The sequence below is a fragment of the Harpegnathos saltator genome, unplaced genomic scaffold (genome assembly GCF_003227715.2).
Source record: "Harpegnathos saltator strain DR-91 unplaced genomic scaffold, Hsal_v8.6 scaffold82, whole genome shotgun sequence".
Lineage (NCBI taxonomy): Eukaryota > Metazoa > Arthropoda > Insecta > Hymenoptera > Formicidae > Harpegnathos > Harpegnathos saltator.
In genome coordinates, this window is record NW_020230671.1 from 168,951 (window position 1) to 394,620 (window position 225,670).

The 225,670-nt window shown below is 41.8% G+C and overlaps 22 protein-coding genes across 39 annotated transcripts; 13 read left to right on the forward strand and 9 right to left on the reverse strand.

Moving 5' to 3' along the window:
- Positions 1-32,172: 32,172 nt before the first annotated feature.
- Positions 32,173-33,940, reverse strand: Ppa (F-box and leucine rich repeat protein partner of paired). Its single transcript, XM_011137650.3, has one exon. The coding sequence runs from the start codon at positions 33,811-33,813 to the stop codon at positions 32,293-32,295; it is 1,521 nt and encodes a 506-aa protein (XP_011135952.3). The 5' UTR covers positions 33,814-33,940; the 3' UTR covers positions 32,173-32,292.
- A 4,638-nt stretch (positions 33,941-38,578) lies between these two features.
- Rab35 (RAS oncogene family member Rab35) lies at positions 38,579-42,508 on the reverse strand. Its single transcript, XM_011137445.3, has 3 exons — positions 42,238-42,508; positions 40,901-41,325; positions 38,579-40,789 (listed from the first exon to the last, which is right to left on the reverse strand). The coding sequence occupies exons 1-3, from the start codon at positions 42,287-42,289 to the stop codon at positions 40,661-40,663; spliced, it is 606 nt and encodes a 201-aa protein (XP_011135747.1). The 5' UTR covers positions 42,290-42,508; the 3' UTR covers positions 38,579-40,660.
- A 152-nt stretch (positions 42,509-42,660) lies between these two features.
- On the forward strand, positions 42,661-46,336 carry sotv (exostosin glycosyltransferase sotv). 4 transcript variants are annotated; one of them, XM_011137467.3, is made up of 12 exons: positions 42,661-42,848; positions 43,002-43,260; positions 43,410-43,710; positions 43,790-43,996; positions 44,068-44,251; positions 44,345-44,484; positions 44,577-44,802; positions 44,876-45,056; positions 45,157-45,323; positions 45,439-45,582; positions 45,843-45,971; positions 46,040-46,261. In XM_011137467.3, the coding sequence occupies exons 2-12, from the start codon at positions 43,047-43,049 to the stop codon at positions 46,259-46,261; spliced, it is 2,115 nt and encodes a 704-aa protein (XP_011135769.1). In that variant the 5' UTR covers positions 42,661-42,848; positions 43,002-43,046. The 4 variants fall into 4 exon arrangements, with proteins under 4 accessions (XP_011135769.1, XP_011135760.1, XP_011135785.1 ...); XM_011137458.3 differs by having other exon boundaries at positions 42,686-42,875; XM_011137483.3 differs by having other exon boundaries at positions 42,686-42,875; positions 43,002-43,080.
- Positions 46,337-46,532: 196 nt separating this feature from the next.
- Positions 46,533-49,102, reverse strand: Tasp1 (Taspase 1). Of its 2 annotated transcripts, XM_011137424.3 has the most exons (9): positions 48,785-49,102; positions 48,640-48,707; positions 48,270-48,541; positions 47,975-48,054; positions 47,780-47,847; positions 47,584-47,700; positions 47,236-47,419; positions 46,978-47,129; positions 46,533-46,859 (listed from the first exon to the last, which is right to left on the reverse strand). In XM_011137424.3, the coding sequence occupies exons 1-9, from the start codon at positions 48,822-48,824 to the stop codon at positions 46,773-46,775; spliced, it is 1,068 nt and encodes a 355-aa protein (XP_011135726.1). In that variant the 5' UTR covers positions 48,825-49,102; the 3' UTR covers positions 46,533-46,772. The 2 variants fall into 2 exon arrangements, with proteins under 2 accessions (XP_011135726.1, XP_011135736.1); XM_011137434.3 differs by lacking the exon at positions 46,533-46,859 and having other exon boundaries at positions 47,029-47,129; positions 47,226-47,419.
- A 1,563-nt stretch (positions 49,103-50,665) lies between these two features.
- On the forward strand, positions 50,666-53,279 carry LOC105180984 (sentrin-specific protease 1). Of its 2 annotated transcripts, none has more exons than XM_011137404.2 (3): positions 50,666-50,865; positions 51,017-51,128; positions 51,415-53,279. In XM_011137404.2, exon 3 carries the CDS (start codon positions 51,523-51,525, stop codon positions 53,236-53,238), a length of 1,716 nt encoding a protein of 571 aa, XP_011135706.1. In that variant the 5' UTR covers positions 50,666-50,865; positions 51,017-51,128; positions 51,415-51,522; the 3' UTR covers positions 53,239-53,279. The 2 variants fall into 2 exon arrangements, with proteins under 2 accessions (XP_011135706.1, XP_011135714.1); XM_011137412.2 differs by having other exon boundaries at positions 50,666-50,849.
- Positions 53,280-54,098: 819 nt separating this feature from the next.
- Positions 54,099-55,732, forward strand: TBCB (tubulin-binding cofactor B). Its single transcript, XM_011137395.3, has 6 exons — positions 54,099-54,472; positions 54,544-54,687; positions 54,816-54,903; positions 54,985-55,176; positions 55,301-55,373; positions 55,458-55,732. Exons 1-6 carry the CDS (start codon positions 54,353-54,355, stop codon positions 55,573-55,575), a joined length of 735 nt encoding a protein of 244 aa, XP_011135697.1. The 5' UTR covers positions 54,099-54,352; the 3' UTR covers positions 55,576-55,732.
- Positions 55,733-55,907: 175 nt separating this feature from the next.
- Positions 55,908-58,599, reverse strand: Tango4 (transport and golgi organization 4). The gene is made up of 10 exons (XM_011137382.3): positions 58,478-58,599; positions 58,261-58,367; positions 58,027-58,151; positions 57,677-57,948; positions 57,426-57,575; positions 57,155-57,349; positions 56,897-57,015; positions 56,641-56,820; positions 56,393-56,546; positions 55,908-56,246 (listed from the first exon to the last, which is right to left on the reverse strand). Exons 1-10 carry the CDS (start codon positions 58,478-58,480, stop codon positions 56,187-56,189), a joined length of 1,365 nt encoding a protein of 454 aa, XP_011135684.1. The 5' UTR covers positions 58,481-58,599; the 3' UTR covers positions 55,908-56,186.
- Positions 58,600-58,703: 104 nt separating this feature from the next.
- Positions 58,704-61,640, forward strand: IntS11 (integrator complex subunit 11). Of its 3 annotated transcripts, none has more exons than XM_011137368.3 (5): positions 58,704-58,981; positions 59,193-59,447; positions 59,523-59,945; positions 60,024-60,848; positions 61,100-61,640. In XM_011137368.3, the coding sequence occupies exons 2-5, from the start codon at positions 59,202-59,204 to the stop codon at positions 61,388-61,390; spliced, it is 1,785 nt and encodes a 594-aa protein (XP_011135670.1). In that variant the 5' UTR covers positions 58,704-58,981; positions 59,193-59,201; the 3' UTR covers positions 61,391-61,640. The 3 variants fall into 3 exon arrangements, with proteins under 3 accessions (XP_011135670.1, XP_019695965.1, XP_025162744.1); XM_019840406.2 differs by having other exon boundaries at positions 59,200-59,447; XM_025306959.1 differs by lacking the exon at positions 58,704-58,981 and having other exon boundaries at positions 59,298-59,447; positions 59,527-59,945.
- Positions 61,641-64,591: 2,951 nt separating this feature from the next.
- On the reverse strand, positions 64,592-79,600 carry LOC105180938 (kinectin). 8 transcript variants are annotated; one of them, XM_011137319.3, is made up of 17 exons: positions 78,974-79,227; positions 78,096-78,258; positions 77,716-77,882; positions 75,506-75,688; positions 74,646-74,970; positions 72,909-73,684; positions 72,146-72,817; positions 71,893-72,056; positions 71,561-71,732; positions 71,197-71,283; positions 70,595-70,843; positions 70,368-70,511; positions 70,103-70,264; positions 69,777-69,941; positions 69,588-69,668; positions 68,608-68,853; positions 64,592-64,667 (listed from the first exon to the last, which is right to left on the reverse strand). In XM_011137319.3, the coding sequence occupies exons 2-17, from the start codon at positions 78,241-78,243 to the stop codon at positions 64,647-64,649; spliced, it is 3,762 nt and encodes a 1,253-aa protein (XP_011135621.1). In that variant the 5' UTR covers positions 78,244-78,258; positions 78,974-79,227; the 3' UTR covers positions 64,592-64,646. The 8 variants fall into 8 exon arrangements, with proteins under 8 accessions (XP_011135621.1, XP_011135649.1, XP_011135659.1 ...); XM_011137347.3 differs by lacking the exon at positions 68,608-68,853 and adding an exon at positions 66,891-66,930 and having other exon boundaries at positions 78,974-79,226; XM_011137357.3 differs by lacking the exon at positions 68,608-68,853 and having other exon boundaries at positions 78,974-79,225.
- Positions 79,601-80,299: 699 nt separating this feature from the next.
- Ac13E (Adenylyl cyclase 13E) lies at positions 80,300-88,360 on the forward strand. Its single transcript, XM_025306972.1, has 8 exons — positions 80,300-80,624; positions 81,383-81,681; positions 81,785-83,187; positions 83,273-83,527; positions 83,657-84,105; positions 84,181-84,336; positions 84,469-84,668; positions 84,745-88,360. Exons 2-8 carry the CDS (start codon positions 81,401-81,403, stop codon positions 86,465-86,467), a joined length of 4,467 nt encoding a protein of 1,488 aa, XP_025162757.1. The 5' UTR covers positions 80,300-80,624; positions 81,383-81,400; the 3' UTR covers positions 86,468-88,360.
- Positions 88,361-91,523: 3,163 nt separating this feature from the next.
- Positions 91,524-97,947, reverse strand: Ranbp21 (exportin-5-like protein Ranbp21). Its single transcript, XM_011137290.3, has 9 exons — positions 97,765-97,947; positions 96,360-97,060; positions 95,970-96,281; positions 94,446-95,849; positions 94,002-94,256; positions 93,760-93,883; positions 93,292-93,628; positions 92,827-93,196; positions 91,524-92,728 (listed from the first exon to the last, which is right to left on the reverse strand). Exons 2-9 carry the CDS (start codon positions 97,044-97,046, stop codon positions 92,567-92,569), a joined length of 3,651 nt encoding a protein of 1,216 aa, XP_011135592.1. The 5' UTR covers positions 97,047-97,060; positions 97,765-97,947; the 3' UTR covers positions 91,524-92,566.
- A 119-nt stretch (positions 97,948-98,066) lies between these two features.
- Positions 98,067-99,779, forward strand: Nup37 (nuclear pore complex protein Nup37). The gene is made up of 4 exons (XM_011137278.3): positions 98,067-98,449; positions 98,618-98,815; positions 98,895-99,262; positions 99,353-99,779. The coding sequence occupies exons 1-4, from the start codon at positions 98,300-98,302 to the stop codon at positions 99,603-99,605; spliced, it is 969 nt and encodes a 322-aa protein (XP_011135580.1). The 5' UTR covers positions 98,067-98,299; the 3' UTR covers positions 99,606-99,779.
- A 120-nt stretch (positions 99,780-99,899) lies between these two features.
- Positions 99,900-106,468, reverse strand: rig (gem nuclear organelle associated protein rigor mortis). 2 transcript variants are annotated; one of them, XM_025306973.1, is made up of 16 exons: positions 106,292-106,468; positions 105,753-106,105; positions 105,257-105,615; positions 104,784-105,119; positions 104,456-104,714; positions 103,519-103,744; positions 103,376-103,460; positions 102,941-103,313; positions 102,532-102,862; positions 102,213-102,452; positions 101,940-102,087; positions 101,594-101,851; positions 101,179-101,389; positions 100,891-101,100; positions 100,346-100,784; positions 99,900-100,198 (listed from the first exon to the last, which is right to left on the reverse strand). In XM_025306973.1, the coding sequence occupies exons 2-16, from the start codon at positions 106,059-106,061 to the stop codon at positions 99,915-99,917; spliced, it is 4,068 nt and encodes a 1,355-aa protein (XP_025162758.1). In that variant the 5' UTR covers positions 106,062-106,105; positions 106,292-106,468; the 3' UTR covers positions 99,900-99,914. The 2 variants fall into 2 exon arrangements, with proteins under 2 accessions (XP_025162758.1, XP_025162759.1); XM_025306974.1 differs by having other exon boundaries at positions 105,753-106,068; positions 106,292-106,368.
- Positions 106,469-107,942: 1,474 nt separating this feature from the next.
- On the forward strand, positions 107,943-111,895 carry LOC105180914 (lipase 3). Its single transcript, XM_011137266.3, has 9 exons — positions 107,943-108,040; positions 108,366-108,537; positions 108,893-109,097; positions 109,407-109,587; positions 109,822-109,936; positions 110,097-110,340; positions 110,813-110,971; positions 111,093-111,320; positions 111,405-111,895. The coding sequence occupies exons 3-9, from the start codon at positions 108,930-108,932 to the stop codon at positions 111,564-111,566; spliced, it is 1,257 nt and encodes a 418-aa protein (XP_011135568.1). The 5' UTR covers positions 107,943-108,040; positions 108,366-108,537; positions 108,893-108,929; the 3' UTR covers positions 111,567-111,895.
- A 240-nt stretch (positions 111,896-112,135) lies between these two features.
- On the forward strand, positions 112,136-115,511 carry PpD3 (protein phosphatase D3). 2 transcript variants are annotated; one of them, XM_011137232.3, is made up of 9 exons: positions 112,136-112,449; positions 112,869-113,255; positions 113,639-113,925; positions 114,071-114,176; positions 114,254-114,396; positions 114,520-114,827; positions 114,908-114,989; positions 115,090-115,164; positions 115,313-115,511. In XM_011137232.3, exons 1-8 carry the CDS (start codon positions 112,353-112,355, stop codon positions 115,147-115,149), a joined length of 1,470 nt encoding a protein of 489 aa, XP_011135534.1. In that variant the 5' UTR covers positions 112,136-112,352; the 3' UTR covers positions 115,150-115,164; positions 115,313-115,511. The 2 variants fall into 2 exon arrangements, with proteins under 2 accessions (XP_011135534.1, XP_011135524.1); XM_011137222.3 differs by having other exon boundaries at positions 115,090-115,511.
- A 289-nt stretch (positions 115,512-115,800) lies between these two features.
- On the reverse strand, positions 115,801-117,575 carry LOC105180904 (cancer-related nucleoside-triphosphatase homolog). Its single transcript, XM_011137244.3, has 4 exons — positions 117,165-117,575; positions 116,693-116,864; positions 116,500-116,605; positions 115,801-116,427 (listed from the first exon to the last, which is right to left on the reverse strand). The coding sequence occupies exons 1-4, from the start codon at positions 117,217-117,219 to the stop codon at positions 116,173-116,175; spliced, it is 588 nt and encodes a 195-aa protein (XP_011135546.1). The 5' UTR covers positions 117,220-117,575; the 3' UTR covers positions 115,801-116,172.
- Positions 117,576-119,073: 1,498 nt separating this feature from the next.
- On the forward strand, positions 119,074-124,740 carry LOC105180884 (DDB1- and CUL4-associated factor 5). The gene is made up of 7 exons (XM_025306960.1): positions 119,074-119,672; positions 120,469-120,649; positions 120,726-120,995; positions 121,103-121,329; positions 121,439-121,653; positions 121,754-122,027; positions 122,748-124,740. Exons 1-7 carry the CDS (start codon positions 119,477-119,479, stop codon positions 123,911-123,913), a joined length of 2,529 nt encoding a protein of 842 aa, XP_025162745.1. The 5' UTR covers positions 119,074-119,476; the 3' UTR covers positions 123,914-124,740.
- Positions 124,741-125,093: 353 nt separating this feature from the next.
- LOC105180869 (integrin alpha-8) lies at positions 125,094-131,846 on the forward strand. Its single transcript, XM_011137195.3, has 10 exons — positions 125,094-125,559; positions 126,743-127,112; positions 127,864-128,162; positions 128,659-129,124; positions 129,376-129,518; positions 129,603-130,055; positions 130,129-130,292; positions 130,390-130,913; positions 131,044-131,333; positions 131,429-131,846. The coding sequence occupies exons 1-10, from the start codon at positions 125,128-125,130 to the stop codon at positions 131,486-131,488; spliced, it is 3,201 nt and encodes a 1,066-aa protein (XP_011135497.1). The 5' UTR covers positions 125,094-125,127; the 3' UTR covers positions 131,489-131,846.
- Positions 131,782-134,930, reverse strand: LOC105180858 (uncharacterized PE-PGRS family protein PE_PGRS54). Its single transcript, XM_011137183.3, has 6 exons — positions 134,725-134,930; positions 133,833-134,313; positions 133,474-133,727; positions 133,159-133,381; positions 132,458-132,771; positions 131,782-132,361 (listed from the first exon to the last, which is right to left on the reverse strand). Exons 1-6 carry the CDS (start codon positions 134,749-134,751, stop codon positions 132,164-132,166), a joined length of 1,497 nt encoding a protein of 498 aa, XP_011135485.1. The 5' UTR covers positions 134,752-134,930; the 3' UTR covers positions 131,782-132,163.
- Positions 134,931-135,082: 152 nt separating this feature from the next.
- Positions 135,083-155,896, forward strand: LOC105180837 (uncharacterized). The gene is made up of 8 exons (XM_025306971.1): positions 135,083-135,098; positions 135,670-135,859; positions 146,242-146,489; positions 147,290-147,373; positions 147,701-147,718; positions 149,130-149,231; positions 152,200-152,325; positions 154,098-155,896. Exons 1-8 carry the CDS (start codon positions 135,083-135,085, stop codon positions 154,187-154,189), a joined length of 876 nt encoding a protein of 291 aa, XP_025162756.1. The 3' UTR covers positions 154,190-155,896.
- LOC105180832 (uncharacterized) lies at positions 155,263-173,731 on the forward strand. 2 transcript variants are annotated; one of them, XM_011137132.3, is made up of 4 exons: positions 155,263-155,436; positions 156,069-156,216; positions 156,440-156,662; positions 173,589-173,731. In XM_011137132.3, exons 1-3 carry the CDS (start codon positions 155,367-155,369, stop codon positions 156,660-156,662), a joined length of 441 nt encoding a protein of 146 aa, XP_011135434.1. In that variant the 5' UTR covers positions 155,263-155,366; the 3' UTR covers positions 173,589-173,731. The 2 variants fall into 2 exon arrangements, with proteins under 2 accessions (XP_011135434.1, XP_019695854.1); XM_019840295.2 differs by lacking the exon at positions 173,589-173,731 and adding an exon at positions 160,083-161,524.
- A 10,805-nt stretch (positions 173,732-184,536) lies between these two features.
- On the forward strand, positions 184,537-208,790 carry LOC105180825 (cytochrome P450 4c3). The gene is made up of 9 exons (XM_011137119.2): positions 184,537-184,986; positions 186,000-186,334; positions 191,053-191,250; positions 203,829-204,014; positions 206,289-206,358; positions 206,901-207,027; positions 207,259-207,495; positions 207,672-207,834; positions 208,328-208,790. Exons 1-9 carry the CDS (start codon positions 184,829-184,831, stop codon positions 208,678-208,680), a joined length of 1,827 nt encoding a protein of 608 aa, XP_011135421.2. The 5' UTR covers positions 184,537-184,828; the 3' UTR covers positions 208,681-208,790.
- The last annotated feature ends 16,880 nt before the right edge of the window (positions 208,791-225,670 follow it).

A 225,670-nucleotide genomic window follows, 5' to 3' on the forward strand; every position in this document is an offset into this window, starting at 1 on the left:
TTCTCACTCGCTCACTCATTCTCTCCCTCCCTCCATCCCTCCCTCTCTCTCTCTCTCTCTCTCTCTCTCTCTCTCTCTCTCTCTCTCTCTCTCTCTCGGTATCGATCGCGTTTCCTCTTTCGCACGGAGCCGCCACGTACGATTCGCTCGGGACGCGGGGCAGAGCAGCAGGAGGAGGAACGGTGCGAACGAGGGTTGAAGTCTGCTTGCTTGCTCGCTTGCTCGTTCGCAGCGCGAGTTCCGGCTCGCTCGGATCGAACCGGATTAAAGTGAAAAGAATTTCCGCGCGAAACAGACGGCTCTCTCGATCGATCGCGGGACACACGTAACGCAAACACGCATGCGATCCGCTCCCCTCCCCCCTCCCGCCCCTCGTGCCGCGGGGGCCATTGTCGATCGATCGCGCGCGCGCGCGCGCGGCCGCTGGCGCCGCTTCGATCGCGATTCCATTAGCGACGCGACGACTCGCGATCGCGGGGCGGCAGGAGTTGCCGGATAATCGGAACGTATTTCCGGTGCGCTCGATTACGCGACGACGTGACCGACGGGAAAGCGCGCCTCGCCGGCGTTTCCCGCGCTCGCGCGTCTTCTCGCGTACAGAGGCGCGGAGGCGCGAGAAGGAGCGGAAGAAAATCGCGGCCGACACAGTCGAGCGGACACGGCCTGAGGAACCGCCAAACTCCCTGCCTACTCTCCGTTGGAGACCTCAAAGGGAAACAAAGATCTGGCCGTTCCTTTCACAACCAGTTTTTCGGCCCACGATTTTCTTCCTCGCCCGATTCCACCCCGCTACCTGCGCGCATCGCCCCGCCGCGCCGCTCGTTCTCGGGCTCTGCCGTCGTCACTTCCTCGCGCGGCCGAAAGATAGCGGCGTTCGGCGGCATCAGCAGTATGGACTCGCTGCTACGGACGTTAACGATACACGCGACGCTGATAAGAGGAGAGAGCCCTACCATGGTAGCCTCCCCGGGGAGGCTCGTCGTCGTGCGGTCGGTTGGCGGAAGGAAAAGCGACGGGGAAAGTCAGAGACGGCAGAAAATGAAAGGAGAGACCGCGGGAAAGGAAAGATCGCTGCTGGAGGAGGACGAGAGGAGAGGAGGGAAGGGGATGGTAACGAGAACCCTTCAACCTTTGAGACGTGCGTGCACATATCGTCGGAACGACGGCGCGACTGAAACGAGGTATTTTCATCGCGGCCTATCGCGCGTAAGCCTCTTACAGCATTCAAACATTCCGAGTATTTTCGACGCGACCCATCTCTCCTCCTCCCCCTCGCCGCTCTCTCCCACTCTCCCACTCTCTCTCTCTCTCTCTCTCTCTCTCTCTCTCTGAGTACACGCGTATGTAAGCTACTTACAACTTCATCGGCAAACGACACAATCGCAGGAACGGCAGCGGAGGAGTGCTTCCGATTATCGTCCTCCGGCGGATCCTGGGGTCCTTTTTCGGCCCGGCGAGTCCTGACGAGCGACCGCTCGTCGCCTCGATCGGCCGTTTTCTCGGCCTTCCGCGGCACCCGCGATTCCGGGGATCACCTCCGAGGAGTCGCCGGGGGCGGAAGGGGATCGGGGCGATCGCGGGCGACATCGCATGTACGGAACGGCCGGACTCATGTCGCGGTTGTCGATTCCGCCGTGCGCGACTCGCATTTACGGAAGTACTCGATCACACGAATCCGCCGCGAGAGGGTCGTGTCGTCTCGTCGGCGATCGGATCGGGGCCGCTTCGCCGAGCCGAGCCGAGCCGACGCACGTCGGCTGATCGTGGAAGTAACGAGAGCGGCACTGCGCGTTATGTCGGATGACTAGTGTTCGGAGAACAGGCCAACGTGGGGCTTCCTCTCTCGGGCGGGCGTGTTGAATCGCGCGACGGGGATCATCCGCCACGGTCGCGCGACCGTCCGCCGCCGTCTCGACGCCGCGTCACGTTACCGGTTTCTTGTAATTAACAAAACCAACGAGGCTTTTCTCGAGCGAATTATCGGAAGTGACGTGTATTCCTTTTCTCCCTCTCCTCTCCTCTCCCCTCCTCCTCTCGTCGCTTTTTCCCTCCCTCGCCTTGAAGGCGCCTCCTCCAGCGGCCGTTCTGGAATTTATTTCGATTCTGATGCTCGACCCTCGCTCGCGCGACGAATGGCCTCGGCGAAGCGCAAAGGAACGAAATCGTAGAGCTCTTTTTTTTTCTATCTCCGATAATTCAGGTATACGCAAGCGCCGGCGAATACAGATAACCGCGTTATATGACAAACACGCGGTATAAATATTTTTCCGCGCGCGAGCGCGAGCGCGATCGTTTCGGTCGCATTTAGATAATCCTGCACGGGATCTGTTTGCGGAACGTTACAGACAGCGCAAAGCTTCCGAGCAACAATTTGAGCGCCGCGTATGAAAACTCTTCGGTCGTCCATGTGATCTCTCTCTCTCTCTCTCTCTCTCACATACACACACACATACACACACACACACGCACGCACGCACACACACGCGCGCGCGCACACACTCTTTCTCTCTCGCATGTCATCTCGTACTCTCGTCGTGTATTTCCAACACGTCGCGCCACGGCGAAACTTCAAAAAAAAATTCACAATTCATTCGCATCGTATTTCAACATAATTATATCGCGCATCGCGAATACAATGATTTCCGCCTAAACAGATTTAACCGACACCATGGGAATTATTATCGAGACCGTATACGGAAATCGAATATTATCGGGAATAACACACGCTTTACTATAAAATTCGCGTTTGGTAATAATAATAGTAATAATAATAATAATAATAATAATAATAATATAATAGTAATAATGATGATAATAGTAATAGTAATAATAATAATAATAATAATAATAATAATGATAACAACAACGGATTTCGAGCAAAGTTAGTAATTTCGAATATTGGCGGGCGCTACGTTGTGTAGCCTCGTGTTTCACTAATCACTCGTCGGCTTTCATTGTAATGACGAAAATACCGACCAAGGAAGAATTATTTCAGCCCGCGCTTTCGGGTTTGCAGTAGCCGGAACAGAGAGATCTTCGCCGGAAGTGCTTCGGAGAGAAGGCGAGCGCGTATGTAACTCTAGTCGTAAACACAAACGTAATTCAAAACAAAGCTCTTGCGTTCGTATTGCACAATTTGAAGAGAGGGGGGGAGAAAAACAAGAAGAGATCGCAAGAGACGAGAAAAGGACCAACGTCGTGGCGTGGGACGTTCAGTTGCTGCGGAAAAAGAAAATGCCGGCTCGGGTTCATACGCACGCGTTTCCGCGGAGGGTTCCCATTTTGTTTTTCACAGCGACGATTCTCGATTTCATTCGTCTCAACCGCTGACAAGACGAGGATCGACCTCTAATTCCGACTGTCCCTTGAGGAAGCGCGTGCTCCTCGCGCGCTTTTTATTATCTCCTCCCGAAGTTCCTCGGACTCGCGTTCGCATGGCGCCGCGTCGCGCCGCGCAGCGCGGATATCGTCGTGTTCGCATACACCGATGAGAGAGATACATTATCCTCGATATACGAATTGCTCTTTTTCCGCGTCTTCGTGGCTCCTCGCGAACGGCCCGTCGCGACCCCTCTCGCGCCCCCCGTCCCTCGTGGATACGGAAATTGGACGTTTAGTCCGCGATGCGAGGGCGGTGCGAGTGCAGTCCGCGAGAGGCCTCGTGGAAGCGGCTACTTCGCTACGCGACTACTTAGAACTAACATTTGGCATTTGGCATCCTGTCAATTAAACTATTTGACGGTGGCGCGCGCGCCACCTCGCGAACAGCAGGTGCGACGTTTTTATTAACGTTATGTCGAGCTTGCTGCTGCTGCTGTTGCTGCCGCTGTCTCCGACTGCGAGCGACGTGACTGACCGCATGCGTGTCTGTTTCGGCGGAAAAATTGGAGGCGTGTAATGATAAGATGACGAAGAGGAAGCCACGCGGAGCGACGGGAAAGGAAGGAAGGAGAAACGACGGGAAACCTTCCCAGCGGAATCCGAGCGAGAGGAGCCGGATGATTTTTAAATATATTCTCTGCGGATGAGATTTCTCTCTCTCTCTCTCTCTCTCTCTCTCTCTCTCTCTCTCTCGCTCTCGCTCTCTCTCTTTTTCTCGCCAGAGTACAAAAGCGAGAAGCCGTCCGAGCGGGACTGCCTCGTATAATTTTTTAATTTCGATACCGAATTAAGTATTTTTGCGCGAGTAAACAGCAACGAAGCTTTGCGTGTGTGTGAAGCTACAATTGGTGTTGTTACGTACAATGGCGGCACCGTTAGTGATATAAAAAAAAAATATACATGGAAGATTAAAATGCTTTAAATAAATTGTAACACTCACACACGGTCAACACGTGTGTGCGTGCGTGTGTGTGAAGAAATTAATTCCTCACAATAATTCTCTACGTCCAAAGTCCTGCACTTTTCGCGCGTCGCTGTTGATCAATCCGAGCGTGGCTTCCTGCTTGAAATTCATACAGCTAAGTGTGACCTCTCGAGAAAGTCCTTAAATATCATCCTTTTCGTCGCTTATCACCGGCATAACAGCGACAGACCTTCGCTGAAGAAAAAAGAGACAGAACGCAAGGAAAGACGACAGATAACAGATATCTGACCTCTCTTGATCGGGCGCACAGACAGCAGGGGCAGCATCGATCAACGAAGAAGGGGAAAACACTGTTCAACATGCAAACGTAACTGTATTAACAAAAAAAAGAAAAAAAAAGAAAGAGAAACCGCAGATCATTGCGTGCGCAATCAGGCGGCGCGCGCTTGCACGCCGCGCTGCGATCGCGACAATCGATCGCAGCTGTAATTGATTACAATTACGCAAAGTATCACACACATTGGTACATCTCTCTTTTTCCCTCTCACACGACACACACACACACACACACACACACACATACACATTCTCTCTCTCTCTCTTTCATCCACGCACGCTTGTTCCTCCTGCACTCCGTCGCTCTCCGACACTCGTAACACGCAATCACATCTCGAATTCGGCGCGCTAAAGCACAACACTCCCGTCCGTGGAGAAATTCGTTCTTTAATATAAAAGCTTATAACAATGAACAACGAAAATAGCTTAAGCCGCTAGAGTATTTCGCTTTCGGGTTTTCCTCCTCCTCCTCCCTTGCCTCCTTCCGCTCCGTTCGTTTCGCTCTTGCATTATACGCGCGCGCGCGCGCGCGCGTGATATCACCCTGCCGCCCCCCTCCCTCTCCCCCTCCTCGCCCGTTCGTGTACGATCATCGGTTGCGAATTCGTTCGTTCGTCTCGGTTGACGGATGTTGGACGTTTCGTACGACACGCGCCGAGTTTTGCGTCCTGCGTCGTCCTTTGCGAGAACGACGAGCGTGTTGCGTGTTCCGCTCGCTTCCTCGTCTTCTCCTCTCCTCCTCCGATTCATTGACGCGGTTATCGTGTCGCGACGATGACTCCACCTGCCATCGCGAAGTGCGAAAGACACGTTGGCGCTGACGATGTGACTCGACTTCTGATCCGAAAGACGCGCGTTAAGGAAATTCGCGAGCTTTCACACGCTCGCGACGACGCAAGGACCCGCTCTGCTCCTTTTTTCTTTCATAGATGCATCTTGCTTTCGGCGTTTGTTCGTCGCGAGGGACAATACTTTTTAATTGCAAATTATCCGACCCGTCAGGGTTAGAGGTCGCACGAACTTTGTGAAATATTAATGGTGGTACGCGAAACAGATTGTTGTGCGTTGTCGCTCCTGTTTGAAAGCACATTAATCCAAGTGGTTTGTATCGAACGGGATAAAGGATAATGCTGTTTTTGCAAGAGAACAGGTATTTATATCGCCAACAGAGCCGCAGGAGCCGCGCAACTTGCGAGGCTCCTTGCGCGATGTTGAAGCGCGGTGTGTCGCTAGATGGCGCATTTAGGACCGTTTGTTCCAACTTCTTGAGTAAGTTAACTGATAGTTAAGTCATATATGTCTGTCTTTGTCTAACCTGAAGGAAAAACAAAGACAAACATATGATTTAACCATCGGTTAAATCTCAAGAACAAGAAGTTGCAAGAACAACCGTTGCCCTTAATCGTGTTATCAGGCTTGATAAGCCTTCGGGAGACAAGCTCGAGTGGAGAACAACGCTCATTCGTGCGAGACTGACGAATCGACGAACGTGGAACTCGGGGACGTAGAAGGCGAAGTGTCCTATCTGTCTCAGAAGTGCCCCGCTCAGAAATCTACGCGGTTGAGAAGTTACAAGAAGCTGCGTCAAGATGCGACTTGCGAGATCAAGCGGCTAATTGTCTCGATTTCTGTCCGTCCTCCTTCGTCGCGGGCGACGAGTATGACTCAACGGTAAGTCGACGGCGGTCCGGGCAGGTGCTGGGACGTCGGTAAAAATCGTTGCAACGAGCGGCGCGGCGCCGCGCCGCGGCCGGTCCGTTGCAAGGCGCGGCGACAAATCCGACAGGTGCTCGTCACTGGCCGCCGCGGAGAATAGACCGGCTGCATTGTCGAATTGCAGGATTCGAATGAGAAAATCGAGGACACGATCCAAATCGCGCGTCGGCTGTGTGTGTCGGAAACGCGAAACGTCGGAGACGAGAAACAGCATCCACCCACTCGCCAGGCACGCGCACGCATGCTCTCGACGTCCCAATTTCAAGCAACGGTAATATTTTGCTCCTTCGCCTACTTGTATCCGATGGAAAGAGACGATCCCTTTCGTTCGGTCCTCGTCGAGCCAAGGAGGCTCGCATGCGATCGAGTTTCATTCGCGCGCGCGCGCGCGCGCGAGACTTGAGAACGAACTCGCCGGCGGGGAACTCGAGGGAACATGGGCCACCCTTCATCGAGAGAGGGAAAGAGAGAGAGAGAGAGAGAGAGAGAGAGAGAGAGAGAGAGAGAGAGAGAGTGAGAGAGAGAGAGAGAGAGAGAGAGAGAGAGAGAGAGAGAGAGAGAGAGAGAGAGAGAGAGAGAGAGAGAGAGAGAGAGAGAGAGAGAGAGAGAGAGAGGAGCGAGCAGCAGCGATGCCTTGCCGGGCGCGACACCCCACATGGGACGGGCAAACAGTCCCACGCAGGGAAACGTCGCAGGCACACACGAGGTGTCTCGCTTCTAACCCCACGGCGAGCGCCGCAACAAACCGAGCTGTACGAGCGCGCACCGTCCGTCTGTTCGTGGGTCTGTACGCACGTGTGCGTGCGTTCGTCTGCTCGTGTCTGTGTGCGCCGTGTGTAGCCGTGTGTGTCATGTGGATCATGCGCTCGTGTTGGTGTGTCGGTGCACATGCCTTCGTACCCGGCGCACAGGGGTTGCCAGACAATGAGTAACGAGTTTCTATAGCAGGCAAGGGTCGAAGAGAGCCAGTGAGTGAGTTAGAGAGAGGGGAGAGAGAGAGAGAGAGAGAGAGAGAGAGAGAGAGAGAGAGAGAGAGGAAGGGAGGGAGAGTGAGAAAGAGAAAGAAGGGAGGAGGAGTGAGATAGAGAGGAGAGTCAGGGGAAGTCCCGCATCTCCAATCGATTACAATAGCACCTAACCTAGGGTAGCGAGAGAAGAGAAGACTCATGCGAAGGTCCTTGCTTTTCTTCTTCTTTTTCTCTCTTTTTCCTTCCCGTCTCTCTCCCTGCGCGTCCCTCTTTCTCTCTTTTTCTTTCTCCATATATGTGCATGCATAAAAAAGCTAGAACTTTGTTGCGAGCGTCGCAATAGTATTCTCTCGTTCACATGAAAACAATTTCGCGTTTAACTAGGTTAGAAAGACACACAGTGAGAAATGTTTCAGACGAAGAGAGGTAGTGAAAAAATATTACACATTCCTTATTTTCGGTCCCTTCTTCTTTCTTGGCGCTACGACTACAGGCATGCTCTTGTTTCCCTCTTTTTCTGTTGTTTCCTCTCTCTCTCTCTCTCTCTCTCTCTCTCTCTCTCTCTCTCTCTCTCTCTCTCTCTCTCTCTCTCTCTCTCTCTCTCTCTCTCTCTCTCGTAGTGAATAAACGTGTTAAATATTGCTCTGCAAAACTGATCAAGTTTTGGTTCAGTAGGGTGCAAGAATAGCCAAAATTGTTCATAGCTTCATAGGTTGATATCAATCATGAGTATTAAAGCCCATACACAATGACAGAAATAAAGAATAAGGAATTAAACATGAAGAATTAGGAATAAAATATTATAAATTTCAATTTTGTTGAAGGCGATGGGAAAGATTGAATCACATCCGTTGAGAATAAAGATAATGATTGTTTTAAAATACTTGAGGTTATATTTGAATTTAGTAATAATGAATCCTGTAAAAATTACATGTGAATTAAGTTATTGTAAAAACTTACTGATTCGTTAAAATTGAAAACAATGCTTTCTTCATCTTTTTCCTGTATAGTGTCAATTGAATAAAAAAATCATTGCGTCATGTAATTTCTATTCTGTTATACTCTTTTGCTTCCATTTGTAGTCTCAAAATCCTGTTTTGTCGTTCTTTGAAAAAATATTATCGCAAGCGTTTCCATCATTTTTTACAGTTTTGCATTGTAAAGATTAAATTAGGCCGGGTTATTTTTTCATAATTATAAAAAAAAACTATGATGAAATTCTGATTAAGCATGACTGATATTTCTTCTCATAAAATGTATCCTTTTCAATAGAATCTTTAAAATCTTTGTCTTGTTCCACAAAAGAGGATTCGTACAAGATCTATCAATAATTCATCACCGCTTTTATAATTTTCTAGTAAGTCTTTAATATTATTATGATCAACGCTGTTATTATTTTCTCCATTGCAATTAAGAGATTGACTTTTATTTAAATACTGATGATTTTAAATGTTATCTTGATAGATTGACTATTAAACACACAAGTTGCAAGGAGTAGAATTTCAACGGTATTCCATATCCCAATTGCTTCTTCCCTTATTGTGAACGCGTGTGAAAATATAGCTTTCCAAGTCTAAATTTCATTCTCTATTGCTAATTCTTTATGTTCTTTCCTTGTTCCTTATTCTTTTCATCGTGCATGAGTCCGCGTCTAGCCAGGACATAGTGATTTATGGACATAAAGACCGGATTTTTCTTCTGTCGGGCATATCGAGGTAGCGAGAGACAGGTAGACAGAAAAGTGTCGACGTGTGAAACGTGACTCAAGTGAAGGCCCAACTAATTGTCCGACATAGAATATCGACGCAATACGTGTAAAAAGGAAATAGAAAGTATTGTTGCAAGATCCAAGATAAAAGGGAATCAAGTTGATAATCAACGGAGACGTTCGAGAAGAATTGAGAGATATCAGGCAAGAACTAAAAGATTCGAGACAAAAATGCAAAGAGCGACAGAAGGTCCTAGGGTGTACAATGAAGTTATTGCGAAGTAAAAGAGAGGAAGAAAGCAAATCGTTATAATCGTCAAAATCATACAAAGTGTAACAAAGAAGTGAACTAGTACAACTAAGAAATTGGTTAAAGAAGTAAGCATGAAGAATATGGCGATAAGCTTAGCTGGGAGTAACCCAGCTAAGAAAAAGAAGTAATGCGATGATTATACTGGGGTATGGGACTGGAGAAGAAATGAGAAAGTTAAAGGCAACGGTGCACAGGCCAAGTTTGGGGTGAAAACTTCAAAGTTATTGAGCCGCAGCAGAGAAGTCCACCCAAAAAATAATAAGCGTCAGTAAAGAAGATACGAAATTGGACGATGACAATCTAATGGATGCAATCAGGGAATAAAATAAAATTGACGAAGAAGAGGAAGGTTTTTGCATGCGAAGAGAAAGAGAGAAGAAAGCACACGATAAGATGCGATCTAAAGGAGAAAGAGAAGCAATAGATAAATGTGAATACAATAAAAATGAACGTAAGCAAAGCGAAATATATGACAGTCAGGAGTGTAAGGGAATACTTGAAGGCAAATGTATGAATAAAATATTTGGGCGGAACCCCAAACATGAGTGATAAAACAACTGGCGAGAAAAATGAAACACCTGGATGTAATTGTTACTAGTAAACGTCGTTTGGAAGACCATTCTGGTTATGTGCTGGAGGAAATGGGGCAAAAGACGAGCTTTTTTTTTTCTTTTTAACAGAACAGGCAATGATATATATATATATATATATATATATCAACGTATACGGAATGCATTGTATATAAGTCAATCCTAGCGTATCACTTTGAATATTGTGCAACGTTATTAATTGGCATGGCTGGGCAACACCAGCTGCGCAAGTAGTGCAGAGTCGGGCCATGAGGGTCGTATTGCAATGCAAACGACATACCAAAGTAGGATGTATGCTGTAAACGTCTGCAATTTACGGCTGTACGACAGAGGTTACATTATAATACATGTGTTTTTATTTTCCAGATAACAAAGGGCATTTTTTTCCGGGACGTTTAAGAAGCAGAGCAGAAATAGTGGATGAAGTAGGAGGAGCGGGGGAGGGAACAAAAACACACGGCAGGTCGAAAATATAGCGGTACAATTCCGCAGGACAACTAGTCCTGCGCAAGAAAGATATGTTTTTTACGAAGGGGGGCGAAAACGCCTCGCCGACAGGTGTAAAAACGCATGGCAAAAAACTGAACAGTCCAAGGAACATATCTCGGGCGCAAGTGGAGGACAAGATATTTTCGTCTAACGCAAAAGTAGCCAATAAGAACCGTTCATTCATTCATTCATTTTCTTCCTTCCCAAGCGTACTTCTGTCTCCGTCGTTCGCCGACGACAGGCTTCGGGCGAGCTCGGTTTTCGTCGACGCGACTCGCGCTCCGAATTCCCCCACCTGCCCCCGGGAATGTATGCAATGTACGTGCGTGTTCCCCCTACCGCCCTCCTCACTCCCCCTCGGCCCACCGCCGCCGCCGCCGCCGCCGCCGCCGATCGGTCCACTGTCTCGTTGCTCCGTATACAAGTGGATACACCACCCTTGTGTGTCATGCGGCACGTTTTTAAACCGGACGCATAGCGATCCGTTGTAAACCCCGCGCGAGCTTCTCGTACGCAATACGGCGGCGGCGGCGACGCGGTGGCGCGCGGGAGTAAAATGCGACGGGAATAATTTCGTTGCTTCGTCGTTTATAAGCTGCTCGAATACGCGGTCGGTAATGGGACGCTCGTTTGTTTCATTATTTCTTCCGGCGCTTCTACGTTTTTTACGGCCGCGAACACAGACGCGCGCGTGTGCGCACGACACGAGAGCACGATGTACGAAGTAACGAGGCACGTAGCGCGCGCGCGCGTGCGAATCAGGAACTAACAAATGAAGAGACTATCGCCCACTTTGCCGTGTCGAAGCGGTTGTTAATTGTCGATATAAAATTTCTCATTAGCCGGGGTGAAGTCTCAGGGGCGGAAACAAAGGCGAATGGAAAACTTGTATACGAACAGCCGCGATTCTGGCGCGCACTCATTAGCTCCACACCGCCGTGTCATGATGAAATAAATGAAAGCCGCGTGCGTTGCTTGTTAAATCGTGAGACTCGAGCGGTCACGAGGCGATCGGTGTTCCAAAAATTGATTTTGAGTCGCATCAGAGAGACTGGGCGGAGTAAGAGTCAGAGTCATACGTATAATCCGAAGAGAAAAGTAAAATTGAGTTCTGGGAGAGAGATAAAATAGGGACAGGCATCTCTACTAGAAGGGAGAAATAATTGATCTTTGTTTCAAAAATCATTCAGAACTGCGATAAATATTAATTTTCTGAGCGACAAATTAAAAAAAAACAAATGTTTCAGATATTCGCGGCATAAAAATAATTAGAAACTGACGGATTTTGACAGACAAATAGACTTCTCCTTCAAAATTTTCATTTGAAACCAATATGGTGTTATTTATAGCAGAATGCGGCGCAAAATAAATACTTTGTATGAAAAAACTTCTTTGACGATCGTCATTTTTCGACAATAATCAAAAAAGCTCTTTTCCGCGAAAATATATACGCGTAAAACGTAAGAGAAAATAAGAACAGAGACAAAAAGTATGTGCAAATTTGAATACAAATATTATGCTTCATACTCATTTCTCGTAACTCTTTAGAAAAAAATAATTATAATTACAGCTTACTAATTTCAATTTGGAAAAAATCCTAATTCGCCACGGCACTGATACGCTCGACGGATTTATCGGACACGGGAAAACGGAATGCACCAAGAGTCGCAGTCTCAGATAAGAGATATCAGCGAAGTTTGTCGCAAAGAAAGAGCGGAGTGAGAGAGCGGAAAAGTGAGCTTTGAAACAAGATGCAATACATTTGTCGGAAACGTTAAATATCATATTACGGAGCAGGAAATGTCTGCGATACGAGTCGAAGTGGGCTACTGCCGTCGTTACGTGGGATAATCGTTTCGCTCTTTGGATCTCTTCCTCGTGAAAGAAAAGGCACAGCGAGCTCGTGAAGCGAGCTCATCCTCGCGCAGTCGATGTATCGTCCGCTCGATTTCCCTCGGCCGGGCTCGCGAATCCTTCTTACCGCCCCTGCTCGTTGGAAACTGGACGAAAGTATCGCGCGTTCGCAGGACGACAACCCGAGGGTACACGGAGCGAACGTAGCAGGAGACGCGCGAAATGCGAAACGCACCCGGTGTAGCGTCGACAAAGAAGAATCGGCCCGGCCTCGGAAACCTTACCGCAACTTCCCTCGGGAAGGCTCACCTGACGACAGAGAGCCTTCCTACCGCGGCCGATCGCCAGCTGATGCACGCAGCAACTGCCTCGCGCGTCGCTGTCTTTTTATATCTTCGACATCCACTTTCGCGACGTGTCGGTGAAATCTTCGGACCATGCATGGGAGCATCAGCGGCGGTCGGTGTCATTTGCACTGCGATTCCCGACGTCGAGACATCGTATACTATATGTGCGTTATGAGCGATTTGGTCTCGCTCATGTGAATCGTGCCTGTACCCTATCGACGTTTTCGAGATTCCTTTTAAGTCCTGATTCAAAGACAGTTTAACCCTTTGCTGCATAGTGCTCCTCCTCCACCTCCTAGAGTGCCACCTATCCATCCGAGCTTGTTTTTCCTGTCGTTTAAATTTTGCACACATTTCCTTAGCACATTTGGTATTGTTGGACTACTGAAATGTTTCTCTGACTTCAGTACATCAGCTTTTAGAGTCATTTCAATAAGTAATTTGTTCAATAAATAATCGACAAGCATACATACACTGAACAAAACTGTCGTTTTTAGAGAATAAATTCGTTTACATGAAATTGTAAGTAACAACGTATACTTCGAAATCATTATCTGAGGCTCGCTGAATGCAAATCCGGTGTGAAAAATACAAAATTCAAAATGTCGGGCCCAATATGGCGGAATTTTCAAAATCATGCGAATTCGCTTGAAACTTGTTACTCGGGGGGGTTTTGAAGTCGCTGAATACGGGAATCCGGCGTGGAAAATAAAAAATTCAAAATGACGGATCTCGTATGGCGAACATAATTATTGAAATGAAATAAGCTGACTGCGCTTGAGAACCGGGCAACCTGACCAGAGTCAAGCGAACCTTGCCGTATATATCCGTCATAGCTCCGGCATTTCGAATTTTCGACAATGAATTTGCAATTAGCAACCTCGAAAACCTTTCAACAACAAATTTTACGCGTATTCTGCTGATTTTGAACATTTCGTCCGCCATGTTGGATCCGCCATTTCTGAACTTCATATTTTTCACACCGTGTTTGTATTCAGCGACCCTAAAAACCCCCGAGTAACAAGTTTCACAAATTATATTCATTAGAAAAAAAACGTGCAACAAAGGGTTAAAGCCTCGAAATTTTCCGCGCGTTGAGGAATCAAACCTAACCAAACAAGAAATTGTTGAAATTATAGGGACATATTGTTCAGTCGAAAACTGTGGTCGCAAACCCGGCTTTACCCTGTGCTCGTAGCACGAAGATACTAAAAGTCTTCCTTTTTTTTTTACATTTCGATCGCGTTCGATCAATGTGTGTGTATTCGGGAAGGGGAAAGAAATGTGTCTCATGAGACAATAGAAATAATCGATGATTACGGCGCTTCAAGTAGTTCTAGTGTGTCGGCTGTCGTGCTCGCTTACGACATGCCAAATGTAAGGCATTATCGATTGATTAGAGAGAAAGAGTTACGCCGCGACGTAAGAAGCGGACGACAACACTTCGTGTTGCACTTTGCGCTACGAAAGTCGCCGAAAGCGCTCAGACGCGAACACGGTCACGGTAGCGAGCGATTAGAGAGCGACTTGGTTCTCACGCGTTGTTCATGCGTGCCCGATGGAACGTGGTGTGCCTTCGCTTGCTGATAGCAAACACATCTCCGAAGATAACCCCTTAACCGGACAGCGCGATAATAGAGCCGGGCTATAGAGCGACGTAAATAGGGACGTTACCGGGATAATAGGTGGGTTTTGTAGTATCGTTGTCTCATGCACGGTAAACACTAGCAACATTCCATCCTCGGCGCAGGACAATAATTACAAGCGTCCGAGCAGGAGCGCGCCTTGCTTCGAAAAATTTCGGCCGCTCGCGTCGCCCTCTTACGGAGAGTCGCCGCATCGCCGCTTCGCCGAGAGGAGGCGAATAATAATTGAGATAAGGGAAATAATGGCTCGCCGGGAACCGGAACGAAACCGGAGCTCTCGCTCGCGAGAGCAAGACTGCGCAGACGGATGTTCCGACGACGACGACGACGAGCGAGCGAGCGAGCGAGCGATCGAGCAGCAAAACGTTAAAACGCGCAACGAACAATTCGCTCGGCCGGACGAGAAACTGCCGCTCCGTAATCGGCGCGGACCGCGTCGGCAGTCGGACGCATTGTGTCCGAAACTCTTTTCGGACGTATTCGGACTCTGCCGACCGATATCTCCCGTTCAAGAGAGAGAGAGAGAGAGAGAGAGCGGAGAAGAGCCTTCCTCCTGCTCTCCTCTCCTCACGTCCTTCGTACACGATCGCACCGACATTCGTATTGTGTATCGTATCGGCGTCCTCCGCGCGCGCGCGCGCGCGCGGCGGCCAGGCCGGCTCTAATTCACGCGCGACCAGGCGCATTTTCGGCGGTTCCGGAGGCCGCCGGGTCTAGGTAGGCAGTTGAAATTCAGGTTTTCGAGCCGGCCAGTCGGCCGGCTCGCACGGACGGACGAGCGCGCCCGCCGTTGTTGGCCCTTCGATCCCACTGCTCCTGGTTCTCCTGAATACCACCGCCGCCTGTACATTCCGGTACAGGCCCCTCCAAAAATTCCCGCAAGTGTCACGAATACCGGCCGAGCGGCCGGCGAGAGAGCTCGCCGAGCTCTCTCGCCTCGCGGAGCACGCGAGAGAGCCGGCCGGAGAGAACTTATCGGGACGGAAAAGTCGCTGCGCGTGAATCTAGGTTGCGGCGGCAGGTCCTTTACCGCTGCTGCCCAGCGCCGCCGATGTGCTTTTCGGTATTAAATATTTCAGCGGGGCGGGAGGGAGGGAGGAAAGGAGGGAAGGAAGGAAGGACGCGGAGATTAACGAGCAGGGAAATCGGACTCTTGCGCCGCACCGCGCCGCGAGGAGAGGAGAGGAGAGTCGGTGAAGCGCGTTTTCTTTGGATTGTTCAGCTCCGTTGTATTGTACGTTACAATGAGGCGTCGGAGACGTGAGAAACAAAGAAACGGAGGAAACGGACTGTGGACCGAGAAAGATAACGATAGGATAGTTTGACTGGATGACTTGGATCGGCAGGACTCTTCGGCGAGTTCGTCGTAAGGTTCGAACGTTTTCCCATCCCACGCCTGCTTGTCCTTTTTCAGCTACTTTCCCGTGTTACCTGCTGCCCGCTTAAAGGCAACAGAAGGGATAACGTTGCAAAAAATGGAGCTACCTTGCAAACAGATAATAGCAACTTTAAATATATTGCAGAGAGGGGGGAGGAATTACAGGAGATTTATTACGAAACCGAGTGACGAATAGGATAGCAAGAGACAACGTGGTGTGAAGACCGTACGTCGTCCAAAGATCGCACGAGGTCGATAACGGGGTGACATCGATCGACGCATAAAGATACCAAGACAATGAGCTGGCCACAGCGATCAAGAAAAGTCAGGCACAGACATATGTCTTCTCTTATCGAGCGAATCGAACGAGAGCGTATTTGTGAGTGATTCACAGAATTCTTAATTGCGGAATCGCGATTCGATCGGTCCGTCGGAACGCCATGATGGAATACAATGCATGGTCGCAGAATGAAAACTTGAAGAAGGATATGATCTCGGATCTGATCTCGTAAGGGGTTGTATCGATGCAAAGACACTTCACACATCAGGAAACGGAACGCAGCCCCTCCCCTCCCCCCCCCCGAAAAAAGAAATATAATTCTCCGTTCCGCGTGATCGTTTAACTATATGAAGAAGCAGTTATACTGAAAATATCATTCGACAGTATCATCGACAGTATTTTTTTAGAAGACGCTTTTCGCGTGGAGAATACATGGAATCTAATTAAAAGATGGCCCACCTCTGAATTTGCGGAGCAGCCTCAATCGTGCAATCGAGGCTCACCTGCACAACACATAATCGCCCTGGATGTCGTTCAAACTGACATTTCGAGTGTCTCTTTTCGCGGCTTTTGCGACACGATTCGCCGTTCTGCGCTATTAACTCCGTAATAGCTGTTATTTGATTTCCAAGTCTCGGTAAGCAACAGCTGACGCTTTTCACGGCGCGTTTCCTCATAAATGCCGGCGCAAGGTGACGCGTCAATTATCCCGGATCCCGACTAAAAATGTATCCTATAATTCCGATCAGGTTAACCTCATTTGAACATCAGGCCCCGATAAGGTGATACCATCGGGTTCTAGTTCTAAGTCATGTAACGCAGCGTGGATATTAGAATCTTATTAAGGATGCATAGAGTCAGGTTCTCATTGAATTACCTTATTGAATCTTTATTACATCTTTTTTCCATATTCATATTGCAATTCATATTATATGCGTATAAAATTAACTACAAATGGTTTTCGTTAAAACTTGTTAATGCAAATCATATTAGGTACAATAAATAAGAATCCCGACACAGATCCGATCAACTGAACCTTATTATATTGTACACTAGGTTGGTACATTAAGGTCTACTAATATGGACCCAATCATTATAACCTTATAAAGGTCTTCCTTATTCAATTGTCATCAGGACCTTGTAAGGTCTGACTTAATTAGGGATTCACCCTATTCATTCACCCTATTAGGTCCTTATCAAACAGGTGTACCTGATCAACATTTCTAGTCGAGATAATGAAGAGTGTCCCGAGAAACTGTCTCGTACGGTGGAACCTAATTAAATATACGAATCCCGCTGCATTTCCATGATTCGACTTTGACTCGCGCGGCAGTTGACTCTGCCGACTCTGGACGAAGTTATGAATATAGAATGTATAGTTGGGTGCTCAGCGCGAGATGAAGGATCATTTTGACCGCTGGCGAATGAGAGCTCTCCTCACGCCGTTTCACCTCGCGCCGGAGAGCGATTTTCAATTAGTCCGCGTCGATTTTTCGCGAAGCTCCGACATCGTTTACTTCCTTCTCTCCCGGCCAAACTTCGTCACTCCGCCGTCTCTTCGCGCGAGCCGGGCTGGCCGAGGACTTGGAGTATATTCGTCTCTTCGCCGAGAAGTCACGACCGCGTGGAACAGCTCTTGTCCTTCCTCTTTTGCTCTCCCCCTCCCCCCCTCTCTCTCTCCTCTCCTCTCATTTACGTATACTTATCTCCGGCGTCATCCTCCTACTGATACTCGTCAAGCGCAATGAAATAAACGAGTCGGCGAGCACAACGTGCGCTCGTTAAGCGTTGCGGAACAATTTGAGAAGATCGAAAAGGAATTTTTTGTACGGACGGGCAACTTCCACGGCTGCTCCTCCGGCGGAATGTTCAGGTTCCACGAAAGGAACGAACGGGAGAGAGGAGGCAAGCGGACGCGGAGGGGGAGCGCGCACGCACGCCGTACGGTTTGATCCTCCTCCCGCTTCCCCTCTCTCTCTCTCTCTCTCTCTCTCTCCCCCTCCTGCCGCTTCTTCTCCTCGTGAAACGAACGCTCGATCTCCACGTACGGGGCTACAAAGACCCCGAAGTACATAACTTTCGCGTCGCCTCGAATAAATAAGCGTGGGAATCAAGCGGGACGCACTAATGCCGCGCGTTATCCCCGCCGCGACGCGACGCGACGACGAGAAGAGACGCGGCAAACGTTCTCGTCGCTGTTTACCGTAATGTCGCCAACCGAAAACGTGAAAAAAGTTGTCAAAGAGTAAACGCCAGCTGGAACTGGAGGAATAATCGGCCGCGCGAGATCGCCACCGCGCCGCTCACCGCGACCCACTTTCTCGAGCATTTCGAAAAAGTTCGCGCGGCTCGAACTCGAAAATTCATTCCGACCAGTTGGAAATTCGGGACTTTCGACTTTACCGCGTCCAAGTGATCGGCCCGATCGCCTCGGGAACGCGTCACCGCCGGCAATAACGAGCGACCTATTTCTCTCGAAAGCACTCGAGAAACGTCCGTTTCCACGTGACCGTCTCCACGAAGACGATCGCCAGAAGAGGGTCGAGCGGGCAAGGATGACGGAGGCTGGATTCTTGGGACCGCGCCAGAGGATTTGAAGGCCAGCTGGCTGCATCCGTCGAGGAAGAGGCGACGGACTGTGCCGGGTGCTCGTCGGTGCCGGTTTCACCGGCGCCTCGTCCCTCGTCTTCCTGGTACGACCTGGCCCCGGTGCCAGGAGAGCGCACCTCGCGCACGGACGCTCACTGCCGCCCGCCTTCGCTCCGCACATCGCGGTGCATCCGTCTCTCCTCCCGGCTCCCTCCTGCGCGCCGTCTCCTACTCCCGACTTTCGCGAACACGCTCTATATAATAAACGTCGCGCGAGAGAGAAAAGCGCGCGCGCGCGCGCGCGCACGCCGAACGGGACTGTCGGCGGATGTCTCCTCGATCGAGCCGCACCTGGAGACTACTATTCGGCAGCGTTCGTGTTCCTCGTCGGCACGAGTTTGTGCGTGCCATGCGGGGAAACAGGATCTATCTAGGATAAGCGAGGGAATTTTTCATGCGTGATGGGATTAAGGAGCAGCGTTGCAGCGATATTGAAATCGTGTCGAATCGCGGATCTCGTTCGCGAGCAGAGAGAGAGAGAGAGAGAGAGAGACTGATTAACAGATGAATCGAAGGCGCCAGGACGGCGAGAATTCGGAGGAGGGGAGAGATATCATCCGCGACAAAAACTCGTCGCACATTCGCGAGCGCGACGCTTGAGCTAATCGCGAGAGAATGAAACGCGCTTCGTTATACTTCGCTCCGCGACGGCAGCGTGGAATGGCGGTAATGCCAAGATTGCACGTGATACTTCTCGGCTATTCAGGCACTATAATCATCTCTTCGCTCGTTCACTCGGCGCGTGAATTGTTCAGCCACCGAGAGACGCTGCATCGCGCTAAGATTAAATCCGAGTTAGCTAGATGTCCTAATTAGATTTCGAATAAAGTCGCGCCGCCGTCAAAGCGCATGCGGCACGGGAAAGAAGATATCGGAAAATATTCCTCAGGAAGGTAGGTCAGTTTAACAACGAGCAGCGAGATCCGCTCGAAGAAGGAAGGGTATTACCGTGCGAAGGTAGAGAGCTCGCAGCGCTAGAGATTTTTTTCAACATGAAGAAAGCGCGACAGAGAAGTGACGACGGATGCACGCGCACGATGGTGGAGATTAAAAAGAAAATGTTTTAAATAAAAGCTTCGCCGTTTCGAACGTATTTTACATGTAATTAAAAAATTTTCAAAAAAATGTTATATTTTTCAACGCGTGCCCCCGCCACTCGGAATTTCGTTTCAGATTTGCGAATCTTTTACGACCAAATTAAAGATTATTTTATGCCGAATTAAGTCATGCGCGACATTGTATTCGGGAAAATGATTTCCCCAAGATTTTACATTTTTACGGATTGGACTGTATTTCTCTCGAAATTGTATATAAGTTATAAATTTTATATATATATATATATACATGTACATACGTTTGAAATGTAATTAATAATTTTGCCCGAATTAGCTATCTGCGAAAACAGTTTGAATAGAAAAGCATCGTAAATGTTAACGCGCAACGATGAAACGTTATACATCAAATCACATGTTGAATTATTAATTTGTCACGACGTCTAAAAAGCTCTTGCTTGTGTAACGACGCATGTCAAACAATGTTATGTTAATGTATCGTTATCTAATAACGTTAACGCGTCATGTAATTCTAACAAACAAGATGTTTTGCTGAACTCGAAACTTTCTGCGTAATATCTATTTTATATCTCAAGGATATCTGTTTGCTTCTTTTCCTGTTTTCTCAATTCCTTCACAGATTTCAGTTTTAACTCGCGAAACACAGTACGGTTACATTCTGCAATATTTCACGGTGCTAAAGCCATTTATTGAATGCTAAAAGTAAACATAGTAAATGAAGTGCAATATATGAGCCTACTTAGACGCTTCTTGTAAATTATCTGCCAAGTACGAAGAGAGTGCATAAATATGTTTTACAAATAATCTGTTATCTTTAGAAAACCTTTACAGTATATATATATATATATATATATATATATATATATATATATATATATATATATATATATATATATATATATATACAGAGTGTTTCATTCTAAATGAACCAAGCAAAAATCTCAAGAAATATGAAAGATACTAAGAAACGTTTTGGAAAAAAAAAAGTTGTATGGTTTCAAAGAGGACATAAAACAACTATTTTGTTTACAGATGGCGCCACTTTCGAGATATTTATTGATTATTACTTTTCTTAAATGGAAATCCAAATTTTTCATCATATCATCTTTTTCTACTAATTAATTTGAGCAATTTTTATCTGAAACGTTTCTTAGTCTTTCATATTTTTCGAGATTTTTGTCTGGTTCATTTAAAATGGGACATTCTGTATATACGCAGTTTTGATAACCAAAGATTGAGCGAATAAGTCATTATTGTAACGAGCAGCAATAATTTACGGTTAGATATACTGTTCTCGTCATTACGTCTTGTAGAACAAGAAATTGCAAAGCTTTTTAAAATCTTCAAAGAAATTATAAGAAAAAAAAAGAAAAAAATGAATGATGGAAATACGTTGAGAAATATAAAAACGTCAGAAATACAACGACTTTTCAGTAACATGGATACAATTTTTCTCAGGGGAATATATATCAGTTCTTCTATAAACGTAAGCATTCATAAACAAATTAAAACGAGAGAAAAATATATATGACGTATAAGGAAACTCGTGTGTCGCGCCAGGAAAGAAACGTGCAAAAATCAACGAAGAGCGTAAGCGAAAGCAACGCTATCGGATGCCAAACGAAACGAACTTAACGAACAGTACTTAATCTTGCAAAAATATATTAAACGGCGCTGCGCATTGTCGTTCTACTGTACGAAAACAAAAGGTATAATTTGCACCCCGCGACTCATGGGCCGAAATGTAATATCGCTTAATCTCTGTGCGTTTAAAAGTGCTTTTAACGATTTTTACAGGCATTAGGTTATTATTCACCGATGATACAGCGCGGCGTATCCCACGATACATAATTGCTACGTTTTTTCAACATATCCCGATGCGTTTGCGCGAGACCGATAATTTTAATTTCTACCTTATTTATTCCCTTGCAAATTTCTCTCGATAAATTACCGCGACAGCTGCCACGTCACGTCGTCGTAATAAACAGTAGAAACAGAACTTTTAGAACCTGCTTGACGAGCGGCCACGCCTGTCAAGTCTTGACATGTCTTATCCATCCTCTTTGGTGCGCATTGGTTACACACAGCGCATACCAGATATTAGATTTAAATACTCTCTCCGATACTCGTTAACGACGAATTTAGTTGCAAGAATCCCATATCGAACGCGCGGCTCATTACTGTTTCCGATTCATCCTTTGCCACGCGCGATCTCTGCTTATTATTTTACTACCCGAAACCTGAATCTTCTATCCGTCCTTACCTTAGAAGTCGAATATGCTGTTAATTGAGGATCAAGGGACGGCATGTGGGAAAAACGTCAAAAGAAGCGACGAAAACTCGAAGCACAACGGGCGCGCGCCTGCGAGTCGCAGGAATAGATCCTTGACGAGAACGAGCCTAGGGTTATTATAGCGAAGAACGAGGCCACAAGAGAGCTCACTTCTGTATTTCATATTAAATTTTTGAAGAATAATTATTTCATATCTATAATATCAATCTTTCATTATAAGCCGCGACGAGAAATTCTCCTGCTCTACCGACCGCTAGCGATACTCTGCTTGCACGACGCGAAGATTTTCCATCAACAGCAGACGAACGATAACATTGCGAAATATTTTTTTGCTCGGATCTTTCAAAAAGTGTCCTCCGTTCGAGACCGACTTTAGACGGACTTGTGATTCGCGACAGATCCTGAACAAGATTTTCTAATCGCAACTTCGCGATGTTGCATGACATGAAAAACACTGAACGATTTATAGATTTGTACATATATATATATATACATATATAGTACATACGAACATCTACAAATTACATATGTGTGCAGATCTTTAAGACGCAGTATTCATACGATCGCTCGCGTAGATCAAAGTGGGATTGCAACTTCTCACACCCGGTAGAGTCGTTGTTGCGTCAAATATGCAGATCAAGACCGCGGAACAGACCAAGGACGTCGTGATGCAAAAAAACTCTCGCACACCCGATACCCGACTCTTGAATCTTTAATTCCCCGTTGCCGATCGGCTCGATCGAGAAGTGTGCGACACGAAGGTCGAATCCTTCGAATTTAATCTCGACGTTTTCGTTACGAGAAGCGCACTGTGACATTTAGGGACACATTTTTTTCCTCCGCTTTTTTCTCTCTCGTACAACTCCGTCCGGCAAATGTTTCCCAACCGGTCTTCGTATTTCCTACATCGACCGACACAAAGTCCGGCGTGTATATTCTTCGCAAGAAACACCACAAATCCGAACTTTCCGACTTGGATTACGAACCTTTGTGGACATATAGAATGACTCGGGACATGTACAATTGATGAATAATAATTGATGAATGAATACTTCATTCGTGCGCCCTATCGCCCTGTAAAGGTGTGATCTTCAGCCTCGAGGTCAAAAGGGCGCTTCCACAGTTTTCGTGTGGAACTCCTAAACTACGGGAGACGGAGAAAGCGTTTAGAATGAAGATTTAATGATAAGAGCTAACAGAAGCGACGCTACAAAACTACTTCAGGGTATACATGGGAAAAAGAGAAATTAAACAATTCCATTTGCCACAGCTAATCACGGTTCGCTGAAACTGCATTTGTTGCTATACCAAAATGCCAGCATGGGTTCGCTGCTGCTGTTGCAAATACGTCGACGTGGTTGCAAGATGTGCACGCCTGTTACAGTCATTTCACTTAGCAACACAAAGTTGGCTGTCCCAGCCATCTGATGTGTCCGCGAAAAAGAGAATTATTTCTATCACAGCTAATTGTATTCTGCTGACACTTATCTGCCACCAAATTTGCTACTACGCAAAGAAGATTTGCCGCTGTATTGGCACAGTAGCAAACTATCTATCTCTCACAATCAATTTTGTTTAGCAATACAAAGTTCTCTCCTGTGATTACCTATGTGATATACTTCAGTCAATAAAAACATATAAACACCTATTCGAAAACGAAAAAGATTGATGTGCAAACTACATACGTTTGGAATACATCTCGATATTCATCGGCAGTACTGAAGATTTGTAATTTACGTTAAATGTGCTAGCAGTGAATATCGGAAGGCACTGCCAGAGACACCAAATTTGCCAACCAATTCCAAATGTGTCCGCTTTCTAAAGAGAGGAACATCAACGACATGGGGTGTGGTAATATCGCATTGATACTCAGGGCTACGTCGACGGATGGCATTACGTTTTTCTCTGTTCGTCGAGAATATGTCGCGTGCAACTGACAGTAGTTTGTTAACTAACAAGGGACACTCAGCGACGCGTAAATCCAAAAAATTTGAAACTACGCAGTATTATAGAACAGACAAAGCTAATAACGCAACATTTTTTTGTTGGTGCTCGAAATCAATTTTAACAGTCCATCGAAAAAAAAAAACCAATACTTATATTTACCGATATTATCTAAACTGCCAGATATATAAAAAAAATATTTAAACAAAAATTTTATGGTTTCGGTTAGCATTTTCAAATTTTTCAGAAACTTTATATTTTTGAAAATACCCCCACCACTCACATGTTTTTTAATATTTTTTTCTGACATTTGTTTTGCAACGATATTAAAACTTATTGTCAAATTCAACCATATATAATAAAATTATGTTTCAAAAACGCATTTTTTTAAGTAAATTAAAAACATCTTTATTCGCCTGGTATCTGCCTCAGTTTTATGCTCTTGTTGCTTAATATGACGATGATCTCTCTTTTTCTCTCTCCTTCTTTCTGCTTCATAATTTCTTATAATAAATAGCAATACAAATAGATGTTCACGAGTTCAGTCGCATAAATAATTTTTAAATCGCATATTTTATATATGTCATAATAGTAGAAGCGGTAAGAAAAAAAATCTAATGTGTCTCTGATAGATTAAAGAAATAATCATATAATGAAATAAAGTAGAATATATTGTTGCGCTAATATATTATGAGCAACTGACAACTTATGAAAATAGATACATACATTAGTGGGTGCATAATAAAGTATACCCACGAAATATTTTAACGATACTAAAAAAAATTATTTCGATATAATCTTTAGACGTATTTAGTCATAAAATTTAGAAAAATGTTATTCAAAGCTTTTCCAATAATGTGATATGATTTTTGATACATTCTAAATAACTGATATAAATTTACATTTACGTAATAATACAATAAAACTGTAACCTTTGGTACGCGATCAATTTTTTTCTCCAAAATTTCGAAATGTTTTTGAATACAGTTGGTATAAAAGTAATTTTTTATTAACACGGCTTGAAAATATTGAGATTCCAATCAATTATTATTATTTTAAGGAAGAGGAACATGTATTATATTGTAGTATTTGTGATAAAATGTTTTTCCTTTTACATTGATGCAGAAAGTATCTTTGTTCGAAACACTTGTTCGAACAATACTATTATTATGATAATTATATAGACTAAATATCTTGATAAATTTAATAATATATTTTTATAAATTTACATATTGTGCTACATGTATACTAAGCAGACGTATTTACTGATTATTGAATTTGCGTAAAATTGAAGCAGTTACCAGAGATTTAGCAGATGAGAGGATAGATGGAAATAATAAAGAGGAAAGGAGATCAAAATAATTTGATGATGTTGAGAAGGTATACTTGAGTTTACTTGACTGCTGATTCAATATACATTCGGAGATAAGTCGTGGCGGCAAAAGTGTTTGCAATACGCCGATAAATCTAGGGAAACACGTGACACGGGAAAAGGGAGGATGATATTTAAGCTGGATGGTGCCGGCTCGTTGTCTCTACTGTGCTCGCCTGGACAATGCGAGTACGGGCGCGGAGAGTGATCAAGTCAAGAAGTGTAAGAGCGGCGGAAAAGTGAGAAGAAAAAGAAAAAGAAACGAAAAACACAGGAAGAAACGAGAGCTGAAGTGGAAAGAGACGGGGGCACAGCACAAAGTGAACAAAAGGCAAGGGGGGGGGATATTTATATATATGCAACTAGTGTAAGTAGTGCACTGGGATGCGGGGGAAGTGTGTGTATGTGAAAGTGAAAATCGGTTTTTAGAAAGTGCACTGGGAGGAGAAACAGAGAAAAATAGAGAAAAAGAGGGGGGAGAGAGCCTGTAGTATGCGGTCCACCGGGTGGAGAGCAGCGAACAGTGGAGCTCCCCGATGAGGGGGTGCCCGCTTGGGACATACGGGAGTGTCGGACAAACTCAGCGATAAGTAAAGGAGGGAACTAGAGGAGGGGGATAGAATCTTACTTATTTTACTGATAACTTATAGGTAAGAGAGGTACTTGTGACGCTCCGGCGAAGAGAAACGAATTGTGAGGGAGGAGAGAGAAAAGAAGGCAAAAATGGAACAAAGGGGGAAAGAAAGCTGTGTAGTGTAAGAGAAAAAGAGAGTAAATAAAGAGAAGGGCAAGAAAAAGTGCTTGTGAGTGTGTGCATTATTTATCTACGCGATTTTTCGGTGGCGCGAGGGGGGCTTGAGGCACGTAATAAAATATATAAACTTTTACTTCGTGAATTTATGAAATATACAAATCTTTCGTGGTGTAACCTTGGGTGGTCAAGAAATAATGAAAATATATTGTTCTACTCGTCGATAATAAGCAAAACTTGCTTGATTCGGACCAGCCAAGTGTTTCGAATTATTTTCGCAATATATAATGATGAGTTATTTTCGTAATATATAATATATAATGACGAAAGTACCGTATATATTATATAATACATTAGTGTATCCGTTTACTCCACTGCACTGCGTCAGTTTAGTCGATAACCTTCCTTATCTCTCACTAGATGTTGGACTCTCGAATAATCTCGCAAAAATATCGAACATTTTTATACAAAGATCTTTCTACCTGAAATCGATAAGCTCTGGTACGCCAGAAACGCATTAGATTTTCCTTCTTCTCTTCCGCTTGTACTATTATAATATACATAAAATATATGATTAATAAAAATTACCTATAGGATTGTAATCTTATGAATATCTATATTCCTATCTATTATAAGAAATGGAGAAAAAAGAAGGAAAAAGAGACAAAGATTTCTTGAATTTCAGATTTTTTGAATTTACGCGTTGTCAAGCATAAATGCTTCAATGCTTCTTGCAAATGATTCTTGCCAAATGATATACTTTGCAGTCTACACTCTGTTGTTGTTAACTGAGTTAATAATAAAGGTACTCGATATCAATCCAAAGTGGTATTGGTTTGTGGTATTGGAACGGACGAGAGCCCTTGCACTATTTTTACACAGAAATTCGGCATATTATTCTTCATCAAGATAGCCCAATTCTTTATATTTGTGCCCCACCTCCAAATATAAGTCTTAATTGTGATACTGGTAGTTTTGAAGTAGAACAAAGTACAAACTGGTCTGTTATTAAACATGAAAGCTTTCCGGAGACTCTCTTTTCTTTATTTATACTGTGGCAAATGGTGAGCGATACGTTATTTTATATCATTCTGTGTGATGTTATTCTTTTACAAAGCTCCTGCAGCTACTGCAAATAGATCTCACAGCCACAACTTTAGGCGCCCATATAACACAACTGTAGTTCAGCTACCAGACTTGGTTTTTAACTGTGGGAACTAATCTTTTTTTCGTGCACGAAACAAACTCGCTACAGAGGGACCGCGACTCCGAGTAGCAAAGGAACATTTCCGAAAACAGATTGTACTACATCCAACGATAGTGTTATAGACAGTATTTTAGATAAAAACTACACTATGGTAAGTACGGAGCAGTAAAGATCGACAAACGATAAGACCTGAGGAAGATTTTTTTCTCAGACCTTTCGACGTGAGAACGTGATTCATTCTCAGATCTTTCGACGTGATTCGAGAACCAAAAACGGAACGATCGAGAATAGTGTGCTTACCAACGCGTGAGTATCCAAAGGAAATGGACAGCAAAAAAAAAATTTCTTCAGGCCTACGAATATTTATAGTTAAAATTCAAAAAATGTGCAAGTCAGTGTTTCGAAGTGCCTGCAAAATATCGAAGGAAAAATCCTGTTATACTGTTCGCTTCATGGACAAAACGTTGTCCGGAAAGCTGTTTTCTTCTTCCGTACAACATCGTGTTTGGTTTTGATATTTAGGAAAATTTTCGTTCGGAGCTCTTTTCTGATACTGTTAAATAATTACAGTAATTACTAATTTAACGTAATAAGTAGGTAAAAAGTTCATACCTAGGGGAGGAGGAGTCAAGTCTGGATTCTCGAAACGGTTATTCTTACATGCAAATCGGAAGGAGATGAGTCGGAGGAATACAAGAAGATCGCATGGCGATACGAGAACATAGCCTGTGTAATTTCCATTCTTGTTTCAAGTTATAACTAGAATATTGGTGTAATCAATTGGTGTAATTTGCCATCTAAATCAAAGACGAGAGCGTAAGGGTGCAACCGTGCAAAAGAGGATCTCACTTTAGACGTACGCGAAAATACGCGAGGTATGTACCTTTTTCCTTTTTTTTACCGGAATCTCCATAATCTCTCTACCATTATACTAACTGTACCGGCTGGAACAACGGGAAAAAAATACGATTATTAGATGTATTTGTGTATGTGGTTTCCGTTTATGAAAAAATTTTATCAACATGTTACGTGCCGCGTGAGTCACCGTGGATGACCAAGGGCTGCCTGAATGGGAAGTTATGCCAAATTGGCGCGGCGCGGATCGAGTTAAACATTCAACCATTTTTTCGGACACCGTTATGCTTCTAGATTTCGGAATAAAGTCCGACTCGCGAGGAATGCTATTTTAAAGTTACCATTATTAATACATGATGAATTTTTTTCCGTCTCCGCGTATCACGGAGATTTAAAGATTGATTCGAATACGCACGGTATAAAAATAGACGTACAGGCTATGAAAATTTAAAACACCTGTCGATTTTTACGTAACTTGAAAACTATTTAAAATCAACGATATTCGAAATGGCAAATTACCACGTTCAGATGTATTGCACGAATTGGCGAAATATAACGTTATCACACGCTTTAGCTTAATTGAAAAAAAATTTCAAAATTTTTCAAAACAATAGCGAACGGTGGAGGTATCTTGAAAAACATGACGTTTTTAAAAAGTCTGAAATACCATTATGACATTCTTCTGTGAGCGTAACAATTTTATTTAAAACATTTTTTCCACATCTCTCGTAGTTTCGACGATATTAAAAACGTAAAAACCAATTTTTTCCAACAAGGTGTCCGCATCTTTACGACCGTTTACTGACGTTAACAAAAAAAAACTGCTTCTTCAAAGTTCCATCTAAATTTATGAAAAAAATTCTAATATATTTTTCAATCCTTATTGCCGAACTTTCTTTGCTAGTCGCCAAGACTTTTAGTCATCTGCCCTCTCAGTTAAAAGTCATATTATCTTATCTCACATATCTCAAGGCGATAAGCGCTGAGGTATGTGTGTGCCTTATGTTGCATTTTTCCGCGCACGACGTGTCACTCTCGAAAGATACGAATGAGCACGCAGATTCCCCGCACGAGAAACGAGCGGCGGAATGCAGCGAAACTCGCGATCGAACGGTCGCGAGACACGTGGAGGAACGTGGTGCACACGCAGACGAAGCCTCGAAAAATCGAGGTCCGTTCTGAATATTTACCTTTCGAGCGCGCCCAGAGCCGAAGAGAGCAGGCTCGCGCGATCGCGCTCGCGTATCTCGTCGAAAAAGAGAGAAAGGGAAAAGGAGACGTAGGCTCGTCGAGTGTCGTCCTACGCTCGATTGTCGCGACCCGAGGTCTGCCCAAGGTGGTCAAGAACAACGAGAATTCACTCCGTGGTGCGGTTTCACAACGACGATGCGTCGCGTCGACGAGACGCGCAAGATGGAGAGAGAGAGAGAGAGAGAGAGAGAGAGAGAGAGAGAGAGAGAGAGAGAGAGAGAGAGAGAGAGAGAGAGAGCCTCTCGACTGTCTCGCGCTTCGACGCCGACGAAGCTTCTGCTGCTTTCTCTTTCTCTCTCTCTCTCTCTCTCTCTCTCTCTCTCTCTCTCTCTCTTCCTCTCCTTCGTCGGCTTCAACGATGCAACCGAATTAACCCCATCGTCCGCGTGTGCCTCGTTAAAAGAAAAAAGAAAAGAAAAGAAAAAGGACGTAAAGTACGCCGTACGTATTGTGTACGTATGCGCGCTTTACGTTCTCTTCTTTCTTCTTCTTCTTCTTCTTTTAACGTGTCTCTGTACCGTCTCGTTGGCAGCGAGATCGCGTCGCGCACGGACAGATCGAGGGAAGAATGCAGACGCGTGCGGGCGAGGGAGCGTCGCGCTTCTTTTTCGCTCGTGATTTTCCCCTCGTCTACTTTCGGACATTCTCTCGCGGCTGCTTCGCACGCGTCTCGAGAAAAGAGAAGAAGAAGAAGAAGAAGAAGAAGAAGAACCGCGCCGCGCGACGGTATTTCGGAAGCGAGCCTCGCGGAGCCTCCGAAGCATCCTGAACGTACGACGCTGATCGCAGCGAGCTCGCATTTTCTCGATCGTAATCACCTCGCATACATTTCCCTGCTGTTTTTCGACGAGGAGACGGGGAGAGGAATTTCGAGCGTTGATCGCATTCACGTAAGATGGCACATTCTGCGCGATGCATCTGGTGTGTAAACGCGAAGATATTTTGCGAGATAGTCTGCGAAGCTAAACCGACTAGCTGCCACAATCTCCCAGCGTGGGTCATCGTCGAGTCGTGCTCGATCTCATATGCTGCTTCATGGCGCAACATTGCTCTCCGTTTTTCAGGGCGACTTGTGGCGAATCGCGCCAACAGGCCGTGCGTTATCGAGGTCAGCCGCGAGGGTCGCGAGATCCGCTATCGGGGATCATTTGACTTGGTTATTTACTCGCGGCGACGCGTCGCGGAGCGGCCGATACGTCGAGAAAAAAGTCTTACGGCGCGCTGACGTTCGTCGCAATAATTAATACGTACGCGCAAACGACGCGAACGGACACATAATGAACGTGATATAATTAATTTCGCGAGACGAGGAGGGGGCGCCGCGCCCCCTCTTCTTGTACGGCGCAACAATGCGCACGTAAAAGCAGACGATGATATTCGGCCGCGAAAAATCGGGCAAAAGGAACGACATGGAGAGAGAAGAGAGGGGAAAAGGAGAGGAAAAGAAAAGAAGAAGAAAGAGAGAGAGAGAGAGAGAGAGAGAAAACGAGAACATCGCGGGCAGAGCAGAGTTTCGCAGCGGGTGCAAAACTTATTCGCGAGAGACAAGGTTCCCTCTTTCAGCAGCGCTCGCGTATCTCGCGTCGATCTTTTTGTTTTTTATTTGTTTATCTATTTTTGCGAAGCACCACGACGAAGATACGCGGGAGTCGCGGGAATCGTGAGTCAACCCGCCGTTGCTCCATATATTGCACGCGTCACGATTATTAATATACAGATAAGAACGGCTGTTGCCGATCTATCGTTATCGAGAGCGGCGTCTTTTCCGCGAAGCGTCGAAGACGAAGAAGAGGCGTGATCGCGTCGATCGTCAACTCGCGACAACAATGCATAAACAAAAAGAGCATTCTTCGCCGTATAAACGCCGTCCGATTTACGGCGCGTCTCCGAACGTCGCGGACGCGATCGATCGATCGATCGATCGCGATCGCGCGTCCTGCTTCGAAGCCGAAGCGGAAAGAGGAGGAAGCGAAACGCCGCGACGGAAAAACGCGCGATTGCGTAATCCATCCATCCACCTATCCACCCATCTATCCATCCACCCATCAATCAATCAATCAATCCATCGTCGACGAGTCCGCGTTGGCGCGTCTCCGACACCGATGATCGTACACGACAATCGTAGCACCGAGGCGAGGCGAGGCGAGGCGAGGCGAGGCGAAACCCGAGACGCGATATTCGTTTTCTTTTTCCCTAAATTCGCCGGGTCGATCGAGTCGCCGTAATCGAAGGCGAGAGACTCGGGCCCGTTGTTGAATTAACCTAGCGATCGTCTCCGACGCGCGACGACCAAGTACGACCGGAAGTATGTGTGCGCGCGCCCGAGACGGCATACGTCCTCCTCCTCCTCCTCCTCCTGGCGCTCTTCTCCTTCGCTCCTTCTGCGAAAAGGAAAGCCTTCTCGCTCGATCATCGACGAGTACTCGCAGGAGAAGAGAACGGCTTGTACTCGCGTACGCGTTTTTCGGCATTTCCGTCTCGGGCGAATAAGCGAGTCAGCATTATTCATGACCGTCGCCGGCAAAGTTGTTGACGACGACGTCGACGTCGTCGTCGTCGTCGTCATTATCATCGTCATCGTCGTCGTTGTCGTTGTCGTCGTCAACGACGACGTTAATGACGGTCGCGCCCGGGAGATCTCGCATCCCGAGCGGTAGTGGACTTACCGCCTGCGGTGCAAACATGCGAGCGAAGATGAGGTCAGCTGGTCGCGAAGAGTCGTCCTTGTCGTCGTCGTCGTCGTCGTCGTCGTCGTCGGCCGCGCGGCGATAACGGTGACGATGATGATGATGATGATGATGATGATGGTGGTGGTGGTGGTGGTGGTGATGATGATGGTGGTGGTAGTGGTGGTGGTGATGGTGTTGGTGGTGGTGGTGACGATGCTGGTGATGGTGACGATGACGGTGACGATGACGATGATGGCGTTCGTCCCGACGAGCGCTCTGCTCCGACGGAAAAAGCCATCACCGCACGTGCCACAGGCCAAGATTCAACGTACTCAGCTGCGGCAGCTTCATGATCCGCTCGAGGCCGCTGGTGGTGATCTTGGTGCAGCCGTACAGGTCGATGCACTTGAGATGCTTCATGTTCTCGGCCATGGTGTGCAGACTCCGGTCGGTGAGTCGGCTGCACTGGCCGATGTTGAGGGTCTCGAGGTCGTGCAGGGTCTTGGCGATCTTGCAGATGCCCTCGTCGCTGATCTGGCAGGCGGACAGTGACAGGGACTTGAGGTTGAACAGACCCTGGGAGATGTGGACGAGCGCCTGATCGCCGATTTTGTCGCAGAACGACACGTCGAGCGAGGTGATGCGGCTGCCGCCCTCGGCGAGGTACGCCATGCCGATGTCGGAGATGTTGTCGCAGGAGCGTAGGTTGAGCTCGCGCAGACTCGACATCCGCGCCAGATGCTTGACGCCGGAGTCGGTGATGCAGACGCAAAACGACAGGTTAATGGACTTGAGGGTGGTGAGGCCAAGCGACACGTTCCTGAGCGCCTCGTCGCTCAGTCGCTGGCAGTCCTGTAGACTCAGGTGCTCCAGAGCGAGGTTACCGTCGGCCTCGCGGTTCAGCCCGGCCAGGTAAGCGATACCCTGGTCGGACACGTGCCAGCAGCTCCTCAGGTCCAGCCGCTTGAGTTTCTTCAGTCCCCACGCGATCACCATGAGGCCGGTGTTGGTGATGTTGCAGCATCCGCCTAGCTCGAGATGTTCGAGGTTCTTCAAGTACTGCGCTATCCGGCCGAGCGACGTGTCCGTCACCTGCTTGCACAGCGACAGGTTGAGCACGGTGAGGGTCGGCAGTTCCTGGCAGAAGCCGCTCATGATGCCGGTGTCGGTGATGTTGTAGCAGCCGGACAAGTTGAGCGCCTCGAGATTCGGCACGCCCCTCAGCACGGCGCTGAGGCCGTGCCTGAGCGACAGTACCTGCACCTTCTTCACGCCGCGTCGCACCAGGCTGGCGAACAACGCCGGCGCCTGTTTCCTCAGGTGCAGCCGCGCCTCGACCCCTCGCCAGACCGAGCGGTAATACGCGGCGTCGCGCCACGCGGTGCACACCTGCGCCGCTCGTCCTTTATCGCGCACCTCCAAGTAGCTGAAGATCAACGCGAGGATCTCCGGGTAGAGGCAGGACACGTGGGTGCTGGCGACGGCGTGTCCGGCCGCGGCGGCGGTGCCGCGCGGCACCTGCGGCATCTGCCGCGACGAGATGCCGCCCTGCACGTAAGCCGGCAAGCCGCCGGCATTCGCGGGGCCGCCTCCGCCGCCGGCACCGCCGACGCCGCCGCCGGCGGCGTCGTTGCTCGCGTTGTAGTGCGGCGCCGTGCTGGAGTTGTGCATCGAGATCGCCTGGCTCTGCGGCGTCGGGATCGCCAAGTGCGGTTGGTGCAGGTGGTAATAGTGCCCGGGCCTGTGCAGCAGCGTCGTGCCGCCACGGCTCGGCGTTAGCGCCGGAAGTTCCGTCATCAACAGCTGACTCTCCTCCATGTCTGCCTCCGTGTATGCCGTAACCGCGCCGCCGTAACAGGCGCGCGCCACCGAAGCCGTACGCGCCGCTTCGCCAGCGGAGGCAGCGGCAGCGGCAGCGGCGGCGGCGGCGGCGGCAGCAGCAGCAGCGGCAGCAGCAGCGGCAGCGGCAGCGGCAGCAGCAGCGGCAGCAGCAGCGGCAGCAGCAGCAGCGGCGACGACGACGACGAGCGAACAGCCGCCAGTCCCGGTGCGCTCGTCCCCGTGTCCTTGTTGTCCGTCGCGACGATTATTATGTCTGTCTATCTTCAACTCACACTTTATCCTCCTCCGCACTCTTATCGCGCGTCCGCCCAGCCGCTCGAGCCAGTACGCGTCGCGCTCGCGGCTCAGGACGCGCCGCCACTCGGTGCTCGCGTAACAAGCGTTTATCCGCGCGCGCCCGCGCGCCAACGTACAATGCACACACGCGCAGCACGGTATGGTACAACACGGGCCCGTACACACGCGCGCACCAACGCAGCAGCGGAACAACTCCGCCGATAGCCGTTGCCGCCGCCGCCGCCGCCGCTATCGATCGCGGTTATCGATCGCGGCGCTGCGCGCGAGACCGCCGCCGCCGCCGCCGTCGCGCTGCTATCAGCGCGCGCGCGCGATCCACCGACGTGGTCGAGCCGCGTACAACGCGGACTGCGGCTCCGCGGGAGGGGGGTACCGCGACGACCGGGTGGGCCGTTGAGCGGGGCCGGGGGGGAGGGGGGCCAGCGGGATTTATCTCGCGATCGACGACGACGGTGCTGCGACCATCGACCGATATCGGCAGGAAAAGTAAGAGAGAGAGAGACAGAGAGAGAGAGAGAAATAATACGACGACGATGATGATGACACGCGACTCCTCGCGCTTTTACGTCCCTACGTGCGGCGGACGCACAACTCTCTCACTTGTCCGTGAGAGTTACGGTTTCACGAAAGCACCATTCTCTCGCATGGCACATGTAGAAACACCATCGCGCGCGCGTATACCCTGGCCTCTCTCGCTTCTCTCCGCTTCCTCGTCCCTCCGTCCGTCCCTCTCCGCAGCTACTCTGTCCCTCTCACTCGCGCGCCGCGTCGTGGAGTTCTACTCTTTCACTCTATCTTTCTTTCGCGTTCGCTTACTCACTCACTCACTCACTCTTTCTCCTCCCCTCCCTCCCTCCCTCTCTCTCTCGCGCGCGCGCGCGCGCGCGCACGTCCTCTCTCTCACCCTCCGTTGCTCCTTCTCACTCCGTCGCTCTTTCTCTCCTTAGTCCCGTCTGCCCCACCTCGCCTCTTAACAGTCACTCGCGCTCTCGATCTTCGTCGCACATACCGCGGTCACTTCCTCTACTCTCTTGCTCTGTCCCGTAGCCGCGACGACTGGCTGGCTCTTTTTGCACGCGAGACGACTACTACGGCACGAGTATGTATACATACGCATGCATACACATATACATGTACATATATATATATATATATATAATTGATATATAATATTATATATGTACCGAGAGGGGAAAGATGCTCACGCGCACACTGCGCGTTTCTTCCGGCGAATGCGAGACAGGTTAGCAGCCAGCGACGGCGAACGCACGCACGGTGCGTGAGTAACACATAGAATGTCGTAAGAGGCGAAAGACGGTACCAAGCGACGTCGGCGACTCCGCTCTCCGTACACGTGCTAACGTCGTGACGTTCTTGTCGTTCTTCTTCTCCTCGTCGTCGTCGTCGTCCTCCTCGTCTTCGTCGCGATCGCGATCGTCGTCGTCGTCGTCGTCGTCGTCGTCGTCGTCGCCGCCGCTGCTGTCACCGTCCTCGTTCTCGTCGTCGTCGTCGTCGTCGTCGTCCTTGTTAAACGCCCGTCGACGTCGATGTGTGTCGTGTCGGGGTCACTCGTACGTCGGCCGCCGTACGTGGAGCGGCACATCGCCAAACTGTGAACCGGTGCGCTGCCAGCCGCGGACTGTTGTTCCGCCTACACGAACGCAGATGTCGTGCAGTCACTCCGTGGGCACAGGCGGAGCGAGCCTCGCTCGCTCCGACCGCCGATTGGCCCGCGCCGCTGGATACCGTGCCACGTGACCGCACCGGCGAATATCGATTCGGGTTGCGCTGCGGCGGCATTTTTAAGTTTTCGTTGCGTGGTGGGAGGGTGGGAGGGGCCAGGGGAGAGGGCGAGACACACACGGTGCGGGCGTACCGTATACCCTGGACCACCACGTTGCACGAGGGCTGTACTCTGACGCCCGCACGTCGGGGAATACCGAGAATTCCGCTGTCGATCCCCGACCGCTCGATCGCCGATGCTCTTTTCTTCCGTCTCTCTCTCTCTCTCTCTCTCTCTCTCTCTCTCTCTCTCTCTCTCTCTTTCTCTCTCTCTCTCTCTCTCTCTCTCTCTCTCTCGAATTTTCGTCCTCGCCTAGCCGATCGCCGTCGTCGCCGTCGCCTTCGCGCTGCGACAGCCGCCAGGGCCGAGACGCGCATCGCACGACGACGAAATCGCGTCGAATTTCGAAGCGATAGAGGTAGAAGAGAGGGACGGGGCGGGGGGAGGGAAGAGAAAGAGCTTTCGAAAGTTCAGGGGTCGAGGGGCGCGATAGCTTTTATCTGACGTCGCTTTTGCCTCGCGCTCGGCGAATCTTCGATCGACCTCGCCGTCGACCTCGGATCTATCTCCGGTGAGCTTGACAATTTACGACGATTACGCTTACGATCGCTCTCTCCGTCTGCCTCTCTCGCGTAAATATGGAAACGTAAACACGGATAAAAATGCGTGTTCCTTTGCGGCTGGTCAGTCGAGACGTCGCCGATCGCGCGGGCGCTTTTCGTCAAGATAGCCGGAGAAATCAGGCGGACAGGTGTGGCGCAATAGCGTCCGCCACTCTGATACAGCGGCACCCTCGATTCGATGCGATGACCTTTCGCGCGTCATCTTTTTCGGTCTCAGCTCGTGATAAATGACTGCGGCTCGCGCGAGCTGCGCTCGCCGAATTCACTCCGCCGCCGTACGGCGTACTCGTGTCGTTTGTACATCAATTTTTATAATGAGCTTCGGTTTCCGAAGGGGCACGTTATTATAAATAGATTCTCTCTCTCTTCCCACCCCCACCCCAACCCCCAACCCCCTCCCTCACTCTCTTTCTCTTCCGGATATCTCGATGTCCGAGAGTTAACTTATTTTTAGATCGTGAGCGAATCTCAGACGAGACATTTAAGATCGAGGGAGACAGGCGGTGGCATGACGACTTACGAGACAATTCGTGCGCTAATTAATGGAATTGCAGGATCGTGCTGCACATTCGAGATGTGTCTCGCGGTGCGTTTGGCATTTCGATCGATCCGCGGTACACAAACGGGAAGAAATTGCGAGGGTGGCATCGTGTAATCGTAAATTTCTCAATGCGGGATGAATTAGCATCCGCCGTATTGGCGGAGACATTAATTCGCTCTCTCTCTCTCTCTCTCTCTCTCTCTCTCTCTCTCTCTCTCTCTCTCTCTCTCTCTCTCTCTCTCTCTCTCTCTCTCTCTCTCTCTCTCTCTCTCGTCGACTTGCGCATCTTCGTGAACGAGTCAAGCGGAACGAAGCGTCCTCGTCGGTGAGTTTTCTCGAGAAAAACTCCGCCGCGATACCTGTCCTCCGGCGGCGAAAAACGAACGTGTCACTGTCGATTCGACTCGCACCGTCGACGTCGTGACGATCGTTCGCGAGGGTCCAAAAATCACGGAGAAATCCTTCATCGCCATCTCTCGCGATGTCTCTCCTTTATCCCGCCGTCATCTTACATAACATTTCTCGATTAGACTCGCGCGCGCGCGTTCCTCCCGCCCCCCCTCCCCCTCCACGAAATTTCGCTATTAATGAGTTATTTTAATTCATCGCGGATGCTCGTTGGATCGATGCGCCGGCGGAGCGGCTTGCACGCGCTCATTATGCAGAACAATTGCGAACGCGCGAGGCGAGGTCATTTCGTTATTCCGGCGGAATCGGATAGTTTTTGATTAATCTATCCGGAATTACGCCGCTTGTGTATTATCCATTCGACACGGGGGAAGCGCGGGGAGAGACACACACGCTCGTGAAAATGTATATCAATCGCGAAAGTCGATAACTTTCCCGCGTCCCGATGAACAAGCGAGTAACGTGAGTAACGTCAACGGATTCGTGCGTTCGATACATCGCAGCTCTCTTTTAACTGCGTTATTTCTACTCGATTAACGAAGAAAATAAAAGGCAAGGCTCGTAATTGATACTCTACATATCGATAGGAACGGCTCTCCGGAACGAGATACTTCATCATGTCCGTTTCGAAATGCAAATATACGCCGTGTACGTATGCATTTGTACAATCCCTCTTTTCCCCATTTTTCATTCGGAGCGTGATTTTCCTTCATCATAAAATACGAGGCGAGAGCACCGCTGTTCATTTGGAATTTTATCGTGCAGTCCCTGCATTGTTGCTCTCTTCTCTTCGCGCTCTTCGGCTACCCGTCGGTGTCTAACCAGTCTCTGGCACTTTATCGCCATAGAGAGAAACATGCAATTTCGAAATTGTACTCTCGCGAACAACGACTGGCGATAATTACAAATCGAAACGACGCGCGCGCGCGCGCGCGTCACACTCAAGGAGTCGCGTCTCGCACTCGCACAATTAAAAGAACTGCGCGGTCTCTCGCGGGTCAAGGCGGAGGAAGGAGAGGAGGACACGGGAGAATCGTTCTACTTATCGAGCCGATGAACCAACCACGGTCCAGTGAAAAGCGGCACGCACGTTTTGACACATATATGTAGATCTCTATTTATTTATCTCGGTCGTACGTATGTATAATAATATTACAACGTTATAACTGTATAACAGTAAACAAGATTGAATATGCTTGATTGAAATACTCGTGAATATGCCACTAAAACTGGCAAGTAGAATATGTACACATTGTAGGATGTCGCTTTATTGCCTCTAAAAGAGATATGTGATTGATACTAAAGAAAAAAGGGAGAGAGAGAAAGAGAAAGAGAAAGAGAGAGAGAGAAAGAGGGGGAGGGGGAGAGAGAGCAAAAAAATGAGCGAGAGACAGAGAGAGAAAGAGAAGAGTAGTGAAAGAGAGGCAAAAGGTTGAGGAAACGGAAAAAGAGGAAAGAGAGGAAGATAAATGAAAAACAATGATAATGATAATTACAATAGGACCAGGAGGATGAGTAGATAGGTACACGCAGCGGTATTACAGTGGCAGCCGGCGACATATCTTAACTATTATCACAGATTAATACAGACAGCTTCTGTCATAGTTGGACATGACCGATCGTTACAATTTCGTCGTGCTATCTACCCTTCTGCAATAAATGTTCAAGTCTTGTATGTGTGTGTGTGTGTGTGTGTGTGTGTATGGTGTGTGTGTGTGTGTGTGTGTGTGTGTACGCATGCATGTGTTGTGTCGTTCGTCGCGGATGCATGGACAATTTAAGATACTTGCGTATATATGAGTATATATATAAAAATTCGGACGCACAAAGAATACAAAGCTTCTTCGCTTTCGTTCCTCGTCGCAGAGCCGCACTAATGTACAGAGATATGTTAGACCGTGTACAAAATTAAACAGTGTGATAATACTGTATGTCTTATATTTTATTAATGCGGGACTAAATACTGTGTGTATACCCTCCGAAACCTCGGAATGAATGTACAAGCGGTTGTTTCTCGTTGGGAAGTTCGTCGTTCGTGAGATTCTCGGAGAGAATACTATTCGACAATCAGTACTTGTCGGTACTTATCAGTACTTAAAATTCCTTTTAAATACATCGTTTTCAAATATATTGTTTCGCGTACGCCCAACGCACGCTTAAAATCCATAGCAGATTTTAAAACGTTACAAAGGACGTTACAACTTTCAAATGTGTACACTGTAAATTTTACAAATCATACAACAAGTCGCTTATATACTCGTGTTACAGTCTTCTGAATGCTGGCAATAAGTGTGCGTATCAAACTCGAGAAGCAGCTTTTGCTTGTAATTTTCGAACAGTATGCACAGACATACAACAGACACAGTGTCTCGCTTGTACACCAGTTGTAGTGCACTGCATAACGTTGATACTTTCCACCGTTTATGTCCGATTGAATGTCTTTCAGATGGACCGAAAGCGCCATCAAGCCGCAGCAATCTTAATTTTAATCAAATGTTTTAAGAATTATTTAGACCAGTTAACATAGTATTTGTCGCTTCTTTGTTCAAAAAACTCTCTAATCCTACGCTTTAAACACAATTTATTTAAAGTATGGTAACTCATCATTAAACGCAGCACAAGTTTACACCATGATCAAAATGACACCTGTACATCTTAGAAACAATCAGCGGAAGATATTTGCAGCAGTGTTTGTTCATGAAAACATTGTCGTTAAAATGTTTTATCTACACTCCAATTATACGTGATACATGTGTGTGTATGTGTGTGTGTATGTGTGTTAAGCAAAATTTTAATATTTTGCGTGTGTGCGAGTTACCCTGCCGTAAATGATTACAAATGAATAATAGGCCTTTTGTTCTTGACTGTAGCATGCGAAAATATTTTTTGGACATCAAAGGAATGTCGTATAATCGTTTTCGGTAAATAAGCTCTACGCGTGCACGCGCGCTATCTTGATTCTACACGTTAAATACAATACTAGCGTCGAAAGTATACCTCTGAGTTAGGATACGTTCTTAGGTATCATATTTCGAATACAAAACTTATTCAAATTAGAAAATATCCGGCGTCTCATGTCCACTCTGGTACTAACACATGCTCTCTGTTTTATTCTGTCCTATCATCGTATCAAATAATATTGTGAGTAGGTGGCATGCTTATACAACATCGCTAACAACATTTTTTCCTATGCTGTCTTGTGCTTTTCCTCAGGTTGACGGTATCATTGGGCTGTATGGCTTGCCGCTCTTTACTCTCCTTTTTGGTCCGTAATACTTGCCGCGTTATCGCCATAAACATCTGCAAGTGGCATATTACTATTATTCGCAATATATGATAGCGTGATAAAACATGTGACTTGAAACTCGATCTGTCAATAATCATCGATAACGAGAAAGTGGTGCAACATACCTCTTCGACATTAATGTTGTCTTTAGCAGAAGTCTCAAACAACTGAATCCCCATCTGATTGGCGAATCTTTGTGCATCTTCCGTTAACACTACCTTCTGATTAGGCGCATCGTTCTTATTTCCTACAAGTACCCTGTTAACCACATCACAATTCTGTTCAATTTCGTGCAACCATCGTTTAACGTTCGCAAACGTGTCACCGCTGGTCACATCGTACACAACTATGACGCCGTGTGTTCCCCTATAGTAAGTTGAAGTTATTGTCCGAAAACGTTCCTGCCCAGCTGTATCCCAAATTTGCAGCTTCACTCTCTCACCATCTACCTCCACAGTTTGTATTTTAAAGTCCACCCCTATCGTTGTGATATAACTGCCGTTGAAAGTATTGTCGGCGAATCTCAGAAGTAATGAGCTTTTACCTACACCTTGAGGACAAAGAAAAATATATCGTTTTATATATATTAAAATAATTTGTGCGTACAAATTTTGCTCTCTCCCATACAAAAAATTACAGATGGACAGAATCAATTATTTCTCTACGATCGATAGAGTTAATTAAAATTCTTTCCAACTTTCTATCAACTCTGGCGAATAAAAATAGGCATGAGCCATGAATCTCCTAGTCGTCGTAGTAAGAAAATCGCTTAACTATGGAAAATACGATTAATCGTCACACGAGCATGATAAACAGGCTAAAATATGTTTATCGTCTCATTATGTGTTCGCAGTTTCCCTTTATTAAAATGAAACATTATCTTGTACAACTGCTCTCAATCTATCTATACAGGAAGAACAATTTTCACGTCATGAAGTTTAAGCTGGACCGACGGAGCAACGGACCAGCCAACGTGTCTCATCATTTAATAAATCGCCAGTGAAACTGCGTAATGACAGACGATCACAGCTCGCAATCGTCGAATGTCGCGATATGCGACGCCCGAGATGACGTTTGCGAGCTCCGTTCTTCTCGCCGCGTTTCTTCGCGCTCGGCGCATCTGGAGCACAACGAACGTGCGCTCATTAGCGGAGAGATGGAAAATAAGAAACGCAGCAGTATATGAGGCGCGAAACGCGGAAAAGCGCGACTGATGAGAACGGAGAAAAAGAGGGAGAGAGAAAAAAAGAAAAAGAGAGAAAAAAGGGAGAGAGAGGGGGAGAGAGAGAGAGAGAGAAAGGGAGAGAAAGAGAAAGAGAGAGAGATAAAGAGAGAGAGAGAGAGAGAGAGAGAGAGAGAGAGAGAGAAAGAGAGAGGAAGAGAAAAAAAAGAGAAAGCTCCGTGCATTTACACGAACAGATCCCGCAACAGTATGATGGTGGTTGCATGCATGCGTATTTACCGCTGTCGCCAATGATGAGCAGCTTGAATAAGTGGTCATATTCCCGGGCCATCTTGACACACGTGAGGTGCCTTCAGGATATTTCCTCCAAAGTCGTTTGTAACGTTGGCCGACACGCTCGGCGCGGCGCGCTACGTATTCTCGTCGATGCGCGTTCGTTCGGGCGTATACGCGAGAGAGAAACGGTATACTAGCCCTGCGCGATTGTCAGCAGCAGAAACGGCAACAGCAGCAGCAGCAGCGACAGCGGCAGCGGCAGCGAGACTCGCGGTTCGCCTAGACCGGAGGACGACTCTAGTATCAAATGATCGCCATGTTTATACGCCGCGGTATCACCATTCATTATCATTACTACGGGAGAAAAAAGTGCTACGCTCGTTCAACGCGACGCCCATCCCATATCAAATTGTCACCAACTTGTCACTGCCGCCATGTTCCTTCCCGACGTCCGGCGGCGTTCACAACGCAGCGGAGCGTGAATCTATTTTCACGCGCACGTTCTCCATTTCATCGAAATTGTCTCGAAGACCAAAAGTCCGGCTGATCCATCGTTTAGCCGTATTACTAACTTCAGTTTCAGCTGTAGGTAGAAGCGGTTGCGGCTTCCGATGGTATGAATGCTGCGATTTGTTTGACAAGTATATAATCCCAGTTTCCTTAATAATAATAATAATAAGATATAACTGAAGTACTTAATTGAAGTTCTCAAATAAAAAGTATAAAAAGTGTAATTTTTTTAACAACGAACATTGCTTTCGTTGCAGGCTGATAAATACTCGTAACCTTGTGTATGCCAAATACACAATCGGATGGTGCAAGTTATTAGCTGCGACGATGATTTGCGTAATTTATGGTGTATAAGGGAGTGTGCACAATTTGTGCAGCACGATACGTATCGCGCGGTGGATCATTTAAAAAGTGGAAGATGGTGTACACCATGCCAACGCGTCTACTGCATAAAAACAGCAGGATGCCTTACCATTATCGGAATATCGCAGTCATATGTTTATTATCGTTTACAATGTTTGTCGTATTGTTATACGGTGTACTATTCACAGTATTATATGTTTTTAAATTCGGCAGTACGCAGAAACATTCCGATTATATTCCCATAACATTGAACGACATAAATGCTCTGCCTGTTCAAACATTATCTGCAAATCTGGTTACAGCAGAAGCCACCAATTCTTCATGCACATATTTTGGTTGTTTCAATGTATACCGATGTGGCAGCCAAGGAAATAAACTTTTAGTGTATGTCTATCCGCTTAAGATATACTTGGACTCAATGGGTAGACCTATAACAAGCCAGATGACAAAGGAGTTTTACCAAATTTTGAATACCATAATCAACAGCAAGTTTTATACGCCCAATCCGTATGAGGCCTGCATCTTTGTGCCTTCCATTGACACTCTCAATCAAAACAGGTTGAGATTGCAGGAAGTATCTCAAGCTTTAGGATCCTTACCCTTGTAAGTCTCATTTCTTTAATCAATCTACTTTAGTAATATCACTCACCAATTATAATGAATATGTCACATGCGAGTATAGCTGGAACAAAGGGGAAAATCATGTGATCTTTAATATGGTGCCTGGGAGTGTGCCAGACTATAACACAGTCATAGATGTGCCAATAGGAAGATCGATTATTGCAGGTGCTGGGATGTCGTCATTGACACATAGACCTGGTTTTGACATTAGTCTACCGGTCTATAGTCCGTTAGTGAATAATATAAAGACAAATCTGAGCAATACAAGGTAATAAAAGGATAATTGAATAACTTTATATTAAACTTATTATATCTAATTTCTATTATTTTCTATTTCAGAACATGGCTAGTCATATCTTCACAAATCAATATTAACACTGCCTTTGAACAAGACCTGTTGGAAGTAAAAACCACATATCCAAAGGATATTCTGGTATTAGGTCCGTGTTTGCAATATAATCCAATGAATAATACAATACGCTGCATAGGGGAGGATTTGTACAAATATCCTGATATCCTACATGTAATATGATTGTAACAATATGATTGGCAGAAAAAAAGCCTTTCTGTCTGTTAACATGATGCATAACAAAGTTGTTTCATGCTTTTTCCACAGTCGGCAACATTTTGTTTGATAATCCGTGGCGCTAGACTCGCTCAAAGTGTACTTTTGGATGCAATGGCAGCTGGTTGCATACCTGTTATCATAGCAGATTCTCTAATAATGCCATTTCACGATGTAATTGATTGGACCAAGTAAGACCAGTTGCTTGAAAATTAAGATATGCGATATACTGTTTCTCGTATGTAAAAATTTATTATCTATGATGCTATTTGTTACTCACCAGGGCTGCTATTCTTGTACGCGAAGTTGATATCTTATTGATAATACAATTGTTAAAGAAGATATCGCACCAACGTATCGTGGAGATGCAAGAACAGAACGCATGGCTGTATGACCGTTACTTCAGTTCAATGGAGAAAATTACAGAGACTACGTTGGAGATACTCGCGGATCGTGTGTTTCCACATTTAACACGGGACTACACACATTGGAACATACCGTCCTATAAGGTAAAAGTGAAAAGTCATCAGAGATGGAGAGTTAAAATTTCCATATATTGCAAGAGGATCATCATGTACGCAGGGCAAAACCTCGCCGCTCTTTCTACCAGTAACTGCGCCTAAAACACGTGGTTTCACTGCTGTAATATTGACGTATGACCGACTAGAATTGTTGTTCCTGTTAATCAATAAACTTGTGAAGGTGCCGAGTTTATCTAAAGTTTTGGTGATTTGGAACAATCAGCAGAAAGATCCGCCGCATTGTGAGAAGCTCCGAAATACTTATTACGCCATGTATTATAAATGAGTCCCAATCGTTTGACACGTAAACTTTGTCCGTTTTATAACTTGTACTCCTTGCAGCGTCGCGATGGCCAAAAGTCAATAAACCGTTGAAGGTCATCCAAACGAAAGAGAATAAATTATCTAACCGATTTTATCCGTATGATGAAATCGAAACCGAAGCAGTATTGTCGATAGATGACGATATCATTATGTTAACTGCCGATGAAGTGGAATTTGCATATGAGGTGCGCTTTAATATAAAATAAAAATGTTTTATAGGTCATTTTTCAATAATTATAGCCGTTCGCATCGCCTTTTGCATTATCATTAAGTACTTCAAATATTTCTTCGTGCTTTCAGGTGTGGAGAGAATTTCCAGACAGGATCGTTGGCTTTCCATCTCGTATACATATGTGGGATAACGGAACCAACTGCTGGAAATATGAGAGTGAGTGGACAAATAGTATCTCCATGGTTTTAACGGGGGCAGCTTTCCACCATAAGGTAAACGCTTTTGTTGCTTCTTGATCACCGAATTATGACCAAATTTTCTCACTTTTCTTTTTCGCCTAACATGTTTCAGACCGAAATCCTTGGATCTCATTTTATTTAGCGTAAAAACGAAACGCACCCTTTTCCCCGTTATCCTTCTATCATGAGCGCGCAAGATAACCCAGCAAAGTAACTTATATCTCTTCTCGCAGGCGCATTATTATATTATGTGTTATCGCGTATGAAACGATACTCAGCGTGATTTCTTTCAGTATTGGAACTACATGTATACAACAGCTATGCCCGGCGACATTAAAGAATGGGTTGATGAGCACATGAATTGCGAGGACATCGCAATGAACTTTCTCGTGGCGAATATTACCGGGAAAGCTCCGATAAAGGTGAGCGAAACTTTACGATCAAGTTACGCAACGAACGTGATACACAAACTCAAAAACTCGTATCGTAGGTGACACCGAAGAAAAAATTCCGATGTCCCGAGTGTACCAATACCGAGATGTTATCCGCGGATTTGACGCATATGGTAGAACGTACACAATGTATCAATAAATTTTCTTCTATTTATGGGACTATGCCATTAAAATCGGTCGAATTCCGTGCGGATCCGGTACTCTTCAAAGATGTGTTCCCCGAAAAATTAAAGCGATTCAACGATATCGGTAGTTTATAAATTGTATATAGATCAGTTTTCGAAAAGTCAATTTGCAATGACTTTCTAAAGAACATGTACAATCTTACATATATATAGTTTTATATAAAAATATATCTGAAATATATTCCTATATTTCACATATACGATCATATATATTATATATTATATGTATATTATATATGTATATTATATATTATATGTATATAGTTTTATATGTATTATATATTTATTCTAATGCTTAAAAACTAGAGCTTATTTATGGTATAATTAACAGATCATGTTTTAAATCATTGTCAAGTTTATTATTGCATTTACACGAGTTAACAATAGACAAATATAGGAAAATGTCTGCAAAATTGTATATTATAAAATGGTTATGTAAAATAATTTATTACCGCAATACTATTATTGATGAATTTGATAAAATAAAATATTGCAATCTTGTATAAAAATTGTGTATACAAAGTGTTTACAATATTATATATTTATAAAAAAAAGAATTATCTATACCTTATATATATAGTTTTAATCAGGCTTCAAGTCTTATTTTAAAACAGACGCCTTCAACGACAGCTTTCTTACCTACTTCAGACGATGGTAAGACCGACATATAACTCTACAAATAGAGGAATTAATAATTTTAGTAATAAAAATACATTACACTCCTTTGTGAATATTTATGCAGAAAAATAGATCAAAGCAACTTTAGGTAAGAGGAATGAAACGAAGTATACCACTGGTGCGTTTTCACACGTGTTCATATATCCTATTATCATGGAATTTGTAGAGTGACTCCAAAGAAAATCACCTAATCCTTCTTGCGGCGAATATCGTATAGCGATTACACCACCGAGCTTCTGTTCAAGTCCATCAAGAAATTTTGAATCTGATACAAGGAGATACAAGATGGTTATTGCATTTGTTAATCATCAGTGTAACTGTTAGTGATAAATCTACGAGAAGATAGTAACAAAGTAGTTACGGGTTTTCACCGATAAAATCTGCATTCATCGACCGGTGTAAACTTGTAGTTGGACAAGACGTGTCGGAAATGGCTTCCGCGATTGTGCGCGCTAACGAGGTACGTACAAGATGTTCCCCGCAACCCGATGTACTAGCGCCTATCGAGTAAGACGTATCTTTACAAGCCCAAGCACCACAACCCCATACTCCTGCCTAAAAAGAAAAAATTCGACATTAAAATTGAAAATAGAATTTAATAGGAGTAATAAAAATTTATACGGAAACACTAGAATTATAAGACAATATCAGCATTTTAGAAAGTCTTTTTTATAATCATTGTTCCGCAAGAAAAGTTACAACATGAATTAATTACATACTTGTCCGACTCTTCCAGGATATTTTAATATTATACCACCACTTGAACAAGCTGCAGCAATATTTCCACTAGCATCGACACATATGGCACCTACTGTATCCATTCTTTTCTTAGCACACTGCAACAGTAAAATAATTTCTATATATGATAATAAAAAATTGTATTGAATTAGAAGAATATCAAGTTATTTTTCATACTTTTTGGATTTCCACACTATTGTCTTCTACTTTTCTCTTGTAATGTTTATAAATCTTCTGGGCTCTCACTGAAATGCATCATAAAAAGTTTAACAAATAAACATTCCTCTATGTTTGTTAAAAATTTTAAAAAGAAGCTGACTTATATTGTGACTATACTATGTTATAACTATATTATATTATAATTATACATACTTGATATTAATTGTTCTGGTGGTAAGGTTTGTATGCCCATTTCATGTGCCCAAATATGTGCACCATTCCCAACTAGGAAGCTAGTGGAATAAATATTATAGTTTAAGTATTATTATTAATAAAAGAAATTATAAGATAGGCTCTGTAAGATGCAATCAAATAATCTATTAAACAACAAAGAGTGCGCCAGCGGCGTACGGTGCCTAGAAAAATCAAACTCTTAAATTAGCTCTTACAATCCTATTGTTTAATATACTATTATTAACACAAGATTAAATTAACATTGACTATATACCTAGGTGGAATTCTGCCATATGGAAATTTAATAGATTGTTGCTCACACAAACGCTTTGCCAGTAAGACAGGATTTTTTATTCCGCTTACTGCTCCTACTGCACCAAACTGTAAGCTGCTACCATCCATCACACTTGCATCACATTCCACTGTTCCATTTAAGGTAAGATTTGACCCAAACCCAGCATTTGTCATAGGAGAATCTTCCAGTGCAACTGTAGCTTTGACAACTGCATCTAATGCGCTATCACCAGATTTCAGACTTTCAGTTCCCTAATGGAATATATGATTATAAGGGAAATGAAATATGATGATAAACATTTATAAAATTTGAATATATTGCATATAAATATTTTAATTAAAAATTTTACCACTTTGCATGCTTCACGGCACAACTTTTGATATTTTTCTTTGAGTGATGCCGAGTGCTGACCAGCACCTAATAATAAAGAATAATGTGATAATTTAAAAAATGTAAAAAATAAACAATACTTACACATTTGATCCAATACATACCTACATGCACAGCAATAAATCCTTGTTTAATATTACTCATGAGACTAAATCTTATTTCTTTTATTTTATTAGTTATTGAATATGTACGTTATTTTTTATTAAATAACGAATAACATTAATCACTTGTAAATATAAGCAAAGACGAGAATAGGAAAAATAAAATAACCTAATAAATCAAACACTGAGTATCTGCAAAAGTTAGTTTTGAAACTTCTGTTACGAGCCGCCACCATACCGAAGAATCGAGAACGTAGTGCAACTCAATAACTACGTTTACACGGCAACGTTAATCCGGATTAGTAACAACCGCAGTTAGTGAATTCTTTGATCTGATTGGTATATTCTTTTAGATCTAAAAATATACTTTAATTGGATTCGAGATTGCAGTAATTACGATAGTTATTAATCGGGATTAACGTTACCGTGTCGCAAATCCCAATGGGTGCCATTCAACAGTTGCGCAACTGTTGAGTAAAGCCAGCGGCACACGGTGCTTGTTTTCGTGCTTTCGTGGATTGCTTGCTGGATGAAAATACTGCGTTCTGATTAGTGCATTTCCATCCATCTTCGGAAATGTACCAATCAGAACGCAGCATTTTCATCCAGCAAGCAATCCAGCACGAAAACAAGCACCGTGTGCCGCTGGCTTAACAATAAAGACCAATAGTCATTAATCGCTCATTGAGAGGTTTTCTCCGTTGAACGCACCCAATGGTAAGTCTGATACATTTTTATTCTATCCTGAAGATACGTAAAATTCATTTGTTTGTAACTTTTGTAAAAATAACGATAATGAACTGATTAAAAAAAAAAAATTTCACGACTTGAAGTTTCTAGTTTTCAAGTATTTTAAAATTATAATCATAAATGTTACTGTTATTTTTCACCAAGATATAACGCATGAAAAATGACATTTCAACTTTAAATTTTGTTTTAATTTATATTTATATACCATTATAAAATATGTTAAAAAATTTCATATTTGAAAATATATTTAAAAATTTGAGATTTCAGGCTAATCCTTTTAGAATTATCTTTATTATCATCATTTTTACAACAATTATACTTTGAATTTGTTAACTTTTTCTTCCGAAGATGGATGGAAATGCACCAATCAGAACGCAGTATTTTCATCCAGCAAACAATCCAGCACGAAAACAAGCACCGTGTGCCGCTGGCTTTAAATCTGTTTTTTATTGCTAAACTAGTGCTAAACTTTTTGAACTTAAAGAGAAACAAATATATAATTGAGACGCGGTGGAAAAGAAAGATAATATGAACTAGTGCAGACTGATGTGAGAAGTGCAGCGATAAAGAACAGATCAAATGCAATTGAGAAGTAATCCTTAAATAGTGCATATAACAAGATATATGTAATAAAATGTATATACGTAAAATATGACAGAAGGAGAAGAGATGGAAAAATGTAGGTAAATATAAGGAGTGTAATTAAAAATAACGGATCCTATCTGCAGCTCTACACAGAGGCTGCGTTCCGAAATTCACTGCCAGTACTGAAGAAACATATGGGCCCTATGGGCCGTATTCATAGTCGGATCTTATATTTAAGACCGTCTTGAGTTCACGTTCAGATATTCTGTAGCCAATGAAATGATCTATGTAGCATCTGAAGATGAACTTAAGACGATCTTAAATATAAGACCGGACTATGAATACCAGCCATAGTTTGTCTCACGTATACTATAGAATTTCAGTGCTGGCAGTGAATATCGGAACGTAGCCAGAGGATGCTTGAGGCTGCGTTCCGAAATTCACTGCCAGTACTGAAAATATATAGTTTGTGTCACGTATACTATAAATTTTCAGTGCTGGCAATGAATATCGGAACGCAGCCTGTCGTACTTGAGAAAATACGCGGCAGTTGCTAACTCGTTTTATTCATAACCTATGTCGAGCGCGATATGTGTGCAGTACGATTTGCCGCTACTGGTCATGTCAAGATAGTTGTCTATAAAGTTAAATGAACCATAAACAACAAATTGTACGCCTCGGATGTCGTGTGAGACGATACGCCTGTCTTTGATTCGGCAGAATTTAATATCGAGTAAGCATCAACCGAAGTAAGCATTAGTCGGAACGAATATACGCCGTTCGTCACACAATGAGATGAACTTTACGTATATCGACGCATATATCCATTTACATTAACAAAATTTATTTTCATCGATGATGATCTAGCGTGGAATATAACAATAACAATTATCTTTGTAGGTTAAATCTTTAATAGTATTTGCAAAAGACTATTTCGAGACAGTGGACAAAATACTGTGGTTGCGATTCATTTTACTGATACCTACGTTACTTGCCTAATTTCAAGCACTATGTAAATATCCTTACTTAAAGATAAACATATATATGTTATTTTAGATATATAAAAGTCTGTATTCATATCTTGTATTTAATAGTAACTCTAAGGCCTTTATTCTTAGCTTGAGGTTATGTTGTACATAATTCTTGCATGAGAGCATATTTAATTATATATATGAGGTATAAGTATAGATTTTAATGTTTGTCTTGTATCAAAGTTTCATTTTATATTTTTGGTACAAATGGTATTTGTATCGTGGTTGGATCATACTATGTAAATTTACTTTTTTTTTTATTTCTAGACTGAACTAAAGTAACAAAATCCTTACAAGCATATATATTGAATGGACAATAACATAATTTATTTAAAGAATATATGGGTCATATACCTCATAATCTAATATCCAACAATGATATTTGACTTCTTGAAAAAGATCTTTGGATGGGCAGATGAAGGATCTAGAAAGCGGAAAGCTTCTGAGTCTTGCAGTTTCGAAAGAGGACATATAACACAGAAAAAACTTAAAACTGATTGCAATACACTACATTGGATGGAGGAGTATTCCGATATTGATGATAGTGAGAACGATGATGTTGTATATCTGGGAGAGCAAAAGTTTTCACCGGTAAATTCATGCACCAAGTTGAATGGCACCCATACGAAAAAGCTCCAACCTTATCAATTTCATTCAACAAACTCGTCTCTTGCATATAAACCTGTCTGTTCGTCATTACATTGCAATAAGTCCACCATGTCGCCATGTTTTGCCAGTCAAAAACACACAATGCAAGGTGCTGGCAGCAAATGTCTCACCCTAGTCAGAACCAATCAGCTGAAGGAGAGATATCAGTATGAAGAGTTGCTGCAAAACTTTCTTCCCAATAAAATACAAATATTGAAGGATAAACGTATTGAGCATATTCCAGTGCAAAATGTCGAAGTTATTGACTTGGACGACAATACAGAGGATCTGTCGGCCGAAAAGATGCGGCAGATCACCACGAAGACAGTTGAGACGGCATCACGTTGGCGTGGTAAGAATTTGTTAAACAACACTAGAACAGACAAAGGGAAGGTTCCTACTTTAGACCATAAGGAGAAGAAAGATGCATTGTATCAGCAATCTGACATAATCAGAAATGAGAGAATCGATACAAGCAGGGTGAAGTCGGTGTCTTCACCACCAATCGAGCCTGTTGCGACGAACTCGCTGCGCGACAAACTGGCGGCCAAAACAGTCATGAGGCAGGATTTTATTCCTGAGGTCGTCAAGAGGTATAATGAACGGGTCGAGCAGCGGTATAGAGAAGCCGAGGAGTTGAAAAGAATGACATGCGTTCTCTCGAAGCACAATCGGTATGCGAGGGAAGCGGCTCTGGAGGAACAATTGGCGCGCTCCATGAAACAGTGTATGGCAGTCCTAGACGAGAGAGAGGACCTGGAAGAAACGTTGTTACCTAAGCTGACCGATGAAATACTGCACGAAGTTAAGAACGCTCTCGTGCCGTGTCCACAGGACGAGGTACTCGCGGAGGGTTTCGGTTTGAGGATCACGCGGAAGGACATTCACACTTTGTCCGGCCTCAACTGGTTGAATGACGAAGTGATCAACTTCTATATGAATCTGCTGATCAATCGTGGTACAACTGGCAAGTTTCCAAAGGTGTACGCGATGAACACCTTCTTTTATCCGAAATTGCTGTCGGGTGGTCACTCGTCCTTGAAACGATGGACACGAAAGGTGGACATATTCGCGCAGGATCTCATGGTCGTGCCTATACATTTGGATGTTCACTGGTGTATGTCAATAATAGATTTCAGGGACAAATCTATCGTTTATTACGACAGCATGGGCGGCAATAACCCGAAGTGTCTCGCGGCATTGAAGCAATATCTGCAGGACGAAAGTCTGGACAAGAAGAAGCAGACGTACAATATGAACGATTGGAAGTTGCAGGTTGCGAAAGACATTCCACAACAGATGAACGGCAGCGATTGCGGTGTATTCTCTTGCATGTTCGCGGAGTATATCTGCGCAAACAAGAAGATAACGTTTACGCAGCAGGACATGCCGTACTTTAGGAACAAAATGGTTTACGAGATATTGAAAAGTAAACTGTTGTAAACGAATAACAGACATTATGGCTTCTGCGAATTAGGTAATAACGAACAATGGTGCGAAAACACAAATTAATAATAAACATCAAACCAATGCAGAAGGTCCTATGCGAGATGTAGAATATTCGTCTGCTGCAAAAATATTAAATAACAATATATTACTGTTTATAAACAGAAGAAAACAGGAAAGAAATTAGAGGAAATTACATATAACAAACTTTCTCCAATTAATATGCTTCATTGGATATTAGAGAACTGTACTCTCATCTTAAAACATAGAGAAAAGATGTTCTTTGTCTTGTGTAACGATTAATTCTGCTGTTTCTAAATAAAATTTAACAAAATAATAATGTAGATGTGTGTGTATGCTATATATAAATGTGAAATATTTTCCAATTGTACAGAAAGGACAATTATCTATATAATGCGTTACTTGTTTAGTAAGTGTACAATTGTCAGTTTCAATTCAACTTATATATTTTTACAAGATATATTGTTTACAAGATTAATTTATGTACGTGCTAAAGTTATGACGATCATTATGTTGATATTTTGTTTATAATTGCGCCTTTTAAGACAATTGAGCAATTCAGAATAAACAAAGCTAACAGAAGCAATTGAATATGTCTTTTTTTTACTGAAGTTGCACTTTTTATTGTTGAGAGTGAAACAAGTATATACCCTAACACTAAAAGGAAAGGAAAAAAATTTCAGTGAATAAAATACTAGTTTATTTAGAAAGAAAAAGCCTATCATAGGTTATTTTAAATTTTTTGAACCAATTCTCGATTATATAATCCATAAATATTTAAAAAACTAGAGAGGTATGCATTAATGGGTGCAACACCTGTACACTATTTAAAATGGCGACGTGACATTACAGTTCGAGTGTCTTGTCAAAACGTTTAAATATACATTATATATATTCTACAGTCAAAACGAAAATACGTAATAAATTTGGATTTGTTTTATAGAATTGTACTATACAAACAATATAAGAAGAGTCGTACGGATTTATATTAATATTTATTCATTGCAATCGCAGTTGTAAATTATAAATCATTTAACCTATCTTAGTGCTCGTGCTAAGAAGCCGGTTTCAGTACGTCAAATTGGATGAAATGAGTTCGTATAGTGTGATTACGTCCGACTTCGTGAATTTATCAATTACGAACTCTGGTCAACAGTCATGTTGTGTCGAACGTCGATTTCAAAAGGGCATAACTATCGACGAGTTCAAAGTAAAATTCCTTTTTCCTTTTCTTTAAAGTATTTACTTACAAGGTACAAAAATTAAAAATACATATTACAGGGAAAATTGGAGCTTCTCACGGGAGGCAATCCAACTACAATGTCTGTTGAAGTCTATGATAAGAATGATAAACTTATTTGCAAATTGGAAGAAGGACAACGTCTTCTGGGATCATATCCAGTCGATGATGGCATGAGGATACATGTAAATTTGTACTTACCAACAAACAGATATACATGTTTATATATGAAGCAAAATCTGTGTATTAAAACTACTTCAAACCATGTAAAATAGTAGAAAACTGTAATAATAATACAATCTCACAATTATAGGTTATTGATAATTTTTCAAGTACTGCAGAAGATTTAGATCGTGTAAAAAAGTTTGAAATATCTGAGGAGGAATATGCTAAAAAGACAGGTAACATTTTTGTACCTATTGTGTATTAAAATACTATAAAATATATATAATAAAAGTCAATTCTTATATTACATATTGCAGATACTGTGAAAGCGTTCCTAGAGAAGAACAAATTAGGGAAATACAATGAAGAGGATATGAAAAGAAAAGCAGAAGAGAAAAAACATGAGGAGGAGGCGGAAGAACATTTAGCCAGTCTATGTAAAGTTGGGGATCGCTGTGAAGTATCTGTCCCAAATCAACCAAAACGAAGAGCCACCATTTTATATGTTGGTCAGTAGAAAAAATCACATTATGCTAATAATAAATTTTACCTTTAATCATACATATTCTATAATTTTATATAAATAAATAATATTAAATAGATTTTATATAAATATTATTTTATTGCTATTAGGTAAAACTGAATTTAAAGAAGGCTGGTGGATTGGTGTTAAATATGATGAACCCCTTGGCAAGAATGATGGAAGGTATAAGCATACATTTAATACTTCCATTGTACTATATTAATATATACATGTCTTGATTAAACTATATGCATTTTCATACAATAGTGTTGGTGGAAAAAAATATTTCGAATGCGCACCGAAGTATGGTGGTTTTGTGAAGCCAATGCACATAAAAGTTGGAGATTTTCCTGAAGAAGACTTCGATTTGAATGAAGAACTGTAAAACACAATTGACTTAATGGACATTCTCTGTTTTATTATAATTTTGTAGTATATACAAAGTTATTTAATATAAAATAGGTATTCAATGCAGTTCAGTTCATTTTTTACATTAAATGTGTACTCATCAAGTATTAATATATCGGTATCATCTAGTATTATTTCTGAGCCTAATCTAATTTTTCTTTCTGCTGCAACAAAAATTATAATCCAGTATATGATTACACAGTTGATCTAGGTTAAATAATTGATTTCTTTAAATAAATAATATAAACGTCATATTATATAAAAGTGACGTATTTTTATTTTATTTTAGGAGTTAAATTATTTTTCAAGTATTCAAAAGAAAATATATTTACATCATTTACATTTTTTCCTGCTGATATTTACATTCCGTACATTACATAACGTAGAATGGCAAACTTCAATTACTATTTTACATTTTAGTCAAGATATAATATTAAGTTACATACGTATTTGTCTCAGCCTTGTACTTCTTTTCCATTTTTTATGTGCGACATAATACAATTACATTTTTCAATATATGAATGTAATATTTATGTTTTGTATAGATATACAGAAATTCCAAATATAAAAATTATATCATAAAGTTGTTTAGTACTTTCTTCGTTTTATTATGTCGGGTCTCCAGTTAACAGGATGTGTTTCTTCAGTCTAAAAATATGGATAATGAGATAACATAAAATTTAGATCAGAGAGTCTCTAAATAATGCTATCATTAATATATGGCTATCAAACTAATCAATATATCATATCGATACAATTATTTAAATTCCACTTATTATTTAAAATTCACTTACCGCGGTATCGTCTTCTTTGTATACTTTTATCGTTTTGTCAGCTTCTGTCGTAATCATACGAGTGCCTGACATATCAAAAGTGATACTAAAAACTCCAGCCTCACTGTCCATAGAACCAGGTTGTACTGGTGCTTGGAGTCGTTGGAAATTGTATCTTAAATTAACAATTGTTATATATATATGATCGTTAGTATATATCAATTGTTTAAAGGTGTAGAGGTTATTCATTTTTAGAAAATATACATTACCCAGTTCTCCAATCCCAAAGATGCATAGTACCATTGTCGGCGCCGGAAACCAAAACGCCATCGGGATTTACAGCTAAACAATTTACTATAGCATTGTGGCCAGATAAATTTTGAATAAATTTCCCTTCTGGACACTTCCATTGTTTAATATTATCTGGTGATGCAGATGCAAACATATACCTATTAAGATAAAATTTAAAAGGCACAATTGGTAAAATGTTACAATATATTACAATAAGCATTTAAATATACTAACAGCGACGGATGGAACGTTACAGCTCTCACACTTTTCTTGTGGTTTGTTAAAGTGGCTCTAGATTTTCCAGCGGCTAAGTCCCATAAACGAATTGTGCAATCATGGCTGCCGGTAACAATCTAAAATTTAATTGAATTTTATATCAAGCAATTAGGCTATTATTTTACAAATTATTTTACAAATTAAGTATACAGTTTCATTGTTCGAAAATAATGTCTTATCTTTTTTTAATTAAACATATGTGTATAGTAAAATTACTTGTGGTTCAACAGATTGACAAATCACACTAGCAACTGTATTGGTATGTCCGACAAGCGTGTGAACATTGGCTTTGGTACGCATATCCCACACTCTTCCAGTGGAATCTCGTCCCGCTGTTACTAAAACATCTATGGAAGGATGCAATGCCATGGAATATACTGCTGATAAATGCCCATGATAATGTCTTATTACCTAAAAAATATACATTTAAAAAATATCAAAATTACCAGCACATTGTTAATACATTTATGTATGTCCCATTAATAACCTTGTTATATTCAAGATCCCAACATTTCACTTGACGATCTTCACCGCAAGAAAACAGATAAGGATGTCTTTGAGAAAATGCAAGTCCACGAACACTGCTTATGTGACCAGTCAGAGAAACTTTCAATTTACCACTCGCTAGATCCCATATCTGAAATTTTTGGAATAAAAAGTTATTAAAAGTCACATAAAAAAGTTGTTTGTTTCTTCTTTTATTTAGATGTTTCTTTTCTTTTAAAATTAAATACTTACTTTAATTACTCTATCAGCTGATCCAGTAGCAAACCATTCATTACCAGGTTCTACAGCGCAACACCGAACCCATCCAAGATGACCACTGATGACTCTATACAATTTCCAGGGTGCATGCCACTTTGGTTTTGCCATCGAAGGTGTTTTCTTTGGTGGTATTGTTAAAGTACCACTGTTACCTCCTCCTGCTGGTAATGCAACTACTGCTGTGCTTCCCTGTGTTGTATTGTAAGGGACAACTGCAGAACCAGTATTATTGCCAAAAGATTCATCTGGAAAAATACATTCAAACATACATATATAAAAATATTTAATTTCATTTTCTTACTGCATACATTGCAAAATATTACCTCCTGGTGGTGGAGGATCTGCATTGTCATTTTCTTGTTGTATTTTTGCTATGTTATTCTGTTTAACAAGTTCTAATACCGGACCGTAACAATCTTTTGCTTTTATAGACTTTTTTATTTTTTGCCTGAAAATAAATAATGCTTTTGTATTGATTTAAAGAAAAATTATGAGAATGTCAGAAGCATAAAAGTTAAAAAGTGATCAGTGCCCAATTGCAGTTATAAAAGACTTACAAATGTGGATCCACCGGTGGCAATGTTCCTTGATTCAATAGAAACATGTCATGAGTTCTTTTTAAGGAACGAAATACTAACGTATGCACCGAGTGTCTCTGAACATCCTGAAATAAGTTGATGGAACGCACAGGTAGTATCAGTTTAAAATGTAAGTTATATAAAAATATATAGTATATATATAATTTGTAATAAAACAAAAATAACTGAAATATACCATTTTTTTAATGTATACAAATCAAGAAGATTAGGTTATGGTTAACCAAGAATACTATCTTATATAGACAGAACGCGGTAAATGGTTTCTGTCAGTGGCTAGCAGAGACGCTTCTTCTTGCGCATGTGCGTAGCAAGCGGCAATGACTGTAGACAATAAGAAGAAACGAATTCTTCTGGTAGAAATCTTTCGTCAAAATTCGTTGTGTGTTCTATAACTCATCAAAAAAGTGTTGGAATCGTTTTATTATGATTCAGTGCTCGGATATATGCTTGTCAGTTGCCGGTACGTCAATGTCTGTAATAAGTATTATCTTTAATTACAGTAAACGACGTATCAAATTAGGATCAGTGAGATCTCTCGGCGGCGAATAAAAGAAGAAAAAGAAGCTGTCTTTAATTGAATCTAACCTAATTTCCTCCTATGTAATATAGCCTTAGCAGTACAATACAGTATTGTAGTTATAAGAGTTATAATCTAAAAAATAACAGATTGTTGATTCAGGTAAGCGAACTGATCGATATCTGCATTTAAATAAATAATGTGAAAATATATATATATTATATACAAATAAACGTACCTCCAACTTATTTTAAGATATTTTCCAAATATTCCAAGAATGATATATCTATGGTTCTTTCGTTACTTTTAATCAAACTGTGATATTCATTACAGCTATATAGAATAAGTGAAAATAATATATGTTTCATATAAGTTTACAGAGATGCCAGACATAAAAGTTACACCTCTGGGTGCTGGGCAAGATGTTGGACGTAGTTGTATTCTTGTCTCAATGGGTGGTAAAAATATCATGTTGGATTGTGGGATGCATATGGGATTTAATGATGAGAGACGGTTTCCAGACTTTTCATATATCTCAGAAGGAGCAGCAACTGATCATATTGACTGTGTCATTATTTCTCACTTTCATTTAGATCATTGTGGTGCTTTACCATACTTCACAGAGATGGTAGTATATAATAAGTATAAAAAAACATTTGCTTTGCAAGTAATTTTTTTTTCTATAGTATGTATCTCTCTGTAGGTAGGCTATACTGGACCAATTTATATGACACATCCAACCAAAGCTATTGCGCCAATTTTGCTCGAGGACATGAGAAAAGTTGCAGTGGAACGCAAAGGCGAGAGCAATTTCTTCACCTCACAAATGATAAAAGATTGTATAAAAAAAGTTATTGCAGTCACACTCCACCAGTCTGTTATGGTCGATCCAGATTTGGAAATAAAAGCATATTATGCGGGACATGTGCTTGGAGCAGCTATGTTTTGGGTCCGTGTTGGATCACAATCCATTGTTTATACCGGAGACTATAATATGACACCAGATCGACATTTAGGTGCTGCATGGATAGACAAATGCAGACCTGACTTGTTAATATCAGAGTCGACATACGCGACTACAATCAGAGACTCCAAAAGATGTAGGGAGAGAGATTTTCTCAAGAAAGTATGTTACTTGCAATTTATTTTTACCAATAATGACTTACTAACTTAGTTTCCTCTCAAGCAGATATGTCTATTTTAGGTACATGAATGTATCGACCGTGGTGGAAAAGTTTTGATCCCCGTATTCGCTCTCGGTCGTGCCCAAGAATTGTGTATACTTCTGGAAACGTACTGGGAAAGAATGAATCTAAAAGTACCAGTTTATTTTGCTCTTGGTTTGACTGAGAAGGCCAACAATTACTATAAAATGTTTATTACCTGGACTAATCAAAAGATTAAGAAAACGTTTGTACAACGGAATATGTTTGACTTTAAGCACATAAAGCCGTTTGATAAAGCGTACATCGATAATCCAGGTGCGATGGTGGTGTTCGCTACACCGGGAATGTTACACGCCGGCCTGTCCCTCCAGATCTTTAAGAAATGGGCACCCAATGAATCCAACATGGTCATTATGCCAGGTTTCTGCGTGCAAGGCACTGTGGGACATAAAGTCTTGAACGGCACGCGAAGAATAGAATTCGAAAATCGGCAGATCGTCGAGGTGAAGATGGCTGTGGAGTATATGTCCTTTTCTGCTCACGCTGACGCAAAGGGAATAATGCAATTGATACAATACTGTGAGCCGAAAAACATTATATTGGTGCATGGGGAATTCGCTAAGATGGAATATTTAAAGGAGAAGATTAAGCAAGAATTCGGTACTAACTGTTATAATCCCGCGAACGGCGAGACCTGCATTATCACGACTACATCCAAGGTGCCTGTGGATGCTTCTCTAGCACTGTTGAAAGCCGAGGCTAAAAGATATTCAGCTCTACCGCCAGACCCGAAGAGACGAAGACTGCTTCACAGTGTTTTAATGTTGAGAGAAGACGGTGTATGTCTTGTAGATGCCGATGAGGTAATTTTTCTTCAGATTAATGGTCTGTTCTTTTTAGCTACACTACTGAACTGGTGCAATAAGTTGAAGTGAGAAAAAATATAGTTGTCTCATTCTAACTTATTGCACTAGTTCTGCAGTGCAACTAAAAAGACCAGACCAAATAACTGTGCTAATTCGCCTCTCTCTCTCTCTCTTCTATATTTACTTTGAATAATATGTAACTATTGCTGAGTTAGTGATACAAATAAATCGACTGTTTCTCCTGTCAGGTTGCAAAAGCTGCTGGTATCACAAAACACGTGGTACGATTCACATCTACTGTGCAAGTGAGAGATCCTGGTCCAGCGCATGCTACCACTTTAAAATTATTACAGCCGTTGAAAGAAAGACTGTCAGGTTGGACGGTCCAACTAACGGACGGCTCCATATCAGTTGAGTCTGTTTTGGTGAAGGTCGAAGGAGACGAAGATGATCAAAAAAGTGTCTACGTTTCGTGGACTAATCAGGATGAGGATCTGGGTAGCTATATCCTTGGATTTCTGCAAACAATGCTGAATTAGGATTAGTAATGCAAAGAATCGACCGCGAAAAACACTTCTTTGACCTCTGATACTGTACGAATAAACGAACAATTGTAAATCTACTTTGCATAGAGATATTGCATCTGTATATAAGACAAAAATATATTTTCGAGTAAAGCACTATCGCAAATACTACTGCATGGAAATACGATGTTATTTTCTATAGTTCAAACGTTTGTATATACTCAACCAAGATAAGACAGAAGAAATATATAACTGTGAAATAAAACATCAAAGGTAATGCACTTATTTTTTCTCTTCTACGATTCTGTCAGTTATTAGGTACTAAGTATATTATTTACTTTGTAAGTTGTATAAAAACATCCTACTACTATCCAATATTATACATCCAAAACTATACTACTTTTACTATACGGGGTGTCCCATTTAACCTGACAAATCGTAATATCTGGAAAACTACATGTCGGATCAAAAAAAGTGGGTAATGAAATTTGTTCGTCTCGAAGGGGGACATCCAATGATATCAAACTTGACCTCCCACCCCACTCCCGGGGGGTGGGGGTGGGGGGCAACTTTGAAATCTTAAATGGGAACCTCCATTTTTTATTGCAGATTCGGATTCTACGCCACAAAATACGTAAGTTTCGTCCGAAACTTTTTTTTTTATTCGTGATAGATGGCGCTGTAATCGCAAAAAATTAGATTTTCTGCAATTCTCCAGAAATGATCATTGGATTGAAAAATAAAAAAATACTTGTTCAATATTTTTAAAAATATTTTTAAAAAACATAATAGTTATTCCCCCCCATCCCCTCGGAGTAGGGGGGGGTGATAACGTTCAAATCTCAAATGAGAACCCACATTTTTCATTGCAGAATTAGATTTTACGTGAAGTTTTTATGGAAACAATTTTCCATAAAACATGTTTCCATAAAAACTTCACGTAAAATCTAATTCTGCAATGAAAAATGTGGGTTCTCATTTGAGATTTGAACGTTATCACTCACCCTACCCCGAGGGGATGGGGGGGAATAACTGTTATTATGTTTTTTAAAAATATTTTTAAAAATATTGAATAGGTATTTTTTTATTTTTCAATCCAATGATAATTTCTGGAGAATTGCAGAAAATCTAATTTTTTGCGATTACAGCGCCATCTATCACGAATAAAAAAAAATTTTCGGACGAAACTTACGTATTTTGTGGCGTAGAATCCGAATCTGCAATAAAAAATAGGGGATCTCATTTAAGATTTCAAAGTTGCCCCCCACCCCCACCCCCCGGGAGGGGGTGGGAGGTCGAGTTTGATATCATTAGATATCCCCCTTCGAGACGAACAAATTTCACTACTCACTTTTTTTGATCCGACATGAATTTTTCCAGATATTACAATTTGTCAGGTTAAATGGGACACCCTGTATATGTAGAAAAAATAATTGCATATTAACGTTATAATATTAATCTGAAAGTACAAATTTTAGATTAAATTGCTTAAGATTAGACTACTCTTATATGACTAAACAAAACATGTTTTTGTATATATGTATATATGTGTGTATGTGTATGTGTATATATATATGTATATATATATATATATATATATATATATATATATATATATATATCACTATATATATATATATATATAGTGATGTGTGGCCAATAAAAGTTCTGATATTTATTTAAGAATGTTCACTTACTTATTGTACTATTAATAGATAAGTGTGATGAGTAATTTTTCAAAAAATTGTAAGTCAGCATCAAGTAAAACAGTAAACTTTTATTATATATAACTGAATATGTGTTCTAGGTACAAAATGGTAAATAAGTACGAGGTGTACTACTAAACACGTACATGCTTCTTACAAAAATCAGTATTTCGGTACGCAATCTCAATCGATTACATAGAATGAACAAAGAATTTTTTTTAAATGTACAATTGATTTTCAACTATGTTTCTGAACGGTCATGCTTTAAGTGTTTAAAAAACCATCTCCTGAGCAGTTCTAGTATCGCTATTTTATAACAACAATATAGAATACTTTGTTCATTTATATAAACAGAGTATAACTAAATGTAAACGTAATAGTGTTGCAAGCATGATGTTTTTTTAAATGCCCCTAAAATCGTCCATTCACTTGAACGTTAAACATTCTGAAACTAGGCAAAATGTATCCGTAAATCATTTTTATAATACGCATCTATACAAATGCATACCTGTTATTCACGAACGCACTTTTTCCAACATTAAAACGTTTATCAATTTCACGTTGATAAAGGCCTATGTAAATTATGAAAATTCGTCATGTATGCATTACTTGTCTCAATATAATCATTGGATGTTATTAATTTTTACTAATTTTCTCACGTAAGACTGGCCTTCGATTTCAAAACTCCTGTTTTGACCGTTAATTATTGCACGTAAATTAAACAACAAACGAACTCACATTAGTAGAATTAACAACATGATTATTTAAAAAATCTAATGTATCGTGTTCACTATTGGTAACAAAATGTAGTGCATATCTTATGTATGATATTATTGCGCACACATGTGCAAATATGTATTCATATATTAAATCTGGTCCATACTTTCTTCTAATCATAAAAAGAAAGAACGGAAAACGAAAGAAAGAAAAATATGATATATTAATTCAAATACGAAGTAAAATATTGATGTTATAATAAAAGTAATGCAGAACATTGAGTCATGGAATACATTATGCGTAGAGAACGTTAATCATAAATTACTCGAGTTACAAGGATATTCGTGAATATCGTTCTTATCTATGCATTCATTTAACAGAAATAAAATTTAATCTATAAACAATCAATGTCGGTGATTTATAATGTACGATTTTGATAACTTTTACAATTGCGTACAGCTATATATTATACCTATAAGTTATATATATATATATATATACACATATATATACATATATGTACATATATGTATATATGTATATATAACCATCACATATACCAGTATTTCAAGATATCCATTTAGTCACTACGAGTTTAATTATTTATATTTTCTCCACATAATAAAATATGTATTTTTTACAATAAACATTATTCATAGTATTTTCACTTTGTATTAGTCTTTTGAATAGCAAAGTATGCTATTTATATTTATAGCAGTGCTGCATTTGTGTTGCAATTTCACATTTGCATACATCCCATTTCTTTCTTATTTATTTCTTTTTGTTTTTTACCTTTTTTTTTTTACCATCAATACACGCATTGTACTAGCGTAGCTTATTTTTCGAAGTTATTTTTTTCCTGAACCACCCTGAAAGAAACACAGTAGCAGAATGAATAAAGTGGATTAGAGATCATAATTGAAAACATATATAAGTGCATAAAACAATGTTCTATACTTATTCTTCCATGATATACAATAGACAAATAAATTAATAATTTGATGATAATGAGCAAAATAATGCATATTCGTTGAACTTTGCAAATTTTGAGCATTTGTCCGATGAACTAATCAGGAAGAATAATTAGGAGATTGTGAAAGATTACGCAGAACAATATTTATTGCTAATAGATATATCATTAATTAATACCCTATTTCTTTTATAAATGGAATAATACCTTTTGCGTTATCTTCCACAATGAAATCTAATATTTAATATTAAAAAAATGCGTCTATAAGCCATGCAAAAAACAAGTACACATATAAAAAATTTATCATGTTAACAAGAAATTTGCAAGCAACATATAATACTTAGTATGTGTACTACGTTAAAAAATAATAAGGGTAGTAGGAAATAAAAAAAAGAGAAGCCAAAAACAAAATTATAGAATATTGAACTTATAATACCTATATTATTACACTTAATAATATATGCATAATAAAATATGGTTATCATCGTTTGTTAGTATCATTCCATACGTGTTTCTCTTTATCATTTTGTAAGCAGTATATTAACATAATGCAAAGTTTTTAAATTAAAGGCCATATTAACAGTCGTAATTGCGCACATTAATTATAATGCAAAGCGAACATTTATTAATCCCTCAAAGTCCACATTAATTCATTATATTAATATCTTTAAGACGAATGAAATTAAAAAAATAAAAATAATGGGCGATGTATAGAAACCATAAAAATATGTTAAATATTAGTATCAAAAGTAACCGTTGATATTGTTATAATTAATTAGTTCGGTAAATATACATCGTTCCTTTCGCAGTGCACCCTTTACCCCAGTGTTTGTGCCGATAAAAAATTTCATTGTGTAACTATGTACATTTTTTAACATCTGATCTATTTAGTTATATTTGTCTCTGCTTCTAAATTTACATTTACACTCTATTATTTATTGATCAGTACAGTGTTATAATTTTTGTACTTTTTTTTGCAAAAAAGCGTAGCAAAATGTACAAACCATTTACCTTGGTCTTAATGTAATGTACACATACAACTATGCGAATTACCAATTTAACAGCCAGTTTCGTAAGTTGTAAATCATAATCGACAAGAATTAAAGATGGGAATAGAAATAATTTGTTCTAGCCGTATGTGCTGAGAATATACAAGATGCAGGACATTCATTATATTATAGTCACAAAATAAAATATAAAGCCAACAATAGGCACTGTGCAATATGTTTTTGGAACATATACGAATATAAGTGAAGCCATAGATATTTTACAATTAATTATAAATAACTAATAATACTAAATGATTTGTACATATTTCAAGGATATAAATTCTAAATAATTTTATACACACACATATATATATATATATATATATTTGTGTAGATTTATATTTATATATTGCTTATAGTATAAATACTGTAAAACACAGAATCAAATGAGAAAATTGATTAAACTTAATCCTAATTGACTGGACATGATATTTATTATTTTTCATATTAACGATAACGCACCAAAGCTTGTTCAAGATATATGTTCCAAATAATAAATAGACTAACAGTACTATTAATATGGCTCACATTTACTATGTGACATATCAAAATCATATACATATATGTATTTCTTTTTTTGTAATATTAATTATATCATATAAATTGGTTCTGTTGTTCTTTTTCTTTGTTGAGTAAAAAAGTACATTTGTATTTAAGTATACTTTAATTTGATTTATACTACTTCTACAGAATACTTGAATGTAATATCACTTTTTCACTAGCAATAGCTAATACGCATATCTAAACTTTACCTAAAATAATCGTAATTAATGGTGTTAATAATAATGTATGTTAATGGTTTTACTTCAAACTATTGGAAACATTTTTTGTGTCGCTCTTTGGGGAATAAATAAAATGATCATATGAAAATATGAAAATTGAAGATAGTGCATTTACGGATACGAATATAAAAATTTAATGCTTAACAACAGAACAATGTGTGTGGGATGAGAAACTAATATTCGTAAAATAACTTATAAAACCTGATATGAATGACTAGCGGTAATCTACTATTAAATTTTTCGAAAGGCTAGGAGGAAACATTTCAGTATCTCATCTTTAGATTTGCATACCTGCGAATCTGCGCCGTTTTGCCATGGTTTTCTTAGTGGACTGTCGAAACAATCAAAACAGTTAAATTGTTATTGATCACAGAGCAAGCATTCGAACAACAAGGCTATTTTTTTTTTCTTATGAATCGTACGACTGTGGAAACCTGTGGTCGTTGAGCATTAATAATATTACGTTATTGTACAACTAAACTTTACAATAAACAAACACTGGGACAAAGACTACCGTTGAAATTAAAACCTTCCAATTTGGTTTACTAGTAAATTTAAGAAAGATACGAATGTAGCCGGCTGATCGATAAAAATCGATCTTTTATATATACATATATTAGACATCTCCTGACTTAAACCAAGTCGCTATTACTACATCAATTACAAATCGTGATTTCGTTGCTTTGAACATGACAAAATTAAACGTTTCTCTCCTCCAATAAGTAACATATTATATAATATACTATATAATATAATATACTATATAAATATACAAAATGAAATTTATATATAATGATGTAGGAATTATGTTACAAATATATAATACGATATATTTACGTGTCTTGTAATTTTTTATATGTACATGTGTATCTTTTGTGTTTTGATGAGTTTATATTATCATTTTTTAAGTTCGCAGTTTTATCTGCGAATTAAATCGATTGCTGAATACAGATTATATAGGGACGACGCGAAGGAATGATAATAATACTTTCCCATAAAGTCAATAATTTAATTCTTAGACATCTGTACAAAACGATACTAATGCGACACTAGTATTTACATGTAAATATGAATCTCGCGGAAAGTACTGTTTCAAATATGATTATATCAAAATGTACTATGTAAGTTACAATGCGTATTACTCTAACACGTTGTCTATATGAAAAAAAATTTAGCTATACAAGTGCAAAGTTTATAAGATAATCTTTATCTACATCACTTGATGATTATTGTACTAAATCACATGCCATTTGAATGCATGGACGCATTTTGCTTTCTTATTGATAGCCACAATAAAGTAATATGTACGTTGGAGTACACAAAATCAATCTACTATAAAGTACTGCTTCCAAATACAAGCTACTGAAATAATACTGTTTTTACACAGTAGCAAATAAATAATAATACAGGACTCAATATTACCACAAAGAATATTTATATTGAAAATAATAAGAAATATATATATGTGTATATACATTATATATATATATATACACACACACACACACACATCACACGTAAATTATTTCCGTAGTAAGAAATACGTTTCTTAAAATTTCACATGTTTAACACTTTATTTTGATGTATCTATTTAGTTAATTCTTCTAACACTTTATTGCATGTTTCTTTTTACTTTTCATTAAACGTGTCAAATAAAAGAAAAAAAAATACGTAATTATATTACGTAATATATTTTGTTACATTAATATGTGTATTAATATATTAAATATAGAGATTATGTATATAATACATAAAATATATAATTTTTCTTTCAAGATTATAAGATAAAAATATTACAATGTAACACAAATGCTGAAATAAAATGTATATTACTTTTACATCTTTAGAGGATATTGCAAAGAGACATATACCCTTCGTGATGAGATTAATATTCTGCATAATATTGAGCCCATCAAATGTGTCTGACATTTCAATAATAAACTGAAGTGCACCTATACAATAATCGAGCCAGGAAAATTTTTCTCCGTCTCAGATTTAAAAGTTTTACCTTCCTCTTTTTCTTGTGCTTTTTATGTTGCTGACCAAAGAATGGCTTCTGACTAGCCTGTGTGTTGTGATCTGTCATATGACAAGATTTGGAGGAGTATTTTGTAGTAAGGGGGTTGTTCTCAATTTCTTGTTCAGACTGAACCAAATTGACAGGCTTGGTTATGGAATTGTTTGCAAACTCTGTATTCTTGAAGTATTCTCTGTATTCTAATGTAGTTATCAGAGTTTGAGACGCTAGAGGAAGCTGCATTCCAGATATATTATTATCTAACTGTTGATAGGTCGCATATAGAAACGGCAATTTATCAAATAACAATGAATATAACATTGACACAAATTTGTAAAATTGCCGTTCTAATAATCGTCTACAAAATTTCGTGATTGGAACACAGTGTACGAAATATACTTTTAAATTACTTTCCAAATAAGACAAACACGATCTCACTATCTCAACGAAGCAATTCTCCAATCACGATTTTATAGATAAAAGATTTTTTACCTGTACCATTGTGTACATATACAAATAATGATAGCATTAGTTTCTTTACTGCGATATATAGATGATATTATAAAAATCAAAATAACTCAATATTTATTCATTACCGATATTTACTTATGCATTACACTGCAAACTAGTACAATCTATATATAACTTAACAAAATTGAATATTTTATCAATTTTTTTTCAACATCTATATATGCAGTTACTTAATTGCTCAGTTATCACACACATAAAAGAACAACAAATCACAATCGTATGACTGTTCGTTAGTAATTATCGAGATTTTTCACACGTGATTAGTGAAGTATCATATCAGTAGTATCTTGCAGCATCGCATGATATCTCATGCTTTTAATACAGGACAGAACTCTTTGTTATATGAATATAGCAGAAGCTGTATAGTATTTTCAGTAAAAGAGAGAAGGCACTCTGTATAAGTAAGAATTAAATCAATCTTTATACTAATAGATACTAACCTCGGATTGCAGAGAATCTGATGTAGGTGGGCCATTCAGCATAGACTGTTCTGAGCTGCTACAACCACCGCAAATTTCATTCTGTAATCGGCAAAGCAATATTTTCTATACCTTCTTGCGCAATTGTTTATTTGTGTATGTGTAATGGTGGTAAGAAAAACACTAAGTGATACAGAAAAATGCAAATACCTTGAGTTGGGACACTTCCTGTTGAAGTTGTGTAACAAGACTCTTCTCTTGTGTTAAACTCGCTTCACTGGTTTCAACGAGAGAGCGCAATTTCGTAACTTCAGCATCCAATGTTGCTCTTTTATTGCACTCTGTTTGCAACTCTTGCGATAAACGAGCCTTTTCCTGAAATAACAATAGAGATAGATGAGAAAAAGATGAAGATAAAATAGTTACTAAATATTTGCACAACTAATACCTAAATATTTGTTTTATATCATATTTTAACATACAGATAGCATAACTAAAATCCATGATAAAGTATCATACAGTGTAAAAGCCTTTACCTCTTGTAGTTTTTCTAAAACAGCAAGTTGATGACCGTCAGTCTCCCCTCTAGAAACAGTTTTCTGCGCGGATCTAAGTGCTAATAATTCAGCACTAGTCTGTTCTGTAAGAGATTCAGCATTGGCTAATCTGGTTTCTAATTCAATTGCCTTCTGCTGAAGCTAGAAAGAAAACGAAAATCGTAAGAAGAAAGAAAAGCAGCATTCTTATGTTGGTTAAGGAGTAACTTTCACTTTTCCAAAATAAAGATTATCGTAATTTTACCTTTTCGTTCGCATTCAGTTTGGTTTGAATATCTTTAAGTTCTGCTCTAAGATTTGTCACTTCGTTCTCTTTTTGTCGGAATTGAACTTGCCACCTTATCTCCTCGGATTCTATATGACTTTGTAGTTTATTAAGCATACCTTCCTATAAAATAAAAAACAGCATCTTGGATTATTTATTTTTTACACTAGAATTGCAGAAAACCCAGAGAAAATAAGGAAACTCACCGTTTCTTTGATAATCTGCTGGTAACATGAAACCGCACTTTGCAAATTCTTGTTCTGTTTTTCTAAATCAGAAATCTCCTGATTTGTGCTTTTTTGCTTTAATTCATTTAAAACAGTGCATATTTTATGTTCAAAAGTTTTGAGCCACTGCTCATGAGTATTTTCAGATACTTTAATCTCTGGAAATATCCTTTGTAGAAGAGCCTTGGTTATTTCCTCCTGTTCCACTTTCACCTTCTGTATAATTTCCTAGTTGAATAAAGTAGACAAAATTCTTAAAAAATATTGTTTCAAACATATTAAGGATTATTTATTGAAGAGTAAATTTGTTGTGTGATAGAATTGCCGCCATGGTTATCGTCAATTTAATCAAAGAGGAATCAATAAATTTTTTTTTAATACATCTGTAAACAATAAAACATAAGGTACACTTAAGTTAATATAAAAATTTTAGACTGGTTACAAAAAGAAAGTAATAATATAAACCTGACTAAATATTAAGTATAAAAACTATATGTTATGTATCAAATGTAGCAATATTTTGTATACTCCTAATTTTCTCACAATAATACTACTCCCAATAGTGTAAAACAAAGACTTACTTCGCTACTCTTTCCACCACTAGATCTGGCACGCAACTCAGCAGCAGAAAGAGCTTCCATCACTTTCCAGTTCTTTGTGCGTAACTCCTATTGCACAGAATGTGGAGAAATGATAGCAAATAAGAATAAATTTCTTTTTGTTTTTATAACAAAATGTAACATATATGGAACAACATGACAATAAACGAGAATATAGTTTTGTATAAAAGGAGAAATTGGTAAAGTGATGGAAGCGATAAGAACGTATTAAAGTTATATCGAGATGCAGGTAAATTCAGACATCAAACACACACATATATATATACAAAGGTGAGATAAAATATAACAACATAATATAAAACATTCAGACAAACGAAAAGCTTACATTATTTTTGGATTTCTGGATCTCCAAATCATCTCGTAGTTGCCTGGTAAGGTTGTTATGTTCAATTATATCACTTTGTAACATATTTAACTGTTCATTTAACCTATTAAGCTCTTCTTCTTTATGTACTAACTGGATCTTCAATTCATCTAATAAAACTTTCTCCTTTGATCTGCACACAATGAATTTTTTACAGAAATTAATAAGCCAGGTTCAATACAACAGATTTATGGTAACTTGTAAAATACTACATGTAATCTATCGATGTCTATCGATGATATGTACGAGTATTACAAATTAAGAATTATAGCAAATTGGAAATTTTTACGTACGCATCCAAATTAGCATAATCCGAAGTATTTCTTTGAATCTCGCCTTCCACATTCTCACGTCCTTCCGCTGCCGGACGTTCGAGTCTAGTTACAGCTAACACATTTGTAGATATATTATCTTGTCCACGTTGTTGTTCCTTCTGCTGCTCCACAATATTCGTAAGCTGTACAAATATAATACATATGTAATATACTTTTACTGTATAATATAAAATTGTTAAAAAATGTCAAACTATAAATTAAATATAAATACCTCGGCACGCAGTCTATCGTTTTCTTCTTGAAGTTTCGTAATTTGCAATTGGGCTTCTTCCACTTGTTTCTCATTGACCCGTAGTCTATTATTTTCAGTCTGTAAAGCTTTAAATTCACTCATAGTTTCGTTAGATTCCTTAATCTGAGCCTGAGCCTTAGCCAAATCCGTCTGTACGATCGTTAATACATCTTGCATTCTTTGTACTTCGTTTTGATATTTGTTTGCCTCGTTTATCACTTCTTTCAAGTTACGTTCTGTCTTGTCATATTCGATTTTTACAGTGTCCAGTTCTTTTTGGACAGAATTCAACTTAGACTCCATGTGCTTGACTTGTGCATTAGACTGCTGAAAATCCTTCTGTATTATGCCGAGCTCGTTTTGAGATTTTTTTAACTCATCCTCTTTGTTACTCAATGCGGTTTTCAGAGCTGTAACTTCGGCTGCTTCCGACTTGGCTTCGTTCATTGTGGCTGATAGTTCAGTCTTTAGTTTTATCAATTCAGATTGAACCTTGCTAAGTTCAGCTTTTAAAGTCGGAATCTCACTGGCTTCGTTTTTTGCGAGGTTTAATTCAGCCTGCAATGAATTCACTTGTTTTTGCAATTCCTGCTCATGACGATGCGCGCTTTTTAATCTATGATCCAAGTCCGCCTGTGTACGATGAGATTCCTGAAAATTATACGAAGGATTTAACGTTAATGCAAATAATTGATTTTAAAAACATTTATTGACAGTAGCAACGGAAAGTCGTGCTTTTTACCTCGAGTTGCCTAGCAACATCTTGCAATGTACCGCTCGCTTCTTTAAAGTGCTGCAACTGTCCTTCCGAGTGCATTAATTGGCCTTGCATGAGACCCAATTGTTGGCGCAACATCTCCATCTCAGCGCTGCTACTCTCACAAGTTGCTTGTAGCTCATTTTGCAATTCTTGCACTTCTACATTTCTCTGAGCGAGTTGTGATTTCAATGTGTTTTCAGTGTCACGCATTTGAGCAAACTGTACCTCCATCTGTTTCCGTTGGGCGATCAATTCCTGCTGCAGGTGGCCCTGAGTCTGTCCTTGATCCTCTTGCATCTTGTGAATAATAGCGGCATCCTCATTTACCTTAGTCTGCAATTGTTCGATTTGTCTGGCGAAACCTTGCTTCTCAGCAGCGTGACTCTCCAAAATATGTTGCATTCGTGTGTGTAAAGTCTGGGTTTCTGTCATTTTAGCGCTTAACGTTTCTTCAAGTTGCCTGATGTTTGCCGAAAATCTGGATCGATCCCCATTCAGTTCAGCTCGTAACTCCTTCAATTTATTTTGGAAAGCTAAGCTAGCCTCATGTTCATCAGTTAGTGCTTTTTCCTTCTCCGCCAATTGCTTTTTTAGCTTAATGACGGGATCGGCGCGACCTTCTGTCCACTCGGAATGCTCTAACGGATTGTCCATTTGTTTGTTTAAGAGATGATCAATAAGGATTTGTATCTCAGATCGACTGAGTTCTGCTTTCTGAATAAACAGCATCAAAAGTTGAACATTGACAGCATCTCCCTCTAAAAAGAGGAAATGAATTATATTAATATTATATATCGAAATCAGATAATTCTGTTTAATTCGTACATATATTGTTATTAAACATACTGTATATTGTAAATTTAAAATGTGAACAAAAATTTAAAAAAAGAACAAGATGTATATTAATGGAAACATATTTCTACGTGTATAAAAATATAATTTATATATTTATTGTAGCATATAAAGTAAAAATTAATATATCGTTTATAAATTATTTTGATTTTTCAGAAATGCACCATAAAAGTTAGGTTATTGATCATACTGTAAGATTTCTGGTATCAAATGCACGGACATTGACCTCTTTTATATGTGGAAGGGGGAAATGATCCTACCTCAACTACATTCCAAAGCACTTGGAAAGAATCTACCCAGCTTTACTGTGAGCGGATTATTCATATAGCTTAAGTGAGCTTTAACGGACTTCCTAATTTATATATTGCAATATATATTAAAAAAATGCTTTACAAAAAAGAAAAAAAAGAAAAAAAAATGAGAAAACTCGTACATTATCGAGCAACTTTCTAACATTAAAAATAAATAATTGTGATTTCTCTATTAATTTCTTTTGCGTAATGTATTAACTATTAACTTAAATATATATTAATACCATATCAAATTAATGTATTAAAAATTTGTAACACATTACAACAAACATATACATGTGAATTATCATTATCAAATATTTTAATTTAAACTATGAAAATAAGAATACAAAGAATACAATACAAAAGGTCATATTTTTAATCAATTAAATGGCAGGCTATAGCATGTAATACTAGGTTAAATATCATTCTATGAGAAATATATCAAATCGAGATTATCTTCAATATGCATGCTTGTCATTTATTAACAAGGTAAATTGTTGATAATTATAAAATTAACTGTACAAATAGTTATGAATTTAAGACAGTAGAAATTTGAAAAAGAGAAACATCTTACCAATCTGAGCTAAGATATCGTTCTTTTTCTTCGTTTTCTTGGGCTCCTTGTTTGCAGATTGCACAATAGATGCAGTTTCTTTAACAATTTCTTTTATCTCTTTAACAGGTGTCTCCTTCTGCTGTTCCTTTATTTCCTTCACAATTTCCTTATTATTAGTAACGAATAATGCATTAGCTTGAGTATTAACCTCTTGCTTCTCATCTTTAACGTTTTCATCTTTCTTCTTTATGTCCTTGTTGTTCCTTTTCGATCTAGTTGGTGTATCTTTTGGCGACTTATTTGCTGCTGTTTCTGACTGACTAAGCTGCTGAAGATTTTCTTTCTGTTGTACAACAGACATATTTGTTACAATGTATTATCTTTAAAATACAATTAAATAAATTTTAGAAAAAAAAAAGAAAATCAATTAATTTTAATGTTGAATCACTAACCATATAAAGATATATATACCACCTAAAGCAATTAATATTCCCAATGCTATGTTTAATGTTTCATGAATTAATATAATTCTTTTGTTAGTTGTGTGTGTGTATATATAAAGATAATAAAAGTAAATATTAATAAATTAATAACTATGTACAATTGTCATGTGTTAATAATTTTGCCAAGTGACAGATGTAGAAAAAAGTTGTGTTAGTAGTAAGGAACAAATATAATGATAACTGGAAAATTTAATGATAGCAGTTTTGAAATATATTAATCAACATAGCTCAAAAAGTAAATTTATACTTTTTACATATGAATCACACTTATATATCCACAAAATTATAAAATAAAGTGAAATGATGAAGAGAGAAGAAAAGAAATATAAAGTATGTGAGATATTCTGCAAATAGCACACACTACAAATCACTCACACTATGACTCCGTACGAGTTCAAGGTCATCTTTTGGATGAATGATGTCAAAATGATTAGCTTCTGCCAAGGGAGGTTGCGAAGGACTTAATTCAGTCACAATGGCTAATGGCTCGTCTTTATTTACGAGAATTGGTTTGATCTTTTCAAGCTTTCCTTTCTTTTTATTGCCTTTGTTACTCTCCTAAGAGTTTAATGCACATGTAAATGTTTCTACATTATTCGTCTAAGTAATACCATGAAATATTAATATGCTTAAAATTTTGGATTACATCATACAACAATGGGCATAATTTAATAGATTGTATCCTTATATTTTATACAATTTAATGCAATTTATATATATATATGTATGTGTAGTTATCTTAGTATATTTGTGTATGTATGTATGTATGTATATATATTAGTTTAAAAATGCAAAAATTGTTGATATTAATTATTAACCAACAATTAATGTTTTATTAATTCGGTTTTCACCTTATCATGTTTACTTTGTCCTTTTGTTGAACACATAAACCTGGAATTTATAAATTTTTATTTCTGTTTTAGCAATATTTTTCCTTTAAGTAAATTCAAATAATTTATATATATCGTAATAATTAAAAATTTATTATCTGTGACAATTAAATTTGACTTTTTTGAGTATTTACAGCAAGTGCTCAAATATCATAATATTGAGGAAATCTTTTGTTTGGCTCTCTTATAATCTATGTGATAAGATGATTGAGTGTAAAGCAGTATCATTGAAATGCTGGATGAAGCAGTTATTTTTAGAAAATAATCTTATGAACTTCCAATTTATCAATGGTACATGTATGCAAGAAATAATTTATTAGCAGTTTGAGAATCAATTTATAATGTTATAACAAGTTATTTCTTTCTAAATGTAACATATTTATATAGAAATTTTTCACTTATATACATATTTTGATATAACCTCTCTCTTACTATATATATATATATATATACATACGCATGTATATATGTATATATATATATATATACACACATACATATACACATATGTATAATGTGAGAGAGAGATATATATACACATAATAATATATCTTTAGATAACTTACCAGGGCATAATTTACACATATACACACACATATATATATATGTCACATTAAATTATTAAATATCAAAATAATAAATTATGACTTTTGTAATAAAGATATTAATTTCTTGAATTAAAGTGAAATAAATACTAAAAATATATACATATTTCATATACATAACATATATATATATATATATAATAAAAAGTTGAAGATCATAATAAAAGAAAGTGAACAATTGAAAGTAGTAGCTAAAGAAATGGCATTAATATATAATATGTCAGAATCCATATTAAGTTAATAAAAAGGAAGAATAAAATTCAATTAGGATTTATAAAAATCTTGAAAGAAAAATATGAAACTTGCTGTTAATATAAAAATATATCTTCTTCCAAGGATTCTTTTGTTGTAAGTTGTATAGTATAATACCCATTATCATATGATGCATATTGTGTATGAAAACCATTATTGTATAATATAAACTATATGTGAAAATTTATAATTAATGGATAAAACTAATTTAAATATTTTTACATGCAATAATTCCTACAAGAACATATGAGAATGTTTTATTATATAAATTATGGAAAAAACTATGACTAAATGAGAAAGTTAGGGACTAATATAAAATAATAATAGCTATGATATTTCTAAGCAGACATGCTTTGTGGATTGTACAACATGAAAAGAAAAATATGATGCTCTCTGTGCATAAATCTCTTTCAACGCTATGCAATGATATACCATATTATGTATCACCTAGGTTACTGTATTTCATGCATGTAAAAAAAATTCTCACATCTTGCATATTTCAAGGTTAACCTTATATATATATATGTTACTATTTGTATGCAAATAATAATTCTTATATTTGTATCAACAGTAGAGAATATTAAAATAATGAAATAATACATCAAAATAATAAAAATTGTTATATCTATATCAGTGATACAGAAATTTCACAGTGTTAAAAAATATACATACTTTTCCAGAACATTTTAGAAACAAAAGATAAAGAAAGTTCCTTACTATATTTCAATTAATTTTTTTTTTAAATTGTATCAATTATAAATAAGAGTTCATTCTTGCAAATTAAATTCATATTATAAGCTTTTTGGTAAATAAAAGAATGGATAAAATATAAATTCACCTGGACTGGTGGTTCTGGAGGCAATATTTGAGGAGTTTCTTCAAACTGTACATGCTCTGCCTTTTCTGCATCTTTATCATCCTTATCATCCTTCTCTTCTTTCTTCTCTTTCACTTTTTTTCCAGCTTTATTCTTATGTTTCTTTTCTTTATTTTTATCTTTTTTACCTATAAATAAAATACGTTGTATTAAATTAATATATAAGAATTTTTGCAGAAAGAAAATTTAATATTAGCTTTTTTCACTTATACTGTTTATTCCTATTTACATTAATATTTTCCAATTTATATATCATAAAATAATTTTATATACTAATATAAAAAGTTTGTATAATTTAATTTTATAATGTTATAAAATTACATGCAAAATAATTTACATACTTAACAACAGGTCATCAGGAAACTTTCTCTGCTCAGCTATAGCTTCTTCAAAAGATTTCTCTTTTGTTGCTAAATTCAATATAAATACAATAAACACAGCGGAAAAAACTACTATCCCAATATACACAAACACTGTTTGAACATCCATCTTCAACTGCCTTATCTGGAAAACAATTGAATATCAAAACATGTTACTTAAAATAAAAAAGTTGAAGTTTATCATATTATTAATCCTCACATACGTATCAGAATCGTTTTTATTTCGAACTTTTGTAGAGTATTTACTTTTTCATATTAGTTTGAAATAATTTGGAAATATTTACATTATATTAGCGAAAATTTGCCAATCTTTAGAATTTTATCTTTATACTATCTAGAAAATGAAATGCATTGTTCGTTATTACGAAAAAGAAAAAAGAAAAATAAAAGTTCTAAATAATTTTCAGGTAGAATATAGACACACCCGACTGTTCGAATTCTACGAAATTGCCGCCGAAGAACGAAATTCTTGAAATTTTGACGGCGAATCTGCGCGGACGAAACACGTCCCGGTGGCGACACGTTGCGACATCGTGTATACGTGTACAAGTCGAGTGCGAGGGAGAGAGAGCAGGACATATTAACGACGAGGAATCGCGGGTGCTCGTGCAAAATATCGCAAGCCCATGGAACGGGACAATGACATATGGATGACAGTACAGGTCAACGACACGTATCGCGATGCGACCAGCGACGTGTACGTCAGATCGGTCGGCAGAAATCGCTGAATCCGCATGCCGACACATTTAACGGTACGTACGGTCTTAAACGCGGCGACCGGCACGCCGTTCGCCTTTTTTTCCCCGGCGTAAGTTTTGTCCGCGCGCGACATCACTTACCGAGAATGTCCGCTATCGTAGATTTCGTCGAAAAACACGGCTACCTTCGATACGCAAGATAAACGCAAGATTCTACGGCGTATCTGCGACGTACTAACGCGACTCGCCTTGAACGCTCGCACGACTGTATCACGCAGAGAGAGAGAGAGAGAGAGAGACTGCCCGAGCCAGATAGGGAGAGCGCGACAAGATTGTGAATCCCGCAAACACACGCGACGATCTCCCGAAGCACTATGGCTGCCGGACGTGGAACGAGCTATACGAACACTTCAAGCCACGCCTATCGGCGAGCGAGCACTTTTGATTGGAGAGTAATCTCTGCCACGTATGCAAGACGTCGGCACAACGACGGCGCTTATCCGCGACGATCGTGCCCGGCTTTTGGTCGAGGTCGCGCACCAAACGGCCGCAACAACGAACCCTGACGATCGACAAACCCCCTAAATTGATTCAGTGAACGCTGAAATCGTCATATTTGGCTCGCGGGCGCGATACCTACGTGCCGCTTGAATGCTAGTCGATGCCACACATTTGCGTGCGTGCGTGTCACTCGTTTTCACACGTTGCTAAGCCGAAAAGACAAGATACCGACGGCGACTGACTTCGCTGTCCCCTCGCCGTTGATTGGCTATTTTACGCCGTTGGCTAGACGAACTTACAGATGGCTATCTTACAAACTACGAAGTAAGATGGATTTTCGCGTAAAACTTGAAGCCAATCGGAAGAGTACGTTAGAGTGATTGGCCATGTCGTGCTGTCATCGAGATCGCTCAGTGAGCGCTCAGTAACTATTGGTCCTTACTGTTAGATCCTTACATTCAGACCAATAACGTTGACGAATTACTCAACCGTTGTGTAACCGTTGTGTTTTCTGAACGCAGCCATTGTTCGATAACAAGATGGCGTGCATTTCAGGTCTCATGCGGATTTACGATCTCTCTCGCTTCGGCTTTCCTTGTACGCACAAGTTACTTCATTTCGTTCTCTCCAGTTTTAACCTGTCGATCCATTCCGCGATCGCACAAAATCGCGCGTTGCATCTCATATCGATAATTTATCGATCGCATTATGTCCGATGTTTCGGTGAGATTTCGAATATTCCTTGGCGCGCGTTTCAGTGACAGTTCTCTATTTTACATTTAAGGCCTGGTCTACAATATGTGTTGTAAGCTGCAAGCCGTGTAAGAACTGACCAATTATAGCCGATTATTTTTGTAATAATCGACTGTGATTCGCCAATTCTTATGGCTTACAATTTACGACACGTATTGTAGACCAGGCCTAAATCCCTGGAGAACGTCTTATATATCAGGCGCTGTCATCGGACGTCATCTCCGTTGATGGATTCAAGATGGCCGCGGAGCGCCGCAGCGGAGAACGTTTTAACAATCTCGACAGGAACGCGTGATTGGTTTTTTTTTTATACAGCCGCGACATACGCGCAACGCCGTCGTCCGTGTGTTCTGGCGTCGACGTTACCGAGGTCGCCCCCCTTTCGCAGACCTGCGACGGCGCTGCGCGAGAAGAGCCGCGAAGAAATGGCGTCCGGTGAGATTAGCTGATTCCCGCGGAGACCTCCGATGCCAATGAGGAGGATGATTTCTCGAATTTCCCGGCGTTCTCGCCCTTGACCGAAGTGAATCAACTGGCGGTGAGTATTGTCCGAGTGTCGGTCTCGTGTTTCACGCTCGACTCGCGGCCACGACGTAGCAATTTGTCGGCCGTCACTGACGACAATTTATATACTTGCGTGTAATCGCGCTCGTAAGATGAAATTTATGGAAATATTGGACTCCAGACATTTAAAATAATCGTTGACACGCGTGACAGATTGGGTTTTATAAAACAGAGAAGACTTTTCATTATCGAGTCATTTTAATAATAATGCAGCTGCTTCAAGTTACATGTCATCTGGAATATGGTTTTTTAAATTATATAAATTTTCTATGCTTATCGTGTGTATTTGCAATTATTCTTTTCATTGTGGCGATGTAAAATAAGACGGGAGAAGTATGTGCGGAGCAAAAAAGATGAGTCCTTGTGGATAGCATATTAAGTAACATTGCGCATATGATATTATTAGAAGCAGCTGCTCATTGTAGTTGCAGTAGAATGGCAACACGTATGTCAATAGCTCACCGTGCACAACACTTACAAATGACGTTCGATGATTGTCTCATGAAGATATAGGATATGTATTCTAAGTAAAAACAAAACTGTTTAATTATGTATTACAGCATGAAAATATTTTATTGTATAAAGAAAGGACATATTTTACTAGTTAATATATTCTGAATTACATAAATTATTTTAATTAAGTTAAAGAAAATCCTGTTTCTAAGATTTATTTGCTCTGCTGATCTGCTGTTCCACTGATATATCTTATAATGCTGTTGTTTCTCTTTACAGCCGTACTAGATCATCAATATGACTCCGCCGCTGAATCGGAAACGTGGCTCATCTGTCAGCTTTACAAGAGCAAAGGACAATGGCGAAGACGCCGAAGATGAGATTCACATATCTCTGGCACCATATATACAGACGTACCTGGCACATAGTAGTCAGGGCTTGGGATGCTGCGGTATTAATTTGCCCGTGCCGTTCGAACGGGCAGCGCCAAGGTCCTGGTGGAATCCGAGATTCGACTCGGAAATCCTTGAAGAGCAGTACAGGAGAAGTGCCTTTCCTCAAATTAGATTAAGATTTCGGTTAGTATCAGTAGTATATACAATTTATATATGCATGTGTATCCTGCTGTAAAAGCCGATTATCACTTCAGGATTTCCAATCGTTCATTTTTTCTTCACACAGGTACGCTCTCACATATATCTTGCTGGTGTCCTTATCATGGTTGACATATTTTGTGATAATCGGAATAAAGAACGATACATCGACATGGCCTGCGATAGCAGCCGTTCTCAGTATCGTTAGCGCCATGGTGGCGGCGGTGCTCTATTTAACATATACGGATTACTACAATTCCTACGTACTATCGACCTCTCTGGGAGTCGCGTCCACGCTCTGTTTCCTCTCCTTACTCTTCCTTGCCATGGTGCCGCCTTACGTGGATGGATTAACTCTGGTCGGACACTTCGCCCTGTGCTCAGAGATCTTATTAGTTATTTATACGGTGCTGCCGATGCCGCTCTATGTTTGCGTGGCGATATCTACGGTTTACTCATTCATGTTTGAGTTATTGACTGCCTATCTGTATGGCTCGAAAGACGCGAGAGAAAGATTCTACAGTGGACGAGTTGTACAGAGTAACTCCTTAGAAACGAACGCGATGGCAGGGCGCGAGGAAACGATGGTACCTATGCACTCGTCTCAAAAGGATTCTCTAACTATTGCTGGTCTACAGAATGTGATACGTAATATTAGTGATTTTACTACAGTTAGCACAGAGACAATATCGACGCTGCGCGAAGCGAGAAGCACGATGGGCATGGGACCGAGATCCGCGGAGCAGGGAACACTGGCTCAACAATTATATGGGCTTTTAGGCGACTCAAATATCTTGACGAGATTGAATTCCAGCATCTCATCGACAATTACAACGGTTAATTCCACCATAAACACGTCACCTGAAAATGTTATCAGCGGTACCGTCGGCTCGGTTAACTACATTAGCGATAACTTATTCTCCGATGATATTGATTTCTCGTCGAATCTCACCATACGGATTCTGATGCAAATCTGTATTCATTTGATAGGCGTACATATCTTGATAATGACTTTCGTGAGAATGCGTGGTACCTTTATGAAGGTCGGCCAGTCTCTGCTGGTCCGTCGGCAGTTGGAAATGGAGAAGCAGCTGAAGGAAAAGATGATACACTCTGTGATGCCGCCAAAAGTCGCGGACTGGCTGATGGAAGAGAGCGAGCGTGAGAGAGAGCGGGAGGACTCTTTGAAGAAGGGCTCGATACCGTCCAATAATACGGACATCCGCTCGTTATTTCGCCCGTTCAACATGCACTCGATGGAGGATGTTAGTATCTTGTTCGCCGATATCGTCGGTTTCACCAGGATGAGCTCGAACAAGACCGCGGAGGAACTGGTGGGCATCCTGAATGATCTCTTCGAACGTTTCGATGATCTGTGCGAGCATCACGGATGTGAGAAGATATCTACATTGGGCGACTGCTACTATTGCGTGAGCGGATGTCCCGAGCCGAGGTCTGATCACGCAAAGTGCTGCATAGAAATGGGTCTAGGTGAGTGGAATGTCATTGACACGTGGTTGGCAGATATCTTCAAATCTGGTGCTAAATTAATGCTGTGCACTTCTCATCTTAACAGCTATGATCGAAGCGATCAAACAATTTGACATCGAAAGAAGGGAAGGTGTGAACATGAGAGTAGGTGTGCACACGGGCACCGTGCTCTGCGGGATCGTGGGTACGAAAAGATTCAAGTTCGATGTCTGGTCGAACGATGTGACATTGGCGAATAAACTCGAGAGCACGGGGAAACCCGGTCGTGTACACTTGAGTGAGAATACCCTGAGATTTCTGGACGACCAGTACATCATGGAGGAGGGAGAACTAGTCAATGGTGAGTAAATTAATTCGGAAGAAAAGCAAGCAGACCAAAATTGGGATTTTACGTGTCGTGCGTTGTTGAAAATATCGCATAAACAGCCTGGCAATGAACAAAATATTGGAACTTGTTTATTCGTTTCAGGCGTTAAAACTTATTTCATCCGAGCCCGCAAGTCGGACTTCATGAATCAATTTATCACGAACGTTACGTCACCGAAAAGTATCTCACCGTTGATGCAGTCACGTAGCCGTCTGGCGTCGTGCAACACTCAGGTTAAGCCACGCCATCATTACCTCCACATGGTCACCAACACGACCAATTACCGGATGAAAGCCAATTCCTTGCCGAGTATCTTGGATTCCGAGAATGGCGGTGATACTATAGACGAGAAAGAGGATTCGAACAAGAGCCCGACGTCCACCGCTAGTTACGGCAAGAAGAAAGTACGAAACAAACCGTGGAAGTACTTGCAGAGGCAACGGACAACCGAGGAGATGACACCGCTGGAGATAGAGGAGGGGAGAAACATCGCCATGGGACGAGCGAAACCTGAAGTCCAGGCGTATGAGGAGTGCAATGGGTTTAGACGAGTATGTGACTCTCTTCATTTCGCTACTTGGCATATTTCGTAGTCTCTCGACAGTTACGATTGACTTCGTCCGCAGATTCCTCTTACCAATGGCGTCGAGATGGATCCGAATCCTGTACCTTCTAGTCCTTTATTATCTGGTCAGGAACCGATTAGTCACGCTTCTTCCATATGCAGCAGGAAGGATTCCGGCATCAAGAGCAACAGCAGGCGAAGTAGTATACAACAGCAGGTACCGAAAATTGTGTATTTATTTGGTATATATATATATATATATATATATTTGGTACAGCTTCAATCGCAGAGTGAATTACTTGTCATAGAACGTGTTTATGATTTGTATTATTATACAATCCTGTTGCAGTTATTCCTAATGAACGGCATGGCCCAAGGCGATCTTTTAGGACACAGGGTCAGTGGCTATTATACTTCTAGTTCGACGTTAAATTCCACTCACGAGCCTTCGTCGTCGATACCTCCTTACCCGTTTCCACCGATAGTGACTGATACATTCGGCGCATGCTTTCATAAACTGCGAAAGCAATCCGATCTCCAATTGATTAGGTAAGCGAGGAAGCTGGCAGAAGTGTTGCACAAGTGACGGCAAAATCCGTTAAGCCGGTCTTTCGTTTCTCTAAAGATGTGTCCAAGACAACGTGAGCTCTCAACGTTCGTACTTCGTTAAGCCACCGCTGTCCAACGTTACTCTCTTTTTCAAGAACAAGGAGATGGAGAAGGAGTACCGAGAGAATGCGCACAAAGCTAGCGAAGGTATTGGCGGCAATCCGCCCACCCTGGCTACTTCGAGGTTCAACACGTATTTTGATATTCTGATATCCGCTCTGGTCTACACAGCCATCACGATCTCGCTTTTCCTGCTCTGCAAGCCGACGATTCACTACACGGTGTTCTCGGTGATCGCCATCGCCGTTCAGATAATAGCGGTATCGCTCTGTATCAGACAACTTCTCTATCCGAACACCACTCACGCCACGCTCACGCAGAAGATCTTCAAGTTCTTCTCCCGTTGGTACCCGTGGCATGTGTGCGGCGCGGTCCTGGTCGGTCTACCGATCATCTCCATCTTGCTCAACTTCACATGCAACAGTTTCAAGAGTCTCAGCAACTTTGAGTACTACTACAGCTACCTCATCTTTGTCGGGTTGGTTCACTTCTGCAATTTTACGCAGCTCAATTGTTGGATGAAGAATCTACTGGTCACGCTTACCGGCGTATTATTCATATGTCTCGTGGTAAGTCACATATCGTACCATCAGGGGAATCTCGGCAGCAACGGTAGTAACAGCTCATTGGCGCAGCTGAGCGCGCTGCATCCAAATCTCTTGAAATCGCTTGCGAGCGAACAGAACAGTCCGAACGGTGGCATATTTTCGAACACCATGAAAGATTCCCTCGACAGCACGGTCTCCACGAGAACTCCTTCGTCGACTGCGAAGGAACGTAGTCAGCGTGAGAAATTGCTCGCGACTTCAGGGGACTTCGCGTACACCCGATACAACGAAAGATTGTACAACTCCGAGATATATCTGGACATGATGCTGCTGCTGTTCCTGGTCTGGTTTCTGAATCGTGAGTTTGAGATCAGCTACCGGCTGTGTTTTCACGGCAACGCGGTCGCGGCGCGCGACAAGACGCGCGTGCAGTCGATGAAGAACCAGGCCGACTGGTTGCTGCACAACATCATTCCCAAGTACGTGGCCGACCAGCTGAAGACCACCGCCAAGTACTCACAGAACCACAAATCCGTGGGCATTATCTTCGCCAGCATCGTCAACTTCAACGAGCTGTACGACGAGTCGTATCTGGGCGGTAAGGAGTACCTGCGTGTGCTCAACGAGCTCATAGGCGACTTCGACGAGTTGCTGGAGAAATCGGAATTCGCGAATGTCGAGAAGATCAAGACTATCGGCAGCACCTTCATGGCGGCGAGCGGCCTGAATCCGCAGGTGAGGGAACAGAGCGAGCACGAGTATACGCACCTGTTTCAGCTGCTGGACTTTGCCGTGGCGATGCACAAGGTGATCTATGATTTCAATCGGGACCTGCTGGGTTTCAAACTGATCCTACGAGTGGGCTACAATTACGGTGACGTCACGGCCGGCGTGATCGGCGCCACGAAGCTGTATTACGATATCTGGGGCGACGCGGTCAACATAGCTTCGCGGATGGACTCCACCGGGGTTGCCGGCAGGATACAGATAGCCAGTAATTGCCTGGATGTCCTGTCGGAGCGCTACGAATTCGAGCCGCGCGGACAGGTGTACGTGAAGGGGAAGGATAACATGGATGTTTTCCTGTTGACGGGTAAGAAGGAGAATGCTAGTACGAACGCCAGCACCTGAAGACTCAGCGTACGTGCCAATTGATGAGTACACGTGTCAAAGATCTGACACCGCTGCGCAGCGCGCGCGCGCGCGATCGTAGCACTTAGATTATTATCGAGTCGACTCGTGCCGCAACACGAACTGATGTTGAAGGGAAGCGTGCGTGTGAAACCGGTGAGTCAGAGGGGTGCTGTGTGTTTCTTGCGGGTCAGTAGAATCGTCGTAGGCGCTACCGGAAAAAGCGTACTCGCCTTATTCGTTGACTGCTCAAATTCTGCTAAAACGAGAGATATTTATTGACGAGAGATGTTTATTGTATTTTTGTAAATACGTCGCGAATGATTTTCGACGAGAGGGAACAACGTGACGGAGTCACGTTTTGCTCGGTACGAACGACCCTGCTCGGAGATGGGAGGAGCTCGCATGATAACTTTGGGGAAGGGTAGTTATCGCGCGGCGGATTCTATTGTTGATATTCTAAGGGCGAGAGATGAGAGCATCGCGCGTGATAAAAGTCAACGAAACTCGAATACCCCGCGTTATTATATGTGTTAAATAAATCTTAGAGAGTATATAATATAAAAAGTGGATTTTACACGGTCTCGTCTTCCTGTCTGATATTGCGACACGTTGTATTAAATACGTAGAACCGAGGTAAAACGACGAAGCGTGTCGCGATGAAGATTTTTAATCTTACGAACGAAAGCGAGTAATATGTGAAATTATAAATACGGAACTGACGATGAAATGAAGCTAACGTAGATACGAAATTATACAGCGTACGTGCGTCACAAAGTGTTTAGAAACGACGAATGATAATTTTACCAAAGAACAATAAGCTTAACGATTCAGGCCACGAACGTGTGAGAAATGTGTACATAGATTATGTGTACATAGATGCAGATTATGCTTAGGATTTGTCGTTGTATGAACGACGCACGTGGATGAGAATAATTGCGTATACATACATATATACATGGGAAACAATCGCGTACATACACATTCCAAGAGCAGCTCGCGACGAGCAGACGACACGCTCATCGCGGAATACACTCTCGAATCGGCGTTGCCGTTGATTAACGTCCGCAAAGTGCCGCTAAGTTCGTCGTCGTTAAATTAAGCATCTCCGTTATCCGGACAAACCTGCTATGTCGGATTCCAAAGAGTATCTTACTGCATTTTCTCCTTTCTTTCGTTTTTTAACTTAACGATAAGCGATAACTATGCGCGCGCGCGTGCCGATGGGATTCATACGCTGATAGGCGATAGTATTTATATGTTGTATGTATTATATAGTGATTTCGAGGATTTATTCGAAGGACTACACAAAGGGAGTTATATATGCTTTGCGGTTATATACGCGATATATCGGTGCAATAAATCGGGGTATGGATTCTATACGACGACGTTGTTGTACGCCTTGCGTCGACGCATCTGCGCGATGGACAAGCTCTGAGATCGTGGTTGTAATTTTAAATAGCGTTAATTCAACGAAATACCGTTAGGCTTGAAAGTAAATAATGTCACGTACAATAAAGAAACGAGCGCGGTCGGGCATCTCGCGGTGTGTCCCGAGCGCTGTAGATACGCTGAAATATATTTATGGCTTTTGTTGTTGAAGCGAATATATATTTCTGGAGAACGAGGGAGAATATATATGGAGTGCGATGGTGCACAGAAAAGTTTCTTAAGTGTATTACTTCGACACTTCGTCACGTTATGAAATTATACATGAAATATCTCTACGAAGATCACGGGTCAATTATGAGTTTTTGCGTTAGAGAGTAACAAGGCAACGCAATTCGCACCAAGGAAATGCTCTCGCAAACATAAATACGACGATCTGTGTACAATTATATATTACAGATTATATATTCGCCGATTATATATATATATATATATATATATTATATATATATAGAGGGGGTACGTATACGTGTGTTACGAGATATCAAATAAATATATTATAAACTGTATATTTATATATCGAACGTATATACACAAATCTTATGGACAACGAGAGAGACGCTAGGCTATATTGACGTACATGTCATTATTGTCAATGCAATTTCTTTATTACAATATAATATATACAAGATCGTAGCTGATTACTTCGAGCTGATGTACAAAAACACGGGCGAGACCTAACAACCTGAAAAGAAGAAAAAATGCGAACGAATCGTCGCGCATCTCGCCTGCTGGCATAAATCGATGGTCGTCGGAACATTAACATTACAACAAGGTGTAATGGGTACTTTGTTGATAAATATATATTAACAATCATTATAAAAAAAGCCATCCGGGTAATACTTGGTGTTTTCGTTAGATCTAACGGCTAATTAAACGTAGATATGCGCAATGTGATGTCAAATATGTTGAATTACGTCGATAACAACCGGATATAATTGAGACGGGGATTTATTACCGCGAAGAGAGGTTGCTGCTGCAAATTCAACGATTTGCGTAATTTTCTTCAAGTGATGAACGAGAGTATTATATTTTGTGACTCTCGGATATTCGATCAATAAGAGATATACAAATAGCCAATGAGAGCCACGCAGGATGACGCCTGAATGAATAATTACTTTTATTGCGTGAGGATAATAGCATCGACGAAATATCGCTCGCATTGAGATATTCTTTGCCTTTTTCCAACATCGAGTCGACCCTGTATTCCGATAATATTTGTTTGTTACTTTATACTATGTGATTCATTGTATCTTCATTAGCATGACGTAATAGCTAAAGAATTATTAATAAAATTTGTTTTTACAATATCAAAAAGGAAGCGAACAAACTACTGTTATTTAACAACGATTATTCGTCGAGTCTCAATGTAAGTTTTAAAGACAGTCGTTTTTTACAAGTTTAGAAGTATTGTTCTAAAAATTCATTCGGTGAAAAGCCACTATGATGGCATATAGCATCCAAAGAGTTAAAATATCTAAAACTTCCACTTATTCTAAATTATCCGGCTTTGTTGATATTATCCTTCCGCAGTAAAAATAATTATTCGCAACGATCAACTTGCCCGGCTCTAATTGCCGCTCAATCTGTATCTCTTACTGACTGGTTCTCAAGTCATCAACAAAGATACGAGAGTCGTTTGTGAGATGAGCAACTTCGTAGTACCGGAATGACTTCGAATAATTATCCTAATTGATTTTTGTGCCATACGTAGACTTCGCCGATGATATTAAATGTATCGCTACTCACACTAATGGCATTCATTTTCTTTTCATGAGAGACAACGGAAAAGAGCGGTAAAGTAAAAGATAAGTGTAAAACACATCGGTCCGTATTCTAACTGCGCGCTTAGCGATAAGTGTACGATTAAGATGCGGACTTTTGCATATGACACGCTACGAAAGATTGTGTGGCAATGTGATGTGGCGCAATTTTGACCTCGATATATACATATATAAAATTTACGTATATTGGATTTCCGTTATACAAGTGAGCAAGCTTGTTCCTCCTACGAACGAATGGAACCGATGCGCAAATGTATTGTCTCATCATCGTCTACGTTCCAATGAGAAGTTAAATGCTTCTTTTTAAGAGGTCTTATAAACAATGGAATTGTTTCCTTGCTGTGTTAATTGTATAAGCTGATGACTACTTTTCTCACACTATGTACCGCACATGTGGTGGATACTAGGCGCAGTGGAATGCTCGAGAAAGTAGTGTACAATGCAAAAACCTACGAATTTAAATTAACATAAATTTAAATTGAACTAAAACAGACTTTCTCTCTCTCTCTCTCTCTCTCTCTCTCTCTCTCTCTCTCTCTCTCTCTCTCTCTCTCTCCCTCTCTCTCTCTCGTATAAAATAGAGGGAGAAGAAACGGATGGACGAGAAATGCGTATATAACTAGAGTAAAACGTAATAATAACAATCGTTTAAAAGAGAATTTGTCCGTGCGCGTGAAATATTCGATTAGAAGACAGACGATAAAGAAGACGAGAATAAAAGAGAGTTTACGAAGAAAAAGAGAGCCGATTAAAATGTTTTCGATATGTGATATTGCAACGATGATAATGGCAACCCGCGTGGTTATTTTCTCTCCATCTTTAAAAAAGATATTTTATATTTAATATTCTAAATATACATGCGACCTTTCACTTTTTTGAAGAGCGATATTTTACTTCGCAGCGATGCGTTTCGGACTGAAATTCCGTCTCGGTTGCCTATTTCTTATAACGCATTACGCATGAATCATTGTGCGCCGTTGGCGCGTTATCGCGTTATTCGCATTCACACCGGAGAGAGTTACGAAAGTTGTATAATGTACAAGTGTTTGTGTGCTCTCGCGTAGATCGTATCCTCTTGATTAAAACTGCCGTTTCGATTCGTATATGTGTAAATATATCGTGTAAATTTAATTGATTCGTCGTAAGTTATACCGCGGTTCAGTTACTTGGCGAGAAAACTCTTGGCTGTAAGGAAGACGTTGATCGACTTGTTGCGCGTAATTTGTCGATCTACCTATGCCTTGGAAAAATCAACGAATCGTACAATATGAACATTCGAAAAACGAGTGTATATATGTATATATATGTGTATATATATGTACACATATATACATATATATGTATGTATACGTGCGTGCGCGCGCGCGCGCGCGTGTGTGTATGTGTGTGTGTGTAGAGACGAGTGATTATACAATTCATTCTCTTCTACTCTGGCATATAAGATCAATCGCTATAATATTTTAATGTACAATATATGTATATACTTATATAAATATATGACACCGATGTGTAATAAACTATACTTCGAAATCCTTAGCGATATAAATACAATAGATTTGCTCTTTTTAGCCGCGCTTTCCGAATATCCTACTTTCTTTTCTCTTTATTTAAAGTGCACGTGTCTGTTTTATTTTCACCAATAGCCGAAATAATGGAAAAAAAAAAGGCGTACCTGAGAAAAAGAAATACATCTAACGTATTATTGAACACACTACGGATTTCGGAGTAATAACTGTGACAAAATAGTAAAGAGTAAAAACAGAAAAAAAGAAGAAATGAAGAATATTCTACAATATTTGCGTTTGCACACATTAGTCACAGCTTGGAGCGCATAATCTACCTTAAATTTTTTGTTTATACAAACAAAGCAACAAGGTACGACGCAACGTGTTCAAATTTTAGTCACTACGAGTCCTTATCACAACAATTCGCTGCGCCCCATTGTACATATCTCTCATAATCTTGAGTTTTTATGTATAGCTGTCGCACGAGACAACGTTATGTGATGTGCATGAATATCTCGGGGACTTTTAACCCGGATGATGTTAAAAGGGATGATAATACATTGAAGAAAACATCTGCTACGTAAAGCAAAGATTTTATGAGAGATCGAATGGGTCTCTCTCAAATTAACCAATAAAACTGCACGATATTTTCTGTTTCATGTGCAATCTTTCATTTTTCGTAACATATAATGATGTACAAAACGTAATTAAAATAAATAAAAGAGAAACAGATAATATCTACAGCCTTGTATTGAAATCACGTGCTGCATCTTCGTCAGTTTGAAATTTACCATCGATTTCAGAATGAGGAAAGTGCAGAAGAATATTCCACAAGTTTTTTTTGTTACAAATGCTTTGTTACAGATATTTTGTTGCAGATTTTTCGCCGTAAAAAAAAAACGTCACTTAACTTCAAGCACCTAATGATTGAGTGAGGACACGTCAAATGTCCTAGAATCGCCGAAGTATCGCCTCGATTTTCCACGCTGTCGAGATCCTGCCAGCTTACGCCGCTAATCTACTTTTCCATTTTGTCATAGTGAATATTTTTCGTAACATTTACGAAGTGTGAGAAACAATATGAAGAATCTGCAGTTGCGCGTATCAATGCAAAACTTCGACACTTCGAGTGCTTTTAAGTATAATTCATTATTTTTATAATTCGGGCTGAAAACACGTAGGATTTCTCGTACAAAAGAAACGTGTTTCAGTGATTTTGCGATCTCAAAAGTCCTTTCTCTCATTCACTCTGTTACCCTGCACATAACCACTTCTGAGAGAAGAGATTTTTTTTACAATAATTTATAATTATTTATTGAATTGGACCAGCTACGCAGAATGTAACCCTCTAAAACGTTTTGCTACGTTGACCCCGCGAATAAAGCTGATATGCCCGTATCAGCAGCATTCTTAGAGATTTCATCCACGCGAACTGGTTGAGTCTTGCCGAGCACTTCGATTCGCGGCAAATTGTCTATTTTGACTTCTTTGCGGAACAATTGACCTACACTTCTGCCGATAAGCTGCAAAAAGAAATACACATTAAAAAATCAATTATTATTACGCGATAAAAACTGCAATAGGCACGATAAATTTCGAATTCTTAGAAACCAGAAATTACCTGATTTGTAATTTTCTTAAAGAGATCCTTCTTTCCTTTTTCGACTTTGTTGCCCTTCGTGCTGACCACCGACATTTTCTCGTCGAATCGTTGCAAATCGGCGGGATTGGCTCCCGGAATCTGCTGCATCACCTCGATGATGTTTGGGAACTTAGGTCTGAGACACTCGTAGACTTGTGCGCCCAGTGTGATGAGCGAGCCCTGATTGGCCTCATGCTGGCCGTGCAATTGCAGACCTTGGAGAACAGCTACCATGATATGCGACGCCATGGAGGGAGTGAGGCTACCATCGGCTGCCAAAGCTCGAACAACGGGACCGACTAACATTGTGGCCTTCAAACTCGCGGTCGAATCGTTCCATGCGAGCATACTGCAAATATAAGGTATCAAGGTATATCAGATATACGGTGTAGAGTATAAGGTTTCAAGATGCTTCTTTGTTACGATAGACAAATGTATATTTACCCCAATGCGCATAGAACAACGCTATGACACGTGGACGGGTGACGCAAAACGAAGGCTCCTAACTCGCTAACGACCTCAGCAACGATACTGTTTCCTCGCGAAAGCGGAGGATCCACCGCCATTCCTTCACTATCCTGATCCATGGTATCCGGAGGGGTAGCGTCGCTAGCCGCACCACCGACCAGAACCACTTTCAGCAGGTCTACAAAATCTCTGGTCAAATTCCGATTGAGCATATCGTCAATTACTTCCTGCGTATCGGTGTTCTCCTCGTCAAGACTGCCGGATTCGTAGAGACGTGCGATATATTGCCACTTTGCGCTTAATCTCTGACACACTGAAGGAAAATGCAGCAGATGTAATAATAGAATAGTCGATCTTAATATGGGGAGACATTAGAGGCGGACAGCACGTTGTATAGACAAAACGGAAAAAAAAAACAAAAAAAAAACCAGATTTGTCACTTACTGTGTGTAGATACGTGGGCCAGTATAGGTACTAATACGCTCTCATAGAAAGCTGGCGGGCACGAGTATATGAACGGCTTCATGAACACACGTATGATCGGCCGTAGTCTGTAGTCTGGAATAGCCTGAAGTGCGAAAGAGAAACGGGGGGAGGGGGGGTGTTATTGTGAAAAAAATTTACTATGCTAGATATTAATTCGCAATCGATTATCGATGCAACGGGATACGGAATTCCGAGATTACCTCCAGGTTAGAGAAAACCGAGTTCAACAATGCTGGTGCAAGTCCAGGTAACTGATAAAAATCTCGGCCGATCATGTGACAGCCGCTACCTAGCATATGATAGCACTGATCATGAATCGTGCTCAGGAATGATTGCATTCGAATCAGAGCAGTGCTTGAAGATTGCTCGGTTTCACTGGTGTTGTCGTTGGCCACGTTCAGACCCAGTAGATGTGCCTTCTCAGATTCTAGAAGGCCATAGGCGTTCTTATAGCCCTAGAATAGAGACAGTCAATATAGACATTTAGCGGATGAATGTGTTTAAAGTTAAGGAGGGAAGAAATCGACTATGAATACATTAATATTGCTAATGTTATTACTAGCATTAATATATTAATTGAATATTAATATGCTAGATATAATTATTAACATCAATATATAATATTAGTAATGTTAATGTGTTACCTCCGACAAAACAGCTAAAGCGGCAGGACTGAAGAGAGCGTTCATCGTTCGTAGCAGCGCAAAGAGCGTCGGCAACACAGGGATCACGTGGGGCGTGACTGGATTTCTGTATACCGGATTGCCGCTTTCGCTGAGTGCGGCCACGAAGCCGCCTCTGGCAGCGCGATCAGGATCCTCCGGAATGGAACATCTCTTGACGACGCTCAGCACAGTGCAGATATAGATCATGAGATCGGTACGGTTGCGCCCGGCTGGGTCCTCCAACATGTTTTCCACCGGCGGTCTGTCTAGACCGACAAATCGCATCAGCTCCAATGGCCCCTTGAACCATTCTGCACCTAGTGCGATGAACTTGTTGAAACCTTCGCCAATGATCTCCGCCACGAACCGAGTTTGCCTCTCATAATCGCAGAAATGATTGGTAATTAGCAGCAGCGCCTCGTAAAGCATAATGCTCTCCATCTTGGACAGCGGGCTGGGCTCCCTGGTGAGACCGCGCACCATCGTGTGCATTTGCTCGAATATCGGCAACAACAGCAACGGATATTTCAGGCTGATCTTTACTAGAAGACTACCCGCGTGACGTCTGACGCTTTTAGCCGCCTTTGAACGATTGCCTTTGCTCTCGCCGGGCGCCTCGAACACAAGAGCGGCGAAGATCTTTTCCAGCACGCGCGGTAGAATAGCAATACCCGGCATGGCCATTGAACCGGTAGACATTGACAGGAACACGAAGAGAGCGCTTATGCAAGACAACAGGGTGGACAGGAGGCAAGGATCTTGTGGCGAATAGCCGAGACAAAGCTCCAACAGCTGCAGCCCAGTTTGTACGCTCGGTCTTTCGTTGATCAGCAAGATTCTCGACACGACGGAGTCCAAAACCTGCGAGAGGGCTTCCCATTCGAGGTACTCGCGATCGTTCTGATCGCTCTTGTACTGCAGGTTTGCCATACCCTTGGTTATCTTCGAGGTAAGCCATTGTTGCACATATGTAAATGTTACTAACGGCGCCACCATGGTCGCGTGTCTAAGTCCTTCCAGTAGATCCGTTCTGAAGCGATAGAGGAACACGTTGAACTCCTCTTCGGAGTCGTAATCGGCGAGGCAGTACGCTGTCATCCCATTGCTCTGTCTGTTGTGCGGATACGCTACTTTGATCAGTTTGGGCGCGGTGTTTTCCACGTACTTTGGTACATATGTTAAGAGCAGCGAGTCAGTCTTAATCTGCTCGTGTTTGAACAGTATTATCCAGATCGCATTTGCTAAATGCGTGAGCGTGAGACTCGAGTACATAGTGAATGTTAAAACGGTGTCTAAGAAAAGGTTAAAGTGTGTTGGCCGTATACTAGAGGCATCATCTTTCCCCCATAAAGCGCAAAGTTGCGTCGCCATGCCAGTCAGTACCTAAAGTAACACATGAATAAACTTACGTTTCAAGTTGTTACAAAGCACTTAAACTTAATTTACATCAATGGCACCAACATAGCGATACAATTAATTACAAATACTTATTGCAGAAATCACCTGTGTAAGTTTCTTCAGGAACAAGTAATGATTTTCGTGGAAATTCGTTGTTGGTGCGGTGAGAGGCGGTGGACTAGTAGCTGCTGTGTAAATACACCTCAAAGCCTCCTCCGAGAAAAGGATCATCAGTTGTTTCCGTTCTTCGGCTTTACCCCTACGGTTTACAATTTGTAACAAACATTCGGCGGCGGAACACTGAAATATCGGATTTCCCAACAGGAGGCACAATATCTGCAGCAGTCTCCCATCTTCAGCCATTACATGATTTATAGAGACCCATTCAACGAATCCAGTTAGTGTGGACAGTACTACCTGTTAGAATAATACAAATATTTTTATTTGACGATAATGAGATTTAATTTGAAATTTTTCTTTTGAACATATACTTACCTGTACAACTTTACTATGTGCCGCAGCATCGGACATTTGTCCTAAGGCACTTTTCTTCTGAAATTCTGAAAAATGTTGCTCCATTAGTCTCAAAAAGAAGCTAAAGATCTCTGCCATGTTTGTAGTTAATGCCTGATATATGTCTTTTCTCCTTTGATTGGATTCGAGTGTCTGTAGAAGTGCCACATCTTCCACTAGTCTAAGGAACACTAATAAAACTAGCTCAGTTTGGCTTTCTCCTCGTGTACAAGCTTGACTAAGCTCAGCCAATAGTGTGGGCCATTGCTGAGGCCATTCCCGTTTTATCATCTCCACTACTACACGCGACAAGGCGTCTTTTATGTGTGCTTCTTCTTGTAATAGTGGCTCAGTGCCTTCCTGAAGCAATTTCATGGCATTTTCTTTGATAAAAATCTTTTCTGATTGTGAAATCTGTGTCCATCTGTATTTTACACAATGCTCCATCAGCTGCAATCCAAAATGACGAACTACCGAGCTCCTGTTGGGGGACTTTTGTGCCAGATACAAACCACACTGAGCACATAGAGGTGAGGATTCTTTAAATCTTTCACAGGCATTGTATACTTCCAAACGCTGTTCTTGAGGTATATTAGGTGACATCATTACTTCAACCACGCCTGCAAGTTCTGCCGATATCTGGGCAACATCGCCTGCTCCAAATTCCATTTCTACCTAGTGCACTAAAACGTAAGACAAGAATGTTCATTCAGCATTGGTCAAATATAATCAACAATTTATATTATACATAAAATATTTTAAATACTATTTTATCAAAAACATTCTTCTTTTCCAAATAAAGAATAGAAGATATAGAAACATTACAAAACATCTATTATCCTATCAATCAATAGCATATGTATATGTTTAGCACATAAAAGATATGGTCCATACTAAAAATTTTTGGTTAAGAATAATTTGCAATTAGGAGCCTGTGATATTCTTATATTAGATATTATTAATACGACAATTCAAACGTAGACTCTACCAAACTGATCATGTTAATTAAAGCTATTGTGGATAAAATTATTTCCTCACAAAGTGACTGAACTGAAATTTGCAACATATAAATCGTGTTTCACGTAATTTTGCAAAGCTGACGCAAGATACTTCGAGATAGTCTCAATCCTCGAACGTAAAGTGAAACGAGGAACCGGTGTAAATATTCGAGCCTTCTCGAGCAACAAGCAAGCTGCATGCGTTCGCAAAATCGCTCGCGACCGGTAAGAAAATTCACACGAATCTCGCCGCGCGAGATTGTATCATTTGCGGGAAATTATTCACGAGCCACGAGGACATTCGCACAACGGAGCAGACGCGAGCACGAAGCAGCTTGTTGCGGCGGTGTGCGCGCCGACCATGCCTTGACAAAATCGCACATACTTACCTCGCTGATGCGAGAACGCAGGTCGAAATCGCGGCGTAATCGAGCCGCGTACGGTGAGAATTTTACCAGCGTCGCACGACGCGTCAATTCATACCTAATTCGCCGATAAAATTGAGGAAGCGACGCGTATGATACGACGATCGTGTCAGACGTTCTTCACCGGGCTTCGCACTTTAGTGAAATGCAGCACGCTGGACGAATTACATACGCTCGCTAGTCGTGTGGAATATCGTGCTGCCCTCTCAGCAGTATCGTGTTACGCCGACTAACATAACCTAGTTGAAACCTAACCTAACCCGATCGAGCGTGTGTGTACATATGTATTTTTACACACGTTGCGGAAAGTCACGGCGATTTGTCGTTTCGACATTTTGATTTTTTAAGCATTTACATACATTGCGCGATTATATATATCCTGCTGATAATTGATCGACTCGTTTGTAGAAAAGTTACAAGCGGCTTACCTCGTAGCACGTTCTACAGGTTATGCCGGTACTGTTCCAGCACGCATGCATGTACGTATTGACGTGAAATAATGGACGAAGCAATCACCATGCCGCCTACGTTTAAACGGAATTTCTTTGAACGGATTTATTGTGTTGAATTTTCGCCGTACGAATGGTCGCAGCATTTAATTTGCATCGCCCTCGCCAAGGAAATCGTCGTCGGTACTGTTAGATTTCAGGTGTGTTTGTACAAAGAACAGGGTATACTTCAATTAAAAGATAATTATGATCGCTTAGTTGATTTATTAGAAAAATTGTTAAGATCACTTGTTGAAAATATTCTTACATCTTAAAAGAAAATATGCACTTGCTAGTAAGACTCATATAGTTAATTGTTTTTGTAACAGGATGAAGATGATGCTGTGGAGGATATGGTATACAATCCTATCAGAACATTTCACCATGATACTAGACCTCATGCGATTGCTTGGAGTCCAGAAACTTCCTTGAGTGTTGTTCCTAAGATCCTAGCATTCTGCATTGCTGGTGCAGATTTTAAAATAAGATTGTACAATAGTAATTTAAATGATATGAATGTGTACGAGGTAAGAATTCTTATAATATCATGGATTTCTCTATTTGCAAAATATTGAATGCGATATTAAAGATTGAAATCTTTGAAAGGTATTAAAAGGACATAAGGATTATACAAATGCAATATCCTATGAACCAGAGGGTGAATTATTAGCATCTGTTTCTGATGATCATACATGTAAATTGTGGGCTATTAAAGAAGATCAGAAATGTGTGTCTACGTTTTATTTGACATCACCTGGTGTCAGTGTATGCTGGCACAGTGAAGAATCCGGCAAACTCTTAGTAGCCGAAAAGAATGGTTTAATACGTATGTACAATGTCAGAAGCCAGCAAGCCATTATGTCACTTGATTCCGGTGTTATTCCCCTGACTACAGCAGATTGGGGACCCAATCCTTTAAAAGTTGTATCAATAGCTGCTGGAGAATTACTTCTGTGGGATGTATCTAGACCCAGGTAACAGAGAATATAATTTTACATTTTCCTAAGTTAAGAATATATAAATTTTTACTAAATTTGTTTTTTCTCCCACTTCTATCTTTTCAGCCGCCCTCTTGAATCACGAACACTTCATCTGGAAGGAGGTTTGATGGTAAAATTCTCACTCTCAAATGAACATCTGGTTGCAAGTATCGGATGGCCAGATAATTTATTGAAGGTTTCTAGTTTAAAAACCAAACAAGTGATATTATGTGGGAAAGTTAAGTTAGTGGGTGGAATGACATGGCACCATAAATTACCCTATATATGTGCAGGGAGTGACAGAGAACTATGTTTCTGGAGAGTAAATATAAATTGAGATATATTGAGTAACATTAGATTTGTCTAAAAAAAAACACAATTCTTAAAATTTTTACAATTTTTCGTACTGCATAAAAAAATAATATATTTTTTTACCATATTTCAATTTGATATTTCAATTAAGAATTAGTTATAATATACTAATAATAGATTAGTACTCTTCACAAGAGAAAAAAACTGCAAATATACAATATAAAATTATATAAAAAGTGTACTTTTATACCATATTTCATATGTAGTCATTGACTTCTAGACTTAAATGATATAATAAAAATAACTTGTGATATTTCATCGTTTATAAAAAATATCACACATACAGATTTATTTTTTCTTCTTCTGTTTCACTAGATGTATCGCTATGTGTTTCATTATATGTATATTCTCTATATTTATGCAAAACTTCAAAAAATTGAGTTTGGTATTCACAATCACGCAATATTTTATGCAAATTATGAACAAGTTTGTGAGCGATATTAAGATTCGGCACGCAAATTCTTTTTTCTATAAAATTTTTCACGTCAAGTTTCATAAGTTCATACGACTTGCAAAGTTTATCCTCTTCTATGGTGGAAGTACCGTTCACCTTGTTAACTGCAAAATATACATTTGAGTTGAAATAAAGAAGCACGTATAAATATAAGTATAGTTTTGATGAGAGATTATTAGCACCGTATGTATATAACTGTACGTCAGTTACAATCAACAAACTATTTCAGAGAACGAAACAAGATAACTTACACAAGAGAGCCTGAACTTCGTGCTTCATATGCTCAATTTTAAAAATACGTTCCATATGATCTCTTGTTTCTAAATTGAAGACGTCCTCTAGTAATGTTTCTATTATCTTCATAAATTGAATTTCTTCGTCAATTGACAACTGCGACAAAATATTTATTGCCCAATTCATGAGGCCGACACACAAGTAAGCGCGTATACTTGTTGATACGAAATAATTGCTTTTCGCATAAATGCTATCTTCACCCGTTGGCTTCTTTATATCTAATGTTATGAGAATATAGCTGAAGGGGTCTAAATCCGTATTCTTGATTTTATCTGCTTTTTTCATCTGATATTGGTACACATAATCTAATGCTGTTGTGATGTGTTTCAACTGAGTTTCTTTTACGTCGGATGTGGCCGCTAAAGCGATTTGATAACTAGCATGTAAAAATAGCTCCTGGAAATATATATTAATAATAGAAATTTTTGTATTATTCATAAAGGACATTTGTTCTCATTCTGTTATCGAGATACTTATCGAGATACTGCTTCATAATTATTACCATTTCAGAATTATTTGTAATAGTACGGGTGAGAAAAGCATTGCTGCGCTGTAAAGCATTGTAATGAGAGGCATTGTGTCTCTCTTTAAGATCTTGCAACACCCCGTGGTCCGATTTTCCTGCTATCCATCTTTGCACTGAATCGCACTGATTTTCTTGTTTGTACGTGGACATTAGTGACTCGTAAGCGTCTATATATATCTTCAGATGCTATATATGGAAAGATTTAAGTTGTTTACACGTATAATTGACCTATTTTAAACCGAAATATGTAGAACGTATTTATACCTGTAACTCCTGAATATTCTCAATAACGAAACGTGCTTTCGAATAATCCAACTTCACAAGAGCACGCATCATCGCATCTTCAGCTATGGAAATACTGAATTCTACGTCACCGGACATTAACGCTAATTGAGATGCAATTTCTAAACATTCTGGGTCATATCGTCGGCTGAGAAGCTTGGCTGCTTTGATGAGTTCACCTAATTTTATATAACTAATGTATTTAACAAATGTTAATTTAATGGAAAGATTATACAATCTTATGAATTATTTACATGTCCATTTAAGTTATCGGTCGAATCATAATTATAATATCGTGATACGAGTCATACGAGCAGAGACATGCTTTTGATTGTACCACGCATGTATTATAATATAATCACTAAATTACTACTAAATAATAAATTAATTAACTTACCAGTGTGCTGCTTGCTCTAACTGACCGGCAGTAGTAGCGTAATGTGCCCAAGATTGCAACACCACCGCCAGAGTCGGATCATCATCAGCAAGTTTAAATCTAGCAAGTACGTACGCTTCTTTATACATTCGAGCGTCTACGAATGCCTTTATGGCTTCGTAAATTTTGTGTACACAAAGCAAATATGATACAGCCTTCTCCACATTGCCTTCCATTATTAATTGATGCGCATATGCCTCGCATGTTTCTCTCCACGTCCTGCGAAGTTACTATTTTAATTATAACGTGTCCAATAACATATTATTTTTCTTTTCCTATACATTTTTACATGAAAAGTATAACGTACTTTACAGAAAGACTAGTTGAGAGCGATACTAAAAAATCATTCAGTCGCTTCTCCTTGATCGCGCATTCTATGTTTTGTTGTAAATTGTTGCACCACATATCCATCTCGATTATGGTATCATTTTTATATTTCAAAGTATGTCCGAGCTCTGTACGAACAGATAATGAATAACTAAATGATACGTAATACTCGTGACTGATAATATATTTATATGCACCTAAATGAAACTTATTAAAGCAAATTATTTTCTAAGATTACATATTATAAACTTACTTTCTTTAGCGACAATTATCTGAAGAGCTTCCTTTCCAGAAAACAATGATGATGTAACACTATCATAATCGCTTTCTTTGTTCTCCAATTCGGAGTCTTGCTTTTCATTTTTCCTAATGTCATTTTTTATGCAATTCAGAACCGCATGTTTCTCATTCATCATTTTATTATATATTGGGAAGTATGATTGCTTTTTCTCTTTTTTCTTTCCCATATCCTTAACCAATTCTGATTGAGATTCTGCAATTAAGATTCTCGGTCATTACGATATCTATATATAACTACCTGGTTGTATTTAAAAATATTAATGCTTAATTACTTGTTTCGACTATTTCAGTTATAGAAACAGAAGAGTGGTTAACTGAACCCTTCGAACTATTTGTGAGCGTTTCATTATGCGCCTCTGAGGTGATTGTTTGAACATTTTGTATTCTGTATTTTTGCGCCTTATATTTAGGTTTCTTCTTTTTATCCTCCGAAAATGGTTTCGGCGATTGCTCGGATAATGTATAATCCCATATACTTAGCGTAAAGTCCGACGAGCCAGTGATGATTAATTGCGGTTTAAGGGGACTCCACATGCAGCATAGTACAGGTCCACTATGTCCCACATACGTACCCATCAACTCTTGTTTTTCAACATCCCACACCTATTTGCATAAGATACGGATCTTAAAAGATTGACTGTATATTTGAACAATACCGTACAAGCCATGGCAATATCTTACTTGTGCAGTACAATCGTAACTGCCAGACACTAAGTATCCTGTGACATGTGGGCTCCAAGCTAAACACACTACTCTGTCAGAGTGTCCGTTTAAAGTTGCTACCAGCTTATGCATATTGCGTTGTTCATTGTTCCCATTTTCAGTGAGATCGACGATTTTTTCCTGAGTTTCTAATTCTTTTCTTAAATCTGAGATATCGTAGATCAATATGGTAGACGAGTCAGAGGCAACCGCCAAATAGTCTTTCATCGGCGAGCTTAATGTATCCACCGCTGTACTTTCGGGATGCCACACTAGACAATTCACCGTTTTCTTAGAGAGATATATCATATTGCCGCATTTCTTAAGATTTCGGTCATAGAATAAAATCCGACTGAAACAATATGAATAAGTTCGAAGCGTGTTTTTAAATTATCTTTTAAGTATACTACTTACCCATTTTCCAATGCGATCGCTAGCATTAAATTATCGGGTTTCCACGAGAACTCTGTGCATTCTTCTTTTATTATGGACATGGGTCCTAAAAGAAAAATCACACTTAGCATTTGACTTACAGACAATGGATACTAATATCTTACCTTTGTTCGGATTTTTTACATCATAGACTACCAGTTCACCTTCTGAACAAGAGTATACACCTAAATCACTTTTGTTTGGCACAGAGCCCCATTCGAGCTTGTAAATAACCTTTCTGTGATATTGTTTAAACAATATTGGTACATTTTTCAGTATATCGATTAAGCCAACGCGACCCTCTGAAGTACCAAAGGCTAACAAACGTTCATTTTCAGGCTGCCATGCTATCTGATAAAAAATATTTATTTGCAAAATATATACTTTTCGTATATAAATATAAATACACTGCTCAAAAGAATTATGGCATAGATAATTTATTGTCAAAAATCGGCCAACTTTGACTGGTGATTACTTCGCGAAAAATTATTGTGATGCTAGGAATGTTGGCTGTGGTCAAAACACGAGCCAGGAGCTGAAAAACATGCGCGTGTATTTGCGTGCATATGTCAACAAACACTTTTGCCGTAGCTCCACTGATTTCCAATCATTTAATCCGCCGGCCGGTACTTGGCCCGAAGGTCAAAAACAACGATATTTTTGAAGGGCTGTAACTTCACGAAAAAAATTGTAGCGACTCCATTTTTTTTCAAATTGAACGAGAAGATTTGAACTTTATGACGATGCAAACAGCGCTCTCGAAAAAAAATTGCCCACGTCCGTGCATTCCGTCAAATTTTGCAATTTTCAGTATACCAAACATGCCCTCAGACGTCAGGGGTTACAGGGGTAGGGGTGCATCGCATGCAAAAAATGGAGATACATTCTTAAAGCAGAGACTTCATTTTGAGAAAAAAAATCATTAGTTTACAATAATTTTTCGCGAGGTAATCGCGTCAAAGTTGGCCAATTTTCGGCAATAAATTATCTATGCCATAATTCTCTTGAGCAGTGTATATTTTGAAAAATTATTTTTCCAGACATTATGAGGAAATGTTTTACCACTCTTAATTTCCCTTTTATTTTCTGCCAAAACATGGTAACATCAAAAGTTGCTACATGAGGCTCGGACAAATTCCACGAACGAAGCATCATATCCCCTACGCCAAATGCAATACGTGAAGTATCAATGGGACAAGCTGCTACGCAGTAAATATATCCTCCTTGCGTAGGTATCTTATATTTAAGTTCAGCAGGCTTATTTTCTCGTTTGCTACAACACACGACCCAACGATCTTGTGCTAATGTCCAAATTGTGAGCCTGAAATTTGTTACAGGGGAAATCGATTATATCTACCTTGTTGAATTTTATATGTAAAATGTAACTTACTCAGAATCCTTCCTCCAATTCTCGGATACTTCATTGCATTTAGGAATAGTGGCTATGCAAAATAATCCTCTGTTGTGGTATGTATGAAGTAATTCATGCTGCTTTACTTTCTTACTATTCACAGAAAGATCCCAAGAAAGAAGTTCACCCCAAACAGAACTAGTTATAAGCATTCTAGGCTCTGCCCAACACACTGCAATCCAAGCTCCACATGTAGTACTGAGTTTGCTCTTATGTGGCTGAGATGTATATGACTGAGAAGTAACTGGTAGATTTGGCAAATTTATTACAGTTTCACATCTACCATCTTTACCAGCTCTCCAGATAAACACAGATCTAAATATAAGAAAAAAATAAATACAATTATGAAACATATTGTTATATCAATTTAATTTTTTATAAAATACATCTATATCATACTAATATAATAAATATAATACATATGATATCAATATATAAATTTTATGTCTTACTTGTCTTTTGCACTTGAAGCTAAGAGAAGATCTCTCGTGTAATCTGTAGACAGCACATTGACATCTGAAGGACACCAAGATAAACTAACTACTTCATCATCATGTCCTCTCAGTTTATATAATATTGATCCGTTATTATCCAAGTTAACAATATAAATTAATCCACATTTTGAGCCTACTGCTACAAGATTAGCTTCATGAGGACAACAAGCCAGATAGGTAGCTTTTAGTTTGCCTAGAGTTATCTTCTTGGCAGTTTGGTATTGTGTATTACAAGACAATAAATAGCCTTGTGAATTCACTGCACATGCAAGATTATTATCTTTGTTTGACCAGTCGACACCCACAATTGGCTTATCCTACATCAACATAAAGAAATTATAGAGAACAATTATGAATATGAACAAACCCTATTATTCCTTGATAACAATCCCTATTCATGACAATAGTTTGCTATACAAAGTAATCAACCATTTTTATTATATTTGTTACTTACATCAGCAAAAGAAAATATTGTGAACAACTCCAACTGATCTATATTCCAGATCTTGGCTTTATCATCATCACCACAAGAAATTATCAATTCTGGACTATTTGGCTCAAATTTAGGACAAAATGCCAATGCGGTTACTCTGTCTATATGAGCATCCTGAATTATATTAAACTCCAAAGCTAGGTCATTCTCTTTTTGCTTGGCAATAACAATACAATTCTTGGCACCCCATGCTAAAGTTTTACGTTTTGAACAAGCTAGGATATTGCTCAAATACCAATTTGGTGAAGGAGGTAATACAGCTGAATTCATATTGCTCCTTGTGTTTTGTAAAAAAGGAAAGTTTTTAATAATTCCTATGAAAAATCATAAGGATTACATTTTTTTTTATCGTAACAAGTAGCATGTGACATTAAGAAAGTTTCTTTTACAAAGTAACTTTCTTAATCATGAATGAATATATAAATGTAAAATAAATAAATGTAATAAATTTTAAATGCATACAACTTATAAATTTCTTTGTATTGAACAATAATATTTACCTTCAAAAAATCTATTCGCAACTCTCGATAGATAAATAACACTCGATCGCTGTTTGAAATAGCTTCCTTCTTTCTTTCCTTCCTTTATAATAATACAATACAGGCTGCGTTCCGATATTCACTACCAACACTAAAAATCTACAATATACGTGACAGAAATTATGTATTTTCAGTACTGGCAGTGAATATCGGAACGCAACCACAGAGTTTCTAACATCAATTCTCATTCTCTCTCTCTCTCTCTCTCTCTCTCTCTCTCTCTCTCACACACAAGTGCCAAGGAAAAGGCAAACACACAACAACGTTTGGGACGCAAATGATGTTTCCTATTGAGGGAGGATTCACATCTGAGCAGAAAAGCAGAAAGCCGGCAGCCAATTAGAAATCACGCTAGTAGTCTATCCTTCTTTTGAGAGAGAGACAGAATTTCTTCAGAAGATTCTTCATAGACCCAGAAGTATTTACCAATCAGGAGCGAGATTCAGTGGAAAATCTACTTATGTTGTCCAACTGTTGAATCTGCTGAAGCAGCCAATAGAAATCTAGGAAATAACTATAAATCTATCTAGTAATAAATCTAGGAATAAATTTGATTGGAATCGATTCTGACGAGTTCTATAATAACAGTGCCCGGAATACTTACACGATCGGGCCGATTTTTGAGAGCTACGCCTCCTTACTTCCCCTTACTGCTCCAGCCCGCACGGCGGACCTAGAAACTGACAATCGCGAGGCGCTGTCTCAGGCATGTCACATGAGACAGTCACATGAGACGCTTCACAGTTTAACATAGCTGAAACAAATTTATTTATTAAAACAACTAGGCATTTTTTATAGTTTACTAATATAATATAGTCTTAATATTAATATAAATATATATTAATAGAAATATTAATATAAGTAATATTCTTAATATAACTATAATATACAGTGTATATTATAGTTATAGAATATTACTTATATTAATATTTCTATTAATATATATTTATATTAATATTAAGACTATATTATATTAGTAAACTATAAAAAATGCCTATGGAGTTGTTTTAATAAATAAATTTGTTTCAGCTATGTTAAACTGTGAAGCGTCTCATGTGACTGTCTCATGTGACGTGCCTGAGACAGCGCCTCGCGACTGTCAGTTTCTAGGTCCGCCGTGCGGGCTGGAGCAGTAAGGGGAAGTAAGGAGGCGTAGCTCTCAGAAATCGGCCCGATCGTGCAAATAATTCCGGGCACTGCCATAATAGGTACCCTGACTGGCTGCCTTTCTGTTTTATGTAAATAAACCTCCCTCGAATGTTTGAAAAATATCGTATACGATATTTTATTAATGGGGCAATTTAATTGGCGGCTGAGATTTGTGATATCTAGTGACATTCATGAAATATCGTATATTACAATGGGGAGTTTTTGCAATACCGTCTCTCAGATACATGTAAATCATGAACGTTATTTGCTCAGAATTAACGTTGCAATGTATGTGACCAATAGCATTCACGATTTACGTTTACCATATCTGAGAGACGGTATTGCAAAAACTTCCCATTTTTCAAGAATAATTGTAAATCCAAAGTCTAAAATCGAGTTTCGCATCTATGAGTCTGGCAATTAGTTTGATAATGAGTCTGGTAATTATTGCTGGTAATATGCGATAAGTACTATTGGTCGTGCAGATAACTTTAATAATAGCTTGCACTTCTGATGTGAATATCTTTGTCTCAGGCGCATTTACTGAAAAATAAAATACATGTAAGACTTACTAACTTGTACATATTTATATAAGTAACTCCAATTATAATGATAAATCATAATACAATATAAACATTTAATTTTAAAGCGTTTGAAAAAACGTAAGGAAATTTTATATTCAAAATTATACCTGAACATTAGAGGTGTTCTCTCTCTCTCTCTCTTTTCGAGCTGCAAAGTGCTTTTAAACCATAAAAATTTCATTATTATCATTTTTTAAATCCGTTAGAACCCGTTAACCCTGTGTTTATCTTTTGTGATCACGAAAAATAATCTTATAATTTGGATACGTAATATATAAAATGTATTGTTTATGTGTTGAAAGAGAAACACGCGTTCGAAACGAACTTCGATCTTTGTGACAAAGCAGTCCATAGCGAGTGCTCTTATAAATTACAAATCAAAGTGAGTTCGAGAAACAGTAGGAAGCAGGAATAGACAGTGTTGATAACAGAAGCACCTTCTCTGGGAAATACAATAAAGTGCGCGTGAACTTGGTAAGAATTGGCTATCTGATCTGATTGTCGCAAAAAGCATCGGACTATAGAGCATGCAAGCACACACAAACTCGTCACTGTTTTGATGTTTTGCATTATAATACCGTCGATCGTATGATTCGCATATTTTTTACGGCTATCTCCAAGTGACTAATGTGATGATATTTTCTTTCTCTCCTTCTCTTTCCCTCTCTTTCTCTTTTACTCCTTCTCTTATTGATATGAGCAATCGTTAACCATGATTCATGTTAATGCTTGTTAGTATGTAAAAGAGATTCGAGCATCAGCCGGTGCTGCTGCCATATTTCTTCGTTTTCGTTATTCTTGCCGTTACCGGTGATATCTTATCGTGCAGTTCGCCAGATACGTCATTCACGGAAGATTCACGGAAGATGCGGCTAACGGCCGTATGTTTGTCGTTGCTCTGTGGATTCCTCGGCGTCTTTGCAACGCTCGAGGAGCTGCCACAGGATCTTTCGCTGGAAAAGTTTATGAAATTGTTGCGGTTGGACCAGAATTCTGTGATCGCCGATTATAATACCGATATCAACCTCAACACGGTAAACAGATTTAAAAATTGTACATCTAAATTTTCGTACTCTTTTCTTCAAGTTTTTAATAGTCCTTAGATATTTTTCCTCTCTTTTTTCTTTTTTCTTAGACGCACGGCCTTATATTGTATATAAGACTATGTTTAATTAAGCACACATTTCTTCTCCTAATCGGATAATTACGTAAGAGTTACTGAAGTTTTATCGTTCTAAAAAATATACATATATATATATACTTATTCATCGAATCTCACTCGATTTTTACTCGATTCTCGGTCAAGAGTTTACAAGTGTTTTAGCTGCGCGCCTTTTTTTCAGCCGGGAATGATAAGAAAACAGGGTTATCCTGCAGAGGCTCACGTTATACCGACAGAGGACGATTATCTCTTAACATTGCACCGTATCCCAGGTGATGAAAATTCTCCACCTGTTTTCCTACAACATGGTTTATTGGGCAGCTCCGCCGATTGGGTTATTTCCGGCAAGGGAAAAGGACTCGGTATGATCTTTTAATCGTTGCATAAAGTTCAATACGACAACAAACGAGAACATTTAGTGCACGTAGTACGCATGTATAATTTTATAATGTCATATTATATTTTTTATATTATATATATTAAACATATTTTAAAATTGTTATTTTTTGTATCGTGTGTAAAAATATATTTCAAAGGCATATGTTGTAGAAGGAATACGGTAAACAATAGCAATGCTTGTTTTCCTGTTTTCTTAGCTTATATACTAGCCGATCAAGGGTATGATGTTTGGATGGGCAACTTTCGCGGCAATACCTATTCGAAAGCGCACGTCACGTTGTCGCCATTCGACTCGAGATTCTGGAATTTCAGGTATTCACCTGAGGAAACATGATAATACTCCGAGACGTGATTGCAACGATACTTGCGATAATTATTCAGCTACGAAAATCTCTGCGTATCTTGCTTTCCAATTTTCAATAACAAATTCATTATAGTCACGTAACGACATCTCGATCGAATTTTCTGTCAGCTTTCATGAGATGGGCATCTATGATCTACCCGCGGCGATCTCGTATGTTACGAATATGAGATTTCAACCACTACACGCATACATCGGCCACTCGATGGGTACAACCGCTTTTTATGTTATGGCGACGCAGTGTCCACAAATCACACAAATGATACAAATGATGATTAGCCTCGCACCTGTGGCCTTTTTGCAGCATATAAAGAGCCCGGTGCGAATTTTGGCACCCTACAGTATGCAATATGAGGTGATGATGTAAAATGTGAATCTTGCTAGGAAATAATTCATTCGCGTAATTTATGATTATGAAACAAAGCAAGGATAGTTTAAAGCGCAACACTCGATTGTCCTCCCTAATAGCACAGATGTCCAGAGGACGTCCATAGTACGTCTTGAGGACGTCCTTAGGGCGTTCTTAGGACGTCCCCAGGAGAACATGTGCTATCAGGGCTAATTAATCTGAGATTAATTTTGTTGATTTTGCTGGTGTCTCTATTGTAAAATAATGTCCTTTACTCTGCCTAATGTTTTTCAGTTTAATATTAGATTGTTAAACTTAATGTCTTGATCATCCCTCGTATATCCCGTCGAATTATTCATAGACAATCGTCACGCGTGAGTCGAGCGCTTTCGTTCGTTTCCAAATATTCTTTCGACGATTTGGGCACAATTTGACAGGAAGTAAAGTGTTACATCGCAAATAAAATCCACGATTGCAGATAATCGCACAATTTCTGGGAGAAACCGAATTCTTGCCGCAGACCAAGTTTCTACGCTTTCTGTCGAAATACTTGTGTAATCAGAACATCATCGAGCAGAAGATCTGCGCCAACATATTGTTCATGATATGCGGCTTCGACAAAGAACAGTTTAATTACGTAAGTAATTTCGCGAGAGCACTCGGAGATGCCGCATAATTGAAGTGCTTCGATCAATTCGCACCGTCACGTCACTCCGCGTGATGCTTCATGTCAGAACTTTATCGTGCGCGTTTTGCAGACTCTGTTGCCCAGTATCCTGAGTCATTCACCCGCTGGCACATCCACTAAGACGATAGTGCATCTAGCCCAAGAGGTAAAATCGGGCAAGTTTCGGCCGTACGATTACGGTCCCAAGAGGAATCAACTGCTCTACAACGCCACGGAGCCGCCGGATTATGATTTCACGAATGTCACCGTGCCGATCGCGTTGTTCTACTCCGACAATGACTGGTTTGTCAGCCATCCGGTAAGCGTACGCGCAGAATCGTAGCGGTCAAGAGGAAATCGATCGCACGATTGCTGACAAAGACAATGTATATGTTTGTTCAAGGATATGAGAAGGCTCTACCGCAAGTTGAATAATGTAATCGACGTGTACAGAGTGCCGTTTGAGAAGTTCAACCATTTGGATTTCTTATGGGGTATAGACGCGCCCAAACTCGTGTATAAAAGACTGCTACAGGACATAAATACATCTTACAGTGACAAGTGAGAGATTTAAATATTACTCAGCCGTATAAAAACAGTGTTTCGGTAATACATGTCGATAATAATGACTGATCGCGACCTTTGATAAAATAATTCATTTTATCCAAAACTTTAGTAGATAATAAACTATATATGGTATGGTTGTTGTCGAAATGTATGTTGTTGAAATGAAACTTTAAGATGGTTTGGAAAATAATCTTCAAGAGACCGTCGTCTTGACATGGTAACATGATAATGTATCAGATAATATATCAGATAAGGTGAAATATATAAGGAATCATATATTTCTATAGGAATTGTAATGTAGAATAAATAAATCAGACTCGTAACCGATTGGCCATTTCTTTATGAACGTTACGATTTATTGCGATAATTGCGATATATATTATTACACCGTACAGATATGCGCTTTGATAATCTTACAGCAATAACACACTGTCGTTATTAGTTTTACTGAAAATGATTTGTATCTCATTTCAATCTCTACTGCCGAGCGCCGAGAAAGGATGATCGATAGCGGCTCGTTCGACTAATCGAATCGCAGCCGGGTCGATAGAGTCGTCAGACTCGACCGCGCAACACATTGACGGGTGCAGTAGCAGTGGTGTACTACAACGGGAATCGTCTCATCGGGCATATTTTCATGTTGAGGGAGGTGCGAGTGCGAGCGCATTTTGATGCGTGATTCTTCGTGCACGTTGTTGCGACTTGCGTCCGGGTGACTTCGCGTCGACTTGCCGGCGTAGTTCTTGATTGACGGGCGACTCGACACGAGGAGCGAGTAGCGACGATGAGCGAGAACGCGGAAATTGCAGCGGTCGCACCGCAGGCTGGAGATCCGACCAGGGCGGAAATGTACAAGGAAGAGGCGAACGAATATTTCAAGAGTACGTTCACGTGGCGCGAGATCGACGCTACACTCCCCCGTTGCTCCCCCGGGATCGGCAGGATGCGTTCCGATTAATCTCACGCACACTGTCACGTGTTTTCTCGAGAGAGTTAACCAAACTTCCGCTGTTAATGGGCTCGCAATTATAAAAATAAAGCTGCGCGACGACGAAGGAGCGTCGAGAAATCCTCCCAGCGAGTAGCTGGGAACTTTCGACTTCCTTTTCCTTCATGATAGTTTGCGAGAGAGTTTCGCCTCAACTTTGATTCTGTCTTCGCTGTGCGAACGCGAAGACACCGATGTTGTGTGATTTCAGAAACTTTTATCACGCGTTTTATTACGGGAGAGCAAACGACCATGCCGCGTCTCTATTTAACTTTGTATGATGCGTCTTTTTTGTCTCTCTTTTTTTTTTAGATCAAGTGTACGACAAAGCTATCGAATTGTATACCAAAGCCATAGAAGTAAACCCGTCGGTAGCCGTGTATTATGGCAATAGAAGTATCGCTTACTTGAGGACAGAATGCTTCGGATATGCGTTAACAGACGCGTCTAAGGCAATCGAGTTAGATAGAAATTATATAAAGGGCTATTATCGCAGAGCTGCTGCATACATGTCCCTGGGCAAGTTCAAGCTAGCACTTACAGATTATAGAACTGTCGTGAGAGCTAAGCCAAATGACAAAGATGCTATGGCCAGATGTACAGAATGTTCCAAAATGGTTAAAGTGTTAGCATTTCAAAAAGCTATTTCTGTAGAAGAAAAGAAAAATATAGCCGATATGATCAATCTAGAAGCTATGGGTAAGTATTTAACAGCAAATTTTATAGAACATGAAGGTTTGTGAATGTGAATTATCATAGTATTTATTTATGATTTCTCAATATTTATATATTCTTGATATCTGTAAGAATCGGTCATATTTTATTGACGAGTGATGCAATATTGTAAATCAAATAATTATCGATTTTTATTATTACATTATTATAAACATTATCGACATGTCGAATATGTATAATTAATGTTACCTTGATTCAGACGACAGGATATTAAGATCTTTGTATTTGGTGCATAATCTTTTTTAAATAGCAAGTTGAGACTGAGATAATACTAACGGAGACTGATAGTACTAATGGAGAATCATCAAGTATCACAATGTATATATTAAAATTAATTATTTTTATAGCCATCGAAGATGAGTACACAGGACCTAAATTAGTCGATGGCAAAGTTAATTTACAATTTATGCAAGAATTATTAGAATGGTATAGGAATCAAAATAAATTGCACCGTAAATATGCTTATAAGATCTTATTGGACGTTAAATCATGGTTTATGGCACAGCCTAGTTTAGTGGATATTACAATTCTTGAAGATAGCAAATTCACTATTTGCGGTGATATACATGGACAATATTATGACTTGCTTAATATATTTAAGTTAAATGGATTGCCATCAGAGACTAATCCATATGTATCCTTTTTAAGAACGGAAGATGTAAGGTAATATAGATTGTGTGACATCAATTTATAGACTTGTTCAAGTAATATTTTGTGTACTAATGTTATACAGAAATGCATACCATGGTCCCCGGGAATGTTCCTTAACAGCTGTATAGTTATTTAATGGAGATTTTGTAGATAGAGGCTCTTTTTCAGTAGAATGCATATTCACTTTATTTGGTTTTAAGTTATTATATCCGAATCACTTCTTTATGTCAAGAGGTAAATAATCTGTTTTCTGATATTTTGTTGCTTTTTTGTTGAGCTTATACACTCATGAGACATCTGACACATTCAAGGTAATCATGAGTCAGCAACAATGAATCAAATGTATGGATTCGATGGTGAAGTGAAAGCTAAATATTCCACCCAGATGGCAGAATTATTTACAGAAGTATATAACTGGCTCCCTCTGGCACATTGTCTTAACAATAGAGTGCTCGTAAGTCTTGAAAATCTTTACAAAAGCTATGAATGTTACAGTTTGAACGGACTTTGTGTATCCAAATGCCGTATAATCCAAGTATAATATTTATACAAATGCGATCAAATTGCCGTCTATCAGGTGATGCATGGCGGCTTGTTTTCACGGGATAACGTGACGCTGCAAGAGATCAGGGAAATCGATAGAAATAGACAACCACCTGATGAGGGACTAATGTGCGAATTGCTGTGGTCGGATCCGCAACCGCAGATGGGCAGAGCGCCCAGCAAGAGAGGCGTGGGTGTTCAATTTGGACCTGACGTCACGCAAAATTTCCTCACGACAAATTCCCTCGATTATGTCGTGAGGAGTCACGAGGTCAAGAATGACGGGTACGAGGTTGGACATGATGGGAAATGTATCACAGTATTTTCCGCTCCAAATTACTGGTACTAACGGCGTAAATCACGTTATCATGTTTTGTCACGATATGTGCTCGGGCATATTATCTAATGTCTATCATTTTCAGTGATACTATGGGTAACCGAGGTGCCTTTATCACACTTAACGGTAAAGACATGAAACCTTATTTCACGTCGTACGAAGCAATGGTATGTACTTTATTCAACTTTTCGATTATAATATTTACATTTGAAACTGTGTTTTTGTGTAGACCATGGAAAAATCACTCCTCGTAACATTCTGTTACAGCCTCATCCAAACGTAAGGCCGATGGCTTATGCCAACTCTCTACTAAAGTTCATGTGCTAGTGGAACACTCGCTAGGTATTATTAATAAATAATAATAACTGAATATATATTATATATAAGTAGCCGAATCAACAAAGTGTGTGTAATATATTTGATACCGGAAATGAGATGGTAAGAGACACTTTAGACTTCTCCGCAACAATAATTACTGTATTCTTTCTAGGAATACAATGAATTCCCTGTATGATAAAGTATATGCAATCGAATGCATAATATTGATGGGTACAAAAGCGAGAAAGGTTTGCTTATTTTTACAACAGGCAAACAGTTTTATCGAGTTTTCTTATCTATGATAAGGAAAACAACTCATCAGACATCACTAGCAATTTGTGTTCGTTTGTAATAAAATAACGCGAAAAGAACGTTTCTATTTTGTACCCTCAATCTGCAACCACCTTGCTCGTTAAAGATGCCAGTATCCATGCGCGCGCGAGCGTATACATAAAAGAACTAAGAACCGATCTCAAAAATCTCTCCAAGAGGATCTTGTAGGGTTACTTTTATCAAGCTGCAGTTAACTAGTTGTTTTAGTTTAACCTTACAGGATTCCAACTTAAACTGCTGTGAGAAAAAATAGAAAATAAGGAACAAAGCAACAGTTTTAATTGAAATCCTGCAAGGTTACTAACACGGTTATTTAACTGCAGCTTGATTAAAAGTAGCCTATATAGTCTATTACTTTTCAGCGCGAGTCGCTGAAAGGGAATCAAATCGCGGCACTCTTAATTCTTTAACGACCAACGGTGGTTTCAATGAAAACACGGAGATACATATATACACCGCATATGAAACCTAGCATAATTATGTAGTACAATATTCCAGCCAGTCACTACTTGTTATTTGTGACAACTTTTTTATAAATCTATTGTGATTGGAGGGATTTCTTTGATCTAACATTTTGTTTTTTGTTAACAATAAATGATGTTTATAATGTATATAAAATTGGCATGTTATTTTGTGCTATGTACAAAACGACAACACGATAAATTACACGTAATGCTGTGTGTGAACGACGACGTGACTTTACGAAAAATTACGGACAATTTCCTCCGGCAAGTTATTACGATTCTGATGGGATACGCCTAGGACTTTGATTCTCCCATCTGCGTGCAACTTTTGGAACAGCGTTGCGTGCTGCGGCGGCACTTTGTGCGTCTGCGGAACAGTGCCGATCACGGAGGCTTTACCGAAGGTGCCGAAAAATATATCGATTACTCTCCTTTTAAAGTCTTTGCTGAATAACTCCATCTTGCCGATCTCGTCGATTAACAATATATCCTGCAAATTGTGCAGTCAATGTTACTGAATTGTGACAATAGACCGGTCCTGAGAGAAATCACCAATTCTTACAGCGTCCGAGTCCAACGCTGGCAATGCTACTGTCTCGAAATTATCCAGAGAAACGCTATAGTTTCCTACGTGATACTTGGAGTTCTTCTGAGCCTCTGTTAAGCCTCTGCGAAAGATGAATAAAGAATTGCAATATGCATTGGGTTACGCGCAAAGTCGATGTTCCGTGTATTATTATGGGACAAGGACACACTTGAGCCGTGCTAAGGATAATCTCCTTTCAGGATCTGTCACCCTGACAATGTCAAAACCAATCCTGCTGCCACTCCGATCTCGTACCTCCTCTGTGTAAAATCCGTCGAGTCGGCCGCCCTTCTTCTCCAACATGGACGCGACCTTTTTGCACACCGTAGTCTTGCCTATACCTGCAGTAATAAACGTCTCCGACATTTGTATTTCAGCCTGACAAGACTCATCGTCTGATCCATGCGTTTATATTATGAATTCCCAAGAGGTATGTATCAAGTCAAACGAAAGAGAAGGAATCGCACAGTCTCCCCTCCCTGCCACTCAGGGTGTACATAAAGAAAGTACCTGTAACTCTCATCTGACCTATCGAGACTCTACTAATGTCAAACAATATTTATGAAAACCATATACATCCTTTGTTATACGCAGATACGCGTGTAATTTTATTTCAAATTTCCCCCCGCCCCGAGCCTCACCCGGAGGGCCTGTGAGTAGTACGTGCAACGGCCGCGAAACGCTGGCAGTTTCCATGGCTCGTCGCGTTGTTTACGTTGGAATCCGGCTGCTACGGCCCCCTGTCGCAGAGACACGTTACACGTGTAAAGAATCGCCGGTAGTCGCTCTCGAGCCGACGACGACGACGACGATAAGGACGGGTGAGCGAGAACGGGCACGTGCGCGATCGAGGAAGGACCAAGCGTGAATTTATGCGGCGGTGTCGTGAGAATGCACACGGCGGAAAGCACCGAGCCCGTGTGGCACACGCAGCGATGTCGTGGCAGTCGAAGTGAACACTCCGCGGGGCGGGGGGGGTAGTTGGGGCGAACGGCGATCAGCTGATCGAGCTGAGCGAGCGAGGCGGAGACAGTCGGTTGCAATGTTGCTACATTCAGGGATTTATTCCTAAATCTAGAGATTTTGAAGATTATCTGGGATCTAGGGATAGATTTAATAAAATTTCAATTTCTAGAGATTTTGACCAAATTTTTCTTTCCTATTGCAAATTAATAAAAAAATGAACTGAGTTGCGGTTCAAAACACGCCCGCAGCGTTATTGATACGTTTACGATTGTTCAAATTGGAGCGAGCATAGTGTTGTAGCTGCGATTGATGTGTTTCGGAATATAATAATATAAATTGCTTGTAGATTTTTTCGTATATATTTAAAAAACTTTTCCCACTCTACTTAGTATTACTATGTGTTAAAAGAGAAGTAGTAAGAAAAAAATGGAACGTTCCGTTTTGACTATGTTGCGATTGACCATAGCCACATAATGACCGATGTTTACTTTTTTCACTGGACCAGCCAATCAGAAATACGCGGCTAAGATGTGTGGAGTCGTAGAAACGCATGCGCACAGATGACAAATAGGAATCTACATTATTCTCTCTCGCACAGATATTTGCTTCATTTTTTGTATTACAGGAGAAATAAGCATCTTCATATCTATATGCTCTAAGGTTTTAACGCTTTAGAGTTAAATTTAGAAAATTGAGGGATTTCTTGCTCAATCAGGGATTAATTATGGGGATTTTCCATTTTTTCATGTGGCTACACTGGCCGATCGGATTGCATTGGGGGACAGTGATACCGACGACGACGACGACAACGACGACAACGACAGAGCGGTGGTGGTGGTGGTGGTGGCGGCGATGGTGGTGGTGGTATGGTTAGTGGTGGCAGTGACGACACGGCGACGACAACGACGACGACGGTGACAGTGGTGGTAGTAGTAGTAGTAGCAGTAGCAGCGGCGGTAGTAGTGATAGTGGTAGTGGTGGTAGGAATAAAACTGATGGTTTGGTAGGTCGAGGATCGGGCCCGAGAGACAGCCCTGTGTACACACACACACACACACACACACACACACACACATCGTTGCGTCGTGACGTGCGCGAGTACTGGCGTGCATTCTGCGTTCTCGTCGGGTGCTGCGCTCGTCACAGGGCTGGCGTGACGTGCGCGAGCGGCTAGAGCACGCTGTGCGTTTGGGCCAGTTTGGGCGCTGTGGAGGCTCACGTAGGACGACATCCGCGGCAGAGCCGTCGGGGACGCTCGCGAGTGCACGGTGGAATAATAATACGTCCGGCCGCGTGCGACGGACGGCGCGTTACGTCGCGTACGGAGTAAACATCGCGTCGCCGAGACGAGGCGACGTGGAGAGCAGGCGGAAGAGAGAGACGGGCAGGGAGAGAAAGGACGGGCGGCAATCACACTCACGCACGTACGCACGCACGCACGCACGCAGAGCGGTGATTTCGTGTCCGTACGAAGGGAGCTCGCTCGCCGCTTCGGTTCGGTTACGCTCGGCGTTCGCTCGCGTCCTCCCACGCGGCGAGCGCGAGGCACTACCGGGTCTTCTTCGCGGAGGATTAACGCACATCGTCCTGCCCTGCCGCCCACCGTCCCCCTCGGGCGACGTTAAACGGACGGACGGTGCGGTTACGTGCGACGGCAATAACAACAACGACGACGGCAGCAGCGACGACGACGACGACGACGACGACGACGACGACGACGACGGCGGCGGCAGCGGCAGCGGCCGCGACGGCCGCGACGGCGGCGACGGCGGCGGCGGCGGCGACGACGGCAACGTCGTCGCGCAACGTTCTATGGAAGAGGGAGGGCCGGCCAGCTGAAGGAGCTGAGGAAGAGGAAGGCAACAGGGTCCGGTATCGGGCTGGTGGTCTCAGGAGACGACGTCGCCGACGACAGTCGTGCGAGGGCGAGGGCAAGGGCAAAGGCGGCAACGGCAACGGCAACGACAACGGCGGCGGCGACAAGAAGATGGCTTATCCGTCCGAGTGCAGCGTACTGTCGTATGTGGTCGCGCGACAGATCGACGACAAGGTCGATTACTGCAAGAGCCTGATGAATGCCAGATTCGAGAACTCTGAGAATCTCTACAGGAAGGACCTGCTGTCCCATTACGGATGCGTCAACGCGATCGAGTTCTCGAATCAGGGCGATCTGCTCGTCTCCGGTGAGTCCGCGAACTTCTCGCGGACGTGTCGTTCTTTCGTCGGCTCGAGGGAGGACCCGCTGTAGAAGTTTTCTTCTATTTTTCTCTCTCTCTCTCTCTCTCTCTCTCTCTTTCTATCTCGCTCTTGCGGGAGGGGGGTGGCTCTACCTCCGGCTCCGTTTGACCGACACGTCGCGACGTGATTCGCGTTTAGGGCTAAGATGAATCGTCGCTGCCGCACGTGTGTATAATTTTTAGATAGTAACTTCTATTTTTAGTTTTTTGTGGTTTCTCTCTTGGTTACATATCGAAAGTTCGAGCGCTTTAAATGTCTCTTCCCCGACGGCGGGAGTGATTTTATGGCTGATTGATCGCACGGCTGATATTAAGCGTGCACTTGTTCCTGTTTTTTTGTTCTCCTTTTTATTTTGTCATCCCCTCGCGACACAGTGCCCGTTGATTTCGAACAAACTCAACGGAAATATCGACCTCCTCGCATCGCATGAATTATTGTTCTGCAGTTTTTCGCGCGACCTGCGGCGGTGCTGTGAATAATGAGCGCTTTAACGAGGCATGCTTCTTAAATATATAGCATAGTGTAGTCACGGACTAACGATCGGTGTGATATTCGTTATCGAGAAGATAATGATGTTAGTAAACAGCCGTTGCTTTCACGGATTAAACGTGCCCCGACGTCAGATTGTCAGAATGGGCATCTTTTATTCGCGCGGTGTCCTGCCAACGGGGAAACTCGACTTGCGAGACTCGCGTTCTAAAAGTAGACGAATCATATTCGTTTGTGACGCTATTTCCACAGGTGGCGATGACAGAAGAGTCCTATTGTGGAAAGTGGAGCAGGCGATACGAGGTGTGGGCAAGCCCACCGTGATGAAAGCTCAACACGTTAGCAATATATTTTGTCTCGGTTACGACAGCAGCAAGACCAAGATATTTTCCGCGGGTAACGACGACCAGGTTATAGTCCACGATTTGGGAACGTAAGGCACTGCTTCTCACAGCGGCACACTGGAGACGCGTCTTCATGAACATGACAACCCCGTTTCCATGTTGCAGGAGCGATGTGCTCAACTTCTTCCTACACGAGAAGCCTGTCTACGGTCTGTCCATCCATCCGCACAATGACAACGTCTTTGCTAGCGCCTGCGACGACGGCAGAGTCCTGATTTACGACATACGCGGCTCTAGCACCACGGAGACGTTCTGCTTGGCGCAGTACAAAACCGCTTTTCACTCCGTCATGTTCAACCCCGTGGACCCCAGAATGCTCGCCACCGCCAATGCCAAGGAAGGTGTCAGTATGTGGGACGTGCGAAAACCTTTGGAGTAAGTAAAGGGGCGCTCGCCAACTTTCCTCTCTCAGCCCGGAAGGCGCGTCTTGATTGGTTTGAGAGCTGTTAATCGTCACCTTACGCCTCCTTTCCTCCTCACAGGCCTGTGTTACGCTATGGAAGCGAGACTCCGGCGCAGAGCTGTATGAATGTCAGATTCAACGCTTTGGGTAACCGGTTGCTGGCCCTACGGAGAAGACTGCCGCCGGTCCTCTACGCGGTCGACTCGCCCACACACTTGTGTGAATTCGATCACCCGGGCTACTACAATAGTTGCACCATGAAGTCGTGCTGCTTCGCCGGAGACAACGACGAATACGTGCTTTCTGGCGAGTGTTCCATAGAAATAAGAGAAAAGAAGAAACAGCGGGGGGGGGGAGATACGTGACTCTCAGTCCCCGTGAAAGGTCCGCGTTATTTTACACGTTGAATTTGCAGGTTCCGATGACTTTAATCTGTACATGTGGAAGATCCCGTCGACGGAGGTGAAATGGGTGGAATCCGCTCACATGGTGCTGCATGGTCACAGATCGATCGTCAATCAAGTGCGGTACAACCAGGCGAGTTGCATCTTCGCGTCGTCCGGTGTGGAGAAGATCATCAAGATCTGGAGTCCGTTTCCGCTCGGGGCTGGGAGTTTAGGAGGACTGAAGGTTCGTTATCGCGCGTGGCTTATGTAACATTCTACGATAAGATGCAACTTAGAAGCCGAAGAATGTCGGAACTGACGTCATCGCGTGTCTTTTTCTCCAGAGGGACGCTGGCAAGCAGGAGAAACAGCGACGAGTGTACACGCACGACGAGTACATCGAATTGGTCTTGCGCAGCGGCCAGTTTATGACGCACGACTATAGCCACCAGTCGACCCGGGAAGATTCGCGGATGATGGCCTTCTTCGACTCCCTCGTGCAGCGCGAGATCGAAGGCTGGAGCTCCGAGGATGGGCCGACAGCGCCGCAAACTCCTAACGGCGAGCCCGAAATCAACCCGGTAACCGGGCAGCCGTACAGCGAGTCGGATTTCGACGGTACAGCTCATAACTTTGAACAAGCAGGAGCAACTCGGACGCATATTTGTACAGGATGTCCGGGGTCTTTTGGAAACGAAAAATTGTGAAGATTAATTATCTGATCGAACTGAGAAGAAAAGTCAAATACCATTTTGCAAAAATTACAATGGTTATTAAGTTATTAATGATCATATGTGAATAGTTATTAAGTTATTAATGATGAAAATGACCACATCTAGAGGTTCTTTTAATTGATAACTTGAAAATTTGCTTACTTATTTGCAGATGATAAAGGACTTTTTTGTTCAGAATGACCTAATCTACAATTATATGACGCCTAGCAACAGGTTCAAGATTCAGGATTCAAAGTTCAATATACTTATACCTTGCTAGACACAATAACCACAATCATGTGATTATAGATTAGGTCATCGTGAATAAACAAGTCCTTTACCATTTTGCAAATAAGTACGCAAATTTTCAACCGATTAAAAGAACCTTTTGATGCGGTCATTTTCAATCATCGATATAACTTTATAACTATTGCGAATTTTGCAAAATGGTGCATGACTCTTCTTCTCAGTTTGATTAATCTTCACAATTTTTTGTTTCCAAACAATTCCGGACACCTTGTATAATTTTCTGCTTCATAATTTTTTTCACACATCATTGATTTTCTCTCTCTCTCTCTCTCTTCAACGATCAAATGAAGCAATGGATACTTACTTACTTTTGTAGCCGACTCCACGGCATCGGAAGCCGGCGTAGCTCCCGAGCGACCGCTGGGGTCGCCGAATCGTATAACTCGACTCATCGCGGCTCGCAGGGAGAAGCTCATGCGGCTAGCCACGACGGACTGCGGCACGACGACGTGCAACAATTCGACAAACACGGCCGAACGTTCCGCTTCGTGTTCCGCCAGTGAAGGGGACAGTGCGCGCGCGAAATGCAGATCCAAATCCAGATCGAAGCTGAAGGGCGTGAAGAGAAAACACGCCAGGATATCCGGCAGGAGAAGCAGAACGAGGAGAAAGTGTACCGTGTTAAAAATCAATAGTGACTCGGATAGTGATGACGAACAACCTGTTGATGTCGCTCAACCTAGCACGAGTTCCGGTGTGATTTCCCGTAGATCGCGATACGTCGCCAACACAATCGAGAATGACGTGAAACACGCGAGTTACAACAGCAGCACTACCAGCAGCACCAGTAGCAGCAGCAGCAGCAGCAGCAGCAGTAGCAGCAGCAACAACAGCAGCGGCGGCAGCAGCAGCAGCAGCAGCAGTAGCAACAACAATAGCAGCAGCAACAGCAGCAGCAGCAGCAGCAGCAGTAACAGCAGCAGCAGTAGTTCCGAGGACATCGACGTCCCCGCGAAACGAAAACATTCTAAAACCGACTCAGACACATCCGCGAAGGCGCACAGAAGGAAGCACCGGGGCAAGTGTAAAAACAATTGCCGCAGCGAGAGCTCCGGCAAAAAGTCGTGCAAGCGAGCCAAGTTCGACGAGGACACGGAGGAGGAGTGGTTCGGCTGGAGGAACGGTGCTAGTGCCGGCAAGGCGCGCGAGGACGGACCGTCGACGCCGACCAAGAAACCGCTTCAAGTTCCTTGTTCCCCCGACAGCGGTATCAAGTCGGGAGTCTCCACGGGGGAGAAGAGTAGCGGACAAACGCGTAAGGAACGGGATGCGGACAGTTCCGACCATGAGCAAAAGCTCAAGAGTTTCGAGTGTTTCCGTAAGAAGGTGGACGTGGCGAGGAGGAGCTATCGCAATCGATCCGCCGCCGCCGCCGCCACCGCCACCACCACCACCACCACTACCACCACCACCACCACCACCGCCGCGCCACCAACCCAGACGATCTCCACCACGTCCGAGACAACCGACTCTTCCGATTGAGCTCCCAGAACGACGTCGCTCCTCGCAACTCTGCCACCCTCCGACTCGCACCCCCTTCCTTCCCTTTGTACATAATGTATCTGTGATTCCTTGAAGTATATTTTTATAACACTAAGTTGGGTTACACGCGCGAATATGCGGTCGATCGTTTTTCTACCTTGTTTTAGACACCTTGTCGTCCGTATCTCCCGATCCGACGTGCATGTACTGTGTTTTCTTCCTTCCCCCTTGCCCCCCCCTCATCCGACCCTTATGTCCTCCTGGCTCACCCTCTTCGCGCGGTTTCTGAGAGATTCGTCAGGATCGTTCTCGATGTTTATAATTTCCTTTCGTGACACGGTCGGCAAATTGAGAGTCGTAAAAGCAAGCATCTCGAATCACACTGGTTGCAGCCAGTACGGCCGGCGATTCGATCGATCCCACGCCGGTCACTGGTTAGATTAAAAAAAAAAAAGAAAAGAAAAAAAGCAAAATTACTGATGTGTGGTACCGCTCTTGTATCTCTCGTCCCCGATGCCATTATTATCGGCTGTCAAGCTTGATTAATCTAGGAGAGTTCGATTATATTATTGCTGAAGACGGACGTTTTTTCGGATCTGGCCATTAAATCGCATGTAATCGAGATCCTCGGTGAAAACGTCGCCGCGATGCGAGCAAGTAGACGCGGATTGTTAACGCGCCGCGTTAGCTTAAATATTGCGACTCGGCTAATGTGTATTGTTGAGCATGGTTTGTGCGAGACGGAAAGTAATAAAATAATAAATTGGTATACATTTTTTTCCTATGCGTTGAACGTTGAGGAATTATTGTAACTATATATTACATTATTTAATTTTGCATTTATATACATCTTTATTAACTGATTAAGAATAAACGAGAGAAAAGGAAAAAAAAAACACGAGGCGAGCTTTTCTGTGCGATCTCTCTTGTTCTCTCTTTTTCTTGCTTTTCTTTCTTCTCTTTCTTTCGTTGCGATCTTCCTCTCGTTCCACGACTCGGCGTGCGATCGCCGGGACGGAGTCTGTCCGTCTGCTCTTCGGCGCACGGTGAACATGGAGAGTGGACTTGGATTCGCGTAAACGATATTGCTGCGGTATCTGGATCTACCACATCCTGCGGTGAGATATTTCCTCCTCTTCGGAGGAAGCTTCCGCTTGGGCGCGACTTCGCGCCACACGGCCACGTAGATCTCCTCAGGAGGTGATCACCCTAAAATGTTAAGCGCGCGTACGAATTCGCCGGTGTGCTCGCACATACGCACCTTCGTCCTGCTGCTGATGATCCTGCGGTGCAATCCGTCAGCGTACAACGTGGACTCGCGCAATGTCCTGATATTCAGCGATCCTGTGCGCGTGTCGCCGCAACGACGCGGCAGTTACTTCGGCTTCTCCGTAGCTCTGTACGCGGGTGCGGGCGGTCCGCTGTTGCTCGCGGGGGCGCCGCGGGCCAACTCCACGGCGACGCGGCGCGTCAACGAGCCGGGGACAGTTTTCACGTGCGCGATGTCCGGTGTGTGCAAGGAATGGCTGCTCGACAGCTCCAAGAACGGTGTATTCCCTCGCGACAAACGGATCGTGCAAGTCAAGGACAATGCATGGATCGGCGCGAGCATCGCTGTGGAGAACAAGACAGCGGCCAGGGTTGTGGTGCGTCGTTGTTCATCTCCCAAGTACCGATTGACTCCACGCGGTAAATTGTACAGTTCGGGATAATCGCGCTCACCCGGCCACCTTCCTTTTCCTTGCCGAATCGCTCGTGTCGATTTCCTCACGGAGAAGGTCCGATTGTCGAGAGGAGTACTTCAGCGTACTTCGAGCATTAACCCTTTGTTGCATGTGTTTTTTTCTAGCGAATATGTAATTTTGTGAAACTTGTTACTCGGAGATTTTCAGGGTCGCTGAATACAAATCCAGTGTGAAAAATACGAAATTCAAAATGGCAGATCCAATGTGGCGGACGAAATTTTCAAAATCAGCCGAATCAGCTTGAAATTTGTTGCTTAAGGGTGCTCGAGGTTGCTAATTACAAATTCGTTATCGAAAATTCGAAATGCCAGAACCATGACGGATGTTTGCGGCAAGGTTCGGCTGATACCGGTCAGCTGGTTGCCCGGTTCTCAAGCGCAGTCAGTTTGTTTCATTTCTATAATTATGTTCGCCATGTGAGATCCGTCATTTTGAATTTTGTATTTTTCACATCGGATTCGTATTCATCGACTTCAAAAACCCCCGAGTAACGAGTTTCAAGCGAATTCGACTGATTTTGAAAATTCCGTCCGCCGTATTGGGTTCGCCATTTTGAATTTTGTATTTTTCACACCGGATTTGTATTCAGCGACCCCAGAAACCCGCAGATAATGGTTTTGGAATATATACGTTATTGCTTAAAATTTCATGCAAACGAATTTATTCTCTAAGAATGACAGTTTTGTTCAGTATATGCTTATTAATAATAAGTTACTTGTTTGAACTGACTCTAAAAGTTGATGTATTAGTTAGAGGAACATTTTAGTAGTCCAGCAATACCAAATATGTGTGTAAAGAGATATGTGAAGAATTTCAATTATTGGAGAAACAAGCTTGAACAAGCTAGGTGGCATTCTGAGAGGACCGCTATGCAGCAAAGGGTTAAGCTACCCGCGCCAGTTGAATTGTCAGCACTCGGATAACGAAGGAAAGTTCCTCCTTGCTTCGTTTCTCGCTTTAAGCAAACCTTGACTTCGACTTGTCAGCGGGAGCGCCCACGATTTTACGGTTCTCTCGAAACTTTTGTGCAACAGCCAAGCACAAGCGCTCGTTCATTATTCAACGAGCAGTTTCGTTTGAATAGGTTTGCGGGCCTCGGTGGAAAGTGAGCACCCATTACATGCAAGGTATTTGCTACGGGACGTTGGCCAGCGGAGCCGACGCGTTCGACAGAGAAGCGAAGAGGCATTGGCTACCAGTTTTCAACGCCACCAGACAAAGAAAGCTCAGCGACGAAACATCCCACTATAACTACGCGTTTGCCCAAGTCGGCTTTTCCTTACACATGAAGTCGTGGGGCAACAGTGCGGACATCGCGCTGGGTGGCCCCGGCGTGTTCGCCTGGACAGGCGATACGGTACTGATTACCGCTGCGTTCAACGAAACGCGTTCGCGCACGATCATTCCCTTAGTCGCCGGAAGGACAGAGCATCATTATTTTCGCGATTATTTCGGTAATTCTTATCTCACTTCTTACGTTTCTTGTCTCGCTATACCCAGGTGGCACAAACGTCCCGAGGTCGTCTTGAAGGCACCGTCTTCGGGGTACGTTCCAGGCGATATGGGATATCTTGTGCTATCTGGGTAAAAAGTCAGTGAAGACTTCATGTATGAGACTCAGGACTGGTCTTTGTTCTTCCTTCAACTTAGACCAAGACAGACGTATGACTTAACTATCAGTTAACTTAGTTCCAAGAAGTTGGAACAACCGGCCCTAATAAAGGTAGGTCCAGACTTGTGTCGCATCATCATATCGTATCATGATCGCGTATCGTAACGGGTATCGTAAGTATAAGCGGGATACTGCATCGTATCTGCATATCAAGGTGATAGGAAGATACGATTCGACTACTTGGAGTCAGTATTTTATTTTTAGTTTTCTACCTAGCATGCGTTCGTATCTTTAGTTCCGCGTTACCTCCCGCAGAGATAATGCCTCTTTCTCAACTCAGTTAACTGCTGCTAGCTACATTTTTCTTCATTATTTATTGAAGAAGAAAGGAAGGAAGCGCGATGGTGACACACACGTCTGGACCTGGTTTACGGCATCCCGTTCACATTTGGCCGATCGTAATACGCAATTATGATACGATACGGTGATGCGACACAAGTCTGGGCTCACTTTTAGAGGAGAATTACACACTTCGATGTCTCTCTTCAGCGACCGAGGGACTCTATGTACTTGCACATACGGTGACTTTTCAGGATACGCCATAACAGCGGGCGCTTATTTCAAAAAGGATGACATTCTGTACGCGGCCGGCGCAGCGAAGGGCGCCGCTTTGCTCGGGAAAGTCCTCGTTTTTACCTTTCCTACGACGGAAATGGAATACATATCGGTAAAAGCGAAGCTAGAGAGCAAACAAATCGGGGAGTACTTCGGTGCCGCTCTAACGTCGTGCGACGTCAACAACGACGGCAAAGATGAACTGATCGTCGGTGCACCGTATTGGGCTGAAGAACTGGACGAAGGCCGTGTCTATATCTTCACAACGCAACACAGCGTGCGTATCGATATATATCGAGCAGCAAACACGGAGTCACGCAGATTTGCCGAGGAATATCTCAGAATGACGATAATGAAATCAGTTGCATAGTCATCTCTCTTATCGAACATTCGGTTCTTCGACGTTCACTTCCTCAGCGTCTCCGCGCGCTGCTATTTATTTATACCTCTGAGGCGTTTCTCAATTCTAGATTCTAGAAGTGGGAACCGTTAACGTCACACAAATGCTTCAAGGTGCCAGACAGACAAACTCATCGGACTGCTTTATTCGGCACTTGGAGGCATTTGTAATGTCGCACGGGTCGTCCTCTAGATTTACCTTAGACTCTAAATTGATCGTTGCATTCAAAGTCCAGATTTCCCCGAAGAGACTTTCTCTCAGCGCGACAAAGTCGACTCGCTTCCGAGGGGTTTGTCGAGATGTTTCTCCCGGTGAATCTCGCATTTCTCCGTTACGAGACGTTAAAAGCTGAAGCGTCGTGCTTTACATGCAGGCGAATTTCAAGCTGCTGACTAAGATCGACGGCAAGGTCGCCGGCGGTAGATTCGGGTCCGCCTTGATGTGCCTGGGTGACGTCGATTACGACGGCTACGGTGATTTCGCCGTGGGTGCGCCGTACGAAGAGGAGAGCGGCGGCGCGGTGTACATATACCACGGGAACTTGGACGGCGTCTTCAGGAGGTACAGCCAGCGACTGGTCGGCTCGGATTACTCGCTGCCGATGCGCGGCTTCGGCATCTCCATCTCAGAGCCTCGCGACATCAATGGCGACAGGTACCCTGACTTCGCCGTGGGCGCCTACCTGTCCGAGAAAGTCGTTCTGCTGAGGACCGTGCCGGTGGTCACGGTGAACGTGACGCTGGAGCACCTGCGAAAGATCAGACTGCTGAGGAACACGACGTCCTTCGTGATCGACGTGCAGGTATACTACGAGGGCGCATACGTACCTGAGAGTCTGAGTAAGTCTGCGACCGAGCTTTCTTTTCGATTTCTTTTCGACGAGAATGCGAGTACGAGTTACTCAAATTAATTTATGAATTCCAATGCAGCTTGAAGGTTATACCGCATATTCGAATACTCGTGAGCATCTCAACCCGCTTCTTCAGGAATAGCAGCAGCGAGAAAGCTTTCAACGTGAAAGCTTGCTTCTTTCCCTGAAGAAGTGGTCTAAGTACTCACGAAACGTCTGAGCTCGTTACCGTCGTTGCAGGAATCGTCAAGGTCTTGAGGATCGACCAGACGCACGGCAGAGTCGCGTATCGCGGGCAAAGCAATCATAATGGGATCTACAGGATACCAGACGTCCTTCACAGGAATAGTATCTCGCACAGTTCATTCGAGATGTACTTTATGGTACGCGAAAACGTACATGTCCTCGTGCATGTCGACACAATCGGCATTGAATGGAATTTATATCTTCATATAATCGTGCTTCAGGGAGAGGTACAAGACATACTGAATCCGCTCGAGGTATCCGTGTCTGTGGAGCTAGAAGACGATTTCTCCGTGAAGGTTAAGAACTCTTCGTGGAGAGACGCGCACTGCATATCCTGCGTCATGATAAACAAATTCCTATCGAAGACCGAGGATCTCATGAAGCTGCCGTTCGCCGTGGACTGTGGCGACGATGAAATATGCGTGGCCGACCTGAACGTAACGTTGTCCACCGACCTGCAGCCGAACAACAGCTACGTCATTGGCTCCTCGTCGACCATCTCGCTGCGCGTCGACGCTCGCAACCGCGGCGAGGCGGCGTATCAGACCAAGGTGACCATCGCCATCGAGGTCTTGTCGTTGGCGAGTATCCCGTCCGAGTGCACGGAGAACTCGCGCACGAGCAACACCCAGCTCGTGGTGGTCTGCGAGATCGGCAATCCTCTGAGAACGAATGTACGATCATCTACCGTTCGGAAAGACCGTCCGACCGGCGGAGAAAGAGACTCATCAGCCGGTGCTTTTGTAGAAATCGTTGATGCTGCAGCTGGACACGAGCATGGTGACGTACGACGTGCGGCAGGCGGTGATACAGGCGAACATCAGCACCCACAGCACCGAGTCGACGCCGAGCGACAACAGCCACGCCACCAGCGTGTACTTCGATGTGGATATGGACATAGCGATCGTCGGGTTGGTACAGATTTCTACGCACTCTCGTCGTGGCGGATCCGATGCTGCAAGGTCTCTCGCGCGATCGCGTTGGATCTCATCGTTGTCCTCGTTTCAGCAAAGCGCAGGTGAGTTCGTACTCGTACTCACGCGAGAACAAGGAGATACCGCTGGACAATGTGAGGTTCCAACACTTCTACGAGGTCCAGCGATTCGGCGTCAGTCCGATCGAAGAGGTCGCCTTGACCTTGAGGATCCCGACGCACTGGCGGCGCCACAGAATCGGCGACATCACAGTCGCCAATATCGAGAGCATCGTCGGCACGATGGACGGGTCGGCGTTTCATTGCGGTGACTTCAATCGCACCGATGCGCCGTTCACCGAGGGCGATCTGAAAATCGCATCTGCCGCATTCGTGCTCGAGTCGCCGCGGTTCGTGGCGGACGACAGCAGGCACGTCAACTCCAGCAACGAGTACTCGTCGTTGGACCTGCCGTCTGCGAACAGAACGTTGTATATTAATTGCACGAACGAGGCGGTAAGGTGCGAGCAGGTCAGCTGCAAAGTCGGACCGTTCGCGAGCACGTTGTCCGTGGCGAAGCTGCTGGTCACGTTGGATCTGCAAGTACCGAATTTTCACGGCAAGTAAAACATTACGCGGCGTCAACGCTGTGTGTAATGCGATACGCAGGAGGGTAAGATGGATACGAGATGGAGCGGAGTGAAACGTTTCGCGCGAGACTAACTTGATCTTTATTCTCAACTTTGCAGCCGCTTTGATGAAGGACAAGGACATCGTGTTTTTCGTGTCCGAAGGTAACGTCGCCATAACGCAGCCGTACAATATTACCCAGCGAAACGGTCATAAGCCGGACGCCGCCCTGGTCGCTACAACGTTTCTGGGCTCGCCGATAGCTGAGCGCATAGCTGTGTGGATATTAGTGCTTTCGATCGCGTTAGGTATCGTACTGCTGCTACTGCTAATACTGGCTTTAATCAAGATCGGATTCTTCAACAGGAAGAAGAAGATGGAGCTCGAAGCGTTGAAGGCTGAAACTGACGTATGTTTGGCGTTCTCGCAATCTTCCGCAAATGAGAATTTCGGTTGTTATTACAATTAGGTGTCAACCGCACTAAACTGTAATTCGGGTTTCAGAAAAAATATAACGTGGTACTGGAAACGACGTCCTCGACAGAAGTTCTTGATCACGACTGAAAACGCGTACGTAGGATAATCTCGACTTGGCGCGTTGCAATTGATAAAAGAGCCCACTCGAGATATACATAAAGATATATTTTCTTCAATATAAATAATAAATGTAATAAATAATAATTATCCATCTGCAATTTAAATATATAAGGCATTTGTATGTATCCATCTCTCTCTCTCTCTCTCTCTCTCTCTCTCTTTATAAGGCCACATTCTCGTATAAAATAAAGTATTTTTATAAAAATATAATAAATCTTAAAAAATATCAACTTTGTGTCGCTACAAGTGTATAGCTGTCGACTGTATTCTTTTATGGAAGGCTTCCTAAAAAGCGGAGTATAATCGATTCCCGTCCTGATTTTTATCTAAGATATGCAACAACCCTCAAAATCCTTAAAAGCACTTTCGGATCGAGCTTATAATCTATTAAAATATCAACCGTATAACATTATATTTTACTGTACGATGATATTCATACATATAATTCGAGAGAATTCGCATTTCGTACAGCTGCTGATGCGACTTAAGATCTGTTGTTGCCGAGAGGCAAATAAGCGCGTCGCGCTATTTCAATAAATGAGATTCTCAACGTGGACTTCGTTTCGAAGCAACAAGAGAGCACAGTAGCGTCGTCAATTTGCGTGTACTTGCGGCCCGCGACTCCCCACGTTCTTGACGCGTTTAATCGTCCAGTCCAAGCCCCTTCGAAATCTCGTCCGCGCTTAATTTATGCCCGCCGGAAGCCGGTGGAGTGTTCGGACGCGGGGCTGGTTTTGGAGGCGCCGGCGGCTCGTAACTCGGAGGCGGTGGCCCGTAACTCGGAGGCGGTGGTCCGTAATTCGGTGGTGGTGGTCCGGAGGGATAGTCATCGTGAGATTTCTACGCGTATGAGAACAATTTGCAAGATATTAGAAAAATTATTTTATAATTTTACATGTCGCTCGAGCTGAAAATAGATCCAAGTGATTCGCTTACATCTTTTCCACGTTTGCTCAGACCATCCAAAGCTGAACTGAACAAAGAGGAACCAATCGCGGATCCTATGTCCGATATAAGATTCGACCCGCCTGAACCTTGGCCGTATCCACCAGACGATGGATAACCACCGTATCCTCCTGAAGGCTGATATCCTCCTGAAGGCTGATATCCTCCTGAGGGTTGTTGATGACCACCGCCGCCAAGAACACCACCTAGTATGGATCCGAGCGTTCCGCCTAGGCCTCCATCGCTGCCGGATGGCTGGCTAGAATACGTTGGTTGTTGAGGTGCTCCACCAGCACCAGCACCACCTGATACAAAAGAACATAAACGTCACACACAGACGTCGCGCACACAAATGGGGAATAAATTGCTCTCTAGCTAGTTATGGTATCAAGCATGTATCTTAGGCAGATGATCATCTGCTATTTATCTTGTGTGAGAAACATTCCCGTCCTTGGCAATAATTCCAATGGGATGATGTCATCCGACCAGTCACGCTGGCGCTTGATTATAGATTTTCTGACTTAAACGAATTCCTGAATCACGACATGTATCTATTTGCGGAGAGTTACTATTATCTACTATGATATGTTTCAGTTTCAATTGTCTCGCTGAATCGTGAATGTATGTATGTGCGCTCGATCGTATCATGCACAGTATTTTTGAGAAATATAAGTTATAAATATAGTATGTACCCAACGCTCCAAGAATAGATCCCAATACACCTCCGCCACCTGATTCCTGGGGAGGATAGCCTTGTTGTGCGTGCGTGTTGCTGTGCAGGGCGTTGCTCGCCAGGCTGCTGGCTAGGGCCATCCCGAGAGATCCTAAGTTTCCCAAACCACCTTCGCTCTCTGTCTTCGACTTGGTAGCGTCCGATTTCTCGTGATCCTTTTCGTCAGTCTCTTCTTTCTTCTTCTGCAAGTAATGCATTAATTAATTAAAAATTGCACTAATGTATCATATCATATCATAACGTATGGCAATAGCTTTCAGTTTTTTTTTTTTACATTTAGCGCGTGCATAGCTGCCGCTACTCCTCCAGCTGCTACTAATCCGCCTAACGCTAATCCAACTTTGTCTAAACAGCCTCCAAAGGCATCTTCTTCCTCTGCTTTCTCGTGACCAGGCTGATATCCATAAGCTCTTGATGGATTATAGCCATTAGGACCGCCGTAGGCATCGGGAGGAGGACCATAGCCGACTGGAGGAGCAGGTCCATATCCACCCTGAGGTCCTAATGTCGGGTATAATCCACCTGGTGCTAGAGGAATAGAACTCCAGATGATTCATCAAGTCAATGTACTCAAAAAGACATTCTATATAAAATCCAAAATATGTTATATTAAAAAGAAATGTGGTTTCTTACGTGGTGGTCCAAAATTGGCAGCTGGTATATCTGATGTTGCAGCAGGAGACTTTGATGCATCTAGTTTTATTTGCTCATAAATGATTGAGTGTATCTCCACATCACCATCAATCACCAGATGGGTAACTTTAATGAATGGCAATCGATGAGCAAACTCTGCAAAGTGGTTGCTATTTATAGCTATCTTGTAGCAGTGATAATCGCACAGGATCAACATCTCAAATTCCTGGCCTGGATAAATCCACACTGGGCCAGCATTCTCTTCTATGCCCCAGTTCATAGACTCTATATGATTTCGGGTAATGAAGCCTTCAGAAAAGCGTGGAGACACATGAATGGCTATATCATCTCTTGGATTTAATGACGGCCCAAGCTGATAATTGACAGCGAATCTGACAGCATCAGGAGGTACTTTGCCTTGTATTTTCACCATCGTACCTGCTCTTAGGCCTCCTTCCACCTCTCCCACATACGGAATTGCCTATTACAAATAGTGAAGAAATTGCAAATGTCAAACTGTAGGTAAATAATTTCATAAAAATAGCAACAAAAGAGATTTTAATCTTGTGCGTAGTATAACTTTGAATGCTGCTTACATTCAAGTACATACTTTCTAAACAACACAATTGAATAATGAGAAATGCTAATAGCTCGTAATCAATTCATAAATTTTAATAAGTTAAATTATACTCGAGTACACGCCCGTCGATTCAGTTCACAACGATGAGCATCACGGGCACAAGCTTGTGCTTTAATGTGAATTTATCTAATAGTCAAGTACCAACAGATTATGATCCGCATCTCGAAAGACGCAGAAGCATCAGCAATGCGGGTTTGTTGCGGATCAATGAAGATCCTATTAATGCGCAAAGCAGTCGACACGAGTACTTACCGGATTTGACACCGGGGAATTGGCCATTTTCGCTTCAGCTACCCGGTTTTACGTCGACGTTGTGGGATGTTGCTCGAAGAACTTGAGCCGCACGCAATTACGTCGCTGCGCACACGAAGACGACCCGCGCCTCCGTTCTCAAAGCACTTCCAGCACTTCTATTTACAGTGCTGACGTTTACCCGAGCATGAAGTATGCTCTACAGCACGGAATATATGCCGATAGCTGTGGCAGGGATGTGACGCAACGCTGCATAACTACCGCGCATTCCTGCATCGCTACGTCACTCATCGCGTAACCGCGAGATTCGAATGGAGTCGCACAATTGGGCAAACTCAAGCGCGAGCGACCAATCCCAATGGCTCCAGTCAAAAGTAACTAGGGTCACGCGCGCCGCCGCCAATCGGCGGGGCAGATTGTCGCGATGACGTCGTGCGCGAATCCATCAGTGCGAGCGCACTTCTTTCTTGAACCTTGTTATTTTGAACGTGATGCAAAAGTATCTCGTGGAGTATTCTCGGCGATTTCATGAAACGAAGGAAATACGGGATAAGACTCTTTTTGACATAGCGATGAGGAGTCAACGAGAGTAATTGAGGAATAAGGTAAAACGTCTTTACGTTTTAAAAGTTCCAGGCAGGACAGAAAATCATGGTGGCATCAAAATGACATCAAAATGACGAGAAAATGACCGAATCATGGTGAAAAAATGAGTTTTCCTCATCATTTTGACGTCACTTTGATGTCATCATGATTTTCTGTTCTGCCTGGGGTAGAGTTTGGGCAGGAACTTCAATAGTTACGGTTAAGAATTGGTTAGCTAAAGTTAGGAAGTAAAGTTTGAATCTTTATATCGCGTACTCGCGAGTAGACAAGATGGCTGTCTGATAGTAAATTTCGTTTACGAAATACGCGATAAATGATACTTGTGCATATCGTTTGTAGTAGAAATAAATCTTGTTTACTTGGTCAGTAAAGTATCTTCCGTCGGCTTTCAGAAGCTCTCCGAGCTCGGTCGATTTTCACCATGGATCGCCGTCACTTCCTGCGCCATTCGTCCGGACGAACTCACGAGACTAGAGGAGACGCGAAGGAATTTCCAGAGGTACAAAATCTCCAGCTCCAGAGATCAAAGGTAAGATTACGTAATCGATCGGTACTCGGGACGGCGCGGGTGCGTGCGCCACCGCCCACGTTCATTTTCGTCTATTCGTTGTTTAATACCCGGCGAAATGAAACAAACCCAGCCGGACGGGAGATGAAACAGTGCAGCACCGCGGAGAGTCCGTTTTCCCGACGTGGGCAAATAAATAGACGCGGATGGGACGATGAATGGCGCGCAGACTCTCCTCTGAAACAATAAAACGCGGAAGGAAAATTGTATATACAGGGAGCTGTCCGGAAAGCAGTTTTCGACGAAATCTCACTTCGTCGGGACGACTTCCAGTCCGGGAGATTTTTCTCCCTTCCTTCCTTCCTTCCTTCCTTCCTCCTCGTGTTCGCTCACGCCATTCGGCGCGCAAGTCGCGGGCGCGCTTTACGCGGTGATTGTCAAAGGTCCTACAGGGTGTGTCGGAATAAAAGGTATCTGGAGCGTGGTAGGGCTGGGCGCTGGCGCACCCATGATAAATAAAGTACACATCGCTCCAATCATCATCATCATCATATATTCGATTCACGCGCGTGACGCGCGTCAGCGATTCGACGCTCTTCCTATCGACGGCTGCAGCACGTCGATTGCGCCGTGGACTGAATTAATTGCGTCGTGCTCGGCTGCGACTAATTCCAGCCGTCGGAAATTTCGTTGGAACGACACGACGCGACGGAACGATTAACGTTTTTCGTAAACGCGCGAGCGGCGACTCTTGTCGTCGGCGGATAGTCGCAGCGAACCGTTATCGCTTAACCGTGTCGAGAGACGAGAGAGAGAGAGAGAGAGAGAGAGAGAGAGAGAGAGAGAGATGCGGGTGACCGGAAAATCAAATGTTGAAAATCCGTTTAACCTAGAAAAGTAGGTGCGAGCGAAAGTTCGCGTTCCGCTTAGAGCGTCCTTGGCGACGCCGCTGCCGAAGCGGCGGCAGGACTTTCAGGATCAATAAGGACTTTCTCGTTCGGCCGATACGCTATCGAGTAGAGAGAGAAAATCGCCCGAACTTGAGATGCGCTGCCTCGATCCTGGTGCACCGAGGCTTTTATATTTATAATGTGTGTTCGATCTTAAACTCGACAGTCTAAACTTTTCGAGCGTAGATAATGCAATTTTTAAGCCTACAATATTAGCTCGTAGTTTGATACTCAGCTGCGCAAAGGACGCACAATGCAAAGGAATTCAGAGCTATAATTTCAGCAGCGTTCGCGGCTATCCGCTTTAAATCTGCCGAAGAATCCACCGTCGAAATTAAGGTCGCGTTACGAAACGAGTCGGTGCATGCCGATGAATGTCACGACACTGGGGAAACGTCGCAGAGTCGGAAATTCTGTGCATGAAAACTCGATTAGGCGCGATCTTAACCGAGCGGAGCAGAGAGAATCAATAGGCTAAAATAATAGAAGCGATACCACGAAACCGTCACCGCAATATCAATTTCTTCTTAAACGAATCTTTCTACGTCAACCTATTTCGCTTTGCAAATAAGTTTCGAAATTCCATTTATCAGAACTCACCTGCACAAACAAACGCACAGTAACTAGTATTGCATAAACAAACGCACAGTAACTAATATTGTATAAACAAACGCACAGTAACTAATATTGCACAATTTTACATTGCTCCGAATTTCCGTTGCAATTTATCTAACAAAGAGAGAGAGAGAGAGAGAGAGAGAGAGAAGGGGAGAGAGAGAGAGAGAGAGAAGGGGAGAGGAGTTTTAATATCTAATAAACCGTTTCCCTTTATCTTTCGTCATTTTAAGCGGACATTTGTTCTGAGACAATTTCATTTAATTTGCGTATAGACACAAAAACTGACTTTTCTTTAAGGGCCACATCTCATCGCCCTGAAATTGATCGAAGATGAGAATTGTTGAATAATTTTGAGCAGTAATTTTGAACGATTTAATGGAAAATAACGTTAACGAGACAAAGGAAGCCCGGCGCGGCGGGAAGCACGACGGTGTCCTTGCGTCTTTCGTTTCTTTTTCTCCTCAGGATTGGAGTGAGTCCCGTTGGGATCAATAGCGCCCGTGAGAGGACCCTTCTTTGCTGAGTCTTCAAAGCTTCCTTGCGAGCTCACCTTCATAAAACGAGGCGTACGCGCCGCACATCCCCGTCCCCTTAAGGGCCAGGTGTGTCTCGGCAGGTACACACGTGTTCGTGTTCGTGTGTATGTGTGAGTGTTGCGGATACGTGTATCTCAGCGCGCGTGTAATAGTCGTTGCCAGTACCTTATGCTACCTAGCGTTCACTGCATTCTGAAGAATAAGCCTATCGCTGAATGGAAGAGGTGTGTGCGCCTGTATGTTGCCGCTCGTACGTTGCCAACAGTCCTAGTAACAGTTCAAACATTGAACAGTACAAGGTGACTCACATCCCGAGTAGAAAAATTAGTAGAGCTCTGGTAAGAGCCTGATTATTTTTCTCCAACATTAAGGGGAGAAACCTGTCTGTAGGTCAAAAATAGGCTATTTTCACGAATTTTTCTTTCGGAAACTGAGCGGACGGTTGATTTCAAACTTGGTAGAAATAATAATATATATTTAACTTATAAGAATGAATTTTTATAGTGTGATATGAATAATAATGTAGCAGATACACAAAGAATAATGTAACGTGTTTAGGCGCGCGCCGTTTCACGCTCCCATGAAATCTCGAGATATGGTGGACTGGAATAAAAACGAAAGTAAGATAATTAATTGAGCTTGCCGCTATTGTCTGATCTAGGAAAATAAGAAACGAATTACTTTCTCAATCATTTTAAGACATGTAAAAATTATATTTATAAAAGCCTTATATATAAAAGGCAATATTAATAGGCTTTTATAAGGAAATATTTTTATTGTTGCTTGAGTAAAAATATTCGTTCTTTTTATTCCAAGAAATTTAGACTATAATTTCTTTATTTCTTTATAACCTTGTTAGTATATAACAAGAATGTTTTATTTTGAAAATATAGCATTTTTTACACATAAAAATCCTGCTACTGTTTTTATTAAAGGTTGCTGCATTTTAAAACAAAGGCGATACTAGAAAAATTTTTGAAAAATTAATGAACATAGCAACTAATAAAACTAATAAAATTTGTTTTTAATTGCGGTATAGTTAAAAATTTTTAAAAGAACCAGATACAATATATTTACTAAAACAATATTAAACTACTTATACAATTTTATTACACGCTTGAGATCTTATTAATTTTCTATAACAAAATTTGATTTTGTGTGTCTAAAAGATCCTTCTAAGGCCTATATCAGTTTTCCATGTTAAAGCATTATTTCGTAAAATCTAAACATATATCCTTAAAAAATCCCAAGACTTTTCTCAGCTTTCCTTATCAAAGCCTTATTTCATAAAATCTAAGGGATCCCTAAAAGATCCATCTCGGGGCCTGATATGGTAATAATGAAGCATCTCTTTTCAGGGCATCCTACTTTCAGCCTTATCGGAGCCTTATGCTTCATGAGGATGGCCCTAACAATTTTTTTCCTCGAGATATTCGACGCTTATCATTCCGTCCTTTACGGTCTCTTTGCAGTCCAAATCGACATTGTTTTGCACTGAACTACTAAGAATGAAAATGGACCGCAAAAGGTTGACACTTGAAATATTTTCTCGGTGCAACTTCGAGCGAGAAGCTTGATGGTCGGCAATTGGGTTGTTCGCACGAGTTTTTTCTACGTACCTCCCACTTCGTGCATCCTTTTCCGATGAAGACTCGCACACCTTTGCCATTCTTTAGTATATAGTGAACAGTAGGTAGCGTAAAGATCTATCTGACCCTTTTTAGTTAGCAGGGCTATTTCTATAAACGTGTCGTGGAATAAAGCGAGGAAGCGTACTTGAAGCGAAACAAGAATTTTGTTCCGTTCGCAGAGTGTGAATCGCGCATGGTCGAGTTTATTAGAAAATTATTGCGTAGAATTAGGAACGCCCATGCTACTGGAAATTCAACGAGTAACTTGATAAGGTAACTGTTATCTCTCTCTCTCTCTCTCTCTCTCTCTCTCTCTCTCTCTCTCTCTCTCTCTCTCTCTCTCTCTCTCTCTCTTCCAAGCGCTATTAATAAAAGCGCAAAAAGCGGAATACGTCTTCCGCGCAGCGGAACGTTGCCATTAAACTCTCGTTCGTGAGACCACGTCAAATTTGCAACACAAGACGGCCGGCTTCCTCGTTTACGTTATTTCACGCGCACAATGAGAGCCGCTATTTCGGTAACACCGTGCGTGCTCTCTTTCGCCGTTTCGGCGCAAATCACCCCGCGGACCTGTGCCGTTACAGCGACCTAATGGACTCCCGTAACACACAGAGACACTGAAATCGGAGTTCGCTATTTTATGACACGCGAGTAACGTCTTTCCAAGACGCTGCTTTGCAACGACGAAAAGCGAAGTAGCGGGGAACCATTCATTATGCGAGATACGATCAGGCATCGAATTCTAACTCTGTCCTCACCGCGAGCGACTCTCGCTTCTTTTTTCTCACCACTTTCAAAATGAACATTTTACCATCAGGTGTACGCAAAAGTTTTAGTCTTTCTTCTCAGTCCTCTAATGTAATTATTTTAAATTGAAATATTTTCCCGCCATTTTGTATGTTTATAAGGTTGGTATTGAGCTTTTTAAAAAAGTGCCATTCATTATGATTTATTTGTGCAACTTTGAACATAAGGGTTGACACAATGAGCGACGAAAAATTGTATATTCCATTACCTGTGCTATTGACGTAGAAGGTCGTCCGAAATCCATCCACGGATTTAGGATTATCATACATTTAAGATTATGATACATGATCCACTTTTTATTGCCAGTAACAATTTTCGACGAAAGATCTTTTTTTCCGCTCTCTGGAAGACAATGAGACGCACGTGCTCAAACGGCGGATAATGCTGTTTTGCGACAATTCATGCGGCAGCCATTTTCCGAGCTTCTGAATTTTTCTCATTTCATGCAATCGCCTTGAAACTGTTGCTTGGTCAATTCCGAGCTGTTCTGCAAGTTCTACTTGCATTTGGAACAGGTTTTCACTCAACAACGCTTTCAAATTGTCGGCCTCGAGCTTTCGCGGCGTTCCAGGGCGCGGACGATCATATATGTTAAAATCACCATCTTTAAAGCGACGAAACCAATATTTTTTCCAAGAACAGAGCAAATGGCTTCACATGTTTTAGCAGCATTTTTTCCTCGTCCGAATGCATATCGAATGCAGTATCGAATATGAAGTTTTTATCGCTCGTATCAAATATTATTTTTGAGGTTATGTGCACCAATGAATCATAACGAATGACGTATTAGAAAGTTCGATACCAATTTTATAAAAACGCAAATCGGTGATAAAATAATTAAGTTAAAATAAATTTTAATTTAAAACATTTTGATTTAATACTACAATATTTTAATATGAAACTAATCATACAAGAGGGCTAAAAAAGATTAAATGGCATACACCTAATAATTCTTCTGATGAAAGAAATCATCGTCGCGGTCGTCCCCGTGGATTTAAAAACGCTTTTAATAACCGCGCATTGCTCACACAGGTGCGAGGTGAATTTGAGGCGCTTGAGGAAGCACAAATGTAGCCTCGCTAATTTTCCACGTAAGATAAATGTACCGAATTATGCCACTGAACCGAATTACGCTACCTTAGCTTCTATGCGTTCTATGCGTGTAACAAAACAGCTGAGTAAAAATGTCAAAAAATTGCCGGAAAGAAGTCGTGATAGTGTGTCAAATGGCTCCGCTAAAGCAAGTATATGAAAATATAATGTAATTCTCACCGAAAATCAATTTCACCCACACAAAAGTCTATATCAAAGATCTGTCACTTTTGACTATTTTCGACTGAATTTGCTTCTAAATGATTACTAACCTATGAAGTGACATTGTACCTTATAATATGATAAATACCTTATAATGTGATAAAATGAGATATTGTTGGGTAATAATATAAAGTGTTTCAATTTTGTACGATTAAAATATAATAAAAGATGATAAGAAGGTATAATATTATTAAGTTATATAGTTTCCATATAATATAAAATAATTAGCGGCGTAAATTGGGACATTCTACGATTTCAGTGGGCGTAATTCGGGACATTTGCAGTTCACGCTTGATTCTTTTATATAAATAAATAATCTTGTTTATTTCTAATTTGTATAAGTGTTTTCGTTAATTTACAAAAAATAATAACTTTTAATAAGATTCGTAGTCTTACCTATAACAACACTTTCCTTTTCTAGAAATAAACTCTGGAAAAGTCTTTGCTTAAAGTGGCGTAATTCGGTTAGTTCGCTTTATCAGTCGCAAAATTTTAAACTTTTGCACACGCGACATTGCGCGTACGTCGACTTCGACTTCGGTGCACGCTCGGCCAAGCCGCGGCGTCGCGTAGCAGCGGTGCGGCTGGCATCCGAAGGTGGTGTATGGTGGAGCGGTTTAAATAGTGTTTTCAGCCCTCGACCGGCAGTTCAACGCGACCCGCAGTCTTCGACGGTCGTCCGTCCGTCTCCGTTCGTCCGTCCGTCCGTCCGTCGCGCTTTTCCGCCGTGGCCGTTCGGTTTTCCGCGATTTTCCCGGCCCGGCACGCGCGTCCGCGAATACATCTGCTCGATCTTCGCGCTCTTCCAGAACGGAGATCCGCGCGGCAACGTGACAAAATAAAAATTACAGAAAGCAGAAGAAAAGCAGATTCAGAGCGGTGTGAAGAGAGAGAGAGAGAGAGAGAGAGAGAGAGAGAGAGAGACAGCGGCTGCTCTTTTTTCCGCCTGGCGATCGAATTGCACGAATGGATTGTACGTTCGGAGTCGTCGAGGTGCGTTCGAAAAGTGACGTTTCGGAGCGATGCGACGTGGCTGTCGAAGTTGAGGCTCCCATGGAAAATTGCAAATCGGTGAAATGCTGGTAAGGAATTTCGCTACTCCAACGCGGCGATTTGCCGCTCGAGGATCGCTGATGGCCACTTTTATAAGAGGTCAAGCGAGATTTTAAGAGAAAACAGAGATAAGGCCGCGTCTGTTTGGACGTACGTGTCGCTTCGACGTACGATCGTACGATACTACGAGAATTATGAAAGCGTGACTCTCGATTAGATATACCGTTTTCTGATAAATAATTAGAATCCGGCTCGAAAAACGTATCGACCGAACGATTTAACGTCGCGGTTAAATATTTGCAAGGGGTGACGGAGAAAGGGACACTTCTGCACCGCGTTGTGAAAGGATTATTCGAAATTGATTTTAATTTTTAAGCGAAGCCTTTGTGTGCACGATGAGAAGTTCTAAAGCGCCTTCGAAAATGCCTCGTACACGTTTTATCATTTGCATTACTTTGCGTTTACTGTCCCGCCGACCTATTTCCAACAATTCTATCCATCGCTCGTGCGTTCTTGATTTTTACGATAATACGTTTTTCTTTTATTCTGCATTATCGCAGAGCCTGTCGTGTGCCTAAAATGATTGCGCGATCCTTGCCGTTTCTCACGCTGCGATCTATTGAAAGCAGCAGGCGTCTCTGTTCAACGCACCTTTGTCTAATCTCTGTGGTGTATTGTGGCACTTTGAAGGAAGTATCACTTCCTGACGTAGCTGTCCTGCTTCCCGTTGTCACTTGAGAAACATCGCTTAGCCGCGCGACGTAATTTCTAAAAGCGAGCGAAACACACCCCGCCCCTCGTGTCGACCCGTCAAATATCCTTAATTAGGTTTAGCGCCGTTTCGAGAGAGAACGCTCGTCGGGCATTTCTCGACGCGCGCGCGCGCGCGACGAAATAAAGGCGGCAGCTCGCGGCGCGGCGGCTCGACAAACAACGGTGGACAACGGCAGGAAGAGACGTCGGGATGCCACCTTGATCTCCGAGGGCAAGACGTTCGCGTTTCGCGCCGCTCGCCCTTAATTGGCTCTAATTAATGACCACCGTCATCAGGCCCGCCGTGACTCACGACGCGTGCAACTCGAGCAGAATTCTGCCATTATCGCCCTTTTACGCCATGCTGCACGCTCATTCAGGCACTCATGACACTTATTGTTGGAGATCTCCATGCTTCTCTGGACGACTTCAGAAATTACACCTCGGTGAAATGAAACCCGTTCTCCGTGAGAGAAGACAATTGGTTTTCCGCAGTTTCCGCAGCGGAAAGAGCAATTAGTTAAATCGAGACTCAAACAATAATTCTCAAAAATTTTTATCATGTCTCATTGTATCTCTCATATCATGTCACATTGTTTCAATACATTTCGCATCACCTCCTTGATATTTGTCCTTTGGATCCTTTGGCTCGAAAACGAAACACAATGATGAAATATTTGTTACTTGACAAACAAAAATTTTTTTTACTCATAATGCGGCAAAAGATATAACTCAAGCAACTCTCTCTCGTCGCCCATTTGCCGCGCAAAATAATGGCCACCCGTTACTTTTTCGCTTGTGGGAAATTTGTCAGAGGAATCGCCAAGGACGTCAAATTCGCCACGGCGACGATCACATTGTCGGACGATCGCTCTTGCGGCGGCGGCGGAATCGTTTGTTTGGGCGATAAAATTCGACGGATCGTCGTTTCTAGATCCGCCCGATGTCCGTTCTCGCGTGGCAAAATATTCACTTTCGATCTCGCCCCGCGGTGTCGACTCGGTGTCGGCGTGAAAAGCGAGGGTGGTCCGAGGAGCACCGAATCAAGTCGCGAGCGACGAGGGATGAATCATCCCCCCAGGACGAGGCGAATCGGCCGATCGATATGAAAGACCCCCCTCGCTACGTTTCTGTGCGCGCTCTTGAATATGAAAACACTATCGACCCGCGTACCAGGAACAGATGCGACGATCAATTACGCGGCTTACGTGAGGCGGGCTCGCGGCGATCGTACCGAGCGCGATCGAATCGAGTGTGTTATTCGCTCTAATGGGCTCGTGAATGCGACGCGACGCAACTAGTCGCGGCGAGTAACTTCGATCTTTGTCTGACCTAGAGCAGGTTGTTCCAACTCTTTGGTAAGTTAACCGACAGTTAAATCGTATGTCTGTCTTGGTTTACACTGAAGGAAAAATAGAGACAAACGTGTGAAAAAAGAAGTTGGAACAGCCGGCCTTTAGGGTAAGTTAAATCGCATGTCTGTCTTTGTCTAAATTGAAGGAAAAACAAAGATAAACGTGTGATTTAACTTATCAAGTCGGTTAGAAGTCAGTTGTCAATTGTCCTTACCAAGGAGTTAGGACAGCCGGCCCTTGAAGAGGCTTCGCTTTCGGGCAGACCGATGTCGCGATTTTACAGTTGCGCGAAAACAGTCGCCGACGAGTGTACTTTGTCGCCTTACGACCTGATGAGACTGACATTGATTCCGCGCGGCGCGTTTTACGTTATATAATTCTTATCACGTAGAGAACAACGTCCATGTTCGGTCTTTTCTGTGACGGTATCTTCTCTTGCTTTCCGGTTACGATAGTCGTTTCATCGCGTGCCCACCTGGGATTCCGGCCATCAGAGGGAGTATATCGAGTTTTAAATCGCAGCTGATTTCGTCTCAGCATTGTTTCTCTCGGGACGCACGGGTGCGGTTGACGGAATAGATATATTCTATGTTCTTGCCCACACAGACACACACGCACATACAAGCACGTAATTTACAATTATTATTTTATTATTTTACCATAACGTTGGTTTAGCCGAAAAGTCCGCTCCGATTTTTGTGGGCGAGACTGACTTCATTGCGTTGCAGTGAAAACTAATTACTCGTCAGCCAAGTAAGTTGAATGTCCCATTTGACGACGGTGTTTCAATTTGTGACAATTGCATCCGTTTTCTTCAACAAAGGATAACAGAGAAACGACATGTTTTTTACTCTATAATGTTGACGGTTGAAATAAATTTCGAATAAAATTAAGAGCTACAGTTGCTGCCGCGGCATCATAATTACAAACGTACCAATGATGATAACAGTTCAACAGTCAACTATCGACAGTTTAGAGAAAATAATATCAAAAGATAATATTTAATATCAAATGTCTGTTTATTAGATTTACGCAGTTATTCTTTAATCTCTTTAAATTGTAAACCAGAAAACAAGACTAAACTATCATGTCATGTCACTAAATAGTTCACTTCAGTCAGTTCTGAGAAAATATTACAAATAAGTCAAAATCTGTTCGTAAATTAGAAAAATATATGATACAATTGAAATCCCAAATATTCAAGTTTCCTGACAAATATTAATTTTGTGCGCGTAGCTCAACATATACATTATTAATTTATGAATTTATTTTCACGTCGAGGATCACCAAATGAGACATTCACTTGTCGCCATTTGCCAACGTCCGAAGCGGATTGCTTTGAATTTTTCCTGACAACATGTTCGTTGTATATTTTCGTTTTGGCAGAAATTACTTCGCCCGAAAAAGAGAGTCAACGCGCGAGTCGACGAACGAAGTTGAGCAGGAAGATGAGAAACGAGGCACTAGCATGATCAACTTCAACGGTGCGATTGGTATCCTGATGCTTCTACTGACCCTCGGCCTCGAGGCGGTCACTATCGTGAATCACCATCCCGACGATGAGTACGTCCTTAATCACGAAGTCCTCCGCGAGGATGCGCTGGCCGAAGCGAAGAAAATGGAGTTATATTCTGGTAAGAATTTCAGGACATCGTATCTGTTTTCCCTGACAGCACATTGCAACGTAACCAGATGAAAGATGTTTCTCGAACTTCCTCCGATACATTCCGTTGCACTAGGACTATTAGATTATTCCTATTGAATTGTTCCATTATCTACTGTTCGATTATTTTTATTCCTATTGAAAACAAAGGCATTAAGAGACGATTACACACACAAACAGGATATCGTAACTAATATGATTTTTGTCTTAGGGGTAATACAATCTTAAACAGTTTCTTTTTCTGAAATTCTGTTAATTAGAGTCTGTAGAAAAGCTCTCCTATTGAATATCGGACGTCGTACATTGAACATCGGACGCAGTGTGAATCCTCCTTTATAAATAAATAAAAAAAACAAAAAAACAAAGAAAACAAAAAACAAAAAGGAATAAAAAATGAGATCATAAGTTTCGCCACGTCGTTCCTCGTCATTGATCCTGGAGTTAAAGCTAAGCGTGAAACAAAGAAACGTATCAAATAAAACAATTTTATCAAACCCCTCTCCCCTCCTATTATCGACGTCAGGAGTCGCTAGTGGTTTCATATACATGTCATGTTTTCGTGCACATGTGTATAATGCTTCTTTCGCTTCGGTCTCACTGTAAATACCGTCAAAATTTTGAAGATTTCAAACGGAATGCCGTATCTGCTTAAATATACTGCGCCTATCGGAAGATTAATCACACTTTCGTAATACACATAACGTAAATACACATAACAAGTAAACACCCGCCGATACTGGACTCATTTTAACGCGTAGTTTCTATTTTTAGACACGATCCATTCTATCAGCTTGGAAACAACCGATATGCACCTCGTGACTTTATCGAGAGCTATCGTCGCATCGCAGGCGACAGGTTGGAAAATACCGATGTCTCAGATTAATCGGAAAACCGCATTTTTTCTCGCGACGAAAAGGAGGCGGTTGCGCGCGTTGCGACACATATCCCATGTATCTCGATCGCGTTCTTGCTGCGGGTCTTTCCAATCTAACCCAGATGCTAAAAGCGTCGCGTTAAACTGACGCTCTTGTTCGACTCCTATACGGCCGGTCTATAAAGCTACTTTAAGGTACACACCGAAATGTATTTATCTTGCCGCCGAGAATAGCCGCCCCTTTGATCCACCTATCCGACAACGTACGATTAATGTCTTGAATTTTTGTCCTGCCAATCGCACTCCAGCCGGCACGGACGAGAAAGGTACGCATGTTGAGGCTCCACTCGCAAAATCCCCAGTCGTTGCTCGTTGTTGTTTTGTCGTCATCATCATCATCATTATTAATAATAATATTATTATTATTATTATTATTATTATTATTATTATTATTATTATTACTTACAAATAGCGTAAGCTAAATCGCGCAAGCTTGATTGAGTTACGGAGTACCTTTGCTGCTGTGATCTTCCTCGACGAGAATGTCGCAACTCGACATTTTCTCGTTCCAGCACGCTTCTTTTTCGCGCGATAAAACGAATGACGGGGCGGCGCATACGCGAGAATCGGCGCGTTACATCGGAAGCGCGTTGCATCGCTTACATCGTAACCGCGCGGCGAGCAGACACGCCGCTCACGTGGCTCTCGTTACACGCGATTACCGATAATTCCGAATGAGCGAGGAAGTCGATGATTACCACTCCTTATATCGCTCACGTCGGCCGCGTGGCTCAGATTTCATTGATTTAATCGTCGCCCCGGTCAGATGTCACGCGCGACGCTCGCGTTATCAAAGGACTCGCCTGCGTGGCCGCGAGCGAATAAGAGAGATCGCGATAATAATTTGAGAGTGCCCGATGATAACGCATCCTCCGGTGATCGACATCTTGAATTAAGCGAACTCAACAAGGGGAAAACCGTATTGATCGTCATCGCGCGCGTTTCTCTCCCGACAGCCGCCGAGCCGCAGCGACGCTTACGATATGTTCACCGATCGATGCGCTGATAACTCGTGATCAAGCTCGTGAAAACCGGCGATTATCGCTGAATATCGCGGATATCGCGGCACGCGTCAATTATAGCGACGCACGGCCGCTGCGCGGCGCATATTTCCGATTCATGCGATTCAATTGACGCGCAACACGCGCGGCGCTTGTCGCGACAGCCAGCGTGAATTTAGAACGGTCTAATGAGAAGGTTCCGCGATCGCTCGCTCGCGTATGAAGACAAAAGTTATACAATGTTTCGCGATCGGCGCTGATACGACGGTGCATCGCGCTCGTATCGTCTCGCCGCGCGAGCGTCCGCGACACGATTTCAGGCGGGGGATTACGTAAAGAGAGACGCTAGCGCGGAGACGCTAATTAACGTGAATCACAAACGCGGATTCGTCGGCGATTGTCATGAATTTTAATCGCCGACGTTCCGAGGTTAATGAAATATAATTCCCGACAAATGAGAAGGCGCGTTCGCCCCCGCCTCCGCACGAGCCCGCCTCCGGCGATCCTCCGGCGCGTCTCGCTCGCCGGTGTGGATCCTTCCTTTCTTCACGAGCGAACGGCTATCGACAATGTGTCGATTGTTCCTCGACGCGATTTACGTTCCCAGCTTCTTACTCGCCCCTTCCAGCCACTCCGATCTCCGATCGCTCGCGCTAATCGTCTTTTATATTCACAGGACCTATTCCGGGCTGCAAGGCGTGCATCAGCTCCGAGATGACTTACTGCTCGGACGGCAGAGTCATCGAAGATCACTGCTGCTGCGAGGGAAACACCAACAGTAGGTACCGCGGGCTGCAGCGCGTAAGCGGACACACAGGCCGGAAGAGATCCACCAGTAAAATTAAGCGACCATGACGTTCCAGCGAGAAGCAACCGATGGCGCAGATCGGCAGGATAACGAGTCATTCGGAAATAACGGCAGAAATTGGTTTAACCTTCCCGGCGCGACGGAAGTCGTGTTTGTCGTTCTCGTCCTTCGCTCGCGTTCGCTCGGGTGCGCTGGAGAAGTCGCATGAAAAACGATCCTACCGGCGAATTCGTGCGTGAACGATCGGCCGTGACAAGCCGCGATTGTGTAACGCTTCACGGAAATTTAGAGCAACGGCAATGACAGCGCGGATCACGCTGGCGTTTCTGCAATTTGCACAATGCCATCGCGGATCGCGCAACTCCGCGCGTAACCGCAATTATTTTTAGTCGATGCACGCTCTCTACGTGCCGTTACGGCAGTCTCGCTGCGCCTATTGGCCGTGTGAACGACGGTTCGGCAGGATCGCTGTTTGCGTTAAAGAGAACTACTCGCAGAAGCCTACCGAGCTAACAGACTCGTAGAGGAACGCGAAAATTACGCGCGGACCGAGCTTACAGGAAGAAGCGACGTTTACGAAATCTCGATGAGAATTAGCCAGACAAGCGCGTCGCAGGATCAGCCGATCGTCGATTGTATCATGTCTTGTCATCGGTCTTTCTACGCGTTAGTCGTTCGAGCGGTCGCTATTTTCGGGGGGGGGGGAAATTACCCCTGTTGCCACTTGCAAGTCGAATGCGGAGTAAAGAGGATGTTCGCTGATGTTTCCTCCAGCTGAACGGAAGGGCAGTCACCTGTTCAGGAAATCATCGCTCGTCGTAGTGAGCTATCCTTGTCCTCCGCGCGTGCGTTAGTCCTCTTGTCGTGCGGAATCCATCGGGTGACTCACGTGAGCCGTTGAACCGGTCGCTTAAACACATTCCGTATGTTTCTCGGACTCTTCGCGCGACTATCGTCCATCAGCTCGCAGCATCTTTGTCTTTCGACTCCCTAATCAGCGCGTCTAGTGCCACCTGTCATCTGGCGGGGAAGTGTATTTGATCCTTCATGATATCGCGAACGGCCACCACGATAGGAGTAATCCGTTGCAAATGCGAAAGATGAGGTAGGAAAGCACGACTGAAACTCGCTTACTCAAACCGCCGAATCCTCGCCGCTTCGTTGTTAGTTGTTTCGTGCATACGCGCACATAGACTCCCGCCGATGCATCGAAGTCGCATCGCTGCACGCGGCGGCTACGCGCATGGAATACCCAAGCGGCGACTCACCTTTCAATCGCGTCCGTGAGTCGTCGGTTCGCTCATCCTGCGCTCTTATTTAATGGCTCATGATATAAAGCCGATAGCGCGCCGGAAGCGCTCGATATCTCGTTACGTCGGATTAATCGCCGAGCCACATATGAGGCCGGTTAATTATCGCGACGCCTACGTTCGATGTACCACCACGCACCACGTATACAGGATGTCCCCTTTTTAAATGAGCCAAGCAAAAATCTCGATGAAAGATACCAGGAAGCGTTTCAGACAAAAGTTGTATGGCTTCAAAGGGGACGTAAAACGACTACATCATTTTTTTACAGGTGGCGCCACTTTCGCGAGATACTCACTGATCATTACTTTTCTTAAACGGAAATCCCAATTTTTTATTATATCATCTTCTTCTACCGATTAATTTGAACAACTTTTGTTTGAAACAAAAGTTTTGTTTGTGTTTTGTTTTTTATTTGCCTAATATTTTTTGAGATGTTTAATTTGATGATTTTGAGATTTCCAAAGGTCGATAAGTTAATAAAAGTTAGGCCACTATTATAACAATATATTCTTGAGACTAAACAGAATAAAAAAGTTTAGTATTATTTTTTCTTTCGACAAATAGCAAGATATCGTAAGTTAAATGTTGAAAAAGTTATCAAGTTTTCCTTAAATATCTCAAAAAATATTAGACAAATAAAAAAATATTTCAGATAAAAGTTGTTAAAATTAGTTGATAGAAAAAGATGATATAATAAAAAATAAGAGTTTCCATTTAAAAAGAGTAATGATCAGTGAATATCTCGAAAGTGGCACTATCTGTAAACAAAATTATATAGTTGTTTTATGTTCTTAAAACAACACGACTTTTGTCTGAAACATTTTTTTCTAAAATGCATAATTTTCGAGATATTTCGCTGTCCCGGTATTTTTTATATACTTTATATACAGGGTGTCATACATATAAGATTCTCGCGCACGCATAGATTAGGTCGGACTGAACTGAAAAAAATTCCTCCACACCCCACTTTACGAAGAACCAGGGAAAAATCTGAGTTATTACTTGAGGAATATTTGTCAACTATCGTGCAAGATTATATGCCAGTCTTCTTTAATTAATAACTCGGAATTTTATGTGGTCGTTCGCAAAATAAAGAGAACAGGAATTTCTCGTTCAGTTTCGTTCAGACCTAATCTATACGTACATGATAGCTTTATCATCAAACAACCTGCATATCTATACACACGCGCATTTGAATATTGTAATAGACACGGGATAAGCACAATCTTTTCCTCCATGAATTACTTAGACCCCGACGAGAAATGTCTCGTGTTCCTTAAATGATTCTCCATTACGACGTTTATACCGTTTGAGCGCGGTTAATTTATGCCAAGCCTGGCATTTAGTTTGTTCGGAAATTAAAATGATTTGCCATTTCTAGCACAACCAGTGATAATAACTTAAATCTCCGACAAATAAGAACTTCTAAACGTGTGCAGTGACATTGCAGTAAAACATGCATTTTCATCTCAAGACGAAAATGCTGAAAGTCGCGCGAATAAAAGTTGAATGGAAACGAATGAATCGGAAATGACAGGCAGTTATTTTTTATAAATATGAACTAAGGTGGTCGTGCTCGCCACAATCGTGACTTCACATTTACACGTTTATCTGCCTTTTGTTTCAGAAGTGTTCCCCTTCGTCGAGCACACCTGTCGCGTGGGACCAGAGGAATGCAAAGTGCAGGCTGGAAACTGCGCGGAATACACGAGACTGCGGGAATGCTGTTGCCATTCGTACTTGGCCTCCGTCTGTAAGCTTCGAAACTCTCCCGGGGAGAGAGAGAGAGAGAGAGAGAGAGAGAGAGAGAGAGAGAGAGAGAGAGAGAGAGAGAGAGAGAGAGAGAGAGAGAGAGAGAGAGAGAGAGAGATAGGGCAGAAAGAAGTTATATAATTACTCATTCACTTCATGACTATTCACCTCATAGTCGCAGTAGTATAGTCATATTACGAACCACGGGGGCAATTATGTTACATGAGTGCGATTCACGAGTAATCTCTCGGGACAACACGCGGCATACTTTTTGTAGACGCACGTGTATGTCCCGGCGATTTCCATACAATCGCGCGTCCGTGAGCAGAGAGAAGGAAGGAGAAGCCTTTTTATCCTTTTCCATTTAGACTATTTCTTTTTCCGAGTCGTATCGAGCCGTATCGAGGGAAAAGAGCTCGACGAAATAGTTTTGCGTAATGCCGATAAGACGCGTCATTCTTATCGCGAATAATTCCGCGAGGTGCTTTTCTTCAACCGCTCCGCAATTATCGAGGCTTATCGCAGGCTACAAATATAATGCGATATCGATATTTATAAATCCATGGACATGATGTATGTTGAAACACACGTCCGGGGGAATCAGCGCCCGATCCGCTCTAACTACGCTGCTCCAATTGCGGACACTCCTTATCGCGCACGGTGTCATCTTTTTTTCCCTCTTCCTTTTTTCATCTGCTAAAGCGCGGTTACTGCTCAACGTGGGCGTTATAACGTGAGGAAAAATTAAACGACATATTGTTATCGTGCGCTTTATCATTATCCAGCGCTTTAACCTCTCGCCCACCTTCGTGATTTTATACGCGCGTTATCTTGTTTACTCCCGTTTTGTGCTCATTTTTGGGGTTAATTAAATTCGGCTGCAATACTCCACTTTGCGCGTCGATCTTTCGGTTGCCGTTTACGCACGTGAAGAGGGAGCGAGTGTTTCGCGATCATGATTTAAGGGGGGAATCATATGCGGAGCAGGCCGTTTTTAAGGTTATTTTTACGAATTTTTTTAACAGAAACGGGAGGATCAATAGATGAAATTTTCACAGTATATTCATTAATGTTCAAAGTATAAAATAAATTTGTTACCACCTATATGGAAAGTTCACATAAAACTTTAAACATGTCTATCCGGAAACATCATTTTCTAAAACTGTCGATACGATTACGCAGAAACTACTGAACTGAATAACTTGAAATTTTTACACAATATACAGTGGACATGTAGTTTTCGGCCCTACCTCGAATACGCAGTTATATTTTACTTTATTCATATTTTTAAACATGATTACAAGTTAAAGAAAAGTTTCATTTTCGATACTTTTTTTCATACAGTCATTATTTTTCCAAACTTGGCTTAGCTGCCTTCATTTTGCTATGGGCCCCGTAATGGCAACCGTATATTTTAAAAATCTTTTTCTCATTTTGATTTCAGAGCAATGAGAGGCCCGGAATTATGTCGACAGTAAACAGTATAGAGCTCGGAAACGGATGACTGCATTTTTGTCTATAATTACAAATTGGATCGGTTCTTATGATTTAATAAAATTTATTTTATACTTTGAACATTAATGAATACACTGTGAAAATTGCGAGTCCATTGATCTTACCGTTTCTGTCAAAAAAAATTCGTAAAAATAGCTTTGAAAATGGCTTTTCGCATGTAATTGCCCCCTTAAAGGGGGAAATTCCTTCATGACACATCGCGAGCAGGAGAAGGCAAGAACGACGAAATACTGACGGCGGTGTTTTCCTTTTTCGCAGGGAAATATCTGGCGACCGGCGCAGGATCGGGCGCCGACGTGAAGCACACGAAGTTCCTGTTGATCTTAACGGTGCTCCTGTTGCTGACCTAGAAGCATACTCGCCGCAACGCCAAATATTTTGTACAGTACCGATTACTTTAATAAATTATTTTTCCATGGCGAACGTGCGAGGCAGCCGGCCATTCTTCTCGGGAAACTGCGGGCGTTTCGCCACGATATGAGAGACTAGACGGGACTATTATTAGTGGCACGCGAGCCATTGTCTCAGGCCTAATTGCCATTGCGACATCATTTACCGCACTCGCGCAAATAAGAGGCACACATATATCTGCGACGGGAAGCTTCTTTAATTAATCGGCACGACGGCGATGCACGTAAGGCGCAACACGTGGGAGTGATCGGACGTCTTGGACACGGCAGCAGCGGTGATACGAATCGCGTTAAACATCTGAATCGTGGAATGCAATTATCTAGTTCACGAATGGAAGAAGGTCATCGTCGTGTCATCGAGTTGGCTGAGCGATTAACTACACCTATGCGAGAGATGATTCTCGAGACTTTCTAACTTACCCGCCTCGCACCGGCCTACATTCCTTAATTCAACCGGCACAATTCTAGTTTTGAATTGACACATCTATCCCGCCCCGGCATGATGACATCTTTTCGTGCATCTGAGAAACCTTGCGAACTTGCGAGCACATTCATTGTAAGATCTGTGGCAGCGTCCATTGAATCGACGGAGAATCAATTTTGTACAAACGTTGGATAAGTGAGTTGTTCTCCCGGCGGAAATGATAGAGAGACATCGTTCGCGCCAACTTGCGCGAAAAATTGCATGCAACCAGCGAGTTTGCAACCCGCATCGCATTTTATTTGTAATCAATTTCGGGAGATATTTAGCGATACATTGGCAGATATATGCGACGGAGACTGTCGCATCGCTTCGCGCGATCGAAAAGTCTAGCGAATTCCGAATTCGCATACATGCGTATCGCCTCGCCGTCTTTTTTCTCGTCTTCGACTCGCCGGCACATAAGAAGAGAAGGATGTTCGTCGACCAGTTATAAGTAACGGGTACGTCGACCGCGTTCTACGAGGCAGGTGAGGCCGGTGAATAAACGCCGCGTGAGTCTACGCGAGAGATCGAAGCCACAGGAGATCTCGTTTCGAGCCACAAAAAATTCCAGTCGCGTCGCGAGCAAGTACGCAAGTGGAAAAACCTTCGTTCCCTCCTAGACGGTCTTCTTCGTTGATTTTCCCCGGGAAAATGTCGCCTTTGGTGCTTCTGCTCAGCGTGCTTCTCCTGTCGCTTTGCTGTGCGTCATCCGGTGCATCCGGTGAGTGCGAATATTCTCGTGCATTTGTATGTCGCGCGTTCGAATAAACAAACGTGCGTGTTTTTTCTTAAGCGCTGCGCAAAATGCGTATATATACGCTCGTCGCATACGATATCGTCGAATACGATAGTGCTGATAACGTGAAATGTTTTTTATAATTTTTATCGCCAACGCAAACAGAAGTTTCGTAATATGTTGTTCGCCGAGCATTCCTCAACTTCCACACGCACGGTAAACGTAATAAAAGTTAATTTAGCTCGCAAAGCCGTCGGGAGCCCGACGGTGAGATCACACAACGACACGATAACGCAGCGGCGATGTAATAAAACGCTAATAATAAGAACTGTGTATATTTTTATACATAGAGACTGTATATGTATATATATATATATATTATATGTATTTTTTGTAAAATATACGTCGTCCCTAACGCATCCGTTAAGGCGAGACTTCACAAACAGCGGAATGATTTTGTAAACGAGCCTTACGATAACGTACCGATAACGTGAAATCTGTGTTACTCTTGTTACATCACACCGACGTTTGCAAAATGCAATTTTCGTTGTTTAACAAGACTCATAGTCGGAGAATGCCAGCGCTTTGCTAACGGTCCCTTTGCGAGTGTTTTCCAGACGAACGCGGAGAAATGCCGGGTGGTCACGCATCAGGGGCAATGAGCGCGATTAACGAGCCGCTAACGCCTCTACCGAAGTACGAAGGACGGCAGTTCCTAGGAGATTATCCTTACCCTTCGTTCGCGAACAGATACAGACCGCAGAGGTGAGTTTATCGCAAATTTACTCTCTCCACTCTTGTATCAGCCGCACGTCATCGCAGCTTCATCGCAGCTCAACGCAGCAAATTATTCTGCCATCGGCATCAGCATTGATCAGCGTTCCGTTCATGAAAATCGAGCTTCCCCGCGACAAAAAGTGCGAAACAATACAAAAGTCGAAGTGACAGTGCGCGTATATCGTGTAACATCGACATTTTTCCATTACAGATGTCCCCTTTGCGACAGCTCGGTTTATCCTTACTGCGGCGAGAAGATGTTCCACGACGCCTGCTGTTGCAGCGATTCTCATCATGACTTGCCTTATCAGTGCAGACTGGCGGACTGCGGATTCCTGCACGCCAACAGCTGCAGGGAGCACCGGCTGATCGCAAATTGCTGCTGCAGCGACGACTATCGCGCGCTCCTGAAGAATCTGGCGATCGCGCTTTAGGTAGTAGCCTCTCTTCTCAATAATTCCCCCGCTTCCTGTCGAGTTCGAACGAATGGAACCATCATAAGACTGTATCACAGAGTACGAGAACGAAGTAATATACACTGATGCAAAATCTATATTACACCCTCTGTACCAAAAATAACCGGAATGGCTTTATTTTAGCCACAGACTTCCATATATCAGTTAGACTGAGAACTTCCATTAGTTTTCATGTATAAAAGCGTTCTTTATGTAAAACATAGAATCGTGCGCACATGTGCATTGCAAGGTCTCGAACATAACTGCACCGTACAGGCATTTTTATTCCAGAACATGTTAATATTTATCCAATATTTAATATTTACGTGAACACTGAATGTATCATCGAATGTGACATTGCAAGAGGAAATATTAAATATTTGATAAATATTAACATTTTGTGAAGTAAAATTCCCTGTACGGTGCAGTACGGCGTACAGTTACATTCGTTTCGGGACCTTGCAATGCGCATGCGCAGAATTTTAGTACATACTTTTAGGGGACGTATTAAGAGACAAGTTATCAGTCTAGTGTATATATAATATAGAAGTTTGTGATTTTAATGAAATTAGTGGTACTTTCTGTTGGTGGGAGATTGAGTTAGGAAGTGTCAACCTTCTTTAATAACATGTAAAAATTTCATGACATTTCATTCACTAGAAGCCAAGATATGATGCATTTAAGTGACAGTAGTTTGATACCTCGGTTGAAAAAATAATTATTGCACGATAATTATGCCTTCTCATCGTTCGTCAATTGTCCTTGATTTTTGATTGACCAAAAATCAAATTTTATCGCTTCAACATCCCCCGTGTTCGCCCGATATGGCACCCTGCGACCTGCGACTTTCTATTCCCTAAGCTGCATTTGGCGACTTGGAAAGGAAACCGTTTTGCATTAGTTGAAGACATTCAACGACGAGCAATCTCAACACCATTTCAAGCAGCGACGTAAAAAAGTCATTTGATGCACTCCTCGAACGTGCAAATCGTTGTATTTCTGCTGAGAGAGAATATTTCGAATAAATAAAATGATTTTTGTCAATTCCTTAAACTATTTTTGCTTCTTTTTTAAAGCCATTCCGGTCATTTTTGGGACAGAGGGTGTACAATCTAATTCCTGCGTCACATCTCCGCAGGCACGGACGGAAACGACCGAACGCACAGTTAAAAACGAAACACAAGCGCCAACCGTAATTTTCTTACCTCGTCGACACGCTGAAAAAACGCGCTCACATCGAGGAGCCCGAAGGGCTCCCTCGCTAATCCGGGGGCCCGCGCTCTAAAGATATGATCTCGGTCACGAAACCGTCGAGCGGGCGGAAGTGATTTGTCTTCGGCGAAGAAATGCACGAAACAATGAATCACCGGGCCCGACGATACGCCGCGACGGACGACCCTCGTCCCTCAGGGTGGACGATCGTTTCGCGGAGGTCAATGCGAAGGTCGTACACGTGCCGATCCTGGCTCCACGTGCAGGCCCCCTTCTCATGCGCCCCCACACGCAGACCGGCGATATTATTCGTCGCTGCGAGCAGATTCGCTCGCGTTCCCAAGATCACTCCCGGCCCCGGCCGCCGGCGCGTCTAGACATTGTCAAATGCCGTAAACCGACACCCGGATCGGACACTGTGGGAAAGAGAGGAGGGCCTCCCTGCCTGCCCCCCCCTCCCTCCCCGGGGGGGACTGCGTATTCGCATCGTGTATTTAGCGGTGAATGCGATAGCGCGCGCAGCGGTTACAATGCCGGCGGCGGCAAAATTGCGCGCGGATGTTCTCGCGTGACTCCTCTTATCGGCGATAAGATAAAAGAGTATTGCATGTGGACGTGTTGCACGTGTGCGACGAGGAAGCGGATAATGAATCGCGCGAGTGCACAAGCAGTTTCTTGCGGTAGAAAAATGGACTGACGACCGTTATCTTAAGTAACCGATCTTATCTTAGGATCGGTCGTTCCAACTTCTTGCTAAGCTTAACTGATAGTTAAATCATATTTTATTTATCTTTGTGTTTCCTTCAATTTAGACGAAGACAGACGTATGATTTAATTATCAGTTGACTTATCAAGGAATAACCTGCCCTAAGGGCCGGGTTGTTCCAATCTCTTGGTAAGTTAACTGATAGTTAAATCATACGTTTATCTGTAAGTGTTTCCTTCAATTTGGACGAAGACAGACATACTGATTTAACTATCAGCTAACTTACCGAGAAGTTGGAACAACCCGGCCCTTCGTAATCCATATCGATTGAAACCGATTTATTCGGCCTACCTACCGAGTGGGGCCGGCACATTGTTTTCCGTTGTCTTTGCTGTATCGTGTGGCAAACCCGTCGAAATCTGCGCACTCGCAATGCATTTCGCAAGGATTCTGCGCATTTCGCGCGAACCGATCCGCGACGAGGCCGCGGAGGCGCGATCTCTTTGTATATCGAAGAAGGGCTTCCGATGTCAGTCTTGAGGTGTTTTAGTCTCAAGAAGTGATGATGAAGATCGCATCTTCGTATCATTCGCTCGATTTGGCGACGGCTGTTTGTGCAGGGTTGGGAAGTAACTCGTTACTTGTAACGAAGTTACGGTTACAGTTATTTGCTTTTGGTAACTATAACTTCGTTCCGTTTTTTCCGTCTGTAACTGTAACTTAACTTAGTTATATTTGTCTGATTGCATCCGGCGGATATACATAAGAGGCAGAGAAAATAAGCGATTCATTCTCGAGAAGAATCTCGCGGCTTCGGGCCGCAGAGGCGCGAGTGGCGTCCACTCGCGGAGACGTCGCTGATGAAAGAAAGAAACAGATAATAATAACAGAATCCAAAATATAAGAAGCGAAAAGAAGAAAGAGAAGAGAGAGAAAGAACGACGTCCGATCACGTTCCAGCAGCTGCTGAACGCACGACACGGTACGTTCTTTCGTACGTTACAAGCGTCCGGTGAAATAACGTTATTACATGAATAATAACACCGTAAAGAGCACGACGCGGCGACGATGACGACGACGACGATGACAGCGGCGGGACAAAGTCAAGGTCGCCACGTGCCGGATTCCCGCTGATCTCGCTGCGTGTACCACCACTTTCCTAACGACGGGCAGTGATGCGCCGCTCCATTTGCGCCGGGCAGCCGATTGGTAGGAGATCCTCTCCGAGAGAGAGAGAGAGAGACAGAGAGAGAGGGGGGGGGGAGGGAGAGAGAGAAAGAGCGACCATATCAGCCGCTTCCGGACCGACGTTTGGGTCAGGGCGGAGAGGTAAAGGGCTGGTCTTCCGAGTGCAATGTCGGGTCTCGACACGTGTCGAGCCGGCCTAGATTTCGCCCAACGGCCGAATCGTCGCGCCGGCGTTTTGACCTTCGGCGGCTTCTGTGTGCGAATTCAACATCCATAATGAATCTCTTTTGTAGCGCGGGACGGTGCGTGGAACATCGGCGTTGGATTCTGGACGTGGCGATGGGCGCAAAATCGACCCGACGTCGACGATCTACCAGTTTCGAGAGACATCGAGAGAGCGAGAGCAAGAGCGAGAGCGAGAGAGAGAGAGGGAGGGAGGGGGAGAGAGAGAGAGAGCGCGTCTCGGGCCGCTCGCGATAATGTAATCTTTGCGAATGGTGTGACACACAAACGCCCGCGCGTGTGTGGGAGCGTATTTGTTCGTTTCTTCCGCTTTGCTGGCAAAGATTAAACACTGAACACGTTCGCCTTCGAATCTAGAAGTTTATTTATAAACACGCTCATACCCCGACTGACAGCCGGGACGAATGTAATAGTTAATTGATTCAGAGATTACATGAGTGGCATATAATTCACGCGCGATACGCGAAATGCTCATATATAGATACCGCCGAGTCATCTCTCTCTCTCTCTCTCTCTCCCTTTCTCTCTCTCTCTCTCTCGCTTTTCGACGCCGCCACCGCCTCCGCCGCCGCCGCCTTCGCACGTAGTCCAAGGTTGTCCACCTGCTCGTCCGTTGCGAACACACAAAAAATGCAAATGCATCGGCAAACCTTCGGCGATCCCCAGACAGTTCCTATCGCGTCATTGCTGTTTATGCGCGAGAGCCGCGCGTCGCCCGATTTTGACGCACTCCCACGAGTGTGGGTGGCCGGTTTGATGTTGTCGGCCGTCAACATGATTCTCGGGAAGCCACGTGCCGTCGGAGTTCCTGCCTTATCTTATTTTCATTCGCGCATCGTCGGCATACCTGGCTCACACTCTCTCTCTCTCTCTCTCTCTCTCTTGCTCCCGCGCGCGTGCACTTCGCCTCCACGTGCGAGGTGAATAAAGGCGAGTGCGAAAGCACTCGGCGCTCCGAATGTGTCAAGAGCTGCTGTCTCTCTCTCTCTCTCTCTCTCTCTCTCTCTCTCTCTCTGTCGAAAGCTGCTGATACGTACATGGCCAGAATCGCGCGGGCACAGGGTGACGCGGGTCACCTCACACGCACGCACACGTGGCGAGGGTGTGTGCCGCGGCGACGGCTGTGCTTGTATTCGCGAGTGACGCGAGTGGAAATTTTGAATATTATACGTGCAGACAAGCGCGTCTCACGCACATGCGTTCATATAATGAGGCATGTCTTGCGCGCAGCGCGCATATACACATGCACATTTTCGGGATCCATTATTCGCGAGCTATTCGCACACATTGAACCGAGTTGTAGGGTTATATATTATAGGGGACGGGGAAAGAAGTTGGACCCCCTGAATAACTTTGAAAATATGCAAGATTTTTGGTACAGAAGTTGTAAGATTTTAAATGACGCATCACGTAGTAATATTAGTATGACCTTAAACAGCGTCATTAAGGTTCATCAGCGTCGGGAAAGTCACCTTGAATTTTTAAAATAGAAACCTGCATTTTATATTATATTATCTTTTATATTATATTATCTTCTTCTACCAATTAATTGGAGCAACTTTTATCTGAAACATCTTTTTACTTGCCTAATATTATTTGCGATATTTAAGGAAAAAGTCATCAAGGTTACGGAAAAATTATCTTGAATTTTTAAGTAGAAACCCTTATTTTTTGTATCTTCTACCAATTAGTTTGAACAACTTTTGTCTGAAACATTTTTTTACTTGCCTAATATTTTTTGCGATACTTAAGGAAAACTTGATAATTTTTCAACATTTGACTTACAATATCTGGGTAATTATTTAGCGAAAGTAAAGAAAAAAAGTGTATGTGTGTGTGCGTGTCGTACTAGACATTTTTACTCTATTTGGTCTTAAGAATATGCTGTTACAACAGTGCTCTAACTTTTGTTAACACAATGATTCTGAAATTATCAAAGGTTATTGAATATTGTAAAATATTTATCGAGATATCGTAAACCAAACATTAAAACAGTTATCAAGTTTTCTCTAAATTTCTCGAAAAGTATCAGGCAAATAGAAAAATCTTCCAAACAAAAATTGTTTAAATTAATTGGTAAGAACAGATGATATAATATAAAATGAGAATTTCCATTAAAAAAAATCAAGATAACTTTTCGGTAACCTTGATGACGCTGTTCGAAGTCATACTAGTATTGCTATATGATGTATCACTTAAAACCCTACAACTTTTGTGCTCAACACTGTTTTCTATCTCGTACATTTTCAGTTATTTAGAGGGATCGATCGTTTTTCTTTACCTTGTATGTAATCTCCGCGTACGTTCTCAACCATTGTTCCTAGCCATTCGTAAAAAGAGATGTTTGCCGGTGTTAGAAACCGGCGTCATTATTAATCACGAAAAGTATGTATCAGATTCGGTGAAATGGTGATATGTGTGAAAATCGATTTTAAAGAGAGAGAGAGAGAGAGAGAGAGAGAGAGAGAGAGAGAGAGAGAGAGAGAGAGAGAGAGAGAGAGAGAGAGAGAGAGAGAGAGAGAGAGAGAGAAGAAATAGGGAAGGAGAGAGAAAGTTATATGTTCGCGACAGTTATAGACAGTTATTCGCGATAAAGTTATAATTTCGGCGACTCGACAGTGTGCTCGTCGCATTGGGAGGAGAAACGAGATGGAGGAAACTCCGCAACGAGCAGACACTTGCGAGCGTGTAGCCGTATGGTTAAATATTGTGTTTATAACGGAGCAACGAGATACGGAGCCGCGACCTTAACATAAATTGACAAAGTCATCTGAAGTCACTCTGAATTATAAAGTTATCAAAGTCGCTCTGAATCTGACATTTGAGAGGTCTTAGTCGCTCATTGTTTATTAATAAGTTGTTAACAAAAAGGTTTATCCGCTGCAATGTCGGGTTAATATTATCGTTATGTCGAACTGAATATATCTGGCTAAATTTCCGTTTCACAGGCATCTACATCATATTTTGGTAATGTTATGTTTATGTGTGCATCTTACGACCGGTATTTGACCGCGAAGAGGCAGAACAGCATACGATTCGAAGCTCAATTGAACGTGCGCTTCACGACTAAATTTTGCTAATAGTGGTAGATGATCAGTTATTGCAATTTCTTGTAAAAAAAAAAAATGATACACGCAATAATGGTATTCGTCCGCAATGGCAATCACGAGTTGTAAATTATATCAGTGATCCATTTATCTCGCATGTCTCGATGTTAATTATATGTAAGCACATGTTAATTGTAAGCATGTCCGTGGACACAGAACTAAACGAATAGTGTGCAATCTCAAAGTAAATCGATTACACAATTATACAGTTTGAATGAGCTAAATTAATTTCAACGCATTTGCCTCGATTTATTCGATACTTTGTCATGACACGATCACCTCGATACGAGTTTGTCTGAACTCACTTGGATGTGTGCGATAGAAACGTAGTTGAATGAACTAACTTTTTAACCTTGACTTTAATTTTTTCACTCAAACTTATGATAATTTACGATATTAGCATACATTACGACATTGGTGATATTGTATAGCAACGTTGGTTGGGTTAGGTTAGGTTAAGTTTTTACGAGGTGACAAATGCGGGGCAACATTTGGCACCAGCACGACACATTTTCACCCAGTTAAAATCAATTAAAAAATTAATTAATTTAAAAATTAATTTAAAAATAGTTATACGGCGGAACAATTATTGAAATTAGTTGAATTGTATGGAACTCGAGTAGAACAAGCTAGAATTACCGGCAGGAGTGCAGTAAGTCGACGGCACGACATGCTTTCACCGAGTGTCGTGCTGGCGCCGAAAGTTAGAACAGCTGGTACGTTAAATATGTCTTGCCGTTGAAGACGAGAAAAATATCTTGTGTGTTGACGCGCCTCATGCAATCAGCAATTGTCTTTATTACGAATATTCAGAAATATATTATTTGTCTTGTCTTTATATTGTTTTACACTTCTGGCGAGTCCAGTTTACCGTTTCCCGTGCGCTCATTGGTCCAGGCGTTTTAATTAATAACTTAATAACTATTGCCATTCTTGGAAAATTTTATATGACTTTATTGTTCAATTTTACTTGTCCTACTTGTACAAATGGTTGGTCCAAAATTTCTCAGACACCCTGTATAGTGTGTTGTATACAAATGTCAAGCATACACGTGTGGACGGGAAAGAGGCAGAATCTCTTCCACTGCTTCACTTTACGATGAAAAACTTAACCTAACCTAACCCAAGCTCGGTTTAATGCAAAAAATATTATTTTATATTATATATATTTCTATTTTGTATTAATTATTTTTACATTATGTATATTTGTGCGATGAATAACAGTATTATGATTATTCACATATGACTGCAATTGTACATTTTATTTAACTTTTATTTAAATTATTTAAATTTAATTAAATTCAATTTATTAAATTAGTTAAATTTATTTAACTGTTTGTTCATAATTTTTTAATAAACAATGAGCGACGGCTATAACCTTTTAAGTGTCATTCAGAATGACGTTAAGATCATAACCGTATCTCGCTGTTTCGTGAAGCGCAATATTTGCCGCCGCGTGGATTCATCAGATCAGTGACATTGACGGAAGAATCGCGAGACTGGAAATGTCGCGCTAAGACCCGCCCACAGACTTCTATATTATATATTAAACTGATAACTTGTCTCGTTAACACGTCCCCTAAAAGTACACCCCCCCCTGTGTACTAAAATCCCGCGTATGCGCATTGCGAAATCCCGAAAGGAATATAACTACACCGTACAGGCATTTTTTAGTCCAGAACATGTTAATATTTATCTAATATTTAATATTTCTTCTTGCAATGTCACATTTAATGACACATTTAATGTTCACATAAATATTAAATATTGGATAAATATTAATATTTTCTGTAGTAAAAATGCCTGTACGGCGCAGTTATGTCTCTTTCGAGACCTTGCAACGCGCCTGTGCGCACGATTCTATGTTTTACATAAGGGACGCTTTTATACATGAAAGCCAATAGAAGTTATCGGTCTAGTCTATAATATAGGAATCTGTGGGCCCGCCGCGACTTTTCCGACTCGTCCTACGTGCACCGACCGTGCATAAACCAACCGAATTTGACGCTGCAATTACCGACGATCAACGCGGCTCGCTTCTATCGGAGCGGTCGACGAAGCGACAGGTTCCCGAGAGAATATCTTGAGGGCAAACACGCCTCTCCTTACTTCTTTCGCTTTTGTTCGACATCCGTGGAAAGCGTGAAACGCGTCGTTGTGTGAACTCGAGTAATTCCTGCGGCAGATTGCAAGTCGCTGAGTCTCGAGCGCTTGGTAGCGCTAGTAGTTTCAAGGATTGTGGGAATCCTCGGGGTCTCAAGGACGCCGTAGGGTTGCACGTGTTGGCCGTTCATTTCAGAGCGACAACCCCTCCGAGATGTCTCAGATTGGAAGGCCGAATTCCGATCTTCGTCCCTCTTCGCCTTGCCTCTTGTGAAACCCGCAAGACAGCTTTCGCTCCTCCTGCTCCTTCGTCCCGCCGCCATCCTTTCTGCCCCCGATGGAAGCCCAGTGCGTTCTCCGCGGCTCTTATCTCTGTCCTTCTTCTCTCATTTCGTCTTTCTTCTCAACGCGAAAATGCTCGTTCGGAGAGAGGCCTCGGGGAGAGGTGTAATAAACTTTTTGCGCCGCCAGTATCAAGTATTATGCAAAGTACGTTTTTTTCTTTTTTTTCCCTTCTGCTTGTGCGTAATTGGCTATTACATAAAGAGCGGTCGGCTGATTAATAATCGATATCAATTTCATCGCTTTGCGTCACTTGTTTGTCTCTGACGCTCTTCCCGCATCATCGCACGTGTAGGCGACTGAAGGATCTGTAGGTAGCTGCTGCGGATCAGCAGAGTGGTTGAGCAAGAGATCAATGAGAAAACAGTGCATTATGTCCCGCTTGATCTTCCGTCTCAGAGCGGAATTCGAGGCCGATCGGGGCGCGTGGCATGCCGACGAAGTGTGATTCTGCAACTATTCGGATTAAGCGTCACGCAATACATGGAAACGCCTGGCTGTTTAGTCGGATCAGGGGCCGGTTCTTCCAACCTCTTGCTAAGTTAACTGATAGTTGAATCATATGTCTGCCTTTGTCTAAATTAAAGGAAAAACAAAGATAAACCGGTTGACGGAAGAACAACCAAGGACCAAGGAGGTTGTTTCAACTTCTTGATAAATTAACTGATAGTTAAATCATAAATCTAACTTTGTTTTTTCTTCAGTTTAGGCCAGGATTTCCCAGCTTTGCTTGTATTTCGCACCCTTAAAAATTTAGTAACGAACCTTCGCACTCCCTACAAAAAAAAATTACTCGCATGTTTTATGGTAAAAATTAGTTGTTGAGGTTTTAAGGTAAGAAGTTAAAAATCAAAAACGATATTCAATTTCTAATAATATAAAATGTATAATTTTATGATATAATAATATAATAATACTAATATAATACTAATATAATAACACTAATATAATAATAAAAAATATATAATTTTAATAGCATTCTTTTTACTTTGATGGCAAAAATGCCGGATTATTCCAGAATTCATCTTAATCATTATTACTTACAATCACTTTTCCTCGCACCCCCAAGAATGCTTTTTCGCATCCTCAGTTTGCCATCTGCGAACTGTTGGCAGCTCGCAGGTGACTGCTGCGCCAAATCGCGAAGAGACGCGTAAGCGCGGCACGCTCGGCCGTGACATAATCGCATGCACACGCGTCGTTTGCATCTTTCCTCAGGGTAAGTTTTATGCAAATCATTCCTTCATTAGACGCCGCTGAGACAAAGGAACTCGGTGGAGTTCGCACAAACAACGACTGCTCGGGTAACATCGGTAAGATCGCCAATGGCGCGAAATTCACGTGAATGGGACTTTTTCCCTAAAGTTCGATTCATCTCATCTTTTGGCTCCTGGCTCTACCAAATTACGAAATGTTACCGTTACTTTGTTCAACCCTTGGACACTAGGTTGTTTTTGTTATCTCCTATTACTAGGGCGGTTGTCTTCATACATTCGGTACATTCTTTTGAATGTACATGAGCTATAAATATTTATGAACATTGTAAATCCTAGCAGGATACCGCTGTTGACAACAGTTAAGAAATATCATCGGAGGGAATTTTCACTCATCTTAGTTTAAGAGTTAACTTTTACAGATAAAACTTCAATTAGCGTTTCGATTTACCTGCAGTAATCAAACTGACCCCAACATCGGATTGGAGTTTTGAAGTGAACGTCCGATAACGTCAGAGTTCATGCAAGGATGTGTCTCGGTCATTGTTTGGAACAGCGTCTGCCTGTGGCTGTCCTTGCCGGTGTCCAGCAAGAGCATCTCGGTGCGTCTTTATTAACGAACGTCGTCCTCGAGACGACGCGGCAGACGCGGTCAGGACGTCGTGAAACGACGTCTTTCAGTCTCGTGTGAAGGGGGGATTATTTGTTGTTTGCAGAGTTGCGTTGTCAAACGACAGATCTTTTTTTTTCTCGCGATGTTTATTCTTCTCCGGCTTATCGCGATGTCTCGTTATTAAGGTCCTCGTGAGAGAATCCTCTCCTCCGGAGGACTCGGCGAGGCGCGTCGTATTTGGCTCCCTCCTTCGCTTTCTCGCGGAGAATCGCGTCGCGCGGAGCCGCTGCGCGCAGCCATTTGCATTTCTACGTAATATGCACTTATTATACGCACGATGAGGCGTATCCATTCGTTCGTTTGCGAAACGAACGGAAACGGCCGAGCGGGTCTGAAAGAGCGAAAGTTCGGCGGGAGCCGTGCGTTGGCTGTGCACGGAGAAAATACCATACGGTAAAAATTACGTTAATATTATATTTCTCCTCGCGATAGCTTCGCGGTAAAGCTGGGCTACACCGATACGGATTATTACAGATAAAACAAAAACTTGAAGACAAAACGAAACATTGAAGTCGTTGGAGTGAAAACGTAAAAAAAGTGTAACTTGCTTAGGGCTTTTATACACGGAGGATTTTTACGGCGATCTCGATGCGTATTTCTTTATGAAAGTCCAAAGATCACAGAGATTTCGTAATAACTTTTGCTACAATGTCCCATCCGTGTACGTGTAGGGAGTCGCAGGGGAACCTCTCACCGGCCCGTCGCGTCGGCCGCGGTCCGGGAGCAATATTATGATGCAGAGACCGACTTATGCAAGAATCGTCGTGAAATTTTGCGCCGATGGTATTTCTGGAGCAACGTTCACGTGTACGGCGACGGGATGATGCGGCGTTCAGGAAAGGCGGCGAATCGATTATGCCTTTCTACGGCTCGAGAAGTCCGCGAGAGCGAGAAGGAACGCGGCTGAGGTCGCTGCGTCGCTCCTCCACGTGCCGCAGCGGCAACAGCACGTGCTGCCGTTGCCATGTGCACTTCTTTTTTGACGAATGCTTGCAAATGCTACCGAAGTAAAAACCGCGGCCTTTTTTCTGCTATCAACAGAACAAGCCGTACAGAAATATATACGACGAGTTTTCACGACTTAACCCTTTAACTGCTGAGATATTAAATGACCGGTATGATCCTCTTTACTGAGTTATTTTTACAATTGTAAAATATTTTATAATGATAAGAAATGGCACTATATGCCCGCTCAATTCAAATGCTTTTTACAAACTAAATTAAATGGGTATTACACATTGAAAGTGCAAATCGAGTAAACTCGATCGTAGCAAGGCCGCCATTTTTTTCCACACTCGAGTTATCTCGACCGTAGCAGTTAAAGGGTTAAAGTTTCCGCAGGAAGAAGCTCGGAAGTATTTGCCAATATACAGGGTGAGAAAAGAGTATGGAACCAGTAAACAAGTCCCGAAAACAAGCCATTTTAGAAAAAAAAAATGTTTTGTACAAAAGTTGTAGGGCTTAATAAAGTCTATTAACTGGGGATGTTTAATTAAGCTTTGATTGAAAAAAAAAGTCCGGGCAAGATCTAAAAGTCTTAAATAAAAACTTTTATTCTTTATTATTTATTATTATTATTATTTATTATTATGATTATTTATTAATTATTATGTTCTTGTAACTGATATTGAGACATTTTCAAAACATTACAATAAACATTTTTAGGTTAAGCACTTTCCGAGATAGGGGTTGATAAGATTCAAATACTGCCAGCATGAGTATTTCCACCATTCGATATTCGGATAAACGCCCTCTAGCATTTCTTTCGTTTCGTAGCTCCTAATATCGTTCTTCAGCATTTTACATCTTTGTGGGGAAGTTTGTCACGAGAAATAATTTTCTGTCATCTAATAAATTTGATTTACTCCTTGTTTGCAAGAATTAAATAATGATTAAGTTATCGGAAAGAGAAAGAATGCATCTATCTGTTAATAATAAAAAGGAATGAGCATGAATAGAGGTCATATCAAGAGATATGTAATTCTTTTACTGCAACTTTTAACGTGCAAAATTCACAGTTGTAAAAACAATTCAGCATTTTGTTCAAATAGGATCGTCCGCACACAGTGGACAATAAATTTGTGTTCAATGATGGAAAGAGAGATTTTGCAAAGCTTTATCGAAATATCTAATACGTTCACTGGAAAAGTTGTTGCAGAAAATGAAATCAGCCAACGATCGGCGAGTAATATTGTAAAGAAGCACAGATAGCATCTTTATAAAATACATTATGTGCAGGAGTTAGTTCAGATTTCGATGGGAGATTGTGAATTTTGTGAACTTGTACAGGCTCGCGGAAATGACTTCATAAATAACATTGTCTTTAGCGATGAAACTACTTTTGAACTTCATAGAAATATTAATCATCGTAATTAATCGCGCACGATTTCAGCAAGATGGAGCTCCAGTATATTTTAGAAGAATACAAAAGTTGTACTTTTCCGAACCTACAAGGTACAAAGGTTTTATTTTTCTGAAGATAAAACCTTCTCGAACAGGTGGAACAGGATTGAGAGACGAGGAATAATTAAATAGCCTTAAAAATCTTCTAACTTAACACTTGACTTTTTTTATACGACCGATTATGTTTATTTATAAAATAAAACCTGTGGATATCAAAAAAATTAAGATAAAGAATAACTGACGAAATCAATTTGATAAAACCATTGAGTTGAGAAATGTCAGATATCTTTTGCAATATTCTTGTGCGAACACACACACATAGCAAACAGGATTTGTGGTAAACAAACGGGAGTGACGAATTTTGATGAAATTTGAACTTTATCAATCCATATCTTGCAAAATATTTAACCCAAAACAGTTTTATTGTTATATTTAAAAAATGACTCGATGTTACAAGTTATAAGAATTTATAATAATAATAGAGGTTCTATTTATTATAAGATTTTTATGTTGACCTTGACCGGACTTTCCAAGATCATCTAAAGCTCAAATTAATGTCACCAATCAATAGATTTCTTTATGCTCTACAACTCTTGGAGCATTCTATTCCAAAATGCCTTCTTTTCGAGATATTTTATCGGTTTTATCCTTTTTCTTCACCCTATATACAAATGCATTAATATTCGCGGTACGAGAGGAGAAGCGTTGTTTCCCTATTCCGGCCGTCAGTCTCCGCTCCAGTTGTCGAAGGTCGGTCGGGTCTAGCACGAAATGTAAACAAATACCTCAGCTTGACGATTCATGTCTGTTCGTAAACACTTTTTTACAATATTCTAGATTTGGTCTTAGAGACACCTATTGTTTGACTTTACGGCTTCTTCTAACAATTTCGCGTTAGACCCGGTTAGCCTCTGACAGCTGACGGAGAACGACCGGCCGGAGTGGGGGAACAATACTTCTCTCACGGCGTGAATTAATGCACGTGACTGTACATTGCCCGATCCATTTCTGCGCAAAACAAATTCAAGATTACATTATTTCACACAAATTTCAGACCTTCAATCGACCCCCTCTCTCTACAAACCCTAACCAGGCCCAAGTAGGCTAAGCCTAAAGAAATTAACAGCAGGCTGGAAAATGTATGTTTCAGAGTACGAGTGACCACAAGTTACTCCTATGACGCAACATTTTCGGATTTTTTCCCACAAAAACCTTGAGTCTGCCTTAAAAACGTATATACACGCATATTGTGGCTTGTTTTATCGATTACGATACGAAAAACACTACGCGTTTCTCGATGCGGTAATATGCGTTGCTCCTCTTTTCCTTCCCGATACCGATACGCATTGCACAAGAGATGCAAATACGGTGTTATAACACACCGCGCTTATGCGCGCAAATGTGCGACATGTGAGACGTTCCATCGACGTCTCCCCCTGGCTCGGTATCGATATATGTCAGCGAGTATCGGCTGTCGCGGAGCGGTACCTTGGGACGGCACGTGTTGTTGAGCCGATAAAATCGCCGAGAGGGAAAAGAAAAAAATGTACACGTGTTCGCACGCACATACACACACACACACGCGCGCGCGCGCGCGCGTCCGCGGATACTTTTTTGTTTAACAACCGGTTAAAGATATTATATATTGTTGAGCTCGGAGCAGGCTGATTGCATTGCTTACACTCGCGCAAAAATTGTACGGCGCAACGACGAGGTCAAGGATCGCCAGTTTCTTGCGTAATTCAACGTAGTGCTCTGCAGGAGCGACTGTCTCCGGTGCGGCGCACGCGAAACGAGAGGCCAGCTCTCGTGGAAAAAGCCACGCGATTGCTGAATCTGTCGGAGGCTCGCGTGCTTTCCGCTGATACCGATATGTGTGTGTGTGTGTGTGTGTGTGTGTGTGTGTGTGCGGAAACAAAAAATTTCAGGCCCGAGCTGCTCTCTGGAACGCGACCGGTGTATCTTTCGCCGAGACGCCTTACTTACAATCGGCGATTTTATGGCGCCTTGCGATCGGCAAAATGTTGCTTAATTAGCAATAACGATCGTCCTTCCCTTTATTGACTCAGTCGCAAACACCGATAGCGTCACCGCTCGCAAGGCGCGGCGATGAGAAACGTTGTTCCCATCGCCGTGAACGTGGAAAATCGGCTCGGGTACAATAAATTTGTATATTACAGACTTAGATCTACAGCAAAATCGCAATTTCCGCCGGTGAAGAAGCGAGCAAGTCTCACCGCGGGGGAGGGGGAACGGCTGAGAGGCAAAGTGCGGGTATCTTCGCTGGAAATCAACGAGTCGATGATTGATGCGATCACTCGTCCGGTCGGAAACGTTTCTACCGATTCACATGTTCGAAGTACCCGATCTCGACGGCCTGGGATTTCGAATTCGACCTTCCCGTTCATCCTCGGCCAGCGTGACACCCGTCGACGTCACGTCGGAACTTGAACCCCCGCGGTGATACTCGCAGACCGGTGGGGAGAGCCGGGAGACTCTTCGGGCGTCGATGAATTATTGATCAGGTGTCGCTCGGATGGATGTTGTCCCGGCTAATTAGCTGGCGAAGGCGACGGCACGCTGGAGCAAGGGAGAAAGGAAGGTGAAGAAGGGGAAGATTCTCTCACATCCTTTGGCACACACGTGGCACCGCGCGACCTCGCCGATTACGCAACGAAAGCTCCGGCTGATGCGTTCCGCGGAAGAGCAGATACTCTGCGACCCTTCCCCCCTGCCCCCCCCCCCGCGCGACAGGGCGTGCTGGAGGCCGGGATGACGCCGGATTTCTCGCGCGATTAACTAGTACGCGATGTGCAGGGATATGGTATTTCCGCGACTCTGACGTCGCCATTCGAAAGAAGCCAGAGAGAGAGAAAGAGAGAGAGAGAGAGAGAGAGAGAGGCGGATAGGCCTTCGAAGCTCGCGTTCCTTTCTTGAAATGCGCGAAATATTGATAATAAATATAAATGAAGACAAACGTGTTCAAAGTTCGAATTGGCGGTTCGCGCGCATTGCTCGACGGCATATTCTTGCTTTACCTTGCTTAACCTTTAAGGACTGTCAGGGATGAAATTTCCACCTATGCGAATCTTGTCCTGGTCTTATCGAATATTATATTATCCACTGCAAATAATGACTTCTCTATTTTTCATCTAATATTCGTCTAATATCTGTTTTGCCTGACTTTTTTTATTTCTAAAATAAAAAATATATATATATCGGGGTGAAATTTCACCCGCGTGACAGCATTAAGGAGGGGACTGCATGCGGAGCAGACCGTTTGCAAGACGATTTTTAGGAATTTTTTTAACAGAAATGGTAAGATCAACGGACTTGAAATTTTCAGTGTAACTATCTACATGAAACATACACGTGAAATTTTAAACGCGTTTATTCGGAAACACCATTTTCCTAAACTGTCTACACGATTACGTAAAAATTATTGAACCGAATAACTTGAAATTTTTACATAATATACAGTAGACATGTAGTTTTCGCCTCTACCTCGAATACAGTATTTATACAGTTATATATTTTTTATCCATTTTTCTTAACCATGATTACAAATTGAAAAAAGCTTCATTTTTGTTACTTTTTTTTGCACAGCCATTATTTTTCCATGCTTGGTAGCTTCACTGCTTTCATTTTTATACAATGGCTACAATGGCAAATGGTATACGTATTTCAAAGATCTGTCTCATTTTTTGGTTTCAGAGTAGTGAGAGACCCGCAGTTATGTCGACAGCAAACGTGAAGCTCGCAAACGGATGACTGCAGTTTTATCTATAATTACAAATTGGATCGGTTATTGTGATCCAATAAGATTTATTTTAACTCTGAACGTTAATGAATACACTGTGAACACTTCAAGTCCATTGATTTTACCGTTTCTGTCAAAAAAATTCGTAAAAGTAGCTTTCAAAACGGTCTTCCGCATATAATTCCCTCTTCATGCGATTTTCTTCGAGGGTAACTTTTAAAGGGTAAACTTTTGATTTTGCGCTCAGGAGCGCCGAGGAGCGAGCAGATATGCCGGCGCAACGCGGGTCGTCCGGCGTGCGCGCGACTGTAATTCCGCGGCTGGGACTCGCACGTGAGAGGCCGCGGTGCTATTACTATGATCTCCTGATGACATGATGAATTTCGCATGAACAACTGTCGTCGTCGTCGTCATCGTCGTCTATCTCACTTTAGATTGATGACGGGACGGGCGCTTAGGCTAGGCACGTGCACGTCGCTGTCCGCGCGCCGCGCCGCGGACACGTCATATTTCTTCACAATAACAACCTCGTGCGTTTTTGCCGTTTACGAGATTACTGTTTATCGTCGAATATACGTCGAATGGCACTTCGTTAGGAGACCAAGGAGCCGGAGGGCGTTTAATCCGCTGTTTACTCGCTCCTGAATAGCGAACGACGCAGTCGCGGGACGACGCCGCGCGCGACGTCAAGAGTCCGCCGCGACGACGGCCAAGAGTGTGACTCCCCCTCGCTGTCCCGCCCCCCTCTCTGTCATTCTCTTTTTTACTTATTCTGATTCGACGCCGCCGTCGTCGCGGAGTTACGCGGCGTTAGAGCTCGAGTTTATGAGCGATCGACTATCTCCACCTTTAGAATCGTACTTATCGCATATCGAGCCTTATCATTGTTCAACGAGCTGCCTGTTGTGCGTCACGTGTGATTATACGGTAAATTTTCACATTTGTTCACGCCGCGCGATGGTATCGCCACGCGTGTACGCACGGCGAGAAAAGTCTCGTGAAAAGTCTGGCGAGAGAGAGAGAGAGAGAGAGAGAGAGAGAGAGAGAGAGAGAGAGAGAGAGAGAGAGAGAGAGAGAGAGAGAGAGAGAGAGAGAGAGAGAGAGAGAGAGAGAGAGAGAGAGAGAGGCCGACAAGAGTTTCGCGCGAATGGAAGAGAAACGATTCGTGGCGCAGATAGATGTTACAGACGTTGCACGGCCGCTCAGAGCGGCGAGTCATTCAACGAACATTCATATGCTAAGCGAGCTACCGCGAAGCGACCAGTCAGATCGCACCGTCGAGATGTACACGTGTATGCAAATACCGCCGTGTATGTACATCGAGAAGAGAGAGCGCTAAAAGCGCGATTCGGCTCTCCCGACGGCTCCGCGCGGTTTCTCGTCTTTGATTCGCGCGGGACAATCTCGAGTTTTCTTCTTCCGGCCGTTCTGCGAAAATTTTGGAGGAAAATTTGGAGAAGCAGATCGCGACTTGACGGGGCGAGAGGGAGAGAAGACACGGGGCTGCGCTGCGCCCGGGATTTTCAAGGCGCGCTGTTTCTGCAAAAAAGTCACCTCGCGAGTCGGACTGCACGACTATATTGGATCGGTGCAAAAATAATCGCGATTTTAAAAGCGAAAAGCTTTTAAGCGCCGAGATTTTTCTAGTTACCGTTATCTCTTCCAGATCTTCTATCTTGTAGGAATAAACAAACTTGTTTCCCGTTGGGAGAAATGTGCGCGGGCCAGCTTTATTTTGATTAGTAAATATAATTTTTAACCGATCTATGCGTCTTTATACTCGATACGTAAAAACCGCAATTATTTTTGTACCAATCTAATATTAGGCGTACGCAAAACGCCTAATTTTGATCTTTCCTCTCAGCCCTCTAATGCAATTATCTTAAATTGAAATATTTTCCCACCGTTTGGTGTCTTTATAAGGTTGGTATTAAGCTTTTTAAAACGCCATTCATTATGATTCATTTGTGTAACTTTGAAAATAACGGTTGACACAACGAGCGACGAAAAACTTTATATTCCTCCGCCTCTGCTACTGACATGGAAGGTTATCCGGAGTCCATCCGCGAATTTAAGATTATCATACACTTAGGAGTATCATACATAATCCGCTTTTTATCGCCAGTAACAATTTTTGATAGAAAATCTTTTTTCCGCTCTCTGGAGAGCATTGAAACGCACGTGCTCAATTAGCGAATAATGCTGTTTTGCCACAATTTACGCGGCAGCCATTTTCCGAACTTCTGAATTTCTCTCATTTCATGCAGTCATCTTGAAACTGTCGCTTGGTCAACTCCGAGCTGTTCTGCAAGTTCTGCTTGCGTTTGGGACGGGTTTTCATTCAACGACGCTTCCAAATTGTCGGCCTCAAGCTTTCATGGTGTTCCAGAGCGCGGACGATTGCTCATACTAAAATCATCGTTTTTAATGCGACGAAACCAATATTTGCACGTATTATGCGACACAATACTTTCCCCAAGAACGGAGCAAACTGATTCACGCGCTACAGCAGCATTTTTCCTTGCTGGAATTCATATCGAACGCAGTGTCGAAGATAAAGTTTTCCATCGCTCGTGGTATCACGCTGTTATTTTTAGGGTTATGTGCATCAATTATTTGTAATATGGCGTTTTAAAAAATTCAGTACCAACCTCACAAAGACACAAAACAGCGGGAGAATATTTCAATTTAAAACAGTTACATTAGACTCTTAATAAATATTCTTTTCTTTAATATTCAAATGCTCAAATATTCAAACATTCTTTCTTTCAGCTCTTTAATGATTAGGGCTGAAGAAAAGACTGAAACTTTTGTATACTACATCTATATAAAAGCGGCCGAGGAGCTTCTCATCAAAATGACCTGACCGTCTCGTATCTTACATACGCAAGACACGATCGAAGGCGAAGTACGCGGAGAGAGCAATCGCTCTCGTTTTACTGGTTTTATTCGGTTATACGGGAGATGTAAGAGACTGTTTGATCGAAGCGAACGACAAAGTATTTCGACGAAGTCGCTCGCCACAATGCGAGACGCGAGACCGAGCGCTCCGAGTCAGCAGAGTTGAGCTTGAGTATGCAGAGGCCGGAAATTGATGAGTTTCATCGGTCGGACGAGTTGCATCGGTAGCACCGAGCTCGGCGATATATCAAGTGGCGATTGTTGATCGTATTATCTGAGACGGCTGTTTCTGTCAGCGAGCATTGCACTCCGCTTATTAATCGCGGAAAGATATCGCGCGAGTCGGCGGCTCCACGTGGCGATAAGTAGAGGAGAGCTCTCATAGCTACGATATTAATTTATGACTGTGAAGAAGTCAAACTCGTTTTGATTTACTGCAGGCATCGCGGAACTTCCCCGCGTTCGATGCAAATGCCAGCTGTATATTTGAAAATGGTGAGTTCTGCGGGTGCGCGCGTGCGCGTATGTGTGTGTGTGTGTGTGTTTAAATTCGGCTAAAAGATCGCAGTTACTCGGTCGACTTTATCGCGAGCTTCTTAATTAACACAAGGGCGTAAGATGATTCGTGTCGAGCGTTTTCTTCTTTTTCTTTTTTTTTTTCCTTTCGCGAATACGTAATTTGCGCTTTCTGTTGGTCGAAGAATTCAAATCAGGACGAGTGTCGCAATTGGATTCGTAAAATTTCGCTGGGCTGTTGATGATTTCATCGGCTTATCAGATAAGCCGCTTTCGAGAGATGTCGGATCCTGGCAATAACGTGAAAAATAGCGTGATTAATTTACAACCGATTGGCATAATTGATATATTATTACACGATCGATACGCTGACGACAAGCGGAGAATTTAGAAGTAAGCGACTCGAGCGTAGTTTCGCTGTCGTTCACCGTTCGACAGATTAACGCGAAAAATCTGAATACAAAATTAATCGAAGCAGGCGTATTAAACGATCATGCAGATCAGTGTCGACCCACCGGCGGCCAGATCAATCGGCGACCGAAGACTCACGCTGTCGTCCGGATGAGCGAAATAATGGATAATTAGCCGTTGTCGGCGATATCTGACGCGCTTCGTTCATCCGAAATATCAGACGCGGACTCGTGAATAATAGAAGACATTTCATAAAAAACATAGGGGAGATGGGGGACACTTGGGAGTTTTGATATTTTGCCTCCTACAACTTGTGTTCTTCAGAATTTCTTAATAATGATGATTGAGATTGATTTGTTGTTCTATTGAGAAATATAGTGCAAAATTGGAATAAACTGTCTTGACAATTAAGAATATTATGAAAGAAATTATGAAGAGGAAAATTTGTCCCGATTGTCCCCCCCCCCTACTTGGGAGTGGTGGGATAGATGGTTGGGAGAATTGGGACAAAGTAAAAAGTAACTATATTTTAATCATTAATTCACATATTAGTTTAATTATATATAACACGTATAAAAGTAATCCATACATACACAAATATATATTATTGTTAACATTATTATTAACATAACTAACATAAACTATTATGGTTGCCCAAATAAAATACAAGACAAAATCTTTTTTACTTTCAACAACGTGTTCCTAAGAAAGTTCTAAATAAAATAAAACAATTTCTAGCAACCAATAAAATTAAAATCACAGTTTCATAAACATAAAAAGGCAATTAAGCAAATTAGGCAATTTAGCGAAGTTTTATAAACATAAAAGAAAAGAGAATAATTCTTGTTTTAACTGGTTTTCGACCCTTGGTTGTTTTTTCTGCATGATGCTGCTTTAGCCAACGGATGAATTTTAGCTAGGGAAACAAGTTGTTTTCTTCTTTTGTTGGTTCTATGCGTGATGTAGATGGAGCTGGGATTAACTTGATCATGATTGATTTTCACTTGAGACGAAGATATCTCACGAGGTAAAGTGACTCTGTTGGTGGATCACAACAGGTGTATCTGTTGTGACTAATTTAAGATCATATTTATTCGTAACAACTGTCATTAAATAATCTTCTTCAGAGAGAGAGAGAGAGAGAGAGAGAGAGAGAGAGAGAGAGAGAGAGAGAGAAAATATAAGAATTAAAAGGAAAAATTCTTGTTTCTTTAAAAGCATTTCGAATGTTCAGCGGGGTAAATGCTTTAATCATAGCTGCTGATGATAAAGACTCTTTTAAGAGATAAGAGGGCACACCTGTGTAGTAAAAGTTAAAAACTATATATTAGAGTATATTGATTAATTTTTTGTAAAATGCAACCAACAAAAAGACATATCACATACATTAAAGAAGAAAATATTTACTTTTGATGTTCAAAAATGATTTAATATTTTTCCTGTTTTAAAACTGCATTTCTTTTAACCTTGGTAACAAACTTTTTAAGGATATCATGTAGAGACGCACCAGCTGTATTTTACTTCAACGTGTACTATCAACTGTTAAAAAGAAAATGGTACAGTCCCAATTCTCTCCCATGGTACCAACTCTCCTTCACCTCCCCTACGCCGTAAGGATCATCCCGAAAATTCCTCTCGCTTTTGACCACACGGTAATCCGCGTGCCGACTGATAACTAGCCGCGTGAAGGCTTTCTTACCGTGTCTGCGTCGCATCACGTCGCATCTCGTCGCGATTTCAGTCGCGTCTCGCGCGACACGTGGCGATATCGCTATCGGTGTCCTCATCTTGACGTCATCCGAGACGCGGGGGAAGAGTGTCGAGGACTTGCTCGGCAATATCTCGCGTGCCTGATTCGCCGGGCGGGCGAGTGACCCGAACGAAAGTGGACAGTAGGTGGCACCGAGGTCGTCGGGAGAGGGAAACCGCACGTGTCGATAAGGAGATCGTTGCCTCGGTCGAGAATACGATTTTGGAATCGAACTTTGCCGGCCGATCGGCCGCGTCCATGTTCTCTTTCTCTTTTTCCTTCCTTCCCTCCCACCCTCTCTCCCACCTCTCTCTCTTTCTCTGGTTTTCTATCTCTCCATTCCTTCGATGGGCCCGCACTCGCGAGAAGGCCTCCTTGGGAGACGAGACAACGGGATCAAGAAGCGGTGGGAGAGACAGAGATGGGAGAGATCGATTTGCGAGAGGCGCGAGTGCGCTCGAATTCACACGCTCCTTCATCGTGAGCCGAAACTCCCGGTATCTCGCTTGGATATCTGTCCTGATTCTTCATGCACATCCTAATGTATTCTGAGGTATCCTCCGATATCTTCACCTTGTCTATTTTCGTCTATGGCGTATGCCTTCGGACAGCTGGCCCTAAGACGTTAACAAACGTTCTGTTCATTCATTCTTTCTTTCTCCTCCTCCTCCTCCTCCTCCTCCTCTCTCTCTCTCTCTCTCTCTCTCTCCTGAACCGATTATTGATTCCTTATGCTCGCGAGGGACCCCATAGCGGCGTCCATCGATCGCCATTTCCAATTAACAGCAGCATTGATTGAGATTCTCACTAAAAAGAAAAAAAATATATGCGCACGCGAGAGAAATGTGCAAAAGTGCACAGAGAGACAGAGAGAGAGAGAGAGAGAGAGAGAGAGAGAGAGAGAGAGAGAGAGAGAGAGAGAGAGAGAGAGAGAGAGAGAGAGAGAGAGAGACACAGAGAGAGAGAGAGAGAGAGAGAGAGAGATAAGAAAGCGACCTTGGAGTGAACGGCACTGAAAAAAGAGTTATCGAGCGCAAAGTTTTAATTGCGATCGAGTTTGCCCGATACGTTCGCGGCACTTCCTCGTCCGTCCGCAACCGCCGGCGAAGAGCAAGACGCGCGAATGTTCAGGCTGACATTCCGGGATGATATTTTTAAACCGCGAGCCCGCGAGAGCCCAGCAGCGTCCTAGCAGCGTCCAATGCTTTTCCGGGTGTTACGCCGAGATGAGACGCGATGAGCTCGCCGCACGGTGGTCTAAAATCGTAAAAACCTGGCAAAAAGTCAGTTTTTCTAATTCGTGAAAATATCAGTAAGAATTATGGTAATTCCAAAACTATATGCGAGGAACAATTTTTTGTGATTTCTTGTAATTTAAATGCTTATACGTTGCCTTGAATACACAATACAAGTGGATAAAAATGAAGAATTTTTAGTATGTTTCACATGCCGCTTTCTGCACTGTATTTACTATACATCAGCCTTTAAATTAGTTAGTGGTTCACTAAAATGTTTTAGTACAATGTATTATTATTTCACATGCATGCTTTAAGTATTATTCGCAAAATTGACAAGTAAACTTAACAATCGATACTGCAACTTTATTACAAGCTTCAGCCGTCCTTAGCCAAAAAAGTTATGTTTATGGTCAAATTGACCAGAATATCATACTCTTGAAGCATGTGAGGAAAGAAATTTTGCTACTCTTTGCTGATTTCGTTTCTATAATAAAAAATCAGGCGAGCATTAAGTTACAGTTGTTAGTTATGTGATTGTAATTTCTGTGTGTAATCAGAAGAAAACTATTGGTGTCATAGTAAACATAGATAACACGCGCGCGTGTGTGTGATATTTAAGGCAATATTTAAAAAATAAATTTATTTATATTTCTTTACGAGCAGATGGTTTATCTCCTTTTATCGTTGTATGTTATTGTTTTTAAAAAAAGTATCGGTAATCTTTAAATTTCGGGAAATATGAGCTGTAAGATAGCAATATTGGCAATAATATTTGTCTTCGTATGACATTTAATTATGAAAAATAATCTGAGTCGCTATCTTCAACAATTGCGGAATAATTAACTCGTACCGTTTCGAAAACCCCACATATATAACCACTGTATATAACTTATTGTTATATCGCGAGTTATTACTAACGATAGTAATTTTTGTCACAAAATCGGGCGTTTAGACAATTGTATGCCGGGAAGTCGAAGCGTGCCCCTTCGTTTGCTGCAGAACACGCTGCAACGCGCTCCGCCGACTGCGCGGATCGCCGCGTTCCGCGCGCTGACGTAAGAGACTCTCATGAGAAACAATAATCGCCGGGGGCAACGAGACGCGACGCGACGCGGACGCGGACGCGGACGCGGACGCGTCCGCCCCGCCGACGACACCTCGGTCGTATTTTTCGGAGCAGCCGCTGCGACACGCGACGCTCCCGTCGATGACGATAAATGGCAGAATGATTGGCGGCACTTTTCCACGGCGGAAAACATATCGTGACTCAGCACGACGGCGGAGCGTGCTAGTCTTCCCCGGCTCGATGCCACGTCCGTTGAAAAGTCGAAGATCAAGACGCATTGTGATACGTGCGAGGTGAGCGCAGAGTATTGTCGATACACTATCGATGCGCCGCGCGTTCTCTTCAGTCGCATTTTTAACATTTTTCTCATCAATCGCCGCGCGAGACGACCGCGGCGAAGGACGACCGCGCCGCACGACCGAGATCAAGGTGTGCCTTTGTGCGCGCACGACCAAGCGGCTTTTTTTCGCGCGCGGAGCGAGCGAATGCCGAGTATGCAGAAATCGCGTCGAATCCACGCTGTTGGTTCGTTCATTTTTTTTCTCCTTTGTTCCCAGTAGTATACTACTGTGATCAAAAGGTATCCGAACTTTATTAAAAAGAAATCAAAATTACAATTCAATCGTGAAAATTCTTATAGTCTCCTTCAAAGTAGTCCCCGTTGCTTGCAACGTACATATGCCAGCGTTTGATCCAGTCCTGGAAACATCGCTCATATACGGCAGACGGTATGGCCTTTAATTCACGCAGCGATTTTTCTTTCATGTCCTCAATCGATTCGAAACGCTGTCCGCGAAGTGGTCCTTTCAACAGGGGGAACAGGAAAATGTCGCAGGGGGCCATGTCTGGTGTTATACGACGGAGCTTGCGGAGCGACATTCGTTAAGCTTTTTGTCAGAAATTCACGCGCAAGTGTCGAGGTATGCGATGGTGCGTTGTGGTGATGCAGAATTCACGAGTTGTTTTCCCACAATTCCGGTTCTCACAATTCTTACGGATTGTGTGCTGGCACGATCCAAATGATATTCCAACTTCATCTGCTATCTTTCGCACAGTCAATCGACGGTTTTGGAGCACCAATTCTTTCACTTTCTCAATGTGAGCGTCATCTGTTGACGTTGATGGTCTTCCAGAGCGTGGGTCGTCTTCAGCGGATTCTCGTCCTTCTTGAAACTTCTTAAACCACTCAGACGTACTTGTTTTCGATGAACAATCATCCAGCCAAAGCCATAAGCCTTTTGCAGCATTTTGAATGCGTTTGTGAACGAAATGTCGTTCGCAACACACAATTTCAAACAAATTCTTTGCTTGCCATACCTTTCGACATCGTAAAAATCGCCGTGCACAACAATCTTCATTGACATAAACAATTGCCACTTTCAAACGGCATGAAGGAACGCCATGATTTTTTCCACCAAATACGAAGGACATGTGTACCAATTTGAGAAAGCAAACGGATTTGATTTACAGTTTACCCGCGATTTTTAAGAAATAAAGTTCGGATACTTTTTGATCGCAGTAGTATATCTGCAATCCGAATACGGGCCATAAGCAGATTTCTTGTGCGAATTAGTATTGTGAGAGGTGGAATAATAATCTCCAATAATCTCCCTCCTCATTTTAATATCGCTAGCGCTTAAATAGCTCTAGTATACCGTATCTTTGTAACTGGTTTGCTCATGCAGGATACAATTGTCGCTCATTTATTTATTTATTTATTCAACCGGAGAGGAAGCGCTTGTCTCTTCGGCGGAGGGAAAATGCTGCATTTACGCAGGATCTGCGACGCGGATTTTCGTAAATGCATGAGCAAGAGGAGTAGAAAAGAGATTGGTGACGAAGAAGGCAATAATCGTGCGAAATGAAGAGTACTCAGCGTGCGATTTTGCATGCGATCGAAAATAGACGCGGCAGAAGGAGTCGACCGACTCCGGGAAGAAGTCGCAGGAAGTGCAATGCTTGGCAGCAATAATTGTCAGTTCGCACAATAAGATTGAAATTTTAGCAGGAGTTTGTTCGGAGCATTTCCGAGGAAAGAGGAGGACTCGAGGATCAGCGTTGAACTTCCAGCCAGCCGGCTGTTGCAATATTCATTTACCCGAAGGCGAAGGAGGAATGAGAACTTTCGAGTCGACGGGCGACCAGTTTTTCGAAGTTAAAAAAAACATTTCGGCTAAGCGCGTATACGCGCGTGTGTATAGTTCATCATCGATAAAAGTCAAATTAGTCGAGAAATGGCACGTTAACTGTCGACTAATGAGCCGTGACGGCTAAAATGAATGGCTAAAGTGAATGAGGGGAGAAGAAACGCTGCAAAAAAAAGGTAATCCCCGCGCGAGGCAAGTGCGGAATTTAGCACCGACTTGATTCGCGCGCGCGTTACATCATCTTCTAAATAAATAAACTATTACAATAAAACGGCTCCCATTCTTTCACGGCGATAAGGCACCGTCGGCATAAATCAAGCAACAGTTTTAGCTATATCGCGGCCGAGCCACCCCTTCTTCGCGAAACGATACTCCCAGCAGATACTCGACAAGCTCGCGCCGTGTCGCGCGATTAAATAAAGCCGCGCGTGGAGAGAACTTTGTGCCCTGGACTCATATAATCGTTCCTTTTATTTTTTCGCCGATTATCTCGCGCAGAGAAATCACCGGGAGTCGAGCGCATATCGTCGAGCCAGTGTTTTTCTCGCAATAAAATCTGTAGCTGGCTGACGAATAAAAAAATAAACTTCACAACACATAGTGTAAATTTTGATACGAACCGGCTATTTCTGCCGATAACGCGCTTCAATGTAAGCCGTTACTACGATATGCTATGCCGTATCGTTCTATAATGTTATACATTACGTGTTGCGTGTTATCGAAGCTCCTTCTCTTCCCTCGCTCTTCCTTACCTTTTTTCACGATTAAGCACATGCTTGAGTCATAAGTCATTAATACGACGAACTAGTCACATATTTTGGACATGTGTATAAAATCGTCGTCTCCGGCGAGCGGCCGACAGTTCGTTCCCGAAAATCGTACGGAAATCAGTGTGGCATTCCGCTCACTGCCCGCGAGGTGGCTAATTCGCGAGTGATAAGATCTTCAAGCGTGGACACCGCTTACGCAGCTAACGAAGAGACGCGAGGGACGAGAAACGTCGCGCTTTGTTCCGCCCTGCCGAAAGCAAGTTCGAGGCCGAGGAGGGCACCGGATGCGTCGGGATACGGGGATCCTGCGGACCAGGACCCTACGTCGCGCCCCAGATATTCGAGAGCCATCGCTTTCCCGGGAATAATAGACGCACAAGTAACAGCCATGGCAGATGGTTCAGCCATCGGCACGTTGTTTCTCGCTAGCCGCTAGCGCGTTATTGTATATTCCACATCCGCACGGACGAGTCGATCGGATGCAGCGAGGGCCGGCCGATACCGAAGGAGCATCTGTGCATCTTCGTGTTCATGCAAATCGGTGTTGTGTTGTGTAAGTCCGTCTCTGTGTACGTGTGCGTCGCGAGTTACTTACACGATTGCACACACGCGCGCGCACACACACACACACACACACACGCACGCACACGCACGCACGCACGCACGCACGCACACACACACACACACACACACACACACACACGCGCGCGCGCGCGCGCGCGCACGCACACGCGCACGACGCACGCACACACACACGCATACACACACACACACACGCGCGCGCGCGCACACACACACACACGCACGCACGCACGCGCACACACACACACACACACACACACACGCACGCACGCACGCACGCACGCACGCACGCACGCACACACACACGCACACGCACGCGCGCGCGTACACACACGTAGCCACATGGACGTGTGCGCGCGTGGTGGCACGTACGCCTCACACTCGCAAGTCTCTCTCTCTCTATTGGTGGTGGCCCGGTACACTGGGCATTCAGTAGTATATAAGGGCATCTCTTTCGCACGGTCACGCATTAAGCGCAGGGAGTCACCGCGTGATACATCACGCGCTAGGCGAGACAAGTGTGGCCCAGCACCGTGAGGCACGGTGCAGGATCATCCGGCGATTATTACGCGCCGTATTAATCGACGAGCGACACATATCTCCTTACCGCCCCAGAGAGAGAGAGAGGGAGAGGGAGAGAGAGGGAGAGAGAGAAAGAGAGAGAGAGAGAGAGGGGGGGTGGAGGGAGAGGGAGACGCTTCCTCGCGAGCACGCTTGCACAAGCACCGTCACCTTCCGATTCTTATATAATTGTCGTTCCTACGCTCGCACGCGTTCACATATCACATCCTTTGCACGGGACACCGGTGACTTCAGACTAGAACCGGCTCTCCCGTTTCTCGCTGCGCGATCACTTGCGAGTACGTGGGTTTCCGCGACGGGAGACACATCGAGAAAGAGAGGCTTATCGCTCGCGAGCACAAGCGCGCGCGCGCGCGCTGCGTCGATCGACGTCGATCCTCGTGATTCCGATTTTCCCTCCAGGAAGCCTCCAGGAGGCCGGGCGCGACCGCGAACGGGCAGTTCCGTGCAACAAGTAGCCGCAGAGAGGCGGGAAAGGGGGGTGCAGATATCAAGACAATCGTCGGCGGTACCCAGCGGTCTCTCTTCGCCGCCGCTCCTCAACATGTTCGCCGACGGGTTGCCCGGGTTCCTCACGGAGTCCTGGATCACTCCGGTGCTGTTTTTCTCCATGTTGTCGGTCATGCTGCTGCTGCTGGTGAAACGTGGCAAATTCCTGTACGCCCTGAGGAACGTGCCTTATCCTACCGCACTGCCTGTCATCGGCAACGCATATCAGCTCAATTGTTCAACGGAAGGTAAGCCTTATCAGCTGGAAAGAAAAGAAAGAACCCGTCGAGCGTTGCTCGCCCGCGAGAATCATCGACGACTCGCGATTGACTCGCGTGAACTCGCCCCACGATACTCGTGAGGAGTCTCTCCTCTCGACTGTGGCTCGACCGTTATCGTCCGTTATCGTCGAAGAACGAATCTTGTTACTTTGCGAAAAATACGGTACAAAACTTATCCTCGCTCGTCTTATCTTCGTCGGGCATAAGGAAACAGGACGATAAGAGAGGACGATCGCGCGTCCAATTTGCGTATATTCAGTACAATGAGAATGATAATAATCATTTTTAGTCTTGTTATTTTGCGAAAAATACAGTTCAAAGCTCGTCCACGCTCGTTCTTCGTCGGGCATGAGGAAGCAGGACGATAAGAGAGGACGATCGCGCGTCTAATTTGCATATATATGTTCAGTACAATGAGAATAATAATAATAATTTTTTAATATACCGCACGCACGGGTATAAATTATTTTAATAAATTCACTGATCGGAACGCTTCGATAAGCGCGCTATCGTGCGCAATCAAGTCGCCGTAATTACGAGCGATTAACGAGCGGCATTTCCATAAACGACGCACTTTTCCAATCATCCACCCCGAAAGTCCTGTATAAACGCGCAACGACACGCTGAGGTGTTGCATAATATCCGTTGTTCGCTAATGGGTGTTTTGCATGTTTCTTTTTTCCTTTTTAATGTTCTTCTTCCGTCTCGATTTCCTTCTCCTCATTTTCACACCTACGACAGACTGCGTGTACCGTTGACGTCGCAGCTTCACCGCTGTCGTTTTATAATTTGACAACGCGTTCTCCGAACGTCCCGCGTTAATCCCTGAAGAGCAGCGGACATCCAGGATGATCGTCTGCGCACGATTACCTGCATGTCTGTCGACAAATTCGTCCTCAAGCACGAGTTCTCCGATTTTAGGCGTCAGACGACTCACGACCGTCGATCATCGGCAATTTCGCAACTTCGGCTGTGAGGATGATCGCGATGCACGGCTGAAACGCGCCGAAGTGAGAACGACCGATAACTCGCGAGCACAATCACAAAAATCAGGTCCGTGATTGTCCGCCGTCGTCTTTTCTCTCGATTTCTGCTTGATCCCAATTCGGTCGTAAGTGCCTGACCCGATCCTCCGTTCTAAATTTAGCCGCGGAATCGCGAGATCGAGGGGCGACGTTGTTGCCGCTCGATCGAGAACGAACAAGTGCTGATAACACGATGAACGTTACATCGCTTGTATCCGCTTCAAATTACAAAAGGAAGGAGAGCGGAAAGCGCCCGTGCACGAAAGCGTCGACTGCTCTTTCTCGATTAACAGGTCGCTGTCGCGCGTCCGTTACGTCACACGACGCCGAGTGGACTCGAGAGGAGACGCGCGCGTCCCTCGAACTTTCTCAACGCGGCGATTGCGAATTTCGCTCGCGAACGGTCCTTATTATCTCGCCCCGTCGACTCGCACTTTGGAATTCGATCGGCCGACCTCGCCGCGGCTTTTTCGCGGACCCTCCCAGTGCCTGCCGAGGCATCATCGCCTCGAGCCGGCAAAGATGATAACGACGCGGCCTTGGCGGTGACAAAAATTCGCGCGGGCTTTTCCGCTACAGCGACGTATCCGCAGAGCGCGTCCAATAACGGCGACACGTGCCAGCCATCCGCGCGCGCGCGCGCGCGAGCGCGAATCTGATAAGACGCGCATCTCGAGAGGTGATTCGCGATCGCTTTCATTCATCCGCCGATATCCGCACGCGAGCTATCTCGCCGCGGGCGGCGTGGCGTGGCCGCTGGAAATTGCCGCTTCCTCGGAGGATCAGGCGATGCGCGGGCAGCGGCGGGGGACGGGGGGTATTTTCGAGTGCGCGACTTATCGATGCAGTGGCCGACTCTCGGAGAATCGGCGAGAATCGGGCCTTCTTCGAGCGAGAACGCTCAACGAGGGCCGGTTCCTCGGTCGTCGGCAGCCGTTCCCTCCCGGCTGCGCGCGGCGCGATGGAAATCGGCGTTTTCCCGCGTGAACGGAGCGGCCGCGAATGATCCTGAGTTATTTCGGCTTGACTTCCGGTGATTCTGCGAGTCCAGTGAGTAAGTAACTGAGCTGCCTCTTCGAAGGCGAAGTCGAAAACTTGCTCCCGATCAGACCCGTTCTCTTAATACCCGGATGTATTCGACGCGCGTGTACGTCTCGGCGCGATCCGAGTGCCACGAGACAAACGATTCCGCGCGCTCGCGGAATGATAAAGAAGAAAAAAAGAAGAAGAAAAGAGAAAGGGAGAAGGGAAAAAGGAGTAGAAAAAGGGATGCGGGAAAGAAAGGAGAGAGGCGGAGATAAGTGCAATCGGTGGCTCGCAGCAGTGATCGCCGATTCGTCGGTCGTAAAAAGACGAAGAAGAAAAATGAGCAAGGAGAGAAGGAGAAGAAGAAGAAGACGAAGGAAAGGAGGTCGAGGTCGTTCGAGTGCTTTCAATAGCGGCGAGTAATTGTAACGCAATTTTGTACGCACGCGCATCTCTCTCTCTCTCTCTCTCTCTCCCCCTTTCTCCCTCACGTCACACAGACACACAGGCACACTGACTCTTTCTCTTTCTCTCTTCCTCCTCTGTTCTGCCCCTCTTTGTTCTCTCCGACAGAAGGAAAAAGAGAAAGCGTCACGGCGCCCAAAAGCGAAGGTTCCGCGCGTGGCGAGACCAGACGAGATTCCTCGCGGCGGGATTGCCAGAGGATGACTCCGGCCAGACTCCGGCCAGACGCTGTCCGCGAGAAGAGAATAGAGTTTGGCTTTGATGGTGCGCGTGCGTCTACACGTGCTACGATAAAATGCGGCAATCGAGGGGTCATTACGGGCCGGCGCAAAAGAGGACGAAGGCGATTAAGGAAGCGCGGCGCGGTAACGGCTCTCGCGGCGGGGGTGAAAGAAGGGGGGGGATACACGTCGCTGAAGAGAAAAAAAGACGAAGCAAAAAAGGGAGAAAGAGAAAAAACCGTCGGATAACCGATGTTATTGTCGAGATTGACGTGATTATCGTAACGCGTCGCGAATACGCAAGGCGTGCAAGGCGGCGCTCAAATCTATTTTTGTCTTCTCCTTTTTGTGCTCGGACTTTATCTTTTGTTCGCGCTCGCGTGGAGAGTTTTCTTTTCTCTCTTCTTTTCCTTCACGCTGAGTGAAGTTACACGTTACATCGATTGTGTGAGGCAAGAGCTTTTCGACGAGGAGAGAGACCGACGGGGAAGAGAGGATTTGCCAGGATCGAGAGACGCGTACGTATCCTGATCCTTATTATCCGATTTGTCTCTTGCATACTCGAGTACCCTCACGCGATGTCCGGAGCACCTGCCAACCGTGGCAGGTGTAAAAACGCTTAGATCGTCTAGACTCCTCTACTTATAACGGGAAAATCAATTGGCAAGATGACGATTGAGATGAAGAGAGAGAGAGAGAGAGAGAGAGAGAGAGAGAGAGAGAGAGAGAGAGAAAGAGAGAGAGGGAGGGACAGAGTACAACGTCCAAGAGTTAATAGCACCAGACAGGCCTTGAGGAGAATTTTTTCTCGTCCGATGAGCACGAGAGACATTTTGATCTTATTCCTCTCTTCAATTACGCGCTCGATAATGAACGAGCGAAGCACGATCGCGCGTTCTCCCGCGTGAGACGAGAAGTGGCCGTTTCAGGCCGTAAAAACGCCTATACCATGCATAATGCATCCCGCGCGTTATGTCATCCTTATTCTCCGGCCGAATTTGCGACGTATATCCCCGAAGAGGGGGCTGAAGCACTCGGCGGCGCTAAAATGGACCGGTGGTGTCGAGGTCCTCCATCGTCCGAAGGACGCCTGGCGTCTCGTTGCACTCCCAAGGTCTCCAGCAGCTCCTTCCGTTCTTTTCATACCGACTCTTCTCTTCCTCTCTCTCCCTCTCCCTCTTTTTATATCTCTTCTTCTTTCTTGCTACTTCTCTCTCTCTCTCTCTCTCTCTCTCTCTCTCTCTCTCTCTCTCTCTCACTCGCTCTTGTTTTCGCTCTCTCTCTTTCTGTCTCTCTTGCTCCACGCTCATCGTCCACATCGTGCAAATATGCATGCTGTCATTTTTACTGGTCAACGTCCGGTCAGCGAAACAGTCTCTCCTTCTCTCGGCTGCCAACTCGCTGCACGTGCAGCGCGATGTCTCTCTTCCTCTGCCATCTCGTTCTTGATCCTTCTCCCTTCTCCTCTGCCCCTCTCGTTCTCCCTTTCTCTCTTTCTCTCTCTCTCTCTCTCTCTCTCTCTCTCTCTCTCTCTCTTTCTCTCTGTTTTTCTCCCATCCTCTGCATCGCATTGACATCATTTCTTTGTTTCCCCGTCGGCGGCGCCGGGTCCTCTTCTCGCAATTTGCGCCAGCGAGACGTAGAGCAGCCTAGAATCGTAACGACCATAACGACGATTGACCTGACGTGATAGCACAGCGAAAGGTCTACATCTCCTCACGGCGTCGCGGGTCGACGACCTGCGCGCACGAGCGCGGCCGGGGATAATCCTCGCGAAAGCCACGGCTAAACGTAGTCAAGGCAAGCGTGTCATCGCTGCAAATTTTCGCCGAGCCGCACCGTCGAATTAGAATTTGCAAGCGTGACCGTCCGCCCCGAGATCTCCCCTCAGGTAGAAGCGAGGGACCTTCTCGCGCATTTGAGTCTGCGACTCGTCTCTCTGTTTCAGAGTTCTTCAAGAAGCTGGTGAAATGGGCCGAGCAGTTCGGTGACATTTTCCTCATCTGGGTCGGCATGCGACCGTTCATCTTCCTCTACAAGGCGGAGGCGGTGCGACCCTTGCTGAAGAGCAGCATCCACATCGACAAGAGTCTCGAGTACGAGTACTTGAAGCCCTGGCTGGGTACCGGCCTGGTGACCAGCAACGGTAAGCGACTTGTGATTCACTTCAATGCGCGCGCCGTCGAGAAGATTATAAGAGACAAATGCTTTGGCTGAACTTTTAACACCTTCCCGTTTCCCTTTCGCTCTCGTTCTCTACACCGCGCGAACAGCGTGTGCAGCTAAAGCCGACAGACGCGAAGATCAGCAATCTGTGGCATGGGTGGACCCAAGGATCCTTGACATTTCCAAGTGCTGCAACGCTGCAGCGCCATTATCGCACGATTATTTGCATATGCAGCAGTATAGCAACGTGATGTAATACATTGTCAATGGATGAATTTGTATGCTCGTATTTCCTTGGGTTCTCTCTTCGCGAATAGCCGCACTCGTCGACCTCTCGCCCAATTAATCTTATCTGCCTGCGTGACTTGAATTTCTCTTGCATCGAGCATATCGCGAGTGTCTCGCTGAATGAATATTGATGATATGCGCGAGTGCATAATTCGAGGTTTTTCTGCAACGTAAAGAGATATCGGGTTAGTGCGTCATTATTATATGCGGAAGTAGCAGTCAGTTGCTCAAAAGTGCTCACTATCGTCCAAGAATATTGCAGACGGTAGCCAGAGTCGAGAGTTGCGATTGTTAGTCCATTTGCCTTTAACACGTTAAGCGCCGGGAACTTTTTGTTGATCTTTCCGTGTTCGCCGCGCGCGTATACAGAGTGTCCGGGATCATTTGGAAATGAAAAATTGTGAAGATTAATCAGACCAATCTGAGAAAAGAAGTCACATACCATTTTGCAAAAATCGCAATAGTTATTAAGTTATTAATGACTGAAAACGTCCATATCTAAAAGCTCCTTTAATTAATAACTTGAAAATTTACTTATTTGCAAAATAGTAAAGGACTTTTTTGTTCAGAATGACCTAATCTATATGACGGCTATTATGTCTAGCGATAGATATGAGTATATTGAACTTTGAACTCTGAATCTTGAACCTGTCGCCAGGCTAAAGCTATCATATAATTGTATATTAGGTCATTCTGAACAAAGAAATTATTTACTATTTTACAAATAAGTAAGCAAATTTTTACGTTATCAATTAAAAGAACTTCTAAATGTGGTCATTTCTTCTATCATTAATAATTTAATAACTATTGCGATTTTTGTAAATTGGTACTTGGCAAATTGGCTTTCCTTCTCAGTTTGATCTCATTAATCTTTACAATTTTTCTTTTCTAAAAAATCCCGGGTATTCTGTATATATATATAGAGGGTGTATAAAAAATACGAATTGTTATTAAAAAATATTGTTAATTTGATGATTTTGAGATTTCCAAAAATCGATAAGTTAACAAAAGTTATAGTACTATTGTAACAATATATTATTGAGACCAAATAGAGTAAAAAAGTCTAGTATCACTTTTTCTTCCGACAAATAGTTAACGAGATATCGTAAGATAAATATTGAAAAAGTTATCAAGTTGTCTTTAAATATCTCGAAAAATATTAGGCAAATAAAAAAATATTTCAGACAAAAGTTGTTCAAATTAATTGGTAGAAAAAATTGATATAATAAAAAGTTGAAATTTCCATTTAAGAAAAGTAATGATCGGTGAATATCTCGAAAGTGGCACCATCTGTAAACAGAATGATGTAGTTGTTTTATTGTTCTCCTTGAAACCATACACAACTTTTGTCTGAAACATTTTTTTTCTAAAATGCTCAGTTTTTGAGATATTTCGCTGTCCCGATACTTTTTATACACCATATGTGTCCCGTGCCACCCGATCTTTTTGTAAACGCGACACTCTAGAGAGAAATGTTTCAGACAAGAGTTGTTTAGTTTGAAGGGGGACATAAGACAGCGATATCATTTTGTTTACAAATGTTGAAAAAGTTACCAAGTTTTCCTTAAATCTCAAAAAATATTAGGTAAATAAAAAAATGTTTCAGACAAGAAGAAATTGTCAAAAAATTAATTGGTGGAAAAAAATAATAATATATAATAAAACATCGGGATTTCCATTTAAGAAAAGTAATGTTCGGTGAATATTTCGAAAGTAACGCCATCTATAAACAAAATGATATAGTCGTTTTATATCCCTTTTGAAACCATACAACTTTTGTCTGAAACATTTTTCTCTAAACTATCGCGTTTACGAAAAGATCGGGTGGTACCAGTGATCTAGGACACTCTGTATATACAAGTAATACATAGATATATTTTTCTTTTTCTACAATCTTCTTAATACTTTTAATTTTTAATATTGGGATATTATTTATTAAATTTTGTATTGTCGACTACTGAGTGACGGACGCGGCTTGGAAGGAAAATTTATCGTCGATCACCGACATGGCGTTTAACGTGTTAATTTCGTCACCAACGCGATCGCATATTGGATCTGTTCTTTCAACAGTGAATTCTGGAAGTTCTATCGATTTTTGGCGGGGAAGCGTTGAGGTTCGCGCGATGAATAAATTTATCAGATAAGCAGGATATTCCAACGGCGTCGAACGGCGGTAATTGTCGCTTAAACACTGCCTATCTGGTTTGTTCAGACGGCAAGAGTACATTTGCATTTTGATGTAAGCCAAAGTCAAGAAAGAAAGAAAAAAATTACACACACACGCACACATACATGCTCGAGTCGGCGCGTCTGTCTTGTTGCTATTTGAAATGAAAAATAGACATGCGCTGTGTCGCGAGAGCAATTCTCACGACTCATGAAAATGTCACAAGGATTGCGCTGCGGCAGTTTTGCTTCTGACACACGCAGCGCTCGTGCGGTTGTGTGAAGTTCGAAAAAGCGTCCCAGAGATATTCATAGGTGAAGGTTATAAACGGAATAACGTCTTTGAAAAGAAATCCCACCCAGTTGATGTGCTAAAAATAAGTAGGATTGAAGTAAACATTTGGAATTTGAATTTCAATTCGAGCTCTCGACTCCGGCAAAGATGCGAGCATGAAAATTGAATTATCACGCATAATGCGAAACTCACGATATGAAGGGAAGATATGTTCAGGCTTTCATATTTAGAAATCTCGAATTAGACGCGAGATTTTATATCGTGCCTCAAATTTTTCCGCTCGCATTTTTTTTTCGCTGGTAGCAACAAAAATATTGATGTGAACTCTATTTATACGAATTGTCTCTTACGAAATGATTGCGCTTATCTCAAACGCAAGTTTGGCCAATAAAAATATGTATGCATGTAGATGTCCCAACTGACATGCTTGCATTCCTCGATCTATCGATTTGCCTTCACTTAGATATATGATATTTGATATATCAGATATTCTATTTTATACGATATTAAATATGATATATGTAATATTTCTCTTTCTCTCTCAATTGTGGTCGAGCAAGTTTCTTAATGCTCAATCAAACATTATTATCGATAAATTATCGAGATATCAATCAGAATATACAACATATATTCGTGCTAATTTAAATTCACGATTCGAACTCGTTTGGTGATTGTAGCTACTAAGTTGATCCAAGAATAACCTCTTCGATGATTTGTTTCGCAAGAAAGTTTGGTATCTTCGTGTCGCGTTCGACGAGATCATTCCAGTTTGAGACTTTCAAGCAATGTAGCAATGACGCACTTTGTATTTATACAGAAATATCAATCGCATCGCCTCTTGAGAGTAAACGTGACGTAATTACAAAAAGATAACTGGTTTGCGAACTAGTTTAGCTTCCAGAAATAACTATTCGTCCTTGTCGCAAGCTCGCAGAAAAAAGAAAACTGCCGGTCACTACCATTGAGTAATTGCACCACTTTAAGCTGAACACAAAGAATCAAGATTCCTGTGCGTGCAAAATTGCAGAGTATAAAGAAAAGAAAAACCGATGAAACACCAAAGAGCTTCGGTCAATGAAACGATCCAGTCAAGCTGGTTTTATATGTGAAAATATATTTTAGTCTACTGCGAAATTGTTTTTAAATTATTAGCGTTCCGTGAAATTTTGCGTCATGTTGCGTCATGTCTTGTCTTTATGACCAAGCAAGAGGAAAAATAATGTTTTGATGAGAAATATGTTTTAATATACAGGGCCTGGGATCTTTTTGAAAAGAAAAATTATGAAGATTAATTAGATCAAAGGAGAAAAGTCAAGTACTATTTTACAAAAATCGCAATAGGTATTAAGTTATCAATGATTGAAAATGACCACATCTCTTTCTGAGAAGCTCTTTTAATTGATAACTTGAAAATTTGCGTACTTATTTGCAAAATGGTAAAGGACCTTTTTGTTCAGAATGGCTTAATTTACAATTATATGATGGCTATTGTCTAGCGATAGATATAAATATATTGAACTTTGAACCCTGAATCTTGAACTTATCGTTAGGCACAATTTTTCTTTTCCAAAAGATCTCGGACACCCTGTATATATTGGGTGAGTGCAAAAGTTCGTGCGGAGTTTGTGAGTAAAAGTCACACAGTGATTAGGCAAACAAAAATCTTTATTCAATCAATGATATATTCTCCATCGTTTTCTATAATCTTTTCCCAACGTTCTGGCAGCATACGGATGCCTCGATCATAAAAACTGCGCGGTTTAGATTCGAAGAACGAAGAGACGCCGTTTTTTAAGGCCTCCAAAGAATCAAAGTTTTTTCCATTTAAATAATTTTGCAATGACCGGAACAAGTGATAGTCAGATGGTGCGAAATCAGGAGAATACGGTGGATGCGTTAAGACATCCCATTTCAGGCTCTTCAGTTTGCGCAGCGTCTTTTTCGAAACGTGTGGTCTGGCGTTGTCGTGATGAAAGACGACTCCCTTGCGATTTGACAAAATCGGACGTTTCTCTTTTATTTCTCGATTCAGATTGGTTAATTGGCGACAGTACTTGTCCGAATCAATCGTTTTGCCAGCGGGGGGAAGCTCGAAATAGATTATGCCCTTTCAATCCCATCAAACAGAGAGCATCACCTTCATCGAGTGCAAACTGGCCTTTGGCATTGCGTCACCATGCTCACCTGATTGTTTCCATGTCCGTTTGCGCTGAACATTGTTGTAGAGGACCCATTTCTCATCGCCCGTCACTAGTCGATCCAAAAACGACTCGTTATTGAGCCGCCCGAGTAAAGAAACGGCTGCAGAAATTCGCTTGATTTTGTTCTTCTCGGTCAGTAAATGGGGCACCCATATATCGAGCTTCAAATCGAATCCCATCTTTTTTAAACGCCGAAAAGCGGTTGATCGGTCAACGTTTAGTGCTGTGCAATTTTTGTTAAATTATTAGCACTAAGTACGCAAAACATCGTCATCAATGTCAGAAGTTCGACCAGAGCGTGGCTCGTCTTCAAGGTTAAATTCTTCGCGCCGAAATTTAGCAAACCATTTTTCCACAGTTCGTTTAGCTGGTGCTTCATCCTGATAAACATCCTGAATGTTTTTTATGGCTGCGGCAACGTTTATTCCCTTCCGAAACTCGTAAAGCATAACATGCCGTAAATGCACCTTATCGATACTCATTTTTAAAGTGATATTTCTCGAAGCAGTTTGTATGAAAACAAATGATTTTTTTTTAATAACAGCTGAAGGCGTCACCTTTCCAACGTTATATAATATGTAGATGGAAGTATTAATGACAACACTTTACGACGCTTATAACTCCATCTATTGAAACTCCGCACGAACTTTTGCACTCACCCAATATATATATATATATATATATACATATATTTAGAAACACACACACACACACACACACACACACACACACAGTGTTTCATTTTGATCTCTTCAGGCTAATATCTCAGAAGGAAATCATTCTAGCGGAAAATGTTTAATATAAATATGGTATGGTTTGAAGAGGGACATCGGTTAATGACCTTAGCTTTATCGGAGTGATGCTCATGGTCACTTCAAGGCTAACCTTATTTCTTCAAATTGCAACACTTATTTTTTGTTACATTTTGTGGTTGATATAATTCAATTGAGTATTTTTTGTGACATTCTTTTATAGAACTAATAGTTTTTGAGATATTCAAGTTTAAAGAATAAAGAATCTTAATTTTAGGTCAGATCAACATCAGCTTTATTTTTAAAAAATGAAAACTGTTTTTGACTATATTTTCGGATTTATCTAAACAAAATTAATGTTTTTAGTTTTATCTTAACGATTTCTTACAAAATCAATAGTTTTCAAGATATTTAAGCTAAAAATTACGATTTTTACAAGCACTTAGGCACGCTACCTTTGTATTTCGACGGAATGCTTAGAACGCGCCTAAAGTAAAGGATGTCCCAAAATTCACGCAAGAAGTAATTTTTATAGAAAACACAGATTCATAATTAAAAACTGTAAATTTTTTATTAATTCATAAAGTATACAGTATAGGGTTATATATGGAATAGCATATCGGGTAAACGGCCACAGCGAAGAGAGTTCGTTGAATGGATTATGGAACAATAACAAGTGGATGCTGATTTTTCGAACAAAATCATCTTCAGCGATGAGGCTCATTTTCATCTTGATGGCTTGGTTAATCGACAAAATTGTCGCATTTAGGGTTCAGAAAATCCACGAGTGATTGTTGAGAAACAAATGCATCCACAACGTGTCACTGTTTGGTACGGATTTTGGGCTGGAGGCATCATCGGACCATTCTTCTTTGAAAATGCGGCTGGTAAGCAGCAATAACAATTAATGGTGCTCGCTATCGCGACATGATAAACCAGTTTTTTGTGCCTAAATTGCAAGATATGGATATGGACGACATGTGGTTTCAACAAGACGGTGCCACATGCCATACAGCCCGAGAAACAATTCAATTACTGCATGAGTCATTTCCTAGTCGTGTAATTTCCCGTTTTGGTGATCAGATTTGGCCGCCCAGATCATGCGATTTAACGCCGTTGGATTTTTTTCTTTGGGGTTTTTTGAAGTCTAAGGTTTATACCAACAAGTCCACGACCACTCACGCCTTGAAGGATGAAATTGAGCGCTGTATCAACGAAATTCAGCCACATTTATGCAAAACGGTCATGGAAAATTTCAACGAAAGAGTGCATATGTGCCAGCAAAACCGTGGAGGCCATTTATCCGATATACTATTCCATACATAACCCTATACTGTATACTTTATGAATCAATAAAAAATTTACAATTTTTGATTATAAAACTGTGTTTTCTATCAAAATTACTTCTTGCGTGAATTTTGGGACACCCTTTATTTGGAGAATCGCCTGAGCTTGGCTTTTACGGACAAAGAAACAATCAGTGTGCCTTTTTTTCAATGTAGACTGCCATCATAGAACACTTTCATTAATTGCCAGACTTCCACTTAGGTGGTTGTTTTTTTAATTAAAATTGATTTAGGTTGGTTCTTACTTTGGTTGGTTGGCGATGATTCGATCTATACGTTTGATTATTTGGATAAATCCATTTTATTCCTTTTCGTTAATTGTGTCATTATCAACATGGCATTTTACCGGTCCTCAGAAATTATTGATACGATTGGTATTTATTGCGCTGCTGATGATAATGCTAAAAAAGCAGCTCGTCTTAATATCGAGACAAGTATCCGGATCGTAAAGCAATTTCGCGTACGGCTAAAGCGCGCGCGGGAAAGATGAGACGCAAACGTTCTAAAATATCCGATAAATCCGAAAATACGGTAAAAAGTAGTTCTCATTTTTAAAAAATAAACGACTTTGATCTGACTTAAAATTACGATTCTTTATTTCTTCTTTGAACCTGAATATCTCGAAAACTGTTGGGTTGTAAAGAAAGTGATTGCCGATTTTGTTGAAGAAATAAAAGACGATTTTTTTATAGAAAATGAAAACTTTATACAGTTATGTATGGACCATTTTGTTCTAACATATTTCAACCAACTTCATAATTCCGCGCTCATAGAAGTCTTGCCCTAATGGCAAAAAATTGAGTCAAGTGATTTTTTACACCTTCATTTGAATCGAAGTTTACACCATTTGAAGAATTTTGTAAAGACAATTTATAGAAACAAATAAATATGGTGGATGTGGCAGCACATCCCAATCAAGCTTTAATAATTTTCGGCAAGTCATTAAACTTGTATGTAGTCTTGCGTCATCATGATGGAACACACTACACTTTTTTTATTCTCCAATTTTGGTTTCTTCATACGAATAGCTGCATTCAATTAATCTAATTGGCGACGATAGACATTCGAATCAACCGTTAATTGGTTCATTAAAAATAGTTTGAAAAACACCACACCTTTCTAATCCCACTACACTGGCAACATGATCTTTTTTGATGAATATCTGTTCTTGGCGTTGATTGACCTGGTCCATCTCGTCTTGACGACCATGAGCGTTTCCGTTGAACATTATTGTAGATGATTCATTTCTTGTCGTCTTTCAGTTATCGTTTGCTTAAGAAATGGACCATTTTTCACATTTCAGTAGTGAATTGCAAATGTCCATGCGTCGTATGAGATGAATTTCTGTCAATTCACGCACTCAATATCGAACTTCTGAATGAAGCCAAGTTTTTTTAAATGAGTTGCAACACTTTTATGTGCGACATATTTAATGCCTATACGATTTCTCGAGTGGTGGAATGACGATTTGTTTCGACCAATGCTTTTAGTTTGTCTTCATCAACGTTGGTCTTCTTGAACGTGCTGCATCTTTTATATCTAAATCTCCAGAACGAAATTTTGCAAACCAACTCCGACACTGTTCTTTTAACGCAGTCTCTGTGCAGGCTTGTGAAAAGTTGCGTAAAGTTTATGGTGACGAAGCTCTAAAAGAACACCAGTATCAATATTGGTTTGCTCGTTTCCGTTCTGGTGACTACAGCGCGAAAATGAAAATATTCTTCTCCATCAGCATCCGATTTCCCCTGAGATTGCAGGCAGACGGGGATATTGAACGGAACCAAATTTGTTAATGTAAGCAAGTGCAGTGGTATTATCGATGCGAAGTAAAATGACATAGGCTGGTATTCATAGTCAGGTCTTATATGATATTTAAGACCGTCTTAAGTTCACTTTCAGATATTCTATAGCCAATGAAATGCTTTGTACAGAATTTGAAGATAAACTTAAGACGGTCTTAAATATAAGATCCGACTATGAATACCGGCCATAGTCACTGAAATCTGCTGCGAAATATCGAAGAGCGTTAAACGCCGCTTTCAATTCTAGTGCGTTTATATGAAGGGCTCTGTCATCTGCTGACCACCGGGCGTGTGTGCGAGAGTTGCTACAAGAAGCTTCCCAACTGTTCAAAGATGCATCCGAAAATTTTCCTCGGATAAATCTACCTGAACAAATTCTATTTGACTGGTGAGGATTCGAGAATATATTAATCCACCACATGAGATCGTCGATTAGATCCGAAGGGATGTTCATCAAAGCTGAATAATCTCCCTCCGATTGAAGAAGGGCTAGAGCTATTTTGCTCTCTCAAATTTTTAGTATAAAGCAACCCGTATTGGTCTGCTAGGCATACTGAGACGATCGAGCCGATAAAACTAGCGACTTTTGAATATAGCATCTTGAGGTGTGAACGATTCGTGTTGTTAAGCGTAGCAATTTTTCCCCGGCGGGTAGGCGGGACTGATATAGATTGTGCTTAGATCACACAAGCTTAGTATAAGGCGTTTCCCTCCAGATGACTTTTCGCCCAAAAATAATAAAGTTGATGTTTGCAAGATTCGACTGGTTCAATAGCACCATTGGGTAATAAGCGGTTTACTTTAAAATCGCAAAGCAAGGCAGTTTTTATATTGCTTAACCCTTTGCACTCCGCGCGTTTTCTTATCACTGCCTACTCTGGCAACTCCGGCAGCACTTTTGTAATGGAGCGTTTGGGAAAGAGAAATTTCACTTTGAACGGAAAAAATTACAAGTGCTTGTAATTTCAAAAAGCAACTGGCGGTATTGATGTTAATACTAGAATGTCTCCACAGCGGAGCCACCGAAGTTACGAAATAAATGATGGATGTCTCCACAGCGGAGCCAACGGAGCGCTAAGGGTTAATGTAAATAACGAGACTGGGTCCCTGACTTTGACGGCGGCTCCTGATGTAAGAGGCTCCTGTTTGTCGAGCCAACGGGAGACAAACAGGGGCCTTGCGGTTTCCCAGAGTTGTGGCCTGGATGCCTGATTTTGCGGACGAGGCGCCTGCTGACGAATGGGTTGCAGCGTCTACCTTCCTGAAACAGGTGTCAGTTTGGCGACCTCGCGACTCGTCCTCTTACAGGCCTGACCTGCCTTTAAGGTTTCGGCAAAATTGTGGCCGAAAAGGAATTCGTCCAAAGGCGCCGTGTCCGCAGCATTCTTGCCAATAATATTGAGAGAAGGTTAACAAAGGCTCTTGTCAGAGAGAGGCGATAATAGGGGTTCGAAAACAGACGTATTCACTGTGAGCTCAAGGCATTGAGGCAAGTAGTTACTTGTGCTTGCAAGAGTGAGTAGTACTCGTCTCTCTTGAAGATAGAAAAGCTTAAAGCCGCTACGATCTCGTTATTGCGTTTGAGTGAAGCTAATGCTGCAAGGTCCTTGACTTTGTATTTAGCCAGAAGACAATTACGAGTTTCCTCACTCAAATCTGCTCGGGATTTTGCTTGGATCGATTCTAGAATGATAGGATCTCAAGAAGATATTGCTGGAGGAATCTCAGATTCCCCAAACAGTTCTCTGGCCGAGGTATGAGACGTTGGAGCAGCCAGCGGATCTTCAGAATCCGGAAGGATAGTGACAAGAGTCTCAGCGAAAGCCACCGTGCCGGGAGACAGAGGCTCGACCTTATCGACTTGCGAAAAAACCGGTGTAGCCGGATAGAAGAGACATTCGGTTATGTCCTCTCTTTGCCAGGATTTATCAAATATTGCTGGGTCGACAAGAGGACATACCTGGTGGGACAACGCCCCGGTCGCTTGTGCGATCGGCTGCTCTTCTACAATCTGATCTAGAACCTGTGGCGTGAAGAAGGAGGTAGTACCGGAACCTTCCTGAGGAATACTTGAGGGGCTCCTGCGGACGGTTCTGAGGATTACATAACCTCCTGAGCACTCCTTAGAATGGAGATTATACTCGACTTCTCTGGAGGTGATAAACTCACGCATTCGATCGAGAATTTCCACGAGGGAACCTCGAGAACACAGATCCTCTGGCGTCCGAGAAATACAAGATGGACGTGCATTCCACGATCTACTGCGTGAACGGTCCCGCGATTGCCTGTCCCCCGAGTAATCTTGAACTGTGCGTATGTGCGCGCCTTTCCTCTCTCGAGTGTCTCGAGGAGGAATTCTTTAGATTTTTTATGCCTAGGCATGGCTAAAAAAGAGAATTGGCACAAATTAACTGAAAGAAACTGATAAAGTTAACCAACGCACGTGTTACCAAGGCTAACGAACAGAACACAATGAAGAACGAAGGCGCGTGCAGCGCACAGAAACACGGACGCCACGGCACGGAGCGACGTTTGCTTCTGAGTGGCGGATTTTTTGAATTCTGTTGCCAAGGCGCGTGCAGGGGCACGATTACATAGTTTCTCCATCCGGACGAGACATTAGGGGCATAATTATATGACGGCTATGTATAATTATATGACGGATTGTGCTTAGCAACAACTTCAGGATTCAAAGTTCAATATACTCATACCTATTGCTAGACACAATAGCCGTCATATAATTGTAGATTAAGTCATTCTGAACAAAAAAGTCCTTTACCATTTTGCAAATAAGTACGCAAATTTTCAAGTTATCAATTAAAAGAGCCTCTAGATGTGGTTATTTTCTGTCATTAATAACTTCATTCATAACTATTGCGATTTCTGCAAAATGGCACGTGACTTTTCTTCTCAGTTTGATCTGATTAATTTTTCGTTTTCAAAAGACCCCAGACACCCTGTATATTTAATCAAACATTTTTTCCGTGTATTTTTTTTTGCAACGTCGCAGAATTATTCAAGGCAGAGTTGTAAGCGGCTCCACGTAATTTCGTGTTCACACGTTTAAAATTCAAAACAGGAAAGATTTCGTTAGTCAACATGCGGAGAGGTCAATCAAAATTTTCCCGACGTACTAATTATATCGAGAGACTTGTTTATTGAGATATTACTAACGTTGAAAATAACAGGTGTTGCCTGCGTATAAAATATGCACAATCTCAAAAGCTATAAAAAAAAATAAAGAGAGAAGTCTCACGACGAAATATCATGATTCGATTTTAAAATACATCGCTTGGCGATCATTAATATGGACAAATATCGACAGCCAAAGTAAAAACATGTTTTTCTTATTCAAATCGGACGCGTGCCGTGTTGTATTCTTGTCGAAGTTTGCTAACGACGCACAAGTTATGCGAATAAATATACTTTTTATGAATATAACCGTGTGTAAACATGGCTGCCACGTAATGATTTATTGCGTTTCATTTGTATAGTCATTTATCTGGTCGTAAAATTATTTAGCAGTTTATTTACGTGACCGCTTGGAACGATTCTGAGAAAGATCGAGGAAGTGTATTTGAAACTTCAGCTATATATTTTTCTGCTGATAAATTGGCAGATTCGATCGGTAGTTTTGATACATGTAGACGCGATGACGCGTCGTTCACATCAAAGTGATTTTCGTCTCGTCTCGTGTTTTGCTTCCAGGTGAGAAATGGCATCATCGCAGGAAGCTACTGTCATCGACGTTTCACAGTCACCTTCTCAACGATTACCTAAAGATCGTCGTGAGAGAAGCGGACACTCTGATTTCTTGTCTGAAGGGACAAATCGGCAAGTCGGACTTTGACGTTGTCCCGTACATGAAACGTACAACCCTCGACATTATTTGTGGTGAGTCGACGATCCGCTGACTGACCCAATGAAATCGAAGTAGCCTGTCTTGAGTTCAATAATATGAGCGATCGACTGCAGTTCGGCGAGAACGTCGCTTTAGTGCGCATTGAAAGAAATATATACTATGCGAGTCGCACTATGCGTCATATCGAAGAACTTCGATCGGCATATATCTGATTTTTTATGTAGATTTTATGCAGATCAAAATCAATTTCAAAGAACAGGTTGCGTTCGATAAGATAATGTTTTACCCAGAACAGCAATCAACGAGCGCGTCTGATTTTCGAGGATCCGCGGGCTCGAGCGTCGCGAGACTTGCGAACGGCGCTAGATCGCGAATGCTTCTTTCTGTTTACGTTGACGATAACGACGCTCCTGTTCGAGTTCGATCGGCCCACACGCAGCGGCAATCCTCGCCTCCTCGCCGTAGATTCTTCCATTATCCTCTTTCCTTCGTCGTTTCTTCGTTTGCGCTTCTTCGACGTTTCGTTGCTCCAAGTCGAATCGCTGCAGTGAAATTCGCGTTGAACGCGACGGAAACGTCGCGACGCTATCGGAAACTCGGCGGAGGATATCGGCGGAAAACAGGCGAAACTGCGTTACCGTGGGTATCCTTGAGGTAATTTTATCGGTTCTCGGTTGTCCGCCGACGGTTTGCATGACGTCGCTTCGGGGCGCGAGCGATCCGGTAGCTTCGGTAGCGCTGGTAAACCACGCGTCGCTCTCAAATTGCACAAGCGCTCTGACGTCTTATTCGGTAATTCGAAACGACGACCGCCCCCACGCGGTTGCGACAGCTCGATTATCCGTGGCGTGGCTGTCGTTTGCAATAAACAACATGTTATGTTTACGCGTTATAACTAATCATCAATCGCGCTGCGTGGGCAGATTCTTGGAACTTCGATACTTCCATCATATCATACGATAGGCAGCCGTGCGCTTTGAATTATTAATTACCGTTCGCCCTAAGTGCGCCCGGCGATATGAAATTAACGGCTCTCGCCGGCAACCGATGCCTCACTTTCGGCAGGGCGAGTTCAACGATGCGAGACGTCCGAGGATTGCTCTTCAAAGGCTCTCGAATCGCAGCTTGGATCGCCACGCGACGCCGAGGTTCAGCCAGTTGTCTCGTTCGTTCTGTTATCTCATACAACAGAGCGGATATTTTTACCTGCGTCGGTTTGACGCAGGTTTTTCGTGAATTTCCCGCGAAAGTGAAATTTATTCGAGCGTGTAAAGAGCTTCTCTCTCACTGTAGTCAGATCCGCCCGGTAGGTCCGAGTTCGTGTGCGATTTCGCAGGGTGGCGGACAGCCACGAGGCTGCTGGCGCGATGAACACGGAACCCTTCTTCTGGGATACCGACACGGTGGTTTTAGAAACTGGCGAATCACCCGCACCGTCATCGCGCGAAACCGACTGCTCGTTTGAACTTGAAGAAGCGCCTCTCTCGCTCGTTGGCTCCGTCTCGATCGGTGAATCCATGTGAAGCGCCGTGAGTCCCGCGGATTTGTCGGAAATTTACTGTTGCACCTTTTTGGTTATAACACCAGTAGAATTTTGAATTGACATTTTGATCGATGGATATGATAATAAACTGCACAAACCATATCGATCGATTCTTCAGATGGTCGATTGCGTTTCGCCGGTCGTTCTGTTGATTGCTGATTTCAACTGACGCTTTCAGCGCGCGTAGCGCTTATCTTTTTGAATCTATTACAATTACCGTTGTTTATTGCCAGTAATGCTACATTAAGCTTCAATGACACCTTGACACATTGACATTGTCGACATGAATCGGTGATTTTTAGTTCTCAGACGTTGAAGACGCGAGACGACAATTCACATCTTGTGCGTACCGAGCCAAACGTTATTACGTGAATAATAATCATTATACTTATCTGATTTTATGTTTGTAACTTGATGGCTTTATAGATTCTCAATTGAGTTTTGTGACGAAACTGAAATGCGCGGGAACCCGATCCTCGTTTCTCAGTATACCGTTAATAATGTGCTAGTAGTCACTAAGCCAGAATTTATTAATTTTTAATTGCTCATATTATGTCCGGATACGCGTATACATTATGATCGTTGATTACTCAGCTAATTTGCCACTTTGACAGCTTAATTTACTATATATTATGTCATCTCGTATCATGCTAAGTTCAAATTGCACAGATAAATTTAATCTGCTTACATTTATTCATTCTGATTTATTTTTGTATGAGTCGCATTCGAACTTAGACATGTCTTTTTTTTTTCTTCGTTGCAGATAGCGCTATGGGCATTCAACTTAATGCGCAGACCAATTATGAAAATGAATATGTTATTGCTGTGGATAAGTAAGTAATCGTTTAAGTATATTTATCATATATGGTAAAAGTTTTATTATTAAATTTATTTTAATTTTTAATTAATTAAATTTTAATTAATTAAATTTATTATAATATTTATTAAATTTATTTATTAAGTATTTTACTTAAGTATCATTCAGGTATTTCATTTAAATTTAATATATCTTAATATCAGAGAGTTAATGTTTCACTTTTTAATAGCTTCTTTTATTAGTGCAGTAACAAAACAGTACATGACATATTTAATTAAAGTATCCGTCAATATATTTTGTCTATCGTTCTTTCTGCCATTTTTTAAATAATTATTTTTTTTCGTACCTGTGAAATAATTAATCTTTTGGGTCATTGAAATCTAACACGGACTAACGAACTTTTGTAAGCTGCTAATTCTTTGCGGCAATTTATGATCTTGGATATACTGTTAATATTTTATTTATTATGTAAATTGAATTGTTCAAAATGAAACTATTTTATAGGTGATACATGTAATCTCGCTTCAATGGTCTGTATTTATTTATTTTTCTTTATAGAGTTGCCTCTATCATGCAGATGAGATTCACGAACATTTGGATCTCTTATGACCCAATTTTTAAGATGACAAAGTTGGGGAAGGAGCATGATTCCGCCCTCCGTATTATCAACGACTTAGTTGAGAAGGTAATTATTTTGCTTACGGTCATCGGTGTAGAAATAAAAGAAATATACGTCGTGTGCGTAAACGATATGCAACATTATGAATGCAAAAGTGTAAAATTTCAAAACGCTGAATAAATTTATCTTTGTAATAAATTTAACTTAAATAAAACATTTAACGTTTTACTAATAACGATAAATAAATGTTGGGGCATGTATGACGCCTGTTTTACATGGATTATTTCGCGTGCTCAGGTCATCGCGAACAGGAAAACGGAGTGGATGTCAAAGTGCGATGGGAACTTCAACGAGTCGACGACGAAGAAGCAGGCTCTACTGGACCTGTTGCTGGAGATGTCTCACAAACACACCGATTTCACCGACAACGACATCCGTGACGAAGTGAACACCTTCATGTATGCTGGACACGATACGACGGCTACCAGCGTGTCCTGGACGCTTTATGCGCTTGGTCGGCATCCCGAATACCAAGTATGTTAAAATTCGTTGCTACATCTTCGATGCGACTTCCATTGATCGTGAAGTGCTTGAACGTGATATTTTCAGGGAAACCGCAAGGGGAAGCGTAGGGTCTCTGTTCGCATTCTAGAGCTTAACTTAATTTCTTAACTTTAACTTAATTTCAACGTTCTCTTGTTTGGTTGCAGAAAAAAATTCTGGATGAATTCGACGAGGTAATTGGTACGGAGAAGATCTCCTTGGACAACTTAAGTAAACTGACATGGTTGGATGCTTGCGTAAAGGAGCAGTGGAGATTATACGCGGTTGCTCCGCTCATCGCCAGGCAAATTTACAAGCCGATCGAAATAAGTGAGTATCTCGTTAATTTTCCGCTCACTTCCCAGGTAACATGTGCCGTTTAGAAACGTTTCCGAGACGTTTTACAAACGATTATGAAACGTTACATATGTTTAGAAAACGTATGTAAAACCAACACGCGCTACTAGGATTTTCCTTTCTTTCTCTCCGTCTCTCTTTTCTTCTTCATCACTGGGCTTTTAGACAGCGGAGAGGAAAATAATCTTAACAAGTTTTTAATAATATTTGCCTAATAATATATAATAGGAAATTAATATAAAGGTTAAAATGAAGAGAGGTAACGCGTTTCTTTTTATGTAGTTTCTTCTCATGTTCCGACACTGAATAAAACAATTTCGAAATAATTTTTTGCCCAATGCTTACATTTAGGTGCGTGTTTGGTCTTCTTTCGGATTCGTATTCGACTTTTAATAAAAAAATTTAGACATAAAATGTGTGGACGTAAGACGGAGAAAAACACATGAGGTGTTCTTTGCGTTTCTAGTGGGCAACGTAATTCCACCTGGCTCGACCGTTCTTATAAATTCCTACTTGCTGCATCGCGACTCCCGTCACTTTTCCGATCCGCACGTTTATCGGCCAGAGCGATTCCTGCCGGACAGCCCCAAGCTGCCCAGATATGCTTTCATCCCCTTTAGCGCTGGCTCGCGCAACTGCATCGGCTGGAAGTTCGCCACTATCATAGTCAAAGTAATCATCCTAATGATACTCAGATCTTTTCACGTGGAAGCCCTCGACAGGGAAGACCAGCTGCGCTTCATATCTGAATTAGTGCTAGTCAACGCGGACGGAATTCGTCTCAAAGTCACATCGCGTGATAAGCATACTAATTCCTAAGTATTCATGCGTATATTCTAATACCTTTATACATAGAGAATGTATATAAGAGTGTATACAAGTATTTATTGTATATATAAGAAGAATGTATATAGGTAAATTCATTGTAAACAAACATATATTATTATTATTATTATTAAAGTATAAATATAAATATATTATTGCATCATAATAAATTGTAACAAAGTTACAATAGTTTATAACAACGTAGTATATGTAAGTATATGTAAGTATTTATTATGTATATAAGAAAAGTGTATACACAAGCAAATTCATTGTAATCAGATTATTGCATGATAATCGCATAATAATTGCATAATAATTTGTAACTTTGTTACAAATTATTGTACAAATCATTATTATGTAATAATCTGTTTGTTTATAATGAATTCACTTGTATATATTCTTTTTATATGAGCAATGAATACTTATATGTACTTCTATATACATTCTTTTACATACTCTATGTATAATGTGCTCTTATATACACTATATATTAAAAAAACGAGTTACTTTAAGGAATTAAAAAGGAGTTACTTTAAGATTTTTCTGGTTTTATATATCAGAATATCTTAAGATATAAAATATTTCGAAAGGTGTTTACTTATAGATAATTTTTTATCTTTATACTTTCATACTTTGATAAGATGTATCAATTGACTAGACAAATAATATTGACGTAAATTAAAATGGTAATTTTTTAAACTCTGCTCTATATAGTTATACAATTATACGATTTAGTTTAATTAGTACAAGTTATACAATTATATTATACCCAAGTTTGTAAGATTATTTTATCATAATTACATTAAACAGTTATACTTATGTGATAAACAATAAGTACCATATCCCTACAGCACAGAAAGCTGAAATAACGTTTCTGAAACGTTGTAATGTTGAATGTTAAAGTATAAATATTGTTTCAACGTTGAATCTTGCGTCTTCTATATTGATTTGTTATATTGCTACAATGTTGAAACAACATTCAACAAATTATTATCTTTTATTATTATTAATTATTATCAATTATTATCTTTTGAAATTCAGAAGAATGACGATCGTATTTGCGACGCACCTAATTTAGTCATATGCGCGTTGTTATGTGATAATTCGTCGATGTATTATCACAGTTTATCTATATACAGTGACGACAATGCTAAAAAACTGAAGAGTCGAGTTTTCTCGTTTGCATATGTGCTAGCTGTACAGTTCAGAAAATGGCGGATTGCCATGGCAATATATTAGCAATATGATGTCTATTACACTTTCATGTATTCATATTCTTTTCCTTAAACTGTTTCTACCGTACTTTACTTCTTATTTTCCTTTTACTTTACTTTATAATTCATATTAATTGACTTGTTTGTTGGGTTTAACTGGTGTCAACTGCTGATATTTGCAGTTTGTTGCATTTACAACAGACATTGTATGAATCCAAATCACTGCAAGCTGGAAACAAGATGTCTATCACCAAAACGGACATTAATCAGCCTATTATATATTAATTATTATTATATATTAATTATTATTATATATTAATAGTATTAATAGTTATTTTAATATTGTACTTATGTATGTAACTGTTTATTGACCTCCTATGGAGTTATAATTTTTTACATCCCATCAGCTTTTTCTCTCCCATTTCCACCCTTTCCTGTCTCTACCCCTTTTCCATCTCTTCCACTACTCCTCCAATCTACTTCCTTTTCCACACTTCCCAACATCCTCTTCATCACCCTTATCCGTCCTACCTCTTCCTGTTCTTTTCATCTCATATAATCCTGCTATACATGCTCCCATGTCCCGCTTTTTCCTTTACACACTCTATATCTCTTCCTCTTCTGTTCTTCCCAATATATTCTTTCTTTCACCTTGTTCCCCCCCGCCACCATCTCCATCCTTCTCCTCCCGCCACCTCCACCCCCTTTGTCCTCCTGTAGCCTTTTTTCAAAACTCTATGCTCTTTTCTCTGCTTTCCCTCTCATCTTTTCTCTCTCTCTCTCTCTCTCTCTCTCTCTCTCTCTCTCTCTCTCTCTCTCTGTCTGTCTCTTTCCTTATCATGTATCCTGGCATTCTCCATCCCATTTCCATTGTCCATCTAATAAACCTCTCATCTCTTTCATCTTCTTCCTCTCTTTCCAACCCCATATCTCTGCCCATATCCCATCACTGTCCAAGGTGTCAAATATAGTTATTTTAACATTATTTTATGACAATACTGAAATATCTTGGCATTTCCAAAGATGTTTGATTGTCAACAAAACTAAAACTGCTGTTGCACAATGCAAAGATCAATTTGTAATATGATTTTTGATAAAATATATAAAGTATTCTGTTTGTATTATAATTATTGTATTGTATTATGTTTCTTAACTATTTTAATAAGTCTTAATAATCTAGGGTAATAATTATATATATATATATATATATAAGATAACAATAATTTTTATTTATTTCAATGTTTTTTAATATTCAATTTTTATCCTATATTGTCAATAAATTGCTGACTTTTTACTATCTCATGTTTATTTATTGTTTTATAATTCCATTAATACATTCCTGAAATATTGAAAACGAAAAATATATAACCTATATAATAAAAGTTATTCAGGTTAACAAATTTTTATATTTTAAATTATACCAATATAATATCTATCAGAGAGGAAGCTGAGAGCGGCCAGCACAGCGTTTTCGGCGACGCCGATTTTTCGCACTGGGAATGGGCGCTATCTGCATCCATTTTGAGAGGGGAACTACGATGCTACATCCACTTTTAGGTCTCGACAATAAAACCTGCACCTGGTGGCTGTCCGTGCTACATCCACTTTCAGGAGGTTTATGTCCGTGCTACAACCATAATAGCGTACTTGACAAGCACGGTTTCGCGCATTGTTATGCATTTGTAACATGAATTAACATGTTAACATGCACAAAAAAAATAAGAATTGAGATTGTATATAATTAATATCATGAAGATTATATATGATTTATATCGATATATAAATATATGATAATAAGATAATATTTTGTGTGTACCCAAAATTATTTTTCCAAAATATTTCAGTGTTACGGTAGTATTTATTTATACTCCGGCAGGCGTTTTTTAGCGCAGTTGTGTCCGTGTGCATGTGTTGCATTGAAAGTGTGCGTGACGTACGTGTGCATATACGCGCGCACACACACACACACACACACACACACACACACACACACACACACGCACACGCGCACGCGCACGCGCACGCACGCACGCACGCACGCACGCACGCACGCACGCACACGCACACACGCACACATGTCATACGCAACAGATAGAATCTCAGGGTATAAGCTTAAACATTTTCAATTGCCGTACGTTTCTATGTAAGAATGAAGTCGGCACACACACGCAGAGAAACTGCTCCCGTCTATCCGTCTGAAGTCCCGCCCTATGCTCGGCTTGTTTTGACGAGCCAAGCGAAAGAGAGAGAGAGAGGGAATGTATTCGCTCCATCTCGCTCTGGTTCGCAACGTTGCCGAGATTGTGCTTCTCGACACACGGCCGAGACTGACGTTTCACTCTCGGCGTGAATCCAACGAGATGATCAATAGCAATCGATTTCGACTAAACTCATTGTGTCGATAGATTTGCATGACAAATTAACATTGCACTTAAAGATACGGCGTAGCATTGAAGCGTTTGCAAGAAAGTCGCGATAGAAAATCGCGAGTGCGTCATCAACCAAATGAAGGAGCGAGCTTCTCAAAGAGTGTGTGGCTTGGTGGAAGTACGCTGGACTCGGGGGGTTGAAGTCGGTGGTTCGCATCTCCTTGGCGGTCGGCGTTGTCCTTTTTCGCAAATCTTTTTTTTTTTCGTTTTTTAGGAAAATGCACGTGCTGCATACAACATACGTGTATCACAATAAATTGTTTTTCATTTTTTAAGAAAATACACGTATTGCATACAACACACGGGCATCGCAAGCATTGCACGTTTCGTCGATGACACTTCCTTTGAGACCCCGCCCTCCGCTCGACTTGTTTCGACGAGCCAAGCAAAAGAGAGACAGAGAATGTGTTCGCTCCATCACCTCTGTGAAGATGGCCCTTCATTCTTCAAATTTGAAAAAAATTATTAGAGTTCTGAATGCCCCTCGCAGAGTTCTAGAGTTCGTAATCCTTTAAGAAAGAGTTCCGTCATTTAAAGTAGAGAAAATACCATTTTAAAAATCGGAGGGTCAACTTCACGACGCCCCTCATTATGTAAAAAATGACAATTTTTTTAGAGTTCTAGATAGATTTTTAATAGTTCTACAGTTCTAGATAAGTTTTAAAAATAGTTCTGTTTAAAACAATAAGAAAAATTATATTTAAAATTCTCGAATTAGAAAACGAAAAATGGCAAGAACTCTACCAATTTTGCTTTTAGCGCGTCGCGTGTTAATAATAATCTTTAGAACTCGTGAGGGGCTAACCAGAACTATGAATAAAACATCGGATTTTCAAAAAAATTGATTGTTTATTAAACACGTAAAATTTTTTTTTCGGAAATCCGATGTTTCATTCAGAGTTCTGGTTAGCCCCTCACGAGTTCTGAAGATTATTATTAACACTCGGAACGCTAAAACCAAAATTGAAAGAGTCCTCGCCGATTTTTGTACCTCGAGTCGAATATTTCCATGTCCCTCCGATCGAAAGATTTTTTCGGAAATCCGACGTTCCATTCAGAGCTCTGGTTAGCTCCTCATGAACTCTGAAGATCATTATTAACACTCGGAGCGCTAAAACCAAAATTGAAAGTGTTCTAGCCGATTTTCGTCCCACGAGTCGAATATTTCCATGTCCTTCAGCTCAGAAATCGGCGAGAACTCTTTCAATTTTGGTTCTAGCGCTCCGAGTTAATAATAATCTTTAGAACTGTACTCAAGTAAGGTAGTGTTCAAAGTGAGCACCAATCTTCTCAATGCAAATGTCTACTCTGTTTTGAAAAGAATTGGTTCCTCGAAGAATTTCATCGCTACTTAAAGATAGAATTGCTTCTGTTATTCGGGTAATCATGTCATTCCTTGTAGTTGGACGATTACGGTATAAGTACTATCTTTTACTCTTCCCGATAAATAATAATCCAGGACAGTGAAATCCGGTGATCGAGGTGGAAAATCGATTGACCCATATTTGCCTATTCACGTATAGGGAAAAATATTATTATATTATTATTATTACATATAATTATCACGATGCACGAATCACTACAGCTCTCTTTCAGCAGTTGAACGTACCTTGTAATTACAACTATCGCCGCTACGTGTCGCCCGATGGCATTGACACACTTGGAGTTGTATCTCTAGCCGTTTAGGAGATATCGAAGGTTAAAGTTTTCCAACATTTCGCCGTTGAAATCTCCGCTTCTACAGGGAGTAGAGAGTCGCTATTTACGGCAAAATGTAGGGTTTTGAGAGGACTTTATTTTCTGCCAAAACAGGCTTGGTATCTCTAGCCGTTTAGGAGATTCGAAGGTTAAAGTTTTCCCACCTTTCTCCGTTGATATCTCGCTTCTACTGGGAGTAAGAGAGTTGTAAATGTAGTCGAAAATGTAGGGTTTTGAAAGGACTTTAATTTGGTACCAGAGCCAGGCCTGTATCTCTTACCGTTTAGGAGATATCGAAGTTTAAAGATTTCCAGCCATTCTCCGTCGATATCCAGCTTTCCCTCCGTCGATATCTCCGCTTTCTACTCGGGAGACAGAGTCGTCCATTAGTCGAAATTGTAGGGTTTTGAGAGACTTTAATCTTGGTACCGTAGAGCCAGGCTGTATATCTAAGCCGTTCTTAGGAGATTATCGAAGATTAAAAGTTTTCCAAACCCTTTCTCCGTTGATATCTCCCGCTTCCTACTGGGAGTAAGAGTCGCCATTTACGGCAAAATGTAGGGTTTTGAAAGGACTTACTTGGTCCAGAGCCGGCCTGGTATCTCTAAACCGTTTAGGCAGATAATCGAAGTTAAAGTTCCTCCAGCATTTCCGTCGAAATATCAGCACTTCCTCAATCGATATCTCCCGCTTCTACTGGGCAGTACAAAGTCGTCTCATGTAGGCGAAAATGTAGGGTTTTGAGAGGACTTTATTTGGTACCCAGAGCGGCCTGTATCTCTAACCGTTTAGGAGATATCGAAGAATTTAAAGTTTCCAAAAACTTCGCCAATTGATATCACCAGGCTTCTACTGGTGTAGAGAGCCTAATTTACGGCAAAATGTAGGGTTCTGAGAGACTTTATTTGGTGCCGAAACAGGCCTGTTATTCTGCACGCAAAATGAAGTCCTCTCAAAACCCTACAGATTTTACGACTACATTTACGACTCTCTAACTCCCAGTAGAAGCGGAAGATATCAACCGGAGAAAGGTTGGAAAACTTTAACCTTCGAATATCTCCTAAACGGCTAGAGATACAGCCTGTTTCTGCCACCAAAATAAAGTCCTCTTCAGAACCCTATCATTTGCCCGTAATTAGACTCTCGTACAACCCGAGTGAAGCGGTGATATCAATGCGAAGTTTGGAAAACCTTTAATCTTCGATATCTCCTAAACTGGTTAGAGATACAGGCCTGGGCTCGTGGTACCAAAATAAAGTCCTCTCAAAACCTACATTTTCGCCTAATGGACGACTCTGTACTCCAGTAGAAGCGGAAGATATGCATTGAGGAAGGCTGGATATATCGACGAGAGACTGGCTGGAGAGACTTTAACTTCTGAGTATCTCCTAAACGGTTAGAGATACAGCCTGGCTCTGGTACCAAAGTAAGTCCTTTCAAAACCCTACATTTTGCCGTAAATGGCGACTCTTTACTCCCAGTAGAAGCGGAGATATCAACGGAGAAAGGTTGGAAAACTTTAATCTTCGATATCTCCTAAACGGTTAGAGATACAGGCCTGGCTCTGGTACCAAATTAAAGTCCTCTCAAAACCCTACAATTTCGACTACATGGACGACTCTGTACTCCCAGTAGAAGCGGAGATATCGACGGAGGAAAGCTGGATATCGACGGAGAATGGCTGGAAATCTTTAAACTTCGATATCTCCTAAACGGTAAGAGATACAGGCCTGGCTCTGGTACCAAATTAAAGTCCTTTCAAAACCCTACATTTTCGACTACATTTACAACTCTCTACTCCCAGTAGAAGCGGAGATATCAACGGAGAAAGGTTGGAAAACTTTAACCTTCGATATCTCCTAAACGGCTAGAGATACAAGCCTGTTTTTGGCACGAAAATAAAGTCCTCTCAAAACCCTACATTTTGCCGTAAATAGCGACTCTCTCTCCCTGTAGAAGCGGAGATTTCAACGGCGAAATGTTTGGAAAACTTTAACCTTCGATATCTCCTAAACGGCTAGAGATACAACTCCAAGTGTGTCAATGCCATCGGGCGACACGTAGCGGCGATAGTTGTAATTACAAGGTACGTTCAACTGCTGAAAGAGAGCTGTAGTGATTCGTGCATCGTGATAATTATATGTAATAATAATAAATAATAATTATTTTTCCCTATACGTGAATAGGCAAATATGGGTCAATCGATTTTCCACCTCGATCACCGGATTTCACTGTCCTGGATTATTATTTATCGGGAAGAGTAAAAGACAGTACTTATACCGTAATCGTCCAACTACAAGGAATGACATGATTACCCGAATAACAGAGCATTCCTATCTTTAAGTAGCGATGAAATTCTTCGAGGAACCAATTCTTTCAAAAACAGAGTAGACATTTGCATTGAGAAGATTGGTGCTCACTTTGAACACTACCTTACTTGAGTACAGTTCTAAAGATTATTATTAACTCGGAGCGCTAGAACCAAAATTGAAAGAGTTCTCGCCGATTTCTGAGCTGAAAGGAACTGGAATATTCGACTCGTGGAACGAAAATCGGCTAGAACCACTTTCAATTTTGGTTTTAGCGCTCCGAGTGTTAATAATGATCTTCAGAGTTCATGAGGAGCTAACCAGAGCTCTGAATGGAACGTCGGATTTCCGAAAAATCTTTCGATCGGGGGACATGGAAATATTCGACTCGAGGTACAAAAAAGTCGGCGAGGACTCTTTCAATTTTGGTTTTAGCGTTCCGAGTGTTAATAATAATCTTCAGAACTCGTGAGGGGCTAACCAGAACTCTGAATGAAACATCGGATTTCCGAAAAAAAATTTTACGTGTTTAATAAACAATCAATTTTTTTTGAAAATCCGATGTTTTATTCATAGTTCTGGTTAGCCCCTCACGAGTTCTAAAGATTATTATTAACACGCGACCGCGTCAAAAGCAAAATTGGTAGAGTTCTTGCCATTTTTCGTTTTCTAATTCGAGAATTTAAATATAATTTTTCTTATTGTTTTAAACAGAAACTATTTTTAAAACTTATCTAGAACTGTAGAACTATTAAAAATCTATCTAGAATCTAAAAAAATTGTCATTTTTACATAATGAGGGCGTCGTGAAGTTGACCCTCCGATTTTTTAAAATGGTATTTTCTCTACTTTAAATGACGGAACTCTTTCTTAAAGGATTACGAACTCTAGAACTCTGCGAGGGGCATTCAGAACTCTAATAATTTTTTTCAAATTTGAAGAATGAAGGGCCATCCTTCACAGAGGTGATGGAGCGAACACATTCTCTGTTCTCTTTTGCTTGGCTCGTGAAACAAAGTCGAGCGGAGGGCGGGGTCTCAAAGGAAGTGTCATCGACGAAACGTGCAATGCTTGCGATGCCCGGTGTGTTGTATGCAATACGTGTATTTTCTTAAAAATGAAAAAACAATTTATTGTGATACACGTATGTTGTATGCAGCACGTGCATTTTCCTAAAAAACGAAAAAAAAAAGATTTGCGAAAAAAGGACAACGCCGACCGCCAAGGAGATGCGAACCACCGACTTCAACCCCCCGAGTCCAGCGTACTTCCACCAAGCACACACTCTTGAGAAGCTCGCTCCTTATTTGGTTTGATGACGACCTCGCGATTTTCTATCGCGACTTTCTTGCAAAACGCTTCAATGCTACGCCGTATCTTTAAGTGCAATGTTAATTTGTCATGCAAAACTATCGACACAATGAGTTTAGTCGAAATCCGATTGCTATTGATCATCTCGTTGGATTCACGCCGAGAGTGAAACGTCAGTCTCGGCGTGTGTCGAGAAGCACAATCTCGGCAACGTTGCGAACCAGAGCGAGATGGAGCGAATACATTCCCTCTCTCTCTCTCTTTCGCTTGGCTCGTCAAACAAGCCGAGCATAGGGCGGGACTTCAGACGGATAGACGGGAGCAGTTTCTCTGCGTGTGTGTGCCGGACTTCATTCTTACATAGAAACGTACGGCAATTGAAAATGTTTAAGCTTATACCCTGAGATTCTATCTGTTGCGTATGACATTGTGTGCGTGTGTGCGTGTGCGTGCGTGCGTGCGTGCGTGCGTGCGTGCGTGCGTGCGCGCGTGCGCGTGCGCGTGTGCGTGTGTGTGTGTGTGTGTGTGTGTGTGGTGTGTGTGGTGTGTGTGTGCGCGCGTATATGCAACACGTACGTCACGCACACTTTCAATGCAACACATGCCACACGGACACAACTGGCGCTAAAAAACGCCTGCCGGAGTATAAATAAATACTACCGTAACACTGAAATATTTTGGAAAAATAATTTTGGGTACACACAAAATATTATATTTATTACATATATTTATATATCGATATATCATTATATAATTTCATGATATTAATTATATACAATCTCAATTCTTATTTTTTTGTGTGCATGTTAACATGTTAATTCATGTTACAAATGCATAACAATGCGCGAAACCGTGCTTGTCAAGTACGCTATTATGGTTGTAGCACGGACATAAACCTCCTGAAAGTGGATGTAGCACGGACAGCCACCAGGTGCAGGTTTTATTTGTCGAGACCTAAAAGTGGATGTAGCATCGTAGTTCCCTCTCAAAATGGATGCAGATAGCGCCCATTCCCAGTGCGAAAAATCGGCGTCGCCGAAAACGCTGTGCTGGCCGCTCTCAGCTTCCTCTCTGATAGATATTATATTGGTATAATTTAAATATAAAAATTTGTTAACCTGAATAACTTTTATTATATAGGTTATATATTTTTCGTTTTCAAATATTTCAGGAATGTATTATGGAATTATAAAACAATAAATAAAACATGAGATAGTAAAAAGTCAGCAATTTATTGACAATATAGGATAAGAAATTGAATATTAAAAATTGAAATAAATAAAAATTATTGTTATCTTATATATATATATATATATATAATTATTACCCTAGATTATTAAGACTTATTAAAATAGTTAAGAAACATAATACAATACAATAATTATAATACAAACAGAATACTTTATATATTTTATCAAAAATCATATTACAAATTGATCTTTGCATTGTGCAACAGCAGTTTTAGTTTTGTTGACAATCAAACATCTTTGGAAATGCCAAGATATTTCAGTATTGGTCATAAAATAATGTTTAAAATACTATATTTGACACCTTGGACAGTGATGGGATAATGGGCAGAGATATGGGTTGGAAAGAGGAAGAAGATGAAAAGAGATGAGAGGTTTATTAGATGGACAATGGAAATGGGATGGAGAATGCCAGGATACATGATAAGGAAAGAGACAGACAGAAGAGAGAGAGAGAGAGAGAGAGAGAGAGAGAGAGAGAGGAGAGAGAGAGAAAGATGAGAGGGAAAGCAGAGAAAAGCAGCATAGAGTTTTGAAAAAAAGGCTACAGGAGGACAAAGGGGGTGGAGGTGGCGGGAGGAGAAGGATGGAGATGGTGGCGGGGGGAACAAGGTGAAAGAAAAGAAAGTATATGGGAAAGAACAGAAGGAGGAAGAGATATAGAGTGTGTAAAGGAAAAAGCGGGACATGGGAGCATGTATAGCAGGATTATATGAGATGAAAAGAACAGGAAGAGGTAGACGACGGATAAGGGTGATGAAGAGGATGTTGGGGAAGTGTGGAAAAGGAAGTAGATTGGAGGAGTAGTGGAAGAAGATGAAAAGGGTAGAGACAGGAAAGGGTGGAAAGGGAGAGAAAAAGCTGATGGGATGTAAAAAATTATAACTCCATAGGAGGTCATAAACAGTTACATACATAAGTACAATATTTAAATAACTATTAATACTATTAATTATAAATAATAATTAATATATAATATAATTAATATAATAAGGCTGATTAATGTCCGTTTTGGTGATAGACATCTTGTTTCCAGCTTGCAGTGATTTGGATTCATACAATGTCTGTTGTAAATGCAACAAACTGCAATATCAGCAGTTGACACCAGTTAAACCCAACAAACAAGTCAATTAATATGAATTATAAGTAAAGTATAAAGGAAAATAAGGAAGTAAAGTACGGTAAGAACAGTTTAAGGAAAGAATATGAATACATGAAAGTGTAATAGACATCATATTGCTAATATATTCCAATGGCAATCCGCCATTTTCTGAACTGTACAGCTAGCACATGATGCACAAACGAGAAACTCGACTCTTCAGTTTTTTAGCATTGTCGTCACTGTATATAGAAAACTGTGATAATAATCGACAAATTATCACATAACAACGCGCATATGACTAAATTAGGTGCGTCGCAAATACGATCGTCATTCTTCTGAATTTCAAAAAGATAATAATTGATAATAATTAATAATATAAAAGATAATAATTTGTTGAATGTTGTTTTCAACATTGTAGCAATAATAACAAATCAAAATAGAAGACGCAAGATTCAACGTTGAAACAATATTTTATACTTTAACATTCAACATTACAAACGTTTCAGAAACGTTATTTCAGCTTTCTGTGCTGTAGGGATATGGTACTTATTGTTTTCACAATAAGTATAACTGTTTAATGTAATTATGATAAAATAATCTTACAAACTTGGGATAATATAATTGTATAACTTGTACTAATTAAACTAAATCGTATAATTGTAAAAACTGATATAGAGCAGAGTTTTAAAAATTAACCATTTTAATTTAACGTAATATTATTTGTCTCAGTCAATTGATACATCTTATCAAAGTTATGAAAGTATAAATGATAAGAAAATTATTATAAGTAAAACACCTTTCGAAATATTTTATATCTTAAGATATTCTGATATATAAAACCAGAAAATCTTAAAGTAACTCCTTTTTTAATTCCTTAAAAGTAATCGTTTTTTTAAATATATAGTGTATATAAAAGACGCACATTATACAATAGAAGTATGTTAATAAGATGTATATAGAAGGACATAGATGTATTCATTGCATCATATATAAAAGAAATATATACAGTGGAAATTCATTATAAACAAACAGATTATTACATATAAGATTTGTACAGATAATTGTAACAAAGTTAACAAATTAATTATGCATATTATTTGCGTTATCATGCAATAATCTGACTTTACAATAGTGAATTTGCTTTGTATATTACACCTTTTCTTATATACATATAAATACTTACATATACTTACATATACTACGTTTTATATAAACTATTGTAACTTTGTTAATTTATTAATGATTGCAATAATATATTATATTTATACTTAATAATAATAATATAATATTGTTTGTTTCAATGATTTACCTATATACATTCTTCTTATATAATACAATAAATACTTGGTATACACTCTATATAGATTCTCTATGTATAAAGGTATTAGAATATACGCATGAATACTTAGGAATTAGTATGCTTATCACGCGATGTGACTTTGAAGACGAATTCCGTCCGCGTTCGACTAGCACTAATTCAGATATGAAGCGCAGCTGGTCTTCCCTGTCGAGGGCTTCCAACGTGAAAAGATCTGAGTATCATTAGGATGATTACTTTGACTATGATAGTGGCGAACTTCCAGCCGATGCAGTTGCGCGAGCCAGCGCTAAAGGGGATGAGAAGCATATCTGGGCAGCTTGGGGCTGTCCGGCAGGAATCGCTTCTGGCCGATAAACGTGCGGATCGGAAAAGTGACGGGAGTCGCGATGCAGCAAGTAGGAATTTATAAGAACGGTACGAGCCAGGTGGAATTACGTTGCCCACTAGAAACGCAAAGAACGCCTCATGTGTTTTTTCCTCCGTCTTACGTCCACACATTTTTATGTCTAAATTTTTTTATTAAAAAGTTCGAATACGAATCCGAAAGAAGCCAAACACGCACCTAAATGTAAGCATTGGGCAAAAAATTATTTCGAAATTGTTTTAATTCAGTGTCGGAACATGAGAAGAAAACTACATAAAAAGAAACGCGTTACCTCTCTTCATTTTAACCTTTATATAAATTTCCTATTATATTTTTAGGCAAATAATTATTAAAAACTTGTTAAGATTTATTTTCCTCTCCGGCTGTCTAAAAGCCCAGTGATGAAGAAGAAAAGAGAGACGGAGAGAAAGAAAGGAAAATCCTAGTAGCGCGTGTTGGTTTTACATACTTTTTCTAAACATATGTTAACGTTTATAATCCGTTTTGTAAAACGTCTCGGAAAACGTTTCTAATCGGCACATGTAACCTGGGAAGTGAGCGGGAAAATTAACGGAGATTACTCACTTATTTCGATCGGCTTGTAAAATTTGCCTGGCGATGAGAAGGAGCAACCTCGTATAATCTCCACTGCTCCTTTACGGCAAGCATCCAACCATGTCAGTTTAACTTAAAGTTTGTTCCAAGGAGATCTTCTCCGTACCAATTACCTTCGTCGAATTCAGTCCAGAATTTTTTTCTGCAACCAAACAAGAGAACGTTGAATATTAAGTTAAGTTATAGAAATTAAGTTAAGCTCTAGAATGCGAACAGAGACCCTACGCTTCCCCTTGCGGTTTCCCTGAAAATGATCACGTTCAGCCTTCACGATCAAATGGAATCGCATCGAAGATGTAGCAACGAATTTTTAACATACTTGGTATTCGGATGCCGACCAAGCGCAAAAGCGTCCCAGGACACGCTGGTAGCCGTCGTATCGTGTCCAGCATACATGAAGGTGTTCACTTCGGCACCCGGATGTCGTTGTCGGTGAAGAATCGGTGGTGTTTGTGAGACATCTCCAGCAACAGGTTCCAGTAGAGCCTGCTTCTTCGTCGTCGACTCGTTGAAGTTCCATCGCACTTTGACATCCACTCGTTTTCCTGTTCGCGATGACCCTGAGCACGCGGAAATAATCCATGTAAAACAGGCGTCATACATGCCCAACATTTATTTATCGTGTAATTAGTAAAACGTTAAATGGTTTATTATAATTAAAATTTATTACAAAGATAAATTATTCAGCGTTTTTGAAAATTTTACACTTTTGCATTCATAATGTTGCAATTATCGTTTACGCACACCGACGTATATTTCTTTTATTTCTACACCGATGACCGTAAGAAAAGCTAATATATACCTTCTCAACTAAGTCGTTGATAATACGGAGGGCGGAATCTATGCTCCGTTCCCACAACTTTGTCATCTTAAAAATTGGGTCTAAGAGATCCAAAATGTTCGTGAATCTCATCTGCATGATAGAGGCAACTCTATAAAGAAAAATAAATAAATATCAGACCATTGAAGCGAGATTACATGTATCACCTATAAATAGTTTCATTTTGAACAATTCAATTTAACATAATATAAAATATTAACAGTATATCCAAGATCATAAAATTGCCGCAAAGAATTAGCAGCTTACAAAAGTTCGTTAGTCCGTGTTAGATTTCAATGAACCCAAAGATTAATTATTTCACAGGTACGAAAAAAAATAATTATTTAAAAAATGGCAGAAAGAACGATAGACAAAATATATTGACGGATACTTTAATTAAATATGTCATGTACTGTTTTTGTTACTGCACTAATAAAAGAAGCTATTAAAAAGTGAAAATTAACTCTCTGATATTAAGATATATTAAATTTAAATGAAATACCTGAATGATACTTAAGTAAAAATACTTAATAAATAAAATTTATAAAAATATTATAATAAATTTTTATAATTAAAATTTTAATTAATTAAAAATTAAAATAATTTTAATAATAAACTTTTACCAATATATGATAAATATAACTTAAACGATTACTTACTTATCCAGCAATAACATATTCAATTTTCATAAATTGGTCTGCGCGATTAAGTTGAATGCCCATAGCGCTATTCTGCAACGAAGAAAAAAAAAGACATGTCTAAGTTCGAATGCGACTCTATACAAAAATAAATACAGAATGAATAAATGTAAGCAGATTAATTTATCTGTGCAATTTGAACTTAGCATGATACGAAGATGACATAAATATATAGTAAATAAGCTGTCAAAGTGGCAATACTGAGTAATCAACGAATCAATAATGTATACGCGTATCCGGACTATAATATGAGCAATTAAAAATTAATAAATTCTGGCTTAGTGACTACTAGCACATTTATTAACGGTATACTGAGAAAAACGAGGTACGGTTCCCGCGCATTTCAGTTCTCACAAAAAACTCAATTGAGAATCTATAAAGCCATCAAGTTACAAACAATAAAATCAGATAAGTATAATGATTATTATTCATCGTAATGAACGTTTGGGCTCGGTTACGCACAAGATGTGATTGTCGTCTCGCGTCTTCAACGTCTGAGAACTAAAAATCACCGATTCATGTCGACAATGTCAAGTGTCAAGGTGTCATTGAAGCTTAATGTAGCATTCTGGCAATAAACAACGGTAATTGTAATAGGATTCAAAAAGATAAAGCGCTACGCGCGCTGAAAGCGTCAGTTGAAATCAGCAATCAACAGAACGACGAGGCGAAACGCAATCGACCATCTGAAGAATCGATCGATAATGGTTTGTGGCAGTTTATTATCAATATCCATCGATCAAAATGTCAATTCAAAAATTCTACTGGTGTTATAACAAAAAGGTGCAACAGTAAATTTCCGACAAATCCGCGGGAACTCACGGCGCTTCACATGGATTCACCGATCGAGACGGAGCCAACGAGCGAGAGAGGCGCTTCTTCAAGTTCAAACGAGCAGTCGGTTTCGCGCCGATGACGGTGCGGTGATTCGCCAGTTTCTAAAACCAACCGTGTCGGTATCCCAGAAGAAGGGTTCCGTGTTCATCGCGCCAGCAGCCTCGTGGCTGTCCGCCACCCTGGCGAAATCGCACACGAACTCGAACTACGGGCGGATCTGACTACAGTGAGAGAGAAGCTCTTTACACGCTCGAATAAATTTTCACTTTCGCGGGAAATTCACGAAAAACCTGCGTCAAACCGACGCAGGTAAAAATATCCGCTCTGTTGTATGAGAAACAGAACGAACGAAGACAACTGGCTGAACCTCGGGTCGCGTGGCGATCCAAGCTGCGATTCGAGAGCCTTTGAAGAAGCATCCCTCGGACGTCTCGCATCGTTGAACTCGGCCTGCGAAAGTGAGGCATCGTTGCCGGGCAGAGCCGTTAATTTCATATTCGCGGGCGCACTTAGGGCGAACGGTAATTAATAATTCAAGAAGCGCACGGCTGCCTATCGTATATATGATGGAGTAATCAAGTTCCAAGAAATCTGCCACGCAGCGCGAATTGAATGATTAGTTATAACGCGTAAACTAACATGTTTGTTTATTGCAAACGACAGCCACGCCACGGGATAATCGAGCTGTCGCAAACCGCGTGGGGCGGTCGTCGTTCGAAATTACGAGATAAGACGTCAGAGCGCTTGTGCATATTTGAAGAGCGAACGCGTGGTTTACCAGCGCTACCGAAGCTACCGGATCGCTCGTCGCCCCGATAGCGAACGTCATGCAAACCGTCGGCGGAACAACCGAGAACCGATAAAATTACCTCAAGGATCCCACGGTAACGCAGTTTCGCCTGTTTTCCGCCGATATCCTCGCCGAGTTTCGATAGCGTAGCGTACGTTTTCCGTCGCGTTCAAACGCGAATTTCACTGCAGCGATTCGACTTGGAGCACGAAACGCAGTCCGAAGAGCG

Excerpts from the sequence above, each read along its gene's own strand:
- LOC105180837 (XM_025306971.1), top strand. Across the intron at positions 135,860-146,241 it reads TCCAGCTCCAGAGATCAAAG|AAATTACTTCGCCCGAAAAA; the intron begins GTAAGATTACGT and ends TCGTTTTGGCAG. Across the intron at positions 152,326-154,097 it reads TTCGTACTTGGCCTCCGTCT|GGAAATATCTGGCGACCGGC; the intron begins GTAAGCTTCGAA and ends CCTTTTTCGCAG.
- IntS11 (XM_011137368.3), top strand. The coding sequence starts at position 59,202 with ATGCCAGACATAAAAGTTACACCTCTGGGTGCTGGGCAAGATGTTGGA. Across the intron at positions 59,448-59,522 it reads TACCATACTTCACAGAGATG|GTAGGCTATACTGGACCAAT; the intron begins GTAGTATATAAT and ends ATCTCTCTGTAG. Across the intron at positions 60,849-61,099 it reads GTCTTGTAGATGCCGATGAG|GTTGCAAAAGCTGCTGGTAT; the intron begins GTAATTTTTCTT and ends TTCTCCTGTCAG.
- LOC105180869 (XM_011137195.3), top strand. The coding sequence starts at position 125,128 with ATGTTAAGCGCGCGTACGAATTCGCCGGTGTGCTCGCACATACGCACC. Across the intron at positions 127,113-127,863 it reads TTATTTTCGCGATTATTTCG|GATACGCCATAACAGCGGGC; the intron begins GTAATTCTTATC and ends GTGACTTTTCAG. Across the intron at positions 130,914-131,043 it reads GCAAGTACCGAATTTTCACG|CCGCTTTGATGAAGGACAAG; the intron begins GCAAGTAAAACA and ends TCAACTTTGCAG.
- PpD3 (XM_011137222.3), top strand. The coding sequence starts at position 112,353 with ATGAGCGAGAACGCGGAAATTGCAGCGGTCGCACCGCAGGCTGGAGAT. Across the intron at positions 113,256-113,638 it reads GATCAATCTAGAAGCTATGG|CCATCGAAGATGAGTACACA; the intron begins GTAAGTATTTAA and ends TTATTTTTATAG. Across the intron at positions 114,990-115,089 it reads TCACGTCGTACGAAGCAATG|CCTCATCCAAACGTAAGGCC; the intron begins GTATGTACTTTA and ends ATTCTGTTACAG.
- LOC105180832 (XM_011137132.3), top strand. The coding sequence starts at position 155,367 with ATGTCGCCTTTGGTGCTTCTGCTCAGCGTGCTTCTCCTGTCGCTTTGC. Across the intron at positions 155,437-156,068 it reads TGCGTCATCCGGTGCATCCG|ACGAACGCGGAGAAATGCCG; the intron begins GTGAGTGCGAAT and ends AGTGTTTTCCAG. Across the intron at positions 156,217-156,439 it reads AACAGATACAGACCGCAGAG|ATGTCCCCTTTGCGACAGCT; the intron begins GTGAGTTTATCG and ends TTTCCATTACAG.
- sotv (XM_011137497.3), top strand. The coding sequence starts at position 43,088 with ATGGTGTATAAGGGAGTGTGCACAATTTGTGCAGCACGATACGTATCG. Across the intron at positions 44,803-44,875 it reads GGAACATACCGTCCTATAAG|GGCAAAACCTCGCCGCTCTT; the intron begins GTAAAAGTGAAA and ends TCATGTACGCAG. Across the intron at positions 45,057-45,156 it reads GCAGAAAGATCCGCCGCATT|CGTCGCGATGGCCAAAAGTC; the intron begins GTGAGAAGCTCC and ends TACTCCTTGCAG.
- Ac13E (XM_025306972.1), top strand. The coding sequence starts at position 81,401 with ATGACTCCGCCGCTGAATCGGAAACGTGGCTCATCTGTCAGCTTTACA. Across the intron at positions 84,106-84,180 it reads AGTGCAATGGGTTTAGACGA|ATTCCTCTTACCAATGGCGT; the intron begins GTATGTGACTCT and ends CTTCGTCCGCAG. Across the intron at positions 84,337-84,468 it reads GAAGTAGTATACAACAGCAG|TTATTCCTAATGAACGGCAT; the intron begins GTACCGAAAATT and ends ATCCTGTTGCAG.
- rig (XM_025306973.1), bottom strand. The coding sequence starts at position 106,061 with ATGAATTCAGCTGTATTACCTCCTTCACCAAATTGGTATTTGAGCAAT. Across the intron at positions 103,314-103,375 it reads GCGATCGCATTGGAAAATGG|TCGGATTTTATTCTATGACC; the intron begins GTAAGTAGTATA and ends ATATTGTTTCAG. Across the intron at positions 101,390-101,593 it reads TTAGAGCAAGCAGCACACTG|TTATATAAAATTAGGTGAAC; the intron begins GTAAGTTAATTA and ends TAAATACATTAG.
- Rab35 (XM_011137445.3), bottom strand. The coding sequence starts at position 42,289 with ATGGCCCGGGAATATGACCACTTATTCAAGCTGCTCATCATTGGCGAC. Across the intron at positions 41,326-42,237 it reads GCTCATCATTGGCGACAGCG|GTGTAGGTAAAAGCTCATTA; the intron begins GTAAATACGCAT and ends TTTGTCCTCAAG. Across the intron at positions 40,790-40,900 it reads ACAACATTAATGTCGAAGAG|ATGTTTATGGCGATAACGCG; the intron begins GTATGTTGCACC and ends TGCCACTTGCAG.
- TBCB (XM_011137395.3), top strand. The coding sequence starts at position 54,353 with ATGAGTTCGTATAGTGTGATTACGTCCGACTTCGTGAATTTATCAATT. Across the intron at positions 54,688-54,815 it reads ATGATGGCATGAGGATACAT|GTTATTGATAATTTTTCAAG; the intron begins GTAAATTTGTAC and ends TCACAATTATAG. Across the intron at positions 55,177-55,300 it reads AGCCACCATTTTATATGTTG|GTAAAACTGAATTTAAAGAA; the intron begins GTCAGTAGAAAA and ends TATTGCTATTAG.
- LOC105180858 (XM_011137183.3), bottom strand. The coding sequence starts at position 134,751 with ATGGCCAATTCCCCGGTGTCAAATCCG. Across the intron at positions 134,314-134,724 it reads ATTCCCCGGTGTCAAATCCG|GCAATTCCGTATGTGGGAGA; the intron begins GTAAGTACTCGT and ends TATTTGTAATAG. Across the intron at positions 132,362-132,457 it reads TGAGCAAACGTGGAAAAGAT|AAATCTCACGATGACTATCC; the intron begins GTAAGCGAATCA and ends TCATACGCGTAG.
- LOC105180884 (XM_025306960.1), top strand. The coding sequence starts at position 119,477 with ATGGCTTATCCGTCCGAGTGCAGCGTACTGTCGTATGTGGTCGCGCGA. Across the intron at positions 120,996-121,102 it reads GACGTGCGAAAACCTTTGGA|GCCTGTGTTACGCTATGGAA; the intron begins GTAAGTAAAGGG and ends TCCTCCTCACAG. Across the intron at positions 122,028-122,747 it reads CAGCGAGTCGGATTTCGACG|CCGACTCCACGGCATCGGAA; the intron begins GTACAGCTCATA and ends TTACTTTTGTAG.
- LOC105180914 (XM_011137266.3), top strand. The coding sequence starts at position 108,930 with ATGCGGCTAACGGCCGTATGTTTGTCGTTGCTCTGTGGATTCCTCGGC. Across the intron at positions 109,588-109,821 it reads CGGCAAGGGAAAAGGACTCG|CTTATATACTAGCCGATCAA; the intron begins GTATGATCTTTT and ends CTGTTTTCTTAG. Across the intron at positions 110,972-111,092 it reads ACAAAGAACAGTTTAATTAC|ACTCTGTTGCCCAGTATCCT; the intron begins GTAAGTAATTTC and ends CGCGTTTTGCAG.
- Tasp1 (XM_011137424.3), bottom strand. The coding sequence starts at position 48,824 with ATGAGTAATATTAAACAAGGATTTATTGCTGTGCATGTAG. Across the intron at positions 47,420-47,583 it reads ATCCTGGAAGAGTCGGACAA|GCAGGAGTATGGGGTTGTGG; the intron begins GTATGTAATTAA and ends TTTTCTTTTTAG. Across the intron at positions 46,860-46,977 it reads CGTGTGAAAACGCACCAGTG|AGTTATATGTCGGTCTTACC; the intron begins GTATACTTCGTT and ends CTCTATTTGTAG.
- LOC105180938 (XM_025306955.1), bottom strand. The coding sequence starts at position 78,243 with ATGGATGTTCAAACAGTGTTTGTGTATATTGGGATAGTAGTTTTTTCC. Across the intron at positions 77,883-78,095 it reads TCCTGATGACCTGTTGTTAA|GTAAAAAAGATAAAAATAAA; the intron begins GTATGTAAATTA and ends TTTTATTTATAG. Across the intron at positions 71,284-71,560 it reads TCCAGAAATCCAAAAATAAT|GAGTTACGCACAAAGAACTG; the intron begins GTAAGCTTTTCG and ends TCTGTGCAATAG.
- LOC105180984 (XM_011137404.2), top strand. The coding sequence starts at position 51,523 with ATGATATTTGACTTCTTGAAAAAGATCTTTGGATGGGCAGATGAAGGA.
- Ranbp21 (XM_011137290.3), bottom strand. The coding sequence starts at position 97,046 with ATGGAATTTGGAGCAGGCGATGTTGCCCAGATATCGGCAGAACTTGCA. Across the intron at positions 94,257-94,445 it reads CTTTAGCTGTTTTGTCGGAG|GGCTATAAGAACGCCTATGG; the intron begins GTAACACATTAA and ends TCTCTATTCTAG. Across the intron at positions 93,629-93,759 it reads GGCCCACGTATCTACACACA|TGTGTCAGAGATTAAGCGCA; the intron begins GTAAGTGACAAA and ends ATTTTCCTTCAG.
- Ppa (XM_011137650.3), bottom strand. The coding sequence starts at position 33,813 with ATGGAGGAGAGTCAGCTGTTGATGACGGAACTTCCGGCGCTAACGCCG.
- Nup37 (XM_011137278.3), top strand. The coding sequence starts at position 98,300 with ATGGACGAAGCAATCACCATGCCGCCTACGTTTAAACGGAATTTCTTT. Across the intron at positions 98,816-98,894 it reads ATGATATGAATGTGTACGAG|GTATTAAAAGGACATAAGGA; the intron begins GTAAGAATTCTT and ends AATCTTTGAAAG. Across the intron at positions 99,263-99,352 it reads TGGGATGTATCTAGACCCAG|CCGCCCTCTTGAATCACGAA; the intron begins GTAACAGAGAAT and ends CTATCTTTTCAG.
- LOC105180825 (XM_011137119.2), top strand. The coding sequence starts at position 184,829 with ATGGTTCAGCCATCGGCACGTTGTTTCTCGCTAGCCGCTAGCGCGTTA. Across the intron at positions 186,335-191,052 it reads GCTCAATTGTTCAACGGAAG|AGTTCTTCAAGAAGCTGGTG; the intron begins GTAAGCCTTATC and ends TCTCTGTTTCAG. Across the intron at positions 191,251-203,828 it reads CGGCCTGGTGACCAGCAACG|GTGAGAAATGGCATCATCGC; the intron begins GTAAGCGACTTG and ends TTTTGCTTCCAG.
- LOC105180904 (XM_011137244.3), bottom strand. The coding sequence starts at position 117,219 with ATGGAAACTGCCAGCGTTTCGCGGCCGTTGCACGTACTACTCACAGGC. Across the intron at positions 116,865-117,164 it reads ACTACTCACAGGCCCTCCGG|GTATAGGCAAGACTACGGTG; the intron begins GTGAGGCTCGGG and ends TTATTACTGCAG. Across the intron at positions 116,428-116,499 it reads CAGCGTTGGACTCGGACGCT|GATATATTGTTAATCGACGA; the intron begins GTAAGAATTGGT and ends CACAATTTGCAG.
- Tango4 (XM_011137382.3), bottom strand. Across the intron at positions 57,016-57,154 it reads GTCAATCTGTTGAACCACAA|ATTGTTACCGGCAGCCATGA; the intron begins GTAATTTTACTA and ends ATTAAATTTTAG. Across the intron at positions 56,547-56,640 it reads CTTTGGGATTGGAGAACTGG|ATACAATTTCCAACGACTCC; the intron begins GTAATGTATATT and ends TGTTAATTTAAG.